Genomic DNA, 271,491 nt, shown 5'->3' with positions numbered 1-271,491 from the left:
TGACCCTGCTCCTGCCTTGTCCCTGCACCTTCCTTTGTCCCTGTCCCTGTCCTGTCCCTATTTCCACCCTCGGCACATCGCTATCCCTGCCCCTGCCTGCGTCTGGTGAGGAAAATCTCATTTCCTAACTATTGTACCAATTAGTCTTTATATAGTATTGAAACCGTATGGACTTTCTTAAGATATACATATTTACATTGTATGCTGCATAGTTACGGTTCAGCAGGCACGGCTGCAGGATGGCAGCTCCCTGCGAGGAGGAGGAGGGAGAGGAGGAGGACAGCCCCATCCTGAAGGGTGAAGGCCACCCCTGGACTCCCAAGATAAGGAGCACCCCGGCTCCTCCAACACCCCCCTAAGATCCTCCTGTGACCTGTCCTCACAGATAAATAGAATCATGGAACCACAGAATGGTTTGGGTTGGAAGGGACCTTAAAGATCATCCAGTTCCAACCACCCGCCCTGGGCAGGGGCACCTCCCACCAGACCAGGTTGCTCCAAGCCCCGTCCAACCTGGCCTTGAACCCCTCCAGGGGTGGGGCAGCCACAGCTTCTCTGGGGAACCTTTCACCACCCTCACAGTGAAAAATTTCTTGCCTTACATCTAGTCTAAATCTCCCCTCTTCCAGTGTGAAGCCATTACCCCTTGTCCTATCACCACATACCCTTGTAAAAAGTCCATCTCCAGCTTTCGTACACCTGTAGCAAGATGGACTCCAGAGACACCTGGACGAGGAAAGGGTGACACCACCATAGAATCCCAGTGGCTTTGCAAAGTAGGGGCGTGTGTGTGTGTGTGTGTGGCGGGGGGAGGGGAGTAAGTAGGGATTGTCCAAACCATGCCGTACCCCAGCGCTCAGGAGGTGTGAGAGCCATGTGTGACACCATGTTTGGGGTGCCCCCATTCGGCTGGGACATCCCATGGGTGCAAATAAAGAGTGACTCTTGTTCTCACCTTGGCAGCCTGGCCTCGCTCCTTGGGCGTCCGGGGACAGGTGTGAAATGTTTGTGACACCAGTCCCTGCCCACAGCCCCGGCCCTGCCTGTACCCTGTCCCTGCTGCCGGTCCTGTCCTTTCCCGTATCCCTGTCCCTCCACCTGTCCCTGCCCCGTCTGCACACCTGCACATATCCCTGTACTTTTCCCTGCTCCTGGCCCTGCCTGTATCTCTGCCTCTGTCCTTGTCCCCACCCCTGCCTGTATCCCCATCCCTGCCCCAATACCTGCTCCTGTCCCTATTTCTACCCCTGTCCCTTCCCATAATTGCCCATATCCCTGCCTGTATCCCTGCTCCTGCCCCTGCCCACATCCTTGCCCCTGCCTGTATTCCTGCCCCGCTGCCTGCCCTGTTGTCACCCAACACTAAGGGGACTGCCATCCCTGCTCCTGCCCATGTCCCTGCCCCAGCCATATGGCTGCCCCTGCCCGTATCCCTGCCCCGGCTCTATCCCTGTCCCTGCCCATCTCTCCCCCTGCCCGTACCCTCACGTTGGGAATTAAATTAGGCTACTTATAGGATATTAGAATTAATTGTGGGATCGCTTAAAATTAGGTTGAATTCAAACTTGAGTGATTTTGCTTGGCATGAGTGACCGGAGTGTGGAAGCTTTGGGCTGCAAACCGCAACTGGACTTTAGTTCAACCTTTACTTAGTCGAAAAGGGGAAATACTCGGAGTCTTGCACAAAGAGATAAACTGGACCGAGCCTGTAACTGAGGGAAAGAACCTTCAAAGAAAGAGAGAAACCATTCTATCTGAAGTCAACAGAAGACGGATGAGACCCAAGTGCAGGTAAGACAGGAGGAAGATGAAACTGCGTGAGTAGACAAAATTCGAAATGCTATTCCAGACGTCACAGAGAAAAAGCGGCTATTAAACAAATCGATGGGGCAAACAGTCCATGCACATCGCCTGGACAGACACGTCAACACGTTGTGAGGCCTTAAAAGGCACAGGAAAACAACCGGGGGGGCGGGGTGTCTCTCCTCGGAGACACCCAGCTCGATCTGAAATCGTCTCTGTGCCGGAGCCTGGGCTCCCAGCCCTTCCTTACAGCCGCGGGCTCGCCCCGGACCCAGACGCCGCCCCGAGGAGGCGTTCGCGGGGGAAGTGGGGCTGGCGGGGAGCGGGAGGGCAGAGCCGCGGCCGACTCGACTTTGCACTTTCGTTTCCAGCCGGCGGAGTCAGAAACCGAAACGGCAAAAATAAACAGAAACTCCCGTTTCCCGGCCCTGCCGCAGCCGGCGCTTAAGGTGGCGCGGGCAGCAGCGTCCTGCCCGTACGGCCGGGGGGGCGCCGGGACCCCCGGGGATGCTGGCACCAGCCACGTACCGCTGCCAGGGGTGACACCGGGACCCCCGGGGATGCTGGCACCAGCCACGTACCGCTGCCAGGGGTGACACCGGGACCCCCGGGGATGCTGGCACCAGCCACGTACCGCTGCCAGGGGTGACACCGGGACCCCCGGGGATGCTGGCACCAGCCACGTACCGCTGCCGGGGTGACACCAAGTCCCCCAGTGGCACTAGCACCAGCTGCATCTCATTGCCTATAGTGATACCAGGGCGTCTGGTGACACCAGCGCTGGCCATGTCCCATTGCCTGGGGTGACCCCAGGGCCTCCAGTGGCACCAGCCACATCCCATAGTCAGTGGTGATACCAGGGCCTCTGATGGCACTGGCACCGGCCACATCCCATTGCCTGTGGTGACACTGTGCCACCAGCACCAGCCAGGTCCCAGTGCTGGCTGTGTCCCCCAGGCCAGACCCTTGAGCCCCTGGTGTGGGCACAGGCAGGCGCAGGGGCAGGCAGGGCACTCCCGGCCCCGGGCAGGGCCTGGTGCGGGGTCCCGGTGGTGAGACACTGCCTGCGGCCAGCTGGGCACCCAGGGCAGACCCTGTGCCACTGCAGACACCCCGAGCTACGAGGTCCTGCAGCACCCCAGACCCAGCCTGCAGGCAGCTGCCTGTGCTGCCACTGTTGCTGCTGCCCCTCAGCCGGCTGCCGGGGTGATGGCGGTGCCGTGCAGCCCCTCCTGTCCCCTCCCAGCCCCTGCGGATGTGGCACCGGGGCACTTGGGGGACCCCCGAGGAGACGGGAGCAGGGGACGGGGAAAAGCGAAACCGGGAGGCAGTGGCCACCTTAACTTCCCGGTGGTGACGCCATCGGAGTTGTGGTGACATCATCGCCATCGGAGTCCCTGGAAGGTTTAAAAGCCGCTGCAGGCGGGAGCGGGCAGAGAGCGCGCTGCAGGCAGGGAGGAGTGGGCAGAGGGGAGGCAGCAAGCCAGGAGAGAGCCGAGCGAGCGGCCACGCTCCCACACCTAGCAGGATGGAAGACACGAACGGGCTGCTGACGGTGACCGCCGAGAGGCTGGACGCCTGGATCATGGATGTCCTGCAGCCCAGCACAGAATTCAGCGACCAGGTGAAGTGGACAACGAATCAAATCTGTGAATTCCTGAAGAAGGACTGCTTCCTGAAGGAGACCAACATCCATGTCAACAAGACCGTCAAGGTGAGCACTGGCCGGCTCAGGGACCAGCCAGCACCCCTGCTGCCACCCTTCCCTCTGTCCTGCTGCTCCAGCTCATGCCCTGCCTCGGTTTCCCCTGGCAGCCCCAGGAATGGTGGCAGGCGGTTCCCGCGCTGAGGGGCAGCCGTGCTGAGTGGGCAGGGCATCTCTCCACAGGGCGGCTCATCAGGCAAGGGCACAGCCCTGCGGAACAACTCCGATGCCGATGTGGTGCTCTTCCTCAGCTGCTTCTCCAGCTACCAGCAGCAGAAGCAGAATAGAACGGGTATCCTGGATTTGATCAAGAGGAGGCTGGATGACTGCAGGCAGAGCCTGATGTTCACCGTGTACATCACTGAGCCCCGGTACAAGGGTCCCGGCAATATGCCGCGCTCCATCAGCCTCACCCTCCGCTCCAAGGTGAACTCGGAGTCCACCGACGTGGACATCCTGCCTGCCTACGACGCCTTGGGTAAGGGCTGTGGGCTGGCATGGGGCTGGGCTGTGGCCTCAGTGCTGGGATGGCTCTCACCCTCCTTCTCGCCCCACAGGACAGGTAAGACGGGACGACTGGCTGAACCCGAGCTTGTACGAGGCAGCCTACGTGGAGCTTCTGAGAGCCAAAGGCAGCGCCGGGGAGTTCTCCCCCTGCTTCACTGAGCTGCAGAAGAAGTTTGTGAAGCGTTATCCTGCCAAGCTGAAAAGCCTCCTGCGCCTGGTCAAGCACTGGTACAAGGAGGTGAGGGGCTGCCACCTGCCTTCCCTGGCACCCACCGGGCACCCCCCCCAGCCAGCTCTCACCCCCATCCTCATCTTCTCCCCAGAGGGTGAAGCCACAGTACCACACCAAGGACCTGCCTCCCAAGTATGCTCTGGAGCTGCTGACCATCTACGCCTGGGAGCAGGGCACAGGCTCCAATGAATCCTTCAAAATGGCTGAGGGCTTCCGTACGGTGCTGGAGCTGCTCTGCCGACCCCAGGAGATCTGCATCTACTGGGAGGCGTACTACTTGCTCCAGCACAGAGAGATCGGCGCCCATGTGAAGAGCCTGCTGCGCCAACCCTGGTGAGGACCGTGCCCGGTGGGACCCATGCCACCCGCCCCGTGGCACTGCCCGGGGCTGATGGCAGCGCCCACCCTCTGTGTTCACAGCCCCATCATCCTGGACCCCGCCGACCCCACAGGGATCCTGGGACAAGGCAATAGATGGGACCTGGTGGCACAGGAAGCTGCCCGTGACCGTTTGCTGCCCTGTGTCAGCACTGCCAAGCCTTGGGCCGTGCAGGTAAGGCTGCCGGCGCCTGCAGGCATCGCGGACCCCTCCCTAGAGCCCTCACCCCTGCCCACTTTGCCCACCCATTCTCCTGTCCCCACAGCCGGCCAAGCCCGTGACGATTGAGGTGAAGCAGCTGTCGGGCACCAGCCTGACAAAGACCGTCAGCCCGGGCACCACCATCAATGAGCTGAAGGAGATGATCAATCAGAAGTGGGGCATCCCCTGGTACATGCAGCGCCTGGCGCAGCAGGAGTCGGGAATGAGCAGCCTCATCCTGCAGAATGGCAATACCTTGGCCACCTACGGCATCTTCTACAGCACCACGCTGTTGCTGCTGCAGACTGAGCCCCAGACGATGGAGGTCTTAGTGAAGGACGACAAGAACCGGAGCACCACCTACACGGTGTGTCCCACCGACACTGTCCGGCAGCTAAAGGAGCAGATCCACAGGCGGAATGGGCCTCACCCCGACCAGCTGTACCTGACGTATGAGTCCAGGCCTCTGGAGGACCGGCACACGCTGGCACACTACAACATCCAGCCCATGAGCACCATCTTCATGCTCCTGCGGCTCCGGGGGGGCACAGGTCCCTGACACCCCCAGTTCCCTGCCTGCTTGCCCTCCTGAGCATCACCCCCCTGGCACCAGCAGATGCTACTGTACCCCGAAGCCATGTGTGCTGGAAATAAAAGCTTTAGTAGATCCTTGTGCTGTTCGATGGGTTGTGGATGGTGCCAAGTGGTACAGGGGGGTGGGTAGTGGTAAGGGGGAACCCTATTGAGATGAGGCGGGGGACATCAATGCCACCGGCTGCTGGGACAGCACAGAGATACATGGGTGCTGCCCAAGCCTGAGGTGCCTGGTGGGGTCAGGGGTGCCAGCCCGATGCCAGCTAGACCTCAGGAAAAAAACATTTCCATTCTCTGCCTGCTCCTGCCTGCAGCAGCTTTTAAACCTTCCCGGGCCACCACCCTGGTGGCATCATCACCATGAAATTAAGGTGGCCCCAACCTCGGGGTTTTGTCGCCCCCTGCTCCCTGGGGGGCTCCTGCCCTGGGTGCCCAGCTGGCTGCAGGCAGCATCCCACCACCGGGACCCTGCTCCAGGCCCTGCCCAGGGCAGGGGGTGCCTGTGCCCACGCCCCGAGGTCACCTCCTGTCACTGCCTTATGTGCGGGGCTGTTGACACTGGGGACACGCCAAGTCAATTTTCGGTTTTCCAGAAACGAAAGCAAAGTGTGGGGAGCTGTAACCCTGGGGAGACCCCATCAGCCTTGGTGATGTCCCTGTGGGACTTGGGCCCCCCATCCAAGCACCCCGACCCCCTTGGCTTGGGGTGCCAGAGGGGGTCCCTGCTGTAGCTCACCCACCCGCCCCCCTTAGCCCCCCCGAGTGCTCCCCGGGGCAGATGCAGGACCCTGGGCTGAATCTTCTGCTTTATTGTGCACAATTAGTACAAGCCCCCCCCCGTGCCACTGCTCTGCACCCGGGGCGCTGGGCACCACCTCTGTGCCTGCCCCCATCTCCTCCCCGGGCACCCATTCTCCCACTGGATCCCCCCCCGTCCCACCAGCGCCCATCCTGCCTCTCCGGGGTCCTGCTCCCACCCACAGCCCCGCCGGGACCCGAGGGTGGCCCTGCTGCCCCGTACCCCCACGGCACCATGCCTCGGGGCGGGGGAGTCACAGCCTGGCCCTGCCACCCCCACGGGGGCAGGTTTACATTCATCCGTAACAGTCGTTAATAAATATTTCGGTGACTCTGCGGTGCCGGCAGCCGGCTGGGTCCCCCCCACCGGTGCTGGAGCCGGTGGTGAGGGTGGCCGGCAGCCCCTCGGGGGGGGCAGTCAGCCCAGCTGCCCTCCTGGCCCCAGAGCCACAGCCCCCCCCCGCCACTGACCGTGCCAAGCTCCGGTGCTGCCGGAGGGGCGGCCGAGGCCGGGGGGGGGGCTTTGCCCCTGCCCGCGGCCCCGCTCCTAGGCAGAGCCCGGTGCCCGGGGCCGGCCCCGGGGTCACCAGGGGGATGCGCTGCGGGGACCCCGCTCTGCCCGTGGCCCCTCGTGGGTACGCCGGCGGCGGGCTTTGCGCGGCTCCTCGCTCTGCCCGCGTCCGGGGGGTCCGGCGTGGGTGCGGGGGGGCGGTGGGGGTCTCCCCCGGCTCCAGAGCCGCTGGCAGACCCTATCGGCGGATCCCAGCGGTGGGCGCTCCACCAGCTGGAGGAAGTCCCGGTACCAGACTTTGCGGCCGGGGGGGCCGGCGGCAAGCTGGGTGTCTGTGGCAGGGGCCGTGCCCGCTGCCTGCCGGGCGCTGATGACCTCCAGGGAGAGCCGCAGCAGGGGCTGGGTGAAGCCGTGCTCGGTGGCGTGGCAGAGGTAGAGGCCGGCGTCGGCACGCTGCACGCTGCGCAGCAGGACACCCCGCTCCGTCCGCACCACCCGCTCGTCCACCTGCACCTGTGGCACCCCCGCCGGGGACAGGGGGTCAGCTCAGCACGGCACAGTCCCGCCGGTGGCACCCAGCCCGGGAAAGCCTACCTCTCGCTGCGGGTCATCCGGGGTGCGCTGGTAGGTCCAGAGGACCTGGGCTTGCAGGGATCTGGGGATGCACTCCAGGAAGGCGGTGCTGCCCTCCACCCCGTAGAGCTGCTTCTGGGGCACACTGCCCTGCCGCGGGTCTGGCGGGGGGATGACATTGCCTGGCTGTCACCCTCTTGCCTCGGCAGGGCTGACCCCCAACCGCCGGCCATGTCCCAGCTCACCTTCGGAGCAAAGCACGTTGGGGTCACCGTTGCGGACGTCCTGCCGGCGGAAACGCCTGCGGGAAGGTGGTGGAGGAGGAGCAGGGGCTGCGGCAGCCAGGCCTGTGCCCCTCACCCTGGCCTCGAGGCTGGCTGGCCGCCCCAGCACCAAGCCTTGGCACCTCACCTACCTCTTTGTGTTGGGCACGTAGCGGGTGCAGGCGGTGCCATCCCAGGCGCAGTAGGGGTCCCGGGCCAGGCAGCACTCGGCGCAGGCTTTGCCGTAGGCGCCACATCGGTGCAGGGGCAGCTGGGCCAGCGCTGTGGCCGAGCCAGCGTAGAGCTGTTGCTGGGGGGGGTGTGGAAAAACGTGGGGCTGAACACCCCTGCACCACAGCACGGGCGGGACAGAGCCACAGCAGAGCCACAGTGGGACACAGGGACCCAGGCAGGGTCCCCCCTTACCCGCTTGGAGGAGAGCTGCAGGCTGGTGATGGGGGAGGCGTCCTGCGGGCAGAGCGCGGGCAGGAGTCAGGGTGTGCGGGAGGACCCAGGGGTCTGGGCTGCCAGCTCCCACATCCCAGCAGTTGGAATGCCCTGGCATGACCCAGAGCATGGGCGGCACAAGGAGGGGGGGTCTGAGTGGAGGGGCGCAGGCCCCCCTCCCCCTCACCTGGAAGACCTGCAGCTCCTCCAGCAGCAGTGGCTCCATGCGGTGCCAGCTCTCCGTGGGCACTGAGACCACCTTCAGCACCGTGCCCACATCTGCGGGCAGGGAGGGGTGAGGCCGGGGGTCCCAGCCCCGGCAACCCCCAAATCTCACCCCCTGCCCCAACCCCAGGGTCACCACGTGCCTGTGCCGATGAAGAGGACGTCGTAGTGGCCATCGGCGGCAGTGACACGGTCCACGGCAATGCGGGTGAAGGTGTAGGGCACGGCCGCTTGCAGGAAGAGGGGGCGGTGGCCGTGGGGCAGCACGGGGTTGTACATCAGCGGGTGATGCCGAGCAAACTGGATCACCTCGTCCGGGAAGTCCTTGGTGGAGCCGAAGGTGCCGAAGGTTTTGCTGGGGCACTGCGGGGAAGCGATGCTGACTCAGCTGGCGGGGGGGGGACTTGCTCCCCACTACCCTGGGTACCAGCATCCCACCAGCGGCACCAGGCGGGACATCCCCACGCCACGTACCATGCCCGGACGAGGGTACGGCACACGGCCCTGGTAGGACACCCACTGGTAGTTGGGACCCTCCTTGTGCGCGAAGGGGCCCAGGAAAGCCCGGCGGATGTCAGCCATGGTGTAGACGCAGATGGCCGAGCCCTGGAAAACAGAGCTGGCGGGAGAGAGAGAGGACAATGTGAGGGGCGACAGGGGCACCAGCGGGGCACGGGGGGGGTGGTGGTGGGGAGGGTGCTCGACCTGGAGGTGGAGAAGATGGCGTAGACCAGGGGGTTGCGCTTGTCCCTTGTCTGCAGCAGGAAAACGTCCCCTGCAAGCAGGGGGGGCATTAGCACTGCCCTGACATGCCAGGGACGCCCACGGCCACCCTGTGTTTGTGGGTGTCCCCCCGCCCTGGCACTCACGGAGCTCATCGAAATGTGTGTCTGCCCCGTCAGGTCCCGGCACGGCGCAGACGAGCCGAGCCTTCAGGAAGGTGGTCCACTTGTTCACCAGGCTGCGCTGCCCACCCACGTCATTCTGCCGGGAGAGGGAGGGCTCCGCTGTCAGCAGCAACAGGGGGACACCCATGGGCACCCCTGGCCCCCAGCCCGCCCACCCGCAGACGCGCTCACCCGGCAGATCTGGCCGATGCGGGCGAAGCTGGTCTTGCCCAGCCCCTGCTGCCGCTCCACCGCCGTCTCGCGGAAGAAGAAGTAGATCTTGTCATCGTCGGGGTCCTCGCTCTCCGGCACCCAGAAAACAGCCACGAACTTGGGTTCTGGGGGCAGAGGGGTGCCGCCTCCAGTGCTCCCGCTAGCTCTGCTCCCTGGGGACCCTGGGGCACCCGCCGGGGTCCCAGGTGGGCACAGACACCCCCCGCCTGGCTGCGGTGAGGCAGGGTGAGGGTGGGACCCCACCGGGCACTGAGAGCCTGAGGGGGGCACAGAGACCCCCCAAATCACCCTGCACAGGCAGCAGAGGACGGGGTACGGACTTGTTGCCCCAATGCCTCCAGGGAGCAGCGTGGCCACGCCGGTGTGTGCTGGTGGCCCCGCTGCCCTCCCGCTCCCCGGCACTGACCGTTGAGCCAGCGAGAGTCGTGCTGCTCGGTACGGATGGAGGGACGCCGGCCCAGGCTGCGGAAGATGGTAAAGTCCCGTCCCATCAGATCGGTGGCCACCCCAGAGTAGAGCTCCTCGCCTGGCAGGCACCGAGGGAAGCGTTACGGGCAACCCCCCGGGCAACCCCCCCCGACCATGGCTGCCCCCCATGGGGGGCCGGGCTCGGCTCTCCCTTACCCACGAGGACGGAGGCGGCTGCGTGCCGAGGGTCGTAGGGGCTCTTCCCCTTGCCGTCCTCGGTGTGCCGGGGGTCCAGCTTGAAGAGGGGCTCCTGGAGGGGGGTAAGGGTGGGAGATGGGGGGGTGACAGCAGCGGGAGCTCGCGGAGGTGCTGGGTGGGGGGGGGTCTCACCTCCGCGTGCTGGCCGGCCTCCACAAAGGCACAGACGGGGTGGAAGGCGCCGGTGCCGCAGGCGTACAGGTGGGTCCGGTTGTAGGGGTGCAGGATCTTCACAAAGTTCATGCACTCGGCCTGGGGGGGGAGGGCACGGGGAGGTGGCGATGGGGCAGTCCCTCGGCACCCCCGGCACCCCCCAAACACGCTGCGGTCCCCCGGCACTCACGGTGATGTCCTTGCCAGCCCAGTTGCACTCCTCCCTCCACTCCACCGGCGCCGGCCAGTAGATCTGCGGGGGGAGAGGGGGATGCTCGCAGTCCCACGGTGCGCCCAGGGTCACCCAGCTGGCATGTCCCTGTCCCCGCTCGTTACCTTCCTGTCCCGCTGGCTGATGTCATCCAGGGCCAGGGAGAGGAGGTGGTTCTGGGCGCCGGCAAAGAGGCGGCCGCGTTCCTCGTCCAGCAGCAGGGCCTCGTAGCAGCAGGAGCGCTCCAGCGTGAAGAGGCGCAGCCCGTGGCGAGCCCGCAGCTCTGCCGGGACCCGCCGGCACCGCTCAGCCTGGCCCCATCGCTGCACCCGCCGCTGCCCGGCACGCTCCCCTGCCCCGGCCACACACCCTGGGGGAACCCAGGTCTGGCCATGGCCCCCCCGACCTGCCACCCCCTCCCCCAAACCTGTCCCACTGGCTTGACCGGGTTCACCAGCCCTGTGCCGGCACAGCACCCATCCCCACGCCAGCCTGACACCCATCCCCGTGCCCCCCAGCACCCATCCCTGTGCTCCCCAGCCCGGCGGGAGGTGGCGGGAGAGAAGGGGCCGTTCCCTGCCCCACGGAGCTAATCCCACCGTGGCGGGAACAAACAGCCCTTTGTCCGGCTGGGAGGAGTGCGCTCTCTGGGACCCGCCGCCGGACAAAGCCCCCCGTGCCGTGCTGGAGCCCACAGGGTGGCCAGCTGGGACAAGGCACCGGCTCCCTGGCCAGCATGGTGTCCCTGCCGGACGTGGCATAGCCGGGACTGGAGAGTGCTGCTGCGGTGCTCTGCAGGGGGACAGGCACCTGAGCCGGTACATGCCAGGGGCCGAGAGCGCAGGCATGGCTCCAAGGGCAGGCAGGTGGCCCTGGGGGGCCTGCCATCAGGCGAGCAACCTGGCAGCCCATGCCAAAGCCTGGCAGCCCGTGGCGGGGGCAGCACTGGTGCCGGTGAGGCGGCAGCACCAGGGTTTCACCCCCCTCCCGCCATGTTGCCCGTCTCCCCCCAGGATGCTCCCATCCCCCGGGGACAATGCTGGGTGCTGACACGGCACCGGTGCACCCACGCCCGGCCCCGCATCCCCCTCACGGTGCCCATGTCCCAACTCACCGGGGAAGGCCAGCTTGAGGCGGGGGGTGGCAGCGGGCTGGGGGCGGCCGGCGGCGGCGGGGCCGCGCAGCAGGAGCAGGAGCAGGAGCAGTGTGCGGCTCATGGCCGGGGTCTGGCTGGCGGCCCCGCGGCTGGGGCAGAGAAGCGAGACCTCAGCTCGGGTTACAGCCCCCTCCCCGCAGCCCCCGACCACGATCCCTCCCCGGCGCTGCCGATGGGATCCGGAGAGCCCCAAGCATCGGCATAGGGCAACCCCGCATGGCACGAGGGGACCCCCTGCGCTGGGCTTAAGCTGGTGATTGCTGGGGGGACGCAGGCCAGCTGCATCCCTCCCCGGTTTTCAAGCCCCCGTTAATTCGATCCCAAACCAAAGAGGCTCTGGGAGCCGCCCTACCACTCCTGCCCGTGGGGAAACTGAGGCAGCTCGGACGCGCAGCACCCAGGCTGGACCCTCCCCATCCCTGCCTAAGCCCTGCTGGCAAGAGGGTGCTGGGCTCTGTCTGGTCCTGCCTGCAAGCACAGAGCTGCCCTGCGGGGACGGGGTGAGCACCGGGGTGGTTCCAGCCGGACAGGGCACCCTGGGCAGGCAGCAGGCTCCCAAGCACCAGGCAAGCTGGGCATCGTGGGAGTCATGGGGTCTCGTGCCACAGTTTCCCCTGCAGCCCCCACCGTTTGGCCCCTGGTCCTCGTTATACCACCCTGAGAATGGGAGCTGGGTTTGGGAGGGCTCTGGCCGAGCAGGTGCCCACATCCCCCCCGAGGGGCCCACACTGGTGTGCCCACCACGGGGTAGGGGAAGAGCTCCTCTGGCTCCGGCACCGGCACGCTGTCCCCCGAGGAGCAGGAGGTGATCGTTATCGTGAGCATCACGCCAACACGCGGCTCCCCGCCTCGCCCGCCGGCCACGCCGTGGCAGCCCCGGGCAGCCGCAGGCAGCCAGGACGTGCCAGCCGGCACCGCCCTGCGCCGCGTGCGAAGCACAAGCCCAGCCACGCCAGCCATCGGCCCCCGGCGCAGTCGATGGGTTTCACCCGTGCCGCAGCCACCGGGGCTTCACTGAGGCACTGGCGGCAACTGAAGCCCCACTGCGGCACCGGGGCTCAGCGCAACCGCCCCCAAGTTCTGCCGCCCCGCTCAGGCCAGGCCGTGGTGGGTGCCGGGCCAGGGAAGCACGCATGGGTGGCAGTGCCTGACACACATCTGGGCACGTCTGCCTGCTGCCCGGCACGGCCGGACGGGGCTTGCCCTGGGCTCCTGAGGGCAGGGGCTGCCCCGTCCCGGGCTGGCAGTGGGGGGGTCAGGTCCCAGGCAGGCAGCGGGCAGTGGCAAGTGGCCCCGACCGGGCACGGAGCCACAGGGGTGGAATGCCTGGTGGCCTGGCGTGAGGGCGGCAGGCGTTAATGGCATTTCCAGAGGCACTGGGATGAGGCGGGAGACCCGCCGGGCTCTGCCAGCTCCCCCCGGCTGCCAGCCAGAGAGGGCCGTGGCGGGGGCACCGGGGGTCCTCCCGCCTGCCCGGTACCTGCCAGCCCCCACCGAGGGGCCAGGGCAGACCCCCGGGTATGGATCTCCCCCGCGGCTGTCCCAGCCCGATGCTGGCACGGGGGGCAGGCTGGGGGGTCGGGGGGGATGGACGGGCAGCGGCGGCATCACAGGAGACCCCCTGTGCCAGCACCGGCAGATCCAGCCCCCGGTGACCCCCGGTGCCAACCGCCCCCCCCCCCCCCAGCCCCGGTACGGACACAACCCCCCGGTGCCGGCCCGGGCAGACACAGCCCTCCCGGTGCCAGCCGGGACAAGGACCCCGCCACCAGCCCCCCCCCCGCGGTGCCACCCGGGCAGACCCCCGACGGCAGCGCAGAGATCCCGTCCCGGGACACCCCCCCGCCCCGTCCCGGCCCCGGGAGCCCCCCCTGCCCCGGCACACCCCGCACCCTGCCCGGCCCCCGGCACCCACCTGGGTCCCGGGTCCCGGCTCGGCTCGTCCCGGCCCGGCCCCGCCCTCCGCGTCCGCCGGGAGGGACCGGGGCGGCCCCGGCGGGGGGTGGGGGGGCGGGGCGGGGCGGGGCGGGGCCCCGGGGGCACGCGCACACGCACACTCGCGTGCAAACACATGCACGCGTGCGAGCGGGGGCGGGCACGAGCACCCGGGCCACCCCCCCCCCCCCCCGGGCACACACAGACGTGTGCGAGCACACACGGTGACACACGTGTACGCACACACACACGCGTGGAAACACACGTGCGTGCAAACACGCGCACACACGTGTGACTACACCCGCACACACGTGTAAACAGACGTGTGCTCAGACACACACCTGCCAAACCACCCAGGCACCCACCCACCCGCTCCCCCCCACCCCACACAGCCCACAGTGACACCCTCCGTGACACACACTGCCCCCACCCGGGGCAGAGCCGAGGACGCCACGCTCATCACACCAGTGGCTCAGCACACCAGTGGCTGGGCCACCTCCTCCCTTCGCCAGCCACCGGCCTGCCCGGGTGTGGGGTGCCGGCGGCTGTGCCGAGGGGTGCTGAGGGGCCACACCAGGGGGCAGAGGGGGCCATTCCGGGGGCGGCGGGGGGCTGGTCCCGCGCCCCGCTCAGCTGCAGCCCAGATGTCTGGCCCGGGCCCAGCCTGGAGCAAACAAAATTCCTCCGCTGCCTCCCATTTTCCAGCCACCGCTGCCAAGAATAGCAAGTGCCGAGCGGTGCCGGCAGCGGGGCCACGCGCGCCTCGGCGGGCAGGACTTGGGGCAGGAGGAGGACACAACACATGGGCTGCCTTGGGGGCCACCCCTTCCCTTGTCACCCTCCCTCCCTCCTCCCCCCCTAGCTATCCCTACCTGTGGATGCAGCAGTTGAGGAAGGCAGGTCTGGCACGAGCAGGGAGGCAGGGGTGCGGGCAGGCAGGCAGGCAGCGGGTGCAGGCAGGTGCAGGGTGAGCAGGGAGGCGGGGGCGGGGGGGGGGTGCCAGCAGGCAGCGGGTGCAGGCAGGTGCAGGTGCAGGTAGAGAGCTGGCGTGGGCAGGCAGCGGGTTCGGCAGGCAGCTGTGCAGGCAGGCGCAGGCAGGGTGCCCGGGCAATGCCCTTCCGTCTCACTGCTGGTAACCCTCCTGCTGACGGCACGGGTGGCACCCTCTGCCCTCCCGGTTGTGCCATAGCGCCGGCCCAGCATCAAGGGGGACAGGGACAGTGAGGGGACGGGGAGCTGCTGGCACTGGTATGGCAGGGGTTACTTCGCCATAAGACTTTGCCCAGGTGACAGAGCGGGACTTTGGGCTGGGTGGCCCCCAACAGGGTTGGGCCTGCCTGGCTGGGACAGTGGGGACAGGGACACTGTGCCCAGCCCTTCCCAGTGGACACCTTCCCTTGCTGTGCCACCACCGTGCCTCAGTTTCCCTCCACCCAGCTGGGACCTTTCCACCCGGCACCGCTCCCGGCACACGTGGCGAGGTGGCCGAGTGACGTCACTGTCACCCCGGGAGCCCTGCAGGGACCTCGCTGGCGGCAGCAGCTCCGCCTGGAGAAACCATCAGGCGTCAGAAGGGCCGGGCTTCCATTCCGGAAAAAAGAAACTGCGCGGGAGGGATGCATGCGCCACGTCGCCCGCCGGACACCCCTTCTCACCCTGATGGGGATGTTCCTGACAAGGGATGAAGCCGGCAGGGGGGCTGGCAGGGTGACGGTCCCCAGCTGGAACGGGGCATCGCCACCGGCATGCTGCCTGCATCCCTGCGCTCGCTGCCAGCACCGTGGAGGCCGGCATGGCTGGGTGCCAGCAGCCTGGCTCCCTGCCAGCGCGGGGGTGTCACCGCCACCGGCGCGAGCAGGTGCCGGCACCTTCGCTCTTTGATCCCTTTTTCCTGCTGCCGGGTGGATCCGCACCCCTGGGGATCTGCTGCCTGGGCCAAATCTCTCCCAGCACTTCCGTCTCCGGCGAGCATTGGTAGCTCCAACTGGCAGCGCCCAAGCCCCCAGCGGTGTTTGCGGTAGGAAACGGCTCCTCTCTGCCTCTGCAGGGCTCCCGGGGGTGGCACAGCGGCAGGCAGCGGCCAACAGCTCCCGCACCTCCTGTGCCGGTGGGCGAGCCAGCACAGCACAGGATGTATCCATGCTGTCGGATGGGGGACCCGGACCTGCGGCTGCTGGAGAGCCTTCACGGAGGAAGATGGGCTGGGATGGGCATCTACTAGCCACCGGGATGGGGATAAATCCTGCACCCCAAGAGCAAGTGGTACCTTGCTGGGAGAGCCCTGGTGATGCTGTGGGGACCTGTGGGGTGTCCCAAAGCGAGTGAGGTGGCCGCAGGGTGTCCCCCATGTCCCTGGAGGCTGAGGAGCAGCCCTTCGCCCCTGTGGAACCACCATGGCCGGGGCCAGACAAAACCCAGGGGGACGAGGTGAGCTGCGTCGTGCCAGCTGGTGCTGTAGGTGTCCCTGTGCCAGCTGGGCTCAGCCAAGAGATGTGCTTGTGCGGCGGGGTGGCCTTTGCCAGCGCTCCTGGTGACACTGCCGGCTTGCCAGGGGGACAGGAGGGCGCAGAGGGAGGGGAGGCATCCTCACCCCAGCCTGCACCAATGGCCCGGGCATGGGGACACTCTCCTCGAGCTGGTGCCTCCTGGGCCTGGCCACCCCAAAAAGCCCTCAGTGGTTTGCGACTGCACAAAAGACGTGGCTTTAGGATTCCTTTGGGAATCCCCCCGGCACGGGGCCCCTCACCGGCTGCCTGTGTGGCTCCTCCATCCCTGGCCAGGCTGGCTCCCTGTGCCAAGCCACAGCCTGTGGCTTATCCGGGGGGGGCGAGGTGAGCCCTGCGGTGCCATGAACACCATGGGGGTCTCTCCCATCACTGCTTTGATGGGCATGCCGGTGTCTCCTCGCCGGCACGCCTGCCTCAGCTGTGCACCAAGGCAGGGAAGGGCTGCGTGTCCCTGTGGCACGTGGTGTCGGGCCACAGGTTGGCATCAGGTGGCCGCCACATCCCTAGTGCAAGGGCAGGATGTGTCAGACAGAGCCTGTGGGGTGTCACGCGTGCCAGTGCAAGGGCCTAGCCCAGTGATGTACCCGAGCCAGCTGCATCCTCATAGTGTAGTGTGGTGGCGATGTCCTGCAGGGAACACCAGCTCAGGGCTCACACCCTGTCTATGGATACACCCCCCCGAACTTACATCCACCTCCCCACCCCACAACATGCTGGTGTGAGACCCCCGCAGCAGGGACCCGCGTGGCCCCAGCACATTCCTGCCAGGATTAGGTACCGGCTCCCGGCAGCGCCATGCCGGTGTAGCCCGGCTAATCCCTTTTTAATTGTCCCCACCCGCACCGGGCTGAGCTGGGCCGCCCGGGGGACATGGGGTGCACCCAGCACCCAGTGCCTGGGCACGTCTGGGGAGCCACCATCGGGTCTCCCTGCTGTGGGACCGAGCCGTGGGGTGCACAGTGAACCTTTGGGGTGGTGATGAAGAAGGAGGCATCCATCCTCCTGGTGCTGCGCAACGGCTTTTTGGGAAAAGGAGGGATCCAGGGCTTCTAGGATCCTACTGGGCTGGCTCCGGGGCAGGTAGGGCGACTGCATCCCGTGCGCTGAAAACCGCTTGAAGCTCCTCAAAACCATCCCAGTGGGGCAGAAGCCTCAGCAGCGCCACAACACGTGGGGCACGGCATGCAGGCTCTCTGTCACTGGCCTGTCCCTGTCCCTGTCCCGGCGGGAGGGCAGGAGAGATGCTGGCTGAGCCCCCCCTGGCCCGCTGCCCTGCCCCAGCCCCTCCGGCCCTGCTCTGTGCCACACCAACCGGCGGCATCCATCTCCTCTGGGCTTTAAAAATAGGCTGGTGTCCCTGCCATGGGGTTGGTAATTTTAGCCGGGGCGTGTTTTGCCAGGAAGCACACGGGACTGTTCATCTGCTCCCAGTGGCCTGGTGGCATCCAGCAGCCCCTCACTGCCCGCATGCTTGTTCCTGCCCTGGGGTAGCACCCGGCGGCACAGCCTGGCTGTGGCCACCTTAAGCATGGTGGACACATGCCCAGGTGGGACAGCGAGGGCAGGAGAGGGGACAGGGGTGCCCGGGTGCCCCCTGAGCCTGCCCACTCCCCATCCAGGCCATCTTGTCCCCAAAGCCGGTGGCAGGGGGGAGCGCAGCACCCTGCTGCCATGGCACCCAGCAGCACCCAGCCTGGCTGTGGCGTGGGGGGGTGTCCTGGCACCCTGGCCTGCCCACCCTCCTCCTCTCACCCCAGCCCCGCAAGACAACAGCCACTTCACATCGCCTCCCACGGTGCTCCCGCAGAGCCGCGGCGGCTGGGAAGGCTTGGGGGGGCCACCACCGAACATAATGCGGCTATTGACGGGCGAGCCGGCGGCCCCGGCGCGGCACAATAGGGCCTTGTCTGCTGGCCCAGCTCCTGCTCCTGCCCAGCCCGGTGCCCGCCGTCGGGCTCCCCTCATCCCCGGACGGCTCAGAGCTCCACCAGGTGCCAGACAGGGCAAGCCCTGCCTGGGGCTGGGCCGGCAAGCGCGATGGAGGAGCCAGGGGTGGGAGGGCACCAGGTAAACCCCCCCTTTCCCATAAACCAGTGCCCTGGGGAAGGGGCATCGCTTGGGAAGCCCCCTGACACAGCCGAGCTGGCACTAGCTGCCCCGGCTGGAACAGGGCTCTGGGGTCCCCGCTCTGCCGTGGGGTGACGGGGACAAGGAGGCGGCATGTGCCTGGCGTTGCCCCCGCTTCCCTCTCAGGCCCGAGTCCGAGCTCGCCGGCAGCCAGCACCTACCGAGGGGACACAGGGACCTGCCTTCCCCCCTGGGGAGCTCCACCGCCACATCCCCCCAGCCCCCTGGCCCCCCTCGGCGGGGCAGCCCGGTGTCCCGCGGCCGCCATCTCACCTGCTGCGGTGCGTGGGCTCTGCTGGAGCTCGCCTGCCTCCTCGCCTGGCGGGTGAGCCGGGGCTGCGGCTGCCGCCTGCTCTTTAAACCCCAAATCCCCGGTGTCGGGCGCCAGTCCTGCCGGCGGCGGGGGCGGAGGGAGGGGACATGAAGCCCCGGTCCCTGCTCCCGGGGCCACCAACAACAAAAGGCGACTGTGTCCCGTGTCCTCCCCGTGCACCCAGCGACCCGGGCGGCCACTCGCGGACAGCCCCTTGGCACCCCGGGACTCTCTGGGGTGCCACCACCCCCTCCACTGGTGCAGGGAAGGCAGGAGAGGTGCAGGTGAGCTCTGATGGCAGCCGCAGAGCATCCCAATGTCCCTAAGGAGCCATCCCTGTCCCTGCCTGGAGGGGTGCCAGGGCAAAGGCGCTCATCGCTGTCCCCCCGCCTCATCTGCCCCTGCAAAGCACATCCCCAGCGGGGCTGGAGGAGGCGGACGGAGACATTGCTGCCACCGTGGTGCCTGGGGGACTCACCCCAGAGGACTCCCGGAGCCCTGCCCTGCCCTGCCATGGCCGTGGGGCCGGCTGGCTGCCTGCGAAACATCCCTGTGGTCCGAAGGCCGGCAGCAGCCCGTGCCGCCTCATTAACGCGCAGTAAATGTGTAACGAGCCCTCAGCCAGGCCAGGGCGGTTAGACCTGCATGGCTCCTCTCGCCCACCCGGCATGCCGCGAGCCGGGGATGCGGTGGATTTATCCCGGTGGGAGCAGCGCAGCCGGGACAGGAGGGAGAAGAAAGGTCTGTCTTGTGGCCGGGGTGACTTCAGCTGGAAGGAGCGGAGCGGGCGGCGTGCCGGGCTGGGACGGGAACAAGCCTGTGCCTGGAGGAGGGTGGCTGACCTGCCACCCACGCCTGCCCCTGCCTCCACAGGGGGTTCTGGTCCAGCCCAGCTGCCCCTGGTGGGGCTGGGGGCGAGGGAGCCAGGCTCTGCTCTGCCGTGCCCGCCGGCTTGGGAGGCAACGGGCACCAATTTAATAAAAAAACAACACAGGAAATTCCATCTGAAGGAAGGCAAGAAAATGTTGGGGTTTTGTGCTGTGACCATGGCCAGGCACTGGCACGGCTGCCCCGGAGGCTGTGGAGCCTCCAGGTGTGGCGACAGGCAAACCCAGCTGGGCCCGTGCCACATCGGTGCCACGGCAGAGCCAGGCTCTTGCCTGCGTGGCTCCAAGCCGGGCTGTCCTGGAGCTGAGGGGGGTACGGATGCGTGGCACACTGCCCCATGCCGTCTGGTGCCATGCAATGGCACCCTGCAATGTTGAGCTCCATGGGGAGGTTTCCGGCAGACGGGGGCCCCGGGGTGTGTGTAGCCCCTACCAGGGAAATGTCAGACAGCAATGGCCACCCCGCTCCGAGGAGAGGCTGAGAGGGGCCAGGGCAGCCCCATGGCAGGCAGAGTGCTGGGGTGCGACTGGGGAGAGAGGGCTTTCGGGGAGACACGGGCCTGGGCGGGACATGGGCCAGGTGTCACATGGGCATGATGGGGCAGCGTCTGCCGGGGAACTCCCCCAACACTGGGGCCAGGTGCAGGCAGGGTGCAGGCAGGCCCAAGCCAGAGTGCAGGCAGGCCCAGGCTCAGGCAGGGCAAAGGCAGGGCTGGGTGCAGGCAGGGTGCAGGCAGGGCACAGGCAGGGCACAGGCAGGGTGCAGTCAGGCCAGCGCACAGGCAGAGCACAGGCAGGGTGCAGGCAGGGCACAGGCAGGGCACAGGCAGAGCACAGGCAGGGTGCAGTCAGGGCAGCGCACAGGCAGAGCACAGGCAGAATGCAGGCAGAGCACAGGCAGGGCGCAGGCAGGGCGCAGGCAGGGCACAGGCAGGGTGCAGGCAGGGCAGCGCACAGGCAGAATGCAGGCAGAGCACAGGCAGGGCGCAGGCAGGGCACAGGCAGGGCACAGGCAGAGCACAGGCAGGGTGCAGTCAGGGCAGCGCACAGGCAGAGCACAGGCAGAATGCAGGCAGAGCACAGGCAGGGCGCAGGCAGGGCACAGGCAGGGCACAGGCAGAGCACAGGCAGGGTGCAGTCAGGGCAGCGCACAGGCAGAGCACAGGCAGGGCACAGGCAGAGCACAGGCAGGGTGCAGGCAGGGCACAGGCAGAGCACAGGCAGGGTGTAGTCAGGGCAGCGCACAGGCAGAGCACAGGCAGGGTGCAGGCAGGCGGCAGGCAGGGCCGTGCAGTGCCCCCGGCTGCCGCCAGAGGGCGGCCGGGGCCCGCGCGGCCGGGGCGGGGCGGGGCTGATCCGGGGTGGGCGGGGCCTGACGGGGCGTAGGCGGGGACTGACCGGGAGTGGGCGTGGCTTACAGCGGCGGGGCGGGGCCTGAGCCCGGCGTGGGGCGGGCTGGCCCCGGCGTGGGTCAGGCCGGGCATGGCGTGGGGCAGCCCGGTACTGCTGTGGGGCTGGTGCAGGCACTCCGGTGCCAGGGCTCCTGCTCCCGGCTGTGACCGAGGTGGTGGGGCACGGCCATCATTGGCCACGGCATAGGTGGCCCGGCCCTGCTCTCATCTGGCAGCGGGGCCAGGGTGGGTGCGGGGCGCCGGCAGGCTCCCCCTGCCCACACGGTCACGGGATGGTGGCATCCCTGCGTGGGCGGTGTGCCGGCGTCACCAGCGCAGTGACCTGCGCTTCAGCTGGTGGGAACCGGGAGCGTCCGGCTGGTCACAGCCACGGCACCGCGCTCACCTTGCCAGCGGCAGGGCAGGGAGTGGGCAGCGCTCTCGCCAGAGCCAGAGAAGCCACCTGCGCCCTGCAGCCCATGCCCTGTCTTCCCCAAGGAGCAGCTGGAGCTGCAGTGCTGGGGGGGCAGCTAGAAGCCCATGTCCCCGTCTCCACTCCGGCCACAGTGCCACCATGGACACCACTGCTGGTGGCGGTGTCCCCCATGCCCATCCTGGCCATCTCGGCCATGCTTCCTGCAGCCAGCCGAGCCTGGTGTTGGTGACGAGTGGGACCTGCTGCCTGCAGGCAGGGTGGGGGTTCCAGTGGGGGCTTTGGGTGGTGTGGAATGTGCTGGGGGTATACAGGACCAGAAACAGCCTCCGGTGTCTTCCTGGCCTCCATCAGGACCACGGTGCCCTTCCAATGGGGGATCTCCAGGAAGGGGGCTGGAGGGGGAATTTCCATGAAGCACCGTGCTCTGCTGATGGGAAAGGGTTTCAGGGAATCAGGCTGGGGGGTGGAACGTGTTGGGTGGCTGGGCAGGGCCAGGGCACGTGCCCCTGGCGCATGCTGGCTGCCCGCTGCCAACCGGCTGGTCCCAGCTGGCCCACAGCCCCTGGGGACTGGCCCAGCCCCACGGCAAACAGCACTGAACTGGACAAGCCGACCCCTGGACTGGGCAAGGAGGGACTGGCCCATACCCGGGGACAGAAGTCACGGGGCTGCCCCGGCTGTGGCTCGGCCCTTTCCTTGCTGTGCTGGCCACCCCGGCACAGCCCCTCTGCTAGCATGGTGGCTATGACTGCTGGGTCCCGCTCCCTCCTCCCAGCTCAGTCCCCAGGCTCCTTCCCGGCTGGTGGGTCGGTACCGTTAACCGCCCCCAGCATCGAGAGGCGGGGATGGGGGGTGCCGGCAGCTCTCCTTGGCGGTGGGGGTCCCAGGGTGCTGGGGGGTGCTGGGTGCCTGGCCGCGTGACGGCAGTGGCGGGGGCCGCGCTGGGGCTGTTTTCCTCTCTGTTTGCTCAGCCGTGGGGACAGCCAGCCATGCGGATCAAGGCCGGCGTCCCCCGGGGCAGCCAATTGTTGACCAGTTTGGAGGGGAGGGAGAGGGGCAGCTGCCCCAGGGCTTTCCCAACCGTGGAGGGGGCCACCATGCCAGCACTGCCTGGCCTGACTCAGTGCCAGGCTCAGCCCACCCGAGCGCAAGGCTGGGTGACGCTGGTGGGGACGCCCCTGCTCCCCGGCTGCCCCCTGGTTGGGGCAGCCGCCCCCTGTGTCCCACCACTGCAGGAGCTCGGGGACCCCGGTGCTGGTCGACATGGCAGCCTCGGTCCTGAGCGCCGGCATGTCCTTTTGTGCTTCTCCTGATGAATCGTTTTCCCCGGCGGGCCATGAAAGGGCCTTTATCCCCTCTCCTCCTCGTGGCTGGATCACACCCGGCAGGACCCTGTGCCGCCGTCTGGCCCCGGGACCGCCAGTCACCCTGGTGAGGGGACCCAGCACGGCCCTGCCGGTGCCTCCCGCAGGGAGCCGGAGCAGACCGCAGCTTCACCAGCGCCGCACAATCCGTATCTACTCCTGGGCCATCTCCGGACCGACCGCCGCCACCCGGGGAGAGGAGGGACACAGCTGTGGCCACGTCGCTTTTTCTGGCCCGGTTATTTATATCTTTTAAACAAGGATGCTACAGTCATCTGGGCTTGAAAGTCGTCCCCGGTCCGCCCCTGCTCCCCGGTCCCCAGCTCCCCAGCCATCTGCCACCCCGCAGACCAGGCCCTCCCCGGCGCTCCCCCAGCCGGCTCCACGCTCGTGACAGCTTGCTGGGGAGCTTGGGTTTGAACCAGAGACCCCCCTCCTTGGTCGCTGCAGACCCTCCAGTGCTGCCCCACATCTCCTTCCACTGCCCCATGCCGAGGTCCTGCTCCTCCTCTGCTAAACATTAACTGCCTGCCCCGGCCCTGGACCTGCTGTCCCAGGGGGGTTGCCTGGGGGTCTGGCCCTACGTCCAGCCCAGGCAGGGTTTGGGGTGCAGGGCAGCCCAGCTCGGCCATCCCGCCCTGCTGGCATCACCTTGTGCCTCCTCGGAGGCCCTGGGAGCTGCCTGGGCTCCCTCCCTGTCCCTGGGGAGCCTGGGTGGCTGCAGCGCAGGATGCCGAGCTCCCCGTGGGATGGAGGACTCCAGGACTCAGGGAGTTGATGGAGGGCAGCTCACGGCCCGGAGAGCCTTGGGCCCTGTGGAAATGGCAGTGTCCCCCACTGGCTGGCAGGTCCCCCGTGTCCTCCTGCAAGCAGAGGTCCCCCAGCAGAGTGGGGCCCTGGCTCCCTCCGGAGGGATAGCTGCGTGAGCATCCCTCAAGCAGGTGGTACCCAGCATCTCTTTGTCTGCTTGAGGGAAAACACCACCAGCCCCATGCCAGCTTTTCCAGTGGGATGTGGGGAGCAATGGAGCCCAGCAACTGGGAACACGGGGGAAACTGGCCAAAACCCAGAGAAGCTGCCCCAGAGTGGGGCACTGACCACCAGGCACAGGACATTTTGGGAGCATCATGGCTGCTTGGGCTCGTTTGGCTTTATAGGTGTTTAAGTTGCATTTAAAGGCATTAAAGTCCTTGCTAAGTCCTTGCTTAATTGCCTTAAAGGCATTTAAGCCCTTGCTGCAGGATGGCAAGCCCATGGGAGCAAAGCCCCTGGCCCTGGTGGGGCTGTGGATGCTGCCAGGGGGGCCAGTGGGGACAGCAGGGACACGGTTGCACTGTCTGGGTGGCAGAGATGAGCACAAAGCTGCTGGCACCTCCAAAGGTGACAAAGGGGATGGTCCCCCTACGCCGAGAGGAACAGCTTGTCTCTGTCTCTTACAGCTCAGGGCATCCTCCAGCTCCCGAGCGCTTCCAAGTTGACTTGGGGCTTGATGATTGGAAGTTGGAGGAGCCTGCGTGGGACCGGTGTCCTGGTGGGGGCTGAGGGGGTCCCGGAACCCCTCTCCAAACCCTGCAGTGCTGTAGGGAGAAGCGTCGGGGTTACCCTGGGGCTCGTCCTTGGGTCCTTGGTTCCCAGTGCCGCGCTTGGCAGGGAAGCGATTGAAGGCAGAGATAACCCAACCCTCCAGGTCTGCTGAGCAGTGCTTTTTGCTTCTGGCTTCTGTAAAGTTAATTGGTTTCGAGGTTCCAGGAACAAACGAAGGAGAAAAACGCACTCTCCCGATGTGCAGGATCATTGAATGCTCTCTGACGAGTTATAATTGCAAATCATGTTTTGAAATCGCATTAACCAATTAGTCCTTGTTGTTGTTGTTGTGCCCTGCCACATGACAGCGTGTGCCGTGAGGGAGCCAGCGGTCAAGGGCGAGGGAGGGGGCCACGAGCTGCCCCCCCGCCTCCTGCCCCCGGCGCTGGGCCCAGGAGCCATGCTGCCGGCACTGGGGGGCTTTTCCAGAGGGGGCGGCTGGGGGGAGGCAGCTGGGTGACACCTCGGGCAGGTGTCACCCTGAGGTCCCCCCATCCTGCACTGCCAGCCGCGGGCATCCTTCTCCTCCTGCCACCGGTGTTCCCGGCCCCTTTCATGCTTCACCCGCTCCCTGGTGTTGGGGTTGGGGGGCAGCGGGGGTCTCAGAGCCCCCCTGTGCCTGTGGGGTGACTGCCACCAGGGACCAGAGGCACCCGCCGGCGTGTTCCCAGCAAGGACAAGTGCCGGGAGGCTTCTTGCTCAAGTGGCAGTGTGTGGCGGCGACACTGCTTTGGATGCAGGTCTACCTGTTATCTCCACCACATCTTCCACATCTTCCTGCCATCTCCTGTCTCGGCCCAGGGAAGAGCGGGCAGTGGCGGGCAGCAGGCGCAGAGGCCGGGCAAAGAAACCAAGGGTGACACCCGCTCCTTCCTGCCCGGGTCCCAGCCAGCCGCGTCCCATGCCAGGATGCTCTTGAGGTTCCCTTCATCCCCTTGATTTCCAAGCACAGCCAAAGGATGAAAAACAGGGAAGATTTTGGCTGGGGGGCTTGGTGAGAGGGCAAATCGACTGTGGGTGAGGGCTGCCGGCATGGCAGAGGCAGCATGGCACAGCTGGCACGGCACAGGTGGCACGGTGCTCAGCTCCCCACCATTGGTGAGGCAGGATGCTGCCGGCGGGATGCGCTGTGCTGTGCCGTGCCGTCCTGCACTCCCCCGAAGGCTCCTCACATCCGGGAATCTGGCGTCAAACTTTCCAGCTGGCCGGAGAAAACCACAAGGCTGCGGTTTCGCAATCGGCTGGAGCCCGGGCACAGGCCTGACACCCCCAGAGCCAGCAGCAAAGCGGCCCTGGGCTGTGCCAGGGAAGCACCATCAGCTGGGGGGGTCGGGGGGCTGACAGGAGGGTCTTAGCCCATCCCTCTCCCGGGCAGCTCCCAGTGAGGGGACCCGTCCCCATGTCGGCTCCTGGCTGCATGACCAGCCCAGCTGCATGGGGCTGGAGCCACCGTGTGCCAGCTGTTGGGACCCCCTGGGCCAGGCTCTGGGGGGGTTTGGGGATATCTTCACTCCTTTTCCCTCCTCTCCTTCCCACCGCTTTAGTTTTCCGCAAAGCTTCAGCTGGGCATGGTGGGGATGGCTTGGGCATCTCTGCCCAGCCGAGAAGGGGGAAATGACGAAGGGCGTCACTCGCGAGAGGACAAGAGAGGGGATGATAAAAAGGGGGCATTAATTTGTGCCAACAGGGGAAGGGGAAGGGCAGCATTTGAAGGCTGGGAAGGAGCAGGCTGCCCGCACGCCGGTCCCGCAGCATGCCCACCCCGCCGGCAGGTACTGCAGCCTGTGCCATGGGGCCATGCTGCCCGTCCCCATCCCCGTCCCCATCCGCCTGTGCCGTGTTTGCTTACAGGGTGGCAGCCCTCGGCCTCCTTTTACAACCCTGGCGAAGTGTGTGTCCGCCCGTTCCTGGGACGTCTCCGCACCGGTGCCACGTGGCCGGGGCAGGGGAAGGGTTAAGCGGATGGTTTGAGCACAGCCATGCCCATGGCTCTGGGTGCCTGCGACTCCCCCCTCACCACCCTGCCAAACCTGGCTGCCTCCGGTCCCCCCCAGCGTGCCAGCCAGTGTTACGCATGCTGCTGTTATTAGAAATTAGTTAATGGATGTCTCTGGCCGAAGGAGAGTGGCGGTAACAGGAGCCGCGGGATTGCCGGGAGCTGAGCTGCCGCTGAATATTTAACGTCCCGCAACGGCCGGGTGAGAGGCTGCTGCTGCCGCCGACGGGGCGAAGGGGGGTTTTTCCTCCTGCCAGCCCCCATGGCGACGCTTGCTGCCAGCCAGCGGAGCCGTTTCCATCCCAGGCTGCCCGAGGCTTCCCGAGGATTTATGAAAGATATGCGTAACACAAATAAAGCCTCCCAGCAACGCGCGGGGCCGTCCTGCCAACGTGCGTGGGGCTCGGTCCCACGTGCTGCGTGGGGCTCCCTGGTCTGCACGGGGAGGTGGGTGCATCCAGCCCCCGCCTTGCCGCGGTGGGCACCCCGAAGATTTTCCTCTGAAGTAAAAGCCAGGCAGGGCAGAGGAGCTGGGTGCCCTGCTGAGTAGGGCAGGAGGTGGTTTGGGGGTGACAGACCCCAAAGAAGAGACAGGGAAGCTGTGGGGACACGGCTGGTGGCTGGCCAGGAGTTCCTGGCTCTCCCTGCAGCTCGTGAGATGCTCTTGGGAGAAGAAATTGCCTCTTTGGGACACTTTCGTAGGGATAGACCCCAAAATTTTGTCTCATGAGAAAAGAGGTGTTTCAGCTCAAGCAGGGAAGTTTGATGGAGACGGGAGCAGGGGACTGGAGTGTCCCCCTCAGTCTGGGTCACTTTGGGATGGTCCCACCCGAATTGTTTGCTCCCAGTGTTGGGAGCAGTGGGCACCCCCAAGCAGGGCAGCCATCTTAACATGGGGGCGGCTTGAATTTCCCAGGCAGGGGAGGGAAGCTGGCTGCGGGGGGGAACTTGGGAAGGACCTTCGCCAGCTGTCAAGTGACTCTGCCCCTCGCAAGGAGGGGAGAAAACCCAGTGCCCGCACTTGACGCCTGCTGGATTTAGACCTTCAGGTGAGATTAGAGCACGCGTGACAGCACTGTTGCTTTGGGTGCCGGCCGCTGGCACCCAGCACCCCCCCCTCCCGGTGTTCCGGGTAGTGATGCCTGCTGGGGCGCTGGTACCCGGTGGGGTGTTGGATGCCTGGTGGGGCAGCGGTGCCTGGTGGGGTGGTGATGCCTGGTGGGGTACTGATGCCCCAGTGGGTGGGTGATGCCCGGTGGGCTGGGGATGCCCAGTTAGGTACCGATGCCCAGTGGGGGTGGCGATGCCCGGTGGGACACTGATGCCCGGGGGGTGGCCGTGCCCGATGGGGCGGCGATGCCCGGAGGGACGGCGGTAGCCGACGGGGCGGGGGGGCGACGCGGGACCGGGTGGGCTGCCCCCCGCGGCCGGTCCCTCCCCGGCGCTGCCCCCGGCGCTGCCCCGGCTGGGCGGGGATTGGGAGCCGCCGCTCTGGGGGCGGGCCCGCCTCCGGTTTAATCTCCGGCTCCGCCGGGATTACGGCCGCTGGGATAGTCTCTAATCCGCGGCAGCGCGGGGTTGGCCACCGGGGCCTGCTCGCCCCAGCCCGCAGCACAGGCACCGCCGGAGAGGAGGGCAGGTAAATTCCCCCCCCACCTCCCAAGTCCGTCCTTCCCCCCCCGCCAAGTCTCCCCAGCTGCGCGGACCCCCGTGCTTTTTGCTTTCTCCGTTAGGGAACTCCGTGGCTGAAGGCTGCCGGGGACAGGGACCCCTCGCCTCCCGCTCCCAAACCTCCCCCTCTACCCCATGCCAACACCCCCCCCCAAACCCGTCTCCCTTTGCCCCTCGCCCGGACCCGCTCTCCTCCCGCAGCCCGGCGCTCCCTTCCTCCTCCTCCTCCTCCTCCTCCGGGAGCGGAACAACTCCCCCCGCCGCCCCCCGGCGATACCCGGGGAAGGCTGCGGGGCTCCGGCAGCCCCGGCAGGTGACATCGCCCCGGGGCTGTTTGCTTCGCCTTTTCTCCTGCCACCTCCCTCTCCAGCCGCGGGAACCCTCCCACGGGTGGGTGACAGATCCTGCGAGGGCAGAGGGACGGCAGAGCCCTGCCTCGCCGCCTTTCCACCCCAGCGCCCAGGCAGACCTGCCTCCAGCGCGGTGCCGGGGGTCGGGGAGGGGGGGGGATGTTTGGCATCACCACCCGCTTTGCTGATAATAATAATACCACCAGTCCCCAAACCCCCTTTTCTTTCCCTTTTTTCCGCTTTAATTTTTAATCGCCCGTGGGTACAACATATGTTTCTTAAGGCTGGAAGCGGTGGCGGCCGGGATCGGGTGTCAGGGTGCTGGGTGAGGAGTGGTGCGCGGCCGGGGGGTACGGCCGGGGGGAACCATGTTGGCTGCTACGGGTGCTGCTGGGGCTCAGCTTGGCCGTACGTGCGGTGCTTGCCCAGGCCGGGGTATTTATAGAGCCTGGCTGGCCGGGATGGATGGCGGTGCGGAAAGGCAGGCGGCACATCGCATTCCCACTGGCCACGCATGTCCCATGCCAGCCGGCGTGGCGCTTGGCTCTGCCTGGGGTGGCTTGCAAATGTCCCGCCAGAGAGAAACCTTCCCCAAAGGGGAAACTGAGGCATGGCAGGTGGCTGCCAGCCCCGGGCTCCCTGTGCCAGGGGCTGGCTCAGCGATGGCACGGGTGAGCCCGGGCACCCAGGAAGTCCCCGGCAGGTGGGGTGCAGGGGAAGCAGAGCCCTGGTGCAGGGCTGAGCCCCGGCTGGCTGCGGAGGGCATGACTGTGCCGAGCCACCGCCGAGGAGATGGGGAATTTTCCACTGGTGTTTGGATCTGGCCCAAGCTGAGCCGTTAGACCTGCCTGGTCCCTGCTGCTGGCCAGTAGTGTGCGTTTGCCCCCTGGCTTCGTGGGGGGCATCCCAGAGAAAGCCCTCCATGCCCCAGGATGCTGCCCCGTCCCCCAGGTGCTGACATGCCCTGGCTCTGGTGGCCAGGGATGCTGGGGGGCAGCAGGGACACCCCGGCCGGCCCGGGGGTGATATGGAGGGGGTGCCGGCACCGTGGGGGAGCCTGGCCGAGGTGCAAAGGGCCCCGCAGCGCCTGGACGCGCTGCAGCTGTAATCACACGCCGGGGCCGCAGCCACGGCAAACAAACAGGCACCGGCAGGGCCTATTTTGCTTGGCGTGTGGGGACGGGGGGAAGGAGCGGGATCCCACGGGCTCCTTTGGAAATGCAGCCCTTGAGAAAACAGAGGTGGGTCAGGGACAGGACGGGCCCCCCATGTCCCCAGCCTTCCTCACCGCATGGTTCTCGGCCGCCGCACGCCTCCCTGGCCGCTGACGCAGGTCCAGGGCCGGCTGGGTCCCCTGTGCTGGTGGGGGGACAGCCAGCATGGTCCTGCTGTCCCTGGGCTGGGGAGAAGATGCCAGGCTGGTGGGGTGGCCCGATGGTGGGCAGGTCGTGGCCCCCAGCTGGGACGGGGTGCAGTGCTCGGGTGTTGAGCACCTCGGGTGGCAGGTGCGTGAGGCTGTGGCTGAGGCCGGTCCCTCCTGGTGCCTTCGGTGCTGCCAGAGAAAATCACAGCTTGGATTTTTTGCCATCAACCTCTTGGTGTCATCCCGCCAAGGCCAGGTGTGTTTTAGGGAACGTGAACTCCCGGAAAGCATATTGCTTCCAAGGCCAGATGAGTCTCCAGAGGTGTGGTAGAAAACCTAACGTGTTTTTTTTCAGGCATTACCTGCCCATCAGTCCCCGCAGTGCCACCATCCATGCCACCATCCTCCCCGCATGGTCCTGAGCTCCCGATGGGCAGTGCATTGACTTTAAGTTTAAAGCAAAACCCAACATCTAGCCTAGAGCCAGCTGAGATGCTTTGGGCTCAAGCTTCTGTCTCACCCAGCCTCCTCAAGATCCACGCTTGGTGCCCTTGGCCTCATACTGTGCTTACCATGTCCCTGTCCCCGTCCCCACGCTGCCAGCCACCTCTGCTGCCTGACCTTGTCCCTCACGGACTCTATTCCTTCCTTCCACGCTGGGTTGTGTCAGTGGCAGCCGGGGCTGTCCTGCTGCTGGGCACGGCTCCCCTGGCCTGGCCTCAGTTTCCCCACCACCCTTCCCAGCTTGCGTCACTACTGGTGCTTAGGTGTGGGAGGACGTGGCGTGACGGTGGTGGCTGGTACCTGTGCCACAGCCCCTCGCTCCCCCCGTGGCCCCATGCTGGGGTGTGTGGCTGGCAGGGTATCGCTGTGGCTGAGCAGCACCATGACTTCAGTGCTGGAAAACCTTCCCCGTGGCCCCCCGTGTGATGTTTGGCTCCGCCACCCCCTTCCCCAGGGTGCATTTCCCCTCCCCGGTGTGTCCCAGACCCCAGCAGGTCTGTTGCTGAGGGACGGCGCTGTGGTCGGTGGCCATGAGCCAGCCCAGCCTCCGGCACGCTCTGCCGCTGGGCACGTCCCTGGGCTCGGGCAGAGGACGTTGGCATTGCTTGTGCTCTTCGAAGGAAGATCCTGGGTCGACACTGCTCCCTGCACAGCAGGGACATCCCAGAGCTGCTGGGGCAGGTGTCAGTGCCACCAGAGCCTTGGTAGCCAGGACAGCAGCTTCGAGAGCCTCTTGCTCCTTCTTGCTGCTGCCAATTCTGCCCTGGCTGGAGCGCAGGGGGCACCACCTGGCCAGACGCTGAGCCATGGTGTGGTATTTGGGGCTGAAACTCTAGGTTGCCCAGGGGCTAGGTGAGCCCAGGGGTGGTGACCACGCTGCCCAGCTTGTGCTGGGACTGTGAGCGGGGCTGACTGGCACGGCTCTCTGGTGGGGCTCTCTCATAAGGGTGTCTGGTGGGGCTATCTCATATGAGGGTCTCCAGCAGGTCTATTTGGGGAGGGTCTACAGTGGGGCTTCCCAGAGGGGCTCTCCAGCCGTGCACTGGGCAAGTTGTCCCCAGTCACCCCTCCCCGCTGCTGCCAGGGTCCCCCTGCACAGGGGGGTGCACCCCAGAGCCTCACCCCAAAGGTGAGGTGCCTGGCTGTGCTGTGGGGCAGCTGTATTTGCCCTCCTGGGTGCCTGCTGCCCCCAAGGGAAGGAGGAGTGTGGCACTGCCTTTGCTTGGCTGGGAGGTGGTGGAGTGGGAGAAATGCCATAGGTTTAAAAACAGGTTTGGGGCGCTAATTTTAGGATGGCAGGTCAGGGGGAAAGCCATGTCTGTGTGCGCTGGGGGGGAAGGGCAGGTCCGGCTCCCGCAGGGTCGGGCTGGCTCCGCTCCCAGTGCCCGCGGTCCCAGGGCTGCCTCGGGGGACAGTTCTCTGTGGAGGGACAAGAGGAGGTGTGGAGGGGTCCCTGCTGCATGTGCCTGCTCTGCTGGGGCCAGCCTCCCTGGGGAGGAGATGCCCAAGGAGCCCTGAGGTTCAGGCTCTTGTCCCAGCTCTGCCTCCACGCCCCCTGTGCCCACAGCGGTCCTGGGGGCTGAGCGGGGACCCCAGGCTGGGGGTCACCCTGTTCCCCATAGCAGTGCAGGGGACTGACCAAGGAACTCAGGCTGGGGGTCACCCTGTGCCCAGCAGCGGTGCTGGGGGTAACCTTGGGGCTGATGGCAGTGGGGGGACATGGCTGGCATCCCTGCCTGCTTGCCTGGGCTCTGTCACCAGTGCAGCCCCAGGGAACATGAGCCCTCTGCGTGCCCAGCTCTGAAACCCGAACAGCAGCCCGGGCGGGCCGACACGGGTTGGGGGGGCCCTGCTGCCAGCCCCTCAGCACACACCGGCGGCTGCAGGGTACCTGGCTGTGAGCACGCAGGCCGGCAGCTGCAGCAGGCTTGGCGCTAAATCCGGATTACCACCCGGAATAGTCCCGTGGCCCCAACTGGGGCGGATTAACCGGGATTCATCTGCAGAGGGAGAGGGGTTGGGGAGGGGGTCTTTGCCCTGCGGGGGTCCCTGGACCAGGGGAGCACCCACCCGCTGCCAGGGAGACCTGGCGCCGTCGTCCCCCATGGGTGACAGCAGAGGGTGCCCACGGATGGGTGTCACGGGCTGCGGGGACATGGTGGGTCATCGCACCCCCGGCTGGCACCGCGGTGGGCAGGCAGTGGCCGCCGGTCGCCATGTGTGCCATATTCCCACTGTTAATGGTGTGCTCTGGCAGAGACCGGGCCGTGCCAAGGCTTGACCAGGGGAACCAGCGTGGCACAAGTGCCAGCTTTCCCACGGCGATACGCGTCCTCCTCGCCATGCTTCCGGGTGCGATGGACCCCCCCCTCCAACACCCCGCTGGCATTGCCACCAGAGCTCCCCTGTCTCAGACCCCTGCTCCTGGCTGTGCCTTGCTCCCAGCTGGGATTTTCCACCTTCTAAATAAAGTCCGGGTAGAAGTGAGGTGTCAGGGGGCTGCAGCCCTTTCCAGGACCAGATCCCCCCAGCTGGGGAAGGCTGGTGGGGGTCTGGGGCGAGCCCATGGCTGCCTGCTGCCTGCCTGCCAGGGGAGGGAAGGGATTTGGGAGCCCTGCCACCCCACAGACGTGTCCCCATCCCGGCAAGGCGGGGAGCAGGCATCTGCGCTGGCCGGGATGCGGCGTGCGAGGCCAAACGTAGCCTGCCCCGGCGCGCAGACGTGGCCGGCGGGGAGGGTACGTGCCGCCCCACGCATACGGCTCGGCCTTCCCCGCGGGGGGGCTGTGGGACGGCACCGGGGCCCCGCTGGGGCTGCCTGGCCATGCCGGAGGGTTGGTGGGGTGGACAACACTCCCGGTGTCACCGAGCAGCAGGATGGCGGGATCAGCCCCCGGCAGAGCTGGGGCTCGGTAGGGAGAGGCGGGAGGTCTCAGAGCAGCGGGGCTCTCACTGTCCGTGTCACCCGGAGCCGTCAGGCAGCGGAGAGGCGCACGCCGGGAAGTCAGTGCAGCTGGCTCAGCACCTCCGAGGACATGGCGCTGGGTGCCATGGGGAGGGTGTCTGTGCCCACACGCGTGGCTGTGCCCACGCCATCAGGGTGGGCGAGCGGGTGCTGGGGCTGGCAGTGAGGAGGGGGCCGATGCCGGGTAGCACATGGGATGCCCAACGCGGCAGCAAGGACAGCGGTGTCCCATCCGTGGTGGGCTGGGGCTCTCGGGGTTGACATGCAGCGGGACAAGATCCCTGGGGAGATGCTCTTCGCCCGGAGCAGGGGGTCCCCAACTGAAGTGGGCACACAGGGACAGGGGTGAACCCGCCACCCCCCCAGCCTGGGGGGGACCCACGCCACCCCCTCCCGGGGCCATCCTCTGCTCCATGTATTTACTGTTCTGCCCAGCCTTATCACAAGGCAAACAGCGGCAGGCAGGGCACGCTCTGCCCGATCGAAGCGTCTCCCGTTCCCACCCCTTTCATCTCCCCCACTTCCCCGGCCACCACCGCTGGGAGACCCTGGCCGAGGGGGCAAAGGCCGGGGCCAGCCGAGGAGGTGGCGGCGAGCGGTGCCGGGGCTGTGCCAGGACTGTGCCGGGGCTGTGCCGGGGCTGTGCCAGCGTTGCCTGGCGGGAGGAAGCGTCTGGGTGGTGATGCTAAGCCTGGTGCATGCGAAATGAGCCCGGCCGTGCCGCTTGCTATTCCGAGAGGCGCTTGGGGGAAGAAGCTGGTATTTCCTGAGCCGCCCGGCGAGGTGTAATTATAACCTGGGAGAAGAAAGGGGCTGCAGAGGAGAGCGCCCAGCCTCCGCGGCGCCCGCGGGGGAGCGGGCAGGGAGAGCGGGACGGCTGCTGCCCACCGCCGGTGGGATGCAACCCAGCGGCACTGGGGGGGTTCGGGGAGGTGATGGAGCACTGTGGATCTGGTGGTCTCCCCCCCAACCTTGAGCCTGGCACCGGGAGCAGTGGGTTTCGGGATGCCCGCCCGTGGCGGTGGGAAGGAGCAGAGTTAACGGCAGTGTTTGGACGTGCTGGCAGCCTTGTTCGTGCCTGGATCTGGCCCAAGCGGAGGCCTCGCGGAGGGGATAAATCATCGCCCAGCGCCCGCCCTGCGCTTCCCTCTCTTCCCCCGTGCGGCTGAGCCTCCCTGCTCTGGTCCCCACTGGCCTGCCTCCTGCCTCAGTTTCCCCACCGGGCTGGGTGCCCAGCCATGTGCCTCCCACCCTGGGTCAGCCTTAGGGGCTCGTCCCCCCCAGGCAGTGCTGGCAGCCGGCGCATGGCCTGGGATGACCCTGCCAGGTCTTCTTGGTGGCCTGGATGGGCAGGGACAAGCAGGGCAGCAGCTCAGGAGCCCAGAGGTGCTGGCGTCCACACCCTGCTGTGGCATCCTTACCCCGAGTGCGAGGGCAGGGGGGGGCTGCTGTCCCCAGCATCTCCCTGCCCCAGCAGTGCCGCGGGAAGACTCGCCTGGTCCCCGGGGCCACCCATCCCTTGGGAGCACAAAGACGGTCACATCCCCTACTCACCACATGGGGACCCCAGACACTGGGGTGACGGGGCAGCAGCATCCTCCCGGGTCGGGGACTGCTGCTTCCTGGCCAGCCCTCGCCTTGTGCCGGGTGGCATTGTCCCACGGCCAGACATGGCCTCAATGTGGAGCCCCCTGAGCTGGGCAGACGGGACCCCAGCCCCCCAGGGCTTTGGGGGGTGGTGGGGGACCCTGCCCCGGCTGCCAGCCTGCCCCAGAAAGCCACCCTGTGCCGTTTCCCAGCGTGGCGGGGAGGGCCGGGGCTCGCACAGAGGCGGCTTTGTGCAGCGTGCCAAGGCGTCCCGCGCTCGGCAGCCCGGCCGCCTTCCCCTGCCAAGGAGCTGTCTCCCTGTCCCGCGCTCTTTCCTGCTCCGTTTGTCCAGCCCTGACGTGCCCCCAAGCCCCTTGCCTTGGCACCCCGGCAGCGCCGGCCCTGGGCAGCAGGACATGGGCGAGCCCTTCGTGCTGGGCAGCGCTGCGGGGCTTTACGTAACGGCGGTGGCCGGGGGGTCCCCGAGCTCCCTGCCCCGTCCCCAGCTGCCCTCCCAAACCTCCCTGTTGGCGCCCATCTCCAGGAGGGGAAACTGAGGCATGGAGCGGAGAGCTGTGGGCAAGGGAGCGGAGGTGGGCAGGTGTCGCGACAGGGGCTGTGGGGCTGGCACCGTGCTGCAGGCAGGGGAGTGGGGAGGTCCCGCGGCGTGGGCTGTGGGGCGTCTGGTTGGGCGAGGGGACGGTCCCATCCAGATGGGACCCCTGGGGGGCTGTGAGAGCTGGGACGAGCTCCGTGGGGTGTTGTGTGCTGAGCAGGCAGAAGGGAGAAGTCCAGCCGTGGTGATGCATCCCCATCATCCACAGTGCCACCAGCACTGGTGCTGAGAGCGACTCCAGCATCCCTGGTGGATGCAGGATTTGTGGGACCAGCCCCTCTGGTGCTCCTACCCAGAGCCGGACCTCTGTTGCCCCCTGTCTTGCAGAGCCCAAGAAGAGCCCACAGTGAGACTAGCCACCTCCTCGCCATGGACACCACGGACGTGCCCCTCCAGGCCGAGATGGTGGAGCTGGTGCCCAACGGGAAGCACACGGCCGCGCTCACTGCCTCGGCTGTCCCTTCTCTGGCAGGTGACAGGTAGGGACACCTGGGACAAGCCGGGGTGCCAGGGGCTTGGGGGATCCTCCTGGCTGCTCCCTGCCCTTGTGATGCCAGCCGGCGCTGCCCGAGCACAGGGTGGGCATGGTGGCCCCCTGGGTCTGCTTCGGCTTCATTCCCCTCCCTCCGGCGGCCAGGTTTGAGGAGAACCAGTCTGGCGCGGCGGAGATGGAGGAGTTCCTGCCCCACGGCGCTGAGAAGAAGCAGACACACTTCACTGACGTGAGTATCAGCACGGGCACCGTGGTGGCGGCAGGACGGGGGCAGCTCCCGGTGCGACCGGTGCACCCCCTCCCCGTCGCATCTCGTGTGCGCAGTTCGAAGGGAAGACGTCTTTTGGGATGTCCGTCTTCAACCTGAGCAACGCCATCATGGGCAGCGGCATCCTGGGGCTGGCCTATGCCATGGCCAACACTGGCATCATCCTCTTCCTGTGAGTGCCGCATCCCCGCGGGGGCTTGGGTGGGGGAGTCTGGTGTGGGGGGCTCCTCCAAGGGATCGGTGGGTGCCAGGGGTGCGGGTGAGAAAGGGGTCCCCGGCTCAGGGTGACACAGGGACTGGTGTCCCACTGCCTGAGCAATGCCCGTCCTTGGCATGAGCCCATCTGCCCCTGCCAGGCTCTGTGCCCCACTGAGGAGGAGGAGGATGAAGGCTTGACTTCCTTAATGCAAGCCCATATTCCCCACATGGCCCAAAGGTGCTGGGTCCCCTCGGGTGGGGTGAGGGGCCGGGTGGGCTACCAGGATGGCTGCCTGTAGGCAGAGCCTGCCCGTGCGAGGCTTGCCCCATGGCTTTGCTGTGACCCGTGGGTGACGGTGCTGTCCTCCCGCAGCTTCCTCCTGACGGCAGTGGCCCTGCTCTCCAGCTACTCCATCCACCTGCTGCTCAAGTCCTCCGGCATCGTGGGTGAGTGACAGCTCCCCAGTGGGGCTGTGTCGGGGGTCCCCTCCCGACCCTCACCCTGCCATCGCTCCCTGTCCCGCAGGCATCCGCGCCTACGAGCAGCTGGGCTACCGAGCCTTCGGCACGCCAGGGAAGCTGGCCGCAGCCATCGCCATCACGCTGCAGAACATCGGAGGTGAGGACGGGGCTGGCGGGGGGGGTGGACACCTGGCAGGGCTGGGGACTGGGGACGGGACCGGAGCACATCAGCGCAGCTTGACCTCGCTCTGCCCCACAGCCATGTCCAGCTACCTGTACATCGTCAAATCTGAAGTGCCTCTCGTCATCCAGACCTTCCTCAACCTGGAGGAGAAGACCACGTGAGTGCCTCCTGCCGCCCTGCTGCTGTCCTCGGGCAGGCGCCGGGGCTTCGGCTCCAGCTGTGCAGCCCATGGCAGGGATTTACTGCCATTAAGCCACTACTATTTTTGATAACTGTCAGTGCTGAATAAGCCCCCGGGTGGGATTAAACCAGGCTGAACTTCCAATCCCTCTGCTCCTCACATCCCCTTGTGATCAGGCTTTCCTCCTTGAACAGAGCTCAGGGCTGCGGGGGCGATGCGGGAGCTCTGGTTGGTATGGGGTCCCCCCCACGCTGTGCCCACATCCCCACCCAGCAGGGTGGGAGCTGGGCAGATGCACAGCAGAGCTGCCACTGGGACCTCCACCAGCCTGGGACTGGGTGTCCCAGTCAGGCTTGACTCTGGTGTACTCGACCACACGTGGGACCAGGGCCGGGCAGGGCTCTCCCTCTGCCCGGGCTGCCGAGGACGTGGCTGAGCCCTCTGGCAGATGCTGGTACCCTGGGCTACCCGCAGGCAAACATGTGCTGAGAGCAGCAGTTCTCAACCTGCCCACAGCAGCTCCAGCCCTTGGGAGTACGCCACTATGGGGGCAGGCGGGACCCCAGCTCAAGGGTCCCCAGGGATGCTGGCCTCAGGGGTCCCCAGGGATGCCATCTCAGGGGTCCCCGAGGACCTCAGCACAGCAGGATGCCAGCCTCGGGGGTTGCTAGCATCCCTGGGGATGCCAGCTCAGGGATCCAGGGGTGCCAGCTCTGGGGTCCCCACGGATGGCAGCCAGCCCCCTCTGATGGCTGCCTGTGCCTCTGGTGCCCCGGCAGAGCAGGGCGGTGAGCGGGCCCTCTGCTTCCAGGGACTGGTACATGAACGGGAACTACCTGGTGATCCTGGTTTCCGTCACCATTATCCTGCCCCTGGCCATCATGAAGCAGCTGGGTAAGTCAGGGGGATGCTGCGTGCGGCACCCACGGGGTGATGGTGCCAACCTGGGGGTGACGGGCAAGGAGGAGGCACCCAGACAAGCATGGGGGTCCTGCCCGTGCCCATTGGCCACTGTCTTTCCTCAGGCTACCTCGGCTATGCCAGCGGCTTCTCCCTCAGCTGTATGGGCTTCTTCCTCATCTCGGTGAGCACCTGTCGGTGGCCCGGGATGGCGAGCATCCCTTTTGCCGGGGCGCATGGCTCTGCCAGCGTGCAGCCGGGCTGCGTGCCGTGGTGACAGCCACAACGGGGACAGCGGGCGCTCGGGGCTGCAGAGATGCGGCAGCAGTGCTGTCACACTGCTGGGTTATTTTGGGCTGAAGGAGCTGAGTGCTGGGGAGAGGGGAAGGGAGAGGGTGCCAGGGGCGGGGAACCATGCACATGACCCCTCCACGTGCCACTGCCCCGCTCTGCCCCGCTGCCCACCCTGGCAGGGGCAAGCCAGGGGGCCAGCATTGCCATCGGGCGCTGCCGACGAAGGGTGCCCCATAGAGGGGACCCTGCAGGGACACCCTCCCGCTTAGTGTAGTGCTGGCTTCGGCAGCCGGTTCTCGGGGGCGGTGGTGCTGGGTGCTGACCATCCCCACGTCCACCCCCCACCAGGTCATCTATAAGAAGTTCCAGATCCCCTGCCCGCTCCCCGAGCAGGAGGGGAACCTCACGGGCAGCCTCAATGCCACCACCGTCAGCACCAGCGACTACCAGAATGGCTACACCGTCCTCCAGGCGCCTGACCAGGGCACCTGCACCCCCAGCTTCTTCACCCTCAACTCCCAGGTAGGGACCTGGGATGCTCCGGGTGAGCCCCCATCCCATGCACCCCATGAAGGCGGGTGGTCCTGGTGCTGGCCAGGTCCACCAGTTTGGGCCTCCGGCACTCAGGCGCCCTCCTCTCCTGCAGACGGCGTACACCATCCCCATCATGGCCTTCGCCTTCGTCTGCCACCCCGAGGTCCTGCCTATCTACACCGAACTGAAGGAGTGAGTCCTGGGTGGGGGCACCCACGGGAGGGGTGGGCTTCGTCCAGCGCCAACCCAAATGCAGTGCCATCCGGGTGTGGGACCTGCGCCGGGGCATCGTGGGGAGGTGGGTGATAGGACCTGGAATGGGTTATACCGGTCCTAGGAGGTGGGTGATACAACCTGGGGTGGATGGATGGGTGGTGGGTCATATCACCCTCGGGAGATTGGGAATATAACCCAGGGTGGGGGGTGGTGGTAGGTGGTATCGCCCCTGGGAGGTGGGTGATACGACTGGGGATGGGTGGTGGGTGAAATGACTTCTGGAAGGTGGGTGTTATGACCAAGGATGGATGGGTGAGGGGGGGGTGGTGGTTCATCCAACCCACCACACAGCCCAGGAAGGGGAATGCAGCCCCTCTCCGCACAGCCCCCAAGCACCCCAAGGTGCTCTGGCATCACTCCTCCTTGCTGGGTGGGTGCTCGGTGCCAGTGGGTACCATGGGATGGGCTGGGCAGGGGGGGGCTGTGCTGAGCCCACCGTCTCCCACAGCCCCTCCAAGAAGAAGATGCAGTGCATCTCCAACATCTCCATCATGGTTATGTACCTCATGTACTTCTTGGCCGCCCTCTTTGGCTACCTCACGTTCTACGGTGAGCTCTCGGGGAGGGGACTGGGCATCCTGGTGGCACCGGGGGGGGGGTGGTGGTGGTGGCAGGGCTCATCCAGCGGCTCCCCACTGGTGCCCACAGGCCACGTAGAGTCGGAGCTGCTGCACACGTACAACAAGGTGGACCCCTTCGACGTGCTCATCCTGTGTGTGCGGGTGGCCGTGCTGACGGCTGTCACCCTCACTGTCCCCATCGTCCTCTTCCCGGTGAGTGGCCCCATGGGGATGCCAGTGTCACCGCCACCCCCCAACCGAAACAAGACTTTGGCACCAGGCTTTGAGAGGGGAAACTGAGGCAGCGATGGGGCTGAGACCCACGGACAGGGTGGCAGGGATCAGTGGGGCCGCAGGGATTGGGGAACAGGCTGGGTGTCAGGGACAGGGCTGGGACAGGGGAAGGTGTGATGGGGGCCAGCAAAGCTATGGGGACAGAGCTGGGGCAGGGGAAGAGGTGACAGTGACCAGTGGTGCCATGGGGACAGGGCTGGGGAGGGGTGATGGGGACCATCAGGACTGCAGGGACGGGGGGACAGGGGACGGGATGGTCCCTGGGTCCAAGGATGGAGTGTGACACCCTGTCTCCATCCCTGTCCCCAGGTACGCCGGGCCATCCAGCAGATGCTGTTCCAAGGGAAGGACTTTAGCTGGATCCGCCATGTCACCATCGCCGTGGTCCTGCTGACCTTCATCAACCTCTTGGTCATCTTCGCCCCCTCCATCCTTGGCATCTTCGGCATGATCGGTGTGTGGCAGTGCCCCGCTCCTGTCCCGCCCCAGGCACCGGGCTTTGCCTGACCCCCCCCATTCCTGTTCCCCCTTCTCACCGTGCCAGGACCAGGGGGTGCATGGGGATCCCCAGCCCCGTCCCTGTCCCAGCAGGCTGGTTCCCGGGATGCAGGGCTGGCTGCTTGCGGCGCTGCCGGCCGGCTCTTGCTCTTCCCCTGAGTATTTCCCTTGATCCCCCAGCCGGGCTCCCCCCGCTGGCACCCGGCTCCATGCCAAGGCCCTGGCTGCAGCGGGGGGGCATGGGGACGGTGCCAGGACACGGCGTCCCTGGGTTCCTGGAAGGCTTTGCCAGGGCCGGGGATGGTGGCGGGGGGGGACAGGACCTGGCCCAGCAGTGGGGCTGTCAGTGCTGAGCTGTGGGGCGGGGGCCCTCTGCCCGCCCTGTCTCTCTCTGCTCCAGGTGCCACCTCCGCTCCCTGCCTCATCTTCATCTTCCCTGCCATCTTCTACATCCGCATCATGCCCAAGGACAAGGAGCCGCTGCGCTCCACCCCCAAAATCTTGGTAAGCCGGGGGGTGGGGGCATGGGGATGGGGGTCCCGGCGCTGGGCTGGGGACCCTGTCACCCTGGCCATCCCTGACCCGCTTCCCTGTGCCTGCAGGCTGCCTGCTTCGCCCTCCTCGGGGTGCTCTTCATGATCATGAGCTTGAGCTTCATCATCATCGACTGGGCCACGGGGGGTGGAAAGAGCGGCGGCAGCCACTAGCCAGCACCGGGTGCCCACGCCAACCTCCCCCCCACCCACCGGTGCCCAGGGAGAGCCGGCCCCCGGGCTCAGCCCCCGTGCTGCGGCCCTGCCAGGCTTCCCTGGGGACCTCCCGCCTTTGCTGCCCATCACCTGCGGTGGTGGTGAGGGGGCATGAGCCATGGCAGGCTCGGGCACCCCCCGACCTGTGCCCGGGATGGGGCAGCGAGCCTGAGGCAGGTGCTGTGCTGCCGCCCCGCTCCAGTGGGTACCCTCCCTGCTCTGCGCCTCAGTTTCCCCATCTGTAAAATGGGGAGAATAATACTGCCCTACCTCACCGGGAGCTGGCTGTCAGGTGGAGCTCATCTCTGCACACCCAGAGCCACCGGCAGCGGGCACTGCCCACCGTGGGGACCAAGGACCGGGGCCCTTTCTTGACCCCCCCCAGACAGCACCGAGAGCCCTGATGAACAGTGTCCATGGGGGGCTGGAATCCAGCAGGGTGGTGAGACCTGTGGCAGTGCCCGTGCCCCAGCCACCGGCCCTCTCCCCCCGCCGTCCCCTGGTCCCTGGAGAGATGCCACCCCACTGCCCCAGCATCACGGGGGCACCCTGGCCCCTCTTGAGCCTGCCGGGGGAACGGTTGGCTCTCGGTGCGTGCAGATGGGATCCCGGTGACCCCCAAACAAAGCTTGGGGATCGGCTGCATCGCTTTGGGGCGGTGGCACGCCTGCTGGGGGCTTGGCGCCCGCTGGCATCCTGCCCGTGCCCAGGGCATGGCCTCCCCCGCAGGGTGCAGGTGGGGAGTGTGGGGGGCTTAGGGCAGCGCTCGCTGGGGGCCAGCTCAGGGCTCTGGAGCCAGCCCCCTGTCTGCATGCCCAAACGCCAGGGTGATGGGCACCCCCGCAACCCAAGCTGGCCCTGCTTGTCTTGCACCCAGGGCCAGCACCCAGCCCTCCCCGCAGCCCTCTCCCACCCACCTAAGCCCCCACCCACGCCGCTGGGATGCCCCACGCCATGCCAAAACCCGGAGAGCGGCTCTCCCACCCCCCCACCTCCCCTCCCAGCGCTGGGGGGAGCAGCCCAGCAGGGTGGGCAGCACACTGTGGAGGGGGGTGGGGGGGGCTGTCCTGCAGCGAAGTACATAAGAGACGTATTTTTTTACCGGGGTGGTGGAGGCTGGGATGCTTTTTATAAATACTGTATATAAGAGTAGATCTTTTTTAACGTGTTGTGTTGCTCTGGGTAGCTCTGTATAATGTACATATCTATACGGGGCGGAGGGGGCAGCCGTGACCCAGTGCTGGTGGGGGGGTTGGCAGACCCTCACCATGTCCCTGGGGCTGCCGGCTGCAGCGCGTCCCGGTGTCCCATCCCCAGCTATCCCTGTGCTGTGCTGGGGCGGTGACACTTTTAAATTATCAGTGGGGGCGACGTCTGTGCCGGCGAGGAGGCCGGCCGGCGGAGCCTCTGGCAGTGAGAATAAAGATGTGAACGTGCCCAGGTCTCGGGCGTCACTGGGGCGGGCGAGGGGCTGGCACGCCGGCTGGCACCCGGCACGCAGCGTCCCGGGACAGCATGGACACACGGACACGCATGCGTGGATGTACACGGGGACAGCATGGACAAATGGACACACATGCGCATGGATACGTGGATGTACATGGGGACTGCAGGGATATAGGGACACGCACACATTGCACAGCGGGACAGCACAGACATACGGACACGCATGCATATGGATGCGTGGGTGTACATGGGGACAGCATGGACACGCCTGCACAGGGTCAGAGCACACGCGTGCACAGACGTACGTGGGGACAGCATGGACACATGGACACAGATGCACTGGGTCATCCGCAGACACACATGGGGACAGCACGGACACATGGACACTGCCACGCACCCACGGGGATAGACAGGCGGGGGGGGAAACACAAGGGGGACGCCTGCGGGGACACACACGCGTGGGGACGCAGGGACAGGAGCGCAGCAGTGGGGTCGGTGGCCCCACGGGGACACGCATGGGGGGGGCGCGGGGCTCCGCGGGCGCCAGGGGGCGCTGCGCTCCCACGCACGGACTCGGCCCGCGGGAAACACGCCGGGGGCGGGGGGGGGGTGGTGGCCCGATAGGGACCCCCGGGGAGAGGGACCCCCGGGGAGAGGGACCCCCGGGGAGCGGGAACTCCCAATTCCCGTGGGAGCGGGACCCCAAGGAATCAGGACCCCCCCGGGGAGTGGGACATCTGTGGGAGCAGGAGCCTTGGGGAAGTGGGACCCCCCCGGGAGTGGGTCTCCCTTGGGAGTGGGGCTGGAGGCATCCCGTGTCCCCTGCCAGGGCAGCAGGTGGCCCCGGTGCCCCCCCAGCACCCCCCGAGGGGCAGCCCCAAGCCCCCCAGCCCTCTCCCGTGTCACGGCGTGGAATGGGGGTGAGCTCCCCCCACCCTCCCCCCCTCGGCCCGGGCCCCTCTCTCCCCTGCCCGCGGGCACGGGGCTTTGGTCCAGCCGGCCCCGGGCCTGGGCACAGCGCCAGCTCGTTAGTGAAGCCTTATTAGCGCTGCGGCCCGCTCCCACGGGAACAGCCCCGCTCCCTCCACGCTGGGGCCCACGGGGGCTGCCCCACAGACCCCACGGCTGGGCTGCGTGGGAGGGTACTGCGCCCCTTCCCCTGGCATCGCAGCTTCCAAATTAGACCATCCCTCGCTGCCCCCTGCCCCGCTTGGTGGGTGACAGTCTGGGGGGTGAGGAGGGGCCGGGAAGGGGGGGGGTCCTAGGCGGGCGGCGAGGCTCTGCCGCGGGGCTGGCACAAAGCTGGGGCGGCTTGCTGGGCACGGGCCAGCCCTGCAGGGCAACTGGCACAGCCAGGCCCCCTCCTGGGGCCGTGTGGGGGGTCCAGTTCCCAAGGGAGACACCCTGGGAGACAGGGGTTAGGGGGAGAAATTGCTGGGGGTACCCCCTGCCCTGGGCGAGAGCTGCCGGATGCCCCATCCTGCCTGGTCCCATCCTGCTGGTCCCAATCGCTTCTCATGGGCACCCCGAGCCCTGGCACCCACCGAGGAGCTCCTTCCTCCAGCAACATGGCATGTGGGTCTCCGAGGGCTGAGCCCCACGGCCAGTGACAGGACAAGCAGGCCGCCAAGGTCTGAGCCACCACCCTGTGACATGGTGTCCCCACAGAAGGCGGCCCTGAGACACAGCATCCCCCCACACCACTGGCCACGGGGCCGCACCCCCCTCTCTGCACCCAAAGGACCCCAGGCCTAAAGTGCAGCACCCAGACTCCATCTCGCCCCCCGTGCCTGTCCCAGGGCACACTGTGGCCAAAGCCCGCATGTCCTGGGGCACGCCATGGCCAGTGCCCACCTGTGCCAGGGCACATCGAGGCTGGTGGCCACCTGTCCCGGTGCACACAGTGCATGAGGCCCACCTGTCCTGGGGCACACTGTGACCCATTGCTTGGCTGTCTCGGGGCACACATGACTGGTGCCTGTCTGTCCTGGGCCACACCATGACCTACCGCACGCCTGTCCTAGGACACACTGTGGCCCAATGGCCACCTGTCCTGGGGCACACTGTGGCTGGCGCCCATCTATCCTGGGGCACACCATGACCCACCACATGCCTGTCCCAGGACACACCATGGCCCAATGCCTGCTTGTCCCGGGGCACACCATGGCCCTTCACCTGTCTGTCCCAGGGCACACTGTGGCTGGTGCCTGTCTGTCCTGGGGCACACCATGGCCTTTCACTCACCTGTCTTGGGGCACACCATGGCTGGTGCCCGCCTGTCCCGGGGCACACTGTGACCCATCTCCTGGCTGTCCCAGGGCACACCGAGGCCCCATGCCTGCCTGCCCCCGGGCACACCGAGGCTAGTGCCCACCTGTTCTGGGGCACACCGTGGCCCCATGCCTGCCTGCCCCAGGGCACACTGTGCCCCACCACCCGCCTGTCCCGGGGCACACCGTGGCTGGTGCCCACCTGTTCTCGGGCACACTGCGCCCCACCACCCGCCTGTCCCGGGGCACACCGTGGCTGGTGCCCACCTGTTCTCGGGCACACTGCGCCCCACCACCCGCCTGTCCTGGGGCACACCGTGGCTGGTGCCTGCCTGTCCCGGGGCACACTGCGCCCCACCACCCGTCTGTGCCGGGGCACACCGTGGCTGGTGCCTGCCTGTCCCGGGGCACACTGTGCCCCACCACCCGCCTGTGCCGGGGCACACCGTGGCTGGTGCCCACCTGTTCTCGGGCACACTGCGCCCCACCACCCGCCTGTCCCGGGGCACACCGTGGCTGGTGCCTGCCTGTCCCGGGGCACACTGCGCCCCACCACCCGCCTGTGCCGGGGCACACCGTGGCTGGTGCCTGCCTGTCCCGGGGCACACTGCGCCCCACCACCTGCCTTTCCCGGGGCACACCGTGCCACACGGCCCGCCGGTGCCCGGCGCTGCCGCCTGGGGGCCGGTCGCGCCGCTCGGGGATGAAGCCCCGCCCCCTCTGCACTCTTGGCCCTGCCCCTTATTGGCTCCGCCCCCTTGGCCCCGCCCTCCCGGCCCCGCCCTCCCCCTGGCCCCGCCCCCCGGCGGGGCGGGCAGGGCAGAGCCGCGGCCGCGCGCAGGCAGCCGCCGCCGCCGCCGCCGCCATGGGCTGCACCGTGAGCGCCGAGGACAAGGCGGCCGCCGAGCGCTCCCGCATGATCGACAAGAACCTGCGGGAGGACGGCGAGAAGGCGGCGCGGGAGGTGAAGCTGCTGCTGTTGGGTGAGACCCCCCGGGACATCCCCCCACTCCCCACCCCCACCGGGGACACTCCCCCCTCCCCGGGACACTCCCCGGTCCCCCCATCGGGACACCCCCCCCCCGGGACATCCCCCCGGGACAACCCCGCCGCTCCCGGCCCCGCACCGGAGCGACCCCGGGTACCGGTCCGCGGGGGTGCCGGCCCCGCCCCGGACATCCCCCAGGAGTGGGATGCTGGGCCCAGCCCGGGTTTCGGGGTCTCCCCCCCCGCCCCGCAGTGGGGTCTTGGCCCCATCTCGGTCTCCGGAGATCCCCCCGGCAGTTGGGGGGGGCTTCCCCCCGCCCTAGGCTTCCGGGTGCCCCCCCAGGAGTGGGGTGCTGGCCCCACCCCAGGCCTTGGGGATCCCCATCAGGGGTGGGGTGCTGGCCCCACGCCAGGCTTTGAGGATCTCCCCCAGGGGTGGGGTGTCAACCCCATCCCAGCCTCCAGGAATCCCACCCCACCCCCCAAAGCAGCGGGATGCTGGCCCTGCAGCAGGCCTTGGGCATCCCCTCTGGAGCGGGATGCCGGACGTATCCCAGGCTTTGGAGATCCCCGCTGGAGTGGGGTGCCAGCCCCACCCCAGGATTCGGGGATCCCCTGCCCCCGGAGTGGGCTGCTGGCCCTGCAGTGAGCCTTGGGTGTCCCCCAGGAGCAGGGTGCCAGCCCCACCCCGGGCCCTGGGGTTCCCCCCAGAAGTGGGAGTGCCGGCCCCACCCCACCACCCCACTGCGGTTCCGTCCCCCCAACCCTGTTGGCGTCCATCCCTCGCGGGTGCAAGTGGGGGTATCCCCACCCTCCTCTTGGCTGCCCCCCCACCCCCCCCAGCGAAGACCCCACAAGCCTGGGCACCCCGTCCTGCCTGCCTGGGACCCCCGGGGGACCCCTCCGTGGGCTCCCCTCGCCCCGGCCGGCTGCGGTGGAGGTAACGGGGCCAACAGGCACCCACTGCCGCTACCAGGGTACCGGGATGGGCCCAAGCCCCTCCATCCCGCTGTCACCCTCCCCTCGCTGTGGGGGTCTGGGTGGCTCAGGCAGCTGCCTCTGCCCCACGTGCTGCCCACAGCCAGTACCCCACGGATACCCCATTTCCATACTGATAACGGGCCGCTCGCGCTCTTCAAAGCGCCCGGCGATGCTCCCGTGGGCGTTCACAGACCTACCCTGCGCCTGCGGGCAAGGCAGCCACTTATTTATTTTAATTTATTATATTTTTTTTTAATAACTGCCAGTTGGGGTTGGTTTTTGTTTATTTTTTTTTTTTTTCTCTTCCCTTTCCGAAATTCCCAGGGAGCGCCTGGCTCCGGGTGGGATGCAGGAGGGTGCGGGGCTCCCACGGGGGGCGGCTGGGGACATGGGACGGGGTTCGAAATCCCCGGCTGCTGCTTCTTGGGGAGGGAGCGCCGTCAGAAAATGTCTTTCGGCTCGTCGCCGTCGGCGGAGGAAGCCGCCGGCAGCAGGAAGTCACGCCGAAATCCGGCAGCCCTTTATTTGCTCAACCCCTGCCTGCCTTGAGAAATACGTAGTTAACGCCTTGAAACGCTCGTTCAACAGAGCGCTTTTGGGGGTTTTCTTTTATTTTATTTCAATTTTTATTTTATTTTTGCCTCGGGATGAGCATCACGCAAGCCCCGTCCTTGGGAAAGGGGGTGCTGGGTGGGGGTCTGCACCATCGCCGGGACTCGCCGTTTTTTTTTTTCTGGGGAGGGGAAGGCGCCGGCGGAGCGAAACCCCACGGGGTTTGCAGGCTGGTGGGGAAACACGTGGTGTCCCCCCGCCTTTGCCGTGAGCTGGGGCCATGCTGCTCTTCGCCCACCGCTGCCCGGCGTAAAATAACGGTGCCGGGGGTTGCAGCCGGAGGGGGGGGTTGGCACCTCCTTTCTGCAGGGCTCCGGGGACCAGCCGGGATGGGCAGCATTACCCTGGCGCCGTCGGCATTGGGTGCCCGGGCTGGGGGAGCCGGGGTGGTGCTGAGCATCACCAGGGGCTCGCCAGTCGGCGAGGATTGCGGCGTGGGCTGGCTGGCTGGCACCCCACTCCCCGTGTCCCGCTCTGTGCCGAAGCAGAGGCAGGAGGAGGAGGAGGAGGAGGAGAACGGATGCATCCCTTCTGCCAGGGCCAGCGTTTACGAGCGGCATTTCTGATCCCAGCTGGTTTCTAAAGCCAAAAATAGAGCAAAACAACTCTTTTTTCTTTTTTTTTTTTTAATTTTTTTTTAACATTTATTTTTTCCCCTCACAGCTGTTCAGGTGTAAATAGCGCCGGAGGTTTGGGTCACTACTGCCCATTTCCGAGCCGAGCCACAGCCAGAAAATCCTCCCAAGGCATCCGTGAGCGGCTGGGGAGGTGGGGCCGGCATTGTCCCCCAGGGGCTGCTGCTCGCGGCATTCCCCCCCTCCACAAAAACCCCTCGAGGTGGGGACGTGGGGCTGAGGGGATGCTCCTGGCATCCCTGCTGCCCTCCCTTCCTACTGCTTTTTTTTTTTCCCCAAAAAAATAAGGAGGGGAAAAAAAAAAAAGAGATCGTCACAGCAAAATTCAGGAGGAAAAAATTAGGGAGGAAAATGGTTTCACCCTTGGTGCCGCATCAGCCTGCAGCACGAAGAGGGGATGCCTTTTCCAAGCGCCGTGTGGATTTTGCCGGTGTCTCGTGCTGTACTGCGGCTTGCAGCCACCGGTGCAGCCGGGCAGGACACGGTGCGAGGAGTGAGCGTGGGTGTTGGCGTCGGCGTGGCACCGGGACCTCAGGACCATGCCGGCCATTGGCACCACCAAGGGCTTGGGGGGTGACCGGTGAAGCCGCCTCGGCTTGGCGCCAACAATCTCCTGAGGTTTCGGTGCTGGGAGCTGCCACCGGCACCTGAAGGTCCCCAGCCCTGGAGCATCCACCCCGTGCAGCAGTGCTGCCGGCAGCTCCCGGTGCCACCGTTGGCTCCTGGGCATCGCCAGGGCTCAAAGTTGCTGGCTGTTTCTGCTGGGCAGCTGTGGAAGTTGGGTCCAGGCCGTGGGAGCCGGGATACTCCGGGGGGGGGGATGTAGGACCAGTAGTAGGCAAGCGGTTGCCCACCTTCCAAGCTAATTCCTTATCTTCCTTTGGAGGATTAGGAAAGCAAAAAGGATTTCTCGGCTGCTCAGGAGGCGTTAGAGGCTGCGAGGGCACCTGGGGTGGGGGGAAGGCACTGGTGAGTTGATCATGTCAATGGTCCCTGATGGTGTTGAGTGCTGGAGGTGCACACCCGGGGATGAGGATGCTCCTCTTGCACCCCACCCGGGCTGGCTCGCACCGGGGTAGGTCACGCAGGCAGCTGCCTGTACGAGATCCTGCCTGGGCGAGCCAGTCGCTGGGGTGAGGGCGGCCGGGGCAGGGCTCTGCAGCTTTGTATTTTATTTTTTTTTTTCGGTGCTTGCATAAAAATAGAGGAAGGGAGGGACCAGCTGTGACTTTCGGAGGCCGTGTTGTCCCGGCGCTGCCCTGGGCTTGCGTGCGAGCGGCTGGGTTTGCTGCACTTTGTCCTGCCTCGGGGTTTGGGGTTTTTTCTCCTCCCTCCTGCCCCAGCCCCGGGGTGGTGGTGGGGGATCAGGTCCCCCTTTTGGTGGGAGCACGGGTGCGGGCCCGGTGGTGTTTCTGGCCACGGACCAGGAGGTGTTGTGGTAGGGACGAGCAGGGAAGAGCTGGGTGCTGTTATATCCGGGGGGGTCCACATCCAGCCCTCCAGAGCTGGTGGCCAGGCTTGGGATGGGATGGGATGGGATGGGATGGGATGGGATGGGATGGGATGGGATGGGATGGGATGGGAGGAAGGAAGCTGGCACCCAGGTCCTGGGATGGGTCACCCCGATGTCCCCACTGGTGATGTCCCAGGTGCAGGCGGCTGCTCTCTGCTCCGAGATGAGCACTTAGGCTTTGGCCAGGAGAGGCAGAAGGCTTACATGTATATATTTTATATATTATTTTACATATATGCATTAAAAATATATTTTTAAATATATATATATTACTTTTGGTATATATATATTGCTCTTTTGTATGGAGCAATATGAAAATTGATTTATAAATATATTAAAAAGCATATATATATATATATTGCTTTACCTATTTAGCTTTACACAAGAAGGTGTCCCACGGGCAGGGCGGCGGGTGCCGGCGGGTGCTGGGGCCAGGATGGTGGTGTCCCTGAGCATCGCTGCCATAGCCGGGGCTGGGCTGGCCTCTCCACAGCCACTGGGTTTCCTGCTCCGGGCCGGAGCGCGGGTTTCCGGGCCGGAGGCTGGCTGAATCACCGGAGTTGTGTGTGTGTGGGGAAGCCTGAGTAATCCTCCATCCCCGCTGCCGGAAAACCCAGGCTGGGGGGTAGCAGGGTGCTGGCGGCATCCCAGCTGTGCCAGCGGGTGAGCCCCTACCCCGACAGGGCGGGATGGAGGGGATGGTGGTACTCAGGGACATGGCACTGCTGGGGTCAGCTCTCCGGAGCCGGTCCGGATATTTGTGTGGGAATGCGGGGAGCATCGTGGGGTTCCCCGTGCCCAGAGCGGCTGGGGGGATGCGTTGGGTGACGGTCTTCAGGAATCCCCTTTTCTAGGGCTGAGCCCCAAAATTGACGCCGGTAACCCCAATCGTGTGCAGGAGGAGGGGACAGCTCGATGCTGAGGGGGGGGCTCTTCCCAGCCGCCCCGGTGCCGGCACAGCTGGAGTCGGGGGTGGGGGCACAGAGGGAGCTGGTGCCAGGGGAGGGGGAGAAGGGAGAGGGACCACCCCGGCTACAGCAGGGGCAGAAACAGAGCAGCAAAGTTCCGGGATTCCTGGAAAAAAGCCTGGCACAAGGACAGTTTTGTCCGGCTTGCGAACACCAGCGGCCCTTGTTGGCACTGGGGGTACGTTTGCGGTGCTCCCCCAAGGGAACCATCCCCTGCCCACCTCCTCCTCCCCCGTGTGCTCCGAACGTCCTTCCCTCTGCCGATTTATTTCTATTTTATTTATTTTTGTGGTTTTTTGGTTTTTTTTCTGTGTCTTCATCAGCTGCCTTGGACAGGGGGGTCCATGCCTCTCCAGCGCCCCCCAGTTTTTGGGGGTCCTGCCTGGGGACGTGGCATCCCACCAGCTGCTGATGCACGGGCTCCTCCTGGGAAGCAGCCAGCCTCGTGCCGGAACGGGACGGCCCCAGGGAAAAACGCCCTGTGTCGCTGTGGGTTTTTTTTTTTTTTTAAAAAAAAAAGGCAATTATTTTTACAGCAATTTTCCATCTATTTTGGGTAGGAAGGAAAATGTCGAGGGGAATCTCTTTTTATTATTGTTTTCTGAGTCCTTAGGGTAACTCTGCTTTTATCCCACACCTTTGGAAGTCCCGTTTGATGGTGGGGATCCCACAGTGCCGAGGGGGGTGGGCTCCGCATCTGTCCCCCTGTCCAGCTGTCCCTCCGTCCTGCAGGGAAGGGGATCGGCGGGTTTCTGTGGCGGTAAAAACCATCAGTAAATCCACACTCAAATAATAGCTGCCGTTTGCCGGGCCGGGAAAACTTGCTGGCACAGTGGCTGGGGAACGGGGCTGCGGGTGCCGGTGATGGGGATGGCTCCGGACCCGCCGGTGGATTGAATTCCAGCTTCTCCCTCGTAATAAGGAGAATTTTCCAGCTGTGCATTGCTTCCATCCACGCCTGGATATTTGAAGGCATAAACCAGGATGGTGCAGCAAGATGGAAAATCCCCTCTCGGCGATGCGGGGTGAGGCGGACCCTGAAGCCTGACCAGCTCCTTAAATATATGGCATTAAATATACGCTGGCCAGAAAGCATCTTAAATCGCGGGCTGCAAAATATACGTTGGCTAAATAAATTTTTCGCCGCTGATTATTTTTTAACGAAAAAAAAGGGAGGAATCAGCCAGGGAGAGAGCTCGCCTCCTATTTTTTGACAGGCGCCGCTGTGGGAATGAGTGCTGCCCGGTCGCAGGAAGGGCAGGGAGCGGGCAGGGATGGAGGAAGCCCAGCCATGGGGTCATCCCATGGTGGGGGGCTTCTCTCCGTGTCCCCCCACAAGTGCCTGGCCAGTGTGGGGGGGTCCGAAGGATGCACAGCCCCTCTGGTGCTGCCTGCCTCCTGCCTGCTTTGGGCAGGAGGGTGGAAGCTGGCAGCTGGCGCCCTGCCCGGGGATTGTTTTGGGGCTGAATGGACGGCAGCCCGGGTTTTCCGGGGATTGGAAACCCTTCCCCTCTGCCGTGCTTGCTTTGCAGGGGGGCAGGAAGGGTGCTGGATAGGGAGGGAATGGCAGACAGGGTCAGGCAGAGCAGGAGGCTGGGGGACGATTGCCTGGCACCTCGTCCCAGGGATGCTTATAAGCCCCATCAGTGTGGCTGCAGGGGCCTCTCTCGCTCTGTGCCTCAGTTTCCCTGTCTGGGGATGCTGCCCAGCCTGGCGGTACAGGGCAGCGTTGCCAGAAACCAGAGATATTTCATGGAAAAAATGAAGGAATATGCTGAGTCCTTCCGCCCCCCCCCCACACCCGCCCCCCTCCACCCTGCTCCCAGCTCCGGGCGGGAGCTGCCAGGGCTGACCACGAATGCCGGCCGCGCTGGCCGGGCTGTGCTGGGTGCCGCGTCAGCATCCTGAGGACGCCGGGGGGAGGCTGGGGCGGCAGCGCCAGGGAGCCCCCACCGAGCCGAAAGCTGACCTCAGGGCTGGGCAAAGCACATACAGTGTGGAAACCGTGGAGCGGGGTGGTCGTGGCAGTAAATTTGGGGTCTGTAGCCTCAATACGGCCCCAGCCTCGGGGGGCTCCGTGCCCTGAGCGATGTCCGTGGGGGTCCGTGCCCATCACCATTCATGCCGGTAGCAGGGGCAGGGGCAGCAGGCATTTGCTCCCTGCCGTCATGTCTCAGCTGGCATGACGGGCTCTGTTTTTCCTGGTTAATTTTAGCATAATCTCCATTTTTAATTTTTTTTTTTTAATTTTTTTTTTTTTCCCCTCCTCTGTAATCTGTCTTCCCCCTCTGCGGCCGTGCTGGCACAGCCCTGCCGCCGCTGCTTGGGGCCCCCCGTAAGGGCAGCTCCGTGGCTGAGGGCGGTGGCACAGGGACCCCCGAGGGGTGGGAGAGGGCACAGGGATGGATTCGGCTCTGGGGGATCCCCCGGCGTTGGCACCTGGAGGCAGGTCCCCGGACAAAGGGGGGCTCATCCTGCTCGGGGTTCCGGGGTGAGGCGAGCTGGGCGCTCATCCATCTCGATGGCACTCCCTGTGCGGAGAGGGGACAAGGAACATGCGCCATCCCTGTCAGCTTCCCCTTTGAGCTTCCCCTTTTCTGCAGCCGGGTGACTTTGCTCCTTCCTCGCCCCCAGCCCGGGGAGGGAGGGCTGGGCCGGGAGCTGTACATTGCCTGTGCAGGGGTGGGTGACATCTCCCAAGGCGGGACAGGGTGGCGGAGGGGGAGCCTTAGGCACCCTAGCTGTCCTCTCTGAACCCCTGGCATCCCACGTTCGGATGCTGAAAAGTAAACCCACTCCCAAAGCCATCGGCTTTCCCTGCTGGCAGCCACCTCCGCCGCTGGGGCAGGGGGCCTGGCAGGCTGGGAAGTGCGCGCTATTTAAAAAGCAACCCGGGGGCGGCTGATCCCACCGGGATTCGCTCGAGCTGGCTGGCGGAGGCGGCAGCTTCTTCCCGCGTTCCCTAGGGTGCTCAGCTTCGGGTACCTGCCCCCTCCCCTCCCCCCCCCCCCCCAACCTGGTGGCATCGGCATCTCCGCATCCTGGCTGCTGCTGGCTCCAACCGTGGGCACACGGTGAGGGTAGTGCTCCATCGTTCCCTGGCACAACAGGGATGCGGGATGCGGGATGCAGCAGCTAAGCTCAGGCTCTGCCTGGAGCTGTGGTGGCAGGCGATGGGCAGGGGGTGCCATCACAGGGGGTCCCCAAGCTCAGCCGAAGCCAGGAGTCGTCTTGGCTGCGGCATCCCAGGACCACGGGGCAAACGTTAGTGCGTTGATGCCATTTTCCTGGCCCAGGGCAGGTGCCATTTCTCCCCTTGGGAGCTATTGCAAGGTTCCCCCCACGAGGCTCCCCTTTTTGTCCCCCTTTCTTGGCCCTGACGTTCCCAGTGCTCATCCAGGCATCTGCTGTGGCTAACACTGGCAGCTCTTCTTCAATGGCTGAGGCACCCGCTGCCCTCCCTCCCGGGGCTGGGGGGTCCCAGAAGGGTGGGGGTCCCTGGCTTCGGGCAGCACCTCACTGCTAATCCCCCCCTTTTCATTTCTCCGCAGGTGCTGGCGAATCTGGGAAGAGCACCATCGTCAAACAGATGAAGTGAGTGGTCCCCACACCATCACTGCGGCCAACGCCACGCAGACCTTGGCCGCTGGCTGTGAAACTGTTGGCAGCTGGGGAAGGCTCCCCATCGGTGCTGCTGCAGAGCATGGGTGGGGAGCAGCACCCCAGGGTGCCCCGCAAAGGGCTGACCTTGCCTGTGTCTCTCTCCTGCCCCAGGATCATCCATGAGGATGGCTATTCAGAGGAGGAGTGCCGGCAGTACAAAGCCGTGGTTTACAGCAACACCATCCAGTCCATCATGGCCATCATCAAGGCGATGGGGAACCTGCAGATTGACTTTGGAGACTCCACCAGAGCGGTGGGTGCCCTCCTGCTCCTGCCGTGCCTGGCAGGGGTGGGGGTCCTTGGGGGGCAAAAGCAGATGTGCCCAAAGCTGGACCAGGATTAAGGGTGTCCCTGCCCAAGCCCTGTTGCTCCCTGGCTGGCTGTGACCTCCTGTCGCTGGTGCTGAGGGTTGGGGGGGACCCAAAGCATGACCCACGTGTGGCCTGCTGGGTGCAGGGGTGGGGATCCTGCTGCTTCCCTTGGATCTCATCCCCATCCACTGCTGCAGCTCCTGCCCTGCTTTCCTGGTGGGACACGGTGGGCTCTGGTCAGGTCCTTTGGGGCAGAGGGAGCTTTGAGAACCCTGTGCCGATGCTTGATCCCTGTTTTTTCCCTGCAGGATGACGCTCGGCAGCTGTTTGCGCTCTCCTGCACTGCCGAGGAGCAGGGCATCATGCCGGAGGACCTGGCCAACGTGATCCGGAGACTGTGGGCTGACAACGGGGTCCAGGCTTGTTTTAACCGCTCCCGAGAGTACCAACTGAACGACTCCGCTGCCTAGTGAGTATCCCTGCTCCTCTCCCCCGGCTCAGCTGGGTCCGAGCCCCATGGGCTGCATCGCTTTCATTGAGCAAGAGAAAATCCCCCCGGGGGCTGGTGCTGCCACTTCCCACCCTGGCGCCGGCGCTGAGCCGGGGCAGAACTGGGAAGGCGGATGTTTCGAAAGCTGTTTCCTCCTCTGGCGGGGTGCTGCATCCCCTGGCATCCCCCTCAGCCACTGCTCTTCCCCAGGGATGCTCTCCCCTGGCATCCCTGAGGTGGCTCCCCCCATGTCAGCACAGCCAGGGGTGCTGCCCGCCTGTGGGCATGGGCCATGAAGGCAAGGAAAAGCCCCAGAGAAAGCACTGGGGACCCGTATATCTGAACGGGATGCACAAGAGGGTTTTCTTTTTCTTTTTAAATGAGGTTACGTGGAAGGACTTGGCTTTATGCTGGCGTATTAGCCATCAAACTGGTGTTAGGTAGATAAATTGCCTGCATCTGGTTGGGTTTATCCCTGAAGAGATTTATTAAATAAGTTAATCTGCCTAAAGTATGATTGCTGGCGAGGGCAGTGCGGCCGAGGCTGCGCTGGGCTCGCATGGTGCCCTCCTGCCTGCCCTCCCTGCCCAGACCCCTCACAGCAAAGCAGTGCCGGGGGGGGATCATGGTGATGAGCAGAAACCCCCGCAAGTGCTGGTCCTGCCAGGGGTTGAGCGCTCTTGGGGCTCACCGCCATCCTGGGGGCTGATTGGTGCCCCCGCATGCCAGCCCAGCTGTCCCCCCCGGCTTTGGCACTGGCGGGTCCCTCTTCTGCACCGAGATCAGTGGGGGGAAGAGGCTGCAGGAAAGCAAGCGCCGACCCCAGAGAAGCTCCTTGCCGGCGCTTTCCTCCGGCGCCTGCAGCTTTCGCTTCCTCCTGCCCGGCACCAGCCAGCCCTCCCCAGCCCCTCTCCTGCTCAGCCCCACCGCCCCCCAGCCCCTCTTGCGCTCAGCCCCTCTCCCGCTCAGCTCCCTCGGCCCCCAGCCCCCTCTCTGCTCAGCCCCATCGCCCCCCAGCCCCATCTCCCTCCAGCCCCTCTCCTGCTCAGCCCCATCGCCCCCCAGCCCCAGCCCGCCCTCCCCATGCCCTCTCCCACTCAGCCCCATCTCCCCCCAGTACCTCTCGCGCTCAGCCCCATCCCCCCCTAGCCTCTCTCTGCTCAGCCCCATCTCCCCCCAGCCCCTCTCCCACTCAGACCCACTGCCCCCCAGCCCCAGCCCGCCCTCCCCATGCCCTCTCCCACTCAGCCCCATCGCCCCCCAGCCCCTCTCCCACTCAGCCCCATCGCCCCCCAGCCCCTCTCTGCTCAGCCCCATCGCCCCCCAGCCAGCGCCGGTGTTTCCCTGGCAGCGCTGCGCTGTGCCGTGGGTGCTGCTCTGGGGGCACGGCAGAGCCGGCAGGAGCCTGGCGCCTCTCACACACGCACAGTTCGTGCAAACGCGTCTGCAAAGTGCCTGCAAATCGAGTGTTGCTGCGAAGCGCATTTATGGAGCGCTTGGCACATGGCGGGCGTTGGACAAGGATTCCTGAGGAGCCACCTCGAGCCCTTGCTCCAGCCTTTCTCCAGCCCCACAGAGGTGCTGGTGGCCGATGCCCCATCCATCCTAGGGGGGATGGTGCTGTGCCTGCGGTGCCACCGGCACGGGGCACCCTGGAGACGAGGAGCCCCGTGCTCAGCACGCAGCCCCCCCATGCACCCCTAGCCTCCTCCCCCGCAGCCCCTTGGGGTGCCTGGAGCTCAGGGTGCCGGGGTGGGCTCTCGGCAGCACCCCGGGGCTGTGTGTGAGGTCCGAGTGCCGCCAGCGCCGCGCAGGGCCCTGCCACCGTGTTTCCTGTTTTTTTGTCAGCCGGAGGCCGCGTGTGTTTCCGGCTGTTTTTGAGCTGCTCCGCGGCGGCAGTGTGATGGCTCCCCCGCCCTCCCCACTGGCAGCGGGGGTCCTGGGGCACCTGCAGCTCCAGCTCTGCCCCGGCACACCGGAGGGCTTCCCGGCGGGAGCATCCGCACTGCCGCCAGAGCCGGGGATCCCCATGGCCTCACGAGCTGTAATCTGGCTTTCACCAGATTACGGGGCTGCAAAGGCTTTAAGTAGCGCAAGCCTAATTTGCTTAAAGGTGCCCGTTTATAATAACCTAATTAAAGCAATGTGAGCTGGAGAAATCGAAACCCGCCTTGATCCCACCTGGTGGGTCCAGCGGTTGCTTGGGGACGGAGCCACAGCCACCGCTGCCATCAGCAGCCGGGGTCTGGCACAGCCTGGCAGGTGATGCCGCCCCGGGGTTGGGGGGCTCAGGGTGGGCAGCATCCCCCCAGCCACGCTGCCCTCCATCCCTCCGGCCGCCCGCCTCCCGCTTCCTCCCAGGATGCCGGGCCCTTTGTGTTTTTTGACTATAAATGGCACGGCGCCATCGATTGTTTCCGCCGGCGCTGCGGCCGGTTGCCATAGCACTGAATACTTTCCTCTCCCTGTTTCCCTCCGTGCAAACGGCCAGGGGAAACCGGGGGGGAGCCCCCCAGCCCTGGCTGCGTCCCCTGCTCGGCCCCCGAGCCCTCGTTCCTCTGCATCCCCTTGTCACCCCTACACGGGCAGGGGTGGCGGGGGTCCCCGGGGTGGGGATGGAGTCCCTTGGGCTGCCCGGCTCAGTGCTGCCCACCCCGAATAGGCGATGCCGAGGTGTGGGGAGGGGTCCCTGGGGGGGTATGGGAGGTGCCCTGTGGGATTCGGGCGGGTTGTGCCCCCTGGTCCAGCTTCCCCAGTGCCTTTCTGCTCCCTCCCCAGCTACCTGAACGACCTGGAGAGGATAGCCCGTGCCGACTACATCCCCACCCAGCAGGACGTGCTGCGCACCCGGGTGAAGACCACCGGCATCGTAGAGACCCACTTCACCTTCAAGGACCTGCACTTCAAGTATGTCTGACCCTTTCCCTTTTAGCCTTTTTCCAAAAAAAACCCCTCCCTTCCTCCCCGTGCCGGGCCGGATCCTGCTTGCGTGATGCACCGAGCTCCCCCCGCCCAGGCTTTGCTCATGGCGGGAGCCGCTGCTTCGGAGAGAGCGGAAACTGCTGAAATAGCTGGAGCAGCCTCAAAAACGCCTCGCAGGGCTCGGCCCGGGGGCGGATCCAGCCTCTGGCGAGGAGGGAAGGGGGAAGGCGGCTCCGGGTGCCGTGACGTGACGTGGCTTCCGCCGTGGGAAGGGTGCTGGGCAGGAGCCGGGGGTTCTCGGGGTCAGGAACCATCACCGCTGCCTGCTGGCATCCCGGCGTTGCTTTCCACTGAAAACCCGTGGGAAATTGGTTTCCAAGGCAAAAAGCTGGCATCGGGCACATCCCGGGGGATTTAGTCACTTTGCAACAGAGCTGCTGGGCTCTGTTGGGTGGAAAGATCTGCTGGGTTCCTCCCCGAGCGTGGGGGGCTTGCAGGGACCCCTGTGCCCACTCCGGTGGGATGGCCGTGCTTGGGTGGGCATCACCAGGGCCGTGCTTTGGAGGCGGCAACAGGGCAGAGAGGGTGGCCCGGGGGGAGCCGGGCGGTTGGTGATGGAAGTGGGGCTGCTGCCGGGCTCTTCCTCCATGGAGGCAGGGCATCCTCTGCTGCCGGCAGCGGGAGAGACATGCGGTGCCCTGGGATCATCCCCTGAGCCCCTGTGATCCCGCTGAGCCCCCGGCTGCTCAGCCGAGCACCGGTGGCTCCCCTTGCCGTGTCGGGTCTCCGAGAGCATCTCCTGGAGCCTGGCTCCATGGACAATTGCGCTGGCACGGTCTGGGAAAAGGTGGTCTGATCCTGCCCCATCTTATGGTGGGGATTTGGTCCAGCTGGGAAATAATCCCGGGTACCACCTGGGATGAGCAGTGGGTGCTGGGGCAGATCCGCGGCAGCAGCAAAACCCCTGGGGCAGAGATGCCATGCTCTGCCCACCCAGCTCCTGCTCCGGGCAGCCAGGGAAACTGAGGCAGGGAGCGGGGCGAGAGCCAGGGGGCCGGGAGCTGCTGCCCAGCGCCACGCTGCCTCCCTGCCCAGGATGTTCGACGTGGGCGGCCAGCGCTCGGAGCGGAAGAAGTGGATCCACTGCTTCGAGGGGGTGACAGCCATCATTTTCTGCGTGGCCCTGAGCGCCTATGACCTGGTGCTGGCTGAAGACGAGGAGATGGTGAGTTGGGGGGAACGGAGCCGATGCTGTGAGCTGTCCCATTTTTTGGGGCACTGTGGGAGCACCCCCTCCTCTGGTGGCCACCAGTGCCCTGACCAGTGTGGCCCAAGTCTTGCAGGGCCCTCAGCGTTCCCTGCGCACAGGGGACAGCAGGTTGGGCAGCAGTAGGGTGGTCACTGCGTGGGGGTCCCTGCCTGGCTCAGGCCGTCATCTCCCCTGCCAGAACCGCATGCACGAGAGCATGAAGCTGTTCGACAGCATTTGCAACAACAAGTGGTTCACAGACACATCCATCATCCTCTTCCTCAACAAGAAGGACCTCTTTGAGGAGAAGATCGTGCACAGCTCCCTGACCATTTGCTTCCCTGAGTACACAGGTACCGCAGGGTCCCTCGGTGTCCCCCCCCAGGTGATGTAGCAGGAGATGGTGGGGATGGAGACGGTGGGGGTGGAGACGGTGGGGATGGAGGTGCTGGGGATGGAGTTACCAGGGATGGAGACGGTGGGGGTGGAGACGGTGGGGATGGAGGTGCTGGGGATGGAGGTACCGGGGATGGAGATGGTGGGGTTGGAGGTGCTGGTTCTCCTCTGCCTGAGGAGCGGTGTGTTGGGGCAGCAGGTGGAGTGCGGTGGTGTTTGGGCTGGCCCTGGAGATGGGGGAAGATGAGGCAGGGAGGACGACGAGGGGCAACAGCCCTGGGCGGGGTGAGCTGAGGCTCATTGTGCCTGAGGAACATCAATTCGGCATCAGGGCACTGGCAGGGGGAACGAAGCCGCTTCCTCACCCCTTCGGTGCCCATGGCGGCGGGGGGTGGGTTCCCCAGGCAACCGCAGGGCAAGCCCAGCGTCTCCTCCTCCCCAGGGGCCAACAAGTATGACGAGGCGGCCAGCTACATCCAGAGCAAGTTCGAGGACCTGAACAAGCGGAAGGACACCAAGGAGATCTACACCCACTTCACCTGCGCCACCGACACCAAGAACGTGCAGTTCGTCTTTGACGCCGTCACCGACGTCATCATCAAAAACAACCTGAAGGACTGCGGGCTCTTCTGAGGGCCGGCACTGCCCAGGTGGGTGGTGGTCCCGGTGGTGGCCCCCTAAATGGGTGGTCACGGAGCACCCTCTGGGGCTGGGACAGGCGCTGCCTGCTGTCCTGCAATGGCACAGGCTGGCAGGGGGTCCCCGTGCCCCCCCTGTTCCCAGCGCCCCCCAACTCACCTCTTACTCTCTCCTAGGACCCCCGGCCACGCCGGCGAAGGAAGGACCGTGCCACCTCCCCACTCCTGCTTCTCTTTGGATTCATCCCTTTGCCCCCACCCCATAAAGAGACTTTTTGGGTGCCAGCATGGTGGCAGGGCCCGTGTCCCCCCCGCCGCCCTGGCTCGCCGTCCCCCCCCCTCCCCATCCTCCTCCTCCTCCTCGCCGGCGTCACCCTTTCTGCCTTCCTGAGGAAAATGAGGTTTTCATCTTGGTTTTTAAACCCCCAAACCGCTCCAGCCCTCCCCTCCACCCTTCATTCACTGTTTACATTGCGAGTGTTGCTGGCACAGGGGGGGACGCGGGGGTCCCCTCGGGGACACCCACCTGGCCGCAAACACCACCGACAACATTCCATTTAGTAAACCAGAAAAGAAAGAAAAAAAAAAAAGAAAAAAAAAAAAAGGCAACGCTCCCCCTCCCCCTCCAAAAACGGCGCAAAAAAAAAACCCAAACTCACACCACACCGGCTGGGGCCAGGTTGCTTTTTAAAGAAATATTTTTACCAAACTATTTAAAAGCATCAAGTGCTACGTGGTGGCGGCGTCCTCCGTGGCCAGCCCACGCCCCCCCCCAACCGTGTGCCTTGGCGGGGTGAGGGGGGTGGTCCATACCCCACTCCCCCTCACTGTCCCCCCACCTTGCCCCAAGGGACGGGCAGCCCCGGTGGGCAGCGGCTGGGCAGGAGGGTGGGCAGGGGGGTGCTGCCCGCTGCCTGTATCCCCCCCCCCCGCTTCTCCCCCCCCCCCCCCTTTCTAAGCCTAGTTTTGTAGGGCTAGCTGTTGCGTTGGGCGAGGAGAGCCCGCTGTACAGAGCGGCCCCCGCTGTGTGTGTCCCCCTGCCTCCCAGTCCGTGGGTGGTGATGGTGGGGGGGGGGGCCCCCTCAGCCGGTGCCCGCGGCCTCGCTTTTCCCACGGGATGTTTTACCGACTTGTTCACATGGTTTGAAATAATAAAATGTAGAAAGGAAAAAAAAAAAGAGAGAAAAAAAACATATAGACACACACACGCCCCGCCCCACCCCCGGCTCTGTGACTCGGGGGTGGGGGGGCATGGGTGCTTCACCTCTGTGGGAGGGCTGGGGGGTCCCCAGGGTGGGAAGGGGACACAGGGAGGGCTGGCATCACCCAGTAGCATCCCCTGGGGGTGGGGGGGTGGGGGCATCAGTGGGACCCTCTGGGAGGGAGCTGGGATGTTGCTGGGGGGCTGCCCCCCCACCCCGGGTGTGCTGGTTCAGCAGCCTTGGGGGGCCATGACCACCCCCTGGCCCGGCAGCAGGGGCATGGTGGCACCCAGGGGTTCCTGGCACCCGGGGGCCCTGGTACCATGCAGTTCTTGGGGACACCCAGTGACCTGTGGCCCCAGGTGAGATCTAGCACCCCGTGCACCCAGCAGCCCACAGGGACCCCCCAGCTCCAGGGGGCACCCATGGACACCCTGCAGCACCCCAGGGACCCCAGCAGCCCACAGCTCCAAGGGGTTCCTGGAGATCCCCAGCACCCCCCAGCTCCAAGGGGGCATCCAAGGGACCTCCCAGCACCCCCCAGCTCCAAGGGGGCACCCAGGGGACCCCTCAACCCGAAGGGGTACCAGGGCCCCCCAACACCCTGCAGCACCCCAAGGGACCCCCAGCACCAAGGGGCACCCAAGGGACCCCAACCTCTCCAGAGCCAAAGGTCAGCTGGGGACTCCCAGCACCCCTCAGCTCCAAGGGTTCCTGGAGACCCCCAGCACCCCCCAGCTCCAAGGGTACTAGGCACCCCAAGGAGAGCTTCAAAGGATACCCAGGGAACCCCAGCACCCAAGGGATGCCCAATACCGCCCCCAGCTCCAAGGGGTACTCAGGGACCCCCAGCACCCAAGGGACCCCCAGTACCCCCCAGCTCCAAGGGGTAACTGGGGACCCCCAGCATCCAAGGGACCCTCAACACCCCCCCACCTCCACGGGTACCAGAGAACCCCAGCACCCAAGGGCATCCAGCACCCAGGGTCACCCAGTGTCCCCCAGCACCTGGAGCCCCCAGGGACCCCCAGTAGCCAGCAGTACTGGGTGCCCCACAGCGCTGGCCGGTGGGAGGGGTAGTGGGGAGGGGGAGTGGGGCCGTGCCCGGCCACCCAGGTGTGGGTCTGGGGCTGAGTGGGTCAAATCCCAGGGATTCAGAGCAAGGGGAGATGGTTGCGGAGGGCGGGGGGGCAGCGGTGGGTCTGGGCCCCAAGGGAGGGGGAGGCCAGGGCTGGGGAGGGGGCGCTGGGGCTGGGGCTCAGAAGAGCCCACAGTCCTTGAGGTTCTCCTTGATGATGATGTCAGTGACAGCGTCGAAGACGAACTTGACGTTCTCGGTATCGGTGGCGCAGGTCATGTGGGAGTAGATCTCCTTCACGTCCCGCCGCATGTTCAGCTCCAGGAACTGCAGCTTGATGTAGTTGCCCGCGTCTTCGTAGGTGTTGGGACCTGGTAGTGAGCAGGGTCCCCTCCTGGGCTGGTGTCCCCCCACACCATGGGTGCTGGCCCAGCGTCACACAGCGCTCCCCCCGGTGGGCAAACCTTGCTTGGTCCATAAGCAAGGCTAGTGCAGCAGCGCTTGCGTGGGGTGCTGAGGACACCTGGTGGGTGGCTGCTGTAGGGTGCTGGCACCCAACCCATCACCACCACCCCACCACCACCCGCCTGCACCCGGTGGGAGAGCTGCTGCCACCCTCACCGTCATAGTCGGGGAAGCAGATGCTGAGATGGGCCTTCTTTATCTTCTCCAGGAAGACATCCTTCTTGTTGAGGAAGAGGACGATGGAGGTGGTGGCAAAGTAGCGGTGGTTGCAGATGCTATTGAAGAGGTGCAGGCTCTCGTGCATGCGGTTCTGCGGCAGGACACAACCCCATCAGGCTCATGGTGACCTCCACATCGTGATGGAGGGGCTATGGGGTGGTGTGCCTTCCTCACCACTTCGTCATCCTCCACCAGAACCATGTCATAGGCGCTGAGGGCCGCGATGAAGATGATGCAGGTCACCCCCTCGAAGCAGTGGATCCACTTCTTCCGCTCCGAGCGCTGGCCACCCACGTCGAACATCCTGGGTAGGACAAGGAGGGGTCAGCACCCCCCCAACTCCTGCGCACCCCCTGAGCCCCAGCCCTCACCGGGGGCTCAGACCCCACCTGAAGTTGAGGTCTTTGAAGGAGAACTGGGTCTCGATGATGCCGGTGGTCTTGACGCGGGAGCGCAGCACGTCCTGCTCCGTGGGAACGTAGCCGGGGGTCACCAGGCGCTCCAGGTCCGACAAGTAGCTGGCCAGGCACTTGGTAAGCATGAGACATGGATTGGCACCCCCCAGACCCCCCCACCCAGACTTCCCCACCCCACGTACTAGCCGGCCGAGTCATTGAGCTGGTACTCGGAGGCACGGTCGAAGCAGGCTTGGATGCCCGCATCCTTCCAGAGCCGCCCAATGATGTCCGACATTTCCTTGGGCATGGTGCCCTCCTCGATGGTGTCCGAAAGGTGCAGCAGCTTGCGGGCATCATCCTACAAGGGAGAGAGTCTCAGCAGGGCCGGGGGGCTGGGGGGGACCCCTGTGCCCAGCATGGGCTGCCCCTCACCTGGCGAGCTGTGTCCCCGTACTGGATGTTGAGGGTGTTCATGGCCCGCACGATGGCCAGCATGGACTGGAGCGTGTTGCTGTAGATGATGGCAATGAACTCCAGGCATTCCTCCAGTGAGTAACCATCCTGGTGGATGATCCTGGCCAGGGAGGGGGACACGGGGCTGAGCTGGGCGCCGTGAAGTGGGGGGACACCCGTGGGTGCAGCATGGAGCTGACGTGGGCACTGTGGCATGGGGGCATCCATGGGTGCAGCATGGAGCTGAGGTGGGCACTGTGGCATGGTGGGGCACCCGTGGTTGCAGCGTGGGGCTGAGGTAGGTGCAAGCCACGGTTGTGGTGTGGGGCAGAGCCAGGCACGGTGGGACAGGGGCACCTCGTGTCTGCTGTGTGGGACAGGCAAGTGGCACAGTGGGGCATGTCCAAGTGTCACCCCTGGCACTTACTTCATCTGCTTGACGATGGTGCTCTTCCCGGACTCCCCTGCTCCTGTGGGACAAAGCACGGGTCATGGTGGTGCCTGCACCATGGGCACCCCCAGCTGTGCCCCACACTGGCCCCCTGAGAGCCCCTGGCACAGTCAGGGGTCACTGGTGGCTGTGCCAGGTCTGCGGCGCAGGGCGGGGGGATTACAGCCTGGTGCCAGTGGGCATTAAGATTGGGCTGAGCCGCTGTGACTAATGGGATCTGTGGTGGCTCAGCCAGGGACGTTCTCGGGGACCCAGGGGAGGGGTAGGGGACACGGTGGCATCGCAACCCCACCACCCACCACCTGATGCCCCAAGCCTGTGGCAGCAGAGGAGGACGTGCCCTGGGCTGGGATGCTCTGGACATGGTGGGACCATGGGTGCCATTGCTCTCCGCCCATCCCAGCCCTTGGGCACCACTGGCACAGCTGGGAGGGACTGGGACGGATCTGTAGCGCTGTGGGGGGTGCGGGGACAGACCCCAGGGCTGGGCAGAGGGGCGGTGGTGCACAGGGGTGCCCGGGAGGATGGCGGGGGTGATGCTGGGGTGGGATGTTCATAGGTGGTGTTGGTGAAGGTCTTGACATGGGTTGGTTGGGGTCAGGGTACCTGGGAATGGGGGGATGTTGAGTGGGCTGGTTGGGTTTGGGGGCTACCTGGAAGGTGGGGGATCTTAGGGTGGGCTATTGAGATGGGTCGTTGGGCTCGGGGTGCCTGAGGCGGGGGGGTTGGGGCTGTTGAAGTGAGCTGGTTTAGTGAAGCCTGGGAATGGGGGGCTGTTGGGGTGGGCTGGTTGAATTTGGGGGTGTCAGAGGGGAGAGGGAAATGTTGGGTGGGCTCTGGGGGTAGGTTGGTTGGGCTTAGGTGTGCTGGGGGGGGGTATCAGGGAAATACGGGGGGGCCTGTTGGGTTGGGCTGTTTGGTTTTAGGGGTGCTAGGGGGGTGAGGGAAATGTTTGGAGGCTGTTGGGGTGAGCTGTTTGGGTTTAGGGGTGCCGGGGGGGGTGTCAGGCAAACATTAGCATTAGGGGGGGGTTATTAGGTTGGGCTGGATGGGTTTAGGGGTGCTTAGGAGCGGGGGGCTGTTGAGTGGACTCTTGGGCTGGGCTGGTTGGGTTTGGGGGGTGTCAGGGAAACTTTGGGTGGCCTGTTGGGGTGGGTTGGTTGGTTTTAGGGGTGCCTGGGAGCGGGAGGCTGTTGAAGGCACTCTCGGGGTGGCCTGGTTTGGTTTAGGAGTGCTGGAGGCATCAGGGAAACATTGGGTGGGCTGTTGAGGTGGGGGGGGTGGTTAGGGCTGCCTGGGAATGGGGGTGCTGTTGGGGTGGGCTACTTGGTTTTAGGGGTGCTGGGGGAGTCAAGGAAACATTGGGTGGGGTGGTTGGGTTTGGGAGTGCATCTGGGGGCCAGGAGAGCGTTGGGTGGGCTGGTTGGATTGAAGGGTCAGAGAGCATTGGGTGGGCTGTTGGGGTGAGACGCACAAAGGATGGGTCTCTCCCTTAGGGTGTTGTCCCCCTCCATACCCAGCAGCAGCAGCTTGACGGTCCTGGCATCCTTCTCAGCGTCCTCTTTGAGCTTCTTCTCCAGCTCGCGGGAGTGCTTCTCCTCAGCGCTGGCCCCGGCGCCCATCCTCGGCCCCACGGCCCTGCGGCTCACCCGTTCCTTGGAGGTCAGCACCAGGATGGGAACCGAGCTCCAGCCCCCCGCCGCCTCCAGCGCTCGCCTCCCTGCGCCCGCCGACGACTGCCACTGCTGCCACCACCGCCACCGCCCACCCAATGTGGGCCAAGGACAGGGCCAAGGTTCCCGGGGGGCCACCCAGCAGGGTGCTGCGCTCAGCACCCGCGGCTTAAGCTGGGGCCCCCTCCCCCCGCCTTCGCCCTCCCTGGATAAACCCCCTTAAATCTGCAGCGGGCTGAGCTCAGCAATCCCGCGGCTCCAGCGTCAGCGCTTCTGCCGGGGAGTGGGGGGCAAGGATGGCCAGCCCCCTGCTTTGCCCCCACCCTGGGGCTGGGGACAGTGACCCAGCCAGCCCTGGGGGTGTGGGACCCCCCACTTGGCTCCGGCTCTGTTGTGGACCCTGGGCGGTTGGTGCTGGGGGGCTCTGCTGGGGTCTGTCAGGGGTTGGGGGCAGTGGGTGGAAATGTCCCTGTTGCCTGCAGCTCACAGCGGTCATCCCCCTGCTCTGAACCAGTGCCCACAAACGCCCCCAGTAAGCAATCCCAGTGTCCCCAGGACCCTGTGCCCACTTGTCCGCAGGGACACCCGCCTAGTCATTAAATGCCAGCCCCAGTCACCCCACCTTGTGTCTCCAGGGCCCCTTCCAGGACCTTCCACCAGTGTCCCCAGCCACCCACCAGTACACTCCCAGTGTCACCAGGCCAGCCCAGTATCACGCCCTGGAGTGTCCCCAGGCCCCTCCAGCAACACCTGCACAATGTCCCCAGGGGCACCCAAGTACCCCCCCTACCCAGGGTCTTCAAGCCCCTCCTCAGTAACACTCTTCAGTATCCCAAGGAGAAATCCCAGTATCCCACCTGTGCCCCAAGCAATCTCATTCCTGCCCCCGCAGTGTCCTCAGGTCATGCCCCGCCCCCCCCAAGCTGCCTAATGTCCAAGGGCACCCCGGTGCCACTCCTGTGCTCCCACACCAACCGCAGTGACCCCCGCAATGTCCCCAGGCCCCTCAGTGCCCCTCCCCAGCGTCCTTAGGCCACCAGTTCCCCCCTCCCGTGTCCTCACCCCCCCCCATTGCCATCGTGTCCACCCCAGTAAGACCTAGTGTCCCCAGGGACACCCCAGTAACCCCCTCTGTGTCCCCACGCCCTCGCCCCCAGTGTCCCCAGGCACTGCCAGGGCTCCTCCACGTGTCCCCAGTACAGCCCAGTGCCCCCATGTCGTCCCGCCGGCACCGAGGGGCTCCTGCAGCGCCGCGCTGGGCCGCCAGGGGGCGAACGGACCCAGCACAGACCCAGGGCGGACCCAGTACAGCCCCAGTATAGCCCCGCACCGACCCCAGCGTGCCCAGGGCTAACCCCTCCATAGGCCACGACCTCCCAGCACCGACCCCAGCACCCTCCCGGGACTGCCCGGAGGAGCACAGTACCGCCTCCATTGCCCCAGTACCGACCAGAGTGTCCCCAGCACCCACCAGAGTGTCCCCAGTACAGCCCAGTACCTCACACATAGTGACGCCCTACAGGACCCAGTACCACTCCTCTGCCCCGTGCCCCCACTACCACCGAGTACCGGCTCCCAGTACCAAACCCTAATGCCCCAGTACTTCTCCCAGTGCCCCCAATACTGACTCTGAATGCCTCCAGTGCCCCCAGTACCAACTTCCAGTGTCCCCAGTACTGTCCCCAGTATGGCCCAGGATGCCCCAGCACCAACACCAGTGCCTCCCAGGAGCCTGGTACTACCCTCATTGCCCCAGTACTGACCAGAGTGCCCCCAGTACAGCCCAGTATTGCCCATTGCCACCAGCAGCGTCCCCTGTAGAGACACCCCTCCACACCCCATGGCCCCAGTACAACCAAGTACTGGCTCCCAGTACCAAACCCCAGTACTTTCCCCCCAGTGCCCCCAGTACTGACTCTTGAGTGCTCCCAATGCCTCCGGTAACACCCAGTACTGGCTGCCAGCCCAGCCCAGCATACCCCTAACACTCAGGCAGTGCTGCCGCCTCCCCATGCCCCCTTGTCCTGCCCGGTGCCCACCCCCCAGCACCCAGTGCCCTGGCTTCCCAGTGTTCCCAGTGCTCCCCCAGGCTCCCCCCAGCTCCCCGCTGGACTCCAGCCCAGCCCTTGCCCCCCCCGGCAGGGCTCAGGGGGAGAGTTAAGGGGATTATGTGCTGGGCCCAGGCGGCAGCGCAGCCCCCAGTGCCTGCTCCCCGTCCCCGACAGAGCACGCGCAGGCGCCCGCATCCGTCCCAAAGCCAGCGTTTATTTGGGGGCTGGGCGGGGGGGGGCACTTGCTTGGCCCTAGCCGCCCCTGCGCTCCCCATGTACAACTATTTACAACCCCCCCCGCAACCACTGGGGTGCCCTGCGGGGGCAGCTGATGGTCTGAGTGCCCCAAATGCCCAGGGGTGCCGGTGCCAGTGAGCGCCAGCAGCTGCCTGAAGTTTTACCCTGGCACAACCCCTTCTCCTTCCCTTCCCCACCCAAAGACCCTGGCCGAGCCCCCACCGTGGCCTGGACACCTGGGTCTTTTCTTGAGGCTCCTGTCTCCCCCCCACCACGCTCCACAGCCCCCTTCTTCTAGCTTTGCCTGGTGGTCTGCAGCTTCCCCATGGAAAGCACTTGCTTCTGGATAACTGGGTGGGGAAACTGAGGCAGGAAGGTGTGAGGGCCATGCCCACGTTGCAGGGGAGCAGACCTTGTCCAGCACCACCTCTCCCCCTGCCCCTGCCTCATCCCCCCTGGCTGGGGTTTGTCCCCCTCCCCAGGGCATCACCCCCATCCCATGCCAGGACCCAGCACCTCTGGCCCCTGCTGCGGTGCTGTGCCCCAGCCGGGGAGAAACAGCGGCCGCGGTGCCCTTCAGTCCCCACACACCATGATCCTGGGGTCTCAGGGCAGGGGGGAAGACAGGGATGATGGTCGCGGTCACACCAGGGGTCCCCGCGCCTCCCCGGGGATGGGAGGAGGGGTCACATCACCCCAGTGACTATGTACAACCTACAAATAAATACCGTCTCCTGTGGGAGGGGGGGAGTGCGTGTGTCTGCGTGCGTGTGTGCGTGGATGTGTATATATATATATATATATTTATTTATTTATAGATATTTTTAATATTAAAAGGGGGGAAAAATAGACCACTGTGCTAGCAAAGTCCCTGATGATGGTTTCATGTAGGCCCGTAGGTCTCTGGCTGGTGATTCCGGCGGTTCCGAGGCTTCTTCTGGTCCTGCTGCTCCTTGGCTTTGAGGCCAGCCAGCGGCTGGGGGGGGCTAGCAGCCATGTGCCGCCAGTAGCCCTGGCAGTACTGGTCCAGCAGTCCCATTTCAGGCTGGGTGAGGAGCTGCAGCAGGTCCTGGTAGCGGGGAGTGGGGGCGCCTGGCAGGCCGGGGGGAGTCTCGGCCTGGACCAGCACGGCGTGGACGGCACGGCCGCTGAGGACGCGGAGCTGCACCTTGGTCACCGTGTGCTTGAAGTTGTTCTCGGTGGCGGTGCAGGAGTAGAGGCCACTGTCAGCGAGCTGGAGGGCGCGCAGCAGCAAGCCCTGCTCCGTCCGCAGCACCCGGCCCTCCACTCGCAGCTGGTGGGGGGGGGAAACGTGGCAAGGCTCAGCCGGCTGGTGCCTGGCCTCCCCTGGGGTCCCCCGGCACCCCCGGTGCAGCACCCTGCCCTACCTCTTTCCGCCGGTCGCTGTTGTCCTTCTGCAGCAGCCACTTGATGCTGGCCTGGGGGGAGCGGGGCTGGCACTCCAGGAAGGCGGTGCTGCCCTCCACCCCGTACTGCACGGCCTCCACCGCGTTCTTGTTAGCTGCAGGGGCGGGACACGGGCAGCCGGGTCACACGTGCTCCTCCGTGCCCCTGCCCCACTGCCCTCCTGCACAGCCCACCTGCTCTCCAAGGGAGAGCTCCTGTCCTCCTCCAGCCATGGGTCTGCCTGCTCCCCAGTCACCCAGCAAGTGTGCTCCTCCTCTAGTGGAGCCATGCTTCCACAGGGGTGTCCATCCATCCATCCGTTTGTCCGTCCATCCATCCATCCATCCATCCATCCATCCATCCATCCATCCACCCGCCCACCCACCCACCCACCCACACATGTTCATCTTCCTCTGAAGTACCCATCCACTCATCCACCCACTTATTCATCTACACACCCATCAATTTGTGGTCATCCTTCCCCCACTGTACCCATCCATCCCTCTGCCCACCTGTCCAAATCTACTTGTTCTCCTCCCCAACATATCCATCTGTCCATCCGTGTTCCATCCCCAATGTATCCACCCATCCACCCACCCACCCATGTTCATACTCGTCTCTAATGTATCCATTCACCCATCAATCCATCCATTCATCCACCCATCCATCCATCCACCCACCCACCCATAGGCGCTCATCCTCATCCACATTGTATCTACTCATCCATGTTCATCCTCCTGTCCAATGTATCCATCCTTCCTTCCTTCCTTCCATCCATTCATCTATCCATCCATCCATCCTCACTCTCCTCACATATATCCACCTACACAACCATCAGCCCACTAGGGCTGGATGGTGCATCCATCCACCCATGTCCCCCTCTGGCTGCTGCTCACACCCTCCTACTCCCTGCCCTCAGGACACCCCCCAGCTCCCCCTCAGTGCCATGGGGCTGTGCTCCAGACCCCACTCACCGTTGGAGTTGTAGCCTCGGCACTGGCGAATGGGGTTGCCGTGCCGGACGTCCTGCCGTCGGCTCCTCCTGTGGGGAGGCGGGAGGTGAATGGGGGAGCCTGGGGCCGGGGGGGTCCCTCCCTCCCGCTCCCCCCCGGCCCCCCGTACCTCTTGGAGGAGGCAGAGTAGCGGGTGCAGGCGCTGCCGTCCCAGGCGCAGTAGGGGTCGCGGGCCAGGCAGCAGTCGGCACAGGCTTCCCCATACACGTCGCAGCGGTGCAGGGCCAGGTGGGTCACCCCTACGGCCGAGGACACGTACAACTGTTGCTGTTGGGGGGGACAAAGAGGACAGGTGAGATGCTATCTCGTCCTCACCCTGCAAGGAGCCCCCCAGAATGAGCTGCAGCCTCCCGGTACTGGGACCGGCCGAGACACCAGAACCACTCAGCTTGCCCTGTGGCCACCCGCGTGCCTCCCTGCCAGCCACTCTGGTGCTGTGGTGACACTGGGCAGTGCCACGGCTGGGCACATGTAGGATTTTCCTGGCCCCTCACCACACACCATGACTCACCCTCTTGGAGGAGATGGTCATCGTCTTGATGGGTGCCGGCACCTAGACGGGAGCAGGAGCAAAGGAGATGAAGGGGCGACTACCTGCCCTGGCACTGCAGCCCCAGGGTGGGCACCCCGCACACCCCCAGGCAGCTGGGGTGGGCAGGGGTGGGCAGGGGGAGCTGCGAGGGGACAGTGGGCAAGACAACCAATGCTTGGGGTCCCTCCAGAGCCAGCCAAGGGGTGGCTGGTGTCCCAAGGAGCTGACTGGTGTCCCAAGGGGCTGGCTGATGTCCCAAGGGGAAGGTTTATGTCCCAAGAAGCCAGCTGGTGTCTCAAGGGGCTGGTTGGCTGGGCTGAGGACGCTCAGCAGAAGGTGGAGGACAGACCAGCCCTTACCTTGAACACCTCAATCTCCTCCAGCATGAGCTCCTCCGTCTCCATGTCATCCCGGGGGAGCACGATCACCTTCTGCACGGTTCCCCGATCTGCAAGACACCACAGTGCCCGGGTGCTCAGTACCACACCTGGGCATCTATGCCCTCCCCTCCTGGGAAGGGGGTCCCTTCTGGAGCTGGGGGGTGGAAGGACCCCCCAAGCCCATCCCCATCTCTCTCCTGCCACAGCGGGCAGCTGTGCCTGGGGTGCGGCACGTCAGCTCAGGTCACCACATGTGGCTAGGGACTGCCACCACCCAAGGCAGGGTGAGAACAGCAGCTGGGAACAGGCAGCAGGACAGGGGAAGGTCCAAGATGGATCATGGAGGCTCTGGGATGCATGTTAGAGCAGGGGAAGCACCAGGCTGGGCAACAGTGCCCCCAGGATGGGCACTGGGACTGAGGAAGGACAGGGCAGGATGCTGGTGCCTCTAGGATGGGCAATCGGGCAGGGGAAGCACGAGGCTGGATGACGGTGGCCTTGGGATGGGCAATGGGAAGCATGAGGTTCCATGAGAGCAGAGCCCATAGGATGGACACTGGGGTCGGGAAACGATGAGGCTGGATGGTGGGGCCCCTGGGATGGGTCAGGAACCAGCCTGGATGGCGGCATCCCTAGGATGGCAGGTATCATGCTGGATCGCCGGCCCTGGGTACGGGAACTGGGCAAGGGGAAGGACCAGGCTGGATGGTGGGATGGGCACCAGGGCAGGGGAAGGACAAGGCTGGATGGTGGGTTGGGCACTGGGGCAGGGGAAGGACAAGGCTGCAGCCTCGAGGAGGGGCAGGGATCTCGGGGGGGTGGGTCTCAGCCCCTCGCCTGGCTCCAGCATGGCAGAGGGCACCGTGTTCTGGCCAGCCCTGGTGGTGCCCGTGCCCTCCGGGGCCGCGCCGGAGCATGCTGCGTTCCCCGCGGTGCGCGGCGTGGGTACCTGTGCCCAGGAAAAGCACCTCATAGCGCCCGTCTGCCGCATCCACCTGGTCGACGGCCACGGTGGTGAAGCGGTAGTTGACGTTGGTGCGGACCACCAGTGGCTGGCGGTGGGTGGGGTAGACGGCATGGTACATCAGCGGGTGCGCGCGCATGAAGTTGATCACTTCGTCAGGGTAGTCCTTGGTTGACTTCATGGATGGGGTGAAGGTCCCCCCAGGGCACTGTGGCACAAACGTCACCAGCGCTCCATGACCCGGTATCCGGACATGGGTCTGAGGGTGCCGTCTGCCCCGCAGGTGCCGGCTCACCTCCCCGTGCGTGCCTGGGGGGTACTTACGGTGCCCGGCCGGGGGTAGGGCATCTTGCCCGTGTAGGGCATCCACTGGTAGTTGGGTCCCTCTTTGTGCGCGAAGGGCCCGTTGAAGACCATGCGGATGTCGGCCATGGAGTAGACACAGACAGCAGAGCCTTTGAAGACCGACCTGGGAGGAAGGACCTGCTGCCACCCTCTGGCTTGGCGCTGCCCGCCACAGAGGCATCACTGAGACCCCCACCCAGCTGGGGACCCCCCTCCACTGCTCCGTGCCGGGAGGGTCAGCACTCACCCCGAAGCGGAGAACACAGCGTAGATAACAGGGTTCTTGGTGTCCTGAGTCTGCTGGATGAAGACGTCCTCTTGGGACAGAAAGATGGGGGTGTCACCATGGGGGAGGCGAGACCCACCTTGTGCCCAGGGACTCTGGGGCAGGGTGGGCAGCAGCTCCGCATGGGAGAGGTAAGAGGTGGGGGGCAGCAACGGGGTCCCCAGCCCTCCCCAGGGTGACCCCCAAGCCCCCAAGGGGTGCAGAAGGCCCCTGGCCCCCATCTCCCCAACTCACGGAGCTCGTCGAAGTGTGTTTCGATCCCGTCGGGTCCCGGCACAGAACAAACGAGCCGGGCCTTCAGGAAGGTGCTCCACTTGTTCACGAGGCAGCAGTGGCCCCCGTCGTCGTTCTGCAACGGAGGGACCCCCACGCTCAGCTCTGCCTGCCCGCCCCCGCTCCCCTCCCCGTCCCCCCACCCCTCCACCTACCAGACAGATGCGCCCAATGCGGGAATAGACGCCGGGGCTCAGCGGGGCATCAGCCGACTTCTCTCGGAAGAAGAAGTAGAGCTTGTCGTCGTTCCTCTCGCTGCTGTCGGGGATGAGCTGGGCACGGACGAAGGCCGGGTCTGGAATGGCATGGCACGGCACTGTCAGCCCAGCAGCACTCCTGCCCCATGCCGCAGCGCAATGCTGATCCCCCCCTCTCCTTTGGCACGGCCCCACTCCTGGGAAAGCACTTCCACCAGGGCAAGCGCCGGATCTGAACCAGAGCTCCAGAGGTGGGCTGAGGATCTGAGTCTCTCTGGTGACCATTGGTGCCCTAGGAGGGGCTCGAAGCATCCTTGGGAGCATCCCTGAGGTCCACAGGGTGGAGGGCTCCAGCATATTCATGAGCAGGGCGGTGGGAATGGGTCTTTTCCCCCTGGGGAGGAACCACACAGCCTGGAAGCTTCTCAGGAAGCTTCTCCCTGCCATCCATCAGCCGGTGCCCAGCCTGCGCTGACAGCTCCCCCTCTTCGGGTTACCGCCCTGCCGCCTCCCCGGCCCGGCAGGATCAGCCCATCTGCTCTGCTCTGTTTACTCAGCTGCCGCCCCACAGGCAGGGGTGCTCCGAGGGGGGCAGGATGAGCGCTCGGGGTCACTGATTGCAGGCGACATGGTTGACATCTCAAGCCCTGCAGAAACCCATGCACAGACTCTGGCAGAGCCAGCCTCTTCTCTCACCAGCTGACTGCTCCCACCACCCAGCAAAGCTCCCAGCATGTCTGTCACCATGTTCCACACAGCTATCTCTCTGCTATTCTGCCTAGATTTCCTTCCTTCCTTCCTTCCTTCCTTCCTTCCTTCCTTCCTTCCTTCCTTCCTTCCTTCCTTCCTTCCTTCCTTCCTTCCTTCCTTCCTTCCTTCCTTCCTTCCTTCCTTCCTTCCTTCCTTCCTTCCATCCCATCCATTCATCCATCCCCCATCCTTCCGTCTGTCCATCCATCCATCATACACCAATCAATTCATCTATCCATCCATCCATCCATCCATCCATCCATCCATCCCATCCATTCATCTATCCCCCATCCATCCATCCGTCCATCCATCCATCATACACCAATCAATTCATCCATCCATCCATCCATCCATCATCTGTCTATCCATCATGTGTCCATCCATCAACTGTCCATCCATCTGTCCGCCCACCTACCCATCCCACACCACCACCCATCCATCCCACACCACCATCCATCCACCTGCCTGTGCTGGCTACTGTCTCTGTCCTGGGAGAAGGACACAGTATGACATGATGGGTCTCGTCTCTAGGGCCGGAGATGTGGGGTTCCCAAGGAACCTGGGCCAATGACACCTGAACTCACCATTGAGCCAGCGTGAATTGTACTGGTCTGTCCTCATGGCTGTCTGCTTGCCCATGGTGCGGAAGATGGCTGCGTCCGTGCCCATGAAGTCAATGTAGACGCCAGCGTAGAGCTCTTCATCTGCAGAGGGCAGAGATCAGCTGGAGATCCCCACCTCGTCCCATCCACCCACCTTCTCCCACTGCCCCAGGCTGCATCCAGTCCCAGCTCCGGCCGGTAGCCACCAGGCAACAAAGGCCCACTGCCTGTGGCCATCCCAGAGAGCTTGGGAGGTTGGCACTGGTCTGTAACCAAGACTTCCACCTCTGCTGGGCCAGGTGCCCAAGGACCAGGTGCGTAAGGACCAGGCATCCTGGGTGCCCAGCCACCTGCAGCTGGAGTGGGCAGGAGTGGCAGGGGCAGGAACTCGACTCCTTGGGGATATTTGGGCAATGCAGGAAGACAGTGGGAGTTGTCCCATCTTGCCTGCATGCTCCTTCTGCTCAACACAGGCAGCGCTGTCCCCAGGGAGCTACAGGACTCACTTATTAACACAGAGACGGTGTCTACTTTGGGGTCGTAGGAGCACTTCCCCTTGCCCGACTCCAGCTTGTCCGGCTCCAGGTAGAAGATATAATCCTAAAAAAGGAAGCAAACCAAGCAGCTGGTTAGACTTTCACCTCTTCATCCCTGTGGCACCTTCTAAAGCTCACCAGGAGAGGCAGCCTCCTCCAGGATGGAGTCCAGCAGTGAGGACAGATGTGGATGGACCACACCAGGGGTCTGCAGGTCTCCTGAGAAGCTGAAGCCCCTGCAAGCTACTCCTCCGATGTTGACGAGTGCTTCTCCATGCCCTCCACTGCTTGGAGACTTGGCTGAGCCACCAGGCTGAAACGGGACATCCATGCCCCAGGCCCGCTTCTGGGCAAACATCTCCCTCCGACCACCTCTTGGCTCTGGCTGGCCACGCCATACGTCACCACTTGGCCGGCTCCAGGTCACGCAGTTCCAGCAGCTTCAGAAGGCAGGATATGGCCCACGGCACAGCTCGGCGGCCAGACCCGCCATGGTCTTCTTGCCAAGACCCATTTTCCAGCATGCACCGCCGGGGTGGCATCGCAGTGAGATGCTGTGCCTACTCCAGGGGACCTGCCCCATGTTGTTACGAGCCTTTGCCTTCCCTGTGGCCATCCCCAGCTCCATCACACATCCCAGGCTCGGGGCCAGACCAACACTGTCTCCAGAGACGCACGCAAAACCCTCTGCTGGTGCCGGCTGGGGGCAGCCAGGTCACCCCTCAGCCCAGTGTACAGACCCCTGGAGACAGCACTAAGCATGGCAGCATGGAGGACCTCAAGCAATGAAATCAGGCTGGCAGAGCTGTCTGCTGGCCGTGCCCTGGCTTTGACACAGGGGCAATGGAGACAGTGGCGGCCACCCTCTGTCGACAGGTGAGGAGGGTCCTGGCAGAGCCCCTGGCTGCGGGAAGGGCAGGAGGGGCAGGGAGCCGGGATGCTCACCATGTGAGGACACCTCCCACCGGAGGGCATCCCCATGCCAGCTCCTCCTGGGGCATCCTTACCCCAGAGACGGGCACAGCCACACTTCCACCATCCCCATGGCAGCACTGTGCTGCCTGCGCCACCGTCACCATCACAAACTCCTCTGCTCGGTGCCGGCCCTGCTCCTGAGCTGGCCAAACTGGCCACACCACTTCACCCTCCCAACCGGGCAAGCCACTGCCGTTCGGCTAACGTGTCTTGAACCGCATTGGAGCTGCCAGAGAGCCGGTGACGGTAGTCCCCAGGAAGCCGCTCCTTGGGGCACAGGGAGCCTCGCCAGGGAGCTTCTCCCTGCGGATGCTGGGGGCCAGATCCATCAGGGAGGGAAGAATGGGGGGTCCTGATGGGGCTGAAATGGCAACAGTGCTTCCCCACTGGGGAAACTGGTAGCAGAAGCTGCCCGAAGCTGGGGAGATGCTCGCAGCCAAGCATTGCCCTCTGCCCTCCTACCACCCACCCTCACAGTAGAGGGGCCAGGGGACACAGAGGGACAGGCTGCCATGGGGTGCCCGCACCTCACACACTCCCCAGCCCATGCACCGACCCACATTAGTCCGGAGGGGAGAGACTCGGGGGGGTGACACTGTCAGGGCGGGCTGGATGCTGGGTGTCCCCAGAAGCTGGGGATGCCATCGCCTCCCGGAGCCCGCTTGCCCACTGGGATGACACAAGCCCCTCCCGGGGCAGGGCGAAGCAGCGGCTCAGCGATGTTTTTGTAGACCCTACCAAAACACCTCCTGCACATCGCCTCGGCATCCTCCCCTGAACTATCCAGAGCCCCACGGCTCTGCCGACATGTGGCCCCGCTTCCAACGGACACAGAAAGCCCGGAGCTGGGAAAAGCTGGCAGCGGGGCATGGGGATCCACCGTCCCTGACAGTGTCCCCTGCAGGGGACCCGTGCACGGCCTGGGAGGAAGGAGTTAGTGAAAGAAAGAGAGCAGAGATGCCAGGCCGGTGGCTGGAAGATGCTGTGCCGAGAGGGGAGGACATGGCGGGGATGCCCATGGCATGGGGCGCCCGGCCCGGGGGTCGGAAACATGCTGGTGGGAAGGAGAAGGAGCCCGCGGCTCCGTTGTGGCCCGGGGGAGAGGTGGGCACGGCTGCGGCGGGCTCCCAGACTGGTTCCCACCTTGCTTTGTGCTGGTCTTGGGCTGAGGGGGCTGTCGGTGGATCTGCTTTCCCGGCCTCCCGGCTGGCTCGGCGGAAACCCCTGGGGAAAAGGAGCAGGGCAGAGAGTTAGCGCCGGTGGGGAGCAAGGACCCCCCGGGGCGGGGGCGGGCGGGGGGACACCAAGAGCTGGGGTGATGGATGCCTATGGAGCAGCAGAGCCGCGGTCCCCGGGGTGGTGCTGGTGGGGCTCCGCGGATGCTCTGGGCTGGGCTGGCCTCCAGCAGGAGCTTCTCCAGGATGGATCCTGCTCTCTCCGGCAGAACCAGGGTGCCCCGGCGCGGGGCAGGAGAGAGCAGAGAGGTGGCTACCCACAGACGGGCAGGTTGTGTTCTTGCCTGGGGACACAATGCTGGCACCTGTCACCCAGCTGGCAGCACCCCGTGGATAGCAGCAATGTCCCAGTGCCGAGCTGCGGCACTGGGGAAGCTACCGGCACCGCAGGGGTCACCAGGACCCCCTGTCCCTGACACACCACTACTGCCTCCACCGGAGGGGACACACAACGCTGTCCTCAATTGCACTGGCACCCCTGGTCCTCAAATGCTGACACTGCCCAGTCCAGTTCTAATCCGGTCCCAATCCAGTACCAATCTGGTCCCAATCCGGAGTGGCCCGAGCACCATCCACCTCTCTCAGTGCCCCTGCCGGGCTTGGGGGACTGAGGCAGACCCCCGTCCTCCACGTCCAGCGCCGTGCTCCTCCCTTGGCTCACGGCACCCAGCTTGCTCCGAGAGGACACAGCCCAGGACCTGCCACCCCGGGGTGGGGGGATGGACATCCCCCGGGACACCCGCGCTGCTACTTGCAGAGACTGGCTCCCTCCCAGGGCTGTCCTGAAAGCGCTCCTCTGTCGTACATCCAGCCCAGTGGCACGCGGCTTTGATGCCACCTTCTTGCTGTGCACCATGGTCCTCAGGGCCGGGTGACATCCATCCAGGGAAGTCTCCGACACGGCCAGCACAGTCCCTGCCATGGTTCTCCCTGTGCAACACCGGTGCTGGCGTGGTGCCGGGCATCCTCCACATCCGTAGCAAGGGGCTCAACAGCCCAGAGGCAGGTGGGAAACCAGAGGGAGACATGTCCCTCGCCCCGGCGGAGATCCAACGGTGGCCGCAGCCAGCAGGGTTGGAGGGCACGTTGCCTGGAAGCCGACGTCAGGGTGAAGAGAAGTCCTCGGTCTGCGAAGATGGCTCAGCCCCACTCGGCAGCACAGCACCGTTAGCCACGGTCACCCGTCAGCCCGCTGCTGCCCCCCGGCCCTCTGCCCCCCCAGACCTCCCAGCACCAGCCGGCAGAGCCGAGCCTTGCTGCACCACCCTCCCACCCCCCACCGCAGACCTACAGCAGCTGTGCCGGCACCACCGGGTTGGGCACTGGATCAGTCCCCCCCGTCCCTCCCGCCCCTCACCTGGGCTTTGCGCCCGCGGTTGACGAAGGCGCAGATGGGGTTGTAGGCACCAGTGCCGCACACGTAAAGGTGGGTCCGGTTCCAGGGCTGGATCAGGCGGATGAAGTTGCCACACTCCCCCTGGGAAGCAGAGGAGGGGGTGCCAATCCCAGCAAGGGCACAGGGGCACCCCCCTTCCCACCGCCTGCCAGCACCCATGCCGGGGTGGGCACCACAGGGTCCAGCCCCCTGGCATGGGGCAGGAGCTGGGGAAGGGAGAAAACAGGCCAAGGAGACAGGAAGGTGGGAGGCTGGTATGGGGCATGGGCTGGCATGGGACATGGCATGGGACCATAGGTTGACGTGGGTCATGGGTTGGTATGGATCATGTGATGGCATGGGTCATGGGTTGGTATGGGTCATGTGATGGCATAGGTTATGGGTTGGTATGGGTCATGTGTTGCCATGGGGCATGAGCCGGCAGGCTGCAGGGCCCAGCCCTGGCTGCCAGGAGGATGCAGTGTGGGGATCTCAGCCTCCTGCTTGCCCATGAGACTCTGCGTGGCTGGGACAGAAGGGGTGGCAGGACACCGCAACACCTTGGAGTGCCACTGGCTGCAGATGCTGCTGCGCTACAGGGGACCCAGGGGATTTCCAGGGTAGGACGTAAGGACATAAATCCCCCTCCAGTGCTGGGCACCAGCCCCCCCACCCCTACCAGAAGAGGGTTCATGGTAGCCACTCACGTTGCTGTTCTTGCCCGACAGGATGCACTCCTCAATCCTCTGCTGGGACGCGGGCCAGTGGATCTGCAGAGACACCAGTCCAGGGGAGACCAGGGTTCCCACCCAGCCCAACCTCTTGCCCACCGGCACCACTGATGCCCATCGAGCTCTTGCCCCAATACCCGAAATGCCCGCCTGTGTGCCCGGTTGCCCTCCTTCCACCCATGCCCTGCGATGGCAGCTTACAATGAGGGGCTCGCGGTTGATGTCATGGAGGTCTAGCGAGAGGACGTAGTCCTTGCTGCCCACGTACATGCGGTCGTGGTCCTCGTCTTTCAGCAGGATGCGGTAGTCGCTGGAGTTGAGGAGGAAGTTGAAGAAGTGCGCCGTGCCCGTCGCCTTCAGCTCTGCAGGGGCAAAGGGGCACGCATCAGCACCCTGGGGACCCCCGCCTTCCCCAGTGCCACCCCTGCCCCTGAGTCCAAGCCTGGTCCCAGCTGCAGGACCTCCTGTGAGAGGAGGTGGGCACCTTCCAGGTCATGGTGCCCATCTTTCAGGCCATGGAACCCACCTTCCAGGTCATGGTGCACACCTTCCAGCCCCACGGTGCCTACTTCCCCCTCCATGAGCACCATGATGCTGACACCTCTACGTGGGACATGGGGCAATGACGGAGATGCTCACGGATGGTTGGAAGAACCAAGAGTGGGCAGAGGAGGGGGCAGCAGGACCTGAGCTCAGGAGACCCATCACCCCACTGAGATGGGGGAGGAAAGGGGTGGCTCCAATGCATCCCATCCAAGAGCCCACAGCTCCTCAAACCTCCGGCATCACCCCTCTCCTGCACCGGTCCCCCTTCATCATGGTCCCCGTGTCCCACCCAGGCCACTGGCTCCTTGGATGGAAGAGCTGGGACCCCAAGGAGGCAGCTCCCAGCGAGGGGACTCCCCCACCCTGTGCACCCCATCCCCCCTTGGGAAGTTATTTTTAGCTCGAGTGTGGGAGCAATGAGTGAAAGAGGATAATGAGGGTCATGAATATTCACAAGTGCAATGAGGCAGCCAGATGGAAGGCAGAAGTGCTGCAGATGATGTGGGCCGGTGCCAAGGACCACGCAGCAGGGGCCAAGGCATGAGCAACACAGAAGACCCTACCCCCATGGGACACCAATCTGCCAGGGATGCCACCAACTTTGCAAGTGCCACCCCTTTGGAGGTGCCATCCCTTTGGATGCCACCAACGGCCATCAGATACCACTCTCAGGCATCAGGTGCCACGCCCACTGGACGTCATCTTCCCCAGCTGCCACCCCCTTTGCAGATGTCACTCCCTTTGGATGACATCCTCAGCCATGAGATGCCACCTCCATGGGATGACATCTGCCCCAGATGCCACCCCCTTTGGAGGTGCCGCTCCCTCTGGAGGTGCCACTCTCTCTGGATGCCACCAACAGCCATCCGATGCCGCCTCCATGGGACACGATCTGCCTTGGATGCCATCCCCTTTGGAATTGTTACCCCCTTTGGATGTCACCCCTAGACATTGGATGCCACTTCCATTGGATGCCATCTGCCCCAAATGCCACCCCTGTGGAGGTGCCACCCCTTTGGAGGTGTCACCCTTTTGGATGCCACCAACAGCCATCAGATGCCACCTTCCCACCCAAAGCGTCACCCCCTTGGATGCCACCCCCATGAGCATCCTCACCCCACAGTTTGTCCCTCCACACAGGTGCTGGGGCCGGTTTGGGGCTGGGGCAGCCCCCTGGGGTCCCCCCTTTCCCAGCGGGAGCAGAGGACGGTCCCGCAGGTCAGTAGCGGGAAGGAGCACGCCGGCTTCCAGGCAGGGCCGGGCAGGGCTCCAGCGGCCAGCTGCTGTTCCCAGCTGGGATGCCAAGTGCCTGCAGATCACCCCGACCTCCCGCCTCCCAGCCCCACAGCGGGGCTGGCAATGACCCACGAGTGTCCCCAGGGTCCCTTCCCATCCTAGGCACCCTGGGGACATGGGGGTCTGCCCTCTGTGGGGAGCAGGAGGGATGGGGTGGGTGCACAGCCTCGGGGACACCCTGCTTGTCATCCCGGGGGTGGGATGGGGAGCTGGCAGGGGGAGCAAGCACCTCCGGGGCAGGGTGGGCACCCACCCTCCTGTTAGCCTGGGAAAAAGGGGGGGTCTCCATGGGAGCCCACACCACGGAGGGCAGAGGGTTGCCCAGACGTGGCCAGATCCATGCTACCCGGTGTCACCATCTCCGTCCTGCGGCCAGCAGCGGTGCTCCCTGGTCCCCAGCCCCACAGCAGGACACGCACAGCCCACCCGGCACCACAGCGGCAAGGCCAGTACGTGCTGGGCACCACAGGGCGGAACCCCCTCTGCCCCCCCGGGACACACTGCGGGAAACGGCGTCACGGGACGTGACATCAACCTCCCCCCAGCCCAGGGGTCCGCCTGCCTGCCCGCTGGGGCTGGATGGATGGGGCGAGCGCAGTGGGGTTTGGGGGTGCCCCCTGCCACGGCAGAGGTGGGGTGGCGCTGCACGAAGGGTGGGGGGCTGCCCCCCGGCCCCAGCACGCTCCTCCTCCTGCCTCTCCCATCTGGGCTCCAGATGCTCCCTGCTGCCAATGCTGGCTTGCCTGCCACCCGCGGTGTCCCCTGCCTGTCCTGTGGCACAGTGGGACCAGTCCCTGCCTGCCCCGTGGCCAGTGGCTGCCTGTGCAGTGTCTGTGTGTGTGCCCAGGAAAGGGCAGAGCGGCTCCGGCAGAGGGTGACGCAGGCAGAGGAGCAGGAGAGGTTGCCACCGGTGCTGGGAACCCACTGTCCATCACCCTTGGGGCAGAGACAACCCCGGTGCGGGCAGAGCCGGGGATGGCGGTTAAACCATGTGGGAGATCTCATGTGGGACAGCCCTACATCTGCCATCACTGCCTGGCCCAGGGATGCCATATCCAACCTCTCCAGCGGACACAGTCCCGTCATCCCACTCCCAGCTGGAGCGGGACACCATCAGTCCCACGCATGGCAGGAGGGTCCTGTGCCAGCGACAGTCACAAATACCCCACATCCATTGGGATGGACAACCCCAGGGCTCAGCAGGGGATGGGGCCAGCAGCACAAAGGGCCCCGTCACCCGCCTCGCCGGGGGTGCCATTCAGCCCCCCACGCCCCAGTGATCAGAGGGGCACCCCCAAAGCGGGGCGGTGACGGACCCGCTGCCCCGTGACGCCCTCTCCAAAGGGGACGGAGCAGGGGGGCGAGCCCCCGCCCCAACCTCTGACCTCCCGAACCGCCACCCTCCCGCCCTCCCGCCTAATCCCCTGCCATCGCGCCCCCAAACCTGCCCCCAGCAGGCAGGGGGGGGCCCAGGGGACGGAGCGGGGCGGTGGGGTGTCCCCCAGGGCTGGAGAAGCCGGCTCGTTAGCGGATGCGCACTGATGAGCGTATTGCCTCCCACATCCCCACCACCAGCCCCACTACCAGCGGAGCTTCCCCGGCTGGCAGGGAGCCTAATCCCATTTTAATTGCCCAGCACCGGAGCCAGGAGCCACCCGGCATCGCAGCCGGGGTGGCCACCCTGAGGATCATCCCCTCACAGCATCCCACGGAGTCCCCACCGAGTCCCTCCCCAGCAACTTGCCTCCCCAGCATCGTTTGGTGGCCTTGGGCGTTGAGATTTAATTACTCCGTGCTCTTGAGCGATGCCGGCGGCCAGGAGCCCCTCAGCCCCTTGGCTGGCAACGTGGGGCGATGCTGGGCTCTGCCCCATGATGGTGATGAGCGGCACCGCCCAATTACACGCTCTGCAAAGCCAAATTCCCCCTTAGAATGCCAAATCCGGGCGGAATTCGCAGCTCCGGCAGCTGCCCACACGTCAGCCCTTGCTGGCTGCCACCACCGTCCCCACGGGGCAGGGATGAGCGCTCCCTGCCCATCGTCGCCCACCGACACGCAGACTGCCACTGATCTCCAAAGCATGGGCGAGATTTTGGAGGAGGGGGGGGAACCCAAAAAGATCATGCATCCCGGGGTGCTGCTCACCCCAGCCCCCCAAATTCCCCCGACCCCCCCCCCAGGCATCACCAGGGTGCCAGCACAAAGAGTTAATGCCATTAGGACCCGAGCCCGTCACCTCCCCAGGTGCACCATCGTTGTACCCCCCCCCAAAACCAATTACAGGCGCTCTCACCTAATTAGTTTCTAATTATGGGCTTGTAGCGCATTCAACATAATTAGTATGTAAATTACACGGCGTGTTTATATTCAATAACCGCTCTCCCCCCCCTCGGCTGGCGGCGGCAGCGCCTTTTGGGAGCCCTTTCTTTGCATGGGGGTGAATGAATTCACTCCAAATGCCGATGGAGAAGCCCGGCGCTGATCCCAGGGGAGCCCGGCCCAGCAGGGATAAATCCCAGCTCCAGCCCGGAACGTTTTATCCCACACAAATTTAAAGCATGCCCCAAATTTTGGGGATGCTCCTCCCTAATTTTTTTTTTTTTTTTTTCCCCCTGCTGGAAATCCGGGATGTGGGTTTCTGGGTACCCGGCAGAGGGGAGGGATGGGGAGTGATGCTGGGAGAGGGATGGGGGGGCTGGATGCGTCCCCCCCGCCTGTTTAAAGCATTTGTTGTTATTGGGGCTGATCAAAGAGCTGGGTGGGTCGACCGATGAAAGCAGAATTGCTTATTTGTTTGAGCGTCACTCCGCTACCCCTTGATGGGTTATTTATGATGTAATTAAGCTAATTACATGTAATAAGAGAGTTTCCGTGGCCCCCAGCCAAGCTCTTTTCCCATTTAACCGATTCACAGGTGGGAGGAAACCGAAGCCGCCTTGCTGGGGGGTTCGGGAGATGAAATGGCTCCAGCTCCCGCTTGCCGCTTTCCTCCCGCCCTGGGCCATCCCCAGCTCCCCCCCTGGGAGCATCGCCCCATGCCAGCCCCTGCTCCCCCCAGCAGGGGACAGGTGCCATGGCCACCCGGGTCAAATCCCTTGGGATAAAAGCGGGGCCAGCCGGGTGCTCCCCCACCTCCTCCCCCGCACCGCCCCGGCCACCATCACCGCCAGGCCAGTTGGGCACGGGCCAAAAAAACAAAAAGAAAAAAGAAAAAACACATTTTTTCAGGCGAAACCGCTGATTCATCCCCCCGCCAGCCTGCCCCAAGTGCTCGCAGGGTGGGGGGGATGTGTCCCAGCGAGCATCGCCGGCAGGGGGGACCCCGTCCCCACCGAGCATCACTCGGCAGCCGTCACCCCGGTCCCCACGGGGAGCTGGGCCAGTGGATGCTCCAGCAGCAGGAAAACCCTCTCGGGAAGAAGCCCGGCTTCGGAAAAAAACACTTTAATCCCTGCAAAAGCAAAGGGCTGAGCTGGGGGGTCCCTACCCGCCCCCTTGGCAGGGGCTGGTGGCTCTGGAGCCGGTGTGGGGGGTGACACACACACATCAGGACCCCAGGAATGGCCACGCTGACTGTGCTGCTCCAGAAGGAGCGTCGCTAATTTGAGGGATAACGAGCTTATTAGCTACTGGATGGGGGGGCTGAAGTCACACGGGTTGGTTTTTTTTTTTTAGGGTTGGGGGGGAGGGAACAAGGATTAAGGAGCTTACGGACCTTTGCAGCCGGAGCCCAGGGGGCTCAGCCCTAGCGGCAGCCGGTCCCAGCGGGTGGGGGGGTCCTGCCACAGCCCCCCACCGCCCCAGCCAGAGAAATCCTCTTAGGGGGGCTCAGCCCCACGTCCCCGCCCCCCAGGGCATGGGAGAGGGTACCGTGGTGTGTCCCCCACCTTCAAGGGGTCCGGGCACAAACCCCCCCAACCCACACCGGGGTGGGGACCGATGGCACCGGCTCTCCCAGCACGTCCCCAGGGCTGGCTGTCCCCAAGCCCTTGGCCCTGCCTGCGCATCCCCCCCATGTCCCCCCCATGTTTATCCCAGCCCGCTGTCGCCGAGCGGTGCCCACAGCTGCGGCAGCTTAGGAGGGCGCCAGGGTGGCCCCCGGGGACACGGTCCCCTGGCCGGGCTCCTCTCCAGCCATCTGCCACCCCCAGCCCCGGATCAAACGTGCCGATGTCCCCCGGCCGCCAGCCGAAATGCCAGCGGGGCAGGAGGGGAAACTGAGGCAGGAAGAGCATGGTCACGCAGGGGGCTGGCGGCATCGCCAAGAGGAGACTCCACCGCTTGATTTATTCTTTTTAAAGTGATTTTTCTCCCCCCCCCCCCCCCCCCCGCTCCACAGGAACTGCCCTGCCTCTCACTCGGCCCCTCCCAGCCAGGGCTGCCCCCCCCCCCCCCCGGCTGGACCTCTGCCGCAGCTTTTCCGAGAGGTGCCGGCATGGCTGTTCCCGTCGCAGCAGGGCTGGGGGGGCGGGGGCGGCGGCTCCCCCTTTGAAGCCCCACCGAAGAGCCCTGACCCTGAGGGCTTCCCGCAGTGATGGGGGGCCAGAGCCCACCCTTCCTTCCCGCACGCTTTTCCCACGCCGGACAGGGAGCAGGACACGGAGGGATGAATCACCATCATCATCATCATCACCTCCTGCATCCTCGTGGGGAAAGCACCGGTTGGGCAGCCAACCCCCCCCCGGTGCCCGAGCCCCCCGGCACGGAGGAAGGTCCGGAGGAGAGGGGGCCGCAGGATGTGTACGGGAGAGAGAAGGCGGGGGGGAACTGTTAGCAAGGAGATGATTAAAAATATCCACCCTATTTCTGGCCAGCACCAGGCTGGGATCTGGGAAGAGGCTGTTGGCAAAAGGGAGCGGAGCCGGAGCCGCTCCCAGCGCTGTTCTTTCCGTGCCGGTCACCTTCCTCCTGCCGACACATGGACAGGAAAGCCTTGAGAGGGAGGACAGACGGACAGGGACCACGGGGGTCACGGGATGGGGAGGGGGGAGGACCGGGGGTTGACCCTGTCCAGCCCATCACCCTGCACCAGGGGGGGGAAGGAGCTTGGCTCCAACCCCTTTCCTATTGCTTCGTTATTTTATATATATATATCTAATATTTCTTTTTAAAGCTCTCAGAGACGATGGGGCTCCGTGGAGGATGACGCAGGCCCTGGGGAGCTGCGACAAACCTCCGGCGCGCGATAACAAGCAAAGGCAAACAAACCCCGAGACGCTCCCGGGGCTGGCGGGGCTCCAGGCAGCGCGGCCCAGGCGAGGCGCCGGGGGGGGGGGGGGGGGGCGGGATGACACAAACACACAGGGACATGCAGCTCCCGCCAGCACAGCTCCTTCCCCGGCACCCCGCCGGGCGCCAGCTCCAGGCCATGGCCACCTCCGTCCCATCCCATGGGGATGCTTCAGCCAGAGGGATGCTGGTGGTGGGGACCTGCACCCCAGCCCCAGCGTCATCCCTCCAGCCATGCCCACACCGATGGCCACCAGGTCCCCCCCAGCGGTGCCACGGCCGTGTCCCTGCCAGCAGAGCCCACCTCAATTCATCACACCAGTGCCCAGCTCCCATCACATTCAGCTCCGCTGCCTGCTCAGCTGCCCTGGGGCATTTGGGGCCAGGAATTTGGGTAGCAGCCTCAGCTCCTCAAGCAAGAGAAGGGGCTGGGGCTGGCCGGGAAGTGCCGCTGCCACCCCACATCTCACGGCCCCACGGCTTCGAGGAGGCTGCGGGCACAGTATCAACGTGGGGAAGGCTCTTACCAGCAGCTCGGCGTGCGGCTCCCGGCTGGCCCTCGAGGAAGACCCTGGGCTAATTCTCCGCTGCCACTGCTGCGAGAGCATGGGCAGGGAAGGGGCGAGCGCATGCCTTCCTGATCCCGGCATGCTTGCATCTGGCACACCGATGGCATTTCTTCTCCATGTGCAAGTGTGAACTGGCCCTTTTCCCACCACAAAGCCCCTCTGCAGGCAGCGAGGGCACGGGGAGCCCTGTCAGGCCACCCCAGGCAGGAGGGAGAAGGACCGGTGATCCCAACACAGGTGCTTGGTGACACTCCCGGGTCCCTGGGGCATGGCCAGGGACTTCTGCTCCACCCAGCCAAAAAACCAACCCCAAACCAGCCCCCACCCCGCGGCACAGCAGGCCTAACCATGCTTATCCGGAGTTAATCCCACTCCCCGCGGCTGCGGGATGGCCACAGGCGTTAACACACACCTCGCCGGGGTGGCAGGCACCGGGTGCCAGGACTTTGCCGGAGCCTCCCGTCGCCTTGGCCACGAGGAAGGGATGCTCCAAGCCAGGGCAAGAGACGCATCCCTGGGTGGCAAACGGCAGCAGCCGAAGCGCCCCGCAGCCCCCAAAATCCTCCGAAACCACCTTTCAGAGAGGAAAACGGCGCCTGCCGTGCCGGGAGGAACTGCTCGCTCCTTTCCAGCCTGGACTTGTCCCCTGCCTCTTCATACCAGCCATTTTTCCTGTCGAGACCAGCCCTTAGCACCAGCGGCTCATCCTGCCTGTACCACACTTGCCATCAGTACACCCCGCCCTGAGCCCCTCCTGCCAGGCTCTGCCAGCCCGGAGCCGCCGTGCTCACCGTGGGCTCTGCCACCGCATCCTGGGTTTGCCCATTCGGAACGTGACCGGAGGGCAGAGGCACGGTGGGACGGTGGCGCAGGGGCGCAGGCAGCATGGCCCCCGCTCTCCCACGGCATCTCGCCTCCCCCGGGACCCCAAGGCAGGGCAGATGCGAGGCTCCGCGCGCCTGTCACCCTCCCGACACGCGTCCCAACGCTGGGATGCATCCCAGCGGGCAGCCAGCACTAGGGCAATGGCAGCATCAAATACACCATTGCCGGCAGGGGCAATTTTTGTTCCGCTCCTCCAGGTTTCCAACCCCAAGCCCTGACTCATTGCCCCCCATCCCGCCCCCCCCTCAGCATCCCCACAGCAGGAGCAGCTCCGATGTTATTTTGGTCAACCCCTCCACCCCAAAGCTTACCCCGGGGTCCCCCCCACAGCTCCCAGAGCCAGCTGGGTGGGTTGGGCAGCCCCGGTACCAAAGGGTTAAGCCCCTTCTTCCCCCCCCCGCCCCCCCAACCAGGCATCCTCCCCTCCTGCCTCTTGCCGGCTCCCTGCCAGCTCCCAGGTGCTAATACCAGCTGGGGGGGGTCAGGGCAGCGTCAAGCTGCTGTCTGGACTCAAGGGGCTACTGCGGGGGGGCTCCCCACACCTCAGCACCCGGCTTTGCCAGATGGAGGGAGCCACCCACACGCGAGAGGAAGCGTACTGGGGGGACTGGGCAGGCAACCAGCCCCCCCCAGACTGGGAGCAGGGGGCAGACTGGAAGCTCAGACACGGTACAGATCCCCACGGAGCTTTCCGAGGGTGCAGCCTGCTGATGCCCCCCCCGCATCCCGCGCTCTGGGCGAGGAGGAGCAGCCTGGATCGGGGTGCCCTTGGTCTCCTCCACCTTCTTAGGGTCCCACCCTGCTCCCCGACCCCCTCCGCCGGGCTCTTACCTTTGAAGGAGAGCTGCACCCTGGGGGTGGCGACGCCGTGGTCCTTGGCGTGGGCGGCCCGCCAGCCCAGAGTCAGCAGGGTGGCCCACAGGAGGACGCCCACCACGGGCATGGTGGGCACACACCGGGGCACCGAGGTCGAAGGGAGTCCGGGGTGGGGGGGGCTGCCAAGCCTGCCAAGGAGGGCACAGGGGGGAAGGACATCAGTTTTCTGCACCCACTGCACCCCCGGAGGGGGGGAGACAAGCCCCCCACATCCCGCTCTTCATCACCCGCTGGCACGCAGCATCCTCCGGGGAGAGCTGGGAGCCAGCCTTGCAGAGGGGGAGTGCTCAGCTGAACCCCACTGAGCAGGCTGGGGGGGTTGGGGGGGGGAGGAATCGGGGGGTGCCCAGCCTCACCTCCTCGGGTGCCCAGCCGAGCGCGCAGGGCGAGGCGAGCGCGGTGGCGAGCACCGCAGCAGCGCGCTCCTCCACCCAAACTGGCGAGCCTTGCCCAGGTGAGGAGCAGCCCTCCCCGTCCGCCCCCCCCCCCCCCCGCCCCGAGCCTGCAGCATCCCCACCCCGCCAAGCTGGCTCCCCCCGCCACAGCACCCAGAGGGGTCCCATCCCCAGCCCTCTCCCATTCCCGCCCCCCCCCCCACCTCCTCCCAGCCCCCGGCAAAGCCACAGCGAGCAGAGCCGGGATCAAATCTTTCCAACATGAAGGAAATCTGGACTTCATTATTCCAAGAACGTACAAAAAAAAAAAAAAAAAAAAGGGATTTTTTTTTTTTTCATAAATAAAAGAGGAAGAAAAAGGAAAAAAAAAAAAAGCCCTGCCTGTGTGCCAGGCAGCTGGACTCCCTGGGGCTCCAGCACTGAGCGGAGTCCGCCAAGCTGCCTCCAGCAAGCCACACACGCACCCCGGCACGGCACGGCACAGCACGGCGCGCAGTGCCCCCGGCATGCCCCCCTGCCCCTGCTGGAAAGGGACCATCACCTTGGGCCCGGGTCCCCCCTCCCCGGGAGCTCCAGGAGTCTCGGGGCAGGATTCGGGAGGAGGCCCGTGGTGGGAAGCCCCTCGTGTCCCCAGGGAGCTTCACACCCAGGGTGGGATGTGCTGCCCCGTGGTACCCGGGTGGGCTCGGGCATGAGGGAGCACCTGGCCAGCCCAGCCGAAGGCGCTCTGCGCCGTGGGGATGGAGCTGCCACCCAGCATACGGCACCGGGGGGTCCCCACTGTGCCACCCCCACGGGGATGTGCCCTCCATGGCTCTGCCAGCTGCCACCGCACAGCCCCACGGGGGACGGGCACACAGAAAGGCGCCAGGGGGATGGCGGGGAACCCTTCGGGGAACCCCTGGAGAGGGATGCTGAGCTGCAAGGGGGGTACCCGCGACGCCAGCCCCAAGTGGGACAAGGGCAGCAGCATTGTCACCAGCGGGTGTGCAAATGGGGTGGCCAAGGGGGTGCCACCACAGCCCCTCCAGCGATGCACTCCCTCGGGCGGCCGGGCAAGACCTGGAGAGCGGTGGCACCGCTGGTCCCTGGGGCTCCATTTCCCCCCCGCCCCCCTCGCTCTTGCCTTTGGAGTCAGTAAATATTTCGATTTGCTCCTCTCCCCCTGCACACACAAGCTCTGCTCCATTGTACTGGCATTCGGTCCCTTTCCAGGCTGCCCCCACCCTTCTCCCACCCATTCCCAGGCTCTGCCCTTCCCATCAGCCCAGCCGGGACAGCCCGAGCCCCCCAGTCCCTCCACCAGCCAAAACTCCAGTTGGTTGCAGTTAAATACCCACCCCCCCCTTCCATCCAAACCTCCCCCCCCTCTCCCCGGCAGCTTTAGGAAATAATTCTGGCAAATCCCACTATTGCATTTGGATGGAGCGGCGTACGCGTCAGAGACAGGGAGCGAGATGGCAAACAAAGGAAAAGAGGGAGAGGAGGGGAGCGCAGTGAGCGCAGGGCGAGGAGGGGGGGAAAGGGCCGGCGGGGAGCAGGGGGCACCCAGGCCTGGCCGGGAAAGGCAAATTCCAAGGAAGCAAAAAGGGGAAACGGCCCATTGGAGCGCACCTTGGCCGGGAAATCTCTATTTCCAGGGTCATCTGCGCTCCAGGGAAACTGGAAACTCCAGGGGAGAGCGGCCACGTTCCTCCCCCCCGCCAGCACCCGGGCTGGCTGGGGTTTGGGGGGTGGGTTTTTTTTTTAGGGAATTAAAGTTTGGCCATTGCTGGTGCTGCCGCTGGAAGATCAAAATCCCACTCGGCTTTATCCCCCCTCCCCAGGCCGGTCAACCGAGCGCGCCGAGCCGAAGCAATTAAGGAAAGGTTTTCCTGGCTGGAATAGGAACTCCTATGGGAGGGGGCCGAGACACCGGGGCAGAGGGGGTACAGGGAGGGGGAGTGCAGAGGGGGGTTTGAGGGTAGGGCTGCCCGCACTCCCGGTCCCAGCGGCCTCCGGAGCGAGCCTTGGGAGCAGGAAACGTTTTGGGAGGGAAAAAGAAATGCAGGCAGGATGGGCAGCGGGAGGGGAGGCTGCCCACGGCGCCCCAATGCGCGACGCCCCCCACCCGGGGCGGAGGGGGAATAAATAAGAAATAAAATAAAATAATAACGCTAATGGTCCGCCGCGGCCTCTCGCGCCCGGGGAATAACTTTGCACAACTTTGCAGCGCCGGCACGCCTGGCCTGTCCCCAGGGAGAGCCCCCTGTCCCCTGCTCCCCGGCCCTCCCCCCCCCCCCCCCCGGGGCTCGGGGTCCCACCGGGGTGGGCTTCGGTTGCCCCATGCCACCCGCTCCACGGTGCTGGGCGGGGGGAGGGGGCTCTGGTGTGTCCCCCCCACCCTCAGCACCCTCTCCCTTGGGGGGCACCCACCCTGCCACAGCCCCTCGGCCCCCCTAGCTCCCTGCCAGCCTCCGTCCCTGCCTGCACCCTGCCCCCGGGGACCGTCCCCCCGCGGGACCGGGGGGCGCCCGCCCAGCCGCGGGCTCCCGGGGGTTGGGGGACCGGCAGAGACATCCCCCCCCACACCTCGGTATTGCCGGGTGTGTGTGGGGGTATTGCCCCCCTGCGAGGCGCGGGGTTCTGCAAAGCCCCCGGTGTCGCTGCCCGCTCGGGGCAGGGGTCCCAGCACAGGAGCCACCAACACACCCCCCCACCTGCAAGTTGCAGCGCGGCGCGGAGCGGGGACACACACACGGACACACACACACACACACACACACGAGTTCCGAACGGCGGAAAGTTTTTCCGGGGCGCCCCCCCGGCAACGCCGGACCCCCCCTCCTCCGCCCGCCCTTACCTCTGCGGGGGTCCCGGCGGCGGCTGAGGCGGGGTGGGGTGTGGGAAGGGGAGGGGGAGGTGTGTGTGCGCGGAGGGCGGCGGGGCTCGGCTCAGCGCCGCGCCGGGCACCCGCGGCCCCCCGCCATCTCGACTGCCGCCGCGGCCCCGGCCCGTGGAGCGGCGGCGGGGCGGGGGGGGCGGGGGGGGAAGGGGCGGGGCGGGGGCGGGGCCAGCGGCGGCGGCGGCGGCCCTGCCCCACCGGGCGCCGCAGCCCCTGCGCTCGCCGCCGCCGAGGAGGGGTCTCATTTGCATAGCCACGCCCTCTCAGCCCCACCCACCGCCCCGGGGCCGCCGGTTCGAGCCCCGGCGCCTCCCCCTCCCCGCTCACCTCCGGCCTTTTGTTGCTCCGTGCCGGTGGTCCCCCCGGCGCCGTGCGGGGCGGTAAGCGGCTCGGTTGGGCTCCGGTGGTCAGCACCTTCCCGCCGGCCCCGGCGAGGGAGCGGATAAAGAAGCGCCGCGTCCTGCCTTTGTCTGCCGAGGCGGGCGGCGGGGGGCGGCCCGGGGCGGCGGGAGGCAACGGGGAGCCGAGCCCGGGAGAGCCGGTGGCTTTGTGAGAGCTCCGGCTCCAGAGAGAAAACGCCTCCCACACACGGCAACTCCTTGGGCAGGGAGCGGGGCTCCTTCCCCCGGCCCCACCTCGCTCCTTCTGCCACCCCCCACCCCGGTTATAGCCCCCCCGCCCCCGTCCGGTGACCCCCGACCCTCAGCCCAGGGGACACAGGTGATCCCAGCCCTGCTGCGGGCTCCCAGCATCCCTCTGCTCCAGGATCTGCTGCCCCTTGGGGTATCCCTCCCCGGGACCATTCCCCTGGGTACCCCTGCACTGAGACCTGCTGGCCCTTGGCTGATCCCTGCCCGGCACCATTCCCTCGGTATCCCTCTGCTCCAGGGTCTGCTGGCCCCTGGCTGATCCTTGTCCGGCACCATTTCCCCTGCACACCATGGCACGCTTCCCTCCAAGGCAGGGACTGGCAGGCGCCGTGCAGCTGAGCCCCGTAGCTCTGTCCTGATCCGTCCTGCCCCGAGCTGGGCACCTTGGAGCCCGTCAGATGCCAGGCACGTGCCTTAGTCCCCTGCTCTGCTCCCACCAGGCTGGGGACCTCTGCGGTGCTGCCTGCAAAGGCAGGAGCTGCCTCCACCCCCAGCTATGGTACGATCCCCCTGCAAGCACCACAGAGCTTGGCCCCAGGCCCCCCACTCTAGCAAAACCTTCCCCCTTGGCCTCAGACGTCCTGTCCACAGGTTTGCCGGCTCTCCTTCTGCTACGCTGCTCCTACGCAGGGTAACGAGGCGTTAAGGATGCTGAGAAAGCACAAAAAGGGGTGCTGGAGGGGAAGGTGCCCTGATCTTAGACCCACCATGTGCGTGGGTGGGCCTGTACTGTTCCCCCACACCCAGGGCGGTGCTGGTGCCTCCAAGCCCAGGTCCCCAAGCAGGAGCAGGGCATGGGGGAGCCAGGGCTGTCCCGGCACAAGAGCCACAGGATGGACAGTTGTCAACACCCACAAGCAGACCTTGCTGCTGAAGCGATTCCCCTCCTTAGCGCAGCCCCCTGGCTCTGTCCCAATGCCCCTCCATCGCCCCACTTCCACCAGAGGGAGAGGGGACTGTTTGCAGGGCAGGGTCTCCAGCCAGGGCCACCTTGTCACCTCTCACCCGCTGGGGCTGGAGGAGGAGGCAGAGGGGGGGCTGCTGCCAGCCCCACTGTGATCTGCACCCTGCTGCCACCTCCTTTCCCAGGGATGGCTCCTCAGGAATAAGCATCTCCGTCCTCTGCCCTCACACTTCTCCTCCAGCTTTCTGTGGAAAATGAGGAGTTTGTCACCGGCTTTCTCATCACAGGCCACGCTGTGTGCGGGAGAGGGCGGCCGTAACGGCCTCAGTCAGCAGGACAAATAAATGGCCCGAAACACGATACGCGAGAGCTTCCTGGGATAAAAGAATTTCTAAGGAGAGGTTTTATTTTCCCCTCGGAGCCCCAGCCTCTCATGGTCTGGTCCAAACACAAAGGCTGTCCTGAATTTCTCGTCTCACTTTCTCTCCTCGCAGCTGGCGAGTCGGGCGATGGTTTGGGGCACCCTCTCCCCCGCGCCGGGCTGCAGTGGTGGCCCGTCACCCGGCCTCCACAGATTGATGGCCTCCCCAGGTTGATGGCATCCCCAGGCCACCAGCATCCGGCGCAGCCTCCCGGCCCCCTGGTTGCAGTTCTGGGGGTGGTGACACACATTTGGCGGTGAATTAAACTGGGGCAGCCACAGCCGTAGGCAGTTCTCAACCCCCCCACACTACCTGCCAGGTGCTGGGAGGGCTGTGGGTGCTCTCTCAAGCTGTGGTGGGGTGACACCGGGTAGGAAAGGGGGTGCCCAGCCCTGCTCCAGGCCACCCTCCCGGGACCTGCCCCCCAGAATGGGTGTGGGGGTCCCGGAGACCTGTAAAGGAGCCAGGGCTGTGTAGCTGGGTCCCCGCCACCCCCTCCCTCTCCCCATCAACCCTGGCTCGCTGGCAGGGAACCGCTCCTGGCCCCATCCGGTGTATCATTAACCCAGAACTGAGCCATTAACAGCCCGACTCTCCCAAGTCCCCATCATTATAAATCAGCCTTCCCCGTAACTTCCTTCTCCCCTGCTACAGTTTAAGCCCGTGGCTTCCTGTCCTAATTAACCAGTGAGGTTAATTGGTCTCCAGCCTCTTTACACCTCCAAGGCTCTCTGAGGACTGGGGTCACTGCATGCCCTGTTCCTGCACTGACCCTCGGACCCTTCCCCTCGGCATGAGCTCTCCCAGGAGCATCCGGGATGGGAAGCCCTGATGCAGGCCCACCCCCCCCCTCCGACCCGACACCACTGCTGGGGGCAGCTGCCCGCCTCTCCCAGCTCCCGGGAGCTGGATTTTGCCTCCCTGACCCTCGCCTGCAGGCCTGGGGTGGGCACCCACCACCCACCTGGTACCACATCCCTGTCCTCATCCCCATTCCTGTCCCTGTTTCCACCCCTATCCGTATCCCCATCCCCATTCTCATCTTTATCCTTGTCCCCATCCCTGTTCCTGTCCCCATTCCCATCCCTATCCCTATTCTCATGCCTTTCCCTGTCCCAATTCCCATTCCCATCCCTATGCTTGCCCTCATTCCCGTTCCTGTCCCCATTCCCACCCCTATCCCCATTCCCATTCCTGTCCCCATTCCCCCCTTTCCTCCCCATCTCCTCTCCTTCCTGGCCCTGCTGCGTAGCAGTGCAGAGGCCCCAGCCTGCTCCCGGATGCCTCGGCACAGCCTGTGCCAGCTTCGTGCTCCGGCCATCTGTCCCCCGCCTGCCTGCCGTCTCACACCTCCTCCTCAGGGCCCAGGCACCCGGCTCGCCCGCCCCAGGCAGCGGATGCCAGCAGGCTCCAGGGTGGGTGTCCCCAGGGAGGACAAGGCAGCGGGTGGGTGTCCCCAGGGAGGAGGATGATGCCAGGACAGAGCTGAGCAATGCTGGCGGCCGAGTAGCAGGGAGATGCCAGGACTGGGTTTGGTGGCCCTCTGTGCCAGCCTGGGGACCGATCTGCTGCCACCCACCGTAGGGAGCCCGCAGGGACCCTGGGACCCGCTCAGCCCTTTGGGTCGTGCCCCGATGCGAAAGGGTCCCCCGCACCCTGCCACCCCGGGCTGGGGGCTTGGCTGCTAGGAGCCCTGCGTGCCAGCTCCCCGCTCCCACTGTCTTCCCTGCCGGGCTGGCAGGCATCGCCTTTGGTGTCCTGCTGCTGGGGGAAACATTTCTGCTTTTTATAACCCTGCTGATGCTCCCCAGCTGCCAGCCCCATGCCAGCCTGCTCTGCCTGCCCAGCCCTGCCTGCCTGCCTGCCCCAGGGCAGCCCGGGGGGGCCGTCCCCGGGCAGGGCAGGGCAGGGGGTGACACACACAGGGGTCCGGGTGCTGCAGGGCCCGTCCGACCTGCACAGCTGCATAGCTTGTCTCCAGCTATTAAACAAACTCCTCCATCTCTCCCCCCTCCTCTCCGTCCCCTTCCCGCCTGCCAGACGCTGCTTAACCCTCTGCTGCCCCGCAGCTCCCGGGAAGCGGCATCTGCCCCTCGCTGTGCCCCAGAGATTTGATTCACAGGACTGATCCCCTCATTCTGCCAGTGCTCCCAGCCTGGCTGGGCAGTAGGGGGTGGCCCTCCATGTCCCCAGGGTGCCTGCAGCCTGGCACCGTCCTGCAGAGAGCAGGGCAGGAGCAGGCAGACCAAGCCAGGGATGCACGGCAGCTTGCCAGGCACCATGCCCACCCTCGCAGGGATGCACTGGGGGCGTGTTGGCCAGTGCTGGGCACCCAGACTGTGGGCAGGGCTGGGACACCCTGCAGCTGGGCACTGGGAAGGAGGGCACAAGGCTCAGAGGTTGGGCAGGGCAGGGGGATGCAGGGTCTGGGGGATGCAGGGTCTGGGGGGGATGCAGGGTCTGGGGGATGCAGGGTCTGGGGGATGTGGGGCAGGGGGATGTGGGGCAGGGGGATGCAGGCAGGGGGATTCAGGATCGGGGGAGGGAGGAGCTGCAGTGCAGGGCAGAGGGACTGAAGGGCTGGAGGGGAGACAGAGGAGCGCGGGATGAGGGGCTGGGCCCCCCTGACACGTCCCAGCACTCTGCTCTTCCCACCCCTCTGTGGGAAGCAATGCTGGGGAGTGCCCCAGCGCCCGGGAGAGCTCCAGCCACAGGTCTCCCCTGCAGATGTGGGCCGGTAAAGGAATCAGGTGGGAGCAGCGGCCGTGGGACCCTCCCCGGGGTGGCTGCTCCCTTTCTTTGCTACTGAGAACGGCACACCTCGGTGCATGGAAGCAGCAGTGTCACAGACTCCTGCTTCCAGCCTGGCTCAGCGTGGCAATGCCACCAGAACAGCCTCCGTCCCCCAAAGTCCCCAAAAGCTATCTGCACGCCACTGCTCTCAGAGATGACAGCTTCGTACCTAACCCCAAGCAGCTCCCAGCTGCAGGGGATGCGAGGAAGGAGCAGGATTCACCCCTCCAGGCTGAACTGAGCCCTCCGGAAGGGCTGATCTGGCATTGCCATGCTCTGCTGTCACCATCCGAGGACACTGTGAAGAGGACAGACCCTGCCCGGTCCCCCAGGACCTCCCTGATTGCCCTCTGCCTCCCACGCTCCCTCTCGCAGATGTTTGGGATAGCTGGTCCCTTGCCGCTCCAGCCCCAGTGACAAATGTTTGCCTGAGCGGAGTTTATTATTGTAAGAGCCTGGAGGTGGCTCTGGCCAACTTTCCGCCTGGGGCCGAGCCAGCAGCTGCAGGGCACCCTTCAGCACAGCCACCCCAGGGACAAGATGTCCCCCCCTGGGCACCCTCTGTGTGCCATGGGGTTGAGGACAGACCCCCGGTATCATCCAGCGCCCCATGGCAGCAGCGGGTGGGCACCAGGAGCCCAGAGCAAGCCCCAAACTCCCAGGCGAGGGATGGAGCTGGGCGCTCCATCCTTCATCTGGCAGTACTAGGAAGGAGGGGGGTTGCTGAAAGCCCCCCCCCGCCCCGAACCCCCCAGTGCTTCTCCCAGCTCCGCTCCCCGGCCAGGCTGTCGTGGGCTGAAGCGCGGCGGGCTTGGTGATCGATGGCCGAGGCGTGGGCTTGCCAAGCCCTGCATGTTTGGAAGGCGTCATGTTTGTCTTGGCAGGAGCAGGGATGTCATCTCCTCCGCCTTGCACCGTGACGAGCTGGGAAAGCCAACGGGGGGTTACGCCGGAGCGGGTGCCCAAGTGGAGGGGTCTGTCCCGGTGGGCAGAGCGAGGTGCCGGCGAGGCGAGAGGACAAGCAGAGGGACCCAGAGGGTGCGGTGCAGGTGACATGGGGAGGAGCCGAGCCCATTGTGCCCTGGCAAAGTGTGTTTGGCCAGACAGATGTGCCCTGCACCCAGAGATGCCTCCAGGCAGAGCCGCCCCCAGCCCAGCCCCCGGGATCAGCGAGCCCTGCGCTCTGCAGGTGGGGAAACTGAGGCAGGAGGGCAGCAGGGCCTGGTGGAGGGTGCTGTGGGGCAGGGGGCTGTGGGCCCAGGGGCAAGACGGGCTCCAGACAAAGCAGAGTCTCTTGGGGAGAGGACAGCCCAGCTGTGGCTCTTCCGAGAAGGGGATGCGGCGAGGACATGAAAAGTGGCGCCGGATCGATGGCCAACGGCGAAGGCATTTGAAGGGCAGCTCTTGACGATGATGGCGAGGCTCTCGGCGGATCGATAGCTGCCTGTGGAGGCGGGGGCAGATCCTGCCGGGGCGTCCCCAGGCACAGCAGGAGCTCACGAAGGAGGGTGGACGGGTGCCCTGGTAATGTCTGCAGTGTGACGTGCTGGCGGGCACGGGGCTGGGGAGAGGCCGAGCCTCCTGAAATGGGAATTGACAGAGTCAGTGCTGCCCCCAGGATGCCCCAGCTGCTCCCCGGGAGGTTTGGGATGAGGGTCACAGCACACAAGCCCTGCCCGGGGACGTGGACAGGGGATGCCTGGTGCTGCCCGCACCAAGCCCAGCCACGGGGGCCCGTCCTGTCTTGCCCCCGTGCTGGTTTCCAAGCCAGGGGGGACGAGCATGACATCTGCCCCCAGCTGCAGTTTGGTTGGCAGCACCGAGGTCATCCATTCCTGCTGCTCTCCATGCTCCGGAGAAAGGAGCCGTCACCCACCCCTGTGTGGGGGGCAGCCCCATCTCGTCCATCTCTCCCCCCTGGCCCCACAAGCACATCCCCAGGCTCTGCAGCAGAAGGAGCATCGCGGTGTGTTCGGAGCGAGCATCCTCGGTGCCCTCCAGCCCAGACACACGCAGGACCGTGGCATGGCCTGGGACATGTGTGTCTCCCCACGTGTTGCCATGGAAATGGGCAGGAGCTGTGCTAATGGAAACCAGACCTAGGATGGTGGTCCTGGCTCCCAGTGAGGTAAGTCCTGGCCCCCAGCTTTGCCATGGGATGCTCTGGGCATCCCGTGCAGCTCCCTGCACCCGGGGGGCTGGTGGAGACTGGGCACAGGGCTGCTCAGGGGGTGGCAGGCATGTGTCACAGTGTGTGGTTGTGCCATGGGGCTTGGCCACGTTCCCTCTGACACATCCCCATGCATGCCAAATCTAGGAATACCAGTGATTTTGGAGGAATACAAGATGCTTTCCCTGCTACGGGGGAAAGCCGGGGTCATGGCTGGGACTGCCTGTCCCACGGCTGGTCCCTGCCCCATGGTGATGCTGCACTGGCCACGCAGGAGGTGGCACAAGGACTGTCACAGGTCATTGCAGCAGGAGCCAAACCAGTGGGCCAAGGAGAAGCATCATCATGAGGGTAAGGGCAGCATCGGTCGTGGTGCAGAGCCTCCGGCGTCCCCTTCGCTGCTGCCTGCAGCCGTTTTCCAGCCCCCACAAATGCAGGGAGGTGCTCGGTGTCATCTGCAGGAGAGGGAGAATCACATAGCTCAACAACTTTAAGACAACCTCCCAATTTTCTGGGGGTAGCAAGGGCTCTTGAGAGCCTGGAAAGGCAAGGTGGGCAGAGGGTGGGAGCCAGCAGCTCTGCGGCACGGCCCTGCTGCACTGGCGTGCCACCTAAGTGGGTCAGTGGTACAGCCGTGGGCATCAGCGGGCACAGAGGAGCTGGAGAGGACAGGGCGGTGGCAGCCAGAATGGCTCAAGGGCTGGAAAAAACTGGGACACCTCCGTGCACGTGGGTCCTTCCAGAGAAGTTGGCCCGGCGGGTGGGTCAGCACGCAGGGAGGATTTTCGGGCCATGGGATTTGGCAATTGCTCAGCTCCGAGCCCCCTCGCCAGGATGCATCCAGGGATGGCTGCCTTCATCCCGGCAAGGACAGACGGATGCTGGCCGCAGCCCTGCGCCCAGCACAGCCCAGTCACCCCCAGCATCCCTCTGGGGTGGAGAAAGGACCTCAATCCCAGCATGAATCTGGAGCCCAGATTGGGTCTGCAGGAGGAATACTGGTGGAAAGGTTCTCCATGGAGACTGGGGAACTGGGAGAGCCCCCTCCTGATCCCTGCCGCTGTGCTGCCCTTGGATCCTCCTCCCCTCTCCCAGCAGCACAACCTGTTTCTCCCCTTCACGGCAAAAATCTGTTAAAAAGATGCTCCTGCTCCCAGGTCGCCGTGGCAACCGACAGGCGCGACAAGGGGGGTGATGCAGGATGTGACCCCCATCTCTCCCCCCACTCGGGAATACTTCCCGGCACCTCCGCAGCCCCATGGCCCCAGGGCTGGCTCCTTGCTGGGGGGCTGCCTCCTCCCTGAGGCCGGGCTCCAGCCAAGGGTCGAGTGAGGCCCAGGCAGCAGATGCCGATGGATGCCGATGGATGCCGATGCCGGCACATGCCTTGCTGGGAAGCTGCCTCCCTGCCTTGCCCTTCACCACCGTCCCTCCCCGGCAGCTGCCTGAACTTCAAAGCCACCAAAGGCCACATGGCCTGGAGCATCTTCTCCGCATCCCTTCCAGGACGGAGAAGATGCTTTGAAAGACCCTGGTCCTTCTCCCCTCCTCCGCAGGGTAATTTCCATTTTTTTCAAAACCCCACAAAAAAAAGGATCCTTTTTCCTCTTTGTTTCTCTTCTCTCTCTCATTTTTTTCTTTTTTTTTCCCCTTGTCTTTGTCAGCTAAAAATATGCAACCCACCAGGGAGGGCGGGCGGGGGGAGCTGCTGCCGCCGCGCCAAAGGTTAACACCAGTGCCGGGTTTGAAAAGCCGCCGGAGGGGGATGCAGATGCTCCTCACCAGCTTTTGGGGGGGTCCTGCCCTGGGAGACCCCCCCATTTGCCTGCGCTGTGGGTCGGGGCTTTGCCCCTGCTGTGCGTGGGGGGCAGCAAAGTTCGGAGGCAGAGCCCACTCAGGACGTGGCACGACACACAGCCAAGGGGCTGGATCTGGATCCGGCTGTCCCGGCTGTTTCCCAGAGGGTCAGGAGATGCCCAGGGATGCTCAGCAACTGGGGGTGGGATGTCCAGGCACCCTGGGTTGCGGGGGGGATGACCCCGCAGGGCAGGGATGAAAGCGGCCGGGGCTGGGGGCAGGCAGCCCCAGGCTGGAGCGTGGGAGGGCAGTGGGCGGCCGAGGCAGAGGGATGATGAGATTTACCTAATATTCTGCTCCACCGCGGAAAGGATGGAGGAGAAAAACAACGCAGGGGTTCGTTGCCGTCTTGGGGAGAAGCTGTCAGGGGCCGAGAGGCACCGAGTGGTGCCAAAGCAAGCAGGGAAATTAAATTGGGATGAATCACCCGGAGCCGGCAGCATTCACCTGAGCCGCAAACCTGCTTACAAACACAGAGAAAACATGTTTCCCAGCTCCCAGGGTTGTAATTTTAAGCCTCATCCAGCTTTGCAGGAAGGTAATAGGCTTCAAAACTGCCGTATTGGGGTTTTTTTCCCCGCTCCAAGGATGGGAACGTTGCAGCAGGACGTCACGGTGCGGGGGTAACGGCCAGCCACCGGCTCCCCTCCGGAGACGGTGACCTGGCAGCGGGATGCGGGAGCCAGGGCTGCCGGGCAGGACTGATCCTTGGGCGCCCTGCAGGGCAGAGAGCAGGTGCTGGGTGGGGGGAGATGGCCAGGAGATGGCCAGGGATGCTGCAGCGTCAGCAGGATGGGATGCTGAAAGCTGGGGGAGGGAACCCAGCATGGAGTCAAATTTGTTTGGGAGACAGGAGGCAAACAGTAGGAACAAATTCCCCCTGCGGCCCCAGGGCAGCTGTGGGTCAGGGTGCCCTGGGATGGAGGAGTGAGGAGCAGGGAGGTGATGGTGCTGCTGCTGATGCTAAAGTGGGGAGATGCGAACACGGGGGGCAACCAGGCAGCGCTGCTTCAACTGAGGGGATTGGCCACCTCCCCACCGTGGCCTCCATGGCTAGGAGGGCTGGGGGCAATCCATCCAAGCTGTGTCTTGGCCACCTGAAACAAGCTGGCAGCCCCCAGCCCGGCGGGGTGTGATTTATGGAGGGACGGATTAGGCAGCAGCGGCGGCAGCAGCGGGCACACATGGCGGGCGCTGACGGAGGGGAAAGGGCTGACGGAGCAGGGTGGGGGTAAGTCCCGGGTGGCTGGGATAGAAATTCCTCGGCCTTCCCCAGAGCTCGGATTTACTCCCGTGGTGATGGAGATGGTCCCACAGGGCAGCACCGGGGCTTGGGACATGTCTGCTCTCAGGAAAGCATCCTGGTGCTCAGCTGGAGGGAGACATCAGGGTACATCCCGGCTGGGGGGGGCTGGCTGGACAGACCTCCCCCAAATCCCACGGCCTCATGTCCCAGTCATCCACCTCTGCTCCCCAGCGAAGACATCTGGGAGGAGAGGCGTTTGGCAGAGGGTAAACTGAGGCACGACGAGGGCTGCCTGTCCCCATTACAGGGGGGTTCAGCCAAGATGGCAACTCTGCAGCTCTGGGATTCCCCACCACAGCTCGTCCTGGGAAGCTCCCCCAAGGGCTGGTGGGACCATGGGGCTCCTCCTGACGGGCAGGCAGCTCCTGGCAGGGCTTCGGAGAGCCCACACCGCCTCCACCGGACGGGGATCTGCCCACGGGAGCAAGGACGTCCTGGCTGCTGCCCGCGCAGCCCGGGCAGGTGGCATCGGGTGTCCGCAGCTGCCAGCCGCCTTTCATCTCCTTCCAGGCAGGGGCTCGCTTTCCGTCACCTGCTGCCCTCCAGGCCGGAGGCCAAGAGAGCCGCGGGCAGGGCTGATGTGCAAGACGTGGCCGCTCTGCCCGCACGTCCTCTGGCTGGAAGAGGGGGGGTGGCGAGACGCCTGAGACGTGCCATGGGTGCCAAAGCATGGGTGCCAAAGCAGCATCCCTCCCCACGGACCCCACTCCCAGCTCCTCGGCTCAGGGTGGGTTTAGCTGCTGGGACAGAGCCCGGCAAAGCCCCGGTCCAGAGACGGCGGCTCCGCGTACCTTCCCTGCAAAACTTTCCACTGCCTTTAGCTCTGGAATTAGCGGGAAGAGCAGGAGCCGGGGTGCAGGCGGGGGGTGCGTGTGTGGGCTGGTGGGGAGGGGGGTGTCACTGGGACACGCGTGGCCGGCAGCACATGCATGTCCGGGCACGCGTGTGCGTGTGTCAGCACGTGTGTGTGCTCAGGAATGTGTGCATCTATGGGAAGAGATATATATATATATATATATCTGTCTATATGTGCATTTCCAAGGCGGCGTTGCACGCCTATGAGACTGCAGCATCCCTTTGCTGCGGCGTTTCTCAGCGTGTGCAGCCTAATGAGCTGGCACGGCAGAGTTAATTGAGGGGACAGACAAGCAGAGCTCATCATTAAGGAAAGCGCTGCAGCAGGTACCGTTGACAAGATGCTGCCTGTCCCCCCGGGCTGATGGCAGCCCCCGTGGGGGGACAGTGACAGTCTGAGTCCCTGGGGAAGACGGCTGAAGATGAGCGTCCCGTGTGCTGCTTGCCCAGGGCTGGTTCCATTAGCAAAAGCAGACAGGGAACGGGAATTGCTGCCGCCTGCATGGAGGAATGTCTGCCAGCCCTGGTAGGATGGGGCTGGCAGGGGGGTGCCAAGCCCTGGACCCGGTGACTTGCCCACAGCCCTGCCTGCACCCTGCCCACAGCCCTGCCTGCACCCTCCACCTGAGACGTAGCCCTGCGTGTGCCCTGTCTGCCAAAGCTGCCCCCTCAGCTCCCACCATTAGGTTCCAGAGTGAACACGCAGCAGAGGGGACAGAACAGCCGGCTCCCAGCAGCATGCTGAGCCTGTGCCAACAGCCCACGAGGACGGGGAGCCTTGCTCAGGGCTGTCAGATTCTCGCTGGAGAGGCTCACAGAGCTGGAAAGGAGCCTTCACCGCCTCCATAGCCGGGAGCTCCCACATTCCGCCTCCTTCTTCCGCTCTCTGCCTGGCCATGCCTCTCCCTGGGGGGCCATGTCCCCACACGAGATATCCACAGAGCCCCACCTCAGGAACCTGGCCATTGCTATGGGCACCTCCATCTCAAGGGCTGGGGAGGTGTTGTTCTGCCCCGTCCAGTAAGCGTTCACTCTGAAACCTAATAGTGGGGCAAGAGCCTGCCCTGTGGGGCAGAAGGCATCCTGCTAGAGCGGAGTCCGTCCCTCTGCCTCCTCCCTCCCATCACCGCAGCCCCCACAGTCCTGCAGCCCCTGCCCCAGCCACCAGCACCGCAGGCGGAATGAAACCCTCCTGGAGCGCGTGTCTTCCTGGATGGATTCATGGAAGACGGCATGCTCATTTGGTAGCTGCTGGGCTGCCGTCAGGGGGATCAGAGTGCTTACAGGTTGATAACCTTATCGCAGGCACATCCTTAATTAAGCTCGTTAGTTCTTTATGATAAACAACATATGGGCTGGGGCCAGGGGGCTCGGCAGGGCCGCGTGCTCTCCAGCAGCGTGCAGCCCGTGGGACAGCCCGGGCAGGAGAACAGGCAGCCCTGTGTTTGCGCCCGCCTCTCCCTCCCCTGCCTGAAAGGGACCTTCAACCCCGTGGCTTCCCTGACCCTCCAAACCCTAACATTAGTCTTGGATTTCTCCTCTGGACACGAGCAGGGCCAGCAGGAGGGGGGATGGATTGAAGGAGGCTGCCAAGGCTTTGCCAGCGCTATCGGAACCTCCTCCTCCCATGGGGAAGGCCACAGGGCAGCAGGAGAGGACCTGCTAAGTGTCTCCTGAGGGCCTGCAGATGAAGGGATGGTAGAGAACAGCAGCTCTGTACTCTCCTCTGGGAGAAATGAGGGGACTGCATCTTGACCTGCTGTTGAGTGGGTGACCCTCAGGGTTTACAGAGAGCCTGCCACCCACCCCGGATGGCTTCTTGGTCCATCATCTGGCTGGTAGTGGGGGATATCCATCCATCCATCTATCCATCCATCTATCTATCCATCCCTCCCTCCCTTTGTCCAGCCATCCCTCCATCCCTCCATCCCTCCATCCCTCCATCCATCCCTCCATCCATCCTTCAACTCACCCAGGTATCCACCCCACCACCCATCCTTGCCTTCACCCCTCCTTCTGCCCATCTATCTCTTCTCCCCAAGCTCGGGGGTGCTCGTGATCTGCCGCCCTCCCCGATGCTCGTTAGGTACCAGCACAGGCCTGCTAATGGGGTGCAGGGAGGGCACCCGCTTACTCCCCCTCCTCGCAGCCCAAGCCAGCCCCGGTGTTTCTTATCTCTGAGATCCCACCTTGCTGGCGGAGGAGCGCGGCAGGACGCCGCATCCCTGGGGAACAGCAAGCCGAGAGATAACGAAAGCGCAGCGGCGAGGAGAAATTACCTTGCCTGAATTTTAAAAACTTCTCGCTGAGGTTGCCGTGGTAACTGAAAGGTGCATCACGTTGCTCTGACAACCCCGAAACAGCCAGGTTTTTGCCTGGCAGGCTCCGAAGCGGCAGGTTTTGGGGAGGGGGAGCCTGGTGAGGTGGGAAGCGGGTGGCCCATGGGATGCTCAGCCACGAGCACCCTCCCCAGACAAAGATGTCCCCCTCCCCATAGCTGCCAGCTGCATCACCGCCCCACCCCACCACCATTTCCAACCTCTCCCCCTCCATCCCTGGTGGGAAGCACTGGAGGAAGAGGATGGAGGGGCTCCAAACCCAACCGTGTGGTCCCCTAAGAAGGTGGTAGGGAGGTGGGACAGGCTCCAGGTTTGTCCACCCTGCTGTGGGCATCCCTGGCACCGCACGGGAGTTGCTGGGAGCCCCGGCAGGTAGCCTGGGCACCCTCCCTGTGCCCTGCTCGGGGTGGGGTTTGGGCACCCAGCATGGCTTTGGGCTCCAAGCCCCCCGGTGAGTGGCAGCAGCATTGTCCCAGCCCGCGTAAATCACTCTGCCACGGAAACAGCCCCAGTGGGTCGAAAAATAGCAGGTGACTCACGCAAGAGCAAAGGGTCCAAAATAGCCCCTCCAGAGCGCTCCTAAAATTAGTCTCCCTCCCAGGAGGTCCCGGCCACTGTGTCCTTGCCAGGGCACAGCCGTGGCTTTGCGCCTGCCTGGCTGCTGCCGCTGCCGACGCTTCCCTCCCCGGGGCCAGGGGCGCAGGGTGCCCCCTTGCTGCTCCGGGATCTCCCCAAAACCCATCCCTGGGCATGGCTGTGCCATGTGTCTCCAAGTCTCCGGGCTGATCCAGGTGGCTCCGGTGGCCGCAGGCTGCTCTTTGTGGGATGCCCCAGGCACTGCCCGCAGACAAGAGCCAGACCTGGGCACCAGAGCGCTGCGCCCCCGGACCCTGCGAGCTATCGGGGTGCCGAGGGCCTGCCCCCCCATCCTGCTCCCTTTGCCTGGATTTCTCCAGGGGGGATGGCTAGGCGGCGGATCAGGTGTTTTCCAACGATAGCGAGTTCCCTGGGGGATTTGGGCTTCCCGATACCAGTTCGCTGTTCCCCCGCGGCAGGGCAGCACCAACCTGCCCACTCCCACCCAGTGCTGGTGCCGGGGGGAGACGACACGGAGGGGACACCCCGGGAGCAGCATCCTCTCCACCGGCATGGCCGGGAGCGCTGCTCCCTGTGCCGGGCCATCCCTCCCGTGCAGGGGGAGCGATACCCGGTTAATTAGAGGAAGGGATGAATAATTCCTTTTTATAATGCAACGTCGCGCGGCAGATGCCGTCTGCCTCGTCTCGGCGCGCGGGAGCCCGCGTTATTCTGCTCTCAGCAGAGTTATTTATACACTGGGACATTTTTCAAAGCGCCGCTTTGATGGTCTTCCACCAGCTCGGAAAAAAAAGTAGTCCATCCCAAAATAACCCGAGTGAAAGTCACAGCTCTTCATTACGCACATCTTCAACCGGGGGGCTCGGGAGAACAAAAAACCCGTCACATTCCTCCCATCAAATCCGCCCTTTTCAAGTGCATTTCAAATGGGTTCAAACCGCCGCGGCGGCGGCAAGACGAGTGCTAATGATGCTGCGGGCGCATCCCACCCCGAGTCGGGCCGGGGAGAGGGATGGAGCTGGGGGGACGGGGGGGATTTTAAGCAGCCTCCAGAGCCCACGGATGTTTTGGGGTGCCCAGGACAGGGTCGAGCCTGGGGTGGGCTATGCTGGGGGAAATGCGGTCCCTCTCTTGCCCGGCTTTTCCTGCTGCAGGAAGCAGTTTCTTCCCCGAAACCAGGCTTTGGAGGAGGGGAATGAGCACTAAATAATTTTTTCCGAGGAATCGTAGCAAAAAAAATAAAACCCAGCCCCCATTTCCCCATCGCACCCGCACACACGCACCCCTCGGGTCTGGTTGCTGTTAAAGGGAAAAAAAAAAAAAGGGGGGGGGAAAAAAAAGATGTTTGTAGGTGGTGACAAATTCCTGTGAAAATGTTTCTGACATGAAGCCGTCTCCCATCCAAGTTTCCCCCCACCCCCCGCCAGAGACGGGGAGCGGTTCCCCCCGCTCCCATGCCTGGCAAAAGGCCTGAGCTGCTTGCCCCCCTCTGCCCGTGAGGGTGTGGGGCTGGGACCGGGAGTGCCCCACGGAGCAGCACAGGGGGCTCGGGCTTCCCCCCATGGCCCAGGCTCTGGTGTGCACCGTGCTGCCTCCATGGGTCTCCAAAACCTCACGCTGGGTGAGGGGGCCAGGGTGATTTGGTGGGGGGGGCTGCTCGGTGAGCCCCCCCCCCGAGCTGGACCATGCACCATCTGCATCCACCACCTTCTGCTCCCAGCACCACGGCACCCCCAGCACCCCACGGCATCCCATGGCGGCTCGTCACCCTGCTGTCAATCATGCCCTGCTGTCAATCATGCCCTGCTGTCAATCACACCCTGGCTGTCAGTCACGCTCTGCCTGTCAGTCACACCCTGACTCCCCTCGCCAGCCCCCGTGGGAAGAGGACTAAGGGATGTGGGAACCCCTCGGAGCACAAGGTGTGCCCTGGGAAAGAGGGAAACTGAGGCAGTCTGGGACACACGCCACCCTCCCCAGGTGTAAAACACCCCTGGAGGGTCTCCCTCTGGATCCCCAGGCGCTGGAGCATCTCCCCTGGGAGAGCCCGGCGCTGGAAGATGCCCGAGGTGCTGGAGTGCAGCTTGGCACCCAGCGGCTGCCTGGCAGAGGGACAACCACGCCTGGTGCGGCCACGGGTCCCAGCCCCGGCAACCCAGCTCCCATCTGCTTTTGGTTTCTTCCAACAGCACCAGAGCCCCCCGCTCCACCCACCCCCCCCCGGCCCCGGGGCTGCAAATTGGGTCCACGTTGCTGCAGATGGTGAGTCAATTAAAACCATCGTTTTTTTCTCCCCAGCAGGGAAATGCGGACCATGCGGTTCCCAAGCCAGAAACGGGCTCTTGGTCAAAACAGCATCCGGGTGGAGCAGCCCAGGGATGAGGGGGACATCTCCCCTTCTTCCCCCACGCTGGTCCTGCGGGGTTGGGTGGGGAGAGCCAGGGCCACAGGTGCTCCGTGCTGTGGGGCAGGAGGGGGTGCTGGCACTGCCTGGCATGGGGTGACACCCTGCCCCGGGGAAGGGGTGGCCCTGTGTCCGTGCACCCCCCCACCTCGGTTGCCCTCCTCCTGCCCTGGAGCATCCATCCATGCCCGCAGCAAACAGGCAGCTTGCTGGGGGTGGGGGGGGACCACAGTGTTACCTGCTGCACGCCGGCAGGATGACGGACCACAACCCTGCCCGTCCTCCATGCCACAGCCCCAAGGCTGAGGCCAGAACCAGGTGGCTGTCGGGCATTTGGGTGAAATCATTTACACGAGGAAGAGAAAACTATTCCAGGGCAATTCTGAGTATTTCAGAGACATTTAGTAGCTCAGAAGAGGATGGACGGGCACGGCAGGGAGGAGAAGGGGAAGCAGCCATGATAACTTCCCTGCAACGGAGCTGGGAAAGGTGATGGAGAGGAGCATAAGCACACGCGTGCACACACACGTCTGTGTGCACAAGCACACACACGTGTGCATGGACACGCAGGCACCACGGGTCTCCAGCAGCTCCGACCGGCAACACGGGGGTTTTCCTGCCCACAGGCAGCGTTTTGGCAACAGTGCAAGCGGGCAAGCAAGGCAGGGCTGGGGCTGGCCACGGCCAACGCTGAGCTCTGCCATGGGTCGGTAACTCCAGCGATTAAGGAATGCTCAGGAGAGAGGCTGTTCGCACTAACGACTTGGCCTGTTTCCTCGCCTCAATTAGCATGCAGGAGCTCGCGATGCTCGCAGGGCCTCCTGGAAAGCCAGGGCACAGCAGGCTCGGGAGTTTTAATATTAATAATGCTGAAAGCTAGCCAGAAAAATCCCAAACCTTAAAAACAGAATGACAACGATCTTTAATTCAGTGTGTTATAGGTGCTGGGAGGAGCCGCAGCCTGGAAGTGCCGTGGCCCTGGGAAGTCACCCTGCAGCCGACCCTGTGCCTGGGGGAAGCCCCAGGCTGCAGCCCTGCCCTGCTGCCCCCCAGGAAAGGGCACAGGGTCCCTTTGGGTGTCCCCCGGGCTCCCCAGCCTGGTGTCTCCCATGCGCTGGGGTTTGTAAACCTTCCTCTTCCCCTGTCATCCACAGAGGAGAGACCTTCTTGCTGCTCAGCAATAGAGAAACTGAGGCACAGCAGGACTGCAGTGCAGCTCTGCCCATCCAGGGACGCTTCTGCGTCTCCTCCTGCCATGCCCTGCTCCAAAATCCTCTCCCCAGCACCCTCCTTCCCTCTCCATCCCTGCCAGGGCCCACATCTGGCATTTCAGCCGTGGCCCAGTGGCAACCTGCATCAGGATCAGGCCACCAGGAGAGGCAGCTCCCCTGGCCCCAGGGCAGCGGGACAGGTGCCTGAGGGAGCTCCCCTCTGCTCGGAGGAGGGGGTCCTGCCTCATCACCGTGCACTTCTGGGGCTGGCCCCGTCCCACAGCTTCTGCCCCCCCGCCCTTGGAGGTGGGTCCCCGGGGCAGCAGGGACACCACGTCCCTCTGAAGGCAATGGGCCATGGTGCATTCAGTCACGAACAGCTGCGCTGCGCTGCCTAAATTGGAGGCACGGGTGCTGGCAGGGGCTGGTGTCTCCATGCCCTGCTCCAGGGGCTGGGGGGGCACGCCTGGCAGTGTGTGTGTGGGGGGGGGCTGCACACACCCCCTGCCCCCCAACTTCTCCCTGGGTGCCCAGAGGCAGCGTCTTCCCCGAGGAAGGGGGGCTTTGGCCCATCCACTGCGTGGGGTGGGAGACCAGGACCCCCACTAAAGCCTAGCTGCAGGAGGGGGCCCTGCTTTGGGCACCCCCCCGCCCCGAGTAGTTATCCCCACGAGCAGGCAGTGGGGGACTCTGCTCCTGGCTCTGCAGCCGTTCTGCCGGAGGTACGGGCTGGGCTGGCTCAGCTCCTGGCACCGGGGCAGGACTTTGCTGCAGCGGAGAGGGAGACAGCCTGGCAGGAGCCGGGATGAGGCTGTGCTGTGCCCACCGCAGGCGGGGGCCCCCCCAGCCTCGCCTGGGACATCGCCCCTTGTCAGGAGGATGCGCCGCAAAGGGGATCGATGGGCTGGGAAGAAGCTGAGCTGCACAAATGCACTTTATCGACCCATGGAGCCCACCTGCTGGGAAACAAACCCCCCATTTACAGCCCAGAGCAGCAAAGCACTTTGCTGCGTTGCCAGACAGGCCACAGGGGGAGGTGGGGGGAGGCTGGTGCGGGACACAGGGGGGCCCTGCCGCAGTGCACCAAGCCTCTCTCTCCCCACCATCAACCCCGGGGGGAAACTGAGGCAGAGCTGGCACTTCTTCCGCAGCCCCAAAGAGGGGATGCTGCATTCTGGGACCCAGCCCTGCGTCTGGCGCAGCGACAGGCTCCTACCTCCAGGCGCTCATAAGTCCGGGGGCGCTGCACACCCCTGCCTTGGACCCCCCGCTGCTGGGGCCGGACCCGCAGCGACGCTCGGGGAGCCTCGCAGGGAGGACGGGGGTGCGACAGCCGGGACACGTCTGCCACCTGGTGGCACGGCCCGGGCGGCACAGCCGGCCCCGGCCCGGCAACAAGGAGGGACCCCGTTCCCTGTACGGTCCCCCGCCCGCAGCAGCCCCGCAGGCAGGGGTGGAGGGTTCCCCAACCTCGGCTCACCCATCCATCAAAAAGAAGGCAGGGGCCATCCCACGCCCCAATCGGAGGTGGATTTGGCAGCCATCAAGGCAAGACTGACCCCAGCCCATGAAAGGCAACCATGAGGAGCTGGCCTCGACCCACAGAAGGGCCTTGCGCAAGAAGGGGTGGTGGAGCTGCTCTAGCTCCATCCTAAACCACTGCTATGCCCACCTGGAGAGCGCTGGCCTGGCTACTCCTCGGGGAGACTTGGCTTCCCTGGTGAGGATGAGCAAGGCCCACAGCCCCGGGCAGAGGTGAGGGCTGAGCCCTTCTCTGCTCATCTTGGTTCTCAGGAAGACGACACAAGGCTGACACCTGAGCTAAGCCCAGGCAGAGGAAAAACAGGACAGCTGCAAGAAGTCCTGGGAAGGAAGGTGGTTCACCATCACCCAGCCTCCAGCAGCTCCACGACACTGTGGCAGGGAAGGCCAGAGACAAGCCCAGGTGGAAGCACAGAAGCCCTGTGCCAGGCTCAGACCATGCCCGAGGTGCCACATGGGCGACCACCCCCGCCTTCAGGCCACCACCCACCAGTGGAGCCCTAGGGCCCCCAAACAGGACCTGCAGGCTGCAGAAGACATTTCTGCTGGTCCTCTCCCACTCCCCAAGCTATGGCAGGAAGGGACAGAAGGAGATCTGGTCCTCCACCAGCCAGCATCCATGCTGAAGTCGTAAGACAGACACTCGGAACAAGGCACAGCGTAGGGATGTAAGGAAGCAGGCGAGCAGAGAGCTGTGTGGAGCAGAGACTCCAGGATGAAGTCTCATCAAGGAAGAATCAGGACAGAAAGGACAAATAGCATTGGCAACTTACTCTTCATTCACCCACCGAGAAACAGAAATAGGATCATTTTTGGATGTATTTCTTTTGGAAATGAGCCAAACTGGCAACTAGAATCAAAGTCTTCAAAAAGTCTATACAAAGATGTATCATACAAAATGTACAGGAAAGTTCTCCAAAAAAAAAAAAAAAAACCCAAAAAACCAAAACCAGACAGAGACAATAACACAAAAGGAGAGCAAAGACAGTGTGAAACCACGGCTAACAGGTCCTGTCCCTGCTCTGTAGGGCAGAAGCGGCATCTGGACAACACGCTCCAAACACAGAATACATTACACTATATACAAGACCGTATAAAGATCACCATCCCCTTTGGTCTAACCAGGAGCTCTCCAGCATGAAGTTGGGGCAGTTCAAACAATCTGCTCATGGAAGTGTTACATGCCGAGAGGGAAAAAAAATGTCCAAGGGAATGAAATGGTCAACTCTAAACCATAACCAGAATACAGCCAGGCCACCAAGGCTACAGAGTTTAACAGTCAGTTCTGGCTAACAGGTGCCTTGCAAGCCAGAGCGTGTTACTCCATCTCCGTGAAGCGAGCGAACATGGCTTTCCGCACCGCGTCTTTGTACGAGTCTGCAGTGGAGACACCGTAGGAGCTGCCCTTGGCTCCCAAGCCAGCTCCTCTCATTCGTACTTGGGCCTGCAAGGGAAGAAAGACGTGCTTCAGCTCTTCAGCGAGACACCACAGAAACATTCAGTCCAGACAGCTTCTCAAGCTCCCCTGGGGATCCCACGCTGCCGCAATTAGGGACACCAGGAGATGAAACTGCACACCACAACCCATGCTTGCTGACCTCACACTGCTCCGACCCCAGCCCACCAGTAGCCGAAATGAAACCGCACAGAACCCAGCTCCGAACAGCGTAACCCAGAGCACAGACAAACCCAGGGAAGGCAACAGGAGCAGACTCCTAAAGGAAGCACAGCCCTGCCTGTCCCAGTCCCAGCATCCGACAAGACAGAGAGGAGCGGGAGCTAACATCAACAGAGGCAGCTTTGCTGTTGACAACACAGTTTCTTGCACAAGGCATCTTCAGCAACACCAAACCTCACGAAGTGAGGTAGAAGTCCATCTCTACTTACCTCAATGGGTGCTGTGATGCCCTGACATTTTCTTCCCAAGCCTGAACCTTCCCTCCAGCCCATGGCCTGCAGCATCTTGTTGCCTATATTACTGTTGTCAAGGCCATCTTTGGTGGGCTGCTCGTAATTACTGCGGGAAGAAGAGATGAGTTAACCAAACTGCTCACTAACTACTGAATCAAGTATCCTCATCGCTGAGGAGCTTTTGGATACATACACTGTGCCAGCATCATAGACCTTCTTGCGCTTCGGCTCAGGGGGCTCCGGGATGCCGTACTTCTCCCGCCTCTCAGCTGCTCTGTCTCTGTATTTCATCTGCATGAGGTAACCAGATTTAGTACTGATTTAAAGACACCTTTGTTCATCTCTGAGCTACGGAAATAAGCTGAATGCCCACTATTATATAAAACTGTCCACTGCAGCCTGCTAAAACACATCGTGACTTACACCACACAAAGGAGAATGTCAAATGCAAGTCCCTGGAGCACATCAGAACTCTCACTAGAGTAGGAAGAGCCCGGCCCCAACACCTGCTGGATTAGCTGTTCATTGCGACTCAAAGGATTCTGGTCCCAGAGCTGGATGTGGAAGGACCCTTCCCTGCCAAGCAGTAGCTGTGGGATCTGGGACACTTCTCTCCATGTAACAGGACAGCTCTGAACCTTGACCCAAGAAGGGGTTGGCTTACAAGGATTATCTCTAGTGACGTGTGTCAGGATAAGGAGAGCTCAACATAACACCTGTGCAGGTTTTCCATTAGCTACTCATCTGCTCAACACTGACCTCTCTCTCACGCAGCTCCAAGGCTTCAAGTTCCTGCTCTGAAAGCTTTGATCTCCTATAGATATCCATGTTTTGCTGAAACAAGAAGAGATTCACATTAACAACATGGAATGCACACCAGCTCTCTTTATGTAAATAGCTGACTTCTGGGAGAGCAACAATCCACCTGTAACTACTAATGCTTTAAGAGGAACGGTTTTCTGAACAGCAACATGCATCATGGCTTTGGTTTACACACTGAATTATGGCAACCAAGTACCTTCCCAAAAGCACAGTGCAAGTACCTTGTGCAAGTCAGACAGCTGCTGGTGCCGAATCAGAGCATCTTTGTTTGGGAACTGCCTTCTGCACAGCAGACAAGCCATCTTCTTCCAGTCAGTCAGCTTCTCTTCCTCATTCTCCATTCTTTCCAGTAAGTCCTCATCGTTATCACTATCACCACTGTAGGCAGCCACGAGGCCACGCTGGCAAGGAAGGACAGCGTTAAGGGGACTGCGACAGTGTCACCACAGTTCATCAAGAGCCCAGAAAAAGAACACAGAGGCTGTAGATTTGTTTGTTGCACAGGAGAGGCATTGCACTCTCATTACTAAGGATGAAATCCAACTCAGAACCACCACATACTATAATGGCTGCAAGACTTAGCTCCCGCTAGCCAAACAATAATTTGACTACAGTGTGTTTAGAAACCTCAAAACCTCAACTGAGCTCTTGTGGCTGGAAGAAATCTCAGTGTATCTCAGTCACCCAGCCCCACTGCACTTGCACTGGATCAGCGGAACCACCACAAGCTTTTACAGATGATGCCATGGAAATCCAGGTTGGAAAGCAAGTATCTCCCAGACCTCCTCTGAAGTGCTTTACCAGTAACCTTTGGGAATACCTGTCAGGTATCTCATACTCACCTTCAGCGGATTGTCGTCATCCCCATTTTTCAACACCTCTGGCAGGATCTGCTGTCTCTCAGACAGAGCTCCCTGGATGAGACAAGAACGCCATGAGCACCAAGCTCTCTGCCATACCACTCCCTGCTGCACACCATCCCACACAGAGCTCTCTGCCATACCACTCTCCGCTGCACACCACACACCATCCCCCGCACCTTCACCTTTTTCTCAAAGAGGGCAAAGCCTGCATCTGCAGCCGCCGACTCCTTCCGCTCTTCCTCCCTGGTACTCAGAGGCTGGAAGCTGTTCTTGAAGTTCTCTTTCTGCTTGTTCAAACTCTTTGCCCAGCGCTCCATGTCTTTAGCAATCTGAAATGCAGAGTGGTTTGCTCAGACAGCTCCCCTCACAGCTATCAATCTCACATGACACAGATTCAATCTTGCATACAGTCTCCAGAACAAATCAACCCACTACCTTTTATTTTTAAATCACAGGACACTGGACGTAGTGCAGCTGTTTCCCTGTATACAGTGTTCAAAGATACCGCAGCTTGCTTGTTTTACTGTATGAACCTTTCTTATCAATCTAATCCTTTAAGTGACAGCTCAGTTATACTCCCACTGCTCTTGGCAGGATTCCATATGCGTTCCTCCTATGCAGAGCTTATTTCTGCACTGAAGCCTTGCCAACTCCACCTCTCCTCAGCCATCTACAACGTCTGCAAATTGCAGGCATGCACCCCTACAGAATAACCTAGGATTTCCTTTTGTCATGAAAAAGGAGAACTATTATCCCGTTCCACAGAAGACTTTAGCCCAGTTACGACCCCATTCTGTCTTTTACCTGTTGAGCTGTTTTACTTTTAGGCTTCTCTTTCTTCTCCTTCACTTCTTTGGTTGTGGTTGTGGTAGCTGTTTGTTGGTACGTGATACCTTCTGCAGCAGGCATGTAGGTCTCCTTTTCGCCATCCCAGTAAAGGTACTGCTGGGTTAAGGCATTGTAGTAATACTGCCAGAGGAGAAGACAGACAGACGGTTAAACGCCTCATACAAACTAAGCATCAAAGGGAGAACACAAGCAAGCTGTCTGCTCCAGACTAACGCATCAAATGGGAAGGCGGTTTGTAGAATCCAAACAAGTTTTGCAGACTCCACAAAGGAGTCAAAAGGCATGAAGTGGCTGAAGCCCCTGTCCCCAAACACGGGCGTTCTGTTCAACAGCCCTATGGAGAACCTTTTGCCTCTCCCAGGAGATGACCCACCAGAGCCGGGTGCACTTTGGTGGGCACTCTGAAATGGAATAGCTCAATTACACTGTCTGTAACAAGTCCTAGTTCTACATGGGCCAAACTGGGAGGAAAATTAAGGAGAGAAGAGACAAATGAAGGGCTATACCAGCAGGAAGTCAAATCTCGGCCCTACACACACTGCCGAGAGTTATCTGCTACATTCAGTATTTTGTGCACCTCAAAGTTAATTTCACTCTCACGATGAAGACAGGGAACTAATGGACCTTAATAGTTAAGACAGGTGTGAAGAACTTGTGTTTACCTGGGAATTAGGATCATAGTAGAGCCCTGTTACAGGATCATAATAATATCCTGAAGATTCATCATACTGGTAGGTGGAAGTGTCAGGGACAGCTGTAAAAAAAAATTAAGAGTGTGGGACATGGTCGTTCCAGTCAAATCAGACAGGTGTCTTTCCATATTTCAGGTAAAATTCTGAGATTATTAGCAGCCACGATGGCAGACATGTATGTAAAGGACTCTTTATCACCCCTGCAGAATACACTCTCCAGGGACAGCTTCACCACTGACATACGGTGATAGAGCACTCAGCCAAAACCAAGTCTCTCTGTTGCTATACAGTGACAGATACCTGTCCCCAAGTGCAACTCTGACTGCTTACCGTACTTGGTTCCAGGGACTACGCCAGTCGGGGGAGCCGTTTGTGCCTGACTGCTAGTGGTAGGTGGTGCTGATTGTGTCTGAAAAAAACCCAAACCCACGAACCTCAATTAGAAAATCTGTCACCAAGGCGCAAGAAAACAAGGAGAGTGAGCCAAGGCACGAGCAGCCCACACCACACACACAACAACTAGCTACTCTTCACTAGTACACCTAGCACTCCCCTTCAACGAAGAACAAAACTATCACAGAAAAGAAATGGCAGATGACTTATGACCACAAGCACTATGACTAACCCGTGAACACGCAGCAGCTTTGCTGTACCACCCACTTCAAAGAGCAAAGGCCACAGCTAAGACAGATATCCCACATAACCCTGGCATTGAAAGCGAGGAGCAATTAGCACTGTAATTACCGGAGAGTCAGGTGAGTTCGTCTGTTGATTATATAACTGAGGACTCTGGGACACGACTGCAGCTGTGGTGGTAGTGACTGGAGCTCCTGCCAACAGAAAACACAATGGATAAGCCAACTAATTTGTAGAACAGTACTTCATCCTAGGGCTAAAATTACTTTGTTTAGTTTCATCTACGAATTCCAGCTCCAGCAGCCAAACAAGGCAATAGATGTTCAAAAGGAGACAGTTACACAGTGGGTATTTTCTACCCAGACAAGGAATAGTTTCCTTTTCAGGAGGAAATATTCTGCTCCCAGAGTCAGTGACTCCTGGCCTCTGACAGCTGCTAGCACTGAAGATTTGTCTAGAGCTGCTTACACAGTTCTCACAGCCTCAAGTTCAAGGCTGTTGTCAATAGTCTGAAACAAAGCCTGCTCTCATCTCATAGACCAGAGGTCCGACTTGAACAAATTTGTTACGGTTCTCTAGTAACACGTACTGAGACATCCTGAGAGCAAAATGAGTCAAGTCTCCCTTTACACAGCAAAATAACATGAAGGCTAAGGGAAAACACCACTACTGCAAAATTATCATTACAAACAAAGACATCTCCCACATGCCGGAATTACTACCTGATATGGTAGCTGCGTCTGTGTCCAACACTCCTCCTTGATTTTGGTAGTACTGCTGATAATCCTGTGAATACTGCAAAGGGAAACAACGCAAGATAAGCAGATTCCAAATTACAACAATCTACAGGTTAGAGCACAACCGCCACTACTAACCTGAGCATACTGAGTGTAGCCATCCTGTCCTGACTGGAGGTAGCTGTAGTCAAGGGTGCTGCCTTCCCCAGTTTGTGGCTGAAATTTGAGCAGGTAATTTTTGTCAGGGACAGAAAAGTTACTGCATTTAAGAACTTCAACACTGGTTAGGCTCCAGCCTAACTGTCAGAGCAGATCTGACACAGCAGCTTTGGTCAGTTCAACCAAGCAAGAGGCCAGCAGTGAAATTACATGCTCTACTTTTTCATTTTCAGGAAAGCAAGACTAGGAGTAACAGCCTCCAAATCATACCTGAGTGGACGACCACTGAGCTGCAGCAATGGCTGTACTTGCCACAGAGAAGGCGCTGACTCTGTTACCATCTGGGAGAAGCAAGTCTCTGTAACCACAAAAATCACATGTCTGAGTAAACGCTGCTTTTTTTCCTTAAGTGTCTCCCTGTGCAAGGAGGTAGAATCTGCCCTTACGCATGCATTCCTTGGCACTTATAAAACACTATAATTGTAATGAATGAGCCAAAGCACTGCTTGGCAAGTAAAGAAACTTAAGGTTCATTGTTGTACAGTCAATACCAAGTCACTAGGTCTCCAAGGAAACAAGCGTGCTGTGTACACAAGCAATTACGATGTTATCTTCAGAGGACTGGAAATAGGGGTGGTAGGAAACACCGCTTTCACTCTCCTCACACACAGTGATGAGCAGGATGCACGCAACACCAGACACTTACAGGAAGCAAAACTTTGGAGTGACAGTAATCTTAAAAGCCTGGGTAACAACAACAAATCTCTAATATAAACAGAGGGGGAGAGGGACAGAAAAAAACCACCAAACCAACTGCTATCGCAACTCACTTTCTGGCACTCTTTGCAAAGTCAACACCAATTGTTTTGCCATCAATTTTTAATGGTGGCTGAAGACTTTGTAAAATCTGCAGCAGTTGAGAAGCATCCTACAAAAAGAAATACTGATTATTATGAAGGGCACATTACTGAGGATTCAGAAGTTCCCGAAGCTCCACCTTTCCATATACAGCCACTGAAAGCAGCTAAAGCTGTAAGAACACCTCCACCTCTTCATCCTGTACACATGTGGAAAAGCATAATGGGACCCATCACAGCCCATGTGCAAACAATACAGGGCTTCCCTGGGCCACCGAATATTAAACTTGTTCTAAAATCTTAGCTTTATAAAGCAAATGTTTGCCCCAAATTACTCCGAAAGGGAAGCCAGCAGAGACTGAGATCAGGCACCCTTTTTCATCCAACAACAAACTGTTCCACCCTGTCTAAAGCAGGTCCAAACAGATCACACTGCGGATCAAGTTTGGCATACACAATCATAAAATCGCTTAAGTCGGAAAAGACCCTTAAGGTCGTGGAGCCCAACCTAATACTGCCAGTTCCACTACTAAACCACGTCCCGAAGTGCCACATCTGCACGTCTTGTTAAATACCTCTAGGAATAGAGATTCCACACCCTTCAGGGATGCCATGCCAGTTATCTGACCTCCCTCACAGTTAAGAGGTTATCCTCACTGCAGTTTCCCATGTTTCAATTTATGGCTGTTGCCTGCTGTCCTATCCCTGTGTAGCCTCAAGAAGAATGTGTCTCTGCTGTTACCCTCCCACTGAATGCTGCGGAGACCAGCCAGATTCCCCTCGTCCCCCTTCTCAAGGTGGAAGCAGCCAAATTCTGTGCACCTTTGCCCACATTTAATGTCCAAGACCTTAATTTTCGTGAACGAAGTATGATCCCAGACCATAATTTTTGTGATACAAACATGAAGGTAGCCTTCCATCCAGAAAATTGCTCTGCTACGAACATAGCTTTCCGATGTGCTTACAACATCCCACCACCTTCTTTCCAAACTACAGCTAACAATGACAGGCTTTGACACACTGAGTGTCCATTAACCCTCAGTGAACTGGGCAGGTTCCTTCATACAGCTCAAAGGCTCGAAATGCTTCAGCTACAGAAGCACATTAATAAGCCGTTTCTCTCCCAACAAATCAGTAAGGCCCTCACCATGGCAGAAGACAGCTGCACAAACGCAAAGCCTCTATTTTGCTGAGTCTGCTTGTCTTTGATAAGACGAATATTATTGACTGCCAGAGAAGCATACGGAGACAAGGCAGTCATGATGGATTCCACTACTGTGTGAGGAGCAATGTTTCGGAGAATGATGGCTGAGGAAAAAAGAAAGGATGACATTAGCTGCGCACATAACAGCTTTCCCAAGTACTTCAAGTTCTTCAGTGGGCAGTCTTGAGGTACAGGAAGGATTTTAGTACCCATGTTTAGATTTCACATTACACAAGAAGTCAAAGATAACTTACTATCACAGTAATAATCCACAGACTGAACGGCTTCTGCTGCTCCAGGTGGCACTTCCTGTTCTGAATCTTCAGAAGAGGAGGAAAATATTTTAGTCACAATATGGCTCATTCCCTCAAACTCAGCATTTCACACGCCAGCCTAAGACCCGCAGTGAACTTTGTTTCCTACCTAGCACAGAAAGTTTCCCACAAAATCAAACACAGCCAAAGAGATCAATGTAACATACCGAATTTGTCCGCTCCACAGCGGAAGCATTTTAGCCTCCTTCTGAAGTTGTAAAGGCAGCACTACGAGGAAAGAGAGAAGCCTAGTAAGAACTCGGGTAATTTGCAACAATGCTGCTGTTTGCTGTACAATAACGAAACCAGACATTTACACAAAGTAACATAATGAAACTAAACCCATCACAATAACCGAGAAGAGAAAAAGCCACCCTTGTCTGTATCATAGCTGCTCTTCAGAACATCCCAGCTACCTTTTCTGTAGTCCTCCTAAATTATTTAGTTATTGCAACTGTATGATCTTCAATTTACAATCCCAGGCATAGTAACTACTTTAAAAAGCACAATGGGAAAGTGAATCACAGGCTGGAAAACAAATTATGGGCAAAAAGCGTAGCTGAAGCCTGACAAAACAGCCTGGTTTTTACCTCACTGAATCATCTCCACTTGAGGGGCAGTCAAACAAGGAGGACACAGCAGTACATAGTAGATTAGCAGCTATTCAACACTAGATTAGCCGCCACCTAATGACTTCATGCTCTAGTACAGCTCACTGCCCAATCTCCTTGTCTTCTAAGGCAACACCTCTGTCACTCCATCTACTTTGCCACCAGCGCTACAAACCTTTTCATTCCTGTGTCTTAGTATTCCCACGATGTCATACGAACCAGCAGTACAAGCAGGTCTGAATCACGTATCGCTTTGTGCAAGTCACTGAGCTAGCGAAGAGCACTGAAGCTTAGACAAATTCCCTCTGATAAAAACACGGACTTTACCTTGTTGCAAAGCCAGTCCTCAAATTTAGGCCTGGGGTTGCTGTAGTGCATCGCAATCTGCTTCCCCTGAATCACCAGCTTTTTCTGCAAAAAAAGTAGTTTCAATTATTCCTGTATCGAGGCACACATGTGCATTTTCCCATGGCAGAGCACCCTTCGGAGGAATCAGTGCTCCTGAATTAAATGGACAACATATGGGGAGGATGTGGAGGACAACCACCGCCACCTACACCCTGCCCATCCAATCCTGCAGAGAGGAGGACGAGGGCAGTAAGAGAATGGGATGTGGAGCAAAGATAAACGGAATCAGGGAGTGTTGAAAAAGCTGCCAAACACTAAACGCTGACATGGAACCAGGAAGTGTCTCGAAGGAGACAAAGTCCTAACCTGCTGCATTCAGGATTAACACATTTTTAGGAGTCTCTTTGCCCCCACATTTCTATTCGCTTCTGGTATAGCACTGAGCGACTTTTTAAACACGTCCTTAGGTGACTGCTTCACTTCTTCCCCTACTCCAAATACCCCAGACCTTTTAACAACCACATTTGGATTACTTTTCCAAGCACTTTCTTCAGAAGCGTCCCTTTGAAAATACAGTAAATCCTCCCAAAGGGACCCTGCTTAGACTTCTCGGAGGCTGGATTACAAGTGCCATCAACTGAAATGTAACTCAGAGTGGTTTCCTTGGACTAATGCATCAGTTCAATTGGAAGCCTGCACGAGAGGTTTGCGTTCTTCATTCAGGCAGGAGCTCTCCAAAATGAGGAACCAGACTGCAAGTGAAGCTTCTCCAGAGGTAGGAAAAGTTCATAATGCTTTCAGCACATCCTCTCTCTAGGACTTTAGTGGAGTTATGAATTTACATCTATTTAAGAAGCCTTGATTCTCAGCCTCACACTTTGCCAAGTGTGGGTATGCAGAATGCCCTTTCAAAATATGGCCATCAACATACTTTAGTCAAACAGGCGCAAGTACGTCTGAGGAAGTGTGAATTACAGGCCAAACCCCAGACATTTTAACGGAAGAACTAACTTTATAGCAGGTTGGCTTACTGCATAGGTACCACAGAAGTGCCAGGACCAGTGGCTTTTCTGATAACAGGGTCTGACATAGATCTAGCACGTAGCATGAATAAGGCTTTCACATTCTGCACAACTAAATAGGGCAAAGCCATTTCTCCTACCGGCAGGAGGGAGGGTTGGAGGGCCCAGCACTCAGTGGATATGCACACATAGAAACAAAGCTGCTGGTATAGTTGCAATACATCATTCTTTCATCTAACAGTCAGCAACCGGGCTGCTGGGGAGATTCTACGTTTTCCCTACTACTAGGGTGGCTGGTTACTGGAGTGAATTTGAATATGTTGCAATAAATTATGCATCAGTACAGCTTTGTATATATTAAAATTATCTTATTTCTGAAAATAAGCATCAATTTCTTGATATAAATCTGTCTGCAGCATCCACCAACCCTAATGAGCAGCATGTACGGAAAACAGAATTTGAACGCTGCTCTCTGGCTGGGGAAATCACCCATGTATGGGACACGTGAAACCCTACTCCAGCATAAGGCACACGACAACTTCCATCTGCTGGAACTAACTCCCTGTGAATCCCATTACAGTGCCATTTCTTTATGTATAGCATCAACAGAGCAGAACAGCATTCCCCATGCTGCCCAGGGATCTTCACATCAAAGACTCAGTTGTAAAATACAAAATGGGCTGACATACTTTGCTCACTTTGAGAGTATTTTTACAAAGTTCTGTTCTTAAAACAGATTATGAATATTCAAAAAGGAGCAAAGGCAAGTGAAACTTAACTGCAAGAGCAAAATCTCACTGGCAAAGAAACTGGAGGACTCTTACCACATTTTGGCTCCTTATCAAGTCGTCACATTCCCAAAAAGCCAAAATACACAGCGTAATGTACGCAAGAACTCATTCTCTACCAAATTTAGTTGGAATAAACATTCTTCTCCTCTAAAAGAGGCCGTTCTCCCCCTTTAACTGGGTGAACACACTATTGCCATGAACCAGTACTTCTCTTTCAGGGTTAATACCAATGTAACACAGAGATCTGGTGCCTTCTCTGGCAACAGAGAAGGAAACGTCATGGGGAAATAAGTTAGGATTTTTTAAGGACTATTTGCTAAACCTTCAGGAGCCAATTAAATCAAAACCAAGTAATTTAAAACAATGGCACATTTCATCAGGGAGTGCTCAAAATAACCAATTTTCTCTCCTAATTTTACCTGATATTTTGTCCTCCTCTTACAAATTTTAATATATACAAAGCTTTTATTCTTTTAAATCACTGTATGGAACAAACCACTCCTTCCACCTTTTTTTTTTTTTTTAAACTGTACAGACTTGTTCCATTTTCAGGAATATCTAGACTTGGTGAGTGAAGCAACCTGATTGGCTTCCATCCAGCTGGTAGCATCTTGAAAGTGATAAAACTCCACGAAGGCGAAACCACGGCTTACACCTAGAGACAGCATTCAGATATAGACGGGATACTTGTGTTAGTCAGTTCCTTTAAAACAGGTGAATCTCTCTCCAACTGCTTCATTACTTCATAACAAAGCAGCTTTACAAATGCGACGTCAACTGCTGGGATCTGCTCGGTATTTTGCCATGGCAAGGAACCAAGCTCCCTTAACTGGCTACATTTCACTCGATTTGAATCCATGTTTAAAGGTAACCATGCAACAGACTACATACTATTAAATGGGTTTATACTATCATTACTTACCAATACCTGTTAACAAAAACCCCTGTGGACAGACTCCTTTTAACATGTTGAACAGCTATCTAAAAGTCTTCGAAAAAGCCACATTCCTTAGCCATGGCAAACCTTCTATTTATTTATTTTTTATTGCACGTGCTTGCAGTTTGGGGACAATTCTGGATACTCTTTTGGGCTGGGGAAGAGGAAGGTGATGTCAAAAACTGGATTAAGAGCTCTCACCTGTCTTTCTTTTCATCAGCCTCACGTCTGCAGGCTGAGGACCTTCGAAGGACTCAATAAGCTCACGAATCTGCATGAGATTTTAATCAGACAGTTAAATTTTCACATTTTGGCAGACAGCTGCAACACTCACAGGAGCAACCCACCTTACAGTACATGCAAGAGGCACATAAAACCACCACATTCTCAACACTATCTCAGAGAAAAAGAAAACTTATAGGGAGAACCTAACAGGAGTGATGAGCATCCAAGAACCCACACAGCCCTTTGCTACACTAAAAACAACTCTCGTCTTCAATTAGACCACAGAATCCTCCAGAATCTGAATCACTGTGTGTTGTGTTCCAAGGTTATTTGTGCAAGATTTGGCAAATACTGTGCTTGCAGTGAAGTTAGCTATACTGCAAGGCTCCGTGATGTATGTATTCTTAAGCCTCATGCTACAGTTCTCATCCTGTAACAGTTCCCCTTCTGTTTTTCAGGGGATAGAGCAGATCTGTGAAGAATGTATTGTCAAAGAACCAGATGAAGAGATGTCAGTTCTTCAGCCATAACAAAGCTGCTTAAGTTTCTGCATAAGCTACAGAAATTACTGCTGCAGAGACGCATACAGGAAAAAGAAACATTACCAAATTTTTTAATGTGAGAACAGAAGACAAAAAGAGGGTTTTTAGCAGCTCTTACAGAACTCAAACTACATTGCATGCAACATGGCTGCTCAGAAGACTCAAAACTCATCTAAAGCTGAAGCTGCCCCTTTACATGCTGACTGGAACTGACATGAAGTGCAAGTAGCTTTTTGGTTTTTTCATTAAAAACGTGGAGAAAGCTGAAAAATATGTACACAATCAGAAGCGTTGAAGTAGTATTAACTTAAGAGAACAACTAGTAGTTCCAAGATGCATCATCAAGTGAGTCCAGAATTAAACTTTTCCATAAATTATGCTGCAGTTACCTGCACAACTGCAGAGCTACAACATTAACATCCCAGAAACATAAACTGTTCTGAAATGGTCTGTGTAGTGTCTGACTGGGTTGTCTCATTTGGATGAAGGAGCCTACACTTTATCAAGCACTTATGAAAATGTAAGGCCAGCACACAATGACTCAAAAGAATGCTCAATATTAGGAGTGTGTAACCAAGAACAAAAAACAAAAACCAAAATCCATCACAGAAAGGGTGCAAAAGGATTCTCCACGTTAAGCAATCAACACACAAATACCACAAAGGCAGAGTCTGACTGAAAACAAACTGGAATAGCTTGGCTTTTACAGGGTTCCCCCTCGCCCCTCAATTAACAGTTGTAGGCTTGCATCTTGGTACATCAAAATAACCAAGCAAGGAAGAAAAAAAAGTTAAAAAATAGTAAGAAAAGAAAGCTCTGAGCTGATCACCTTCCATATCTTTGCATCAAAAAAAGTTAGATAGCCATGTACTAGGCTCATTTGTACTTGCTCCGTCAGCGCCACAGCAGCCATTTTATGACTTCCACAGCTGTACCCACACAAAGCAGCTTTGTGCAGGGCTGTACTCAGCTGAGGAGCTCGGTGACTGTGTGTAACCCTACCGGTCACAACTTCTGGCCCCAATAATAACGGGGAAAAATTCAAGTAAGTACTTCCTCTCTTCCTCTCCCCCAGAGGGAGGTGGGGTGGTGGGGAAAAAGGAAAAAATCTGCCTCTTGCCTCCTATAGGAAAAAGAGCAGGTAATTTAAAATCGACTCTTAGGGAAAGCATCCAAAGGTTCATGAAAAAGACTATTCACGGATTGTTTCCTTTGAAAGAGACTGGTTAACATTCAACTGACCTTTGTTACTTAACAGTAACAGTTTAAATCTTTTTAGGATTCAAAATGGCAGCGAAAACGTTGGAGAGGGGGCCACCATGATGCAGCTTTCAACAAAATGGCAGCAGCGACTAGTGACTACCACAGAGACTGGCCGACACAAAGCCGCAGACTTCCCAAGGTGCAAGAAAAGCAAAGCCCCCTTTCTGCCTACTTACATCGTTTTCTGTAACCGTGATGGGAAGGCCACGTAACATGATGGTTTTGCTTTCTTTCTCATCGTTAATGTCGTTCCTATAGTCATGTTCTCCATAGTCGCCATCGGAATGGTATCCATCTTCTGATTTGTCACTGTTCCTGCGCTCCCGCTCCCTCTGAGAAGCCAGCGCCCACAATTAACCGCCGCAATTTCTACCAACGTGCCCCCGCAATGCCATAAAAACAAAACGTTAACAAAAAACTCCCCCTCCCCATGCGAGCATCTTTCCCAGGATTGGTCCTGACGTCCTCTAACACAACACCAAGTTCAAACCGACCCCCCCCACCTTCGCCCCAACACCCCCCGGGATGCCACCCCCGGCCCAGGGGACCGGCCCCCCCCGGCCCCAGGAGAGCTCGTACCGGGACCCAGGGCCGGGGGGACCCCTCCAGCGCCCGCCCCGGCGCCCTCCCGCCCCACGGGGCTGCAGCGACCACAACTCCGGCCCGGCTAGCCCGCCCCACTCACCTCAGGGCTATCGTAATCGCGGCTATCGTAGTCTCTGTCATAGTCTCGGCTGTCGTAGTCTCGGCTGTCGCGGCTGTCGTAGTCGCGGCAATCCCGGCTGTCGTAGTCCCGGCAATCGTAGTCTCGGCTGTCCCGGCTGTCGTAGTCACGGCAATCACGGCTATCGTAGTCCCGGCAGTCCCGGCTGTCGCGACTGTCGTAGTCCCGGCAGTCCCGGCTGTCGCGACTGTCGTAGTCCCGGCTGTCGTAGTCCCGGCAGTCTCGGCTGTCGCGGCTGTCGTAGTCTCGGCTGTCGTAGTCCCGGCTATCGTAGTCGCGGTAGTCATCGTAGCGGTCACCGCGGCGCTCCTCGCTGGACCTCTTGTAGTCAGAGTCCCTGCGCCGGCTGCGGGACTCCCGCTCATCGCGGTCCTCCCTCTCCACGATGGAGCCGTAGCGGCCGCTCCGCTCCGTCCTGCTCACGCTGCAGGGCACACCGGGCCGAGCTCAGGGCGAGAAGAGCCCGCAACGACCCACCCCCACCACCATCGCCCACCCGGCGGGGCCGCCCGCCCCCTCCCCTCTCCCCATCCTTCCCTCCCCTCTCTCCCACCCACGCTCACCGCTTGTCCGAGCCCATGCCGCCGTCCACGATCCGCCAGCACACAGCGCAGCACTAACCGCCACCCACGGAGCGCCGAACAGACGCACGCAACCCCTCAGTCCCTCGCCACAAAATGGCGCCGAGGCGACTGCCCGTCTTCTACCCAGCAGGCACCGCGCCTCACCACTGGAAGTTTCCAGGGGCCGCGCAGGCGCCGCCGCCCGCCGCGGGGCACGCCGGGATTTGTAGTGCGGGGCGGCCGGGCGGCCCCTCCTGGCCGCGGCTCGGCCTCCTTCCCCCTGCCCGCCCGTGCGTCCCAGTGTGGTTTGGGCTGGAAAGGACTTTCAGAGGTCACCCAGTCCAACGACACCTCCCACTAGAGCAGGTTGCTCAAAGCCCCGTCCAACGCAGCCTTGAGCATCTCCAGGGATGGGGCAGCCACAGCTTCTCTGGGACACGAGCCAGTAACGTGCGCTTGCAGCCCAGAAGGCCAATCGCATCCTGGGCTGCATCAAAAGAAGCATGGCCAGCCGATCCAGAGAGGCGATTCTCCGCCTCTGCTCTGCTCTTGTGAGACCCCACCTGGAGTACTGCGTCCAGCTCTGGGGCCCTCAGAACAAGAAGGACATGGACCTGTTGGAGCGGGGCCAGAGGAGGCCACGAAGATGATCAGAGGGCTGGAGCACCTCTGCTGTGAGGGCAGGCTGAGAGAGTTGGGGTTGTTCAGCCTGGAGAAGAGAAGGCTCTGGGGAGACCTTATAGTGGCCTTCCAGTACCTGAAGGGGGCCTACAGGAAAGCTGGGGAGGGGCTGTTTGCAAGGTTTTAAACTAGAGCAGGGTAGGTTTAGATTAGCCATTAGGAAGAAGTTCTTTACAATGAGGGTGGTGAGACACTGGAACAGGTTCCCAAAGGGGTGGTGGAGGCCCCATCCCTGGAGACATTCAAGGCCAGGCTTGATGAGGCTCTGAACAATCTGATCTAGTTGAAGATGTCCCTGCTTCCTGCAGAGGGGTTGGACTAGATGGCCTTTAAAGGTCCCTTCCAACCTAACACATTCTATAAAAATAAATTCTATAAAAACCTGGTCCCTCTACACTCATCACAAAACATTTCTGCCTTATGTCCAATCTAAACCTGCCCTCTTTCTGATTAAAACCATTGCCCCTTTTACCAGGCCCTGCTAAAAAGTCTCCATCTTCCTTTACATGTTGAAAGGCCACAGCAAGGTCTCCCTGGAGATTTCTCTTCTCCAGGCTGAACAATCCCAACTCCTCCAGATTGGCAAGGTCCCTCTGGATGGCACCCCTTCCCTCAAGGGAATCAGCCACACCACTCAGCTTGGTGCCACCCACAAACTCGCTGAGGGGGGCACTCAATCCCACTCTTTGCATTGTGGAAGATTAAACAGGTCCCAGCACGGGCTCTTGAGGGACACCACTCCTTAATGGTTTCCAATTGGACATTGAGCCATTGGCTGTAGAAGTGGAGATGGTGGTGGGCCCACGGAAGGGCCCTTTTACCTACGGACACAGACATTGAGAAGCAAAGACGACGTAAAGAAAAGGGAGTCTGTGGGGAAGCACCTTTCCTTCCCCAGGCTGGATGTCAGCCAGCACCTCCCTCTCCCGCTCGTGGTCTCCCCTCCCCGTGTCCTCGCTACCCCACACCTATCCCTTCCCCGTCCCTTTGCCGAGGCAGCTGGTGGCACATGGGGCCTCTGGTCTCCTCCTGACACTCGTTGCTTCCTAATCATCTCGCCCACTCCAGCGTGGGCTCCTCCGTGGGCTGCATTCCCTTTGGGGGAGTACCTGCAGTCCCTTTGGGGGAGTACCTGCCTCCGTGCAGCTAAATCACTATTTCTGTCCCCGCGGGAGGACATGGGGCTGTTTCCTTGCCTGTGCTGCCCTGGGCTGATGTGGCTAAGCCTCAGAGCTACAAAGCCACCAACTCTTTGGCTCCAGCTGCATTGTCCCCTCCCTGTCCCCAGCAGGAAGGACAGCTCTGCCTCCCGCCCGTGCTACCCATCCCCACCAGCCCTGCAACCGCTGCTGCCGGGGCGGGGGGACGTGTGCCTCTTTATAGCAAGGCAGTTTGCAGGCAGGAGAAGGCAGCGATTGCTTTGGATCCTTCCAGCCAGCGCCCGGTCCTCCGCCCTGCCTGGTCCTCCGCCCTGCCTCATCCTCAGCCCTGCCTGCTTGGCAGGGACCCAAGAAATGAGATTTAACATGCAAAAAAATCACACAAGCTTTAACCCTTTCAAGACTGTTTTCTCCGTCCCAGAGCATGGCAGGGGGGCGTGGGGGGAGGTAGGGGCAGCTGGCTGGAGGGGCTGCCGGTGGCAGTGTCACCCCTCGTCCGGGGACCGGCAGGCAGAGAGGTAGGCTGGCATGCCACAGGGTGCATGCGCTACCCGGGGGCGTGACAGCTGTTCCTGCTGTCATCCTTGGCTGCTGCCTGCTCTTCCCTAGGGAAAAAGTTTCGCCTCCAGGCAGGCTGTCCACACTCTCCTCGGCCGGGAGCGGTCGTGCCCGGTGCCCCCCGGGTGGCAGGAGGAGGTAGGACATGGCTGCTCCCTGCTCTGCTGCCCCTTTTGCTGCCCCCCGGCACCCTCTGCTTGACTGGGACCGCTGGGGACATAGGAAATGAGGGGCTGCTCGAGTCCCACCCCCCCACCCCCCGGTGCCCAAATCAAAGCACCATGCCCTCGCCTTGGGGGGTGCTGCACCCCTTTGCTGGGCTTGGGGGGGGGGGATTTTTTTGGGGGGGGGCATTGCATGCTTTCCTCTCCTGTGCTCTGGGGGGGCACAGGGTGGGGGGAGCCTTGGGGACGCATTGTTGTGTGTCAGGGGCCCCTGATGAGGGGTGGTGGGGGCCAGACAGGGCTCTCCAAGCTCCCCCCGCCCTTCCAGTGGAGCTTTGTCCACTTCCAGCTCTTGTGACGGGAGTTTGTTGCGCAAGCGGCCGTGCCCCCATCGCACTTCTCCATGACTCCACGTCACGGGGCTGTATCTCCCCTTTGGGCTCCCTCAGGGGCTGGAGGGTGCCGAGGGGCTCTGCCCCCCGCCCCGAGCAGAAGGGCAAGGCTGAGACATTTTGGAGGGAGAGGTCCTGTCCCCTCCTCCAGCCTGGCTGTGGGCTGGAGGCACAGGGAAAGCGAGCCACAGCCCAGCCAGACTTTCCCGGAAGGACAGCTCGGCACCTCTCGCCTCCCGCTCTGCTCTCCCCCAGGATTTTGCTGCAGGATTAAGGCTGCGCTGGCCTCTCAGGGGGTGGCTCAACCATGGCCTCCAAGCGCCACGCACCCCCCCCAAAGCAGGTGGATGGCAAAGGCAAGAAAGCAAAGGGGGAAGAGGAGGATGACGCCTGGAGCTCCACCTTGGCAGCCCTGAAAACTGCCCCCAAGGAGAAGCCCCCCGCCACCATCGATGGGCTGTGCCCCCTGAGCACAGCACCGGGCGCCCGGGTGAGAGCAGGGCTGGGGTACCCGGTGGGGCTGGGACAGGGGGACGTGGGCGGGCGGGATTGAGGGAGTCCCAGGGCAGCTCCAGCCCTGCTGACACAGGGGCAGTCCCAATTTTCCTTGCAGACCCCCACTGCGACCCTGATGGGACAGTTCTGCACACACCCTCCATCCCCAAACGCTGCCCAGGTGCCAGCCCGGGCCATGCTGCTTGCTGTAGGTCTACGAGGACTACGACTGCACCCTGAACCAGACCAACATCAGCGCCAACAACAACAAGTTCTACATCATCCAGCTCCTTGAGCACGACGGTGCCTACAGCGTCTGGAGCCGCTGGGGCCGTGTGGTGAGTCCACCCCGGCACTGCTCGTCCCCCCCACCCCAGCTGTCCTCACACTGCCTTGGGACCCCCAAAGGAACCTGGTGGTCCCTATTCCTTGTTCCTGGTCCTAAAGCAAGCAACCAAGTGGCCCTGCTGTAGCCCCTTGTTGTGGGCACTTCAAGGACTTGCCTCCACACAATGGGGGGGAATATGGCACCTGTCACTGTGGTGACAGTGCATGTGACACCCCAGCAAGGAGTCCTGAGCTGGAGGACCCCCAGATCTGGTGCTAGTAGCTTGGCATGTTCCTGCTTGCTGCCCCACAGCCCCCCTGATCCCAGGCTGCTCCCCCTGGCATGGGGCTGGTGGAGCAGGGATGCAGGGGGGTGGTCCTGACCACTGCTGTCCACTGCCAGGGGGAGGTGGGCCAGTCCAAGCTCATGCCCTCTGCCTCGCTGGAGGCCGCCAAGAAGGACTTCGAGAAGAAGTTTCGGGAGAAGACCAAGAACAGCTGGGCAGCAAGGGACAACTTCATTGCCCAGCCGGGGAAGTACACGCTCATCGAGGTGCAGCCAGGGGCTGGGCAGGAGGTGGAGGTTGCCCTCAGGGTGAGTGTGCCGGGCAGCCTGGGTATCACCGCAGTGCGGTGGTCCTCAGCTCCCACCCCTGGCCCACTGGGCACCAGGATATCCAGGTGGGTCAGCAGGATGGGGTGGGTTTTGGAAGGGGTCTGGATGCAAACTGAAACAGCCTGTGGGGCAGAGGTTTGGGGCTAATGGGTTGAGATGGAGTGGGAGAGCATCCTGAGCAAGAACCAGGGGAAGCTGGGTGGCATTGGTCATGGCAAGCGGAGGCAGTGCCTGCCTGTCGCTCTGCTGCCCAGGGGCCAGGCTGTCCCCACTGAGACGGGCAGCCCCAGTGCCGTGCCCCTGCAGCCTCCCGTGGGCTCGCAGGTGGCACAGTGATGTTGGGGGTCTGCAGGTGGATGACGTGGACGGGGGCAAGGTCTGCAAGCAGCGAGTGCGGCCTTGCACCTTGGACAAAGCCACGCAGGACCTGGTGTCCCTCATCTTCAGCAGTGACATGTTCCGGGATGCCATGCAGACCATGAATATCGGTAGGAGGTGATGGCTGGCATGGGGTGGGTCTGGGGGCAGCGGCCAGTGGGTGCGGGGGGAGAGGCAGAGGTGCCAGTGGATTTTAGAGCATCTCCACAGACAGCCCTGCACCTGATGGGACTGTGGACCCCTCACTCTGGGTGCCCGCGTGTGCCCATGGTGATGCTGGAGGTTATCGGAAGTAGCTGTGGGGTGGATGGGTTCACCTGTGCCTTCCCCTGTATCCCTGGCCAGATGTGAAGAAGATGCCGCTGGGGAAGCTGAGCAAGCAGCAGATTGCGAGGGGCTTTGAGGCACTGGAGGAGCTGGAGGCGGCGCTGCAGGAGCAGCCCCCCCAGGCCACCCACCTAGAGGAACTCTCCTCCCGCTTCTACACCATTGTCCCCCATAACTTTGGGCGGGCCCGGCCACCCCCCATCAACTCCCCCGACCTGCTGCGTGCCAAGAAGGACATGCTGTTGGTGAGATGCCAGGGCACCTGGCAGGTGGCATCTGTCCCCAAGGAGGGCTCCTGCCTCTGGGGCAGGGAGGTGCTGGCAGGAGGCTGGGCTTGCCCTGGTCCCCCCGGCACGGTGCCCAGCACCGTCGGTGAGGATGTCCCTGGTCTGTGCCTGCCAGGTGCTGGCTGACATCGAGGTGGCACAGAGCCTGCAGGCGCAGAAGGTGAAGGAGGAGGAGGAGGAGGAAGTTGTCCATCCGCTGGATCAGGATTATGCCCTGCTCTGCTGCCAGCTTTCCTTGCTGGACCCAGCTTCCCGGGAATACCAGGTGCCACTTGTGCCACGGTGCCCTGTGACTGGGAGCACCCCAAAGGTCCCCACTGCCCCACAGGGACTGTGGGCATTACTGGGTTGGCTGCCTGTGGTGACACCGCTTTCCTGTTTCCCTCCCTGGCAGCTGATCCAAAACTACGTGTCGCAGACCGGACACAAGCTCCGCATCCTCAACATCTGGCAGGTGGCCCGAGACGGTGAGGTGAGAAGAAGGAGTTGCTTACCCCCATCCCACAGTGGGGAAACCCTGGTTGCACCCCAGGATGGAGCTTTGTCTGCATCAGGGCTCCGGGCATTTCCACCCAGGGGTGCCTGAGCCCAGCTGGCCAGGGGCAAACGAGCACCCGCTCCCCTGCCCCTCCAGCCTGGCTGGGGGAGTTGGGTGGCAGTCCCCCACCCCCGGGCACCCACATCTCCTTCCATGGACAGCCCTTAGCTCTGCATCTCTCCAGGATGAGCGCTTCAAAGCCCACAACCTCCTGGAGCACCGGCGCCTGCTTTGGCACGGCACCAACGTGGCGGTGATCGCGGCCATCCTGAAGAGCGGGCTGCGCATCATGCCCCATTCGGGTGGCCGCGTGGGCAAAGGCATCTACTTCGCCTCCGAGAACAGCAAGTCAGCCTGCTACGGTGAGGGTCCTGGGCCCACAGAGTTTGTGGGAGCCCATCTGCCTTCACATACCCCCTGCCAGGCAGCTACTGGGCATGCCAAGCCACTTCCCTGCGTGCTGGGGTGGCCTGACACAAGCAGGTGGGAACGCCAGGGCTGATGCCACCATCCCCATCCCCTTCTCCCATGGCAGTGCGCTGCACATCCAAGAAGGTTGGTATCATGTTCCTGACGGAGGTGGCCCTAGGCAAGCCCTACCGCATCACCTGTGATGACCCCACGCTGTGTCAGCCGCCTGCTGGCTACGACAGCGTCCTGGCCTGTGGCCGGACGGAGCCCGGTGAGCCTGGGGCAGGAGAGGGTGTGGGGTCTGTGGGGCTGGGGGGGCTATAGGGTGGGGGGTAAGAGAGGCCAGATCTCAGGCTTGATGTGATGGTGGTGGGGGGTGTCTTCTTGCCCAGACCCCGCGCAGGATGAGGAGATGCTGCTGGATGGCAAGAAGGTTCTGGTGTGCCAGGGCAAGCCCATCCCCATGGCCACCTACAAGGACTCCTCCTTCAGCCAGAGCGAGTACCTCATCTACCAGGAAAGCCAGTGTCGGATCCGCTACCTTGTCCAGCTCCAGTTCTGAGGGTGCCTGGACACCCAGTGGTCCCATCCCAGCACGAGCTGGTGATGCCCACCAGCCCGGAGCACAGTGATCTTGACTCTCCAGCCACCCCACCTGGGCCTTGGCAAGGGACAGGCTGGCGTGGGGACAGAACCTGCTTTGACCGTGAATAAAAATGCTGTGCCTTGTACTGAGCGACGCTGGCACTTTCCTGCCCAGCCAGGTGGGATGGAGAGGGGAAGGATGGTGGTGGGTCCCTGCAGGGACAGTGGTGGGTGGCTCTGGAGGGGCTGCAGCCTGTTGTGGCCAGCTGGTGCTGGCAGCCTTCAGGTGAAAGCTGGTGGCTTTGCGAGCCAGGAGCCCTCATCACCTTCGCAAAGCACATGGCTCGTCCCCATCACCGTGGCATCAGAGCTGCAGGGGACAAGCAAGATGTGCTGTCGTGCCTGGGCATGGATGAGCTCATCCGTGGGTCTGGAGGGCAAGCGCCTGCCTCCCTCTGGTGCCATGCTTGGTGCCATGCTTGGTGCCATGCCTCCTGCCGTGCCCCCGCCTGGCTCCCATGCCAAGCCCCTCTCCACGCTCATGTGTGTCCGCTGAGCACCCGTCCGGGTCCCCGGGGTGCCAGGGAATGGCAACTCCCATCCGCATTATCCCAATGCCCCAGGGATGCTCCAGAGCATCCCTGCGCTGGCGGGGAGGAGACACCTCAGACCTGCCCATAGGTCTGTTCCCCGAGTCCTGGGGACCTCGAGGCTGAGCTGTCCTTGCAGAAGGACCAAGCCTGGCACAGCGTGTGGCACAGGGCTCGAGGACCCCGGTCCCCCCTTCCTGAGCCCCCGCCGGCTGCTAGGACCCAGCAGCTGTCCCCGTGGGACCGCCACGAGTGCAGGCAGCGCCCGGGAGTGACAGCTGGTGCCATCCGCAGCTGGCGGGCTGCAGGCAAACAGGATGACGAGCGGGTGACGGGGCACGGGGAAGGGGGAGCGTGGCCTGGCGCCGGGGCCGGCAGCCCCCGTTGTGCTGCGGGAGCGACGCCGGTGAGAAGGACCCCGGCGAGGAAGGGAGCATCACCCACTTCCCCAGGAGCAAAGGTGCGCCGGGTCCCCCCCATCCACCCTGGGGTCCCCCCGTGGCCGGAGCAAGGAGCAGGGATGGGGCAGGCGGGTTTGTGCTGTCCCTCCTCGGGGCGAGGTGGTGTGGCTGAGGCAGGGGGACGGGGTGTCAGCCTGCACGGGTGCCCGCGGGTCCCTGCAGTGCCAGGTTGGGGACAGGTCAGGTGCCAGCCCTGGGCTAGGCAGGGTGCCATGACCTCGCTGGGCACCTCTCCCTGCTCCAGCATCTCGGGGTGTGCAGGTCATCTCCAGGTTTCTCTGTGGCTCTTCCTCATTTTGGTCCTTCTCCGTTATGCCCCATTCCCCTCCCCAACAGGCAAGAAGAAGACAGTGGCCATGGCTGTGGTGGGGTTTCCCTCTAAGGGATGCAGGAGAAGAGCCCTTGCTGCCCAGGCACCGGTGCTGCTGGCTTAGACCTCCATGGGGATGGCGAGCCGAATGGGGCTGAACACCACGGACAGCCTAGAGCCACTCGCCATCCCTGAGCAGTCCATTGCCCAGGAGGTGATGGGCCTCCTCTGCATGATCCTCCTCACCCTCACCGCCCTGGTGGCCAACACAGTGGTGATGGTTGTCATTCTCAAAACTGCCCTTCTCAGGAAGTTCATCTTTGTCTGCCACCTCTGTGTGGTTGACCTTCTTTCTGCCATTTTCCTCATGCCCCTGGGGATCATCTCAAGCTCCTCCTGCTTCAACAGGGTGATCTACAGTATTGCTGAGTGCCAGGCCTTGATATTCCTGAATGTCTGCTTCATCAGTGCCTCCATCCTCACCATCTCCATCATCAGCATAGAGCGGTACTACTACATCGTCCACCCCATGAGGTATGAGGTCAAGATGACGATCAGGCTGGCAGTGGCCGGAGTGATCTTCATTTGGGTCAAGTCTGTTCTCATCACTGTCTTGGCACTGGTGGGCTGGCCTCAAGGCAACGGGGCCACCAGTGCCAGCCGCTGCACAGTCTACTGGAGCCCCGGGGCCCACAAGAAGGTTTTTGTGATTATCTTCAGCATCGTTTGCTTTGTCCTGCCCACCATCATCATCTTTGCTGTCTACTGCAGTGTCTACCGCGTGGCTCGGATGGCATCCCTGCAACATGCATCCGTGCCAGCACAGGCAGCTGCGACGAGACACCGATCCAACTCCATTGCCAGCCAAATGACTATCATCACCACCAGGAACCTGCCACTGCCCAGGCTGATGCCAGAGCGCTTTTTGGGAAGCAACAAGGCCATCCTCACCTTGGTCCTCATTGTGGGACAGTTCTTGTGCTGCTGGCTGCCCTTCTTCGCTTTCCACTTGCACTCCTCTGTCACCGCTGGCACGGTGGGTGGTGGGCACGGGGAGATGGTGGTCACATGGATTGCCTACTCCTCCTTTGCCATCAATCCCTTCTTCTACGGGCTGCTGAACCGCCAGATCCGGGAGGAGCTGGCCCGTCTCCGGCGCAGTTGTCTCAACCGGCCACTGGGCCAGGAGCTCTGTCTTTCTGTCTCAGAGGCCTCTGTCCAGGAAAACTTCTTGCAGTTCCTCCAGAGAGCGACTTCCACATTGGAGACCCACGCCAGCTGCATCAGCCCCAGCCCCAGGAACAGGTTGGACCAGACCAAGATGGCCTTCCCCATCCCAGGTCAAGTTCCTGAAGAGAGCAGCTGAAGAGCACGGGGCCCTGTCCCACCATGCTGGGCAGAAGGGTGGGCAGGGGACCTGCCAGGGACCCATCGGACCTGCTTGGACCCAGCCTCTTGGATTTGGAGGGGTCCTTGTTTAGGGTTTGCCTCTTCTCTGAGCTTGTGGTGGCAGACAGTTTCTCTGCCTGGAGAAGACAGCAGATCCGGGGAAGCCTCATCTCCCTTCTGCAGGCTGGGATTGTCTCTGGCTCCACCAGCCCAACCCAGTTGCATGGATGGGCTCTCCCTGGGACACGGGAAGCCAAAGGGCTCCTACACAGGGGCAGAGGAGGGAGCACCTCCTTCTCCGTCACCCCGCTGGGACCACTCGTGGCCAGCGGGGAAGAGCAGAGGTCCCTTGCACCCTGCCCAGGAGCAATGGCCCAGCTAACACCACTAACACCAGTAACACCAGTGCCCTGGGCACCCCGCTGAGCCTGGAGGGTGATGTGGAGCCCTCCATCCTTGGCTGTTTAACCCAAAACTAACATCTGGGTGGAGCAGCTCCTGTCACCTGTGGTCCTTATCAGGGGGACGGCACCCACGGGGCTGGCTCTGGCCGTGTCTGTTTTTCCTGCTGGCATGGCAGCATGTTCTGCCCGTGGCCATGCCTGGCCTTGCCCTCTGCCCCCCCCTCCCCAAGCTGGCAGGGGCTGTCCCTCCAGGGGGGGGACACTGGCCAGCCGGGGGTCCATGCCAGGCTGTTTATGGACACAGCTGCCCAGCTGAAGCCCAGCCAGTGGTGCCACGTGCCAGCCGAACCGGGCTACTGGCCAGGGGTGCGCTGGGGTGGACGCAGTGGCACAGAGTGGGGGGGCGGGGGGGGGGGGGGGTTGTGTGGGGTGCCCCTGCGCAGCCAGAGAGGACCAGAAGCTGCTGTCCCCCTCTGGTCCCATTGCTTCTGCAGGGATTGGGCACTTTCCCATGGGGCGCCCAGTGCAAGCAAAGGGACTGGACCCTGCTGGGGGAATGGTGGAGGGGTACATCGCCCCCAGCCCACCCCCAAAAGGTCCCAGGGATGGTGCTGGCAAAGTGAGTTGTAGACCCCCCCGCCCCAGTAATAACTGGGGACTGGAGCAGAACTGCCCCATGGCCTCTCAAACTGCCCCATGGCAGGGAAGGGGCTCCTGGAAGGTCCCCAGAGAGATTGGGGCTGAGGGCCAGCACCCCCCCTGGCCACAGGGACACCCCTCTGGCCACCACCCTGTGTTCCCAGGAGCTATGGCTGCCCCTGGTGTGGGAGGGTGTCTCCACCTGGGGTGGGGGATATTATTATTTTTTTCTTGTAAATTTTATCTTTTTATTAAACCATTGATAAGTTACAAAGGAGGAAAAAATATAGACTTGTATTATATACAGCATTTCCAAGCCAGCGGGGACCGGCTCTCGGATGGGGTTGCTGGGAGGTGACTTCCCTGGGGTGGCCCGGGGAGGGTCCCCCACCAGACCCAGGGGACAGGGGACCCCCGGAGAGGCCAGGCAGCCCCTTATCTGGTGGGACCCACCATTTGGGTGCCAACCAGAGAGGGTGGGCAGGAGCGGGATGGCAGGGTGGGCAGGATGAGGGACAGGAAGCAGAGGTCCCACCCCGGCACTGGAATTGGGAGAAGGGACCCCGAGCCGGCAGGGACAGCCACCTACCCCACCCCTCCATACCAGGGCACGTGGTCCCCGTGCAGAAAAATCGGGGAGGGGGGCACAGCACTGCCGGGACAGGCAGCAGACAGGGGAGCAGCCCTTTCCTCCAGTGGGCATCACCAATGGGAAGACCCTTCCCTTCCCTGGGGTGGGGGGCAATGGGGTCCACCCCCGGGCATGGGGCACCTGGCAGGGGCTGGGGGACAGGGTGGGCAGCAGAGAGGTGTCCCTGGCACAGGGTGGCCCCCCAGACCCCCTTGCCCACCCGCCGGCAGGGCTCAGTAGGGTGAGAACTTCTGCCGGTCAGCTTTCTTGGTGCCGTTGGCCGCCGAGATCTTGGTCGTGTAGGTGGCAGTGCCACCGTTGTGACCCGCCATGGAGGATGGGGACAATGCCAGGAAGGACACCGGCTTCAGGCCGATGAAGTTGGAGAGGGAGATAGTGTAGGGGGTGCCCAGCAGGGCCGGGGGGGCTGGGGCGACAGCAGGCAGTGCCGCACTGGAGCCCGGGGTGAGGGGCTGGGAGAAGCCCACGCCGAGGTCCATGGAGCCAGGGCCCGGTGGCACCTGGGAGGTAGATTTGGCCGTCTCTAAGCTGGGGAAGCAAGCAAGAAGGATGGGATGGTGAGGACCACGGTGACAGAGTGGGTCCCCCACCCCAACCTGTCTGTCTTCGGGTACAGGGACTGCATGCCCCATCCCTTCCCACACAGGCCTCCATGGCACTCTCTGGGCATCCCACTGGGGAGGGCTGAAAAGCTGGGGCTCAAGCCCCGTGGGGTCTCGGGTCCTGCACCCACCATCTCAAGCCCCCAGAGCACCACCCAGCTCACCCTTCCTGAAGATGCTGGGTTGGGGTGTCCCCTGAAAGCTGTGCTGGGGAGGTGCCACACCTCACTAGCAGCCAGCGTGTCCGTCCCCCCCAGGCTGGCACCTACCAGGCTGTGATGAGGTACTGGGCCAGGGTGATGCTGACAGGGGACCCTGTGATGGTCACGTGCCGCTCACTGGAGCCCTCGGTCTGGTTCCCGATCTTGATGTGGGCGCCCGACATCTGCCGGATCTCGCTGATCTTGCTGCCGTGCCGGCCGATGATGCAGCCGATGAGCTGGAGGGGCAGGGACCGGGGTGAGCCGGGAGCAGCCGGAGAAGCCACGCCGAGCTACCAGGGGGCTGACCTGGTCACCCCCTACGCCTGGGAGGATTGGGGAAACTGAGGCAGGCACCGGGAGGGTAGGATACTGCTTTCCTTGGGCAGACCCTGCTTTTTGGTCTCACTCAACCCCCCCTGGCTGGCATCGCCGAGCTGCCACATCCCAAGGCTCTTCCTTGGCATTGGCCAATCCCTTTCCCCCCTCCTGTGCCTCAGTTTCCCTTTTCTTCCAGCTCCTTCTGCCCCAGCAGCCCCTCCTGCTCCTGAGCTCTGGAAGCTGAGGCAGAGACTCCCCTCTGTGGGGTGGTGGGTGCTGGCCCATGCAAAGTGGCTGCGGGGTGGGACACATGGGTGGGGGCAAACTGTGGTCCCCCTCGCCATCCCCGGGACCCCACGTACGTCATTGGGCACCAGGAACTCCTGGGAGCTGCTCTGGGAGCTGGTATCCAGGCCTGGAGGGAGAGACAGGGATGTTAGTGGAGGGGAGGTGGGTCTCCAGCACCTCCATGCGCCCACCCCAGCCCCACGCTGGGACAGCCAGTGGCCATGGGGACAAACTTGAAGGATCCCTGGGGAGAGGCAGGGAGGATGGGACATAGGCGCCAGTCATAACTGGTGCCGATGCTCCCCCATTGCAGGGTTGGGGGGGCTCAAGTGGGTGCAGGGACACCAGGAAATCAAGGACAGGATTGTTCTGGGGGATAGGTAGCCATGCCGGGGAGGCCGGGACCAGAGAGGGTGCAGGGGATAGGGACACCCTCATGAGGGCCAGGTGTCTGAGTGGGTTAGGAGGGGCACCCCACAGCCCCAGCCCTGGGGGGTGCGTGGGAGATGCTCACCTGGCACCATGGAGGGTGCGTGGCCCAGGGAGGCGAAGGGGAGCGTGTGCCCTGACAGCTGCTGCAGCTTTGTCATCTGCCCGGGCAGCAGGAGGAGGAGGAGGAGGAAGGAAGCGTTAGGGGTGACGGCAGAAGGTCCCCTGTCCCCTCCTGGGGATGGATGCTGGCACCCAGCGCCTCCCAGGACAGGCATCCCTGGCAGCACCCATCCCGGCAGGCACAGACCCGGTACCCACAGGAGCAGGGGTGGGATGCCACAGGGACAGACTCACCTCCGCAGGAGAGACCCCGCTGTACTGGCCCTGCATGGAGAAGCCCTGGAGGGGGAAGGAAGAGGCATCAGTGGGGGACCAGGCAGGGACCCCCGCCTCAGGTCACCCTCCAGGGGCAGGGAGGCCACCCCAAGCCCACCAGAGCTGCCCCTCGCCAGCAGAGGCTGGGCCCCCCGGCCACCCCGTGCCCGCGGGGGGGCTGCAGCCCCTTACCTGGTTGGCAGAGAGCAGGATGGTGCCCAGGGAGAGGCCAGGGTGGTAGGGGATGGTGGCCCCCTTCGGAGGCGACTGGAGAGGGAGGGAAGGAGGTGGAGGGGATGAGAGGCTAGACCGAATGGCCCCGCAGCCCCCTGGACCCCCTTTGCCCCCCCTGCACCCCCACAAGCTGGGCATGGCCCCCAGCACTGCTGAGGCAGGATGCTCTTATGGGCTTCTGTGCAGAGGGACCCCGGTGCCCAGGTCCAGGTGGGCATGGGAAGCCCCTGGGAGGGGGGGCAGGCAGCATGTGCCCCCCCCGAGTGGGCACGAGGCTCGGTGGGTACCTCCAGGATGACGGCGCAGATTTGCCTCACACACTGGATGATGGTGTCTGGCACCCCTGAGACGGTGACGGCCCGTTCAGTGGAGTTGGGCAGCAGGTCGCCGGCCACCTGCACCTGCGCCCCCGTGCTCTGGGGGGGAAAAGGGAGAAAGGGAGATACTGGGGTGCCTCAGCCATACCCCACCCGCAGGCTCACACTTCCCCTGTTCCCTCCTTGGCCCCTGGGGACCTTCGCAGGATCCATAGGGTGATGCTCCACTCCTGCATCACCTTCCACAGCCCGTGCAGGACTGTGGCAGCCCCCGTGCCAAGGGCTCTGTGCCCCCTGGGGAGAAAGGGGAGCCTGCACCCAGGGGACCCTTAGTTTTACCTCCCGGATCTCCCGGATCTTAGCTCCCGCCTTGCCGATGAGCGAGCCACACTGACTGGCCGGGATGACGAGGCGCAGTGTCACCGGCGCTCTGCCTGCTGTTGCCCCATCGCTCCCTGCTCCCAGGTCCTGCGAGGGAGGGGGGATGCAGCATCGGACCCCCCAGGAGCCCTGCATGGGAGCAGCTGGCGGGGATGTAGGGGGGCTGCCTACCTCCTCCAGCTTGAAGGCGATCATGGAGACGGCACGGAAGACGGCGTCGGTGGAGCCGGTGATGGTGGTGATGCGCTCAGGGCAGGAACCCTCCGAGATGGTGATGCGCGCGCTGCTCTGGGGACGGTGTCACACCCCATCAGGGACATCGCGGGCCCTGAGCTCGATGTCCTTCAACCCCCAGGGAAGGGCTCACCGGGGGTGGCCTCAATGCCTGCAGACCTGGGCTCTCCCCCTCCCGCCTGCCCCAGGCAGCTTCCCCAGGGTGCAGCCATGTCTCCCCTGGGTCCACTTAGGAATGGGGGGGGGCCAGGGCTGGGCAAGTGGGAGCCCCCAGGTGCAGGCAGGACAGGCAGCAGGACCCGGCAGCCTCCCAGCACACCCTTACCTGCTCTCGTATCCTCTTAACAGTCTCTCCTTTCTGCGGGGAGAGGAACGGGGTGGGTGGTCAGGTCCAGGGGACCCTGGGGCTGGCGGTGCCCCGGACCCCAAATCTTACCTTGCCGATGATGCTGCCGATCTCCTGCAAAGGCAGAGACGAGGGTGGCTGCGTCAGCAGGCAGCTCCCTGCCTGCCACATCCCTCCTCTGCCCACAGCCTGGCTGACGGGCAATGGGCAAGCCTTGCCCCGCAGCCATGGGGAGACTGGGTGGCTTGATGGTGACACTGGGGCATGTCAACAGGCCCCTCCCTGGCTTAGGGTGGGGGAAGAAATCCCTCTGGGAATGCTGTTCCCAGGGGAATGTGGTGCAGGGGAGGAAAGCAGTGTGTGGCAAGGAGCTGGTGCTCCAGCATGGCCCCCACCCCAGGCATTGCTGACCCCCCGAGCAGCACCAAGCCCCCCCGCCGTTACCTTGCCATGCATGAGCATGCGTAGGGTCAGTGTGATGCTGAGCTCTGTCTCCTCAGGGCTGCCGCCCACGCCGCTGGCTCCGTCTGGCGATGCCATGGCGGGAGGGCGAGCTGAGCCTGCGGGACACGGCGGACTCCAGAAAGGGGGGAGGCCCCAGCTAATCCCCCCCCAAATCTGCAGCTGGTAAAGTACCTATGGCTGGGAAGAGGGGAAACTGAGGCAGGGGCAGCACTGTGCCCTCCTCCAGCAGGAGAGGCTTCCACGGCCCCGTAGTAGCCCACCAGCATCCCGCACCCCTTCCAGGAGCTCCCCAAAGGGACTGGCCACCACACGACTGCCTGGGCCTGCAGGCAGCTGCCTTGGCCGGAGCTGGCACCGCACCTTCATGGGGCCAGGAGCTGGACGGATGTTGGGGGAAAAGCATGGGGAGCACGGCTGTAGGACGGGGTTCAGTTTGCAGTTGGGGTGGTAGCACGTGGGGTGGGGTGGGGTGGGCTAAGGGTGGCCTGGGTGGCCTTGCAGGCTGTGCGAGCCTTCCTCTTCCTCCTCCTCCTCCTCCTCCTCCTCCCTTCCCCCTGCCCATGCGCAAAGCCCCAGGGGAAACTGAGGCAACCTCCCTGATGGGTACCCCCAGCCCAATGTGAACCATGGTGTGATGCACAATGCAGGATGCCGCTGCACCCTGTCCCCCCCTCAGCACCCCCCCAGACTCTGTGCCCACGGGATGGGGGCGGCCGGGACCCTGCGGTGCCAGCGGGAGGAGGACAATCGCCGTGTGTCCAGGCACGGGTGGGCGGCAGCGGCGGCACCGCTGGCTCCCGGCAAGTCGGGTGATGCCAAGCGGCTTTGAAACAAAGCACCCGTGTTGGGGCTGGGGCCCATGTCTGCGGGCACGGCGGGGGGGGGAGGGCGGGGGCAGTTATTTTAGGTGTTGGCAGGACTCGCCACCGCTACGGCACATCTCCTGCATCAGGGTGATGGGGGAGGGGGCGGGGGGGGGGGGCAGGTTGGTCTCCTCTACACCCACTGGGTGCTACAGCTTGCACCCCCTGGGGCGGCTTGTATCCTCCATCTTCCACCGGGGGCTGGAAAAAGGGGGAAAGGCTGGGGAAGTCGGAATATTCCTGCTCCCAATTGAGGGGAGCCTGAAACGGGGGGGTGGGAGGGGATGTACCCCCCTGTAACCCCCCCCTCCCCGCAGCAGCCGGAGCCGTGCGTGGTGCCGGCAGGGGTGGGCAGCAGGGACCCGCCGGGGACAAAAGACCTCACTGGGGGAGAGAAGGACGAGGCTGGCGGCGGGGCCACGGGTGTCCCTCCACTGCCACAGGCACTGCGAGGGGTCCGCGGGCAGGGGGATGCTCTCCCCCAGGTGAGCCAGGCCGGCAGGGACGCCAAAGGCCCCGGTGATGGGCACAGGCCACCTGCCCTGTCCCCGTCCCACAGCTAGCATCGGGACAGCCGCGAAGCTGGGCACCGCCCGTCCTTCGGGGCACCTTCGGGTGACAAAGGGTGGTAACGGGGGGTGGGGGGGGTGGGGGGGCAGGAGGAAGCCCCCACCCCGTCCCTGGGGGAACCTCTCTCCGCTCGTCCTCCCGCCCCCCCCGCCCCGAGCCCCCCGGCCCCCCCGGCAGCGGGCCTGGCGGGTACCTTTCCGTGCGCCTCGTCCCTCCGCCGCCGGCCACCCCGCTCAGTGCCACATTGTCCCCGGCGGCGCCCAGTGACACCCGGGGCAGGAACAATGAGCCGCTTGACAGGCCAGGGCCAGGCTGGCAGCCCCGGCCCCCACCCCGGTCCGCGCCGGGGCCCCCCTCGCTCTTCCCCTCTCCCACATCCCTCCCTCCGGGATCCTATTACAGCGGATAAGAGACACTAAAAGGAACAATGCACCCTGGGTAAGGCCATCTGCCACCGCTGGGGACATTCCTGCCCCCCCCCCTGCCGTCCCCCCCCCCCGCTTTGGCTCACACATCACCCCTCTTTGTAATTGCGGGTGGTTTTTTTTTTTCCTGGAAGCCGATCAGCTGGCAGGGATCGAGGGCTCAAGGACACCGGAGCGGGCAGGGACAGGGCGGCTGGCACCCCAGGGCCCGCTGGCACCCGGGGGTGCTTCGAGGGGGGAGTGCCTGGCAGGCTGGGGGAGGTGGGGCGGGAGGCACCCCTGTATGCGGGGGCCGGGGCCGCAACGGGGGAGCTAAGCTGGGGCGGGGGGGGCAAAGGATGCTCCAGACAGGGGTCCTGCCCCACTGCCAGTGCTGGGACAGGCTCCTGTGCCCCTGGCACTGCCCTGTACCCCCCCCCCGGGTGTCCTGCGCCCACAGACAACTCCCCCCCCCGCAGGCTACCTCCCCCACTAAATCCTCCTGGGCCCTGGCGTAAGCGGCTAAAGCCCAGGCAGGCTTGGGGAAGGGGGGCACTGGGGGGGGCACCCTGCTGCCAGTTCCACCTGTGCCCCCAAGTGCCCGGCGCAGCAGCACCGATGGGGATGGGGAGGCAGGTGGCGGGCAGGGGGCTTGTACCCCCGTCTGTCCAGCCAGATGTCTGTCAGGCCTCCCTGCCTGCCCCCCCCCATCTGTTCATGGCAGCCACTCATTCAGTAAATCCCCCCCCCCCGCCCCCCCGCCTCCCCAGGGCCCTGGGCTGCTGCTGCCGCGGGCAGGAGCCTGCCAGGGATGGCAGGTCCCTTTTAAGCCCCTGTGGATTACCCTGGGCTTGGGTGCGTGCCAGGAGGGGTGGGAGGAGGAAGAGGAGGATGAAGAGGAGGCCGGAAGGCTGGGGACACGGATGTCACCACCCTGCAGGACCTACCTGTTCCCGGACACAACCCCAGGGCTCCCCGGGCACCCTCCAAGGCTCCTGGGGGTCCTGCCAGAAGGGATGGGTGGGCTCCATCGGCCTTTGCAGCTGACACTCGGTCACCCACAGGGCAATGCTCTCCAAACGTCCCATGCCTTGGTGGCTGCACCTCCCCTGCTGTCACCCCCCAAAAAACATGTGGGATGGCAGCCACGGAGGATGTGGGGATCGTGGAAGGAAGCAAGCAAGAAGGATGGAAAGAAGCAGGAAGAAGGTGACAAGAAAGTTGTGGCAGAGCTTGGGGTTTTATTTGGTCCCAAGGGAGGCTGGGTAGGGATGCCAGGCAAGCAGCTGGGTTGGCACAAGCGGAGGGGTGGGTGGGCTGGCCACATCCCCCAGCACCGTGGCCCCCTCCACACCGCCCGTCCTGCTCACTGCAGCTGCTGCAGGAAGGCCAGGAGCCCACGGTGCCACTCGTTGGGCTTGTCCAGGTAGCAGGCATGTCCGGCGCCCTGCAGCACCAGCACCCGGTGCTCCGGGAGGTGCCGCAGGTTGTTCAGGCTGGTCTGCCCCAGCTCCACGTCCTGGTCCCCGTACACAATCAACGTGGGCGTCTGCAGAGGGGGAACGCACCCTGAGCCTTCCAATGGCACCCAGGCACCTGCTTCTCCTGGCCAGGGACACCCTGGGACCAGGACACGGAGGGAAGACACTTGGCCTTCTTCCCTGCCCACCACAAGGGGAAACTGAGGCTCAGACTCCTGGGTCTCCTAATGTCCCTTCTTTCCCTCCTGCTACCCTACGGTCACATTTCTTCACCACCATGTTCCCCTTTTCCAGCAGCAACGGGGTTTCTGCCCTGTTTGGTCTTTCCCCTGCCCAACCCTGGTGTGAGGGTCCCCTCCTCGCCGTCCCCTCCCAGTTCCCCAACCTCCCTCAACCTCCCTCCAAGGCCGTACTTTGATCTGGGCATACTGCTCCGCGGTGAATTTCTCGGTGCAGATGGGTGCCACAGGCACATATGCCTTGAGCAGGTGGTTGTGCTGGAGGAGGAAGGGCAGGGAGTACATGCCGCTGAGCGATGGGCTGATCACCACAGCTGGACCCAGGCACAGAGCTTCCAAAACTGCTTTGAGGAAAGTCCCCGGCGCTGGCTGGCCCACAGGTGCTGGGGCCACAGCATCCTTCGAGCGGCCCAGCCCTGAGCCATGGGAGACAGAAGTTGCCCTGTCACACTCTCTGCTGCCTTGCAACAGGGAGAAGCTGGCACATGAGGATGCCAAGGTTGCCATCCCAGCTGTATTGGCTCCCCCTGGTCCCCACCTCACTCTGGGGCCATGCTCTCCAACCATGCCTTACCCGGCAGGTCGATAGCCACAGCTCGGTAGCCGTTTTCAGCCAGCGTGGCAAGTGTCTGCAGCTGAAGCCAGGTGTCGGAGGAGAAGCGAATGCCATGCAGCAGCAGCACCGTCAGCTTCGGTGCCTGCTGGGCTGGCTGGGCTTGGCGGTAGAAGAGGGTTTGGCCTTCCACCGTGATGGTGCTCTCGGTGAACTGCGGGGCGGCCATGCCTCGGGGGTTGGGAGAGCTGTTTAGGGGAGGATCAAGAGAGCTGTTTAGGGGAGGGTGGAGAGATGCAAACAGGCCCGGCGTGTGCGGCAGCCCTGTGCGGCCTAGCGGGAAGGGTGACGGGCCTTGTCTTAAGAGTTGAGGCCCAGTGGTGACAGAAGGCAGTCAGGCTGCAGCACTGATACCGGGATGGGGGGGTTTACACTGGCATCACCCTCTTTCTGGGGGACACCGGCGGGGGGGCGGCCCCAGGGTGGGCGCTCGGGGCCGCTCGCTCACGCCGGGCGGGCTCACGGGCCCTCCCCTGCCTCAGTTTCCCCGCTCGGCGCTGCCAGCGGCCCTTACCTGCTCCTCACCCCCCAGTGCCGGCCGCCGCTCGCCTCCCGTTCCCCGCGGGGCTGGGGTTGCCGCGCCCGGGGTCCAAAGGCCGGCGGGGCGGGGAGGGGAGAATGGGCAGCGGCGGCAACGCCTCACCGAGCGCAGGGACCGGGGCGGCACTGGCCATGGCCGCCGCCCCGCCAAGCCGAGCTCTGCCGAGCCGAGCCGAGCGTAGCCGAACTCTGCCGAGCCGAGCCGAGCGTCGCCGAGCTGTGCCGAGATGAGCCGAGTCATGCCGAACCCTAGCCGAGCTCTGCCGAGCCGTGCCGAACCGAGCGAGCTCTGCCGAACCCCTCCGAGCCGCAGCCGAGGCCCGCCGAGCGGGGGCTCCTGTCCCCGCACCGGCCGTTCCTTCCTGAGGCTTCGGCCCCGGCCCGGTGGGGCTCTGCCGGGGTCTCGGTGCGGCGGGCAGGCCCCCTCGGCTGACGGCCCTCGGCGTCTGCAGCGCTGCCTCCTCCCGCCAGGCGGAGCCCGGGGCTGCGGGCGCGGCGCTGTGAGGGCCAGGGCAGGGGCCGGGGCCGGGGGAGGCCCCGCACATCCCGGCTGGAGCCGAGGGGCGGCGGGGCCGGCGGCCGCAGCCAGCGGCAGCTCGGGAGGCCGGAGCCGAGCCGGGCTGGCAGCGGGGGGCGCAGGCCGGGCCGCAGCTGAGGGGCGCGCCGTGGTCTGGGGCCTACCTTGCCCCGCAGCAGCGGGGTCTTCCAGCCCCTCGCTGGCATTTTCCTTCCCCGGGGGGAGCGGAGATGCCGCCGGCCCGCAGCGGCCTGGGGCTCCTGCTCCTCGGGGCCCTCCTCACCCTCGTCCTCTACCTGCTGCTCCCGGCTGCCCAGCACAGGCAGCGCTCGGCGGGTGCCCGGCCTGAGGAGGGGAAGCAGGGCCGGTGGGTGGCCAACGCTACCGTGCGAAGGGGGATGGCTTGGGGAGAGCCCCCTGTCTTCTACAGGGAGGTTTCCGCAGGGCCCCGGGCCGGTGACGCTGCCAGCCCCAGGAGGTGGGTCACCGTCAGCTCCTGTGGCGGGGGAAGGTGGGGGGTGACAGGCCCTGGGGGTCGGTCCCAGACGGCCCTCATGGCCGCTGGAAGCCCGCGTTTACGGCATCTTCCCTGACCCCTTCCCGCCTGTCTTCCCCACCGCAGACCTGATGTCCTGTTCCTGCACGGCCAGGCATTCACCTCCAAGACGTGGGAGGCTGTGGGCACGCTGGCACTGCTCGCCGGAGAAGGCTACCGTGCAGTCGCAATAGATCTGCCTGGTAGGACCATGGCGCTGCGCTTAAGTTGATCTCTCTGGGCAGCTCTGGTCCCTCACCCCGGCCACCGCTGGGCTCTGGACGTTTTTAAGGAGGGCTCTGGGCCTTTTCAGGGAGCTAGCGGTGGTCCCTGGGGCAGTACGCCTGGGATTCGGCTTTCCCCTGGGACGTTGACCACTGTGGCCACCCAAACCCTTTGGTTGAGGGTGGCTCGGTGTAGCTGGCACGTGGCTGTGGTTGTACAACCACCTGGGCTTGATCGGGTGCCTGTTTTTTGCCAAGCCAGCTGAGCCTTGTGGGGAGAGACCACTGTAGGCTGCACAATACCCCCTGCCCTGTGCCCACTCCGTGCCCTCTGCCCCATGCCAGGCTATGGGGATTCTCCCCCAGCGGAGATGGTGGCCACAGTGCAGGGACGGGTGGCCTTCCTGGACCGTGTCTTCCAGGAGCTGGGTATGCGGAAGCCCGTTCTCGTCAGCCCCTCCATGAGCGGCCGCTTTGCCCTGCCCTTCCTCCTGGCACGGGGGGACCAGCTGGCTGGCATCGTGCCTGTTGCACCTGTGGGCACCAAGGACTACGCTGCTGAGCAGTACCAGCAGGTCCAGGTGAGGTGGGTTGGGGTCCCTGGGTGCTGGCGACCCTCGTGGGCCAGCTGGCTGGAGGGTGGCATGAAGGGTGGCTCTGTTTCGGGATTAGTGAGGGGGCACCTGTGCCCCCCCCAGCTCTTGGGGGGGCTGGCACCTGCCTTCCCTGAGCCCCCCGTGGTGATGGGTGGAGGTGGACACAGCCCAGGGGAGGCTTGGTGGCCATTTCCCCCTCTGACACCCACTCTGGTTTTCTCTGCCCTTACCCAAGACGCCCACCCTGATCCTGTACGGTGACCGTGACACGAGCCTGGGTCCCCAGGCCCTGCAGAGCCTCCGGCACCTCCCCAGGCACCGGGTGGCCGTGGTGCCCGATGCTGGCCATGCCTGCTACCTGGACAATCCGGAGGACTTCCACCGGGCCCTGCTGGGCTTCCTGCGCCAGCTGAAGTGAGCGCTGCCTCGTCCCCTGCCGAAGAGAGGACGGGGGGACCGGGGCGTCCCGAGGGGCTGGGAAGCACGGGGGGCTGGCAGGCACGGGGGGCTGGCATGAGGGGCACCATTCTCTTTTGGGGTGTCCCCAGGGTGGCAGGGGTAGGACGCCGAGGGTGTCCCTTGTCTGTCACGAGGCCAAATAAACTGATGCTGCTCTGGTTTCTGCCTGTGTCCCCAAGCGCTTCCGGGCTCCAGCCCCATCTCTCTGCCTCCAGCGTGGGGCAGGAGGGTCCCCTGCCTGGCCCCTGCCCACCTTCCCCCCGCCTTCAGCCCACCCTGCGCCCGCAGCTCCTCCCCTGCCCGTCCGCTGCCGGTTGCGGGGCGGGGCGGAGCGGGGCCGGGCCGGGCAGGCGCCGGCGGCCGGGAGCAGCGCGGAGGTAGGGCCGGGGCGGGCGGGCGGGGGGTTGTCCCGGTGCCTTCGTCCTCCCCCCTAAGCCCGCGACCCCCGCCACGGTACCCTGCACTCCCCTGCACCCCCAGCCAGGGTGCCCTGCACCCCTAACCACGTTATGCTTGCACCCCCCCTGCACCCCCAGCCAGGGTACCCTGCACCACTAACCACGGTACCCTGCACCCCCCTGCATCTCTAACCACGTTATGCTTGCACCCCCGTCTCCCCTGCACCCCCAGCCGCGGTAACCTGCACCCCCCTGCACCCCTAACCACGTTATGCTTGCACCCCCCCGCCCCCCCTGCATACCCAGCTATGGTACCCTGCACCCCGATGCACCCGCAGCCACAGTACCCTGCACCCCTCTGCCCTCCTGCACCTGCTGCCCCTGCACCCCAAAACCGCCACTGGTGCACCCCAACCCATGCAGTCCCCTGCACCCCCCCTGCACCCCTAACCACAGTATCCTGCCCCCCCTTCAGCCCCCGGCACCCTTAACCACAGTACGCCTGCACCTTTGCCCGCGGTACCCTGCACTCCCCACAACCCCAACCGTGGTGCCCCTGCACCCCAACTGCAGTACCCCTGCACCCCACTCACGGTACCCCTATACCCCGCCTGTACCCCTTTGCACCCCTAGCTCCTGCACCCCTGCACCCTCCTGCACCCCTAACCACTCCCCCCCGACCTCTCTCATAGTCCCTCTGCACCCCCTACTCCCGTACCCCCCCGCAGCATTCCCCTTCACCCCTCCTGCTGCACCCCCATGTGCCCCTAAGCCCCCCACATCGCCCTGCTCCCCCCGGCCTGCCCCCCTTTCCTTACCTGCACCCCCTGACACCAACCTTCCCTGCCCGCACTCCCCCACATCCCCCTGGACCCCCTGACACCAACCTTCCCTGCCCGCACTCCCCCACATCCCCCTGGACCCCCAACCACTGGCTAACCTTGTCCACCACGTGCCCCTGCCCCATACACCCTTCTTCCCCCCATAACCCCTTTCCGCACCTTGTTGCCCCCCTTTCCTCCCTACTAGCCCCCTACATCCCAGCTAGCCCTATACCCCACAGCTCACCCCTGGCCCCATGCCTGGGCATCACAGCTTGCCCTGGCACTACATTTGGGGCAGGAACACGTGCTTTGGGGGCACGATGAAAGGATGGTGTGGGGAGCACACCGCATCCTGCCCCCATACCCGAGTGAGGGGGACTTCTCCCATGGTGGCAGCGTCCCAGGACTCGCACTGGGAAGACCTTTGCCCCATTCTTCTTCGGTTTCTGTGACGACCGAGCTTGCTGGCGGACTTTGGAGGGGCCGGTGGGTGATTAACCATCTCCCCACTCTTCCCCCAGAGCTTTGCAGCCCTGGTCCCCAGCCTGACATGGCACCCGGGAAGCCCGGGAAGAGCACGGGGGCCTCAGAGGACCCCTCGGTTACGCTTTTCCGGGAGTACCTGAAGATCGACACCGTCCACCCCAAACCTGACTATGGTGAGGATGGGGGGGACGGGGTGGGGAGCTGTGCGGGGATCCGGCAACGCGGCTTTGCAGCTCTGGTCTTTGGACCTGGGTGCCCAAGTCCTCGGCCGGGGCTGTTTTGATCATGGTGTTAAGGAGCGGACACATTTGTGCCTTATCCTTATCTCTGCTGGCACCTTTGGTTGGGGCAGGGACACCTTAAGTGTACCCAGAGCTGCTGTTTGCTTTCTCCAGCCCTGTGCCCCAGGGGCCCGCCTTTTCACACTGCCCTGGCTCTGGGACGGATGCTGGTGGTAACCTTCTGTAGATCTTCCATTAACATTTCTGTCCTCCCACTAAAGTACATTGAGATTTTTTTATTGTTGAGGAGCTCCCAAAATTCCTATGGCAGACTGTCCCCTCTGAACTCACCCCCTTCAATTTTTATTTTTTCACGTTCTCCTTGCCCCAGAGGGACGGTGGCAAGCTGCTCCTGTCCCTGCTCCTGGCCACCTCTTGTTCACAGGACCTCCATCACCTGCCCTCTCTGGTCACCTCTTTCCTTGGCCTGGGAGCCCCAGAGAGCCTTAGTGTCCCCGGGGGGTTGCGGCAAGAGGGGAGGGAGATCCCGACATAACTCCGGGCATCCCCGCTTCTCCCCAGATGCGGCCGTCCGGTTTCTGGAGCGTGTCGGCATTGACCTGGGTTTGGCTTCCCAGAAAGTGGAGGTGAGCAAGGCGAGGAGCAGCCCCCGGTCCGTCCGTCCGTCCATCCATCCATCCATCCATCCATCCATCCTTCCATTCATTCATCCATCCATCCATCCAACCATGCCCAGGTCCTTAGTGACTGGGCTGTTCCCCTTCCCGCTGCCCCAGAGCTGGGCAGGAGTGAATCCCCTCTGCCTGTAATCCTCTGCTGACCTCAGCCCTTCCTTAAGCCTGTGTTCGGGCTGCTCCCCACTGACCTTTGCAGCCGCCTGTGCTATGATTAGCCAGGGACCTGGCAGAGTCACGTTGGCTGGGGACGTCCCTCCTGCCAGGCACTGGCTGTGCCAGGGGACTCCCGGGCACCGGGGGAAGACGCTGGGTTCGTCTCCCCTCCTCCGTCTGAATTGCAGCCAGGAGCTCGCACCCGCGCCCAGGCTCTGTCTGGCTCTGGGAGGGTGCAGACGTGCCCTTTCCCAGCGGAGAAAGGGGTGACCTGCCAGGTGGCATCAAGAAACTTCTCCCAGGCTGATGCTTTTTGGCTCCAGCCCGCCAGTTGCGGCCTCTCTGTCCCCAGCGGGGACCCTGGTGACGTCCTGCCCTTGCCCCACAGGTGTGCCAAGGCTGCGTGGTGCTGGTCCTGACCTGGCAGGGCACGAACCCCCGCCTGCGATCCATCCTCCTCAACTCCCACACCGATGTTGTGCCCGTCTTTGAGGTGCTGGGACGGGGCGAGGGGTGGGACAGGCACAGTGGGGAGGACTGGGGGTGGCAGGCGAATGGGAGCCGGTGCCCGCCGTGCCCCTCTGCCGTCACAGCCGCTGTTCCTCGCAGGAGCACTGGACGTACCCACCCTTCGAGGCTGTTAAGGACTCGCAAGGCAACATCTACGCCCGCGGTGCCCAGGACATGAAGTGTGTCTCCATCCAGTGAGTGGAGGGCTCGGTGCCCGCTGGGCAGGCATGGCATGGGGACGCCTCTGAGTGATGCCACCATCCCCAGGGTGCCGCTGCTTCACCCACCCTGTGGTGGCTCAGAGCACACCCCTCTCCTCCATGATGCCCAGGCACCACCTTCTCCCTGCAGGTACCTCGAGGCCATCCGGAGGCTGAAGGCGGAGGGAAAGTCTTTTCCCCGCACCATCCACCTCACCTTTGTGCCTGGTGAGTCTCCAGGGTGTCCCCTCTCCAGGGGACAGGAGAGACTGGCGGCTGGGTGGTGCTCTGGACTTCACCATGGCATGACAGCCGGGCTCCCCTCCGCCAGCCTTTCCGGATTTTGAGCTCCCCTAGCTTGGAGCTGGAGGGGTTTCCATGTCTGAGGGCATCAGGTGCGCTGGTGGCACCCAGGGTAGCATGGAAAAAGGACCAGGGGGTGGTAGGCTGGGGGACGCCCCGGTTCCTTCCTCCATGCCATGCTCTTCCCGGCAGACGAGGAGATGGGTGGACACAAGGGCATGGAGATGTTCGTGCAGCGCCCCGAGTTCCGAGCGCTCAACGTGGGCTTCGCCCTGGATGAGGGTGAGTGGTGGCAGGGCTGGCATGGGGATGTGTCTCCTCTTGGCACGCACCCCTCTCTGCCTGTTGGCATCACCCCCCAGGCACTGGCACCCAGCACGGCTTCCAGAGACCCCCTGGGGGCTCCTTCCCCCGTGCAGTGACCCATGCAGTGCCAGCCTGGAGGGGAAATGCTGCCAGGGCAGAGAGGGGGCACATCATGGCATCCCCATGCCCCGTTGACATCCTCTGTGCCCACCGCAGGCCTGGCCAGCCCATCCGACAACTTCAGCGTCTTCTACGGCGAGAAGAGCCCATGGTGTGAGTAACTGCGTGCCCACCGCCCCGTCCCTGGCTGTGCCGGGCGCTGCGGCATCGGTGCCACCCCGGCCTTTCTGCTCAACGCCTCCCTCTCCCTCCTCTGCCGCAGGGGTAAAGGTGAAGTGCGTGGGCAGCCCCGGGCACGGGTCCCGCTTCATCAGCAACACGGCGGCTGAGAAGTTGGTAAGAGAGAGGGTACAGCCCTGCGCACCCTCCCTGCACCCCTGGGGCCGCCAGGTGCCCCCTCTGCAGGGCTGGTCCTCACCCCCCTGCCCTTCCCTCCCCAGCACAAAGTCATCAACTCCTTCCTGACCTTCAGGGAGAGCGAGAAGCAGAGGTAGGAGATGCGCAGCGGGATGGCGGTGGCTTCAGTTTGGCCCGTGGAGGGGGTCCTCGGGATCCCAAGCCAGGCTCTGATCCGGCGCCGCTGCCCTGTGACTCAGTTTCCCCATGTGGGGGTGGCGGCAGGGTGGGGGAGCGCTTCCCCTCCTGCCTGGGTGGCAGAGGGTGACTCTTCCTTGCGTCCTCCGAGGCTCAAGTCCGACTCAAGCCTGACCCTAGGGGACGTCACCTCGCTCAACCTGACCATGCTGGAGGGGGGCGTCTCCTTCAACGTGGTGCCCTCCGAGATGGCGGCCGGCTTCGACATCCGCATCCCACCCACCATGGACCTGAAGGTGGGCACCGCGCCGGCCCCACCCAGGAGGGGAGCGGGTTTGGGGGGTGCCCAGCTCACACCCCTCCGCTGGTCTCTGCTGCAGGCCTTCGAGGAGCAGGTGGCCGCGTGGTGCCGGGGTGCTGGGGACGGTGTCACCTATGAGTTTATCCAGGTGAGGGGTCTCGGCCACCCAGGTGCATCGTGCCCGTCCCTGCCCTGCCACGTGCCCACCCCCCTGCCCCTCACCTGCCTTCTTCCTCCGTCAGAAATGCATGGACCAACATGTCACCTCCACCGAGGAGTCGGACCCGTGGTGGAAAGCCTTCAGCGGGGTCTGCAGGGACATGTGAGTAGTGTCCCCAGAAAGGGCAGGAGCCCAGCGAGGACATCCTCTGGTGGGAGTCAGGGGTGTCCTTCTGTGGTCACGGCAGGGGTTGGGAGGAGATGTTCCATGCCATTCCACGGCATCTCCCGGTGCCCCCCCAAAAGGTACAGGACTGAGTGTCCTGCAGGGCTCAGGGACCTTGCTGGCATGGTCTCTTTGCCCGTGGGGGTGACAGGGGGACCCGGCTGCCCCCTGCCCGCGCTGACGCAGGGCCTTACTTGTCAGGAAGCTGCAGATCAAGCTCGAGATCTTCCCTGCTGCCACCGACAGCCGCTACATCCGAGCGGTGAGTGCGATGCCAGCCCGCCCGTGGCTCCCCTGGGACCTGCAGCCCCAAGCAGGAGCCATGCCCGGGTGGAAGGGGCATGCGGTGACCGTCCCAGCCCTGGCCTCACCCCTTTCCCCCCCATCCCCAGGCAGGACACCCCGCTATCGGCTTCTCGCCCATGAACCGCACCCCGGTGCTGCTCCACGACCACAACGAGTTCCTCAATGAGCAAGTCTTCCTGCGGGGCATCGACATCTACGCCCGCCTCCTGCCCGCCCTGGCGTCGGTGCCCCCGCTGCCCGCCGAGGCCTGAGCACGGGGACGAGGGGCAGGACGGGGGGTGGGGGTGGGGGTGGTTGCTGAGCAGCGGGACGCAGGGCTTTAAAAAGGGGGCAGGGGGTGGGCACAGCAAATGCCTGCCGGTGTGCCAGGGACCCAGCTGGCATCATGCCACCTTGGCTGCGCTCAGGGCTGGCTCGACGGTGACGCCTGTGCCAAGTGTCCCGGCTTTGCCCTCGAAATCTGGGTCCTAGCCACCCTCCTCCGGGGGTTGTGTCCCCCCTTGCCTGGGTGCCTCCTGCCTTTCCCGGTGTTGTCAATGCCCCCCGAGCCGTCCCCGTGCCACCTCCGGCTGTGCTGGCTGCAGGGTAAGGGGCTGGCCAGTGCCCTGCTCTGCCTGCCCCTGCCTGTCCTGCCTGCTTGCGGGGGGAGCTGGGAGCAGTGTCCCCCATCCTCCCCGTGCAAGTCAATAAATCTCCTTAGTAAGCACGGCCAGGAGTGGGGGGGTCTGTCTCTGTGGCGCTGCCCGTGGGGTGTCGGAGAGCCCAGGCACCCTGGATTTCCTCGGCACGGGGTGGGGGGGGATCTGCTGGGTTCCTCGGGCTCGGGGAGGGTGCTGACGGCAGGATCCTGCCCGGGCAGGCTGTGGGGCTGCTCCTCGGGAGCCTCCTCTCCAGATCAGCCTCGGGGTGCCGGGGAGAGCAGGAGCAGCCAGCGGTGCTGGGATTCATCCTGCTCCCTCCCTCCCATCAGCTCCTGCCGTGGCGCCGCTCCCCCAAACCCTCGGGTCGGGGCAGGCAGTGTGCGGGTCGGGGCAGGCAGCCCCCGCTTATCTCCCGAGCTGCCCGACGGCTGCGTCTCCTCCTTGCTCCTACCCGACTCTGCGCAGCTCCCCCAGCGCCCGGGGCAGCTGGATCTGTCCCAGAGCCACCCTGTGCCACCCGCCCCGATGGTCTTCCCTGGGGAAACGGGGGCCACAGGCCAGACGAGGGCTCGCTGAGCCAAACTGGGGGTGTGGGGGGTTTGTCCTGGTCAAGGGGGTCGTGGAGCTGCTCCATTACAAAAGGTTGGGGGTGAGCTGGACACCCTGTCCTCCTGCCCTCCTTTTCCGCTGAAGCTGCTGGAACCCTCGGGGGGGGCGGGGGGGGAAGGCTGCCGGAGGGCTGGGGCTAACGAGGCTGCCCCCCATGCCGGGCTGGGAGAAGGTGAGCAGCTGCTTGGCTTCTTCCCCTCCATCCAGCGCTGGGGGCAATCCAAGGCTTTTGGGAGCGGGGGTGGTGGGGGGACGACACGCACCTGCCTGTGCACCGAGGCTCCCCGGCGAAGCCTGTGTGGATTCTCCGATGTCTCGTATGGCCACGTTCCCCTGACCCTGCAGCGCTGGGGGAGGATGGCGTGGGAGTGCCGGGGGTGCCACGGGGTCCTGCTCGGGCACCTTCGCAGGCAGGCGGCGGGGCCATCCCCTCTGCCCTGTCCCCTGACCTGTGGGTGCACCAAGGCTGGGTGCAGCCTCCTGTGCCCCCCTCAGCCCCCTTTCCCCCCCGGCCCGGCATCTCCGGCTTGCCTGGCCGCTGAGATGGGACCCGGGGGCTTGCTGGTGCTTGGAGGTCACCCCACGCTGAGTGTCATTCTCGGGGGACAGGCCTGCGTGCTCGCTCCCCACTCTCCGGGAGAGCAAGGCTGGGGGACCCCAGCTCCTCCCCCCTTGCTCCCCATCCCCAGGGATGAGCCAGAGGGGCCGGGCTGTGGCAGGGCTGGGGTTGATTCTTTGGGGGCGATGGGGTGCAGCAAAGCCTAACCCGTTGGTGGGAGGTGACAATTTGGGGGTGTGCGGAGCTCTCGGGCCCCCCCTCGGGGGATGGAGCCGTCCCGCCTCGCACGACACCCCCCGGGGGATGGCGGGGGGGGGGGGGGGGGGGATGGCGGGGCCGGGCCGGGGCGGGTCGGGGCGGTCCGGGGGCGGTCGGATGGGGGCTCCATAAAGGCTGGGTGCCACCGGCAGCCCCGGGAGCGGCGGCGGGATGCGGGTGTCGGTGTGGGTGTGCTGCCTGGGGGCTGCGCTGCTGGCGGCGGGGCACAGCGTGCCGCGGCTCCGCCTGCCCTACCGCGGTGAGACGGGCCGGGGGCACCTGCTGCGGGGGGGTGGCGGGGGGGGGGAGGCGTGGGGTGTGTGTGGGGTGCCTGCCCACATCGGGGTGTCCTCCGTTCCCCCCGCCATGGGGGCGGGGTGGGGGCCTGGGGAGCCTCAGCTGCGCCCAAAGTGCGGGTTTGTGGGTTTTTTTGTGTTTTTTTTTTTTTTTTTTTTTTGCCGGGGCGGGGGGGCCCACCTTGCGCTGGAGGGTCGGTCTGGGATTTCGGTGGGTGGCTGCTCGGCACTCTCCCGTTCCCCACGCGGGACGTGGTGGCGGGGGGTCCGAGGAGGAGGAAGGTGGGGAGCCGGGTGATAGGGGGAGCGGGGGAGGATGTGTCTCCGGGCTCCCATGGGGGATCGCCTCCCACGTGGAGTGTGGGGAAACTGAGGCACGACCATGTTCTGGCACCGGCATGTGCGTCGGGTGGGTGCTGCGGTGCGTGGGTGCTCCCCTGGGCGTCCTCGGGGGTGCTCAGCATCCCGCCCGCTGCCGGGGGTGGGAGCCAGGCAGACCCCCCCCAGCTGGCCGGCAGGTCCCCTGGGTGCTGAGCCCCACCATGCTGGGGTGGCGGGTGGTGGGGTGCCAGGGGGGCCCTTGGGGCTGGGAGTGCTTGGTTTTAATTAAAACTCTCCCTCTGATCCCGCTCTGGCTCACTGCATCCCCCACTCCGCCAGCTTAATCCATGGGCTGCTTCCAGCCAAACTTGACAGAGGAGTCCAGAGCGTCCCAGTCTCCCACTTCTTGCCTAAAAGCACTGAACCTGCTCTAAAAAAACCTCTTAAAATTAAATAAATTGCATAATGCATATCTTCCCCCTTCCCAAAGAGGGGAAATGCCTGGAGCAGCCCAGCTCTTGGAAAGCCCCGGGATCTGCCGGAGCACTTCCCTGTGCCGGGGGAAAGCTGTTGTATCCCCTTGTGCTGCCTGGGTTGGGGGTCCCCCGGCCCTGGAGCACGGGCTGTCTGCCTCCCTGGCTCCGTCCTGGGGCAGAGCAGGCGGCCTCAGGGGCTGACTCCGTGTTGAAAGGGGGAAACTGAGGCACGCAGTGGCCCCGTGTACCCTGGGAGGCAACAGGCACCTGGGATGGCTCTGCCCCGTGGTGGGATCGGTGTCCTCTGGTTGGGCTCGGCAGCAGGGCTGGGAGGTTTGGTGTCCCAGCAGAGCCTGGCTGTGGGACTCAGGTCTGGCTCAGCATCTGTTCTGCTCCAGCCCGAGGTCCGCCATCCGCCCGTGCCGTTCCCCAGGTGTGAGGGGCTCCCTGGGGCTGGGCAGGCTCCTTGGCCTCCCGCGGAGCAATCTTTTGAAGTTTTTTTTGTTTTTCCCCCTTCTTAGGCTGATTATTCTGTTCCTCTTCCAAATTGGAAGCAGAAACTGAAAATTCCCATGAAACAAATTCTGCCACCGCCTTCTCCCTGGGGGGAAGAAAAAGAAAATGAAAATTTCAATTAAAACCATTAGAAGCCTCTGAAATGAAAACTGGGGTGAACTGAAGCTGCTTGCGCTTGGCTCGACGGCTCGGGCTGTGCGTGGCTGGTGGCTCTGGCTGCGGGGTGACGTTTGGCAGGGGGGGAGCCATAGGGGAAGGCGTCATGCTGTGGGTGCAGGGGTGGCTGCGTCCCCAGCTCTCCCTCTTAATTCAAGCCGCTCTTCTCCTTCCGCTTTGACTTGCAGCAGCCGCTCCTGTACGAGGGGAAAGAGCGTTTTGCTGCTGCGTGCACCAGGAGGATCGCAGCACAGCCCCGAGCCCTCCGCTGCCTCTCCCAGGGGACCCTTGTCCCGCTGCAGCGGTGCTTGGGGGGGGTCCTTCCATGGGACCTCCACCCTGGGGGGTAAAGGCCTGCTGGGAATGGATGGAGCATGGCAGGGTGCTGCTCCCTGGGGAGATGAAGCCAGGGAAGGGGAAGGACCCCCAGGGCTGTGTAACCCGAGGCACAGGAGGAATTTGTCGGGGCTGGGGGAGAGGGGGAAGCCTTGCCTGAAACAATAAAAGGAGCCCGATGACTTTGCCAATGTTATTCTGAGCTGGGAAAATATTATTGCAGCGCAAGAATAGAAGGAGACGACAGCGTTTTCCTGGGCTGGGCCCGGTGATATAGGAGGACCCAAGATGCTGGGAGGCGGAACGAGGAGGAGGGTACCCCCCGGGGAGATGGGGCTGGAGGGTCCCCCAGTGCCAGCTCCGCTTGTAGGCACAGGGGTCTTCCCGGTGAGCATGGAGCTGCTGGGGCTGTATCCCTCCATGCCACCAGCATCACCAGTTAGGGCACTGGGACTGCCCTTGAGCAACTTGGCAGGGATGGGAGCTGTGTGTGATGGGGTGGAAGTGGCCATCCTCCCCCCAGGGATGGACACTGTCTCCCTTGCAGGTCCCAGAAGAGGGGCCACCAGGATGGGGGCATTGTGCCACTGGCCACCTCCTCGCTGGAGGTGACAAATGTCCCCACAGCAAGAGTAGGGCTTGGTACCCCAGTGTCCTGGGCTGCTGGCAGCTGGGCTTGTCCCAGTGCCACCTCCTCTCTGATGGGGACATGCGTGGGGGATGCTCGGGCTGGGGGTTTCCCTGGGGTCAGCAGTGACAGCTGGCAGCCTTCCTCGGCAGAGGGTGTCTGGGGACGTGACTGTGCTTATCAAAGGCACTTTGTCTTCCTCCTCCTCCACCCAGTGGTTGCAGTGGCCTGTCCCGGGGTCAGTACAGTGGCTGGGACAGCATTTCAGAGCCTGGTGAAGCTGAGACGCTCCCTCTTGCCCTCTCCCTCTGTGGCAGCTGGGTGGGCGCCACCGTGCCGGGGTTTTCGGCTCGCTGACCCTGAAAGTCATTTCCCACCAGGAGCCAGTCGCGCCACTGCCCCCGTGGCGGTGTCACCATGAGGGTCCCTTCAGTGTCCCACAGAATTCGGGCTTGGACTTGCTTTGGGAGCCTTAACCATCAGATCCTGTTGCTTTGGGATGCGATGTCCATCCCAGGGATGTAGTGTCCCTGTGCCGGTGCCTTTCCCCAGGCTCCATCCCTGTGCCGTGGCGGGGAGGAAACCTCCCCGACAGCGAGGTCTGGTGGCAGCGTCAGCGGTGGCCTTTGTGTGCCGGTTTCCCCATGGCACTGGCTGGGTGCCTGCTATTGTGTCCCTGGCTGGCACCCGGGGTGGGCAGGACCCGCTTTGTGCCCACCCCGTGTCTGCTCTTGCCACCCCCCAGGTCTCCGCGCGAGCCCAGCCAGGGGCTGACGGCAGGAACAGGCTTTGCCGGGCTCTCGCCCACCCCGACTCGCTGCGTCACGGCCATGGCAGGAGCCCGGGGTGGTTCAGCCAGAGCTTGCTGGGGGCAAACTTGCTCGGGATCCTGCTGGCCCTTTGCTGCAGCATCCTCTGAGGGCTGAGCCCTGGGGGGTCTCCCGGGGGTGTGAGAGGGCACTTAGCTGTGGGACATAATCCATCCCTTTTCCCTCCTGTCCTTGCGTTGGGTGACAGCTCAGGGCCACGGGGCTGTGCTGTCCCGGCAGGGTGGGCTGTGGGCTGACATCCGGGGGACACATGGAGGGACATGGTGGGGGCTGCTGGGGAGTGGGACATCTCCCAGGCTCGAGGCAAGCACTTGTGCCCATGGCCGGGAGGGGACATTTGGGGTGAGCGGTGCTGATGACACCCCGCAGGTCTTTGGGGCTGGGATGGCTCCTCCTGACGCTTCCCTCCCTCCCTGGCAGAGCTTTTGGGCACCAACCGCTCTGTCGTCTTCTTTGGCCACCGAGGCTTCCTGGGCTTCAGCTCCCTGTACCTGGATGAGTACCGTGACCGGCTCTTCATCGGGGGCAAGGATGTTCTCTACTCCCTGCTCCTGGACGGGGCCAGCACAGATGCCAAGGAGGTGAGCCGGGTCCTGCGAGCACCTTGAGGTCTCCATCCCCACCCTGCCCCCCCCCGGCACCTCTCGCCCCTCTGAGCAGACGGTGCCCAGCCAAGCCAGGTGAAGCCACCCTGAAGCAGGACCTGCCCTGGGGATGTCCCCATCCCAAGCGCCCTGAAATGCATCTGAAAACTTGTGTTGCCTGGCAAGGGAGGGCTGGCCATGGTGGCAGCGGGGCAATTAGCCAGCAATTAGTCGCCGTTGGCAGCCGGTGGCACAGCCCACGCATGAGCCCTGGGTGCTGAGTGGGATCTCAGACCCTGCTCTCCTAAAAAGCTGCCATCAGGAGAGCGGGTGCTCCCCATCCCTATCCAGGCATCCCCTTCACAAGCCAAATATACAGCTGAGTGCCTGCAGAGACAAGGAGCTAAACGCATCCATCATTGCAACGAGCTGTTCCAGGGCTCAGCTGGCAAAGCCCCCAGACCTCTCCTAGCTGCTCGGTGGGAGAGGTGACAGGTCAGAGCGACGATGCTGAGCACTGGTTCCCCTCCTCCTTCACCCTCTCCTCTTCAACTCCCTGTTGTTTAAACATGGCTGTGGGCCGTTTCTAGCCGAGGAAAGTGGAGAAGGAAATGAAGTGCCCCTCGGCGCGTTGGGTCACCGCAACAGGGTCAAGGGCTTGTGTACCCAAGCTGCCCTTGGTCTGAGAGCCGCCAAAGGCCGGGGGGACTCGGGCTCCATCGCTCCCTGCTGTCCCCCAGCACCCTTTCCCCAGGCCACCCAAAAGTCCCCCCCCGCCAAGGCCAGCTTCGGCCATCCTCAGCGGGACTCCCCAAATCCAGCCCGGCGGTGGGCTGTAACTGCCGAGGTGCATCTCCCCAGGAGGAAGCCCTGGGTGGGCTCTGGGGAGCTGTAGGTCCCTCTCTGGGTCCCTCTCTCCACCACCATGCCACCGGCAGCCTGGGGACATGTATTTGCAAGGCTGGGTCCCTGCTGTCCCCCCTCCCTGCTCCAACAGGTCCTTTGTGTTTCAGATCTACTGGCCGCCCCTCCCTGGACAGACGGAGGAGTGTTTTCGGAAGGGGAAGGACGCAGGGGTGAGTCTCTCCCCGTGCATGCTCTGCCCTGAGCTGCGAGGGGTCCCCTTGTGCCCTGGTGCCGGCTGGCTCCCCCCGCGCCGGGGCTGTGCTGTGTCATCCTGCCGGGGATGGCCCCATGGGGGTCGCAGCACAGTTAGTGCTGGGGCAGAGCAAGGGGCTGTCCTGGTGCACAAGGGAAACTGAGGCAGGGAGTCGGTGACCAAGCCTGCCTGCGTGAGATGCTTGCACTGGGCTCTGGAAACCTCATCTACGGGGCTCTGCTCAGCCCCACGGCCGCAGAGCAGTGACCAGTGTGTCCCCAAAGGCGGCTGCACCGAGCGGGCAGCGATAGCCGGGCTTGGAGACCCGAGCTGGGAGGAACCGAGAGCCCGGTGCTGTGCCCCGGAGCCCAGCGACGCGGTCTGGCCCCCTGTCCCTGGCAGTGGGAAATCTGCAGCTCGCTCAGGTTTGGTGACCTCGCTCCCCAAACCTTACCCCTCTTTGCGTCCCCCCTGCCCCGATATGAAACAGGACTATGGCGGGGAGAAAGTCCCCGAGGCTCCCCCGGCCAGACGGATTGCTCCCGGGAGTCCCCATCTCGCTCTGCCTGTTTATTTTACAAGCTCTCACCGACAGATCCAAGCCAGGGCAGGCTCGACTTTTTATTTTTCTTGAACGTATATATTTTTTTTTTTCAACTTGCTATTTTAGAGGCTCTTTGCAAAGGGAAAATAAACAGTGGGGAGGCTGGGAACCCCCGGGGCAGCTCGGTGGCGGTGTTCCCAGCAGACAAGGGGCCTCGCGTCCCGCTGCAGGGGGGATGATGGGGGGCAGGCTGGGCTGGTGCTGGACGGGGGGAGCTGCTGAGCTAAGGGTAGTGGTGCCCAAGCGGGAGAAGGGTGGGAGCGCTTTTCCAGTGGGACCTGCCAGGAGAGACCATGCAAGGTGGCAGGTCTCTGGTCCTGGGGGTGTCATCGCTACTGGGTCCCTGGTAGAAGGGGACAATCCCAGACAGCAGCGATCGGGGCTGTCCTGGAGGCTGCTGAGAATGCCCACGGGCATCCGTCTCCGTCTCCCACGTTTCCTCCCTTTGTTTCATTCCCGGCACAAGCAGGAACACGACAGGGAAGGACATCCCTGCATCTGGTCGTGTCCTGGGTGCCAGGAAGAGGAGGGTCCCCAGGGGCTGGGGGCTGGGTGCAGGAGCTGCTGCCGGGCACTTGCTGGGTGGGTGACCCTGCTCCCCCGGCCGGGACGGGCTGCGTGATGGGGTGAGCACACGGCTTCCCCCGGGGATGCTCTCAGCGGCAGGAGGACCGGTAAAAAGCCCCATCCTTTTGCAATGGGCTGGGATCCACCTGGATCAAGTCCATGCCAGCCCTGCCAGTGGGTGCAAGCTGCCATCTCGCACCCCTGGCACCGGGGCGAAGGCAGAGAGCCTGGGTGCAGCTTGGAGAGCCAGGGCTGGGGGTCACCCATCGTTGTAGGGCCCCAGGCAGAGGCAGGGAGCTGGGTGTGGGTGAAGGATGGAGCCTCCCACAACCCCTTCCCTCCCCTGCTGTCCCCCCAGACCGACTGTGCCAACTACGTCCGCGTGCTGCACCCCTACAACCGGACACACTTGCTGGTCTGCGGGACGGGCGCCTTCCACCCTGTCTGCGCCTTCATCTACGTGGGGCACCGCGGCGAGGTAGGGCAGCACCGCGGTGGGGAGCCCGTCCTGAGCATCCCCGGTGGGACACCCCTGGGAGGCAGATCCCCATCTTCCACCCCCTTCCTGGGGGACTTTGGGATGGCGTGGGGATGCTGGATGTGTTTGTCCCAGGCCGAATGCTGGCGGGGAGGCAGGAACCAGCTCCCTGTTGCCCCTTTGCCCTTGCGCTGCTCCATCCTTGGCTCCCCCCAACCTTTCTGCCTGACATCGCCTTTCCAGATGTGTCCCCTGAGGCTGGTGTCCTGCCAGGGGCTGCAACGTGGGTGGCATTCCCTCCTCTCCCTGCCTGCTGCTCATAAATCAGGTCGGCCAGGGTGGAAAGGCAGGGCCCCCCGTTCCCCCCTCGCAGCCCGGCGCCGTGGGGGCTGCGGGAGCTCGCCCGTGCCACCATGCCTCTGGCCAGGCTGATGGGCAAGTGGCGGGGTTGGCGGGTCCCTCCGGTTGCTCCGCATCCTCATAGCATCAGATTGCTTTAAAAAGCTTCCAGACGGTCCCTTTGGGAGCGATGGGGCTGTGGATATTTGCAGCAAGGTGCCTGCGAGCTGGGCAGGGACCAGCGCCAGCCCCTGCATGCCCGGGGGTACGGCTGGGGGTCACCTGCCCGCTCCCCCTCGCCCAGCACACCTTCAGCCTGGACCCCACCAGCGTGGAGACCGGCCGGGGCAGGTGCCCGCACGAGCCCAGCCGCGCTTTTGCCAGCACTGTCATCGGTGGGTCGTTTTCCTCGGGGACCTGAGAGCCTTTGGGGTGCCGGGACCGGGGACGGTCCCCGTGCCAGCCAGGGCTGGCTCTCAGCCCCGCGGTGGGATGTTTTCACCAGGCGGGGAGCTGTACGCTGGCCTCACCGCAGATTTCTTGGGCCGCGATCCTGGCATCTTCCGCAGCACGGGGACCCGCTCTGCCCTGCGCACTGAGGTGGACCAACGCCTACTCAATGGTAACAGCTCCCCTCTGCCCCTCCATCCCCCCGGCTGGGCTAATGCCGGGGACTGTGAGCCTTGTGGTGGCCAGGGCACCTGCTGGCCACAGTGTGGCATCCCCCATGCCAGGTACAAGCAGGGAAAGCCACCAGGCAGCAGGGTCTGGGGGTCCTCCTGGCTGGCACCCAGCCCCATGGGGTGCAGGGATCTGGAGGTGGTGGTTGTGCCCTCTCCCCCCACCTGACATGGCCGGCTCTTGCTTGTAGACCCCAAATTCGTGGCAGCCCACTTGATCCCAGACAACGATGACCGGGACAACGACAAAGCCTACTTCTTCTTCACGGAGAAGGTGGTGGAGGCAGACAGCAAGGAGCACACCATTGTCAGCCGGGTGGCACGGGTCTGCGTGGTAAGATGCTGGTGCGGACTGCAGAGGACAGGGATGTGCCAAGTCACAGTGGTGGCTGTGATGCTCCCTGTCCCTGCAGAATGATGCTGGTGGACAGAGGGTGCTGGTCAACAAGTGGAGTACCTTCAACAAAGCCCGGCTAGTGTGCTCTGTTCCTGGCCCCGGTGGCATCGACACCCACTTCGATGAGCTGGGTAAGGGAGCTGGGAACCTCACCACAGCCAGTCCCTTGCTTGGTGGCTTCGGGAAGCTCCCGAGCTTCCAGGAGAAACCCCACAGCTTGGGTGTCTCATCCCCAGAGGATGTCTTTTTGCTGAGGACGAAGGATGGGAAGAGCCCAGAGATCTACGCCCTCTTCAGCACCATCAGGTGGGTGGTCTAGCCCCATCTGGGGACATCCAGCTGCAGCCACCCATGACCTGCCCCATCACCATCACCACGTGGCTGCTGGCTGTTCCCCAAACTCTGCCAGCTCTGCCCTGGTCCGTACAGAGATGTTGGCGCTCCCATGCCCCCCACCGATGCTACCAGCACTGAGCATGGCTCTGCTCACCCCATTCACTGTCCCCTTTCAGCCATGTCTTCCAGGGCTCTGCCGTCTGCGTGTACCGCATGGCCGACATCCGGGAGGTCTTCAACGGGCCCTTCGCCCACCGGGAGAGCCCCCACCACCAGTGGGGCCCCTATGAGGGCAGGGTGCCCTACCCACGGCCAGGCGTGGTGAGCGACTCCCTGGACCTCTGGGTCCCCTTCCCTCCTCTGATTGCTCTTCCAGGGGGGTGATGGGGCTGATCCTCCATCTTCTCACCTGCTGGGATGGGCTCCCTATGGGATCCACCCCGGGATGGCTGGGGACCAAGGACTGGCAAAGGGGTGGAGAAGATGGATCCCAAATTGGAATGCAGGGAGGGACCCAAACCAGCTCTGCAGGGCAATGGAGGGGGAAGGAGCGATGGGTGCTGGGGTGGCTGGGCTGGGCTGAGCTGGTCCCCTCTCATCCCTGCAGTGTCCCAGCAAGACCACCAACCAGCCCCGGCGGCAGTACGGCACCACCAAGGACTTCCCCGACGAGGTGCTGCACTTCGCCCGCGCTCACCCCCTCATGTACAAGCCCGTGTACCCCAGGCACCGCCGACCGCTCCTAGTGAAGACCGACCTGCCCCACCGCCTGCACCAGCTTGTGGTGGACCGGGTGGAAGCCGAGGACGGGCACCACGATGTCCTCTTCCTTGGGACAGGTGAGAGGCAGGAGCGGCGTGCAGGAAGGAGCTCCGGCGCTGGGGCTGCCGGTGGGCATGCCACTGGATGTGTGATGACAGTGTGCTCACACCTCCATCCTCCTCCTCCTCCCTGCAGACGCTGGCTCGGTGCTGAAGGTGGTGGTCCTGCAGAAGACAAGCTTGGCCATGACCGAGGAAGTTGTCCTGGAGGAACTGCAGGTTTTTAAGGTGCCATTTGCTGCCCTGCATACAAGGGAGGGGGGCTCAGGTGGACACACGTGGGGATGGAGGCTCAGGGCTGTCACTGCACTGTTGGGCACTGCGAGGTCTCAGGGCTGTGAGGGCAGAGGCCAACTGGTGGCTGTGTTCACCCTCCCCAAAAACATTCCCGGTGCCCCCGCAAAGCTCTGGCAGCTCTGAATGAGCCGGGCTCTCCGTGGCGAGGTTTTCGCCAGCCTCACACCCGCTCACCTCCCCTGCAGGCGCCTGTGCCCATCACCCAGATGGAGATCTCCGTCAAGCGTGTGAGTATGGACACGGCTTGGCCACGGGGCTGGGGACAGGGCAAGTGACCAGGAGGGACTGAGTTGATGTCACCAGCCTCTCATGGTGCTTGCCTTGTGGGGATCCCAGCTGGGGACTCCAGGCGCCGTGCCTGTGGGGGCTGCCAGCATCACCATCTTGGTGCCATTCCCCCCAGCAAACGCTCTACGTGGGCTCCAGCCTGGGGGTGGCCCAGGTACGGCTGCACCGGTGCGAGACCTACGGCACGGCCTGTGCCGAATGCTGCCTGGCCAGGGATCCTTACTGCGCCTGGGACGGCACCGCCTGCACCCACTACCAGCCCTCTGGCAAGCGCCGCTACCGCCGCCAGGATGCCCACCATGGCAATCCTGTGCACCAGTGTCTGGACCAGAACCTAACCGGTGAGAGACTGGGGAGAGCCCACGGGGCTGGGGTCTTGTCCAGGTGCCCCGAGATGTCCCAGCATCCATGGCCCTTGGCACACAGAGGGGCTTGCAGCCATCCCAGGTGGGCTGGGGCACCCTCGTCTCCCCATCCCGTAGACCAAGGGGTGCCCCAAGAGAAGGTGGGTGCTCTTGGGGATGGGGAGAAGGGGAAAAGGGGACTGAAGCCATACGGTGACCCGTGGGAGGCTGACACCCAGGTGTGTGGAAGCCTGGCTCTGCCCTCCCCGTGAGCCCATGTCTGTCTTTGCCCCAGTGGATGATTTTGAGAGCGTTGAGGAGAAGGTGCTTTATGGGGTGGAGGACAACAGCACCTTCCTGGAGTGCACCCCCCGGTCCCCGCAGGCCAGCGTGCAGTGGTTTGTCCAGAGGCCCCCCGATGAGCAGCGGGATGAGGTGAGGCTCCCCCTGCGCCTGCCTTGCTCCCCTTGCGAGGGCACGGGAGGGACGTGGGTCCAAACCTGGACCCACCCCCCGCCAACATTTTGGTGGCGGACAGGTAAAGACGGACGAGCGTATCCTGCAAACGGAGCAAGGGCTGCTCTTCCGCAAGCTGCACCGCCATGACACTGGCATCTACTACTGCAAGACGCTGGAGCACGGCTTCACCCAGACGGTGGCCAAGACAGCCTTGGAGGTGATCACCAGTGAGCAGCTGGCACACAGCTTCCCCCGGGAGCGGGGGCATGAGCTCCTGCGCCCGCCTTGCCCTGAGCCCTGGCTGGCACCACAGGCTTCCAAAACCTGGTTCAAGGACATCATGCACCTCATCAGCTCCCAAAACCTGCGGCGGGTGGAGGAGTACTGCACCCGCCTCTGGTGCGGCACCAGCCGCCCCCACCACCGCAAGAGCAAGCTGGCCCAGACCAAGCACGCCCTGGCCAGCATGGATGTGGGCAAGAAGGGACGGGTGGCCAAATCCCACAGCGAGAGGAGCCGCGTGCCCCGGCAAGCGGCAGCCAGTTAAGAGAGGGCAGGGTAATGGACATGGGGTGGCCATGGGTGAGGACCAGCTCCCCATGCTGCTGGTGGCCCCAGGGGACCCCTGCCCTAGTGGGTGGCTTGCAGCGGTGCCAGCCCAGCCCCTCCATTTCCCCATTTGTGGTGGACGGGATGCCAGGGCCGGCTCCTGGGCAGGTCCCTGTCACCCTCGGTGGCTGCAGGGTCACCTCTGAAATGGTTGGCGTGGTGGGACGCATCAGCCCCACAGCTGGTTGCCGTGCTGGGTGCAGGGCCATGGTCAGCGGGGCGGGTTGGGGCTCGGCACGCTCGGTGCCACGGCTGTGCCATCACCCCAGAGAGCTTGCTGGCTGGCTTTCTCTGCAAATAAAGAGGCCGAGCGCGGCGCCGCGGGGAGCGGCTGATGGCTTCAGGCTCTTTCCACGCCAGCATGAGGCCTGGGAAAGATGATGCCGTCTCTCACGGAGGGGAAAACTGACCATCACCTCAAAAAGCCGCTGTGCCCAGGATGAGCCCCGTCATCTGCTGTGCCTAAGGATCCAGAGCCATGCTGTGCCACCCCACGTGGGGGACAGGGCTCCCTCCAGCCTTCCCTGTGGCACCAGGACACGCTTAGCGGTGCCAGCCTGTGTCTGGGTGCAGCCCCCACCTTCGCCTCCGTCCCCACCCCAGCCACAGACCGTTTTAGGCTGGGCAGGGTCGTGGAGGAAAGCAAACGGCTGCGGGCAGGTTAGACCCGTTCCTGGGTAAACACGGGAGAGGCACTGATGCCACCGCCGTCGCTGTGCCCAGGCGGGACCAGGGACATGCAGAAGGTGGCCCCAGCACAGTCGGGTGGGGGGCTGCACCCCAACCTGGGTGTGTTTCTGGTGGGACAAGGCTGGTTTGGGGAGGCTTGATGCTGGGCTGGTGGAGCTAAACCAGCCCCCAGGGCCACCCCCAGACACAGGGGTTGGGGGCCAGGTGGGTGGAGAGCACCCGCAGGCTGCCGGCAAGGTGCTCGCTTGCTTTCCTCCTGCGACATGAGCTCACTCGCCCGGTCAGCCTGGGGTGATAAGGATCTCCCCCTTCCTGAGGCAGGGCTGCCCCACACAATGGTGTGAACCGCAGCCCTGCCGGGACGGGTATTGTTCAGAGGCAGAGGAACGGGAAAGAAAAATAATAATAATAATAATTAAAACCCCCTAAATAGCTCGCGCAAAGCCAGCTCATGATATCATCGCTCCTCCCTCGGTGTGTGTGTTTGTGCTGCAGCAGCAGAGCACCACGGCTCGCCGCGGCGCCTTTGATGGGGACAAAGTCCCCCAGCAGCGCTACCCTGTCCCATGGCGTGCCCATGGAGATGAGCTGTGGGTCCCAACCCTCTCCTCCAGCTCCCCACCCCACCTCTCCTGCAAACTCACAGCGCCTGCATGGAGTGTCTCTCGGGATGGGAGGGCTCTGGTGGGGCTGGCGGGCTGGGACATGTCCTGCAGGGAGCGGAGCAGAGCCAGCAGCACAGATTTACGTGCCAGACTGGAGCCAAGCACATGGATTAAGTTAATGGCAGGCCTGGGGGGCACGGAACGATAAGCAACAAGTAGAGACAAGGAGGGACATGGGTTTAAGGCCAGAAATAAGAGACAGAAGTCTGATTCCTCAGGGCTTGGATTTAATGGCTCTGAAGCACTTGCAATGAGCCCCACCGCTGAAATACCTGCACCTTCTTGCCCTCTGAGCAACCCCCTGTGCTTGGCAGAGCCGGGGCTGGGCTGCCCATCCCCGGGGAGGCATCGAGAGGGGTCCCAGGACCTCTGCTACCTGTGGGACCTGGCCTGAGGTGAACTGCGGTGACTGGAGGTGACACAGGCCAGTGGTGTTTCAAACTGAGCAGGAACAAAGACCAGAAGAAACCAGTCCCTGAAAGAGCCTCCCCCTCCTGGTAAATCTCCGTAAATCTCTGCGGTGGCTGGGCCTGGCCCTCTGGGGTAGTTTTACATCAGCAAGGCTGGAGTAGGAGGGCTTTTGTCAGGGCTGCGAGCGGGTCTCTGCTGGGCTCACGTTCCAGCCTTGTCTCTCATGATAACCAGACAACGGAGCCCTTAGAAATTTCCAGGGGCTAAATGAACACATCCTCCCTCAACCTGGGGGGTGGAAGGAGACAACTTTGGTGGGCAGGTACAGCGCTGTTGCCCCCGAGGCTCCTCTGTATGAGGGGAACAAGCCCTGCCTGGGTCTTGGTGCTGCTGGGCAAGCCCTGTCCCAGGGACAGGAGCGGGGCAAAGGGAGTGCTGGAGGACAGGGCGTGTGTGGGAACAGCCGCAGAACAAAGCCATGGTGGGGGGGACAAGCGCAGCCAGGGATCCGGCTCCTATTTTTAGCCCACTTCCTAAGGAAGCGCAGCACAGGGGCACCCGCTCCCCCTGGGAGCCCTCCAGCCTCCGTGACAGTGTAAGTGGAGCTGCTGGCAGGGTGAGGGACGTTATGGTTGGCCTTAGCCTCAGCAGGAGCCCTTCCACCTGACCATGACAGGCCCAGGCCCAGGCCCAGTTCCAGGCCCGGGTCACTCACGATGGGCCTGAGCCCAGGCCCAGTTCCAGGCCTGGGTCCCTCACGACAGGCCCAGGCCCAGGCCCAGGCCCCGGCCCCTCACGACAGGCCTAGGTGTATGTCCCAGTTCCAGGTCCCTCACGACAGGCCGCACGCGGCGGCCCACGCTGTCGAGCCCAAGTCTTAGAGGAAGCCCCGGGGCGGGGCAGGGAGAGGCCGAGGCCCCGGCCCACAGGGCCCTCCCAGGCCTCCCCCGCCGCCGCGGGGCCCTTTGTGGCGCCACCACCGCCACCCCCCTGGGGACCGATGTGGCGCGGCGCGCTTTGACATCACGCGGCGTCGCGCAGCGATGACGCGCAGGGGCGGTGCGACGGCGGCGGCGGCGGCGGGGCCCGGACCGGAGTCGGGGCGGGTGGCGGAGCCGGACATGGCGGCGCGGCCCGGCCCGCGGGAAGATGAATAAGGGCTGGCTGGAGCTGGAGAGCGACCCCGGTGAGCGGCGGGGGCGGCGCCGGGGCGGGGGGGAGGCTGTGAGGGGCGGGCCGGGGGCTGCGGCCTAGGCCAGGGGGGCTGTGAGGGGCAGGCTGGGCCTGGGGCCTGGGCCGGGCGTCTGTGAGGGACGGGACGGGGGTTTGTGAGGACAAGCCGGGGCCTGGGCCGTGGGGGGGCTGTGAGGGACAGGTCGGGGTCTGGGGGAGTCTCAGAGGGGCAGGCTGGGAGTGTGGGGTGTCCAGGTGAAGTGAGGGGTGTGTAGGCAGGGTTCTGGGGTGCAGGCCTAGAATGGGGGTGTGAGGGGGACAGGCGTTGTGGGAGTATATGGGGTGGGAAGTGGGGCTGGGGAGGGGGCGCGAGGAGAGGAGGGCCATGGCCAGGGAGAGGTGCTAATGCGTGTGAGGGGGTGCCTGGGGGTGTGGGCAGAGGATTGGGAGGGCAGGGGAGGGTGGAGGGGTATGTGGGGCAGGAGTAGTGTGGGTCCTGGGGGGAAGGGGGGCTGTGCGGGGTCAGGGTGTGTGGGACATAGCCCAGGGAGGCATAGGGAAAGGTTATGGGGGTGTAGGGCAGCCAGAGAAGGGGGTATCAAGAGACCAGGTGTAGGGGTGCAGGATGAGGGCAGGGATGGGGTGAGCAGGGCTGCCAGGAGCATTGTGAAGGCTCGGAGTGGGGCCTCGGCTCTGTCAGGACTTGTACATGGGGTCTGAGGTGTCATGGACTCCTCTGTGTGTGCATGTGTGGTTTGATAAACCCAGGGGTCTGTGGAAAACATCTGAAATGCTGCGAGGCTGTGGCATGAAGCATTCCCCTTGTTTGCAAGTACGCCCCAAAATATCACTGGAATACACGGAGAGGTGAGCGTATGGGATGCCCCTTGCTACAGAAACAGCTCTGACTGGTGATTGCCCCATTGTGGACAATTGAGGACAACCTGTGTCACTCGGGAGCACATGAGGGTGTCACCTCCGTCCTGTGCATGTCAGATCCTGTCATCGCTTTGCAGCTGAGCAGGTGGATCAAACCCTCTCCCCCAGGTAGTCCAGGAAAGGTTCTGAAGAGCCTGGTGTGGCACCTGAGCTGCCGGTAGCAGGACGGTCATGGGTATCCTCTTCCCGCCGCATTGGAGAAAGTGTTTTCTGTGGTGGAGTCCCAGAGTTTGTTTTGCGAGTTAGGATTTGAGGGCCAAAGCTGCTGTCAGCTGCGACACTGGCTGAGCATTGCTTTAACATCTCTGAATGGCCGAAGTGCAATGTGGGGTGTCCTCTGAGACAGGAGTCTTTTGGATGTGGTGGTGTATTTTTGAAGCTGTGCGTGAGGAAATTGGACCACTGGCATTATATTTGTCTTCCTGCACTCAGAGAAGGATTCTGTCTGCTGTCGGTCTCCCAGTCAGCCCAGAACTTGCTCTTCTTTATTCTCTTTTTACTGGTACTTGGGAATTGTTGAAATTGTTCCCATCCTCCCCCGTCTTCTTCATCACGACGATGCTGAAGACAAGACATGGTTTGGATTCTCACACTGGGGAGAGAAGGTTATTTGCTTGGAAGATAAGCTGTCTAGGCAGAGGCAGGCTCTCAGCATACCACACCTGCACTCCTTCGGATGTGTGGAGGTTCAGGTGCAGAGGTGGCAGCTGGGACAGTGGTTAGGAATGACCCGTGCTCTGCTCTCAGCCTTCAGCACACGCCATAAGCTGCCCAGCCCTCGCCATGGGGCTTGGGAGTGAAAGCTCGCGGTGCTTTACTGGTGAGGAAGGGTCGGTAGATCTAGATTTGAGCTGTCTTGCTGTGGCTGCTTGGTGGAGGGGGGAGCCTCCAGGCTGCTGGCATAGTATTGTGTGTGCTTGTGCACACCAGAATGTTTCCTCCATCCAACTCACATAATTTGGGATGGAGGTTTCGGGTGTTCCAGGAGTGATCACAGCAGCAGGACTGTGCCTTTCATGGACGTTGAGGTAATACGAAATATTGAAATGAATTGGAGAAAAACCGCAGTTGGAAGGGACCCCTGGAAGTCTTTGGCCCAAAGCAGAGCTGACTTCAAAGGTAGTTCAGCTTACTTGTGGCCATGTCTAGTTGTATATGCCCAAGAAGGAGATTTCCGAGGCCCGGTCCCAGGGCTGACCACATTGGTAATGAAGAATTGTTTGTTTCTGGGTGTGTAGTCAGAATTTCTCTTGCTTCAGCTTGTTCCCATCACTTCTTGTCCTTTCATGGTGCGCTCGGAGAAGTTTGGCTTCATCCTCCCTCCGACTCCCCGGATATGTTGATCAGACAGGATGAAAACACGCGACGGCTGACTTCCCATCTCCTTTGGTACAGCCCTGCCAGTCTGTTGCACGGTCCTGGAGGACTGCCGCAGAGATGCAGGAGTGCTCTGGGCTGAGCCACAGCAAACTTGGAAGTCCTGCTTGGTCTTCTCCTTCTGGTGGTACCTGCAGGAGCCGTGCTGCTTTCAGCATTTACGGTTGATTGTGTTTGCAAGGCCATGCTCTGATGCAAATCTTCACTGGCTGCAAGGCAGAGCTTGTGATACGGTTCACATCTTGCGTCACATGTGTTTTGTTGTGATCAGTGGGCTGTAATTGTTGAAACTGGAGAGTGAGCGAGGCTTTTGACCTTTGTGGAAGCTTTTACAGTTGAGAGACTCTACCGGTAAACAGCTGTGACACCCGCTTCCCTAACCGACGCTATGTAAGGAGGGAACAAGAACCATGGCTTCCCTAACGGACACTATGTAAGGAGGGAACAAGAACCATGGCTGTAAGGAACATCTGAAGATCTTTATGATCTGCAAGGAGCACTTGCTCTAAGGGGGTTGCTGCAAAGAAGACAGTGAGACTGTGGCAGTGCCTGAAGTCTCTGTAGATGTCACCTGTATGACACAGCCCTCCACAATTTTGAGCAAAAACAGCCGTATCAGAAAGGAGCTGGGGTTTGGTGTAACAGCGTTACACAGCGAGGAGGCTGTCACTGGTTCAAGCATGTTATTTCCATAGCGTGTTTCTTCCCATAGACAATTTTGTAAGAAATATGATGTCTTCTGCTAAATTAATGGAGACTTTTTGCTCCCAGAAGTTTCCTCCCTGCTTTTGTCATTTTAACTTTGGTGTGGAAGCCCCCTGGGTGCTTTCCTTCTTGATTGAGACACTTACATCAGGTTCCTTAAATCCTTTGCTTACAGGGATGTTTCTCAGGATTGAGTCCTTCTTATTGATATTCCCTGGCCTTCCTCCCAGGCTTTCAGCAGCCTTTATATGGGAGTGAAAGAAGCAGCTTTATTATTCCAGTCTCGAGCTTGCTAACTGTGCATGCAGGGGGACTGCCTAAAAATTGGGCCAACTGCCTTTGCTATGGCATCAGAGCAGAAGCTGCTGCTCAGTTGCTGATGTCTAATAATCTTTCTTCTCTTTGCCATTGTGTCTATATCCTTGGTTATGTCCTTCTCTAATGGGAATTTTGTAGTCACTTGGAGACAGGCTCTTGGATTTGGTCCCCCAGGAGAGAGGGAGAAGGCGGCGAGCCTTTCGGCCCTCATACTTCCCCGCAGCCCTGTTGCTCTGAGCTGGCTTTCTCTTCACTGGCTGTCTTTCAGTAACAAGAACATAAATTGCCTTTTTTAAAAATATCCTGTGATCTATTCGGCTGCCTTTCCCTCCAGTTAGAGGAGTGTGTGCCATTTGGGTGCTCCCTGCTGCTGTTCATGGTGGGGTTTTACTTCTTGGCATGGCATCCGAAGTGGGTCAGGATGCTGAAGGTGGGTCCAGCTTCACTGGGCTCTGGCAGGAGAAGGTTGATTCAGGTCCTCTTGAGGAAGAGGATGACAAATGGGGATGAAGGGAGCCAGAGCACCTCTGTAGCGAGCCAGGGCTCAACAGCTCTGCTGCTGTGGAGTCAGTGTGATCCCAGTGCTTCTCTGCTGCATTTTTTCTGCCTGTGCCTTGATCTGGGACCACGTGGGACCTTCAGGGGCTGCTGGCAGCACATTTCCTCTCTGTGCCCTTTACCTAGAAGTAACCTGTTGGTTTTGTTCCTTTCCAGGTCTCTTCACACTCCTGGTAGAAGATTTTGGTGAGTGCAAGAAGCCTTCCTGGGAAGTTGGTTTTGTGTTTGACATTACCCCTATTCCTTTCTGGTGGGCTTTACAGCAGCTTCTGCCCTTTGTTTGCAGGGGTCAAGGGAGTGCAGGTTGAAGAGATTTATGATCTGCAGAGCAAATGCCAAGGGTAAGTCACAGACATGAAAGTATGGGTTTTATTAAGCAGAACGCATCTGTAGGCCTAGGAACTCATCGCTGGGCATTCAGAAGGGACCCTGTGAGCTCATTGGTCACGGAGGTCAGCGTTGTAAGTGATGAACCAGGAGTGCTTCATCACGTTTGGGGCAGACGGGCAATCTCGTGCCTTGAGAAAGACCCTGTGGGGCAGGTGGGGGACATACGTCAAGGGATTCATCTCCCTTCTTCCATGGAGAAGTGCAGTGCCAACCAGTGGGCTTGCAGCGTGAGCTTTCTCCCTGTCTCAGTGCTTTGAAATGGCTTTGAGGCTGTCACTTTCTTAAAAGTCATTGTCTGAACTCCTCTTGAAAATGAGTACAACACGTATTTAAAAGGCGAGGTCATTTGGTGGTCGGGCACTATGCTGAAGGTTGGTCAGCATCCAGAGGTGAATTTCACCTTCCATTTCCCTGTCTCGAGTCTCTTAAGACCTGTCAACCCCCAGAGTTTTCAAGCTTGATTGTTGTCTGAGCCCAGAGCATCAGCACAGGAGAGTGTCCTTGGTAATGTGGGGCTGGGGGGACTTGCGGCAGGGATGGTCACTTCCTGAAAGATGAGGCTGGTGGTTCTGCTTTTCCTCTGTCTTTGCTCTGCCTGTGGTTTGAAACAGAAGGTTTCTGGCGCTGGGCAGAGCAGCCCCACTGATGTGGTCCATCCAAAATGATGCAGCTGCTGACTTCTCTCCACAGCCCTGTGTATGGGTTCATCTTCCTGTTCAAGTGGATTGAGGAGCGCAGATCACGCCGGAAGGTCTCTACCCTGGTGGATGAGACGTCGGTGATCGACGATGACATCGTTAATAACATGTTCTTTGCTCACCAGGTAGGCTGGAGGCAGGGGGAAAGTGTGTATGTGGGCATCCTGTGTGACACCGCAGGGAAGCAACATACTGAGAAGCTGCACTCCTCTTGCCTGGGAGACTCTCCCTCTTTCCGGGGAGTCTCTGCCCTGAGCTCTGGGTTGGAGGGAATCCAGCGGGGGCTGCGAGCCTGTCTGTGGCCTGTGCTGTGACAAGTGCTCATGGGGGCATGGTGTGGCTCACTAAGCGAGACTGACCTCCCTCTTCCCTTTGAGAGCTGAGGTCAAGTCACTGCTCTCACAAGTGGTTCTTGCATCAGCACTCTTCAGTTGATTATGGTTGACACTGAGGGGTTGTTGAAGGGTTGCCTTGTTCCTGCTGGTTAAGATGGTCCTTGTGTCACCCTCCAGCTGATCCCCAACTCCTGTGCCACCCACGCCCTGCTGAGCGTCCTCCTAAACTGCAACAATGTCGACCTCGGTCCCACGCTGAGCCGTATGAAGGATTTCACCAAAGGATTCAGCCCTGAGGTAAGGGCGGGGGTGTGCAGGGCTGTGCATGGGTGGCACATGTGAATCTGCCTCTCGCTCCCCTCTCGGGATGATGCTCTAACGAGGTGGCTCCTTTCCAGCCCTTCGTGGCTGTACGCTACATCACTATTGGCTCTTTCTCATCTTCTTGCCTTGCCTTACTCAGAGCATTGGTCCCATTACACTGGGCACAGCTCTGAGCCTTCTGTTGTGTTATTCCCTAGCCTAGGTGCATTCTCTAAGTCTGTGATCAGAAGTCCTCTCTCCTACCTTCAGACCTATTTGAAGTCTGTGTTTCTCTCTAACCGTAGTTTCTTTCGCAGAGATTGTGTGTTATCTTCATCTTGGGTTTTACCTGTAACTCAGCAGAACAGAGGGTGTGCCTGAAAGTTGCTCTCCTGGTCCTGTGTATGGATGGCGGGAGTGGGGAGCCGGTGGGTGAAGCTGGTGTGGCTGTTTCCTGTCACTTCTCAGTTGTTTCCTCTCTTGCTGTTTGCTGCAGAGTAAAGGCTATGCCATTGGCAATGCCCCAGAGCTGGCCAAGGCCCATAACAGCCATGCCAGGTGAGTGAGGGGAACCTCTTGCACCCCGCTTTCGCTGGAGGAGGCAGGCTCTCCTCTGACCTCACGCCTTTTTTGCTGTTCCAGGCCAGAGCCACGGCACTTGCCGGAAAAGCAGAATGGTATCAGCGCTGTGCGAACCATGGAGGCTTTTCATTTTGTCAGTTATGTCCCCATCAAGGGACGGCTGTTTGAGCTGGATGGGCTCAAGGTCTATCCCATTGACCATGGTAAGAGTCCACCTGTTGCTAGTTGTTGATGTACTTGAATAGACATCCTGGTATGTCCAAATGCATGTATTATTTTTCATTGCCACTAAGCATTGCCTAATGTTTGAGCAGAATTGCTCCAATGGCTCACAGATTTGTCCTGAGTTTTGATAGCTCATTTTGGAGTTTATGCGCTGGGGACTGTGTCTGGAAGACAATTATTTCTAAATGCACTGCATTGCTTTTTCCAGCCTTCTGATTTTCCTCCCCAGTTGCTCAGGGTCATGATGTCTTTCTGCAGCTCTGAAATAACTTGGTATTGCGAGCAGGCTTTGTCTCCTCCTTACCCTCTCCTTGTGCCAAATAGCCGCTGAGTGTTGAGGCACAAGGTCCCAACACAGATCCCAGCAGGCTGCTCAGGTTACTCCCTTCTCTTACAACTTGACCACTAGTTCTGTCTTTCACTTACTTATCCCCGCTAGGACTTTGCTTCTGTCCGTCAGGCCCTTTGGTAAGGTACCCACTTCATGTACTTGGGTTTCTTAAGCATGGCACTAGATCCAGTGGCAGGTGGATCCCCGCAAGACCTGGGATTTCCTTGGACTTTGTGAGCCCGGAGCCTGTGAATCACTTGTGGTCTGTAGGGTGCAGAACTTACCTTTCTGCCCAGCAGATAACTCACATTGTCCATTCAGAAGGTGGAAGCAGGGTGTTCCACTGTATGGGCTGACAGTGTGGTCCTTCTGCCTCCTGGGCCCCTTCTTGACTTGTTCCCTGGTATGTTTGGGAGCTGTGAGATTGCCTTTTGTGGGGACAGCAGGTTCCGCTCTGTGAGTCTGAAGCAGGAGCCTTGGCCTGCTTTGCTAATTCCAGCTCTGTCTCATTATCACAGGGCCGTGGGCTGATGACGAGGAATGGACAGACAAAGCCAGGAGAGTAATCATGGAGCGCATTGGCCTGGCCACTGCAGGGTAATGTACCAGGCCACGGTCCATGGGCCCTGGCCCTTTGCTATTTTCCCCTGGATTATTTCTACTGTGATCTTTGTGCGACAAGTTGTGGGAGTGTGGGTGGAGAACATTGCTTGGGAGGGGTGCAGATGTGCTGCCTCCTTGCCTTCTCTTGCCTACAGTTTGCTTGCCTTCAAAGCATGCAGAGAAGCTGCACTCTGTACGATGCAGAGTCCCGGCAAATGGCCATGGAAGAATAAGAGTGGCCAGATTAGGTGCCTGTTAGCTTGAGTCCATAGGAGAAGGAATGGTGCTTCTGGTCCTGAGCTGGGCCTCTTGGCTGCTTGGGCATGAGGGTGACCGAGCACTGGCACAGGTTGCCCAGAGAGGTTGTGGAGTCTCCATCCTTGGACATACTCAAAAGCCATCTGGACATGGTCCTGGGCAACCAGCTCTGGGTGACCCTGCTGGAGCAGGGGCTTGGAGCAGATGACCTCCACAGGCCCCTTCCCACCCCAGCCAACCTGTGACTCTGTGAAGGGTGTTTTGTGTTGTGGCTGAAGCAGCTTTGCTCTGATTCTTCAGCCAGCCTGCGGTTGACTTGGTTTTGGGGGAAAAGCCTCCTGTGTGTTGGTGTTAAACGCCAGGGCAGGGGAGGTGCTCCCTGGAAAGGTGTGTGGGGTATGGCTGGTGGCCTGCTGACCCCCCCTTTGCTGGGAGATGGGCTTTCCTCTGCCAGCTTGCGGCTGATGTCTGCTATCCCCTCCTGCAGGGAGCCGTACCACGACATCCGCTTCAACCTGATGGCGGTGGTGCCTGATCGGAGGATGAAGTACGAGTCCAAACTGCACATCCTGAAGATGAACCGCCAGACTGTGCTGGAGGCCTTGCAGCAGGTAGGACAGCACAAGCTTGAGAGAGTGTGAGCCTGGGGTGGGAATAGGCTCTGTTTTCAGGGCATCTCCCTGTGCTGTAGGGGCCCTGGATATTGTTGTTTTGTTGTTTTTTTTTTTTTTTTTCCTTGGTAAATGTCTTCTGGGAAGAGGCGATAACTAGGATTGCTGCTTGGCGTTTTACTGCTCACCTGGGAGGTTATCCATGGCATTATCAGTTGATTGTGCACATGGGCATTTGGTGGCTGGCTCACCCTCATGAGTTCTTCTGCAGTGCTTGAATGGGAGGGATGTATTTGGGTCACTCCAGTCCAGCGCTCAGTTTCTACCTGTCATTTGTCTTCAAGCTGATCCGAGTAACTCAGCCTGAGCTGATCCAGACCCAGAAGTCTCAGGAGGCTCAGCCACCAGAAGAGGCAAAGCCAGCCAGCAGCAAGACCGTGACTCCAGAGAGCACTCATCCAGGTAGACCCCCATACCAGTGGTGTTGCCAGCCAGCCAGCCTGGCCTGCCATGGAGCGAGCACAGGCTGGTGACGCCGGCTGGCTGACTTGGAGCTTGAGGCAGTTTTGTGGTCAGCTTCACTTTCTTTTCTCCAAGCCCAGCTCCATGTGCACTGTGCTGGGGTGTGGTGGATGCCTCTGTGCCTGGGAGGAGTGTTGGAGGGATCAGAGCTTGAAAATGGGAGGGCTTAAGCTTAGGGACACTGGTGACGGCTGTAGGTGGAATGGGAAGTGGGTATGATGGTCTGGTGGAGCGTAAGAGCTCTTCTGCTACATGGAGTGGGCATGGGGTATCAGAGGACATTGAGTAAAATGTGATGGTGCTGGTCATGAACAGCTGTGCTATGCTTGTATGGCAGATGGCACCGATGAGCCTGCCAGCCAGGGCCACCCTGCGGCCACACAGAGCCCACCCAACAAATCCAAACAGGTGGCAAAGACATCAGCGAGCAGTATCAACGGGGCGCCTCCAGCAAACCCCAACCCCATCGTGCAGAGGTTGCCAGCCTTCCTGGATAATCACAACTACGCCAAGTCCCCCATGCAGGTAGGCTGGAGCTCCAGGCCAGCAGCATACCTGAGTTGAGATGAGCTTTTCAATTCCAGTCCCTCACCTCCATGGGGCTCCGTCAGCCAGTCTCAGCCCTTCCCCTGCCCGCCCTTGTGCTGACCTGGGCTGGAAGGTGAGAGGGTAAGCACTGACCTGGCAAAAGAGGTTAGCGTTAACGTAGGCCAACTGAGCAAGCACTGGGGAGAGTCCCCCATCTCCTCTTGAAAGAGGCAAGACCCAGTGCTCAGCTGGACCGAGGATGTGTCTGCTACGTGTTTTCTCCTTGCCCTGCTGCCAGCAGGCCATCAGCAACGGTGTTTTGCAGGAGGAAGAAGACCTTGCAGCAGGAGTGGGTCGCAGCCGGGTCCCAGTCCGACAGCACCAGCAGTACTCGGACGATGAGGATGACTACGATGATGATGATGAGGAGGAAGTTCGTAACACCAACTCGGCCATCAGGTGACAGCTTGAGCTGAGGGATGGGGGGCAGGGAGCTAACACTTGTAGAATCACCAGTGGTGGCTCCCAGATCTCTTTCCTGAGCGCCATTAACTGTGTTAGAGCTTGTACCTCTGTGTGCAGTTACGGCTGTTCTCCTCTTCACCTGCTGTTTTACTGCTCACTCACTGGATTTTGTAAAGCTCTTCTGTAGCTCTTCGCAATCAACCCTGAATTTTGTCTGCCCCAAGTATAACTGTATTGGCAGCAGCTTTGGGGAACCTCAGTTCCTCAGCGTCGATTGCCAGATCAGCTCCTGGTGACAGTTCTGGTGTGCTTGGGCTGCTGTGAAGATCAGGAAGGTGGGGTCACAGCAAGGCTGCTTCTGGGGCCTGTGGAAGAAGAGCAGGGGTACACAGCGCCCTGTGCCCCCGGTTGCGTAGGGTTACCTGCAGCTGAGTGGTTCGGTGGGGTTGGGTGCCTGCCAGAGAAGCTCGTGGCAGTGGGGGTGACCTAGAAATGTTGCAGGCCTCGCTTCATCCTAGCAGACAGCCTGGAGTGCTGAGTGCGGAGCTGGCAGTGCCTGCACTGGGCCCCCATCTCCTTCCACCAGCTGCTCACCTTCTCTGCTGTGTTCCTGGGCAGGTACAAAAGGAAAGGGCAGGTAAAGCAAGAGCACGTGGCGGGAGCTGCGGATGGCCAGCTCTCCGTTCTCCAGCCCAACACCATCAACGTCCTGGCTGAGAAGCTGAAGGAATCTCAAAAGGATCTTTCTATTCCCCTGTCCATCAAGACGAGCAGCGGGGGTACGGCTGTGGCGGTGGTTACCCACTCCCAGCCCTCTCCCACCCCCAGCAATGAGAGCACAGACACCGCCTCAGAGATCGGCAGCGCCTTCAACTCCCCGCTGCGCTCTCCCATCCGCTCGGCCAACCCCACCCGTCCTTCCAGCCCTGTCACCTCCCACATCTCCAAGGTGCTCTTCGGCGAGGAGGACGGCCTGCTGCGCGTCGACTGCATGCGCTACAACCGGGCTGTCAGGGACCTGGGGCCCGTTATCAGCACTGGCCTGCTGCACCTCACAGAGGATGGTGTGTTCTGCCCGCTGGCTGTTGCAGGTAGGTGTCTGCCAGCTTTTCAGGGGGTGGCATCTCCCCTGTGGTGACGGGACAGTGTCCTTTGATTTAAGGAGTGGATACCGGTCCTTTCCGATGGCTCTTAACGCTTCCTTCCCCTGTGTGCAGATGGGGGTAAAAGCTCCCCCCCTTCCATCAAACCCGGTGAAGAGGCCCCGGTCGCAATCAAACTGGACGAGAAGGAGGGCAGTGAGGCCAGTGACAGCAAAGAGAAGGTGGGACTTGGCAGGACCAGTGATCACCCTGGGGGGGAAAAGTATTCTCCCAAGGTGAGTTTTGTGCTGCGACAGCCCTGGGAACGTGGAGCTCCCTGTGCTCACCCAGAGACGCAGCAGCAGTGACCGAACCGCATGTGCACGCTGTCCCACTCGCGTGTCGCCGCAGCCGTGCCTTGGGGCACAGGGCAGTGCAGGTTTTGTGCCTTGCATCATCTTGGGGACATTTGCCGTGGCAGTGGGCAGAGCCACTGTCTCCTGCAGCTGAGACGTTCGACGTGCTGTGCTCTTCTTTGGGCCAGAGGCTGGTGGGACCCCGCGCCCCCAAATCCCAGCCTGCTCTTTACTGCCTGTCTGCGCCCTCCAGCCAGGGACAGGACCAGGCTCAGGCAGCACAAGTCCATCAAGGTCTCTCTGAAGGAGAGCTGGCTAGAGACTGTTTTACTCAAAAGGGAAGTCTTCAAATTTTGTTACTGAGAAGAACCAGGCCCTGGGGTGTTTCTCCCCCTGGTCCCAGAGAACCAGGTACACGGGGCTGGGCCAGGCTGGGGCAGAACCCAGCTCCCCTGGGGCTGGCCCTAGTGCTGTCTGGCTGATGGATCACCCTCTGACTCAGAAATTCCTTACCATGAACTGATCTTTTTTTTCCCCTGGCAAGTGTTTTTTGCTCGGATGAATTCTCCCTTTCTCAGTGCAGAGAGGAACACCCACCAGCTCCCCCCGCTGGCTCCTGGGCTGCAGCAGGGGTTTGTCTGCTCACGTTTGCTCTGCTTGATCCTGGCAGGAGCTGCTGGCACTGCTGAAGTGCGTGGAAGCAGAGATTGCAAACTACGAGGCCTGCCTGAAGGAAGAGGTGGAAAAGAGGAAGAAATTCAAGGTGTGTTTGTTGATGGCTTGTTTGTGTTGTCGATTTAGCTCCCTGAAGACTTCTGTCTGGGGTGTCTTTATGTCAAAGTGGAGGGAGAGTGGTTCAGCTGAGAATGGCGATGGGGAGCATTTGGGGTCCCTCTGCTGTTACCAGACAGCCCTGTGGGGCAGAGCTCAGGCCAGGACAGACCGAAGCCGCTGGGCAGCACGAATGAGCTTGAGGAGTATGGTGTAGCGCTGCAGCTGGGCCACAGCTGAACATCAGCACTGGCAGGAGGAAGGGGGGAGTCTCTGCCTCAAGGCCTGTCAGGATTTCTTCCCTGCCCACCCTCTCCTCTTCCCAGTTGCCCTTTCTGCAGGCGTCTGAACTGGGATGGAGACAGTCCCAGTTGTGCGCTGGCCTGAGCCGGGCTGGGAGGTTGGTCCCTTCCTGCTGTGGTCTCTTTGGCCTGTGGGTTGGGCCAGGCAGGGTGGTTCTTTGCCCCCTGGCAGCCTTGAGCTCTCCTTTCTCCCTGCCAGCCATTTATTTGTGGATTTGTCATCTCTTTGTAGATCGATGACCAGAGGAGAACCCACAACTATGACGAGTTCATCTGTACCTTCATCTCCATGCTGGCGCAGGAGGGTGAGCCGTGCTGTGTGGCCGAGTGGCTGGAACATGGGGTTCAGATTCAGTTGCGGGGGCTGCACCGAGCGTGGCAGAGCAGCAGCTGGGAGCCTGGGCAGCTCACCCAGCCCTGCTCCATTTCTGCCCAGGGTAGCGCTCAGTCTGGGCAGCCACTGAGTCCTTCTGATTTTATAGTCTCGGGAGGAGCTCACTGGTGGTTTTGGATGAGAGAGGGAGGGCTGTACTCTGGCATGGGCCGTACCAGCACTCCAGCACGGGCTATGTCTGTCTGCCTCTCTCCCTGCAGGCATGCTGGCAAGCCTCGTGGAGCAGAACATCTCTGTCCGCAGGCGGCAGGGGGTCAGCATCGGCCGTCTGCACAAGCAGAGGAAGCCGGACCGCCGGAAACGCTCCCGCCCCTATAAAGCCAAGCGGCAGTAGCCTGGGAGTCAAGACTGAGAAGCAGCAGCTGGGCTTTGTGACTTTGGGCAGTGGCACTTGGATCTATGTTAGCCTTTGCCCAAGGAAGTGGGACCACAGCAACAAACCCTCGGCCGAAGTGGAGACGGGGGACAAAGAGAAATCAGGTTTTCCTCTGAGCCCAACTTGCGAAAGGTGAAAACGCGTTGTCTTGAGGGGAGTCCCTGCAGCTGCAGCAGAAGGCAAGCTGGAGTGCCCAGCTGCCAAACAGTGCCACAGCAGCTCCCAGACGCCGTGGGCCTGTGTCTCGGTGCCATGGCTGAGGACTGCGGCAGGAGGGGAAGAGCCCACCCAGCCGGCGGCAGGTCTGGCTTGTGGGAACACTGGTGGTGCCGACGTGAGGCTGTGCTGGCCGCAGCTGGCTGTGGCTTGCATCCTCCTGCGTCCGGGCCTTCAGCTCTGTGCTTCCATAGGACATTTGTGTCTGTTTTCTATCCCTCTCCCTCCCTTCCCCAAACTCATTTTTAGTTCTGACCCAGGCTTTGTCCGTTGCTGAGCATGACGGCTCCTGGACAGAGCCTGTTCTCCTGCATCTAATCCCCAGAGCTGGCCGATGCGTGGCCAGGGAGTCCTGCCTTGCCCTGCCTCACTGCTCCCCGCTGGGCCGTGGCAGCTCTGTTGCCGCATGAGGACAAGTGGGCTTATCCCTGGAGCTGGGCCTTATGCCCAGCCCTCCATGGTGATGTGGGGGGCAGCGCATGGCTCTGCTCCCATGGCTGCTCCCTGGGGGACCAGCTCTGTGGCCCTGGCAGTGCCTGGGGGTCATGCGGGGTTGCTCTAGGCCCAGTCCCCAGAGAAACCCCCGTGATTTATGAACAGACCAAGTTCATAGGGTGGCCTCGGTGCTGCTGGGCACGGTGCTGGGGTGGATGCTGGATGTGTGGAGTCACTTGGTGCCCTTGGCGAAGCCCGTCAGGGTGGGGAGAGGTGACAGTGTGTGCTGTAATGCCCAAGGCAGGACGGGGAGTGCAGGGGTGGCTGGAAGCAGTGGAGGGAGCCCAAAGCTGCCCAAGCCGCTCGTGGCTGCTAACCCAGAGCTTGCCTGCCGCCTCCTGCCAGCATTCCTGCACACGGGCTTCTCCTGCCTCTCCCCAGGAGCGATCGCAGAAGCCAGAGGTCAGCACCTCTCTCCGGAGGTGTCCTGAGGCGTAGCTGGGCCAAGGGGGGCTGCCGCAGGAGAGGACTGAATTTTGCAAATGTGCAAATTTGTACAGATCTTGACTATGGAATGAAACTGTTCTTTTGGTATTTGTTGAAGGGAAGAAAATCCTTCTGTCTCTTGCTGTGTCTAATATCAAGTTCTGTAAATAACGGATCTGTCTGAAGGAATAAAGCTATCCTGTAACAGCCAGCCAAAGGAGAGGTGTGCGAGGGAAGGGAGAGGGGCATGTGTACAGCGAGGAGCACCAAGTGCCTGCTCCGGGCCACATTGTCCCCGCGACTGCTGTGGTGCTAAAAACTTGAGGTGATTGTGGGGATTGCAATAACACCGGGTGAATGGGATGCTGGTCGAGTCAAGCTCAATTTATTGACACAGCTTGGGGGGCAGGGGAGAGGGGGAGCACCCGGCTGGCAATCAGCTCTTGGCTCCTGCTGCCTACCTCTGTGCAGGACGGTGGAGGCTGGCTCAGGCCCTCAGCTGGGATGGCTTCCTGGGCTGGGTGGGTTTTCTGGCTAGAAGTCCAGTGCACAGATCAAGGCTGTGCCCCGTTTGATCCAGTGCTTCTGTGGCTTGTCTGTTGGGATCTCCACAGCAATCACGTAGTTGGTGGAGTGTCCTGTTGTTGACAGCGTGCCTGTAAGGGGGGAAGCAAGGGCAAAAGGGTGGTACTGCAGCCCTTGCTGCTGCACACTGACCTGGGTGTCCCATGTGAGATCCCCTGTCCCATTCCTGTGCTAGGTGACAGGCTGAGCAGGGGTGGGGGAAACAGGCTTGTGCATTTTGGGGTGTGGGCTTGAGGAGAGCCTGCCCAGAGGCACTGCTGCACAGCCAGGGTGCCCGGTGTCTCCATCTCCACAATCACAGCAGAAGAAATCTTCTCCCTGGCCAGACTCAGCCAACAGTGCCTTGCTCCATGCCAGGGTGTGGCAGGAGGAACTCCTGCAGCCTCTCCTGGGCTGCCCTTACAGGCTGCTTCTACAATCATGGAAAGAGACCTTTCCACCTGACTTGGTGGAAAGAGACCTGGGAGCCCTGGTGGACAACAGGATGACCATGAGCCAGCAATGTGCCCTTGTGGCCAAGAAGGCCAACGGCATCCTGGGCTGCATCCAGAAGAGTGTGGCCAGCAGGTCGAGGGAGGTCATCCTCCCCCTCTACTCTGCCTTGGTGAGGCCACACCTGGAGTCTGTGTCCAGTTCTGGGCTCCCCAGTTCAAGAGGGACAGGGAACTGCTGGAGAGGGGACAGCAAAGGGCTATGAAGATGGTTAGGGGACTGGAACACCTCTCTTAAAGGCTGAGGGATTTGGGTTTCTTCAGTCTGGAAAAAAGACGTCTGAGGGGGATCTTATCAACACTTATAAATACTTAAAGGTGTCAGGAGGATGGGGCCAGGCTCTTTTCAGTGACGCCCAGTGACAGGACAAGGGGTAACGGGCACAAACTTGGACATAGGAAGTTCCGCCTAAACACGAGGAGGAACTTCTTTACCCTGAGAGTGGCAGAGCACTGTCACAGGTGGCCCAGAGAAGTGGTAGAGTCTCCATCTCTGGAGACATTCAAAACCCACCTGGACGCGTTCCTGTGCAACCTGCTCTGGGTGACCCTGCTCTGGCAGGGGGTTGGACTAGGTGGTCTCCAGAGGTCCCTTCCAACCCTATGATTCTATGATTCTAAATACAAATATCATCTCCCTTGCTTCTGGAGATCTGTCTTTAGGGCACCTACCTGCGCGAGTGAGAGTCTTATAGATAGGGCACAGGTAGGTGCCGGTGGCTGGCGGCTTGCGGTTGGGGACAGGAAGCAGCCAGATGACGGCCATCTCTGTGTAGAGCTCCTTGGGGCGTGACTCTGCTAACTGAAACGCAGCAGGGTCCCAGCGGGCGCCTTCCAGAAACAAGCCGTGGATGTAGCAGCCTTCATCGGGAGGGCGAGTGAGCTCGCTCACTGCCTCCTTCATCACCTGCGCAGGAGAGCAGGCCCAGGGCCCTGATCAAGGTGTCCCTGGAGGCTCAGCCCCAAGGACCCCCTTAAGCAGCTCTTGGCTATGTCACCGCTGCCCAAGGGGAGCCTGTCCCAGCACACAGATGGGCTGGGCTGGGTTTTCTGGCACCTCCAGAGCCTCTGGAGAGGGACGTGAGCAGGTCTGCAGAGGCACAGACATCTCTCCTTGCCTTCCAGAGGTGTCTGGCAGTGTGGGTGGGTATATCTAAGCACAAAGGGGATGATGGGATCCATGGGCAGCTGGGCAGCTAGTGGCTTCACCTCTTGGGCAGGTCAGGGCTGGAACTGCTGCCTTTGTGGCCTTCTAGCAGCAGATTTTTAAAAAAATCCAGAAAAATCCAGAGCCTCTGGCTGACTTACTGACCTTGAAGCTAAATGAGATGGTGTCGATGGAGATGACGTACTTCCTGGCAAAGTTCTGCAGTGTCCCGGTGAGGAAGGCCTGGGGGAAGAAGAACCCACTGATCCAGAACACGGAGGGGATCCCGTGGCTGATCCATTTCTGCAGGAATTCAATCCGCTGCACTAAGTCGTTCACCCAGGATGCCAAGGGCTTCAGCGAAGGGTAGGCCTGTGGGGCACCCACAGAAGAAGGTGTTGAAGGCATGCAAGGACATCCGGGACCTTGTGCCCCAGTTGCTGATAGCTGCCCAAAGCCCAGGGATTCATCCAGATTGGGAACAACTACAAGCTGAACTAGGCAAGAGACACCTCCATGCCAGGGGAGCAAGAGCCAGCTCCATGTGAGACAGCCCAGTTCAGCTGTGGCGGTTGATGACCCGTTCCCCTTGTTCGGGTGAGCTCCTGCAGGCAGCTGGGCTGGCTGGGGCACGTACCTTGGCATTCCACATCTCAGGGACGGTGTTGTTGTACAAGCTGCTGGCCATCAGCTCCAGCTGAGAGGACATCACGACCAGGCCCTTGAGAGCTTTCAGCAAATCCTTCAGCGTCTGAGCAATCACCTCCAGGAGCTTGTTGTACCTACAGAGAAAGAGCAGAGGGATCAGAGCGACTCGGTGCAGTGGTTTATCGCCCACGTCTGTCCAGAGAGGGTCTGGATCTCTGCACAATGAGTGAAGCTCCTCCCTGTAACCCCCAGCCCCATTCCTGTTTAAAGGGGGTCTCACGGCTGCCCCCCTGGATTGCTGACAATAGCAGATGGAGACACTGATCAGTCCCTGGAGGACAGGGATCAGCTGAAGGCTCTGGTTGGGACAAAACATTTGTTACTGTGGCTGGCAACCCCACTGCCACGTTCAGCGATGAGGTTCCTCAAGGGGCCTACACATCTTGGCTGTGCCCCAAGGGACCACCTGTCCCAGGACATGATCCCACAGGGGTTTTACCTGATCACCTCCTGCACCAGCACTGTGTTCATGGACTCTTCGTAGAGCAGCGGGTATTTGTGGATCACCTCTGGCAGGTTCATGGGGGCAGGCAGTTTTGCCAGGATGACTTTGGAGGTCTCCTCCACGAGCTGGAAGGAAGACAGCAAGTCGGTGAGCATCCTCCCGGCCACGGCTGCTGAGAAGGGGGAGAGTCAACACCTGGCTGGCAGTGCCATGGTGGCACCTGATGAGAGCTGGTGTTTGTGCTCGCTGCCCACGCTGGGCACTGGCTGCCAGACCACCGACGGGATTGGGGCACCCACCTCTTCCCTGCTGTGTCCTCCCACTGTGAAGGTCTTGGGTTGCAGCTGCGTAATGGCCCCCAGCAGAGCAAAGGTCTCGTTCTGAGCGAAGGTGATGTTGGCGTTGTCGTGTAAACCAAAGAGCTCTGGGCTATCGTTGAGCGGCAGGCTCTTGATGTACCGGAGGTAGCCCTGGAGAGGAATCCACGTAGGTTGTGAGGCCAAGAGCACAGGCATAAAGCTGTGGTGGCCCTTTGGTCTGCTATGGGCCTGGCCCGAAAGAAAAGACTAAGCCAGGGTTGCTGGATAAGCTAAACTCAGCAGATGACAGCCCTGCAGGTTCAGTTCAGAGCTATTCCTTGTCTTGGTGTTGGAGATTCATTCATCCAAGTTTTACACAGCTCCTTGTCTCCTGTCACAGCCAGGAAACCTAACTCGCAGCTTTGCCTTAGGGACAGCTTCTGTGTGGCCTGAGCAATGCTGGCTGACACGGGAGTCGGGCTGCCGGGGAGGCTGAGGGGGTGGCAGCTCCTCTGAGCCAGGTTTGGTGGCTGAGCAGAGGCCACGGCCACAGTTCGTGGTCTGGCTGGGGAGTTAAATTGCATTTGTGTGGAAGCAAGCACATGCTTCAAGAACGGGCATCTTGACAGTGAGCTTCCTGCAGGGCTCCTGGGGTACTTTAGGTATGCGGTATCGAAATGATTCAGAGTACAAAAGCTTTCAGCTGGGGAACTCTGGTGGCAGCTGCTACCACCTCCTGTGCACAGGGACAAGATTTTCCTCCTGTTGCTTGAAACAGACAGAGCTTCCTGAAAGCAGCTGAAAATCCCCAGGTTCTTACCAACTTATATTCCCCCAGGGAACTGGAAACGCAGTGGGTTTCAGGGAGGAGTAGGTCCCCTTTGCACTATGACGATCCCCCTGGATCTATGAGCTGCAATTTGTTACTTGAGTACTTACGTCAAGGTCAGAAGAGGTACTGATCTGCTTGTAGATCCCCGATTCAGAATAAGCAAACTCAGGAATCAGAACCTCAGGCTTGTAGAAATCTTCTAAAATATTCATGACGCAGCGCCTGTCCCAGTCATCTGTCACACGGCCGCCGTAGTTGATCTCCCCAGCCGTGTACTTCAGAACCTGCGAGGGAGCCCACCACGGCTTTCCGACCCACACGTGCGTCATGAGCCTGTTCCCTCCGCAGGAGGGGCCAGCTCACGCGCTTACCTTGTATGGGATGTCAGTGTATTCGCTCAAGAACATCTGCAGCTGACTGACGCAGATGCGGAGGTCTCCATCCGTGAACTCATAGGGGATGTTGAACCCCAGAGGCCCAAACTTTCTCCTCTCCAGCATGGTCCCATGGAAGAAGCAAAGTGACAGCAACAAGGATTTAAACTCTGTGACCTGTGGGTAGGGGAAGAGGTGCTCAGTTTGGGAGAAGACATCCTTGGATGGGGTAAGTTCCTGTGGTGACCTGGCAGAGGAGATGTGCCGATTCAGCAGTGCCACCTGGAGAGGTGGAAACCTCAGTCAGGCTGCTGTGCTGGGGAAGGCTGTGACCCGCTCCCTTGCTTAAAGAGAGCTGCAAGTGCCTGAGGCCAGGCCTCCACAATCCTGTTGCTTCTGTTTCTCAAAGCAAAACTCCTAATTGGCCATCACAGAGTAGATGTAGGCTTAGGAGAAATACCACTAGCCCACCTCTAGCACGCGAGAGCTCTAGTGGAAAGGAAGATCTATGCCTGGAGAGGATCAATATCAACATTGGAGCAGGCATGGGCTGGGACAGCAAACCAAAGCACGACCTGGGTCTTACCTTGGGGCAAGAATTCAAGAAGTCATCACTGAAACTAATGTAGGACTTGAGCAGGTTGGCCTTAAGCCCACGGGGGGGCTCGATGGTCATCCTGGAGCTATTCTGTAGGATGGAGACAGGGAAGCGGTTGCTTGGCAGACTGGTGAGCCAGAGACGAAAGTCCTGATGCACCTGGAAATGCAGAAGGCAGCAAGCGCTCAGAGGGTGCAGGCACAGCCCCTGCAGCTGCTCCTGCACTGACCCTCTGGTTTTATGGGGAACCTGTGGATGGGATGGAACTAGATCTGGGCTCCTCCCAGGGCTCCAGCCTCCTGCCTGTCATCCTCTGAGTGGGCAGGCTGCTCACCTTGCTGGGGTCAATGCCCTCGACCAGTCTCTCCAGTGAAGGCATCCAGCTGGGGGCCAGGTGGCAGTTCTGGAAGAAGACCCAGTTGCCCTGTTCCATGGCATTGCGCATCATGGCTTCAGCACAGGGGCCCTGAGGAGGCAGACGAGAAGAGCTCAGAGACCCTGGTCCATGGTGGGTTGCGCCCTGCTGAGCTGGACAGGGAGACAGCTGCTGGGTGGAAGGACCACTTTCCAGAGCTACAGCCTGGCTTTGTCCCCATGGCTCAGTTCGGTCTTTGCTGTCTGATGGCACAGCAAGGGGCCTTCTGCAGCTTTTGCAAGCCTGTGCGTCACAGCATGGGAGGGTGGAGGGAACAGAAGAAGTAGGGATGGATTCGGGAGAGGGTCCTGAGGCAAGAGGGTGTTTACACTGGGCTGGAAGGGTATTCCACCTCCTTGGAGCTAGGCGAGATCACTGGGAGCACCGACAAGGCAGTGCTGCCCCAGGTCAGCACCAGCAGCTTACCTGGCCTTGGCCCAGAGAAATGGCAGACAGCTTTTCAGAGAACTTCATTTCTTCAGCAAACTTGTAGAGGTCGACAGCTGGGTCAGTGCCTGGGGACAGAACAAACACCAGCGGGGTGGTGGCAGTGGACTCCCTGAAGACGACCGAGAGGTCAGTGGTCTGCAACACAGAAAGTTGGTCAGAGCAGAGGGGCCACAGTGGCACCATGTGCAGCACCTCCTCACCCCGCCTGGCCTCCAGCTCCTCTCCAAGTGTGCTCTTGGGTGCTGAGGCCAGAAATATGTTCAATAAGGGCCTAGTACAGCTCTCCTCTGGCAGCATTACGATCTGGGCAGTGACCGCTTTCCCATTTGTCAGTCAAACTCTTCCCTCGTACGCCTGCACTATCTGCTCCCTCCCAGTGTGGTTTAACTGGCGGACAATAGGTAGGATATCCCTCTGTCCTGGTCTGAGCGACACGGGACTAATTTATCTTCTAATGCTTGGGAAAACTGCACTTTTAGAAGATTCTAGAAGATTCTAGTGTCTGAATTTGTGTATTTACTTTATAGCCAGCTATGGTGTGTGGGTTTCAAGGTCTCAGTGTCCTCCAGCTTGCCAGGTGTGGGAACGAGGAGGAGCAAGACCCAGACACTTGACCCAAGCTGGCCAACAGGATTATTTCATACCATGAATGTCACATTCAATATAAATTAGAAAGTTTGCTGCAAAATTCTCTCTCCCTTAATGGCTGCGACCCAGAGAACTTCTTGCTGGTGCCAGAACCCTGAGCCCGTCCCTTCCTCCCGAAGCCACAGCACTCGCAGTGTCCCACATTTGCTGTCCCTGCTGGGAACGCACAGCTTCCTGCTGATGGAATGGGCTGAGGATAATCCCGGTATATTTCATATTGGTATTGGGATCAGTAGTGGTTCTTTAGCACTATTAATGTTAATTATTTAGTCTTATTCTATTAAATCTGTTTATATTTCAACCCTCGGGTTTCTTTATTTTTTCCCAATTCTCCTTCCTGGGTGGGGAGGGGTCATCAGGTGATAGAATAATTGTCTAAATGACAATAAGTTGTTGTGAGTTTCTCAAACCGTAACACCCTCATCTAAGACAAAAGTGTTTCCCCAGCTGCGGGGACACTGTTGGTGCAGCCCCTCTCCGCAGCTGGAGAGAGGCACGAGCACTCGCACTGCTGACAGCCCATCTACAGCGAGCTCGAGGCCTCCCGATCCACTCCTGGCCCCACCAGCGCTTCCTTTTGGCTTGTTACCTGCGGCTCAATGAAGCGTCGATCCAGTTTCAGCGCCACAAAGTCCTGCATGGCGTTGGTGATCTTATCTCCCCGCAGACACCGCAGAACCAGCAGCTTCTGGAACGCATCAAGCTCAGCCTCCCACTTCCCAGGCAGGGGCTCTCTGCAAAGCAATGAGGTGCATTCTGGGGGGGGATGTGCCAGACCCTGCAGCCCCCCAGGAAGCCCCCAAGCTGCCACTGGTGTTTCAGAAGGGACAAGGACCTTTCAGTCACTTGGCTGAAGTTGTTGTCCATAGCTTTGAAACCAGCAGCAGGCAAACCAGAGCTGCTTCCGCTGGGGAAGTGCCAAGTACTGCTGGGCTAAGGCGTCGTGTGGCTCTGCCCTGGGCAAGCAACACGCAGAGGAAAGAGCCACCCTCGAGGAGACAAGGCGATGCCTTGTGTGGCACGGCACTGACTGTGAGCAGAGCCAGCGCTGTGGCTGTTTCGGCTCCTTGTGGTCTCCCGTTACCTGCCGGGGGGCTGTACAGCTAAGCTGACAAAGCAGGCGGCGCTTGCCTGTGAGGCTTAGGGCTGTCAAAAATGGCTCTGAATGCTTCAAGGTTGGCTGCAAAATCACTGGCGAAGCCGGAGAAATTCTTCAGGTTGCTCAAGGCCAGGATGTCTCCCCACGCTCTCTCGTACAGCCAGGCCGGAGCTGGGTTCTCCCACATCTCCTTTATGGTCCCTCCTGACAACAGGTACCGCCACTCATCCTGGGAACAGGATAGGACATGATGATGGATTATAGCCTACCTGCCTGGGCCTGAGGCACGTGGATTTGTGCCGTATCCAAGTAAAATCCTGTAACAACTTTCTAGCTGTCTCTCCTGCCAGGTGTGTGTGTTGACGAGTAAGTGAACTGGAGGGTCTGCTGAGTTTGACATCACTGTTCAGCTCCCACTAGCTTTTCTCTGTCTTCTAATCCCTACCTGCTCCCTCTGAACTGGCTAACCTTTGCAGCAGTCTGGCACCAAACTCGCAAAAGCTGCGGATGATTCAGGTTTGGCAGTTCTGCATATAGACACAGGGAAAGGTTTGAGATCTGAATGAAGAGAGAGGCCCCGGGTTTGCCTGCAATCCTGCCCCCAGCCCCAGGGAACAAGCTCCTCTTCCACCCCGGTGTGCTATTCAAGGGGACTGAACAAGCTGGGCTTGAGTTGCTCTGATGGCATCCCATCGAAGGACCAAGGTGACTTGCTCACCATATCGATCTGCCCATCATTCATCAAAATCCGGACGCAAACCAGGAAGGCAAACATGAGCTTGTGCTTCTCAAACAGGCTACGGCACACATTGGTGTAGAGACTGAAGGTGATGTAGTTGTTGATGTTCATGATCCGGTCCTTCAGGGTGTCTGGAAAAAAAGGCAATGACAAGACAAGGGTGGTGGGTGCTGTGGGTGGCGTGGAGGGTGCTCTGCCTGTCAGATGTTGGTGCCTCATCGGGGGGGCACACCTGTACCCTGCCCAGGAAGAACAGTCCAGAGAAGGGCAACGGAGCTGGCGAGGGGTCTGGAGAACAAGTTTTATGACGAGCATCTGAGGGAGCTGGCGGTGTTTCGTCTGGAAAAAAGGAGGCTGAGGGGAGACCTTATCACTCTTTGCAACAACCTTGAAGAAGGTTGTAGTGAGGTGGGGGTCAGCCTCTTCTCCCAAGTAACAGGTGATAGGACAAGAGGAAACAGCCTCACGTTGCGCCAGAGGAGGTTTAGATTGGATATTAGGAAACATTTTTACAATGAAAGGGTTATTAAGCATTGGAACAGGCTGCCCAGGGAAGCAGTTGAGGCACCATCCCTGGAGGTATTTAACAGATGGGTAGACATAGTGCTTAGAGATATGGTTTAGTGATGGTTTTTGTCAGAGTTAGGTTGATGGTTGAACTAGATAATCTGAAAGGTCCCTTCCAACCTAGGCAATTAAAAAATTTAAAAAAAAAGATGTCGCTGTCAATACAGATGAGGCACAGAAACCCCTGTGAAAGCACAAGGCCGTGAGACTCAGCACGCAGCAGAAAACACTGCCCCAGCACTGGGAGGGAGCCCACACTGCCCCACGGCAGCCTACACGGGCCCAGTCACCACCAACCTGGCTAACACGTGCTGCCGGGTGGGGAGAGCTGCCCTCAGCCCGGCACCAGCAGCCAGGACCTGTGCGTGGAGGTGACTCTGTGACAAGCAGAGCCACGCCATTACCAGGATGGCACATGTACCTTGCCTGTGCCCTGGCACTAACATCCCTCCCGCCTGGTCAGACGGGCAGCAGAGAAGTAGCAGGGATGAGAACAGAGGACAGGCTGCGACCAAATCTTCTCTTCCCTTGTGTGGGCATAACTGGGGGCAGCTCTGGCCCATGCTGAGAGCCAGTGCAAGCAGGGATGTTTGCCTTGACTCTGCAGGTGTCCTAGCTTCTGCTGCCACTAAGCCAAGAATGTGGAGTAAGGAAGGGGAAGGGAGGGGGATGTCCCGGACGGGCACCTGCTTTCTCGGAGTTACTGATCCCCATTTGGAAGATGTTGAGGAACCACTCAAGTGAGTACTGGTACATGGGGTCCACGTTGGACAGGTCCGAGACACAGAAGTAGAGGATCTGCGAGCGGATGGCAACGGGCACATACTGCAGGCGGGTAATGTTGATGTCCTTCTCTGTCTGCTCCGCCACCATTACCTTGGCCTGGGGACAGAGGAGACGTCATGGTTAATGCAGCGCTGGCAGGGGATGCACAGCAGTGGGGGAAAGAGCACCTCCACCTCTGACCTGGATCTCCCCTGCCTTGATCTTGGACGCCTCCAGCACTTTGATAAGCTCTAAGTCATCTACGGGGTTTCCTTCAGAAGTGCTGAGCCGATACAGGATCTGGTCTTCTATCTTCTTCAGCTCCTGATGCATCTCAGCATTGCTAACAATTAGCTGGTTTCTAGCTTCTTCTAAGTCAGGCCGCTCTGCAGCTACCACTTGTCCCAGCAGTTGGTCTTCCAGGCCACTACAACAAAAGCCATGGAGGTGACGATGGGGGCAAGAAGCCTAAAGGCTTGAGGACTGTAAGGAATGAGGCTGAGCATTGTTGGCAGCTAATGGGGTAAGCAGGTACCTGGGTGAGAGGGTGAAGTTGATGAGGGTGAGCTTCGTGGAGACCTCAGGGCTGTAGTGAGGGTTGGGCATGTTGGTGGTGATGTACATCTTGAAACCGTCGTGGTAGGGGATCACCGCATCCCCCATCTTCAGCACTGTGTTGCCTTGCTGCTTGTAGGTCTGTACCAGAGAGAGACAAATGCAGGAAAGCTGGGATGGTTACCTCTTGTGAGGGAAGGCATCCCGTGGCGCCCTGCTCTCTGCAGAGAGGAGAGAGTCTGAAGAATCTCTGACGGAGGAGCTCAAAGCTCCCTGGCAGACCTGAAGGCCTGGACCTGAATGCAGCAGCTGCATACCATGGTCCTGTCTGCCACGCCAAGACAAAATGCCTGCTGGCAGGAGACTGGGGTGTGCAGAAGGCTGCACACACGGAGCAGAGGTAACATCCATTTGAGTGCTGCCTGCCCAGAGAGACCTGCAAACCCACCAAGTCCCACTGCACCCCAGTCTGATACCCGCTTCCAGCCCGGCCAGGTGCCCACTGCCCTCCTTGCCAAGGTGAGGTACAGAACCTGTTTCAGCAGGACAGGTTCCAGGGCCGGATCCAGCTCTTCGCTGACATTCTCCAGCAGGAAGGGTTTCCCAAAGGTAATGGCATTTTCCAGACTGCTGAGGAAGTCCCGGTCACTCATTTTGGCCACCTCCAGGCCGTTCACCTTCTCCTGAAAGGCAGCAGGGAAGGGCAGGGTCTCTGTGGTGTCCTGCCCACCTTCATGTCCAGCTCTGGTGCATGGTACACATCTCACTAGGCTGATTCAGCTCCCCAGAGCAGCAGAAATAATATCTTTCCTTGCTCAGCTAGTTTTTGGCTATTTTGGCAAGCTTGGCCCGTGTCACCAGACACTACAGCCAGCCCAAGGCAGCAGGAAGGGAGGGAATAGGGACAACCTCCTTCCAAACCCGTGTCCCTACAGAGCTCCACACTGGTAACTCAGAGCTTGTTTGCCTGCAAAGTAAGAGCAGGTGGGTGGGAAAAGCCTTCAGGGAGCAAAACAGGAGCAGCTGCCAGAGCCTCCTGCCTGACCCTTCAAAAGGGCAGTGTGTGGCTTTCTTCCAGGAGAGCAGAGGTGGTGGTCTGTGTCTCTTGTACCCTGTCAGCAGGGACTGTGCTCACTAGCCAGGTAAGGCTACCCCGATCCCTCCCTGTCCTAGGGACCCCAAAGGCTGTTATGGGAGATGCTAGTGTTGTTGTATGGGAGATGGATGTGGAGCTTGTCCGGTGCTGGGGATCCTGGGCTGGGACTGTGGAGGGTCTTGCAGCTCTGGAGCCCAAAGCCTGGGGCTGCTCTGGGCAAATCCTTACAGAGAGCTGCTTCCCCTCTCCTGGCAGACCTGGCTTTCCTCCCCACAGCTCTTACCAGATTCTTGATCCACTTGTTTGCTTGCCCTTGGGGATCTATGTAGTGAGTCCAGCGCTGGGAGAACTGTGTTATTACCCCATTCTCCACAGACAGGGTGTCGTTGGGTAAGCCAGCAACCTAACGGGGTAAAAAAAAAAAAAAAAAAGCTGTTGGGAACAGCTGAGAGGAGAGAAACCCTTGCTGCCCTGTCCCCTGTGTGGTCCCACTGTGGTGGGGAGGGTATGGTGGGGAGGGTGTCTCTAACAGCAGCTGAGTCCAGAGCCGCAGCTCTGCCTGAGGCGGCTGAGCCATGGGACAGAGCTCTGCTGGCTGAGTTAGGCTTACAGCCGGGGCTTTGCCGTAAGCCTGTGGCTTGCAAAGGGGAAGTCTTATGGGTTAAGCCTGATGCCCTGAGAGCTGCTACTGCTGCCCTGGATGCTGCCGCGTCCTCTCCTGCTCATTGTGCAAGGAGCCCTGGCAGCAATTCCAGCTCTGCAGTGTGGAGGTGCTCGGTCATTACTGAGCTGTTTGGTTTGGGGTCTGTCCTTTGGTACAGGTGATGTTAGTGAGTGGTGAGCTCGGTGTTTTAGCCTTTGCCTGAGGCACCTTCAGCCTGAAGTGTTGGGTTTTTCTGCAACTTGCCTGCCAGGAGCGGATTTCCACAGGGTCTCCAAGGGTGCTGATGAGGTTTGGCTCCTTGGTGTGAGGAATGTTGTTTTCTGACAGCTGCCTCAGCCACTCGTTGCACAGCGCTACGCGGTAGTGACCCTGCCATGAGAAGCACTATCACAGCCTTTCTTTTGGTTGCAGCTAGCCTGCTGTGAGCATATAAACCCTCCTGCTTCCGTTCAAATGAGACCCTGTGCAGCCTCTGGCACAAATGGAGAGATCCAGGAGGGATCCTTTCTCCCAGTGGATCTGGCCAGTGACAGCATGGGGCCAGGAGAGCAGAGGAACTAACTGAGCCCTGTGGGAAGCATTGCTCGCTTACCGTAAAAGGGCCCAGGTAGGCCACAAAGCCAGATGCAACCAGCACGTCCCCAGTGATGTTGCTGATCTTGTAATCCAGGTTCTCCACAGTGTCCTGCCAGCGCACCTTCTCATCAGCCAAGCTGTTTATGAGCTGTGGGATAAGTTGCACACATGAGAGGTACTGTGTAGTCTAGCCTTGTGTCCTCAACCTGCTGCTCTCTGGGTAACGCTGCAGCCGATGGTGACCAGAGGCTGCAGGGTGACCTCTGCCATATCCTGAATTCTGTCCCCAGCTTTGAGCACATAATTCTGGGATTACTGGGCTGCTCTCAGCTGTCCTGGAGACTCATTGCTGGCTGAAGAAGCTGTGCACAAGAAGACAACAGCTTTTCACATCAGTGCCTGGCTAGCTTAGCTTCCCTAGTCCTATAGTGCTGCTGAGATCTGGCCAGGCAGCTTCAACCTAGAATTTTCATAAGTTGCAGGCACAAAGAGGTCTTCATCACTGTACTCCTTGACTTGAAATCAGGTTGTCTCATGTAAGCAGGCAGAATGCAACTTACCATATCAGCACGGCCCAGTCTCTGCTGACACTGCTCACACTTCATCTCCAACTCTTCCTTCTTGGCTATGCACATCTTGTACTTGTCTTGCAGCATGGCAATGCCACTTTCAACCTCCCTTAGGCGTTCCTTAGCTTCCTCAAGGACCTGCTGAGTGGCACGCAGGTCCTCTTCTGCCTCCCGCCAGGCTCGCTGGGGACATGCACAAGGAAATGGTGGGTATGTTGGGCATGTGGCCAGGTTCTTCCCCAAACAGCAAAAGACCTTGGAGCAAGAGTTGGTTTTCCATAAAAGCACTAGGTGATACTGATATTCCCGGTATGACAAACGTTGACCTGCCTGAGTCTAGGGGCAGGTCATTGTGCAAGCCCAGGAATAAAGGTAAGAGGACATTTCTGCATAGCTCCAAAAAGCCAAGAGCCTGTGCCAGCTTAAACAAGCTCAGGATGTGGCCCAGTGGTGAAAACAAAGAAAGGTTCCTCTGCTTGCCCCAAAACAATAATAAAGAAATCGCTAGGCTTAGAGAGGATTAAGGCTGAGACACTAGTGAGATGTTGGAATGCTTCTCTAAGTACAGTTTCTGCTGAGCCAGGAACCCAGCACTAAGAACAAGGTATCACTTCTGTCCCAGCACATTCTAGGCTGATTTCTTCTGTGTTATTACGTTACCAGGTTTTGGGGCTTTTGCTCCGCTAAGGCTTGGTCTGAACATTATTACATCCTGACCTGCAGAACATGGTGACTCTTGGCATCTCCTGCAGAAGGGGGCTGCTAGTACTGTGTTCCCTAACACCTAGAGCAACTGGGTCACACTGCCTCTTACCCGCTTGGGCTCCACGACCTTGGCCACAAAGTGGTACTTGTGCATGGCACGCACCCACTGGCAGATGGAGGTGCAAGCTTTGGAGACCTTGGCGATGGCAGCTGGCTGAAACTCCTCACTGTCAACGTAGGGCTGGATGGCCTTGATCACAGAGTCCGCAATATTGTCCTGCAAGGAATGGTGTGAGAGAGAGGGGATCGGTGATGAGGGTGCTAGAGATCTGACTGAGGAGGGTCTCCAAGGGCTTCCCTCACCAGGACCTGGCAGGGTGGTTAAGGCATCGCACTGGAGCAAGAGGAATCAAATTGCTGCATGTTGAGGCCTGGGAGGTATGGCTGTGGTATTGGGTAAATCCGTTCGCATACCACTTCCATCTAGCTCCTCCACACGCAAAGAGCAGAGGGACAGAAGGGGAAGACCTGTGTGCCTGGGTCCCATTGCCCAAGGCAATGAAGTGCTGCCAGCTGACATCTGGAAAAAAGACGTCTGAGGGGTGACCTTATCAACGCTTATAAATACTTAAAGGGTGGGTGTCAGGACGATGGGGCGAGGCTCTTTTCAGTGGTGCCCGGGGACAGGACAAGAGGCAATGGGCACAAACTGGAACATAGGAAGTTCCACCTAAACATGAGGAGGAACTTCTTTACCCTGAGGGTGGCAGAGCACTGGAACAGGCTGCCCAGAGAGGTGGTGGAGTCTCCATCTCTGGAGACATTCAAAACCCACCTGGACGTGTTCCTGTGTAACCTGCTCTAGGTGACCCTGCTCTGGCAGGGGGGTTGGACTAGATGATCTCCAGAGGTCCCTTCCAACCCTATGATTCTATGATTCTATGATTCTATGACATGAGGACTTCCAAGCCAAATATGCCCTCATCCTCTGTGCTGCTGAAAGGTGTTGCCCATAAAGAGCTTTAAGCTTCATTGCTGTGAGAAGGATCCCTGTGAGGCAATACCTGATCACAGCCTCCCTCTGCTATCACTTACCTTATCGTACTTAAACAGGCTGTCCAGGAACTTCCCTGGGTCCTGGAGAAGGCCCCTGCCTGGCTCCCAGTAGTCATCCACCTTGGTGCCTAGCTTTTCTCCTGGCACCCTTTTGGGCTTGACTCCTTTCATAATGCAGACAGCTTCGATCACCATCTTCACACCGAGGGGAGGCCGCTGCATTGCTCGTACCTTCAAAACCCAAATGGAGACAGTGGGTTGGCTTGGTTCTCAGTGAGAGGGGATGCTCATCCCTCAGCTGCCCCTGGGGAGATTGGGACCAGAGGTGGGACATTTAGAGGATACAATGGACAGGCAAGAAGGGCAGAGGTATCTGAAGGCAAAGCTGGTTATCAGAAAGGGCACGGAGCAAACTACTGGTAGGCTGAAAAAGCCTGATGCTCTGACAGGTGTATCTTGTAGACTGGAAATGTTTTGGCATAGGAGCTAGATCTGTCTGGCCCTGGGGAGGAGGTCATACAGAAATGGGACACAGGCAGGCTTTCCCCCTTGCTCTGTGGGCTCTCATTTGTCTTGTACCCCACCATAGCAATGCTGCAGCCCATGAGCTGGACTGTAGCACTTGTGGAGGGACTGCTTGAGTCTCTCCTCAAGCAGGTAGCTAGGAGTGCTACTGTGGCACCCTTGAGATGGTTGTGGGTGTCAGGACCCTTAAGGATGACTCCTGCTTTTTCCCTTTTAGTGCTGACCATCCTTGCCATGTTCAGCCAGAGCCAATCCCAGGCCTTCCCACTGAACACAGTCAGCAGAGGGGCAGAGTTTGTGGCAACGCTGAGGCTGATCTATCCCCATGCAGACACCCTCTGTGCGAGGGACTTTGACTGGCTCTTTGACTGCCCTCAGACAAAGCAGTTCCTTGAGTGGTTCTGCAGCACGGTGAGTGATGAGAACGTGCTGACCCCAGCTGAGGTGGAGGCCTACGATGCCCTGCTGGCTTCAGGCAAGCCCATCCTGGAAGGGGATGCCCTCGAGCAGGCATTGCAGACTTGCTGCCAGGTCCCACAGCTCCCACACACGATACCAGATGATGAGGGTCCCTCTCTGGAGGCCCTGCAGCAGGAGCTTCAGGACTATCGTGACTGTCAGCTCTGGCGGTACAGCAAGCTGCAGGCTCTGACAGCCAACCTGCAGCAGGAGCTGAGGTATTTGGAGGAGGAGGAGAAAGCAGTGAAGCGGGACTTGAGGAAGGCTGAGAGGGACCTGGAAGCGGAGATCTTCCAAACCAGCGCTGTCCTGAGCCAGATCAGCAAGGCTGCAAAGCAGCTGGCAGAGTGGTGTGGGGACATGGGGAAAGGCCAGCCACCAGCACTGCTGTGCGAGATGGATCTTGGCCCTTACATGGAGCTAGAACAACAGGCCACTGATGCATTTGAGAGGTTCATCCAGCAGGTCCTACCAGGGACCATCCAGGCTCCAGGTGCTCAGGGAGAAAGTGCACAGGGAGAGAGCAGCCTGAAGGAAAGGTTGGAGGCTGGAACACAGATGGACTCAGACTGGGAAATACTGGAAGGAAGAGGAGCTCCTTATCAAGTGTGTGCAAAGACACCACACGGGGTGGCATCAGCACGTCAGGGAATACTGGTCCAAGGCTCAAGGGCAGAGCTGCTAGCAGAAGGGAGAAATGGGAGAGAGGTGTTGAGCATGGGGGATGAGGAGGAAAGAGATGGCAGCCAGGAAGCCACAGAGAGAATGGACGCCAAACAAACAACGATGCCGAAAAGCCTTGGGACTGATGGAGATGAGATACTGCGGGACCAAGATAGCTACTGCAAGGAGGTGAGCCAAATGGAGAAGGCACGTATCTGTGCCCAGAGGGAGGTTATAGTCATGTCAGCAAAAGTGGAAGGCAACCGTGCTGCGCTGGAGTGGGCCCAGAGGACTCTGGAAGCTCTTGAGGAGAACCAGGTAGGGACAGTGCTCCCTTTCCCTCCGTCATCCTTTGTGTCGGGGTTTGCCTGTGCTGCCCACAGTCCTTCCTGTTGAATGCTGGAGCACAGTTGGCATGTCAGGAGGGGGTGGCAGAGCCAGGCAGCTCTAGCGGTGTGCCCTGACACTAGCCTGTCTTGTGTTTCCCCTGCACAGCATGTAGTTGAGGCGGAGCTCCGGTGTCAGGCTGCCACGCTTCAGAAGCGGCTTCATGCCCTGCGTTGCGACATCACGCATACCCTGACCCACCAGCTGCCACCCCTGCTGAAGGCAGAGGCCAGTCTCTCTTGCCTGCCCATTCTGCAGAGGCAGTTCAGCCTGGAAGATGCCCATCTGCAGTACATCGCTGGGAGGCAGAAGGAGGCAGCTGCATGGCTGGCAAACCAGCAGAGTCGCCTGGATCTGCTGGAGCTCTGTCTGAAACGAGAGAGAAAGGAGCTGGACCAGAACACTGCTTGGATGAGAGAGATGGAAACTGCCATGAGGGAAACCCAGACCAGGCTGCAGGAGCAGCAGAGCTACTTCAAAGATGCCAGCTCCTCCCAGAAGGATTGTCCATGCACATGGATAAACCCCAAAGACCTCTCTGCTGTACGGTAAGGGCCTTATGTGTGTGCATGAGAAACAAACTAGATGTGGAGGAGGCAGCATGAGAATGGGAGAGGCATGCTGCAGACCCAAGCTACCAGGCAGCCTAGAAGTGCTCTTCTGCTAGCACAGAGCCACCCTGGCTCTACAGTGGTGAGCAATTCCCAGAAGCATCTACTTCCTGGCTGGCTAGGGCTGATGCAGCAAAGCATGGGCTTGGAGAAGGAATGTGTATGGAGAACAGAGGTTTTCCTAAGATATGAAGGTGGAGGGTGTAGCAGCAAGTCTTCAGCTTCAGAAGGAGAGCTGGGCCAGAAGGAAGTACGAGCTGCTTAGAGCAAGAGCTTTCTCTGGTTGGGTGTCCTGCACTGACAGGGGCTTCTCAGTCCTCCCTGCACAGGTCTGTAGTAGCTACTGCTGGTGTCTGCCAGCAAGGAGTCCTGACTGGCTCTTGAGCCAGCCTGGACTGGACCAGAGACTATGGTGCTCTTCCCACACCCCCAGGACATGAACTCCAGCTCACCAGGCGTGGCTGTCTTCTCATTGTTGCCCCACAGCTGCTTGCACCCCAGTCCCACAGGGCACAATGTCCCCCCAGCCCTGTTCTTCCTCAGTGCTGGTGCACTGCTCACACCTTTGGCTGGCTGTCCCCTCTTGCAGGCTCTGGGACATGCTGGTGGGGAAAGATCAGAAAAAGCAGCTCTTACGCAGCTATGAGGCCCTAGCAGCCCAATGTGCACAGCTGGTTGAGGACCAGAGGGTGCTGGAAGCACAGTTGGCAGCTCCTACATCCCAGCTCCCTGCCCTGGAGTCCTCCATAGCGGTGCTCTACCAGCTGCTGTACAACAGCTCCAACCAGCTGCAGCTCTCCTCTCCGGTAAGCAAGCACTCCTGCTCCACCAGGCCTTGCTGGGGCACACAGGGCTGTGAGTTGGAGCCCTCTGTGCCATCCTCCCTGGGTGCAGGGAGAAGACTTTACTGCCTCTCAGCCCACAGAGGGAGGGGAGGCTGGCCTGATCCTTGCATTGTCCCAGAAGCTATCCAGTCAGGCAGTGGTGGGCTGAGGGACAGAGGTGATTCTCGCTGTGCTTCACCTGTGAAGTATAGAGATTGGGGTGCCTTAGCCAAGAGGGCCCAATAAGCCACCTCTGTTGCTTGGACTGGATGTGTTTGGAGGCCAGAGGCAGGTGGGTGGTTTGTGTCTGATGGGCTGAGCTGTTCCATGGGTGGAAGAAAAATCCCCCTCTTTCTGCACATTCATATGTGTTTGGGCTCTGCCCCTCAGGAGATCATCGAGCTGATGGAGCAACTTAACACCATGCAGGACAACCTCCATAAAATGCTGTCAGACCTCCTGAGTGACCTCAAGGTCAAGCGTACATCTCTGGAGAGCCCTATCCTGCAGACAGAGCGCAACCTTTATGTGTATTTTTACTGCAATGAGGAACGGCTGAGAGAAGTGGTGGAGGAGCTGGAGAAGCAGGTGTTAGCTTCCTCCAAGGGACCACTGATGGAGCTGCCCCATGCAAAGGAATAGGTCAAAGGGATGCTCTCTCCCTGTCATAAAAGTGGCATCCTCTTTTGGCTGGGCTAGGTCATTAATCCTGGACTGGGAGAGAACTCTGGTTGTCCTGGCTCCAGTGACAGGATACTTGGGTCATGGCCCACCAGCTGTGCTTAAAAGAAACAGGGACCTTATTCATTAAATGAAGATTTTGCTGAAGCTGGGGAGTGGGTTAGATGATATGTAAGAAATTGATGCATCTTGTGAGTTGGCATTGGAAGCCTTGTATAGACAGGAGACTTTTCATGCCAGCTCTACCAGAGGATGGGTGCTGGGGGCAAGTGGACTGACAGTGTCTGTGTCTTTCTCCACCTGGGGAAAGGAGTTTTGCATGTTTGGTGGGGAATAAAAACAATTGCAGAGAAATAAGCCTGTTCTTCCCCTCCACAGCTGTTACGCTCTGTGCGGTGAAATCTTGTATTTGCTGAATTTGCTTTCTCAGCTATGGGCTGTGACACATGCCAGGCTCCGAATCACCCTCCTTTCTCTGACTATCCTATCCAGGGGATGGATGGAGATGCTGGAAAAGGCTAGGGATGCTGCAAGCCTATAGAAGGGGAATTGCTGCAAAGTGAGAGGCTGTCCAGGACCAGACTCAGCTCTGCCCCTCTTCCCCTCAACCCAGTTACCTCTGTAACATCATTTTTGTTGAGGTTCCTCAGGCTGGCAAGAGCAGCATCCAGGGCTGGGAGGGCTTCAGCCAAGTCCTTCTGAGCATCATCTGCAATGGCTTGGGCTGTCTGGGCTTTCACTTTGGCCTTCATCTCCTCAGCCTGCACAGCACTTCTTGTCTCTTCAGCCACAGCTGTGTCCACCTGCACCACCAGAGACAGCCTCAGAAGCATGCTGGAGCCAGAGCACCCCTTTGGGTTGGCTCAGCACTGCTAGGTAGGGATCACATGTGTTGTCTTCCAGCAGAGACATGCTGGGGCCTAACTGCTGAAGGGGATCCCCTTCCTGCATCATACCAGCAGGAGGTTTTTGTCAGCCTCTAGAGATCATCCACAAGCTTCAGCTCTGGCTGTGCCTGGAATGGTATTAGTCCTGCAGGAATTAGCTGCTCTACCCATTTTTCCTATTGGTACAGGGAGAGGATGCACAGGCATGCAAATGTGTAAGGGGATAGAATAAGAAACTATGCTGAGGGTTTTGTTTCTAAAACTGTCACTTCTGCCTACCCCCAGGGTTAAAACACCACCAGGAGGTGTAAAGGGAACATGGAATATAGCCAAATCTTTATCTGCTGTGTGGGAACATGGGAGATTGCAAACTCTTTCCCCTTTGCAAGCTGAGCTGTATGATGTTAGTGTCTCTGTTCCCTCTGTTTCAGCCTGGCCCTCCCAAGTAGGAGAAAGGCAGGCAGGAACGGCAGTGACAGCCAACACAGGACAGTTCCCTCTTCTACAGTGGCATGAGTGACTGTGTGTGATGATCCTTGAGGTCTGGGCTAGCAGGACAGGCTGCAGCTGGATCATCTCCCTGGGCTGAGATGTGGGGGAATGATCCCTTTCAGCAACAACAGTCTGGGCTGCCTGAGGATTATGTTAGTGGCGTTGCTAGTCTGTGCTTGCGAGGGTCTAAACTAGTGAGGAAAGGGAGCTGGTACTTTGGCTGACTGACCCCTGGATTGTGGTTTCAGACAGGGGCATTGCTTCTGCTGGCAACTGGCTGGTAGATCGTGACTGGCCCCCACGAACACCAGAGCAGGGACCCCAACAAACAGCCATTCTCGCTGTCAGTGCTGCTCTGCCTAAATACCTGCTGTGCTAATCTGAGGCCTTCTTACTGTCAAATCAAACAGGACTTCATACAATCCCTGCAAGGCATCCCCAAGCCCCATGTCCAGTCTGAGCAGCCAGACTTGGAAAGTGCAGGGCTGTTCAGCAACGGTACCTGCAGTTGCTCCATGGTTGCCAGTGTGTCCTTGGCTGCCTGTGCCAGGAGAGGGCGGGCGGACTCCAGCTCCTCCTGCATCCTTGCTACATCCTCTGCTGTTTGCAGGAGCTGTGGGAGCAGAGCAGAGTGAGGCAGCAGCCACGGGTGCTGCCCTGGTGGATGCTCCCTGCCCAGTGTCAGGCTGTACACAGCAGGTCCTGCCCTGGTCCCTGCTGAAGCAACAATCTGGCACTGTGGTGTGCTCCTAAACAGTAATGCCTAATGGAGCCAGCACACGATGGGCATTACTTCATAAACTCATTGCAAACAGTCAGCAGAACAACGTTGCTGTTGTAAGGCTTTCGGTGAAAAGGTTAATAAGGAACATTCCAAGAGATGATGAGCTACAGAGAGGTCCGCGGTCCCCAAAGACTGGAGACCATCGCTCTTTTTAGAGCTGTTACAGACTCAGACCTGGCAGAAGGCATTGTTCTGATTTGCTTTAGCCTGAGTTTTCTCCTGTTACACAGGAGATGTATGGCGCATCTCCCTGCATCTCTGCAGCTATAAGTAAACTGCTCAGAGCAGGTAAGGGGGCCCCAAAGCTCTCCTGGGTGTGAGGGACAGACCTTGTCCAGGCCGCTTTTCATCCTTTTCTTGGCTGTCATCAGTTCCTGTTTCTTCTTTCCAATCAGGGAACTGAAGATGCTGAGGAACTCGAGATAGCTCTTGGGAGTGACGTAATTGTGTCTGGCCAGCTCTGCCAGGTATACTTGGCACTTCTTTGCCACACTCTGATGAATTTTTACACACACTTGAATCTACAAGGAGAAAGGAAAGAAACATTTTTATTCAGTGCTGAACAAGTGGTAGGTAAGTCCATGTGATGCCCACAGAGAGCACAAGGGACTTATAAAGAGCCTAAGTATACTGTCACAGCAGAGCTTATATATGCATACAGAGGAAGGGTGACAAATGGACATGGCCATTTCAAGGCATACAAAAGCCAACTAGTTCTATATTTGAATGACTGTGACATGAAACATTTCTGCTACGGGTAGGACCTTTCTGCAGGTGTGTCCTGTATCCATTGTCTATGTGCACCTCAAGACATGGCACACTGAGCATCCAGGAGCTGTGTTGAGTGTGGCACCTACCATCACATTGACATCTTCAGTACTGGCACCAAGATGTGGGATCTCATGCAAGAAGGAGGCAGCAACGCACTGCAGCGCTTCAGCAGGCCACTTATTAAACCAGTCGATGGTACAGCAGTTCACAAGAGAGGGGAACTGTCTCAAGCGTGCGCGGAAGACTTCTCCAATAGGGCTGAGGGGAAGATATGCAGAAAAGAGATGTTACAACTAGCTCTACAGATATGAGGATAAAATAGCTTTCTTATTTCCCTAGAACCATCCTGAACTCTTACAGAGTAAGAAGGAAGGGAATAGACCTAAGGAAGAAGGATAGGGGAATGAAAGTTCCAGCAGTGAGCCCCATGTCCTAAGGTGCACGTCACAGCTCACTCCTTAGAAGCTCTGGGTATATTCTGGAAGTATTAAGATGGTAGAAAGGTGATGTTTTCTGGGTCCCTGCCTAGGGAGAACACTTAAGGGGTAACAAATAAATGTGATCTGAAGTTTGTTTCATGCAGGTGAGTGCGTGTACTTGCAGAGAATGCCCTGTACCTTCTGGCAGCCCTCCTGCAAGCTGCTCACAGGCTATGCACTAGAATCCTGAGTAAACACGGTGCAACTGAACCCCAAATTCAAGTAAGATATTTTTGTAATGAACACCTCAATGATGTATGGAGGAGGAAGCTTGTATTTAATCTGGATCACTTACAATCATATTCTTAAACATTTCAAACTTCCTCTTGAAACCAGCAAAGTGTAAAAAAAAAAAAAAAAAAAAAAGAGTATCCAATCCTATGGGAAGGTGGTGTGCAAACCTTACTCCTCCTCCAAAGTCAGGGGCTTGGATACAAATGTCCCATGACAAAGTGATGCAAGGCAAAAGACAAGGAGGGAATAATTAACATTGACAGCATGGAGTCCTACCCCTGAACTGTACCTCATGCACAGGACCATGTGGATATTGCTGCGAACCCGTCCTGTGTATGCAGCCATCAAACTGGCCTTGGTGGGCTGCTGCCCTAGATCTCGAACAACGGGCTTCATAGCCATCATGATCTCTTCTTGATCATCGGGGTTGTAAATGTTGGGAATGTCACCTGAGTTGAGCAGGTTGTTGATATCCTCAAGGAAGGATTCGTTTTTAATCTAAGTAGATGGGGCAGAACAAAAGAAAAGGCAGTTTCCAAAGTTATAAGACAGTCATGTCTCCACATGCCATGGAGATCACTTCTGGATAAATATAGCCTTCAGCCTCCGTAATGAGAAACCATTTCTGTGATCACTCGGCTGCAGTAAAGCATACTCTGACCCTTGTCCAGCATTTACAATTGAACAGCCGTATCCAGCCATTTCAGGGGTGGGGGTGTATGTCTGAGAACAAACCTCCTTCTGCCCGTTTATTGTCTCCTTACAGACAAATTGAGCTCAGGGCCGTGCTCCCTGCTTTGCAGGGACTCTACAACCAGACCCCAGACACCAGGTTGCTCTGTGTCTTCATTCCTCCAGCACAGAATACTTTGTTATTAGGATAAAGCTCATCGATGTGGGAGACAGAGTAATTGTAGAGATGTGTCACAGTCTGTGGGACGATCTCCCTCCAGAGCTACACTCACCTCTCCACCTTTGCTAAATCAGAAATACACAGCATCCATCTACTTGACTAAATGCACCCTCTCATGCCTCTCTTCTCCCACACGTGCTTCTCACTGCAGGGAAAAGGATGCAAGAACAAGCAGCATTTGACAGCTGCTCATCTCACTGCTTAGGGCACTGCCAGAAGGGACTCGGTTCCTATGATAATGAAGGCAGTAAAAAAGTCTATGGGGAACATAACCATGAATTCCAGAAGCTGGCTCAGTCCTTAGCAAGTTACAGGTTACAGTAAACAAGCCAACATTATCCTGTGGAACCAGCAGGCATACGGCCTGATATCTTTGAAAAGAAAGAGAACGATGTTACTGAGGACTTCTAGTATCAGCAGCCAGCATAGTGCTTAGCTTCAGGCAGCTGGGTCTAAAATCTTTGATTCCACCAAACCCTTGGCTGGAGCTGAAAGAGTCTTCCTTGAGCAACAGAACGATCAGCCCACTCACACAGAGCTCTACAGTCCCTCTAGCAACAAACGTACCACCTTTGGTTTACCTGGGGCTTCTTTATAAGATGATGAAGGTGGACTACTTAAGAACTACAAGTTGTACCTGGTTTGTATCAAGCTCCTCAATCCTCCTTAGGGGGATTTATTGAGCTTAGAGATGTGTTTCTCACTCCTTTTGAGATGGAGTCCACCATGCTAATACTCCTGTACCTGTGTGTCTACGAATAGGAAGGTCTTGGGTAGACTTTGAAGGCCTGCCTTCATCATGATCTTCCTCACGTCATCTCGCCATTCAGTTATGCCATAATTTTTGGACAGTTCAATCTGGAAACACTCATAATCTGCCCTAAAGGAAAGAGAAGCCTGGGGAGTTACAGGGAATTAAAATCTCCTCTTTTGTCAATCCTGAGCATGTGTTGTGGACTCAGGGGGAGAGGACTCAAGCAAGTTGTTTTCCTGCAATGAGTCCTGAGCACACATCTGTCCTTGTGCCATGTTCAGCCACCAACCCAAGAGCACGTTTTACTCAAAGCAGAGATACCCAAGGTAGCTAGAAACAGGGAGAAGTACAATTCCATGAGCTAACACAGTCACACTGCTTGTTGGGCCCAGTGCCTCAGAGTGCAGAGGGAGCAACTCAATGTGGAATTTTTTTGTGATGCTGCCCTCAGAGCCTGGTGCACCTGGGAACTGTGGATGCGTTTCTCTAGAATCACACACTGTATTCAGAGCTGCAAGAATTTTCTTCCTCACCCTAGTTCCCCGGCTCATCAAGTTTCCTCTTGGAGGCCCCTTCGTTCCCAAGACTCACCAGTCCTACTGCCAGGCTGCCACTGTCACTTGATCACTTGTCACTAGTAGTTCCTGCCTTTGTCTTCCAGCTGTCCAGTTCCCAGGAAGAAGCCCCTATCTCTCCCCCTGCCATGCTGAATGCTGCACAGGCCACTGAGCTGCCATGCACCATGCTGCGTTTGCTCATTCGCTGCATGCCCACAGCAGTAACCCAAGCTACTAGCAGGAAAAAAAGTCAATTTTTTCTACTGTAGCTGTGCATGTTAACTGAGCTCTAGCTCTTGACTGTTAAATCTGAAGAGTCAGCAACCAGAAAAATGTGTAACCAGCAGTAAGGTCAGGAAAAGAGATTCTCTGGAGGCAGCCCCAATGGAGCTGCTCCACATTATGTGCATTGGAGTGCATTACTTACATGTGAGATGCCAGTCTGGTGAGAGACTGTCTCCCGCTGCCCCCAACACCCAGGAGAAGAGCATTCCCTGGAGCCTGCCGCAGGATCCGGCTGATTCGGCAGATATGCTGTATCGCATCCATGAAAAGCACAAGCTTCAGCTCTGGGGTGTTGATTTGATTGTACTCCTCCAGGTAATCCTCAATGACAACCTTCAGCTGTGGGCAGAAATGGCCAATTGTGACTACCAGGTAAAAGCAAACATGAGGGTGTGCGTGGTTGTCTGTAAGCACAGCCGGACCCCTGGGAGGGCAGAGCCTGGTGCTCAGCAGGGGCTGGGAGCAGCTGCCTCTCTCTGCTGCTCCCTGGGAGCTGCTTGTGGGGAGGTGGTGGTTCTCTTTGCTCCATGCTCCTATAGGAATTGCCATTGGACTGGGCTGAATTTAGCTAGTGATGGTGGTGGCAGCTGCTAAATGGTGACCTTAAACTGACTCAGGCAAGTGACTATGTTCTGCTGTTCCCAACAGTGCTGTTTCCCTGGAGAAACAGCAGTTCAAATAAAATAGCTTGTGGCTGCCCAACTCATGCTGTTCCAGGGTCTCCCTCTGGGAGAGCTTCCTCACTCTACAGCTGACCACTGCCTGCTGCTGCATCCTGTGGTTAGGATTCTGGATGGAATGGGCAGGTGCTGGAAGAAAAACCCGCTGGCTTTAGATGACTAGAGAAGCGCGCTTTTCTCCTGGTCCACCCACAGCACAGAATAGCTGCAGCAGCAGTCTCTCTTGGCCTTTCCAGAGCTCTCTTCAACAGCGCCCTCAGGCCAGAGCAAAAGATGAAGCATGAATACATCTGGGATTTGGTCCCACCCCTCTCAGCAATCTCCCTGTGAACCTGGGCAAGCAAAACCAGCTGGAATTCATAGTGTTGAGATTCCTGCCTAGATGCCAAAGTCCTGTGTGCATCAGTGGACTGTGCAGCAGCTTGGTAAGTCTGGCTGTCGCAGCTGTGCTCATCTAGGTGGGGGACAGGCCTACCTACTTTGCAAAGAGATTGGAAAGCTCAGTTAATTACCAGTCCTTGCCACACAGCTATCACAAGAGGAGAGATGATCACAAGAGGAGAGACGACAGGATAATCATCTGTTTCTGATAACGAGTGCAAAAAGTACTGCTCATTGCCTTTGCTTAATTATCACTACCAAAGTACTTGCAGTATCTTCTCCAACAGAGAATCTGGCAGTAACATTAATTACTTATAAAGGTCAATTGTGAAGTCTTTAATGGCAAAAGTAGTATTGTTTGGGGGTAATGTGCCATTTCTTTCCAGCAAATTTCACTTTCCAGTCCCAAGTGCAGCTCATTTGGGAGATGTGGCATAGCAGGCTGCCCCCAGGATGGCATTGCAGAGAGAGCTTGTTCCACCTCAACTTCCCATTGCACCAAATGCAGCCACTATCCACATCTGGGGTAGGATTTTACATGAGAGCCCTGGGAGGGTTTGTGATTCTAGACACCTTCAATTCAAGCACCCCCATGGTTACTATTAAATGTTTTCTTTTGTTTGCAGAAGACTTGGAAGATGTGAACATAGTTCACATCATGATGATTCCTAGGGCCCTTACCTTTTCCTGGCTGTTGATTGGTTGGTACAGTTTGATATTAGCACCCGGCTCCATGAAGTCCCCAAACAGAACTGGCTGTGAGGGTATGACCTCCTCAAAAGTGGTGCCTAACTCCTCCATCATATTCTTCATCAGGTTGTCAAACCAGGTCCGGTCCTCCTTGCTGACCAGGCGATCACAGAAGACCCGGCAGCTCTCGTGGTACCACAGTCTCAGCAGGGCCACTTTGTCCTGGCAGGAAATCCCAGCAAAATACCCCCATGAGAGAAGCAGAGAAGTATTAAGAGCCTTGCTGTCAGGAAAGCTGGTTCCTGCCCAGCATGTGGCCAGCTCCACTCCTGCTAGAAGGCAGCTGGAGTGGAGAAAGAACTGGGTGGAGGAAGCTGCATTCCCTTCTCCTCAAAAACAACTCTTGTCAAAACAGCTGCTTTGCAGAGAGCTCATTACAGCTTCAGCTAATCCCCCCTTTATTTGTCCATATGTCAGGCTTTCTTTGAGAGATTTAAATTTCGTGGTGTTTGTCCTTATCTTTACCCCAGTTTAATTTAATTTTTACTGTTTTCAGAAGTTCTTGTGTTTGTTGGTGTATTTAGATGTAGCACAGAACCAGGGTCCCAAGTATTTCCTGTGATAAATCAATCCCTACTGGCTAGGCTGGAGCCAGAGCAAGGTCCTCAGGAGCGCTGAAGGGGCAGAAGCCTCCATTGCTACAAGCTGGTAACAGGACAACACCTCTGCCCCTGCATGGTCCCCTACGGCTCCATCCAGCCCTGAACGGCCAGGCTGCGCTGTACTGACTCCCTGTGGCCACTCACCTGCCTCCACACCAAGGAAGGACTGGGGTGGCAGGGGGACTCTCTTTACTACTGGTACTAGGCAGTATAGCCAAAGGGAAGGTCACCACCTTCATTGAACAGTGCCAAAGTGCAGCTTCAATAAGAAATTGAGGCCTGTTTGCAGGCCTGTCAATAAGACCTGAACTGGAACATTTCAGGTCTTCTCCTGGGTGGCACGGCTGTGCTGATGGGAGGACTCACCTCGATCTTGCTGGGCTCAGCCATGAGCATGCCCTGGAACACCTTGGAGAGGTCTCTCAGGTTGAAGGTGTAATGTGACTTCGCTGGTGTGGGCAGCAGCTCAGATGTGATGGTCAAATACACACAGATAGTGGCGTCAACCAAGGGCTCATTCAAGTCTTTGACTGCAAGTGCTCCTGCTGTAGAGACAGAGGAAGGTGGAGAACGATGCTGAGGTGGCAGCTCTGGGTTGAGAAGGTCTTAGCAGTGCAAAAGGGCGGCACTGAGTGGCAGAGGTGTTGCTAGGATGTCCTGGTTCTGGTGGGGATAGGAGCTGTAATGGGACACAGCTGAGTCGGCCATGCTCAGTATATAGCCAGGGCAGCTGGGTTGGGGGGCAGGAATTGCCACTTGGGAGCCAGCTGGGGCTTTCCTGGGTGCCAGTCAGTGAGCAGTGATACATTAACTGTTTCATATATTCCTCTATCAGTATTATTGTTGTTGTATTCCTCTTTCCCTTGCTGTTCTCTTAAATTGCCTTTATCTCAACCCATACAGCTTTGCCTCTTTCTTCCAATTTTCGCCCCATCACACCACTTGGGGGGGGGAGTGAGTGAAAGACCACATGATTCTTTGTTACCACCACACAGGACTTGGCCAGGAACACACTTTTCTTCTGCTTTCTTATGCAGAGACTCTTTGGGGACCTGACCAAGCACCTGCTCACTCCAGTGGACAGTTTGCCAATGAGTTTCCCAACCAAAGGGAACTGGATTTGGGGAGGGAAGAATGCATCGCAACAATTCTGTGGTGTTAAGAGTTCATGCACCCCAGGCAGAGAGGAGAGACTGCCAGACAGGTAATTGGCGGCTACCTGGAACACTCGCAGACAGGTTTTCCTTCTCCCTCCTTGTACTCCCTCAGTGGAGTCTCAGCTACTTTTAAGCTAGGAGGTGCGAGTGCCCTCTTAGCTAAACCGCCTTGCGATTCACTGAGCTCAGCAAACGCAAAGCCACTGAGGAATAACTTCTTATGCAATAGTCTGACAAGATTCAAACACAGCTGCCAGTTTTATAGCATAAAATACTTTCTTTTTCAGTCCCAACCAAGTTCATTACTAACACTCCTGGGGAAGTAGAGCCCTGTGACATCCAAGCATTTTGCACTTTTTTGCATTATTTCCAAAATCCGTTACTTTCTTTCTAAATCACAGGTAGATGCTTCAGTGTGCCCCTGAGCTCAGTCAGGTACTGATGCTTGTGAATATTGCAAGCACTCAGAAGAAAGCTCTGCTTTGCTTTTCTCATAGCCCACTATTCTCACTCCTTCCTACTGGCAGATTTGCAGATGAGGGCACATTTGCAAAGATGATCCTAAATTCCCACCCTGTCAAATATAAGAGGACTCATTTAACTCCAAATGAACCCTTTTTTCTGGGTGGCTGTAGCACCATGCTTAGATCCTCCCTGCTCAGCTGTCCACAGGCTGCAGCAGATGGAGAGTAACAGAAGGCTCTGCTTCCACAGAAGGCTGTTGTCTGGGCAAGTGTCTGTCTGCTGAAAGCACAGGTAAGCTACGCCATGCTGTGCCCATCAGCTTGTTCTGTTCACAGTCTCTCTCTGTCTCTCATCTTTCTGCTCTTACTTACGCACTGGATCTCTGTAACTTCTTTCTCCGAGAAGTCCATCTAGAAAAAGACAGAAAACCTGAGCTGCGACTTTACTTGCTGAGGTAAAGGATAACTGCATCATCTATCACAAACAAAATCCTCTTCGAAAGGCCTAGGCTATGGGATACCTTAAGAGTATGTGAGAAACAAAGTTGAAGTTTGCTGATTTACACCAGCAGAGTTTGGCCCTAAAACTAAACAGTTTATGAGCTCTCTGTTTGCTAAGATTCAAACAACACTTTCCCAAAAGCATCTTCAAACAACTAATACAGGTTCCAGCTTCCAACACTTCGATCAGATATTCCTCCCCTTTCTACCTCCATTATCATTGAGTTCACCAGCAACAGGAGGAGAAGGTGGCAGTTGTCTGCAGAACTTACCCATCCAGCTGCCAAGGATGGTGGAGAAGATAGCCTTCTTGCTGCTCTCCTCCATCTCCGTGAAGGAAAGGTAGTTGAAATGGCGGGTGAGGCGTGGAGTGACAGCGTTTCTTCCCCCTCCAGGAGGTCCCATGGCACAGACGAAATTAATATCCACCAGCTTCTTAAAGGTGCCTTGAAGAGTGAAAAATCGTGAATGAATGCTAGGTTGTAGCTAAAAACCCTCACCACAAGTCTCCACAGGAGGTATGCATATCTATCAACAGGTCAACTTTTGCCAGGAGTACTGGGCAAAGGACCTGGGTCATACCGATCTGCTTCCTGTCGTACCAGCCCTGGTGGTCCATCCATTGCCGCAGCAGCTCGATAGGTGGCTGCGCACCGTATGTCTCCAGCATGGGCATGTTCAAATCATCAATAAAAAATATGAAGTACCGTCCAACCGGAGGCCCGAACACACCCTTCCGCCTGTAAGGACACAGGACAACTATTGCAAAGGAACTCCTGACTCGATCCGAAAGCAGTTTTTTCTCCAGAGGTTTCCTGGGTTAGCAGCTTCAGCTATCCTTACACTTACACTCCATACACCTTTATATGGGCCTTTGCATGGAAAAGATCTGGAGCAATGTTTGAGGCACCAACTTCTTCTCAAACACAAGTGAAATTTTGTCTACTTATGCACAATGTCAATGAATAAATGGGTGCAAATAAAAGCAAAGCTTGAGCCCGTGAATCTGTTAGAAACTTCAAACCTGTGGCTGACCAGGGAGGCAAAAGGGAAGCTGTTAACCCTGGGGAGTGGGATTGGGGATCAGCAGTCACCTTTTCTGCCCTCATCAGTTTCTATTACAATCCCGCACCCGGGTTTGCAAACACCCATGCTGTGAAACATAGTATGTTTGGAATAACTAGAACCGGAGCAACTCTTACAGACCCTCACTAATCTTTCTCACTTTCTTGCTGTTGTATCAAGTTATTACTGGCTCTCACAATCCCAGCTCAGGTTTGCTGTGTGTCCTATTTGTTATCCGCAGCTGTACATGCTTGGGGCCCTTTCAGGTCTTGGGATGAAACTAAATGGCCAAGTTGATGGAAACATTGAGCTTAGGGATGCTGCCTTTGTGAACATAGAAACGAAACTTGCCTCTTATCCAGTTTGCTGTCAATGAGATCCTGGGTTTGGTTAGCAGACGTGCGTGCCGAAAACATCAGGAAGTGGGTGACGTATCTGGGAGGCAATTTCTTCAAAAGCTTGTCTGTAATTGTGAGAGTCTTCCCGCTGCCCGTGGGACCAATGCAGAGAACCTAGAAGCACAATCAGGAATGCAACATAACCATAGGCGTGCAGTCTGTGTTTCCCAGCTTTCTGACGTTTGCTGGAGGAAATGCAGGTTACTGCTCACTTAGGCATTCAAAGGCTGGGAGAGGACAGAAGGGTCGCTTCTTCAGTAAGGACAGCTGTTCAATAGATCTCTTGGTGTGGAAAGAATCCAACCAGAGAAGTATGAAATGGAACCATAGGAAAGAGGTAAAGAGGGATGGCGATGGGCTATCTAGCAATTGCTGTTCAATTTGATTGAAAAAGAGTGTTGATATTCCTTTGGGGCACTGTGTGGTGCCTGGGGACTGAACAGAGAACTCTTGTTGAGCAAAGAACTACAAATCCATGAGAGCGGGAAATAATTTCAAAGTATCAGGTAGCTGTTAGGTTCTGACTGCACTGGGAGAGGAAAAGGTGCCCCTCTTGATGAGGAGAAGTTTGAATCAAAAAAGCAAAGACAAGGCTGAGCACGTACTGGCTTATGGTTGGTGAGCAACAGCTCCAGCAGATGGGCCATTCGGACTGTGTTCATCGTGGGCACAATAATGTCACAGTAGTTGGTATCAGGAACCACGGTGAACTTTGCTGAAGAGTCCAGCCACTTCTCCCAGCTCACCTGAAAGGTATGGCTGTGTTTAGAGAGGGCAGTTGCATCTATCCCCTGCAGGAATAGGAAAACTATTGCTGCTGTGTTTTCCCTGTCACAGACCCGCTGTGGCCTTCCCACAGAAACGATGCTGGCAGCTTCTACCAAGCAGCTGATGCTCATGTAGGGCTCTTTTCTTTGCTCTGATTTCAGGAAGGGGAAGCATTTTTCCTCTTTTTCCTTTTTTTTTTTTTTTTTTTCTCGTTTCAGCCTAGGGGCTGGTGACTGTCAGTCAGATGGGCCTTCTATGCCCTACTGTCTCCTGTGGAAAACATGGCATATTTGTCTGCCTTGCTCTTCCCTCCAGACTGTGCTGCACACAGCTCTTCTTTCTAACACAGAGAGACCTTTCCATCCGAGCTTCTCCCTGTCCTCCAGCAGTCACACTCGTAGAGCCCTCTCACTTTCCTGAGCACTGGCAGAGGCACTTAGGTCTGAACTGACCAGCTCTTGGCTCAGATTCAAAAGATCTGCTTCACATCCCTGAGGGCAAGAAACTGCCTTCTTCCTTTAATGAAAAGCTTCATTTCACTTTAAACGTTCTCACTTGGTTCCTATAGGCCTTTCTTATTTGCCCTTGATGAGAAAATCCTACCAAATCTGGCAGGACTGTATTGTTTCCTGGTCCCTCACCCCAAATTTCCCAGCCTGGAGTAGAAAGTGAAATATTTTACCTCCTTAACGACCTCCTCATCCAGATCATCTTCAGCACTGCTAAGCCCAGCATCGTACAGTTTATAGTCATAAACTAGCCCTTCTTCTGGGAAAAGTAACTGGATCTGTGGGAATAAAGCTGGGGTAAACTTGTGGGCCACTCAGCTGAATATAGAGGAGGATCTGCACTGCTGCAAGGAAGACTTTGCTAATGGGATGCTGCCCAGACCAGGGGGGTCAGGTGTCTCTCCCAGATCTTCCAGCTCCAGGGGATCCTTGAAGTTTGAGGCAGGTATGGTACACGAGATCCCAAGAGGAAGCCCATCCAAAGCCTCCAGGCTTTCAAGAAGCTCTGAACCCCATTCCTCATTACCCATTCCCTCTCTAATGATTTGCTTTTCCTTTACTCACCTTTTCCTTTTCCATCTTCTCCCTGAGCCATGAGCTGAAGGCCATGCGACCTTGGGAATCTCCAGTAGCTCCCACACTCCAGATCAAGGCAAATATAAACCAGGGCTCAATCAGCTCTCCGATACGAGCTGCCTTTTCCTGGGGAATACTCCTAATTCCCTGAGAACCACAGAAGACTAGAAGTAAAATTCTCAGGCATGGTTAAGGTACACAAAACCCAGACTCTTCTTAATGGCCTCATAATTCTATTCAGCTTGTATGTAGCTTTTTCTAGATAGTTTTTCACAGGCCTTGTTAATATATTCTGGGGATTAAAACTTGCCGTTTCACTGGTGTACTTGAGAGACTCCCCTTGCTGAACTAATGTCACTCAACAGGAGCTGGGAGAAGAATTTAGTCTTTGTTTTTTAATTTGAAAATTGTCCAGCCTTCTTCAATGCTAATTCTCAAAGGACCTGCAATCTGAAGTGCATTGCTGCTTAGCTCTGATCTCTGCTTTCCACTCATTCCCCAATTCCCTCTGCTATAAATAAAAGCGAACCTCTTCCCTCCATGTCTGCTAGGCATGGAGCTTATCTTTTGCTCTTTCAGTGGCCAAAGCATGATCTTTCCAGGTTTACCTGTGCTTTGCAGGATGTTGTATTGCCTTCTGCCACATAGATGAGCTACAGCATGACCTTTCTGCACCAACACTTTGTTCTCTGGTGACTCACCCTCTGTATGGACTTAGTGCCCTTGAGAGTTACAAATACACACAAACTATAGCAGCAAAATCATACCTCAATGGGAATGAAAGGCTGAAACAAACATTCCAAGAGCGTGAAGAGGCTCCTTGTGAGGTTACTGTCCGTTGAGGCAATTATCTCCTTCACAAATCTCCGGACAAAACTGATGGCCTCCTGTAAGGAGAGGCAGGAACAGCTCAGTGTCACCATCCAACACAATTGACTTTGCTTTTACCTTCTGGGGTTCTGGTTTCTCCTTGCCTCCCCCCAGGCTACATTTAGCAGGGAGGGGATGACTGAGAATGCTGCTATTTCCTGCTGTGTCCCGAGTACCACCATTTTGGCTGGAGAGAAAAGTAAGTCAAACCACTTGCTTCAGTCTTAGTCATGAGAAATCTCTGGGCTTGCCTTTTGGTTCTGTGCAACAGTGATGTGCATCTTGTGCCATCACTGCTGTTAAATAGTTTGCTCCTTCCAGACCTTTCCTTTGCAGCTCTGGGTTATTCATTAAAATAGTGGCTCAGGAGAAGAGCAGAAATAACAAGACTTGTTCTTACAACCTTCTCCCTGAAGTAACTCCACTGTAAGCAATGGATGATTTTGTCCAGAAGATAATTTAAAAAGGAAATAAAACAAACTATAATGACCAATAAGACTAAGAAACATCTGTAGGGATCAGTGAATAACCTCTATTAAACCCAGGAAATTCACAGAGCAGTTTATACACTGTTAGTCTGAAGCACTCCCACAATGGCATTTAAATCCAAGCCTTGACAAGTTTGGGCTAGTTGATATTTGAGCTGACAAACTCCAAGCCACAGAAGGGCTGAAATAACATGGTAGCTCACCTTGAGGAATCTCCCGAAGAGAGATGCTAGCTGCTGTGAGAAGGGCTGCATGATGCCTGGGATGTTTTGCAGCCAGCACTCGATGAAGGGCTCCAGCCCCAAGATGCTGGGTTCCAGGTAAACCATGCCACAGCGGGAGACCGTGGCAGGGGAAGCAACAGCCAGATCCTGGACTTCAAACATCATGGTCATGCTCTGGAAAATGCAAAAGAAGAGAAAGAAGGATAAGGACTTGATCACTTCTGATATGCCTTTCAGAATAATTTGGTGAAGCTGAAATATTTCCCTTTGCTGCAGGAGCCCTCCTCTTCTGCTGCTTGTGCAGCACGGCAGAGGTCTGGCCAACACAGGCCTGCTACTGAGACAGCAATTTCCATACAAGTCCATGACAGACATCAAGTAGGAAGTAAAAGGCAAGTTTGTTCCAAGGGGGAGGGAGAAAAACAGACAACAGGCAGCAAAAGCAGGAGGGATGAGTTACCTCTGTCAGCTTGATGATTTCCCCTGAGCTGAGACACAGCTTCTTATTGTCATCTAGCACCGTGTTCATGTTCTCAATCCACAAAGCATCAACTGGGCCATCAAACATGTACCACTTCTTGATGGTGTCAGTGTCCGCAGCTCCCCGACGGATGAGTGAGGAAAGGATCCCATCTGTCCTGAAAAGTGGGAGGAAGGCAGGGCTTGGCCCATTCTGGTTTTGCTGAAAGAAATGGCAGAGCTCCCACCATATAAGGCAACAGATCTTACCCTGGTTCATGTGCCCAAGGATACCTGTGCCTCACTTGTCGATGAGCACTGAGACATACATCTCAGACAGAGCAGCACCACGAAACAATTTCTTTGGGCATTAAGATCTGGACTTTATGTTATCTAACTATAAAATGCCAAGCTTCCCTTTAACCTCTCTGTCCTCAGTGAAAAACAAAGAGGCCTTGCTAGCATCCAGTTCAAGTCATAGGCAGGTTATCTGCTCTCTGAAGGTGCCTCTTTTTCTCCATCAAGCATAAAGGGAGACTCAAGGCAGCTACTCTGCTCATTCAGATGCTTCAGTTGGGTAACTATAGGTTAGGAGGATGAATCCAGGCTAAAGAGCATGACTCTACCATCTTTATAATTGGAGTTCCCCATCCTCAGCTGCCTGTGAACCCAGGTGGTGCTGGAGCTGGTGAACAGAACAGACACACAAAGAATGGTAGCTGTTGACAGCAAGAACTTAATCTGTGCATGGAAACCTGGAGCGCAATTTCTGTTCAGGCCCTGGACTCTACTCCCATTATTAAATAATTATGTGTTATTTTAATAGTGCTAGTGAATTCCAGGGTATTGTTACTGAGATCAAGGGAAAACAGTCTGCTCTAAAGCTCAGCTGATTAAAACAGATGGATTTGTCTGTAAATACATTTTACATGGCTGCTGTATTTTTCTTTTTGTCATGTTGACGTGTCTGTGTGGTGCCCTTGGGTAGAGTCACATCATAAATAAACTGTCAAGCTTAACTGGAATATCCTATAAAATGTCCTTCAGTAAAGATGCACCAGAGCCCAGGTTGGGAAGCTCTGGGTCTCAGCATCGCTAATGTTTCCTTGCCTGCACTTTTCCTAGAGGCTGTTAACGTTTATTTAGTTTCCCTGGTTTTACAGAACACGGTCTTTAGCTTTGCCCCTAAGCAAGCGGTGGGTGACAGGGGCGAAGGGAAATTCACGCTGCTTCTCACACCTTAGCTTCTGAATAGTGAGCTGCAAAGTCAACCTCAGGTCACATATGGAAACACAAGCAGTAGGACCTGGCTGTCAAGAGGGCAAATGGGCTATTGGTTCTCGCTTCCACACCACGTAAGAAAGCAGGAGCCCTGGTAATGGGAAAGAAATGCCCCTTTATGCCTGAAAGTCATCCCTCATCATTCAAGGCCACCAGTGTATTTATACAGAACAATTCAAGTGCACAGCACAGAGATCACTTTTCTTTAGAAGCAAAGCAAATGTTTTTAAGCTGCTGTATCTTAGAGCAGGGGCATGTGCTCCAAAGCAATTGAATTATTCCTTGTTACACAGTTAATGCTGCCAGCTGAGCTGCAGTAACTGTCTGGGCATGTGCTGGCAGCCGGGCCAAGCACACAATAAAAGATGTCAGCTTAAATCGCCGTGACTGGCTATTGTAGCTTGGTGAGGATAAGGACTTGATCGCTTCTGGTTTTATGCCACTACTCTAAATAGTTCTCAGCCTTGAAGAGAAGACGCTCAAGACCAGAACAAAAACATTTCCCATCTGGAAGGAAGGAAAGCAGGTTTTGTACTTTACCACTCATGCGTTAGCAAGTTGAACTCTCCATAAAGCTGGCCCATTGTGATGGATTTGGGATTCAGAACAAAGTAGCTGACTGCTTCGTAATTCCCACCACTGGCTGCAGGCTGACCTTTCAATGACGTCATTGCAGCTGCCAGGACTTCATAACTCTGCAAAAGCAGGAGAGCAAGAGAGATAACTGCCATGGCTCCATCATGACAAAGCCACTTGCTCTCACAGCAACTGCATTCAAAAGGCAGCAAGAAAGGAGGTGGAGTGAAAGATAATATCACAGTAAGGAGATGCCTGTCTGTATTGACAGAAATAAAGCATTCCAGGTGCAGGCGGAGGAAGTTAGATCGCCTGTGCAAGAGGCCTGAAGCATCTTGAGATGTCAAAGTACGTCTCAGCCTTAGAAATCTGCAGCAGAGCTAATAAACTTCAGTCTAATCTCTCAACTCGAAAGACTGAGCTTCTAATATACTTCCCCATGGCTATAAATCAATGCTAAAAGGCAGCATCTTGGTCCCCTCACTTCTACGTGAGAGAAACTGAAAATGCCAGAGCGCGAGTCTTCTGTGAAGCTTAACGCTCTGCATCACTAGGCGGGTGATGGTTTGCTGGGGCCAGCTCAGTGTCTCAACCATACCTTTGTCTTCCCAGAGCCCGTTGGCCCCACTAGCATCAGGCCATGACGAACCACAGTCGTTTCATAGAGCTGGATGCACTTAGTCACAAAACCTGTAGAGGAAGATGATGCAGAGTGGGTCTGGGAGCAGCTGTCTCTTTCCCAGGGCAGAGCACCGGACTAAAATCCCAGGCCTAGAAGGAGCTCGTGGAGAGCCTTTCCCTCCCCTCACCATCAACATCCTTCAGATTCCCTTTGATGCAGGATTTGCGAATGGCTTCTTCCAGGATGCCATAATCAACAGGCTTTTCTCTGATCTTGGGAAATAAATCTGAGACAATACCACTGAAGAGCTTGAGGTCATCCTGCAGGAATTTGGGTACGTTGGCATCCCTGATAGCCCGCAGGCAGATCAGCTCCTGCAAAGATTTAAGAACTCAGAACTTCAAAGATCCTGCCTCTTATGTGGCTGCAGAAAAGGCCACATAAGTCTATGACAGTGTGAAGTATAAGTACATTTACCTCATTCATAGTAGGATTCTCTCTTTTGAGGTTGCCAGCTGTTGAGATGACAGTCTTCACAGCTCTCATCCCAAAGTCATAGTGGTCCTGGAAAAGGCATAGAGGAAACAATGTCATCAGATACAGGAACATCACCTAGAAAAGACTGAACCTATGCATGCACTCAGCAGGTAAGAAAAAAAAAGAAAAAAGAGAAGAGAGAGTTATGCCCCCAGAACAACTGCTCCTTCATCCAAGTCTGCTCTCAGGATCCTTCAAACGACTAACCAGTCCTCAGCTGTACAGGCTATGGGTGAGGAAGACGAGAATAACCGGATGATGAAAAATCCTAGATGGAGGGAGAAGTAGGCAGGGCTGCTTGGCTCAACTCTCCTGCCATTGTAGTTCTAACTAGGACTAAAGGTGAATGTAAGCTCAGCTACAGAAGGAGAAATGACAATTAGAAAGGAGGGGGGTTGATGAAGAATGGATATTGTGACCTTTTTGTGATATGTTATCACAAGGCACCAAGAGAACCATTCAGATACTTTGTGCCTAGGCTGAGAAAACCTCACATTTAAAAAACACTCATGGATATTAAGACATCTACCTGGGTGCTGAGCTGCTCTGACAATAGTTTGAATGTTGTGGTGATCTTCTTTGCAAGGATTTTGGCTTCATTAAACCCAAAGGAATAGAGCGAGATCTCAGCAATCATGGAGTAATCTGGGACCATCATAGCCACAGGACGAAAGAGAGCCTGAAACATACAGTTCCAACACAAGATCAAAACACTGTTTGTTTCTTGCTTTTTCCAGCAAACTGAAAAGGCTGAGTATCTATCCCAGACTGTTTAGAGGACACAGCATGAGTGTGCCTCGCATCTGTCAGGGTAGCATCTCTGCAGACTGCAACCAGACACAACACAAGGAGTGTCATTTGCTTACAGATGTGATTCAAATCTCAAAATGATCCTAGAAACTTTCCAAAAGCATCACATCCTAATCCTTGTCATGGACACACTGCTGGTCTGGGTAGCATCCAGCACCCATACGCCCCTCTTCTTTCCGCCTATGCAGTCTGCTCTCCTCACCTTCAGGTTATCGGGGAGTTCAGTACGCCCAGCATACCCTGGGTTCATTGTGATGAAGACTGCACAGGATGGGACCAGTGGGATCTCTGTGCCTTCAAACATGAAGCGATCCACCTAGAAAATTAAGAATACGATCATCCTCAAAGAACAGAGCCTGACCTGCAAATTAAATAATGTAGCAGAATCTTCCAAGAGGATAACAATGGCTTTCAGTAGTTAAAATTATCAAGCACGGACACACACAGCTGCCCACAACTGTAGTGACTCAATCTGGTCCCACTGCAGGAATCCAGTATTACCAGCAATATTTTTCCTTGTTTAAGAAACTGGGCTTAGAGATTTACTGATAGGATAAATTTTTTTTTTGGCTCTTGAACAGAATTCTACCCCTCCAGCTGTAAACAAACATCTTTCCATTTATTCTGCAGTAGAGTTTGGACCTGAATTAATTTGTGGCAGAGAGGGCAAAGAGAAACCTAAATCCTTTTTAAAGCCGTGTAAGTAGTAATTTCAGATGGGGGATAAAGTAATGCAGAAGAATTCACAGAGTGCAAGTTTCTAATTCCAAGCCAAAGTCAAGGAGATTCAGGTCTTAACCCCCCTGAGCCTACAGAGTAAAAAGCAGAGCATCTAGACTGGCTGACAGCTGAGTCTCCATGTAAAGCCAACAACTCACTTTACATTGCAACTCTGTGTGTGCATGAGTATGCATTTTTCTGCACATATTGGGTTTTGTGAACGAACAAAAGCTTGGATAACACATTTAGACAAATGTGGTGCCAAACAACTCATGGCAGAACACTGGCTGCATTTATCACAGCTCCAATTTGTATCAGCTCAGTGGATCTGTATCGGAGCATCTCTCACACCAAAGTCTGCTGGCACCGCAGCTCAAGCTGAGAAGTACTTCAGCCTGTGAGAGTGTGGGCAGCTGTGGCAGCACAGACTAGGATGAAGTTACAAAACCCACCCAGGATGCTGACTATGTAATGGCCTGATATGACGTGCCGCAGCTAGGGCATTACTCCTCCCTCTCCAAGCTCAAGTATATCTGTCTGAGTTGCCTCTGAGCAGTGAAGCTGGTCCTCCATGAAGATGCATGCAAAGACAAGGGCTTGCCTAGACTAGCTCAAGTGGAGACTTTTTTGTCTGCCTTTGCAACCACGTGTTAATTACGTACCCTCTGCTGCTGTGCTTTCTGAATGGTTGTGATCTGCTGGGCCACCACAGACAGCACCTCAATATCAATGCGGTTGAATTCATCAAAGCAAGCCCATGCACCAGAGCTGAGAAAGGACGGAAAAGCGAGGAGTGTCAGGAACATCACACAAGAGCAAACTTGCAGTCACAAGTTCAGCTGGATCTAGAAATTATAAATCCAAATGCTGGAGAGGCAGCACAGGGAAAAGCAGTGAACCTAAAAGGTGCTTAGCATCCCACAGCAGGTAGTGACACAGTGTACTGATACAGTGGAAGGGGCTGTAGCCCCTCATCCTGAGTACGCACCTCAGGCCATGTGATGAGTCAGAAAGTGCGTGGTCCCTGCAAGACCATGGTAATGTCTGACCCTACAGCCTGAGACAAATTCTGCATGTTACAGATTTGGGCTTGAAAGAGGTGTCACGTTGAATTCCTGTTCTGTACCTGAGCTGTGAGTGTAGCAGATACAATTTAGACATCTCTTAAGTCCATTTTTCAATGCTTAGAAGACGATGTATAAAGCTGGAAGCATGTATATGAGGAAGGTGATCTTCCCACAAGGCATGGTTTAAGAAAGAAGTGAAATTACTTACAAAGAAAACATCTGAGAAAAGAGTACCAGCTTTTGTTGGAGTAACTAATTCAGATTCACCAGCATGCAACAGACTAATTGGACCAGCTCTGTTTGAAATGTAGAGAAGAGAGAATTGTCTTTGAGAGGATCCCTCAGGGCTTAGAGCAGTCTCTCTCGGCTGCTCAATTTTGGATACACTCAGCAGATTCTCTCCTTCTTAAGATTAAGCAGCTTGTGGGCTGAATCTCAGTCCAATGCGTATGATATTAAAACAAAGGCCAGAGCTGCAAACATTTGCACAGGTTTCTAATAGTGGATTGGTGCAAAGCATTTTAATTTTGCCTTAAATGAACAGGATCTCTTTTTATAATTTTTTTTATTTTTTTTTTTAATTGGCTCAACCGCCCCTCCCTTCTGGCAGGAATTTTATAACTTTGCTCATTCTGGGAACACAGTAACCCACTTACTGTGTGGGTTTTGCTTGCTCTTCTGGGCTGCTATGAAAACTACTCACCAATTCCCAGTGGCCAGCATCCCTGTATCCTACCCACTCCTTGATAATGACACACAGCGTTTCATTGTACCTGGCTAGTCCCTTGAAAAACTTTCCCATTGCCATAAAGTCAAGCTGGTCAGAGCAGTTGAACACTACAGTCTGGATTGCTAGTGCTTTCCCCAGGTCTTTTGTTGTTTCTGTTTTGCCTGTTCCTGCTGGTCCTGCGGGTGCTCCTCCAAATTTCAGGTGCAGAGCTCCTGTAAGCGTCAGATAACACCTACAACAAAGAAGAGACCAGATGATGAAAAGCATTTCTACTACTGATTTCAGTAAGGGAGACGTATGATCTATCCAGCTGGAGACAAGTAGGAATCCATCATTTATTATTCTACAGAACTGCGTAGATATGCAGCACTCTGCAAAGGAGTTAGCTATGTGGCCTTGATTAGTATTCACGTGGGCTGCATGGATAAATCCTTCTGCCACTGGCTACAAACTCACTCTCCAGAAAAAGCACAATTACAAAAGGGTATAACTATTATTGCTGCTGCATATTCTAGAGTATTAGATGCCCCTACCTACTGGTTTGTAGAAGAGCTCCTTAGCTATCAGGTGGGCATTTTATATGAGTCAGAGTACTGAAAGCAATCAGTCTGAGCACTGATCACTAGGAATACAGTAGAACCAATGCCAGCATGTTCCTATTCCCTCGTCTCAAGTAGTCCTTTACTGTACATATGGTTTATACTTACATGTATTAAGCAGGTAGACCAGCATGGTCAGATCCTTGGTTTAGTCCCCAGTCAGGCTTGTTCATCCAGATAAAAAACTCCCACCACTGACTACCCAGAAAACAATCTCCTTACCTGTCAGTGAGGGGCGTGATAACCAAACGGCCACTGTTCCCTAGATATTCATAGCCATAGATAAATTCGGCATTGACAGCTCTGATGTACAGGTCCCCCTGTGTCCAGTAGTACCTAATGATGAGGCAACATGACATCAGAAAGATAAACACTGGCTGGCAGCCAATACAGCAGCTCATAAGACTACAGCCTGCAGGTTTGGAGACCTGCATATCATGGGATTTCCCTCTCGAGAGAAGAAAGGATAAGGTAACATAACAGGGTGGACAGGAGTTATCACAGGACCTGGAATTAGGTGTTATATGACTCCTCCTTGGGCAGAAGGCATGCCCTTTGACAGTGAGGCTGTGAAACGCCACGGTATGGCTTAGTCTATATTGCCAAAGTGGATGCCATCAAAACTAGGTCTGTCTCAGATGCCTTAGAATTGCCATCCTTAGCAGACTTCAATTGCACTCCTCATAGGGATGTTAGAGGCAACTCAGGAAAACTGCTTACAGACTATGCAAACTCTGGTTTCCTTTTGTCATGTACATGGCTGATGGGTAAGGAGAACGAAGACTGGCCAGGTGAGGTTCAACAGCTATGCTCTCTACCTGAGCTGGGAGATCCACTCGAAATCATTCATGCTTGTCACATTCTCCTCAATCAGCTTTGCTGCAACATCCTTGGCGTGGACCTCAATCACAATAAGAGCTGACAACACTGCTCGCTGCGTCTTAGACAATTTTCCACGGACCAGGGCAACCAAACTGCCCAGCTGGGTAAGGAAAAGAAAGTACTTTGATGCAATCCATATCCCAAAGACCCAGGCTGTACTAACACAATACAGTCAAACTTATGGCATGCTAAGTCCAGATAACAGGCTGCGTCCAGGCAACTTCTGCCTCTTCGCTTGTCAGAGATCCGAATGACTGCTCAGAAAGCAAACAAACACTGCTCAGGGCTGGCTCAGAGCTGACTTTTACACCATTAACACATTCAGGGGAAAAGAAAGAGTTCAAGCCACCGTGAGGCCCAGAGTTGAGGACACTATATCTCCCAGGTATTAAGTGTGATTAGATGCATGGAACGCACATGAAGGATGCAGTTTCACTTTGATTTCTACTGTCCATCACTCGGTTCTCCCTCACCTTTGATTTCTTGGGTGACCCTAGAGAAGGTATCTTTCACCTTCTTTCTGTCTTCAGGTAATGATCATATTATCAGTCCTGTACATTATTTGAGGTTTATGATGACAAATATCCTAATGATTAAGATGATAAAAACCTGTTTTTCTACCTGGTTTTGAGCTGTGCTATGCAGGACTGCGTCTCTGTTTCTCCTACAGTATTGTCCTGGCTATATTTATGAGTTATCTACGGTCTGGTGATTGAAAAGTCTCCATCTGGCAAAACCGCACCCTTACATTAATCTTCATACCTGAGTACACAGCTGTGGGAAAAGCCTGCTGGACAAATCTCCAGCTTCCAGAGCTTCAGACACTTCCTTTGTCCAGAAAATCTGGCAGCCGGCAATGACCACCTGGCCAGGCCATTCCAAGACCCATGTAGTACGTGGAGTCTTAAAAAAGGAAAAAGAAATGTGATAAGACAATTTTATTTCTAAATTTATTTCTACGTCTCCCTGCTCTGAGATGCACAATTAACAAATAAGAACCAAGTTCTTGTTGAAGAGACTTTCCTTTATTTCCTCCAGTCGCTGTGAAGAAATCTTCTTCAGGCACAGACTCTCTGGGCACTGGGCACAGCAGGTACCTTCTCTCCACTAAGCCACCTGCAGGTTAGTAACCTGTTACAAGTGGCCAGCAGCAGGTGAAGAACAGGAATCTGAGAGACCCAAAAGAATGTTTCCCCTCCCCTGGTCCGTTATAACCTTCTTAGTTTCAAATTTTCAGACAGAGTAGAAAACAGTAACAGAAATATCTGAGGCCTTTTCTTTTTTCAGCCTTTCTCCCTCCCTAGACCCAAAACAAATAAAAATTTAAATTTTCTACCAGCATAGCTCTTACACAGAAACCAGAGCCAAGATGGATCCCTTGATGCATTGACTGCAACCAATACTTCACACTGCCTCGGTTGCCTTTGCCAGCGTACTGTGTGAGACTTGGGAGCTGAAGACGACGAAAAAGGGTAGGATCCTTATAAAGAGGAATACGGAGAAAGGAACAGAAATGGATTCACACAGGGTTGTTCCATGATATTGGGAAGTGTCCTGTGCCCGTTAAGTGAGTGTGCAGGTTTGCATTCTTCTGGACCATTAGCTACTTGCTCAACTGCGCATTCTGCACTTGATACACACATGCACAGTTGGATTAAAGGTTGTATTTTAAAACTAGTAGAATATCACAAATTCATCAACCCCATCACTGGTGACCTCTATGGCAAGCCTGAAACTAAGACACCAGAGACCTGCCGGTCTGTGATAAAACTCTTACCTCTGGATAAACACCAATTGATCTTTCTATGTTGTCGCGTACAGTGGCCTTCATGGAATTCTCCACTTCCAGCAGCCAGTCCTCCACATTGTCAGTGGGATAGATGGGAAGAAACAGCTTCACTTCTTCTCCTTCAGCAGAGTACATGTGCGTGATCTGTAGGTCCTCCTGGAACAGCAGCTAATGGAAGAAGTGCAATAGAAGATGTGCATGGAGGATTTCCTTTCTATCCCTGCCTTCCTGCCGCTAGGGGAGAGCCAGGCTGCAGTGGTGTATGCTCATTATAAATCTGGTACCAAACTTGGTTGTCAATAGTGATAATAAAGTGTGTGACAGATGTGTAAAACGACCTCTTCAAAAAATGGAGGATGATTGTATGAAAACAAGAGATTCACATCACTGGTTTAACTTGAAGCAAATCAAATTATAGGTAGAATGAACATTTCTCATTGCCTGTCCAGGATTCAAACCCTTGATTCCTGTTCAATTCTGTAGATTCAAATCATTTCCCTTGAGGTCAGAGTGTCCGGTTTAAGAGTAAAATTTTAACAGCTTCTCCAGTGCCCCAGCATATCACTGAAAGTTCCTGTATTTATTCCAATGGCTTTGCACCAGATTTCCAGTTCAATTTCCTTTCTATTTTCCCAAGCTAATGACTAGGAGATTGGTTTTGGTGTCGGAGTATTGTGGTGGTGCAAGCTGTGGCTAGCCATGGAGTCTGAAGTCTATTAGGAATAATAAAGAGGAAAAATAGCTGGGTTAACCCCAGCTCCTAAGTAGGGACGAAGGCAGAAACTTAATTCAGTTCAGGCTTGTTCACTCCTTGTGCCTCCTGAGGCTGTCAGCACAAGTGGGATTCCATCCTAACCGGGTGCCTGTGAATCTGAGCTATTTCTCTTGGCCTCCACGGTGGGATGGACAGACACCTCCAGAGGGAGCAGGGACACCTCCTCCTAAGATGGGTACCCAAGTCAATTTCTCTAAGTTGCCCTTTGCAGACGTCTATTTTCCCCTCATTGTCTAAAAAGCAATTAAGGGTGCCCAGTTCAAAGGCTGACATGTGGCTTTGAAACGTCTAAAGTGAGGTTGCTTGAATCCCACTCCAGGGCAGGCAGCATGTTGCATGCCTACATACAGTTACAGGTTCCCAGGAGACACATTTCCACACAGCAGAACGTGAACGCTCCTCCAGCTCTCAGCAGGCCTCCAAGTTCCCATGACACCAGCTTCCCAAAAGTGGGCCAAGCCACTAGGGTGCTTGCTTTGCCTACCTGTGCAATGTTCTCAAAGCATTTGCGGAGGTGAGGTTGTACAGCAGTGGGGTCTTTTGTCTGAGAGAGTATTTCCAGCAGCTCGTCGTCTGAAAGGAAGTAGAACCTAGAAAGACAGAGCCAGGCATGAGGGGAGGCTCTCTACTGTAGTATCAGGGGCTAAATCATGGCAAGATGAGGAACAAGCCTGTTTCTAGAGACACTGTTTCTGACTGCTCACTGATCTCTTTGTATTCGTGCAGCAGAGCAGCAGCCACACTCCGGCCACCTACCTTTCCGTACAGAAAGACTTCTTCATCTGCAGAAGTCAGTTATTCCCATGCAAAGTGGGTTTAAATGAGTACCAAAGAACAGAAGTATTCCTTCAGGAATAAGGGAGGGAGTTACATGGAGGTTTTCATTTTACCCCACCCTTTCTAGACAAATCACGAGGCACAGATACACAGCGATGCTACCAGGCTGCCCTTAACTCACATTTGTGTTTGCCTGTTTTCTCCCCATCAGATGGCAGCATTGAAAGGCGCAGCCTTGCTTCTGTTTGCAGTCTCATGACAATATCCTAAGCTTAGATTGTTTTGCGCTTTCTTGGCAGAGCTCACTGGAGTGAGCCTTTCCTTTCATATTTCCTGAACCAGGGAGTGTGATCCAGCCTGCTGAAATTTGGGGTTACCTGGGAAAAGCTCCTCTCTTCGTCTCTAGATATTCGCTCAGCCCTTTCTGCACAAGTTCGAGTAGTTTGTTACATTTCTGCAGGTTCTCTAATAGCGTAGGATCAGGGCACAAAGAAATCACCTATAAACAGAACGGAGAACAGAGGAAGCATCAGTATTCTGAGCATGTGGGAGATAAGGCAGTGGAGATAATTGGGTTGCCCAGTGATGTTACTGATAGGATTTAAGTGACTCATTCACAGGAGTACTTTTCACAGGGATCTGGAGAGGTGTGAGCTTTGTGGCTAAGGAGGGGAAACAGCACTTACGGATGTGACAAACACATTTCTGGGTTCCCCTAAATACCAATAGTTGTAATATGGAATACAATTGGCAATGGAGTCCTGGACTGGAGAAAAGAGGAACACAGAGCACTGCTACCAAGACACAGAAACAGGCAAAAACAATGGCTCCAAACAGTTTAAAAAGTCACTCTTGAGAAGGAACTGAAGGAGTTATTTTATGGATTAGGATTATAGCAGGGCTGATTACAAGAACTGTAGGGGATAGGGAGTCTGTGTGCCGAGGAGAAAGTATCTGGTGGGGTGGACAGCTTGGTGCAAGGCATCGCAGGGAATGACTCTGTCTGGTTGGACATCAGAATGAAAGGCCAAGTTCCAAGAGAAGAAACCATGCACATTGCCCTGGGCAAGGTTGTATGGTTTATACAGCACCGCTCATGCCCACACTGTTACAAAAACAATGACTCAAAGGTCATTCTTATGTGAGCACGGCTCCAAAGAGTTTGGGATACCTACCCCAGCTTTCATCAAGGTACACACCTCAGGATTTTCATTAGCATTCTTCATGATATTCCTCCAATCCCCATCCATGGCCTGGTAGCGCTGGCTTTCCAATGGGAGCTGTCTTTTGATGTCCTCTGACCTAAAGATGGGCTCCAAGTAGAGCCAAGAGCGCTGGCAGTTCAGCCATTCTTCTAGGACATCCTAGTGGGGAGCAAGAAGAACATATCAGGACACCATGCTATGAACCTGTACAACAAAACCATTCAAACTGTGCACCAAAATGGGTTTTAAAGAAAGAAAAAAAGAAATAAAAAAAAAAGAAGGAGGTGATGCTGCACTTAAACCTTCCACAATTCTAAAATCTACCTGCAGCATCAGGTAAATCTACCTGCAGCATCAAACAATTAACAATTTCCTAGCAATCCCCTTTGCTAACTGCTGTCAGCAAACATCATAATCAACACCCGCTAGTTTAATGGGGGTAGTTTAGAAATATGTGTAACCCAATACTAAAGCTCAAAGGGACTTTGTGGTACTAGAACAAATTTCTGTGGCTAGTGTTTCTGTGTATTAGAGAAGATAGCACAATGTCTGCACACAGTAAGATGGGGATTTTATTTTGTGAAAAGAGCTCTTCTGGGGAAGAAGAATGACAAATAAAATATGCCAGACCCCACAATTCTGTCATATCCTCTCTCCTGCTTGATGTACCTCAGCCGCAGCGCTGCCTGAATAATCCATGGAAAGATCTTCAAACAACACTCTGAATTAAGAGAATGAATGAAAAGCTAAACATTTAAGTTAGACACCAGACAGGAAGCCTGGTTTGTCAGACATTCAAAGGAGCAAGAGAATTAGGTTGGAAGAACATCCTCCTCTTCCATTTTCAGGCGCGGGGGATTGGAAGGTATGGGCAACGGGCGCAACATTGCAAAGCAGCTCAAGTGTTTGACTCCCTTTCAGACCGCCTTAGTCACACAGTGCTATCTACCGCCCCCTGAGCACACGCAGCCACTCGACCTAGCAAGAGGTGGGGTTTTCCAGTAATACAGACAATGGTGTTTGCCATAGTCCATCAGCTAACTCTGATAAGCCACTTCCCAGAAGTGGATTCATGGGCCTTTAGTGACAGGAATGAATGCAATCAAAAGAAAGACAGGGTGAAAACATGGACAACATCACAGCCAAAACCACACAGTAAATAACTAAATTTCCCCATGTCACCTACTGCCTTAGGGCTTAGATTAGCATTTCTGTATCCTCATAAGACAAGGCTGGCACTCTGACAGCCCGTGGGCCAAGCACACCCAGACAGTAAGCACCAATAAACAGAATAAGGCAGTCATGAGTAACAGGTAACAATGCTGCCATGCATCAAACACCAGCATTTAGATGGAGTTCTCCAGCTAGGTACTTGTATTGGAATTTTTCTCCTGCAGCAAAATGCTATTTTACTGGCTGAGTCCTGCTGGGTGCTAAGCATGCAGGCTCTGGTCTGATGAAGAAGTGCTGGCACAGTCTGCCAGGTCCTGCTTTAAACAGCAGTCTTCCACGTGCTTTCCTACACGGAGATGTGAATGATTAGCAACGATTTCACAGGGCCTGTAAGAATCTGTAAAGTTCACTTAGTGTAATATGAATAGAGACACCAATAGGACTATTCACAATGATGGGAGAATCCTGGCCCCACCAAGAAGTGTTGCAATAGGCAGCAAAAGAGCTGGAATTTCATCATTGCTGCTTGCAGAATAAGGCTTTGAGCTTATCCCCTCTTTTACTAGAGTCAGAGGCTTTGACAGGCCCTCTTCCTCTCTAAAGACTGATATTCTCTTGATAGTTGCCCTCCCAGTTTCCTAGCTGCAAATGCACAGTGTCCATGTTCAAGCATGGCAGCCCAGCCCAGCTGCCTGACTTCATCCCATGTGTGCAGGTAAGAAACCAATACCTGTGTCATCTTCAGCTTATTTTCCCATGTGTTCATCCTTTCCTCAAAGGGTTTCTTAAACGGTGAGAAGGACATGCTCTGAATCATGACAATGTGTTCATCTAGGAGCTGAGAAACTTCATCGGTGTTTTTCAGAATAAAGGTATCTGTGTCTTTGTAAAGCATCACGGTAAATAAAACAGAGTTCCAGTCACTCTCCATCTTGTTGAGAGCCTGGAACAGAGGGACAAGCAATTTAATTTTCAGACACGACCTGTGCAATGGTTATGCCAGCTTCCACAACTCTCTTAACACCCCTCTCTAGCAAGTGACAGATTTTTTTCTCTTGGATTGCACTGGCAAGTGCAGCCGTGTACTTAATGCACGAGACACTCGGCAACAGCACAGTTCCTCTGCATTGCCCAGAGACTCAGCACCTCAATGCTGTCCTGAAAGGAACACCGTGAAGGGAAAAAGGGGCAATTTCATCTCCAGGCCCATTTACGCGACTAGATGCACAGAGGCTGCCAGCAAAGTGCCTATTAATGATTATTGTTAACAATGGCTTTGTGAAAGGCATAGCTATCCATTGGGAACTCGCGTAAGATTTCAGAGAACAAAAGCTCCCAGAAGGTAATGACTTTCAGTCAAGATCATCTTAGGTCAAATCCAAACTGGTGAACCGAAGCTGAAAACACTATCTAACCTATAAATCTCCAGAGCCAGCAAGTCTTCTCTGTATGTTTACTGTGGTAAAGGATTTGCCACCTCCATTTCCGGTCACGGCTAATCTCCCTGACATACTGTTTGAATGGCAGAATGCAGCCAATCTATTTATTTTAACTTAAACAGTTACTAATGCCACAGCGAGGTGTGAGACCCAACCAGTGGATCAGCATAACCATCAGGCAGCGCTGTTATGCTACAACTGTAAATTCTACACCAGGTGAAATGACTTCTTCTAGTGTGCGAACTCAGTTGCGTGGCCATTGCTCCGCTCTCTAAGGGCAGCAGCCTTTTTACTTGTGCTGCAGAATGTGTCTAACACTCTGGGACAACAGGAACATCACCCAAGGCAACGACTGCCTGCTCAACAGAAAGATACTTGAGAAGCAACCAAAGACACAGCGAGTCTCTCTCCTTACGTTCTCAATGGCGTATTCCTTGCCAGCTATCTCAGCTACTTTAGTAATGCTCTCGATATGGTCCAGCAGGTTCATGTCCAAGCAGCGACCAACTGACAGATTGGGTTCTAACTTGATATTGATGTGAATATCTTCCGATAGCATCTCCCAGTGCCGGTTTCTCATACCAGGATTGTGCAGCCCTTGAATTAAGGGGACGTATAGTCTGAAGTCTTCAATCTTGCCTCGAAACTCCATTGCCACATCCTGGCAGGCTTTCAGGGAGAAAAACAGAAGAACATCAGCAACAACAGCGCGTGAGGAAGTTGCCGCCTTACGGAACTTCCTAGAAGTCATCTAAAGCCTGATGTGCTTGTAGACACATGGTATGGGATAGGTAAGCAGCAGGAGAGAGCACTGGAAAATGCAGGTTGAAGTAATGACACGAAGACTCTCTCTATGATGCTACTAAGCAAGAATTCAAGCCCATTCTCAGAAGCAGAGCTGCCTATTAGCCAAAAGTCTGTTACAGGCAAGCCTATGCTAAGCAGAAGACTGCCTTAGCCTACAGCTCACCAGAAGACGAGAAACAAATAAATTTAATTCCTCAATACGGACTGAAGCACGATGAAGCCCCATCTGCCAACAGATATTTTAGAAGATCCATTCATTGTTCCAAGATCTTCACTTCCTTAATAAGATTGGATTGTGAGTTATCTCACACCCCAGCTCAGGCCATCCTAAATAGAAGATGGACACTATACATAAGAGCTAGAAGCAGGCCAGGATCACAGCCAGCTATGGGAATGGAAGGCATGCAGGAGAGGCCCTGACGGCCTAGGGCCACACTAGAGTCAAAAGTACTTTTGCCTCATAGGAAGGACAAAATCAAGGAAAGGGCTTTGCTCTCTGGGGACATCCTGGAAGCCCACGGCTCTCCACTGTCCACATCCTGTCTTTTTTCAGCTTGTGCTATTGTGAGTAAAGGAATAGACAGGCAAAGAACGTGGGACTTCTTCGTTTCCAAAATCTGGCTACAGCGTGTGTCTCCTTTTATTGCACCCTGTGTGGTCGCTCTCACAGCGAGAATGTGACCACCTCACACTCCCTGCTGGGTGGTATGCAAAGACAAGGCAGGCTCAAAGACGACGGATATATTTTACCAGGTGCCAGTGAATATTGCAATGAATATGAGCAGGTATTCTTAGTATTTCTGTTTACCATAATGATTCATAGTTACTCACGCATCCACTCATCACCTCCTCCATTGGGGCTGATTCATGGCATTGTTTAAGTGCGAGTTCAAGTTAAAAAGGATGAATCAAAAATCTCCCACTGCAAAATATATTTCAATCTAAGCCATCTGGCAGGAGATTTTAGAATTAGCTCTCAAGAATGACCAATGCATCTCTGAGAATCATGGAATGGGAAGTTAAGTTACGACTGAAGTCTCAATTCCAGCTTTACTAGGAGCTATGATTAAAAGACCTTCATGTGAATTGCAAGGGCTGGATGCGATCATCTAAACTTCACACACATTCAGGCAGGAGGGAAAACTGTTATTACATTCCACAGAAAATGTTCAGATATTGCAATTTCATTTTTTTTTCATAACAAATCAAGATCTCTTCTGGCTTTCCATTAAATTCATTGGCCAATAGAGAAAATAAGATCAGCCAAGAAAACAGCACCTGGAAGATCCAGATTCAATTTTCTTTACCGCCTGACTTGTGTAAGGGCTTAAACCCGCATGTCTAGCCACTGGGCTATGTAGTAATTCTCTATGACTAGTCTGGATTATTTTACTTTGTATAAATGAGTAAATCCTAACTGCAATATAAGAGGTTGGCTTTTATCTTAGTACTGTCTTGGGAATTAGGTATACAAGGGATTTGTAGCCTGCTTGTTTCCACGCCGAACTGGTACTTCAAGCAGCAAACTAGCATCTAGATGTGAATCATCATAGTTCCAGAAAAAAAGAAAATAACTTTGCTAGCATTTTCTCAGCTGGGTCTAATACACACAACACATCCATGTGACATCCTGACAATCTCTGTTCAGAGCACTCTGTGACATGTCTCACATCAAAATGCTGATATGCACCAACTTCCTTTCCCCAGACTGCTTATCTACCTGGTGAATCCTTGAACTGCTTCACGCATCTCTGCATTGTCTTAAAAGAGTCATTGACATTCTTTTCTAGTTGCTCAGCCTGAATTTCCATGAGAGGATCATTCATCCAGCTCTCATACCACTGCATCCAATCTGACACCGTAGTCCAGAGATCACAGTATGGCTGGAAGTCCTTAACCATCCTGGATAGCTTACTGTACTTTGGAAAGAGAGAAAAAACACGCATAAGCAACAAGCGTATTCTCTTCTATGCAACAGTTTGCATATCAAAAGGCCAAAAAAGGCACAATTCTTTTTTGAATCACAAGCAAGCAATCAGAAAACATGTACTTCAAGAGGACGTGTCAGGCTATCTTCTGGGACCACAATACAGATTCCAAGGGAGAACAACTGGCAGAGCTGGGCTTCACACATTCAGGCCAAAATGCATGCAGTGGAGCTGTGTCCGCACCGTGTATCTGGCATGGAAAGCACTCTCTCCACTTGCCTCTACAAATGCTCTGGCTGCAGAACGAGGAGATTTTGATGGGCAGTCCACAGGCAATCAGTGCAAGCACACACTGGACATCATAGCAAAACTTGTCTCCTTACAGTGAAGTAACCATAGACTGAGAGACAGGAAAGGATCACGTGAACTCCACTTCTACTCTGCAGCCAGACTAGGCTAGACGTGGATGACAATGATTCATTGGCAGCTGAACAGCTACAGGCAAAATGAATGTTTGCAACTATATAAACTGTTGCCTCAGGAGAACATGCTCCGCTCCCAGCCCAGCCAGCTGTCTGCACACCGCTGTGCAACCACTCTCATTCACATCTATATAACTGCACTAACAGCCTTACAGAAATCGATGCATCTGAACTGCTGCTTCAAGACCTTCCCCATCAAATTCCTCCTCATTAACATCACTGAGATCTGAGTGTGGGCACCCCGAGTCTCTCAAAGAAGTGGCAATATCAAGCCCCATGAACAGCCTTCCGCATTCACCTAGGATCCACTCTTCTGCGGCACAGTGGAGTGACAGAGCAGTGTGGGCGCTCTACAGGACCACAGAGCAGTTCATCAGATAAACGAAAAGAGCACGAAGGATTCCTTCCTGAGGAACTGTGTCTCATTATTCGCTCTAGCACCACCTAGAAGTCCCAACAAAGACTAGGGTCCTGTAGGTACAGGACCTGACACTTACATTAGTAACTTTCATCCCAAAGATTCTTTCCCTGTTGTTGTAGAGAATTGCCAAATTCTGAAGCTCCTTCAGCTGCTTCCTGACTTCCCTTGCTTTGTCAGCCAACTCGTGAGCTTGGTTAACGTCTACCTGGACAGAAAATCCACATACAGTCAGCTGGAAGAGAAAAGGCAGGCATGAGGTGTGGCTCTGAAACCAATCTCTGGAGACCTCAGCTTCCTAGCGTGCTCTTTGTTGCATTCAAAGGCAAGATTTTTATGCTCACCATCTCACACACACCCCCAGTCCAATTCCACTTCTGTTTAGACCACAGTGGAAGTGGTGAGGAGAAGCAATAACCACCCGCCAGGTGTTAGAAAGTGCAAGTGTGATGACCACCTGCTTTTCATCTTTGTGACAATAGTTAATCCCTGAGGAGTAGAAGGAGGGAGTCTGCACCCAAATTTCTTGTTACTGAATTTATACTGTCATTAGTTACAGAATCAGTAAAATGAAAATGACAGCTCTACTAGGTCATTCAGTTTGTTTCCAAGAATTGTTTAACAACACATGTCCAGAACTTATCAGAGGATAACATTTCTGGTTTATTTTGGTGGTTCTGTTTTGTTTGTTTGTTTGTTTGCGTTTTTTTTGGTTCATTTTTTAACCCAGTGTTAGGGTACTACCATTTTGGGAGGCTATTTCCAAGATAATGTAGGTCACTGATTACTGTCTTTCCAAGATGGCATTTTTTTTCTGTATTTAAGAGCTTCTGGTAAAAAATAAAATTCAAACTATTTCAGCAGAAACCAGAGATATCTCAGCCCCAAAACTCTGCTATTGTTTCAGGGTCTTTCACACGAGATGAGTTCCCTGACTGAATGCTGTGTTTTCTCCCTTGATGGCAGCGCATCATAGGAGATGCTGCGCAGGGAACTGAGCACACAAGAAAGAAAATGAAGGTGCCTGAGCACCCCTTGGTGTTGCCCAAGCACCAAGAATCGGAATATCGTATCTTGATGAACACCTTCCCAGTGAAAAATCAGTATTTCTGCAGAGTATTGTCTTTCACACGAAAATGAAACTCTTAAGTCCAACTTCCAATAAAAAAAAATGAGGGCACAGATTGTTGACAATTTTTGGCCCAAGAATACTTTGAGCTAAAACCTCATCTGACTAAAATCTCATCTGAAATTTTTCTACCTGGCTGAGCACAAGAGCTTCAAGGCCCCCTTCTCTGGACAGTTTATTGTTAGTGGCTTAATACCTCCATCTCTTCCAGTTTGTCTTGAAAGCCATTCTGATCCATGAGCTGGATTTTGCGAAATTTGTCTTCATCCTCCAGGTGCTGGAGCCGAATGGACTCAGCTTGCATAGTTATTTTCAGTGGCCAGTAACTTGCAGTCCACCTGCACTCACATGATATAACAAACAGACAAGAAAAAATAAAAAAAAAAAGAAAAAAAAGAAAAGAAGAGAGAATGAAGCTTTTTGAGCATATGTTTGAAATGCTGAAAATAACAGAATGAGAAAGCCAACTCCCACCAAACAAGGAAGCTTTACAACAACAGAAACACATGTGGTTTCAACAAAACATTTTTTTTCAGCTTTTCTTGTTGATATGCAGTTCTTGTGACTAGGCTATTCAAATGGAGAGGGCTGGGGAGAAGTGGAGGGCCTTTTTAAAAGGAACAAATCCAGTATGTTGCTGAAAAGCTAGGAGACAGCAAAATAACAGTTGGCATCCAGAGGGAATGTCTGTCTTTCAATGTATTCACAAGGAACTGAAAAAAATGGGGTCAGAGTCTTGGCTTGTGGCTTTTCAGGGCTACTGAAAAAGCCAGTCTCCTGTTAAGCAGGGCAGTGTGGGGCCTGGGTAACCCAGATACAGCGAAGCCCTGGATAGTGAGGCTTCTGAGAGCGCCCTGGGGAACGCACTGCAGATATAGGAAAGGCTGCACAAAGTGGCTGCTCATGCCAAGGCGGGTTTCTTGGTTCTTGCTCAGCCGTAGCCCACCCACTACTCCATCTGGACTTGTTAGCTTGTGTGCAACACCAGATGCAAGCGTTGCAGCGTCATGCTTGAGGTGACACCCCTCCCAGTGCCTGGGGATGGAGCAAAGTCCTACAAGTTCTGCATGTGCCAGGTTTGCCCAGTGACCACACAGCTGCATCTGTGCTAAGCTGTCCTAGAGCTGAGCTTCTGTGGGTTTTTGCACTGTGCATCGCATGTTTCTAGTTTCAGGAACCTCTCTGCAGAGACTCACTCAGGTTGCAGACACACTGGACCAAGTCATATGAGAGGTGCTTACAGGGCTGAGCTGACTTTAGAAGCTGTGCATAGCTGTGTTTGTGAGCTGACTCTGCTACGGGGGCATAGTCAGGCCCCAGTGTGAATAACATAGCCAAGGATAAAATCAAGAGGAGACTGCATAGAAAAGAAATGCAGTAACAATAATACAGCGTTCATGTTCCTTCCTAGTCCTAAGCAAACCCTGGTAGTGTTCCTACCTTGGAAGTGTTCATTCAGTTTCAGACACAGACTAAACTGGGTACTTAGAGACCTTGCAAATGTCTCCAAAAAACCAAGAGAAAAGAGCTTTAATAAGTTAAGCAGGTTAATAGCTACCAGTTTGCCTTGCCCCAGGCTAGAAGGCAGCACGAACCCACTCTTCTCTATAAGCTTCATCTCAAGAATTCAGTGCTCATATAGCCTGAGAGGTACTTAAAAGTTCTGCTGGAGCCCCTGATAGACACATAGCCCACGAAGCACTGAGAGTGGTAATTGCTGCAAAGTGTCACACTTTGACAGTGGGAGAAATGCCTTGTGCTCACATGTCATTGAAATCTTCTTCGGTAAGATTGTAAAGGAATTCCTCCATGACCTTGTAATCTTCTGTGACTTCACGAATCAGCTCCTGCACAGGGTGAGAGAAAGAGATAAAAAATAGACACCTTCAGACCACACTGATTCCAACTCCCTGGTGTATACCTCATTTTCATGAGGTGCCTTTGAAGGGTGTTAGTCATACAAGCCAAATGTGATGTAGGCTGCTCCTCTGCTGCGTGAACAGTGGGAATGGATTTACAACCCCTTGTTCTGCGAATGATCACGCCATCATCACCCTCTGTTCTATATGAATGAAAAGAAGTGTGACCTAGCGGATCAAGTGCCGGACAGAAATTGAGTGTTTTGGGTTATCCTCCAAGCTCTTTCCTTGGCACGGACAAGTCAGTTTACAGCTTGATGCCTTTGTTCCCCATTTGTTCACTGGAAGACAACCTACACTTCAAATAACTTTGAAATAACTCAGCACTAGAATGTACTATTAGAAGAAATACATTAACAGCAATACGAGCATTTGATAGCAGAAATATTTTCTTGAAAACAACATTCATTTTTAGAAGACAGGTATTCAGTACACAAATACGGAATGGATCATGAAGGTAGCAAAAAGCATACATAAGTCCTTCAGCAAGATTCTTAACTGCCATTTTGTTTTGCATAGATATTTAAATTCATGATATGTATATTTAAAAATCTTAGGAATTACAAAAATAGAAAGCCAAGAATCTTATGGCCTTGCATACATAGATATCCAGGCAAAAAAAATTGGAGTTCTGCTTCTGAGACACCACACATGGCATCGACACACTTCCTCCTCACTTCCCTTGGTGCTCCCTGTCCATAGGGGAGCACATCCTACCTCCTGCACAGCCAGCTGCTCAGGGACTCCCTTCATCCACTCCCGCAGCTCAGCCAGCTCCTCAATACTGTTTGGTTTCTGATGCATTTTGCAGCTGACAGCTTTATATGCATCACAGATCTGCAGGGGGACACAGCAGAGGGAAGACCATCAAAAAGTCATTAATTGCTAACGTGCAAACTGGAAAACCTGCCGTGATCCACCCACTTCCTATTCTGAAGGTGGTCTAAAGTGATGAGTACACAGTCCTGTTCCATCTTTTTCTTTCCACAGTCTTTCTCCATCCATCTCATTTGAGCTCAAATGGAATGAGACTGCCAAAAAAAGAGGAAGAGGAACTACAGGTATGTGGTTGAAATGATGACAGTAACAGATTTAGACAACTCTCTGGCAGATGCAATTGTCTATATTCCAGTTATCCTCAGAGCAAGCAGAAGGACCTTCCACTTGTCTAGTAAGCAGATCTTTTCCATCCACCAACAGATTTTTATAAGATGGTAAGGTCTTGAAGACTTTCATCTCAAGAGACATAGCTTTCAGGCACATAATTTATTAAGTATATTTAATACTTGATTTGGTTGAGTCTGCCTATCTCCCTTCTACTCAGTTTTTAAACTAATCACTCCAATGCAATCTTTAAAAGGTCCTCATTAACGTGGCTTCAATTGCTGTCTTTTGGTCATTTCACAAACACAGCAACTTCAAAAGCAGAAGGACTACAGAAGACACTGACAGATAATCTGTTGAACCAGGTAACTTACATCCTCCACCTGCAAATGGAGGTTTTCAGCCAGTATGTCCAACATGGAAGTGGCAAGCGCTTTGTATTTTTCAGACAGATTTTGCTTAACAACTTCTACGCTGACATGGAAGGGACCAATGACAATAGAACTAGGTACAGTGTTCTCCAGGTTCTCCTTTTCAGACAAGTGCATGTTTACTATACTCATCACCTCCTGGGCAGGTGGACATTGCTCTTTGTAATCTCTGTAAATAAAAACACCAAGAAAAAAAGATAATGTAGACCTTAAGATCATTTGAACATCCAAGCTGTTTGTAGGATGTCCAGACGTGTCTTCCCAAAGAATCAAGACATGAAATTAATAATGAGTATGTTTACTGTTTTTAAAACATGCATCTATTTAAACGTATACAACTTTTCACAAGCACAGACTGAGAGGCTTTCTAGATCTTACAACCAAAGATACGCCTACATAGGAAGCAAGGAGTGTTTGTATCACAGTCAAGTACATGTGTGCTAGCTTTAACTAAGCATGGGAAGCTACAGTAGCAAAGACATCCCATCTAAAGTTAATCTATTTGGGTGACCAACCTGCATTGAAGGCTCTGCTTCAGTGTCTTCACTGCTACGGTTACCAACACCAAGCAGAGGAAGCCAGGCTGCCTGTGCCTACCTGCACTGCAGCTACACCCACGAAGCGCTGTAGACAGGCCCCCCGTTTCAGAAGATGTGTATACAAGAAGACATGTAACTGTTACGTAGCTGAGGAACATTACTGGGGAGCAATGGAAGGGAGAGACTCAAATCTACAACAGGTTTTAGAGCACAATAGGTGTGGAGTGGAATAAGAGCACAAAATATTTCAGCTGCAGAAAAGGAGTAGAAGAAAGAGATGAAAGAGGTAATAAGGCAAGAGGAGAGGGAGAGACAAAATGAAAGCACTGGTATAAACAGTGCAAGATCAAGTGGCACCTTGGGGGAGGGCAGGCACTTCAGTGCATTCTGGGAAGAGACAGGAATTTGTCAGATGGGATTTGTAAATTGGTTAAGCTGGAGTAACAAAAGAGAAAAAGGGCTTCAGTCCCACTGGTTGGAGAAAATGTGAAGCCTAAAAAGAAGAGCATTAAAGTAACAGAGGCTAAAGGACAGCATAGGTGCAAAGAGTTTTGGCAGTGAAAACAATGCATCTGAAACAAAAGAAAACATTACTTTCTACAGAATGTTATCAGCCTGAACAGATGCTATTTGAAGGAGGTCAGAGTCAAGTATGCTAACTGGATTTTCAAACAGGATGAGTCATTTTTAGGGCCATTAATATCTCCAATTACACTTACAAACACGACAGGAATGTGACTGCTGTCAGAGGCAGGAAGAAATTCTCACTGCCACCACCAATGTCCTCTAAAAGCATGGACCATTGCCCATGGCTGAAGGCTGCCTCTGATGGATGCCTGGTCTCACAACTGGGGCACGACACACACATTCATGGTCTCAGAACAGGTCCTGCATTCTCACGCACATCCACACAACACCTTCGGCAAAGGCTTGCCATTTGGGTTAGAGGTGGCTTTGTCAGAAGCCACTTACCTTAGGAAGTACTGGATGTCATTGTTATTTAGCTCTAAGAACTTCTCATATCTCTTGGCGTAGGCTTGGAGAGGGATCAGTGCCTTTTGAATGGCAGACTGCATAGCCTCACGTAGTTCTTCCACTTCTGGCTCGTGCAAGCCCACTGAGTCCAGCAAGAGCGTGTCTGTGATAAGTATGTTTTCCAAAACATACTGGAAGAGGAAGGAGAGAGGTCTTTCAGGACTAGCAGAGCTAACCATGCCTCCTCAGGAGAGGGGTGAGACAATCACTAGTGGAATCTTTGGGAAGTCATGGAGTCCATCCTTCTACATTGTGTCAGGAACTGTTTTATCAATTTTACGTCGCCCCACCCCCCCGCCAGAGAAGGAGGATCTAGGGAGAGAGGTCTTTGACAGTAACAGGCGGAAGGATGCATATTTAGAAGAGATCTGCAACAGAGTGACAGCACTGGAAAAGGTGCCACTTCCTTTATGAGTCTGCTGTTACCAGCTGCCATGCATTTAAGGCAACCAGGCTTCTTAGGACGTCTCCACAGAACATGCAGCACCAAAGCAGAGATAGCAACCATGTGAAATAGCTACAGCGTTGGGGCGCTTGAAGAAATCCTGTCAGAGTAGAACTGTATCAGCACAGTGCTGTGCCTAAATTAATTTAACTGGATTCCCAACTACCTGTTTCTGCAACTCTCCCGCTCAGTACAGGCTCTATGCCAAGAGCAATGCACTGAGGAGACTTGCACAGCTTTATCGCTGTTGATACAGAAGAGTTCACCTTCTCCAGCTGTGGGACAGTATGAGTCACCAGGATTCCCTCCTCGAACAGAGAAATGAGGGACTTCTCAAAGCTCTCCACAGGGGGGCTGAAGTGAACGCCACTGCTGTCTAGCACAAGGTCTGTTACAAAGAGTGGACTCCTTTGAGGCCTGCAGTGGGAAGAGACAAGGAAGAACGGGGATGCTTTTTGAGACAATGGCACACAATTATATTGCTCTGGTGCTGATACTAAAATGCCTACTGGACAGGAAAGGAAAGCAGAGGAGAGGAGGACTGTCCCATACAGATGAAGATATGAAACACTGAGTTCTGAATTTACCACTAACGACATAAAGACATTGAGAACTCTTGTCTATCAAAGGCGAAGGAAGTGTGAATCATGACACATCAGGATCCCCAAAAATCGTAACCCGATGTTGAGAACTGGAGCTGCTTTACGGAAAAATTGTAGATGCTCTTCAAACCAGGCATTCAGCATCTCCAATATACTCTTAAAATGCATTTTCCAGAAGTTATATTCAACATCTCCCAATCTTGCACGTTACCAGCATGGCTCAGGATCAGCTGAAATCAGTGTTAAGACTTCCACTGATTTCAAGGTAAAAGGCCTCATGTGAGTGGCATTTTTTTTTTTTATTCTTTTCCTGTTTTCAATTTCTAAACCTTCCTTTTTGAATACCATGAAGGACAAATCCTTAAATCAATACACAATGGAAGAAAATTCTAGGCACTGTGACAACCTGAATTTTGTATTCTTTAGAGATCCCAGGCCAGATCCTACTCCTGAGGCTTAATCCAAGAATGGAATTTAACCAGCCTTGCCTCCTGATATTCTTCTTCCTGGCCTCCAGAAAAAAAAGCTAGTAATAATTATTTGCTCCCCTGAGAATGCTGGAAGTAGCTAATCTTTAGAACAGCACGTCAAAGTAGCAGACCTTGTTTCTGATGGGCTGCCTCATATCACTAACAGCAACTCGAAATCTGTACTAACAGAGCAGCCAGCTCAGTGTCATTCTTCCATACTCAAGCAAACGTGGCAGGTGGAGAACTGGGGAAACAGCCCAGCCTAAAGTTGCAGTGCAAAGCTTGCTTGCAAAAAGCAGTTAGATAGGCAATGGCACTACACTTATCTGCTCTTTCCACCCTTTTTTCCCCTCTCCCTTCCTTACCTGTAGGGACTATTGATGAGGTCATCTCCCCATTCCATGTCCTGTGAGCAATTCAGGATACCATGGCAAGCATCCAGCAAAAGCTGGGTGAAGCTGATCAGTGAGTTCTGGACCAGATACCGCAGAGAGTCCTGGAGCATGAATTTGATGCGCGTCATCAGCTTATGCAGTTTGGACATCTGGTAGACATCCCAGCGGCTCTGTTCCAGGTTGTACCAGTCTTTGCCTGCATGTCTCAGGTTGCTCTTTACTGCAGTCTTTAGAGTATGGATCCAAGTATCCTTGAGAAACATTTGAACCTAGGGCAAAAAGAAAAAGCAAACTGTGTAGTCCTCCAAGGGCTGATAGGAAGGCAGTACGGCGAGGTTAGCTGTTAGCTGGGCCTGCTGGACCTCTCTCTGCTGTGAAAGGCAACTGTTCTCTCAGAGCTGCGGCAGCTAAACAGTACCTCTCAAATCCATGCACACACACACGTGGCATCTGAACCTGGCCATACATCTCCTTCACTGAGAAAACACCTACAAAAAGAAAGCCTGGTATTAAAAAGCAGGAGCGCTCTATTCTTTCTTTTTATACACAGTGTTTCCTTTTTGTTCTCTTTTCTATAGAGCACTATCCCTGGAGCTGCCTGTGTCAGGGTCCCTCATAAAGTTGTGTCGACAGTACGATGAGCGAGTAAAGGACAGAATGTTATCTTCTCTTGACAAGTGAGAAGAAAGAGGGGAAGAAGCCAAGGGCAGCGGCAGTCTGCAGTGTTTTAATTTATTAAAATACCACCAAGTGTCACTTTTGCTCCACAGGCAGCTGCTGTTTGTGCGTAATAAAACAACCTCAGTCACTGAGTGGATGACAGCACTGCCTAGCTGAAGCAGCATGGGACCGGGAAGGACCAGCACATGCCCTCTGCCACTGATTTACTGTGTAACCCTCTGCAAGCTACCCCATGTGGCCACATTCCAGGGTGCAATGTGCTGCCCTCACTTAGAGGGCAAGAAGATCTTCTGGCGAGAGTTACCACAGAGTTGCAAATTTTTGTCCTAGTCTGTCTGCTGGCATTGCAAGCAGAGTAATTTAATTAAGTACATAAAGAACATAGAGCATAGAAAAGCATTACCCCCATGAGCGCTTCAGGAGGAATCAAAGCTCTTGTGCCTTGCAGCTGGAGGGATGAGGAAATAAAAGCAAAAAAATTGGAAACTTTTGAATGCCAACCAGGATTGTTAATCTGCATGGAGACCAGGAGGAGAAAAGAGGGGCTGTAGCCCTATGTGGCCACTTGTTCAACACATGACTAAGAGCACGGTCAGCATTGGCTGATGCTAACTAGGGGACTATGGGTCTTTCAGCCCATTCTCCCCACATCCCAATAAATTTGACATGCACATGCACATTCCTCCCTGTCACACCCACAATGTCTCCTTTGAAAGCTCATCCATTTCCAAGGAATAGATCTTCAGCTGCTGCATCTGTCTAATACACGCAGAGAGCCCTGCTGGCTGCTCCATGTCTTGGCCCCCCATGCTTCCTCCACTCACCTGAGTGAAGGTCTGGGTCTGGATCTGTTCAAACTCCTCCAAGCAGACATGGTTGGCTAAAGTTGAATTAAACAGAGACATGGCGGCTGCCTTGTTGCACTCATCTTGCACCTGTGTAAGGAGAAGGATGACTTCTGGCCTGGTCAGGAGTGAGACAGAGTTGAAATATGCTTGTCGCTCATCAAACGGATAGTCTGGGATACAGATGAGCCCTGGCACGAAAAAAAAAGAACATGTTATTGCCTGCAACAGCCATTACAACCTCTGTTTTAGAGGAAGAGTACAGCTCTCTTTGGGACAGTGCTTGTGAAAAGGACTCTCCTCTGATGCACAGGGTGTACCATGTAGCAGTTTCAGTAGATGGCTGGATGAGAGTCTCTGTTTCGCAGCAGACTTTCTGCAGCCTCCCATTACAGGGTGAGGGACTGTCTTGGTGCCTGACCTTCCTGAGGCTTTGGCTCACGAAATTCCCATGAGAAAGAACATGGGACTTGACGAATCTTCCCACTGAAGCTTCAAGGCACAACTGAGACATCTCATCTGTGAGCAACCACTTGTGAACCACTTCAAGGCATTCCAACAGAAGATCTAAGTCCACAAAATACACACATACACCCCTCCACCCCTTTTTACCGTGGTCGTTTTCCTCCAGTTCATAACAGTAAAAGAGCCTGAGCCCTCTTTCGCACCTGAGGTACGCCACAGCTGAGCACAGCAAGTGGAAGGTGACCAGCCCCAGCACAGTGGCAAATGGAAGGCAGTTAAGCTAATTACACTGCCATGCATTTGGTGCCATTAAGGGAACACTTGCAGAGTTGCTGCTGCTTAGCTGATGGATGGTGATATGTAATACTGACGTAACATGAACATGCAAATATACCATAAAAAAGAGCAGATAAACTCAAAAGTCTCATACGATCTCCTGCTCCTGCCCCTTATGAGCCCTAATCATTAACATGAACCTGAGAGTTTGTACAACAGAGCATGAATCCTACCAAAGACAAGAGGTCCTATAACCAATTTAAAGTGCTTCACTGTGTCCCATACCTTTCTCTGGTACTTTCTTCTCCTCTTTGTCTGGCAGAGTGACATAAGAAAACATCTGAGGTTTGGAAGTGATGACTCTGTCAAAGCTGAGCCTGTTCATGGTGTGTTCATAGTCTAATCTCACTTCTTTCTCCAGGCAGCACATATAGTCTAACACCCTGTTACAAGACATGGAAACAATGACAATCCACAGTGTTCAAGCAGCATTATGTCTGTAGCTTTACTGCAAAACCCACCTTTTACTCCCTGCCTCCTGGATTTGCTAACCCAGAAGCTCACCTACTACTGAACGCATCAGGAGCGCTGTGCAGACAGTGAAGCAGCCAGCAAAGCTCTCAACTGGACATTTAACGACAGAGGCAAGTGGGGACCTGGGACTAGGACTGCAGCCTTCCCAAGTGTCTTTTCAGATCAAAGCAAAATCTCCAGTGGGGGCGTGCAGGGGGAGAACCGCTACAGAAGCGACAGAAAAACCCCCACAAACTGAAGAAGCTAGATGGTAGTTCTGGAAAAGTTGAGCTACCTGAGCTGTCGTCCCAACTGACAAGAGCTGAGCACACCTTAAAATCAGACTCCTCAGCCAAAACATGTGTATAAGTGCTGAAACCCTTTTCTATTTGCCCTAGGAAAGCATCATCTTTCCCCTCAAGCAGGCAGAGTACTTTTCTTTATCCCTGTATTTCTGCTCACAAACAGAGACTAATTACTCACTACTCTCTAGTTTAGGCTGGCAGACCATGCAGCCCTTCACACCTTCTTGTCTGTGAGCAGGGCAATCAGTCATGGCTGATTCCCAGTGACACCACCAATGGCTCATGATTCATCAGCCCAGGGACTCTTAAAGCATCTTCCTGATATGAACTGCATCTCAAAGAGACACTCGATTATATCCAGCTGATCTCCTCTTCTGTTTGCTTCACCCTGTGCAGATCTTCTTTTGATTTGTTTTAGCAGCTCTTAATAGGTAAAAGAGTCACCAGCAGACAACATCCAACTCTGGAGACAGCTGGTGGTCTGCAGATCAATTCAGGAATGACTGATCTGTTCCCTGAAAGCACAGGGAGACAGCAAGGTCAACCATGCCACTTCTGTCTAAACGTCTTGCTTTTGAAGGCCATTCAAGTGCATGTGTAAGCATGGCTCAGTGGATCTGCATATGAAGTACATCTACTTCATCTGGGAACGCTGACAGATCACCCATCCTGTACACGTATCCCTGGGGCTCTTGTCCTACCTACCTCTGATGACACTCTGGGCAAGAGAGTGGTGTACATGTACACAGGCTGGAAGGCACGTGAGATCCACAGTCTAGGAGTTGGATGCTCAAGATCTGCCTCCATTGCCACTGGCTTTGTAGCCCTCTGAATTCCTACAATGTTAATGGACTGAAGGCTGAGACCCAAACATGTAATTGATGCTTTACCTCTCCTCTTTCTTCAGTTTGGGAGTATGCATAGCCAACAGCTTCATTTTCTGCAGGCTCTTCTCACTGATGCTATTTAGTCCATCTGTGGGCATGCAGTCCACATACAGGTGATAGAGTAGCAGCGCCTGCGTCTTCTTACGCAAGCTGTTGGCAAAAGCTACTCGCTGTGCAAACACCTGGGGATCTTCGGCCAGAAACAGTAGGCAAACTCGTGGCACCCAGTACTGGCATGACAACAATGGCGCTCTTCCTGGGAAATGAAAATAAAACTTACAAGAGCCTACAGGGAAAACAAAACTCAGAACAGCTTGCAATGCTTACAGCAGCTTTTTTGATGGACAATATAATTGGGCTGGCTTACTGGAGATCAAAATGAGGGACCAAAGCTGAGGACAGCAAGAGACACGGAGCATGGAATTAGGAGCATCTCCAAACTCTTTCAAGAGGGGGAGTACTTCATCTTAATCTGTCCACATTCCCCCTCAAAATGGCATTGTCCCAGAAAGACCATCATTTAACTTTTCTTGAAGGCAGGAAAGATGAGAGACAGAGAAAAAAGAAAGCTATCTCTAAAGGGAAGGCCTCAAATAGGTTGTCAAGTCAAGGTATAGAGTTCTCTCCCCTGGAGGTTTTTCCAGAGAGGTTAAACAGACATGTGTCAAAAGTGATAACAAGGGCGAGGAATTAAATGACTCCTTGATGTCCTTCCCCGCTCTATCTAGGACCAGAGTGGGTAATGGACTGGGTCTCAGAGTATATTCCAGGTCCCAAAAGGCCTTACTCAAAACACACCTTCTGGAGTTATTCCTCCATTGAGGATGGGTCTCCCTTCTTCATCCCTCACCAGCCCATTCTTATCTGTTTTATGGACCAAGTAGAGCTCTGTCTCCTTGTCATAATCCAGAACACCAACATCAAGCCACTTGTAGATTAACTTCTGGCTTTTGGGGTCCTCTGAGAGAATCAAGGATTAAAACAGGGTTAGTCCATCCTCCTGGAGGCTACAGCAAATGGACTTTCCTAATCAGTGTGGTGACGCGATAGTTAAATCCATTTAATAGTTTGAATTTCTCTCAATCTCACAAAATTTCTGCTATGATCAACTAAATAATGAACTACAGCTTAGCATTTCCAACTGTTTGCACACACCAGACGCCTCCATTTTCCTCCTCTTACCTCCGTGGGTTCCCCGTGGGCCATCCTCTTACCTCCTGCTTCAGGTACTCCCACTCACTCTTTGCATCCATAGTCTCATATTTGGGTCCCGTATGCCCCTACATCCTCTTTCAGCCTGTACCTGAGGACCCCTCTGCCTCCCATTTCCTTCACCCCTTGATCCAGGACCCCTCATTACCCACATGGGTCCTGTGGGGATCCCATTCTCCTTTCCCATGTGCAGCTCTAGCCCTGTGTCACCCTCCACATGAGTCCTCATTCTGCTAATTGGGAGTGGGTGTAAAACCCTGTGCCTTCTCCCCCAGTCTATTATTTCTCTGGGTCATTCCCAGGGCATCCAACTCTTCAATGTTCAGGAGGTGCTAACCAAACAGATATATATCTATATCGATATCAATATAGATACAGTTCAGGACAGCATTATAATGAAGTTGAGAATGGATGCTGTTAACGATGGGTCTGAGCTACAGGAATTTGCAGCAGTGCTGGCACTATACAGATGCCAGTGGTCTCATCTCCCCTAGGGCCTAGAGGGTCTGACTACTTCTGTGCAGAACAGTCCATTCAGCCTGGAGAGTGATGAGGTGCAGTGTGCCCCAAGCCAGCTGCAAGCAGAACTCAGCCATGACGTGCTGGCTACCCGAGGATCCTCACAGATTAGGTTTTATGCTTAGGTTTTGCAGACAGCCAAGCCTCTGGAGGTTGCCCCTATATATATTGAGCAGTCAATATACATGCCAGTTCCCATGCTTTAAGGCTAGTACAGATGTGTTGATATGAGCTGCAGCCACAACTGGACACCAGTACAGCTATACCTAGTGATGCCTTCTCATTGGAAAGGCTCATCCACATCACTTAATTTGCCCCAGATTTACTACTTGGATTTTCACTGCAGTCGGAACTTGACTTCTGATCCTGCACTCGCAGTGAAATCCAGGCAAAATATACTGTGTTCAAACTAACTTCATGATGATACCTACATATCAGTAAAGCGAAATTTTGACTGTACTGACTTTCAGGCACAAAAACAGGAGGGAAAAAGGCAGAAGCTTCTTCTAAAAACGTGGAAACAGTCAATCCAGGGCAGCACTGACAGCCATTGATATCCCTGGTCTCTTGGTCTGTCTGCCTGAGCCTGGTGAGAATGAGTTATTGCTTTTCTGCTATTCAGAGCTGCATTCATCAGAATCTACACGCTCCCTTCTGCTGAACGGGCCTGTAATTGTTAGCATTGCCTCATTCATTCAAGCTTTACCGTGTCCTAGTACATCATCTGTAGGTAAAAGTGCTTTTCCAGGCACTGGCTTTCTATCATGAGATCCTGGCTCCAGTCCTAGCGAGATCCACTCTTCTGGAGTTCGACAGTCATACTCGTCATTGTCAAATATCTAGAAAGCCAGGACATGAGTGAAATGAAGTCTTACTTCAGAGAGAAGAAAATACCTGATACAAAATTTCACGAGAGGAAAATCAACATACAGTTCCTAAATGGGCTATAAAAAGGGAAAACAGTCCAGATGCAAATGCTGTGCTCACCAGTCTTCTCCCAAACAGCAATACCTGTACCTCTATCTCTCTCCTAAGGAGCAGAGATCACCGTCTGGAGGTGTCTCACACAATAATACTGCTGACTACTGCACCCAGAAGGAAACATGAGACAACCCTTTTTCTTCAGACATACAAATGACAGTGAGGAGCACCCCCAAGCACTATTAATTCTGTTGAAAGTTGTGGGCACCCTGCAGAAGATGCTCAGCATCTTGTAGAGATCCTTCAGGGCCCAAACCTGCTCTGAAGCATTTCCTTCTTTTATTGCTTGTTGTATCAATGATGGCTAAATGCCCTCCAATTCTCAGAAACATCCCGTGGTATAAGCAATGAGATAGATCACAAGTGTCAAACATGCTCTCTTACCTTTAACGGGAGGTAGATGGGAAAGACAGGATCTTTCTTCTCCTCAATAGTTGGCATATTGTCAAGATCGTGGTGCCTTGGCATCAGCTGATTGGAGTCTATCCCCTTGTTGGCTAAGAGCTGAGCAATATCAAAGGTGAGATAACGCCGTCTTCTCCTGTTTTGAATCAGATGGGGAAATAACCACTTAATGCACCTTTCTAGATGCATGGGCTCCCATGCCTACAACTCCGCTTTTTGATCACACACCCCCATCAGTAAAAAAATTTTTGACCACACCCCGCATACATCTGCAGAATAGAACAGTTCCATTGAAAGGGACGTATAACGATCACCTAGTCCAATTTATAAATTATATACATGTATTACTGTTCTAATATATTATGCACATTACAGAGCATACACAAAAATAGAAATTAAAAAAGGATGAGCAAAAGATGAAATAAACACTATTAAAAAACCCAGCTTTCACCCCATCGAATTGTCTTGTGCACTCCCTTGTGCACACCCCACTTTGGAGACTGCTGCCTTACAGGATAGTATTTTCCTACAAATTTTTGACATGTCATGTCTTGAAAGCAAAAATCCACACCCTAATCTGCTGTGTCCACTCCATAATGATGTCTAGACACTTTCTGGTTACTTACTTCTCTATCTCCATCTTCTGAGAGCATTGCCCTGGAAGCCCTTGGAAGGCAATTTGCACTTTGGGCTTAAATGATTGTACTGGGAAATCTGACTTGATGAGTTTCTCAGTGGTTGGTCCAATCACTTGCTTATCCAGGACACTTCCAAAGTCCTCGGGCATCTTGAAGGTTGTGACTATGAGCCAAAGAGAAACGCACATCTGAAACCACCAGATATCACTCTGCTTCGCATTCACACACACAGGAGGACTGTGCTGTCTCCTGGGTTGTCTGCAGAAGTCACATCACTAGATTTGCGAAAGAAATCAAGCAGACATCGAGCGGGGAAACAGAAAAGAATACATTTTTTTCCTGCTGCAAGATGTCATTGTGGTTTTCCAGTATCAAAATGACAGCATAGAAGAAGCCTCCACAGAGAATTACTGTCATGCACCTTATTAGGACGTAAGGCACTGACCTGGCTCTAAGGAGCTCTGTTCTGTTCCCAGTTTTGCTACAGACTCTCTACATCATCATGGACAAGTTACTGCCTCTAGTGCACAGCTTCCGTCACTCTCAGAAAGGGGTGGGATTCCCCTGCCTCCCTGGGGTGCCCCGAGGCCAAGAGTCAGTCGTAGTTGGGAGAAACTTGGTCAAGATGGTGATAAAGGGCTTATGAATATTGCAGGAGAGAACGAGCCACTCGGGTCATCTTTAAGTGGTGAAGTCCTCATTCACACCTTACTTGGGACAAACCTATCCTCAGTTTTTGCTCAAGGGAACCTCCCACTCACATCAGCAGGGGTGTGAGAAAAAATTGAGTCAAACAGCTAACAATCTCACGATTTGGCCAAATGTTTTCAACAGAAATTTGGACTAAGCAAAAAGCATACATTTCCAAGAATTGGCTGAAATTAAACCATGTCATTTACCCCATAAATAAACCAAACTGTTTACATTGCTAAACAAGCTGCAAATAATAGAACAGCAGCAAACTGGGAATTTGAAGCTTAACCTAAATTAAGTAATTGCATGCAAGCTTTAAAAAGCACTATTCCCTAGACAGAGCTATGCATTGAGCTAAAAATAGATTTTGGTGGAGGGAGAGCTTTTCATTTGATGAACTTTCACACTTTACCAAGGAGAAACTTAAGGTTCTGGCTTGTAAGGGGGTATTTTGGATGTCAAGCTTTGGACCAGTCCTTCACCCTACTCCATGTGCTTTTGCTTCCTCATGGACACAACCCCTTGATTTTAAAGCAATTGTGTAGAGCAGCCAATAATGCTGAAGCCAGGCATGGTTCAGGATGATCAGGTACCAAAAGGGTCCTCTAAGAGGTCATTCCCTTGTCCTTCTTAAACAGCCCCCGACACAGCCCTTGTAGCGTACATTGTCTGCTGAGGGACTGAAGGAAACAGCCACTCAACTGGCTCCTCTCTTTGGAAGGGCACCCAGCCTGGAATAAATACGATCCTAAACATTTGCATTGTCCATATCAACACACATGCTTACAATAATTTCAAGGAATCCCTAAAATGCAAAGGGTTTACTATAGCTCCTTTAGCCTCATGTATATCTCTTGCTTGGGGTCCTTGCAGAATGGCCCTGATTTATATTTGTTGTCAGGGAGCACAGCTGTTCCAATTTTGTCACTTCATTGTTACAAAATCCATGGCACCATCCATTATGGCACTTTGTGCACTATCAACTATTTATGTCAATACTTAGCGTTTCATTTGCATTTACATTTCCAGCTTGATAGCTTCTTCCCCCTTGAAGAAGCAGCAGATCATAAATAGAGATCTGTCTCCACTTGTTAGGGATGAGTCTAGCTTGTCAAGATTCACTTGAGGATGCAGTCATTTGTCCTCACTCATGAAAATAACTGTCACTTCTAAGCACAGGAAGGTGGTATATATAGTTACCATCTTTCTCTAAGACTAAAGTCCTCTCACATGCACACTTTCACCCACTGCCAGCCTGCGATCCATATCCCCAAGGGTGCTCTAGGGGCCAGGAGAGTGCTGGCAAACCCTTCAACCATGCTCTGTTCCTATAGTTGAGCATCCATAATACAACAAGCGCTTGTAAGCAGGTGGGACCACAAAGACCCCTTGCATCGAGGGAGAACAAGCTGCCCTGGGGAACAGCTGGATGCAGAATGAATAAACGAAAGAGGACCACAATTTTGGCTATGGGTACCTAGATCCTGAACACAGCTCTCACGGGCAGGTCCCATTTTCACAGGAAAGGGGCATTGCTGGCTCCATACGCAATGGTAACTCATGCAAATTCATATGCTCTCCAGGCATATAGCCCATGGGACCAAACTCCCATAGGCAGCAATGCAGTCTACTCTGAACCCTGGGGGCAGTGGATATATCCAGCAGAAAAGGGAGAGTGGTTTTATCACCCAGTCAGATCACTTTGCTCCACCTCTAAAGTCACTTTTCACAGGACATTCAAGCCGCTCAGCACCATTCCTGGCACTGACAGCCGAATAAAAGCAGAGCACTAAGCTAGAGGCATAAGCCTAGTTCCCAGCATCTTTGCTACAAGCAACCATTATAGTTATGGCCCCATTTCCTGCCACGTCATGTTTCCTCTCAGTATATTTACCTTTAGGGGTGTGCTGCTCGAGATCCGCCTGTTTTAGCAAAGCGTGGTACGTATGGGGGCCAGCACAAACATCCTGAAACGCAGCAAGGGAAGCATCAGAGATAACAAAGCACACTCGTAGCACGGTGAAAGAGTGGGTTACAGAGATCCAGAGGGAAAGTGAGACTGTAAGACCAACATTACCAGAGCTTTAGGGACAATTCAGACTGTGAGTAATGGTCAGAAAAGGCTCAAAGAGGCACAAATACCTGGAAACTTCAGTCCAATGCACAGAGAGGCAGGGGATTTTATCAGCAGAGCGCAGCCTGATATCAGTTTAAGATATGGACTGGGGTCTGATTAGTCACACAGTCATTAGGATTTTACTTCCAAATATCATCTGCAGTCACAACCACATGCCTGCCCTGCTATCCTGGCATCCTAAACCCAGGCAACATCATGACAGGTATAGCACTGGCCACTGAGGAAGGCAGGGCAACTATGATCAGGAAGAGCCTTACAGCTTCATTTTGTAAGTCTCAAGGTCTTGCACAAAGGCCCCTGACCAAAATGAAGGGCTAGGACCTGGGTCAAAAGCTGTATTTCTCCATACCAGGTGCACCATAGGTCTTTCCATTTTAGAAGGACAGTGGTAGAAAATGAATTGCTCTTTGCACTTACCCTTGAGATGTTGGAGGCTCCTGGAGTGAGAACATCAGCATAAAATGTCTTTTGTCTAAAGGACGAGTATTTTTTTGGTGCCTGGTTGCAGCTATCAGGCAGCAACAAACTTCTTCCTGTACTGCAGTCCCAGCATGAAGCCTCATTGCTGGTATCGGGAGGGTTGGGGCTCACACCCAGAGAATTTGTGAAATCCTTCGTTGCTTTATCCATCTTAGGAGAACAATACTGTGACTCAACCCTGGACTTGCTAGAGCGGAAAGACATTGAGCCTGTTAAACACTATCTTTGGCACTCCTCCACACCCTCCCACCGCGCTGGATATCGTTGACTTGCTAAGATGAGTGGGTAACAAGGTAGGTTCAACCCCCTGCTTCGATACCAAGTGCTGCCTTCCTGACCAGGGAGCCATTGGTCTCACGTGGGTGACTCGTTGGCTCACTAACCCTGGGGAAAGAGAGCGCTTTATTATTCCAGATGGATTTTGGAGGGGGAAAACAGGCAGTACGCACATGAAAAGCTGCTTTCCTGAAGCAGCAGGGGCTTCCCAGATCTGCGGCAGCATTCAAAAGGCTGCCAGGAGAATTTAAGTAAACTGGGACTACAAGAGAAGTGATACTTCACTCTACCCAAATCCCTTAAAACCTTGTCACACTTGACTCCAGTGGGAGAAGGCTACAGTCTAGATACCAACACAGCTACTCCCAGGTGTAAAGTCTGACTCTTTCATTTAAATAATTCAGGAGAGATGTTTAAGCATCGCCTAACGAATATTAAAATATAGCCAGAAGCTCCCCTCTCTCTCCACCTGCAGGGGATATTTTTGCTGGTGATCTCAGCTCACAAATAATTTCTACTTTTCCACCTTGGGAGACACAAGTCCAGGCAAATATCACAGCTGCTCAGCTTTATTTTATAAAAACCTTCATGCACTGAGTGATACTAATTAAGAGCAGCCCTCGGACTTCCAGCACGATGATAATGCAACCCTTGATTTTAGGCTTGTCTAAACACAGAGATGACTACTGTAACTAATTAGTACAGCTAAAGTGACACAAGCCCCTCCAGCCTGCAGACACACGCGCCGATGTAATGATGTACACATACCCGCACAGCTTATTCCTATGAATTATGAGTCAAAGCTCTCTGTGGTGTCTCTCAAGGCTACTCCGAGTGCAATGTGGCTTATTCATCAATTCCTCCTCAGGGCTAGAGCTAAATTCCTCATCCAGCCCTACCTGACTAACGGCTTGTGTCCCCCACCCTTGCTAGGACCCGCACGTCTGCCTTGCTTACTTCTGGAGGCCAAGCCTCTGCAACAGCCTGCTACAGGGAAGTCTTTCTAAAAAGACTCTTTCTTAAGACGGCCTTGCCTGGTCTTGCGGGCTACAGCTGGCACAGCACCTATCCGGACTGTCAACCTGACGTGGAGATGACTACACAGCATCCTTTCCTGCCATGCCCTCTCTGCTCTTGAACAGAGTAAAAACTCTGCCCGTCCTATACTCTTGAACAGAAAGGGCGATATTTTTTTCTAAATTTCACCTTGCTGCCTGTCTGCAAGAATGAATCAGGTACACACAGCAGAGAAAACATTACATGCATGCCGGAGATAAGAGGGAATAACTGTGCTGGTTTATTACTGCAGGTTCAAGCCAGTGCACAATTTTGAGAGGTTGAATCAAAAAAGAAATCAGATAATAAATCAAGGTTACCATGATGCGAATCCTTTAAGTGAAACTGAGTAAACGAACAGATTGGAGAGACCTGGGAGACAAGATCAATAATACCCCCTCCCCTCCTTCAGACTAGAAAATCTCAAATCTTTCCCTTCTCAGCTTCTCTTTGGCGCGGCAACTGGAACCTCATACCCTGAAAAATGAATTTTCCATGGAGGATTTTGTTTTTATTAGCTATTTTATGCTCTGGCCATATCTATTTTAGCAGCCCAGCAGGATTGATTGGTATCAGCCAAGATCCAAGGATTCCTGATGAATCACTGCTGGACTTTTTTGTGCCTGCTGCACCAGCACAGAGAACAGCAGCAAGGCAGAATGACCCTGCAGTGGCTCTCCTGATATGTCACCTGAGCATCCTCTTTCTGGGAGCAGGGCCAGAGGTGGTGACATGACTTGTCGTACTTTTACCTCTTAGGACCAGAATCCTAAACCCATCCAATTAAAAAAGCTAACTCCAAGATGCAAGGTTTATCTTGAATCTTTAGCAGGGTGAGCGACTGAACCCACTCCCAATTTAGAAGGACTGGCAATCTCTGCCTAGAACCAAAATAATGTGGCTGCTGATGATGACGGTCAAATTCCCGTGATGGGGGAAGTGTGTACCAAGCCTGCCCACAGCAAGCCTAATTCTTCCCTGCTTTACTCCCTCTGTACTCACTCACACCTCCGTCAAGTCCTTCCTGAGCACTTATCTCAAAATAAAACAAACCCTACTCAGTGTCCAGCTCAAAACCATCCGTCACGCTCTCCCAGCCGCACAGAGGGAGGGTCTGGTGTTTGTAACTGCAAAGAAACCTGACACACCTCCCAAAATAAAGAACAAAACCAGGCTTTCAAAGTTTTCCCAGCAATTCCCCAGACAGATGAGTGGAACAGCCCGTCTGAGCACGCTAAAGCTGATATAGAGATGGGAGAAATGCTCTAAGCGCAAAGCAAACCCTACTCTCCTGCCACCCCAGCTGCTGGGATGTGGCCAGGGTTTCCAGCAAGGAGGTTTCCCAGAGGATGGTGGGGAGCTTGCTCCGGTGCCAGCCTCCAGCTAGCAGGTGGTTTGGTGCTCCCACTCAGCTCAGGAATGGTCTCAAGGTCGGTTTAAAAGACAAGAAGAGAGACAGTCTCTCTTTTATTCAGCCTAGCTGCTGAGCCAAGGGGTTTATTGCAGAGCAGCTCTTACCCAGCCTCCAACTCCACCAATGGCACCTTCCACCCTCCCGCTCCCCCAAAAGTGACGAGCAGCATGCAGACTGCAGGGCTGTCCCCCCCACCCTCCATCCGAGGGTGACCCCAGACCCTTATCCCTGGGCAGCAGAGCTTGGTGTGGGTTGCTGAGGGTGTCAGTGATCAGAGAAGGGAATGCCTTCCACCTTCCAGCGAGCACGTGATGACAGCCCAAGCTTTCAGTCAGCTCTGCTAGAGCAACTGCCGACGGTGTGAAATAGCTCGCACTCGAGGATTTCTCAGTTGCCTGAGGACTCCTGAAGAAAAGCAGTGAAACTGCCCAGAGCCCTGTTAGTGTCACACTCTGGCTGTTGCAGCTGCGGGCAAGAGGCCATCTGCACGCCACATTCGCAGCCTTCAATCCCTTCCTGCTCGGAGCACTTCCCTCAGGGCTGGAGCTCCTCTTCCACAAGGTGAGGGGAAAAAGGAGTTCAGCTCACAGGCAAGTGGATGAGATGTCTTCCTGAAAGCAGATCCTCTGCCCACCTCAATAACTCTTTGCTCTCCGCTGCCCTTCTGCCTCCAAGAGCATCTCCCTGCTCTTCAACGGCAAACATCTGGCACCAAGCCATCCCAGCTTTAGCTATAATAAGCTTTGAAAAAATCTTTTCCCGACTGCTGAAACGCCTATCTCTCCGGCAGTTCAGTCATGCTCTCTCACACCTGAAAAGCACGTTTCCTAGATATACCAGGTACATTATACTATGCTAAATTGAACTATTCAAAACGAGAGCATATTTTAATGGCACTGCTGACACAATATTAGCTACAGCGTCTGTGTGTCATTGTGGCAAAACTGTAATTACAATTTCTCAGTAAATCCAGGCTTTACATATCCAAGAAGCCAAACTCCCACGTGTCTTCCTCAATGTCTGGTACGAGCTTTTTGATCTGTTGCCTCTACTTTGATTCTTTGATCCAAAGCTTTGACAAAATGGACTAAGAAAGCCTCTTTTCTTTCAAAAAAGGTTCTAAACAGCTAAAAATTGCAACAGAAAAAGAGAAAAGTACTTTAACAATAATATGGCTTCTAAGCAAAACTGCAGATTGAAATCTAGTAGTCATTTATGTGAAATCTATCTGTGAATAACCAGAACCCCAACTACTACATCATCCACACACCAACATGTGGAAATTGCTTCTTCCTATAATTTAAGCCATATAGATGAGCTCAGACAAGGTGATGCACTCCCAACAAACTGCTTTAAAGATTATCCTCTACTTCAAATCTCTTCTACTTTAAAAAGGGAGTTGAAAGTAATTTTGAGTTTTATATCACCCCGTTCCCAGTGACAATTTGCGTGGTTTTAAAATTGATTTTCTTCCCGGTTTTTAAGAGCATTCCTTTCTCCACGGGAGAACACCACACAACCACCACCAGAACCTGAGGACGCAGGGGGGAACTGCAAGATGGATGGCGAACAGCATTCCTCATTACACAGAGTGCCGTTAACGACCAGGTTACACCACCCGTTTTAAGGTTATAGCCATGGTGGGTGTTACGAGACACCACACAAAGTATTTAGACCGTGACTCCAACAATGTTTGTTTCATTTATGAAGCACAACAGCCTCGGTTGCTACCGGAGGGCAGGAGAAGCCCCCCAAGGGCAGTAACTAATTGTGCTAATTGCGGCGATGGCAGGGAGCGAGGCACCCCGGCTCCTTGCGACCCCACTTTGCCCCAGTGGCGGGGGGGACACCCCGCTTCTGGCGGTCTGAGGAAGCCGAACCCTGCCCGACATTTCCAGTGCCTTGAAACACACGAGGGGGACCCCCTCATCACCCACACCTGTCCGTCCGTCTGTCCGTCCGTCCCCCGGCCCTCCACCCGCCCAGGCCTCCGTCCCTCCACCCCCGCTAGGCCCAGCCCGGCGGGGCCCCGTTCCCCCCCACCCCAAGCCCCTCCTCAGACCCCCCCAGACGCCGGACCCGCTCCCGGCGGCGCTGCCCGGGCCGGGGGGCGGCCTACCGGCGGGTGCCCAACCCTTCCCGGTGTCGGTACGCACCGGCCGCCCCGCCGCGCACCGCCTGCCGGCGCCCGACGCCGGCCTCGTTGCTACGGGAGGAGGGGGCGGGCGCAACCATCCGGATGGCGGGGGCGGCGCCCCCCGCCTCACCGCCCCCCCACCGGCGGTTGGGCTGGTCCGGGGGAGGTGCCGGGCGGCCGCACGCCCCGGGCGGTGGCGGGAGGGGGTGTCACCTCCGGCGGGTGGGCCGCCACAGAGCCCTCACGGCCAGCTCAGGGGCACCGCCACGGAGCCAGCACAAACCCCCGGTGCTATCTCAGAGCCACCACCACTCAGCCCCCTCCGCCACCTCTGAGACAGCGCCACTGGGTCTCCTCAGAGTCCCCACTGCCACCTCAGAGACACCACCACAGAGCTTCCACTGCCACCGCAGTGGCACCGCCACAGGGACACCACAAACCCCCACTGCCCCTTCAGAGGCACCATCACTGAGCCCTCTCAGAGCCTCTACTGTTACCTCAGAGACACCACAAACCCCCACTGCCACCACCACTGAGCCACCACAGAGCCCCCACTGCCACCTCAGAAACACCACCACAGAGCTTCCATGCCACCTCAGAGGCACCAGAGAGCCATCACTGCTTCCTCAGAGACACCACGGAGCTTCCTCTGCCATCTTGCGAGACACCACCACAGGGACATCACAAGGCCCCCAGTGCTACCTCAGAGGCACCACCACCAAGCCTCCTCAAACCCCCCACCACTGAGCCACCACAGAGTCATCATCAAGCCACCACCCATCACAGAGCCACCACTGCCAATAAAGCCACCACATAACCACTCCTACCAAGCCACCACCACAGAGCCACCGCCAGCCCTTGCCTCCCAGGGCCGCCAGCCCCAGGGTGTGGGTAGCAGGACATCCCACTGAGGAGCTGGCACCCACCACCAAGTACCTCTGGGGGACAGCCCCCTTTCCCTGTCCCAGGGAGCTGAGGGGCTAGGTGCCTGCTGCTCCGTTCAGTACCACCTTCCTCACCAGCTGGCTGCCAACCCTACCGGCAGCTGTCCAGGAAGGTCCAGCAGATCCCTCCTCCATCCCATCCCCAAAACTGTTGTAGGTGGATAGGTTGTGGAATGTAGAGCTGCACAATAGTTTGTCTACAGCCAAGCTTATGTACCCGTGAAAGTCTTGAGTGGTCACACCTTAGGAGGTCACATCAGGTGGGAACGGGCGACTACCACCATGTGCTATGACCCTGGAGAACATGTCAGAGGGGAAGGTGGCACTGGGTCCTGCTGGGAGGGCCCTATCAGGCTGGTCCCTTGGGGAGGGGATGCTGGGGAAGGGACAAGGAGCGACAGCCCCACAGGGGAGTGAGGAAGAATAGGTTTGGATTATTTTGGGGCAGCGGGAGGAGACGGAAGAAGCAGAGAGGAATGCATTTAAGGAGGGGAAAAAAAAAAAAGAGATCTAGTGTGAGGGAGTGCAAAGGGCAGAGGAAGAGGAGGAAAGGATGAAGCAGGAGAAGAGAGTGGAGGCTCCTGCAGGAGGGGAGCCATGGACAGGGGCTGCTTCGTAGCCCCTTCACCACCCAACATCTGCCAGCCCTGGCCAGGTGGGCAGAGAACTGAGAGCAAGTCCTGCTGCTGCACAGCTCTGCACCCAGGACAGGTACCAGTCCTAGAAAGCAGGACCAGAGGAGCAGAGCTCTGCAGGGCTTCCAGAGGACAAAAGAGCCTGAGTCTGGCCTGAGGGACACCTGCCTTGCCTTGCGTGGGGGCAGAGGGGCTGTCAGGATGACACCAGGGTGGGGGGACATGCCATGGGGAAGCAGCAGAGCCCAGGCGACGAGCACCGGCTCCAGCAGCCAGGTTGGGGCTGGAGTGGAAAGGGCCTGGGAGTGAAGGGTGGAAGAGGCACTTGTGCCATCCGAAAACTTGCAAAGCAAGGGGATATGAGGTTTGGGCAGAGAGAGGTGGAAGCTGTGGCAGGCAGAGCCTCAGGGAAGAAACACAAGCTTCTACTGGTAAGAAAGCTCCCTCACAGCAATGCTCAGCTCCCGCCAAGGTGTTCTCTGGATCAACCCATTCTCCGGATCAGCTCGTTCTGTGGATCATCCCAGCACATCAGGGAAGTCTCTGTGCAGATTCACACCCTGCAACAACCTGCCCAAAGCAGTGGCTGCTGGAGAAACTCTCAGGTGCAGGTTCTCCATCACACTGCCGGCTTTGCTGCTTTATCTAAGAAAGGAGCGCGTGCCGTCTTGCCTTGATTAGGTTTGATATAATTACAGCTCTTGCTGTAGTTCCCAGGAGTCACATCCCAGATGGTTCCTCTGGCCAGGAGGAAGTGATGGTGGAGCTCCTTCACCCTTTGCATGGGAAAAATACCTGTCTGTTTCATGCTGGCTTTGTCTGCCCTGCAGTGGGTTGGGATGTACAGCAGATCACCTTGTCCCTGCGGTTAGCTGTGCTTCATTTTTGACCAGGCTTTCAAAGTTTGACACAAAATGCTTCGGTGAGTCAGGAGATGAAAGCTGAGCTGTTTCGACTGGCTGGGCCTTCACAAACCCACCAGGCCAGAACAGAAAGCAGACAGGTATGTGAGCCACCCCGCTCTCCATTCATGAACGATTCATTTCCTGACCTGCCTTCAAAAGGGCCTTCTGGCTCCCCAGAGACTTGCTCCCAGGGTGCACTGACACCGTGTCCTGCTTCCATAGGTGCTCCTTTAGCCCAGGATGGCCAGGCAGGGGAGTGTGAGACCTAATTAATCACTTGCAAAAGGCAGGTTCAAAATGGCAGTGGTGGCAGTTGGCACAGCTGAACATCTCTGTGCTTTCTCCTTCTCGCATCAGACCGAGCTGAGATGCTGTCCTCAGCTGGGCCAGCACAAAAGGTTCAGCGTTGTTTTTCTTCTGATAGTTTTTCTTCCCACTCCTTTTCTGGCATGAGCTTTTTTGAGGCCACAGTTCCACCCATATTTACAGGTGATGCTGAGTTCCCAAGAAAACCGTTCTCCAAGAAGAGGTTCCCGAGTCCCTGCTGAAGCAGGGTCATCTGTGACTTACCCAGGATTTCCCCTAGTGCAAGGCTGTTTTGGAAGAAGGAAAACACTGCTCTCCCTGTCTAACCAGCCAGACCACTGGCATGGTGAAACCATGAGCTGGGGACCCACAGCGACAGAGAGAGCTCTCATCTCCCCAGTTACCAGACATGAGAATCAAATGAATTTCAGTACTGTTAGGATGCGAGCTGGCACTGGGAAGGGGAAATCCGCGAGACGTGCTAATGGTTCATTCTGTCTTGGAGGCTTTTTTCTGTCTTCTCTCTTACATTGTCCACGAGCTGCTGGAGTTCCACTTTCACCCCTGTGGCTCTCATACATCTATCCCAAAAAAATTGCTCAGAAAACACCATTGCTAGGAGAGTGTATCACACCAAAGCTCGTTCCTACAGAGAACGGCCTTCCTCTAGTTATGGGAGGAATAATAAAATAGCAAAAAGCCCAACTTCTGTGGACCTCAGAGATGATGCGCTTGTTGTTTTGTTTCATCACTTGCACCTACCCAACGTGGGTGGCAGGCCCCTTCAGATTTAGCAGTGTTTCCATACCCACCCCCCACACATTTTGCTGAAGGTGTAAATGATCCTCAAAGCACAAGGCCACTGGAGAATAAGGCCCCAGATTTCTCTGTCTCCACACCTACACGTGTTCCCACGCACAAGATACAGCATTAATCTGGAGTAAAACACCACATGTTGACAATGCCAACAGTACATTTGACAAGAAACTCCTTAGATCAGACCCCAAAATGCAAACCCATGAGAAAGTCATGAAGCAGGGGGAGTCAGGACAAGGGCTGGCTTCGTGTTGCCTATGCTCTTCTCCTGAAGGGGCAGTTTGATTCTGGCAAGGTGATATCAAGCCAGATTCACCTTATATTCCTCCTGCTTTCAACAGCGCTCTCAGCACAAAGCTGTTACCTTGAATTCAGGCAGGCTGGGACCAGAAGAGCAGTTGGTAGCAGCCAGCTGCAAATTCTGCACTCTCCAACCACAATTTTCACTGCAGCCTCAAAAAAATGAATGAGACTTTGACCCCGATAGACTGACGTCTTTGTTGGTTAGCTTTCTCCCTCATCTCCACCACGGTGCCACAGCAAATCATCTCCCCAGGGTGCATTTTTTCACATTCGGGATCACACCATCAACCCAGCCAGAAGGCTTCCCCACGGAATTTGCAGGCAGAGGTTGCTTCTCCAAGGAGGGTGAGCAGAAAACATGGGGCTGGCCAGAAGTAGGAAGATGACAGCAAGGACTGCCAGGGCCAAGCCTGAGCAGGCAAGGAGCAGTGGTGATGGAGATGCTAAGCAAGCCTCAGCTGGTGAGATCTCAGCGGCGGTGGGCAGAGAAGCTTGCAGTAGGCATTTTTTTTTTTTTTTTTTTACACAACTGGTTCTGCTGAATTGGCCAGAATTGTCTCAAACACAACCACCTTCTCCATAGGGCTGCAGGTAGAAAGAGCCTGTCAGCCACCAGTGAGCTGGGAGACTTTTCCAAGAGTCTATATGTATTTTATGAGGACCTTGATTTCAGAGGGTTAGTGGCAGAGATGCCCCTGAAGATCCCACACTCTGGCTTCCAAATCCCCTGAGGTTAAACCCTTAAATTCCTCAGAAGCCTCAGCCAGATAAACGGCTGAGATTTCATGCAGCCCAAGATGACATGCAGACAGGTCGTTTGTCAGGACATGCACAGGGGGCTTGGAGCTCCGTAGCTCCTCCAGCAAACATGGTGCAGGCTCCTCATCTTGCTAGGAGAAAGCATCAAAATGGGGCTGTCAGTCTAACCACTGGCACCCCGGAGCATAGAGGTAGGTGGCTGTAGCCTTGCTCTTGCACAGAGGGGGCCACTGACAGCTGGGACACGAGTCATCCCAGGTAAGAAGAGTACCAGGGTCTGCCTCACGAGGAAGCCAACATGCTCCGTCTGTACCGGGGAGGATGTAGCCTGAGAGGTGACATTTCCTGGCACTCTTCAGAAATTTCAGAGATTCACATATAAACACTCCTCAAGCATGCAAAACACAGCACTCGGGAGGCTATAGATAGAGCCTGCTCTCTTCTAGGGAATTTATCACCCGCCCCCGGTGAAAACGATCCTAAAAGAACTGCAAGCCATTTCTGAAGAGCTACTAGCAGTCTTACAACTCAGGCATTCCCAGACGACATACAGGGATCGAGGTCCTCGGCCGATTAATTTTGAGTGCTCAAGGAAGTTCAGGGGTACAGTTGTTTTTTTTTTTTTAAACAGGATCTGAAGAAATGACTTGCCCGCTTTTAAAAAGGCTGGACATTTCCCCTGAAGGTCCCAGAGGAACATCAAGCTTTTTACGAGAGAGACTGAGACATCTTGGCTCGCTGCTGTAAGGGCACTTGCTGGGGAGTGTGGGGAGCTCTGCTTCAAATCTGGACCAAACCCATCAGGCTCAGTGTTAAATCTACTCTCAGCAGGTAAGCATCAAAATCATCTGGTTTTGAGCAAAAATTCCATCCTTTGCTGACAAACAGTAACGGATTCCTGCGAAAAGCCTTTCTTTCAACCAACTGGCTTTTGATCAAGGAATCCCCAACCTGTTCAGATTTTTTCCGCTTGTAAGCACATGCCAAAAGCCGGGATAGATCCTTACCTGAACACCACCATGTCAGAAGCTGTACCGAGCAGGGCCTGAGCCGACGGGCTGAACAGAGCAACAAAAATCAATGCATTTCTTTGCACCAGGCCTTAGAAGAGGTCTGACACCATCAGAAGCAGAGGTTCACGCACACCGATGTGTCAGAGCAGCATCTCCCCACATGAGAGGGCAACCCAAAAATGTTAGACTTAGAAGGGCTTCAAAATACACCCTCCTGACACTTGTTCATCAGCTGATTTATTGCACCAGGTGCCAGCCTGACTTCCTGCCATCAGTAACACAGCGCTGTCAGTACCTGGGCGTTCATATCATTTGTCTGGCTGGTTCATCTACTCTTGAGGTACCTTCTCACTCAGCAGTGAGTATTCCCATAAAGAGCTCTCTCACAGGGAAACCATTAAAAACGATTGGTAGAAAGCAAAAAAAAATCCAAGTGTTTTTTGCTGCTTTCTGTCTGATTTTTGTATGCAACTGTGACTATTGTAGCAGTGTAAATATGAACATGAATACAAATATGAAACCCAGAGGAGAATGGAAGTTGAGTTTGGGCATTACCTTTTGTTGCAAGTCAGCCTGCCTGCCCTGCATTTGGTGTAAAGGGAATTACTGGCATGTCCATCCTGCAGAGCATGGTGACATTCTTGGGTATCCCAGCAGGGAAGAGATTCCTGAAGATTAAGGTTGAGCTTCTTTCTGCCCAAAGAAAGTGTCACCCACTTAGTGAGTGCCAAGTCTTTTGCCTCAGTGCCAGGAACAGAGCTCAGAGTAGGCAAAATCCAAAGGAAGCAATGGTTGCGGCATTGCGTGAAGAGAGCTAACTGGGAGAAACTGGGCAATCAAGTCAGAAGAATTATAGCTTCCAAATGCGTATCGTCATCTTGCAAATTCCCAGCTCTCCCCCTGC

The 271,491-nt window shown here is 58.3% G+C and overlaps 16 protein-coding genes across 30 annotated transcripts; 9 read left to right on the top strand and 7 right to left on the bottom strand.

Moving 5' to 3' along the window:
• Positions 1–3,216: 3,216 nt before the first annotated feature.
• LOC134521472 (2'-5'-oligoadenylate synthase 1-like) lies at positions 3,217–5,505 on the top strand. Its single transcript, XM_063347981.1, has 6 exons — positions 3,217–3,517; positions 3,692–3,986; positions 4,066–4,253; positions 4,339–4,580; positions 4,668–4,800; positions 4,892–5,505. Exons 1-6 carry the CDS (start codon positions 3,332–3,334, stop codon positions 5,384–5,386), a joined length of 1,539 nt encoding a protein of 512 aa, XP_063204051.1. The 5' UTR covers positions 3,217–3,331; the 3' UTR covers positions 5,387–5,505.
• Positions 5,506–6,306: 801 nt separating this feature from the next.
• Positions 6,307–18,831, bottom strand: SEMA3B (semaphorin 3B). Of its 2 annotated transcripts, none has more exons than XM_063347979.1 (18): positions 18,388–18,831; positions 11,504–11,634; positions 10,515–10,672; positions 10,369–10,431; positions 10,158–10,277; positions 9,984–10,077; positions 9,766–9,885; positions 9,318–9,463; positions 9,108–9,222; positions 8,944–9,013; positions 8,713–8,857; positions 8,382–8,601; positions 8,201–8,292; positions 7,993–8,034; positions 7,719–7,876; positions 7,549–7,604; positions 7,325–7,464; positions 6,307–7,243 (listed from the first exon to the last, which is right to left on the bottom strand). In XM_063347979.1, the coding sequence occupies exons 2-18, from the start codon at positions 11,604–11,606 to the stop codon at positions 6,803–6,805; spliced, it is 2,283 nt and encodes a 760-aa protein (XP_063204049.1). In that variant the 5' UTR covers positions 11,607–11,634; positions 18,388–18,831; the 3' UTR covers positions 6,307–6,802. The 2 variants fall into 2 exon arrangements, with proteins under 2 accessions (XP_063204049.1, XP_063204050.1); XM_063347980.1 differs by lacking the exon at positions 18,388–18,831 and adding an exon at positions 13,461–13,525.
• Positions 18,832–27,569: 8,738 nt separating this feature from the next.
• SLC38A3 (solute carrier family 38 member 3) lies at positions 27,570–42,468 on the top strand. 2 transcript variants are annotated; one of them, XM_063348088.1, is made up of 16 exons: positions 27,570–27,724; positions 35,469–35,620; positions 35,779–35,863; positions 35,959–36,074; positions 36,474–36,547; positions 36,627–36,719; positions 36,822–36,903; positions 37,739–37,821; positions 37,953–38,011; positions 38,470–38,643; positions 38,768–38,847; positions 39,380–39,480; positions 39,580–39,704; positions 40,095–40,239; positions 40,684–40,787; positions 40,886–42,468. In XM_063348088.1, exons 2-16 carry the CDS (start codon positions 35,511–35,513, stop codon positions 40,988–40,990), a joined length of 1,536 nt encoding a protein of 511 aa, XP_063204158.1. In that variant the 5' UTR covers positions 27,570–27,724; positions 35,469–35,510; the 3' UTR covers positions 40,991–42,468. The 2 variants fall into 2 exon arrangements, with proteins under 2 accessions (XP_063204158.1, XP_063204157.1); XM_063348087.1 differs by lacking the exon at positions 27,570–27,724 and adding an exon at positions 35,071–35,118.
• A 3,079-nt stretch (positions 42,469–45,547) lies between these two features.
• Positions 45,548–61,267, top strand: GNAI2 (G protein subunit alpha i2). Its single transcript, XM_063348120.1, has 9 exons — positions 45,548–45,731; positions 53,996–54,038; positions 54,219–54,360; positions 54,727–54,887; positions 57,687–57,815; positions 58,926–59,055; positions 59,279–59,432; positions 59,918–60,125; positions 60,291–61,267. The coding sequence occupies exons 1-8, from the start codon at positions 45,614–45,616 to the stop codon at positions 60,106–60,108; spliced, it is 1,068 nt and encodes a 355-aa protein (XP_063204190.1). The 5' UTR covers positions 45,548–45,613; the 3' UTR covers positions 60,109–60,125; positions 60,291–61,267.
• A 1,306-nt stretch (positions 61,268–62,573) lies between these two features.
• Positions 62,574–66,001, bottom strand: GNAT1 (G protein subunit alpha transducin 1). The gene is made up of 8 exons (XM_063347815.1): positions 65,896–66,001; positions 64,356–64,398; positions 63,908–64,049; positions 63,676–63,833; positions 63,467–63,595; positions 63,252–63,381; positions 63,015–63,168; positions 62,574–62,764 (listed from the first exon to the last, which is right to left on the bottom strand). The coding sequence occupies exons 1-8, from the start codon at positions 65,999–66,001 to the stop codon at positions 62,574–62,576; spliced, it is 1,053 nt and encodes a 350-aa protein (XP_063203885.1).
• Positions 66,002–69,148: 3,147 nt separating this feature from the next.
• Positions 69,149–92,696, bottom strand: LOC134521510 (semaphorin-3F-like). Of its 3 annotated transcripts, none has more exons than XM_063348056.1 (19): positions 92,580–92,696; positions 89,298–89,470; positions 80,143–80,303; positions 79,918–79,980; positions 79,193–79,312; positions 77,744–77,824; positions 75,596–75,689; positions 75,072–75,191; positions 73,696–73,835; positions 73,502–73,616; positions 73,229–73,298; positions 72,961–73,105; positions 72,622–72,844; positions 71,652–71,740; positions 71,272–71,313; positions 70,870–71,027; positions 70,722–70,789; positions 69,729–69,862; positions 69,149–69,634 (listed from the first exon to the last, which is right to left on the bottom strand). In XM_063348056.1, the coding sequence occupies exons 2-19, from the start codon at positions 89,407–89,409 to the stop codon at positions 69,224–69,226; spliced, it is 2,346 nt and encodes a 781-aa protein (XP_063204126.1). In that variant the 5' UTR covers positions 89,410–89,470; positions 92,580–92,696; the 3' UTR covers positions 69,149–69,223. The 3 variants fall into 3 exon arrangements, with proteins under 3 accessions (XP_063204126.1, XP_063204127.1, XP_063204128.1); XM_063348057.1 differs by lacking the exon at positions 92,580–92,696 and adding an exon at positions 89,699–89,718; XM_063348058.1 differs by lacking the exon at positions 77,744–77,824 and having other exon boundaries at positions 69,151–69,634.
• A 19,776-nt stretch (positions 92,697–112,472) lies between these two features.
• Positions 112,473–127,898, bottom strand: RBM5 (RNA binding motif protein 5). 2 transcript variants are annotated; one of them, XM_063347591.1, is made up of 24 exons: positions 127,742–127,898; positions 127,140–127,602; positions 126,631–126,786; positions 124,626–124,695; positions 124,069–124,142; positions 121,654–121,737; positions 120,883–120,943; positions 120,656–120,721; positions 120,345–120,505; positions 119,171–119,268; positions 118,611–118,698; positions 118,320–118,397; positions 118,167–118,239; positions 117,553–117,638; positions 117,139–117,217; positions 116,779–116,870; positions 116,072–116,236; positions 115,444–115,596; positions 115,247–115,318; positions 114,626–114,805; positions 114,342–114,416; positions 113,776–113,873; positions 113,559–113,688; positions 112,473–113,115 (listed from the first exon to the last, which is right to left on the bottom strand). In XM_063347591.1, exons 1-24 carry the CDS (start codon positions 127,756–127,758, stop codon positions 112,990–112,992), a joined length of 2,745 nt encoding a protein of 914 aa, XP_063203661.1. In that variant the 5' UTR covers positions 127,759–127,898; the 3' UTR covers positions 112,473–112,989. The 2 variants fall into 2 exon arrangements, with proteins under 2 accessions (XP_063203661.1, XP_063203662.1); XM_063347592.1 differs by having other exon boundaries at positions 115,450–115,596.
• Positions 127,899–130,130: 2,232 nt separating this feature from the next.
• Positions 130,131–134,806, top strand: PARP3 (poly(ADP-ribose) polymerase family member 3). Its single transcript, XM_063347575.1, has 11 exons — positions 130,131–130,278; positions 130,952–131,186; positions 131,404–131,529; positions 131,922–132,113; positions 132,487–132,622; positions 132,858–133,084; positions 133,242–133,391; positions 133,521–133,598; positions 133,849–134,026; positions 134,200–134,346; positions 134,468–134,806. Exons 2-11 carry the CDS (start codon positions 131,004–131,006, stop codon positions 134,635–134,637), a joined length of 1,587 nt encoding a protein of 528 aa, XP_063203645.1. The 5' UTR covers positions 130,131–130,278; positions 130,952–131,003; the 3' UTR covers positions 134,638–134,806.
• Positions 134,807–134,906: 100 nt separating this feature from the next.
• LOC134521324 (probable G-protein coupled receptor) lies at positions 134,907–138,694 on the top strand. 2 transcript variants are annotated; one of them, XM_063347585.1, is made up of 3 exons: positions 134,907–135,710; positions 136,048–136,555; positions 136,793–138,694. In XM_063347585.1, the coding sequence occupies exons 2-3, from the start codon at positions 136,152–136,154 to the stop codon at positions 137,385–137,387; spliced, it is 999 nt and encodes a 332-aa protein (XP_063203655.1). In that variant the 5' UTR covers positions 134,907–135,710; positions 136,048–136,151; the 3' UTR covers positions 137,388–138,694. The 2 variants fall into 2 exon arrangements, with proteins under 2 accessions (XP_063203655.1, XP_063203654.1); XM_063347584.1 differs by having other exon boundaries at positions 136,048–138,694.
• A 34-nt stretch (positions 138,695–138,728) lies between these two features.
• Positions 138,729–145,100, bottom strand: PCBP4 (poly(rC) binding protein 4). Of its 5 annotated transcripts, none has more exons than XM_063347576.1 (13): positions 144,927–145,100; positions 143,280–143,477; positions 142,926–142,949; positions 142,815–142,847; positions 142,427–142,543; positions 142,214–142,342; positions 141,845–141,973; positions 141,516–141,590; positions 141,303–141,347; positions 141,031–141,106; positions 140,591–140,643; positions 139,977–140,146; positions 138,729–139,633 (listed from the first exon to the last, which is right to left on the bottom strand). In XM_063347576.1, exons 2-13 carry the CDS (start codon positions 143,373–143,375, stop codon positions 139,318–139,320), a joined length of 1,263 nt encoding a protein of 420 aa, XP_063203646.1. In that variant the 5' UTR covers positions 143,376–143,477; positions 144,927–145,100; the 3' UTR covers positions 138,729–139,317. The 5 variants fall into 5 exon arrangements, with proteins under 5 accessions (XP_063203646.1, XP_063203649.1, XP_063203647.1 ...); XM_063347579.1 differs by having other exon boundaries at positions 143,280–143,412; XM_063347577.1 differs by having other exon boundaries at positions 143,280–143,395.
• Positions 145,101–146,344: 1,244 nt separating this feature from the next.
• LOC134521326 (putative protein-lysine deacylase ABHD14B) lies at positions 146,345–148,175 on the bottom strand. 3 transcript variants are annotated; one of them, XM_063347588.1, is made up of 4 exons: positions 147,985–148,175; positions 147,432–147,658; positions 147,032–147,273; positions 146,348–146,686 (listed from the first exon to the last, which is right to left on the bottom strand). In XM_063347588.1, the coding sequence occupies exons 2-4, from the start codon at positions 147,637–147,639 to the stop codon at positions 146,504–146,506; spliced, it is 633 nt and encodes a 210-aa protein (XP_063203658.1). In that variant the 5' UTR covers positions 147,640–147,658; positions 147,985–148,175; the 3' UTR covers positions 146,348–146,503. The 3 variants fall into 3 exon arrangements, with proteins under 3 accessions (XP_063203660.1, XP_063203658.1, XP_063203659.1); XM_063347589.1 differs by having other exon boundaries at positions 146,619–146,757; XM_063347590.1 differs by lacking the exon at positions 147,985–148,175 and having other exon boundaries at positions 146,345–146,686.
• Positions 148,176–148,198: 23 nt separating this feature from the next.
• Positions 148,199–150,671, top strand: ABHD14A (abhydrolase domain containing 14A). The gene is made up of 4 exons (XM_063347586.1): positions 148,199–149,005; positions 149,150–149,265; positions 149,632–149,867; positions 150,118–150,671. The coding sequence occupies exons 1-4, from the start codon at positions 148,758–148,760 to the stop codon at positions 150,298–150,300; spliced, it is 783 nt and encodes a 260-aa protein (XP_063203656.1). The 5' UTR covers positions 148,199–148,757; the 3' UTR covers positions 150,301–150,671.
• On the top strand, positions 150,672–156,794 carry ACY1 (aminoacylase 1). 2 transcript variants are annotated; one of them, XM_063347582.1, is made up of 15 exons: positions 150,672–150,718; positions 152,085–152,222; positions 152,853–152,917; positions 153,510–153,614; positions 153,731–153,825; positions 153,983–154,059; positions 154,327–154,416; positions 154,657–154,713; positions 154,823–154,896; positions 155,001–155,050; positions 155,246–155,390; positions 155,475–155,543; positions 155,638–155,717; positions 155,982–156,042; positions 156,173–156,794. In XM_063347582.1, exons 2-15 carry the CDS (start codon positions 152,114–152,116, stop codon positions 156,335–156,337), a joined length of 1,242 nt encoding a protein of 413 aa, XP_063203652.1. In that variant the 5' UTR covers positions 150,672–150,718; positions 152,085–152,113; the 3' UTR covers positions 156,338–156,794. The 2 variants fall into 2 exon arrangements, with proteins under 2 accessions (XP_063203652.1, XP_063203653.1); XM_063347583.1 differs by having other exon boundaries at positions 150,710–150,794.
• Positions 156,795–158,315: 1,521 nt separating this feature from the next.
• Positions 158,316–169,696, top strand: SEMA3G (semaphorin 3G). The gene is made up of 16 exons (XM_063348209.1): positions 158,316–158,412; positions 162,133–162,293; positions 163,310–163,372; positions 164,925–165,044; positions 165,688–165,778; positions 165,889–166,005; positions 166,255–166,397; positions 166,477–166,591; positions 166,697–166,766; positions 166,973–167,117; positions 167,404–167,635; positions 167,754–167,845; positions 168,100–168,141; positions 168,318–168,543; positions 168,842–168,981; positions 169,085–169,696. Exons 1-16 carry the CDS (start codon positions 158,325–158,327, stop codon positions 169,550–169,552), a joined length of 2,313 nt encoding a protein of 770 aa, XP_063204279.1. The 5' UTR covers positions 158,316–158,324; the 3' UTR covers positions 169,553–169,696.
• Positions 169,697–172,434: 2,738 nt separating this feature from the next.
• Positions 172,435–186,946, top strand: BAP1 (BRCA1 associated protein 1). 2 transcript variants are annotated; one of them, XM_063348001.1, is made up of 17 exons: positions 172,435–172,566; positions 176,607–176,636; positions 176,737–176,791; positions 177,531–177,663; positions 178,051–178,170; positions 178,673–178,734; positions 178,819–178,961; positions 179,833–179,911; positions 180,663–180,786; positions 181,131–181,248; positions 181,646–181,833; positions 182,162–182,295; positions 182,920–183,392; positions 183,519–183,625; positions 184,410–184,502; positions 185,045–185,117; positions 185,407–186,946. In XM_063348001.1, exons 1-17 carry the CDS (start codon positions 172,530–172,532, stop codon positions 185,538–185,540), a joined length of 2,103 nt encoding a protein of 700 aa, XP_063204071.1. In that variant the 5' UTR covers positions 172,435–172,529; the 3' UTR covers positions 185,541–186,946. The 2 variants fall into 2 exon arrangements, with proteins under 2 accessions (XP_063204071.1, XP_063204070.1); XM_063348000.1 differs by having other exon boundaries at positions 183,519–183,679.
• A 189-nt stretch (positions 186,947–187,135) lies between these two features.
• On the bottom strand, positions 187,136–270,595 carry DNAH1 (dynein axonemal heavy chain 1). The gene is made up of 82 exons (XM_063348172.1): positions 270,582–270,595; positions 269,846–269,927; positions 269,526–269,705; positions 264,926–264,975; positions 259,961–260,210; positions 259,301–259,373; positions 256,702–256,876; positions 256,055–256,211; positions 255,396–255,528; positions 253,757–253,918; positions 252,962–253,214; positions 251,539–251,696; positions 250,492–250,703; positions 248,957–249,255; positions 247,786–247,936; positions 247,012–247,205; positions 245,444–245,669; positions 244,683–244,802; positions 243,811–243,893; positions 242,243–242,384; positions 240,997–241,152; positions 239,810–240,008; positions 237,698–237,951; positions 236,574–236,786; positions 234,665–234,829; positions 233,843–233,964; positions 233,173–233,278; positions 231,902–232,081; positions 230,887–231,027; positions 230,061–230,224; positions 229,465–229,578; positions 228,687–228,875; positions 227,509–227,614; positions 226,329–226,442; positions 225,846–225,995; positions 225,257–225,343; positions 224,967–225,153; positions 224,756–224,847; positions 224,122–224,276; positions 222,302–222,479; positions 221,821–222,015; positions 221,027–221,146; positions 220,248–220,406; positions 219,857–219,961; positions 219,012–219,152; positions 218,360–218,520; positions 217,526–217,683; positions 217,216–217,389; positions 216,815–216,853; positions 215,188–215,366; positions 214,151–214,381; positions 212,551–212,747; positions 211,557–211,692; positions 210,189–210,397; positions 209,273–209,444; positions 208,745–208,936; positions 208,134–208,244; positions 206,870–207,055; positions 202,142–202,333; positions 201,156–201,323; positions 200,333–200,524; positions 199,789–199,920; positions 199,440–199,565; positions 198,816–198,935; positions 197,970–198,119; positions 197,417–197,577; positions 197,083–197,308; positions 196,803–196,998; positions 195,529–195,680; positions 194,843–195,039; positions 194,301–194,445; positions 193,040–193,198; positions 192,533–192,664; positions 192,187–192,357; positions 191,598–191,777; positions 191,334–191,510; positions 190,395–190,565; positions 190,090–190,220; positions 189,580–189,724; positions 189,108–189,314; positions 188,468–188,702; positions 187,136–187,375 (listed from the first exon to the last, which is right to left on the bottom strand). The coding sequence occupies exons 1-82, from the start codon at positions 270,593–270,595 to the stop codon at positions 187,254–187,256; spliced, it is 13,038 nt and encodes a 4,345-aa protein (XP_063204242.1). The 3' UTR covers positions 187,136–187,253.
• Between the last annotated feature and the right edge of the window lie 896 nt (positions 270,596–271,491).

The sequence above is a fragment of the Chroicocephalus ridibundus genome, chromosome 10, assembly GCF_963924245.1.
Source record: "Chroicocephalus ridibundus chromosome 10, bChrRid1.1, whole genome shotgun sequence".
NCBI classification, from domain to species: Eukaryota; Metazoa; Chordata; class Aves; order Charadriiformes; family Laridae; genus Chroicocephalus; species Chroicocephalus ridibundus.
This window is presented reverse-complemented; position numbering and strand designations above follow the sequence as displayed.

Coding starts and splice junctions, on each gene's coding strand:
- LOC134521472 (XM_063347981.1), top strand. CDS start 3,332: ATGGAAGACACGAACGGGCTGCTGACGGTGACCGCCGAGAGGCTGGAC. Junction 3,987..4,065: donor GCCTGCCTACGACGCCTTGG/GTAAGGGCTGTG, acceptor CTCGCCCCACAG/GACAGGTAAGACGGGACGAC. Junction 4,581..4,667: donor AGCCTGCTGCGCCAACCCTG/GTGAGGACCGTG, acceptor CTGTGTTCACAG/CCCCATCATCCTGGACCCCG.
- SEMA3B (XM_063347979.1), bottom strand. CDS start 11,606: ATGAGCCGCACACTGCTCCTGCTCCTGCTCCTGCTGCGCGGCCCCGCC. Junction 10,673..11,503: donor CCTCAAGCTGGCCTTCCCCG/GTGAGTTGGGAC, acceptor GGGTCCCGGCAG/AGCTGCGGGCTCGCCACGGG. Junction 9,014..9,107: donor CACACATTTCGATGAGCTCC/GTGAGTGCCAGG, acceptor CCCTGCTTGCAG/GGGACGTTTTCCTGCTGCAG.
- SLC38A3 (XM_063348087.1), top strand. CDS start 35,086: ATGGAGCGGAGAGCTGTGGGCAAGGGAGCGGAG. Junction 36,548..36,626: donor CAAGTCCTCCGGCATCGTGG/GTGAGTGACAGC, acceptor CCTGTCCCGCAG/GCATCCGCGCCTACGAGCAG. Junction 40,240..40,683: donor TGGCATCTTCGGCATGATCG/GTGTGTGGCAGT, acceptor TCTCTGCTCCAG/GTGCCACCTCCGCTCCCTGC.
- GNAI2 (XM_063348120.1), top strand. CDS start 45,614: ATGGGCTGCACCGTGAGCGCCGAGGACAAGGCGGCCGCCGAGCGCTCC. Junction 45,732..53,995: donor GGTGAAGCTGCTGCTGTTGG/GTGAGACCCCCC, acceptor ATTTCTCCGCAG/GTGCTGGCGAATCTGGGAAG. Junction 57,816..58,925: donor TTCAAGGACCTGCACTTCAA/GTATGTCTGACC, acceptor CTCCCTGCCCAG/GATGTTCGACGTGGGCGGCC.
- GNAT1 (XM_063347815.1), bottom strand. CDS start 66,001: ATGGGCGCCGGGGCCAGCGCTGAGGAGAAGCACTCCCGCGAGCTGGAG. Junction 64,050..64,355: donor ACCATCGTCAAGCAGATGAA/GTAAGTGCCAGG, acceptor CTCCCTGGCCAG/GATCATCCACCAGGATGGTT. Junction 62,765..63,014: donor CTGCTTCCCCGACTATGACG/GTGAGGGTGGCA, acceptor GCTCACTACCAG/GTCCCAACACCTACGAAGAC.
- LOC134521510 (XM_063348056.1), bottom strand. CDS start 89,409: ATGCCCGTGGTGGGCGTCCTCCTGTGGGCCACCCTGCTGACTCTGGGC. Junction 71,314..71,651: donor AGGAGATTGAGGTGTTCAAG/GTAAGGGCTGGT, acceptor GCTCCCGTCTAG/GTGCCGGCACCCATCAAGAC. Junction 69,635..69,728: donor ACAGCGACCGGCGGAAAGAG/GTAGGGCAGGGT, acceptor CCCCCCCACCAG/CTGCGAGTGGAGGGCCGGGT.
- RBM5 (XM_063347591.1), bottom strand. Junction 126,787..127,139: donor GCGATTACGATAGCCCTGAG/GTGAGTGGGGCG, acceptor CTGGCTTCTCAG/AGGGAGCGGGAGCGCAGGAA. Junction 117,639..118,166: donor AGACGCAGCTACCATATCAG/GTAGTAATTCCG, acceptor TTCTGTTGGCAG/GAGCTCCAGTCACTACCACC.
- PARP3 (XM_063347575.1), top strand. CDS start 131,004: ATGGCCTCCAAGCGCCACGCACCCCCCCCAAAGCAGGTGGATGGCAAA. Junction 131,187..131,403: donor GCACAGCACCGGGCGCCCGG/GTGAGAGCAGGG, acceptor TGCTTGCTGTAG/GTCTACGAGGACTACGACTG. Junction 133,085..133,241: donor CCAAGAAGGACATGCTGTTG/GTGAGATGCCAG, acceptor TGTGCCTGCCAG/GTGCTGGCTGACATCGAGGT.
- LOC134521324 (XM_063347584.1), top strand. CDS start 136,152: ATGGGGATGGCGAGCCGAATGGGGCTGAACACCACGGACAGCCTAGAG.
- PCBP4 (XM_063347576.1), bottom strand. CDS start 143,375: ATGGCATCGCCAGACGGAGCCAGCGGCGTGGGCGGCAGCCCTGAGGAG. Junction 142,343..142,426: donor TCGCCTTCAAGCTGGAGGAG/GTAGGCAGCCCC, acceptor CCTCCCTCGCAG/GACCTGGGAGCAGGGAGCGA. Junction 140,644..141,030: donor CGCACCCTCCATGGTGCCAG/GTGAGCATCTCC, acceptor CTCTCCCTCCAG/GCCTGGATACCAGCTCCCAG.
- LOC134521326 (XM_063347588.1), bottom strand. CDS start 147,639: ATGGCCGCCCCGCAGTTCACCGAGAGCACCATCACGGTGGAAGGCCAA. Junction 147,274..147,431: donor TGTGGCTATCGACCTGCCGG/GTAAGGCATGGT, acceptor CCCATGGCTCAG/GGCTGGGCCGCTCGAAGGAT. Junction 146,687..147,031: donor AGCAGTATGCCCAGATCAAA/GTACGGCCTTGG, acceptor CCCCCTCTGCAG/ACGCCCACGTTGATTGTGTA.
- ABHD14A (XM_063347586.1), top strand. CDS start 148,758: ATGCCGCCGGCCCGCAGCGGCCTGGGGCTCCTGCTCCTCGGGGCCCTC. Junction 149,266..149,631: donor AGTCGCAATAGATCTGCCTG/GTAGGACCATGG, acceptor GCCCCATGCCAG/GCTATGGGGATTCTCCCCCA. Junction 149,868..150,117: donor AGCAGTACCAGCAGGTCCAG/GTGAGGTGGGTT, acceptor CCCTTACCCAAG/ACGCCCACCCTGATCCTGTA.
- ACY1 (XM_063347582.1), top strand. CDS start 152,114: ATGGCACCCGGGAAGCCCGGGAAGAGCACGGGGGCCTCAGAGGACCCC. Junction 154,417..154,656: donor GGGCTTCGCCCTGGATGAGG/GTGAGTGGTGGC, acceptor TGCCCACCGCAG/GCCTGGCCAGCCCATCCGAC. Junction 155,051..155,245: donor AGGGAGAGCGAGAAGCAGAG/GTAGGAGATGCG, acceptor GCGTCCTCCGAG/GCTCAAGTCCGACTCAAGCC.
- SEMA3G (XM_063348209.1), top strand. CDS start 158,325: ATGCGGGTGTCGGTGTGGGTGTGCTGCCTGGGGGCTGCGCTGCTGGCG. Junction 165,779..165,888: donor TTTTGCCAGCACTGTCATCG/GTGGGTCGTTTT, acceptor TGTTTTCACCAG/GCGGGGAGCTGTACGCTGGC. Junction 167,636..167,753: donor TGTCCTCTTCCTTGGGACAG/GTGAGAGGCAGG, acceptor TCCTCCCTGCAG/ACGCTGGCTCGGTGCTGAAG.
- BAP1 (XM_063348000.1), top strand. CDS start 172,530: ATGAATAAGGGCTGGCTGGAGCTGGAGAGCGACCCCG. Junction 172,567..176,606: donor GGAGCTGGAGAGCGACCCCG/GTGAGCGGCGGG, acceptor GTTCCTTTCCAG/GTCTCTTCACACTCCTGGTA. Junction 183,680..184,409: donor GGGAAAAGTATTCTCCCAAG/GTGAGTTTTGTG, acceptor TGATCCTGGCAG/GAGCTGCTGGCACTGCTGAA.
- DNAH1 (XM_063348172.1), bottom strand. Junction 219,962..220,247: donor AGAAGATGGAAAAGGAAAAG/GTGAGTAAAGGA, acceptor TTATTCCCACAG/ATCCAGTTACTTTTCCCAGA. Junction 201,324..202,141: donor GCCTGTTTAAGTACGATAAG/GTAAGTGATAGC, acceptor CATTCCTTGCAG/GACAATATTGCGGACTCTGT.